The 288,358-nt window shown below is 44.0% G+C and overlaps 1 protein-coding gene across 9 annotated transcripts; it reads left to right on the top strand.

Moving 5' to 3' along the window:
* Positions 1–62,905: 62,905 nt before the first annotated feature.
* On the top strand, positions 62,906–279,909 carry DGKG (diacylglycerol kinase gamma). Of its 9 annotated transcripts, XM_033211962.1 has the most exons (25): positions 62,906–63,431; positions 108,741–109,055; positions 121,722–121,798; positions 130,268–130,433; positions 131,013–131,075; positions 139,989–140,159; positions 144,128–144,177; positions 148,241–148,315; positions 149,008–149,130; positions 154,385–154,502; positions 157,684–157,772; positions 161,085–161,201; positions 162,248–162,340; positions 164,754–164,813; positions 168,311–168,390; positions 169,551–169,625; positions 172,104–172,189; positions 177,147–177,236; positions 178,395–178,555; positions 187,657–187,721; positions 217,796–217,886; positions 241,117–241,294; positions 265,070–265,190; positions 268,428–268,488; positions 276,958–279,618. In XM_033211962.1, the coding sequence occupies exons 2-25, from the start codon at positions 108,989–108,991 to the stop codon at positions 277,054–277,056; spliced, it is 2,376 nt and encodes a 791-aa protein (XP_033067853.1). In that variant the 5' UTR covers positions 62,906–63,431; positions 108,741–108,988; the 3' UTR covers positions 277,057–279,618. The 9 variants fall into 9 exon arrangements, 8 of the variants coding, with proteins under 8 accessions (XP_033067853.1, XP_033067854.1, XP_033067857.1 ...); XM_033211963.1 differs by lacking the exon at positions 164,754–164,813 and having other exon boundaries at positions 276,958–279,909; XM_033211965.1 differs by lacking the exon at positions 161,085–161,201 and having other exon boundaries at positions 63,143–63,431.
* The last annotated feature ends 8,449 nt before the right edge of the window (positions 279,910–288,358 follow it).

The following is a 288,358-nucleotide window of genomic DNA, read 5'->3' as shown; positions in this document are numbered from 1 at the left end:
GAGGACACAGGCAAAGCCTCCTGTGATGCTGTAGTCACCAGAGACTGAGCAGAAGGGCGCTGGGAGAGTATGGCTGCCATGCCAGAAACCACAGTCTGCTTCTCTTTCACCTGGCAGAAGGGTGTCCTCATAGTACATACAGACCCAAGTTCCTCGCCTCACCTCTGCCTTTGTTCCTAACTTTGCCATTGTCAGTTAGTGCTGAGATAACTTCTCAGACTTTAGTTCCCAGGGAAAACTGTGTGGGCTGAGAAACACCCTCTAGGGCAGTTGCGTGCTGGGCAGGCTGTAGGCAGAGCTGGTGGTAGAAGTGGCCTACCCCCAGTGCAGTAAATAAAAGCATATATAGTCTCTACAGAATTTTTTGTTTTGTTTTGTCTTAGATGGAGTCTCACCCTAATTCCTAGGCTGGAGGGCAGTGGTGCCATCTCGGTTCACTGCAACATCTGCCTCCCCGGTTCAAGCAATTCTCCTGCCTCAGCCTCCCGAGTAGCTGGGACTACGGGCGCCCGCCACCATGCTGGGTTAATTGTTGTATGTTTAGTAGAGATGGGGTTTCACCATGCTGGGCAGGCTGGTCTCGAACTCCTGACCTCAAATGATCCATCCACTTCGGCCTCCCAAAGTGCTGGGGTTACAGGCGTGAGCCACTGCACCAGGCCTAGAGAATTTAAAATCAATAATGAAACTGACTTAAAGCTGACTTACTCTTTCCTCCTATCATGGGGCAGCAGTTCCTTTGTCAGTGATCAATACTCCTCTATGGTCCCCTCCCTGTGTACCTGCCGCTTCAGTGGCTATCCTGCTGGGAAGCTAAGACATTCCTCAGCTCAATCACTTCCATCCAGTCCTTTGTGCTGGAGCTTGACTATAAGAAACAGAGACCTCCCTGGTGGCATGGACAACTGCAACCAGGCACCTGATATGCAAAGTATCTACTGTTTGAGGAACTCTTCCTTCCAAGCCCAGAAAAAAGTGAATTACTGTGAACCGGCCCCCAAAAGGCGTTCTCTCACCCCTCGTGATAAGCCTACTCGTAGAGATTCACTCCGGGTCCTGAATGGAATGTGTCCTTCATAATTCCTCTCCAAAAGGAATTACCACTTGAGCCGAAAGCACTCATCCCTCAGAGGGTGTTAGATTGACCACGGGAGAGCAAAAGGAGGTGAAAAGAAGATGGAAGAAGTAGTCACAAAAAATTTTCATCTGCTTACACGTTTGCCCTGGGGCCTATCTGTGTGTATTTTTGGCTCTGAGACCAAATATGTAAACACAATAAACATATGCTAAATGGAGGGAAATCTTATTGCACAGTCAAATTTCATGCCATGCCCCGAAGGGATATTTTATAAGTGCAGTGAGTTCTGAGGATACACAGGCATGTGCTAAATTGGGGCCTTTGGTGGCATTTACTCTTTAAAGGAATTATATGCTCTTTCTGCATTTTTATACTACCCCATCTGGAACTTTTCCCTTAACCTCCCTTATAAGTCCCTCAGTTGAGCTAAATTCTCTCTTACTTTGGTAAAAGCACCATTCACACCGAGGTGCGTAAGACGCAGAAGTTCAGGACCTTGGCAGTCTGAAAATACACTTGTGGTTTGGATTAATACTCTCTTTTTCTGTTTTTAATCCTCTTGCATATTTATGTAAGACTTTTCCCCTCTGGGGTTCCTGTTACTTCTTAGCTGTGATGTGTTCCTCCCAGCTTCTCCTAGAGGCGGTAAATGGGTATTGCCATGCCACTCAGGACCAAGGAGAATCCTTCATATAGTGAGCCCAGAAGGCTTCAGCACTAACAGCCCCCTACTCCCCATCCCCAGGCAACTTTAGGCTAGTCTCTTCTTCCATCTCTACCCATCTTCCTTGTCATCCTGCACTAAGTTACTTTAATAACTCTCTGGCTTAGCCAGCAGTATCACTTCTGACCATTGCCTGAGAACAGATAGGAGAATTTCACCATCAGTGTAGTCCAGACACCGATCAGTCAGAATGAACACTCTAGAGCTGCAGCAGTGACCTTCGGGGCCAGGCATTCCCCCTGGCTGGAGTGGGCAGAGGTCTGGGGAGTCCCATTTGAGGAGCTGGGGCAAATGGGATAGCTGATAGCATTCCGGTGGTTTAGAGAGAAGTTCTTTTCCAAGGAATACAGAAATACTTCATCATTTTTAACAACTGCGGCAGTTTTGCCTGTGTGTGTTGGCTGTGTGTATTGCCCCACCGAAGAATAAAGCTTGGGATTATTATTAGATATCCCTCAAGTGAGGACAAAGGTAATTTACTCAATTTCTTTGCTGTATTTATGCAGATTGTGAGCAAGTTGGGAGTCTTGCATAAGTTTTTCCTTCAAAGAGATTGACAGCAGCCATTCTCTTCTCTCTGAAGTTCGCCCTAAAAGTCATGCCTACCCTCCTTGTGTCTTCTTTAGTTGAACCCAGGTTGTACCTGGTTGTATCATGCCCCCGCTGTCTCTTCCTTCTCTTTTCTAGGAGTTCAAGAAGCCTGCTGAAGCTTAAAATAGACAGTAATAGCAGACCTGGGTTTGTTATTTTGTATGTACTCCATATCCTTAACATTCGTCAAGGATAAAGACACACTCAAGAAACACACTTTGCTTTCAGTAACTTCACTTTTCAGAGAAAAAAAAGTAGATAGAGACAGCTCTCAAGACAGCTGTAGCTGTATATTCAAGTATAGCACTACAGAAAACCAGCCAAGCAGAGCCACAGAGGCGTGACCCACCTAAGACTGAGCTCTGCCTCCTCTTGTGCAGCCATGGCCACCACTGACCCAGCACTGCCCAGTCACCTGATCTTTATGCCCGTCTGGGACCCTCAGAGCTTTCTTAAAGGGTTTCCCAAAAGAACTCATTTTAACACTTGGTTTTTGATCACTCATTCCATAAGCCTAATTACGCTAATCACTGTTACCTCACAAGAGCCTAAATATGCACTGGGTTACCTCTGTTGTACGTTTCAAGTGATTATGCCACCAAACTTTGCATCCAGTGTCTTCTGTTGTTCATGTGGTCACATCAGTCTAATTTTACTTTTATTGTTAGTTGCCTGACGTAGGAGAGTATTTTAGATTCTGAGTGAGATTGTAACGATTCACTTATATGCTTGTTGTAACTATCTAAATATTTCAGGGCGGTAGAATGCTGATTGGCACAGGAATGTCCAGCTGATGCACAAGACACTTAGGATTTCCTTTCTCTGGACAGACAGTCAGAACCACTCTTAGAAGGGGAGGCACCACCTTGGGAGCTGATTGCTCCTTTTGTCAGATGGTTGGTATGGGAAAAGTAAATCTGCAGAAAGCTGTTTCCTCTGAATGTAAATTCTAAACTTGACATTAGATAGCTGCTCCAACAGTATGAGATTCCTCAGAAGTCAACATAAAACTTACTACCTTTTATGATCTGTTGAATGTGAAAGAAAATTTGTCTGGCTATTGGTTTCAAGACCAAGATGAAAAAACAGCCCTCCCATGATATTACCCTGAAAACATTTGAATCCTTTCAGTCAGTGGATAATCGAACCCAAAAGGTTGTTAGCTAATTCTTATAGAAAATTGTTCAAATTATCATTCTTGGTCTCTTCTTGAGGTAATGAAATTCATAGCTGTAGAATCTATTGTGCATGTATTTTTAAGCTTCACTGGGTCTTCCTCTACTTTCTGGCATTTTGCAAACATCAGTTTGTTCTCTTCTGAAGGTTAACACTTTTAGAGCTGATCATATTCCATGTCAAGCCTTTTTATTTCTAGACTAGGCCAATTTTTAAAACCCTGACATCATGAGGCAGCATTTCTACCCTCTGACATAAACTTTTTAACTCAATTGTGTCTTCCTTAACATTCAGCAGCCAGGATTTGGCTCACAGCTTCCTAGTCTGGAGGCCCCCATGGTTTTTATAATGAAAGGATAGTGTTTCTGATTCATATTTCATTCAAAGTAACCCACATCCCATTAGGGGTAATTGATATTGCCCAGCCTGTTTTACTCTTTTCGGCTATCACACTCTCTAGAGTCTAGAGGCAACTATCTTTTGTGAATATGGTGACTCTCAAGTCACTGCCCTTTGTCTTAACTGGTCCTTTAGTTGCCTATCACCTTATAAATATAATTTGGTTTACCTAAAATACTCAGCTTTATAAGATTATACAAGAGCTTGTTCCCATTGAATGGACATTCACAAACTAGAGATATTTAATATCAGTTTTATTTGTTTCTGCATGACAAAATATTCTGAGGCCAATCTCTGTTCTTTGCAGCTCCTCATTCAGAGAAATTACCCTTTTATTTTCATGCCTTTTATTTTCTGTCTCTTAGGCATGTCCCTGGCCATAATGGAGGAAAATTGAGTTATCATTAATGTAAGGGAAATAGGGTGATAGACTTTTCACAGATCTTGTTATAGGGCTTTGAAAATATCAATAATGTCTACCAATTCATTTTCTCATGAGTGCTCCTTACCCCTCAAAAAAATATGGTGTGGGCCAGGCATGGTGGCTCATGCCTATAATCCCAGCACTTTGGGAAGCCAAGGCAGGTGGATCACTTGAGCTCAGGAGTTCGTGACCAGCCTGGACAACATGGTGAAACCTTTTCTCTACAAAAAAATACAAAAAGTTTGCCAGGTGTGGTGGTGCACCTGTGGTTCTAGCTACCCGGGAGGCTGAGGTGGGAGGATTACTTGAGCCCAGGAGGTCCAGGCTGCAGTGAGCTGTGAACACACCATTGCACTCCAGCCTGGGTGACAGAGCAAGACCCTGTCTCAAGTATATGTATATATACGGTGTGTAAGTCTGGCTTTAATTTTAACTTATGAGCAATATCCTTTCATTCCTTTCACCCACAGATTTGTCTAAGAACTCAATAATTATATCTTTCTGTCTAGCATCCATCAATTTACCTAACATGACTGTAACCTTCTGTTTCAGCAACATAGCACCAAACTTCCAAATTTTTGTATTTTTTTTTTCCTGAAAGAAACACATAGATTACCTGGTCCAAGCTTCTCACTTTATAGATGTGAAAACTGAGGCCCAGAATGCTGAAGTGACTTGATTGAAGCTGCAGATAAGTTATCTCCAGACCAAGTTTCTCACCAGCTCTTCAGCATTTCAATGTGACCACTTAGATTTTCAGGTGCCTGTCATTTATAAGCAAGTATTCAAACATTCTGACTTGGCATTTCTGCCAAATCCCTCAGAGGCCAGTTGTCCAAAGGGATGGGCCAGTTACTCAGTTACCTCCATTTTTAGCCTGCCATATAGCTTCTTCCTAAACACTCTAGTAGGTTCTTGACATGAATCATGAAATGATTCAGATTTTATTCTTGGGCAGAACATATGCAGCTTGTTACTCCCCGCACCATATTATAGTTACATACTATTGACGCATGTTTCTCCTACACTAGACAGTAAACACCTTAAGGCAGTGATTCTTCATGATTAGTATCTTAGATTGTAGCAGGTACTTGGGAAATCTTTGAATAACTGAATGATTGAAAGACCCACCAGGGACACATTGGTAACCTTATTGTAATGAACTATACATACATTTAACTGTCCGGTAAACCCAAGTACAGGTCATTCAAATGGTTTTGGCAACTGACATCCAAATGTAAAAAAGAGAAATGTGATCCATGCCTGGTATTATATACAAAACTTAACTCAAAATGAATCAGATCTAAGTGTGAAACTTAAAACAACAAAACTTATAAAAGAAAACATAGGAGAAAATCTTTATGGCTGTAGGTAAGATGAAGACTTCTTAGCTATAACACCAAAAGTATAGAAAAAATAATAAACCTTTTCAAAATTAAAACATCTGCTCTTCAAAAGATACTGTCAAGAGAATGAAAAAACAAGGTCAGGTGTGGTGGCTCATGCCTATAATCCCAGCACTTCGGGCTGAGGCGGGCAGATCATTTGAGGTCAGGAGTTCGAGACCAGTCTGGCCAGTGTGGTGAAAAACCCCGTCTCTACTAAAAATACAAAAATTAGCCAGGCATGGTGGTGGGCACCTATAGTCCCAGCTGCTCAGGAGGCTGGAGAATTGTTTGAACCTGGGAAGCAGAGGTTGCAGTGAGCCAGGATGGGGCCACTGCACTCCAGACTGGGCAACAGAGTGAGACTTCATCTTAACACACACACACAAACAACAACGACGACAACAACAACAACAACACAACAAAAGACAAGTGCACAATAGAGGAAAATATCATAAAACATGTATCTGGTAAGTCCTTAATACAAAGAACTCTCCAAGCAATAATAATAAAGCTAACAATCCAATTTTTCAAATTGGCCAATTTCAGGAGACCCTTCGAAAAAGAAGATATGTTGGTGGGAAGTAAGTACATGAAAATATGTAAACATCATTAGTTATGAGGGCAATGCAAGTGAAACGCATTTGAAAAACCATGAGCCTAGTGTGTAGGTCTATTAAAATGACTAAAAACAACAATAAATGCTGGCAAAGATGTTGAGCAACTGTGACTCTCATCCGTTCCTGGTGGGAATACAAAACGGTATAGCCACTTTTGAAAACCATTTGACAGTTTACAAAGTTCAATATACACTTACCACACGATGCAGCAATCCTACTCATAAGCATCAAGAAAGAGAAAGAAAATTTATGTTTTTACAGTAACCTGGAATAGGATGTTTATAGTAGCTTTATTCATAATCACCAAAAACTGGAAACAATGTTCTTCAACCAGTGAATGGATAAACAAACTCTAGTTCATCCACGCAATACAATACTAATCAGAAACTTTTAAAAAAGTATTGGCACACACAACAAAGTAGATGAATCTCAAGTTAAATTATGGTGAGCGAAAGCATGCAGATCCAAAAGGCTACACAGTGGATAATATTAAGGAAATGCATTAAGGAAAAGGCAAAACATAACAGAGAAAACTGATCGGGAGTTGACAAGGACTGGGAATTGGGGGGGGCTTACCACAAAGAGACACAAAGGTATTTTGGGGGGTGATAAAAGTATTATGTGTCTCGATTGTTGTAGCAGTTGCATAACTGTATGCATTTGTCAAAATCTATAGTACTGTACACTAGGAAGGTACATTTTACTCCATATAATTATATTCAACAAATCTGACTTTTTAAAAAAGTGTTTTTTCTCCTTTGATTGATTCAAAATATTTGAATACCAGTCTTTCTAAAATAAAGTGTCTTGGATCGTTTTTTAAAGTGTTTTTGGTGTTTCTAGGTTCCTAAATTTTGAGAAATTCATTTAGGTGTTATTAAAATCGGAACACCAGAACTGAGTGGATGCCCCTCCACACCCCACCTGACCACCTATCCTCAGATGTTGGCCAGAACCTTCATTGCGTTCCACACTTATGATTATTCAAATAGCTGTTAAATAGTTAACACCCGGAACATGTCTATGGTTTGGATAAGGCCAGATAATATAATCTTTACCAAGAATGCACAATTTTAAAAAACATGTATACTTTGAGTGTATAAGACCCTAAAACAATTTCATGTCAAACACGGTGCTTGGCTTACAAAGACAGACCTGTTAAAGCTAGCGCTACTGGTTGTGAACAAAAAGTGTAGCAAAGGTACAGATATCCCATATTTGTCTAGGAAGCTTTTTGAATATAGTATGAATTGATGTTAATATAGGGGTAGGAAAATAAGCAATATTAAAATGTTAACAATGTTTACATGAAAAGAAAATTATATAATGAGTTCACTAGCACTGCAAGTTCACAGGTTTTGTGATCCCTCACCCTTTTTTTTTTTAGAGTTGGAGTCTTGCTATATTGCCCAGGCTGGCCTCAGACTCCTGGGCTCAAGGGATCCTCCTGCCTTAGCCTCCCGAGTAGCTGAGACTACAGCCACATACCACCACTACAGCACCTCGCTGTTTTTGGTGCCTTGTATTACTCTTAATTTCTAAAAGCATAAACATTCTTATATATTTTCAAAAATAATATACGCTGGTCACAGAAAAATATTTGAAAATACTGAAAAGTTCATGTAAACATACATATCTACAAATAAATATATCTTTTAACTATTTGCTGCATGAGTCCCACTCTTTTTTTAAATGCATATATATCCATATTTTTCACATTCTTTTACAAACCTGGACTCATCCTACTTCATAACAAGCTGTTGCCATTTAATGATATTTCATTATCCCAGATTCCTCTCTCTCTGCACCCCTGAAAATGAACCCGGTTGGGAGAGACTAATGTTTACTGCTGCAGCCTGATTTGATAAGTAGCCTGCATGTTAAGCAGACTGTCTTTTGCCAGTGAAAGTTTTCTAGGCTAATGCATGAAAAATGGGTAATTAAGATAAATGCCCCTGGTGTTTTCCCAAAGTGCCATCCAACTCCCCAGAGGCTTGTTTATACACATATGGTGGTGGGGTTGGGGGGTGGTCTTTCCTCTCTGCGGCCTCTGCCTTACCTCTGTTGTTGCTGCTTTGCTTCTGTGGAAACCGAGGTGCTGAAAGGGTTCAAGGCACTTGGGAACCATCCGGGGAAGCTCACTGTCATTACTTACTCAGAGGGCTGCTCTCACCTAGACCCATAACTCACTTCTGCGGCCTTGAGGTTATCTGCATGGCTCAGTTGACTGCAGGCCAAAAGGAGCAATTCATAAAGCTGCCATCTGGTAAGGATAACCCAGGCTACAGATTCCCTGAGTCCTAAGAGCCAGCTCGCTCTGTCCCAGCTACGACTCAGTGACCATGGAAACCAGCTGGCACTCACACACCTGCTCTTCACGCTTTCTGACCTCTCCTACCTGCGAAGTGCGCCTAGACTTGTGACCCTTGAGCGTGACTCCTTGGGAAGGGGCTGTCCTGAGCAGTTCCGTGGTCTGAGCTATGTTTTAACCTGGCAGCTGTGTGCAGGACATCTTGGAGACAAGAGGGCTTTGAGAGAGGAGATCTTTTGGCAGCCACCAGAATAGTCCGGTTCTAGAATGACCACAGAGGTGGCCTGGGGAGGAAAAGAGAGCACTACTGAGAAAGATGTCTTTTCCAGTGGAAAAAAAGAACAAAAGCAAAAATGGAAGAAAAAAATCACTCATAACTCTACTGCTCAGACTTAACATTGTTAATAGGTATGGAATCTTCCGATCTTCTTCCTGTGTATATGGAAAATGGATCATACTGTACACACCATGCTATAATCCACTGTTATTTGCCTAATTATAGAGAGAACATCTTTCTCTGTCACTAAATGGACAAGATGAATGAACGTTGCCTTCAGCTCTTCCTCTCTTCTCTGTCTGTCTGGGTCCTCCTTCCCAGGACTCCAGGCTCAGACAGCTGCCAACTCATCTCTGATAAAGGGCTACCCTTCCCAAGGCTGTTTGCCTTTTGCAATAAAGTCTTAAGAGCAAGTCATCTTCACACTCCCCAAATTAGTCATTGGTGACTAATGGCAGAATACGAGAGTGGAGAGATGTCTCTACTCTGTCAACTCTCTGGTGAAGTAGGAATCTGAAGAAAACAGGAACACCCTGGGCCTTTGGTGTGTGATACAGGGATGTCTGAATGTTCCCTAGAGCCTGACAGGATGGTATAAGTGAATTCACCAGTGCGTCAAAGATTTGTTGATTATGGAGGAAGCGCTGAAGAAGGACACACCCACAGCCGAGAGTAACAGTAACGACATGGGATTCCGAGTCACACAGCCATGGGTTAAAATTCTGGCTCTGTCAGTTTCTAACTGTGTGACCCAGGGCAAGTTACTTAGCAGCTTCATGCCCTAGTTTCCTCACCTATAAATGGAGATAGTAACACCTCCCTCACAGGGTTGTCATAAGAACTAAAACAGGATTATAGATGTAAAGTATCTAGTCAGTGCTGAGCACTCAATAAATGGTAGATATTAATTCTAAAACAATAAAAATAACAACACATACCTTTTGAAATTAATATTTGGCCAGCAGTGAAATATGTAGGTACAAACCACATCAAGAAAATTTGATATATGAATATCTGACTTTGCATAACAAAGTAAGATCTGATTGGTCATACCATCTAGAATAATTTGCTTTACAAAGATTCAATCAGTTAGTCAACAAATATGCACTGAGTTTCTACTATGTGCCAGGCACAGTAGAAGATCTTGGGTACTTAGAGGTGCGTAAAGCAATCTCTGCTCTCAAGCACCTCATCTTTTAGTGGGGAAGACAGATAATTAACTCAGACTTTCATACTTGCAGTTACACATATTGAGGTATGAAGACATAGGGATAGTTGCTGACATAGACATGGACATTTTTTCCCTTGGCAATAGGCACTGCGAAGAAGATAAAGTGGGATACTCTGATAGAGAATAGCTGACGTGGGATGGTTAGCTAGAATAGTAATTGTGGAGGTAACATCTGAGCTCAGACCTAAGTGGTGAGAAAGCAGCTGTGAGGAGATCCGTGGGGAGGACAAAGCTAGCAGAAACTCCAAGTGCAAAGATGCTCCAGCTAGAACAAGCTTAGCACGGGTGAGGAGGAAAATGCAGTGGTGTGATTAGAACCTTACAAGCCAGGCGGGGAATGAAGGGAGCCATGACTGAAGAGGCAGGAGCCAGACCATGTAGGACAGAGGATAGCAAACACTCTCTGTAAAGGGCCAGATAGTGCGTATTTTAGGCTTTGTCACACCGACTCTGTCATAGCTACTCAACTCTGCCCTTGTGGTACCAAATTAGTCATAGATAATTCATCTTTAGATGCAGCCATAGATAATTCGTCTATAGATGGGGGTGATGGGGGTGTGTATGCTCCAATAAAACTTTATTTACAAAAACCGGTGGGAGAGAGAAACAAGGGCCATAGTTTGTTAACACTTGATTTAGACTGGTGAAGGCCTCGATGAGGAATCTGGATGTTATTCTCAGTGTGGGTATTAAGCAGAGGAGTGATAGAGTCTGACTTACATTTTTAAAAGGATTGCTCTGTTCTATGGAGGATGGACTGGAAGGCAAGGGTGGAAGCAGGGACTTGGGAAGGAGGCTGGTGAAATAGTCCAGTGAGGGATGGCAGTAGTGCAAAATCAGAACAGCAGAGGTGCTGAGAAGTGACCAGATCCTGATTAGACACTGCACTGGAACCAGCAGGATTACAAATGAATTGAGCGTGGGGGATGAACAAAAGAGAGGAATCAAGAATGATTGCTGGTTTTTTGGCTCTAGCAGCTGGGTTGATGATGCCACATATACTGAAATGGGGAACACTAGGGGAGAGGTATATTTTGAGGGATAAAAAGCAATGTATCAATTTTGTCCTTGCTAAGTTTGATCTGCCTAACAGACAGGCAGGCGATGATGTCCAGCAGGCAGTGGTGTTTGCACATCTAGAACTCAGTGAGAGAGCCAGCTAGAGGGAGAAATTTGGGAGTCAGCCAGGTGCAGTGGCTCAAGCCTGTAATCCCAGCACTTTGGGAGGCTGAAGTAGGCAGATCACTTGAGGTCAGGAGTTTAAGACAAGCCTGGCCAACATAGTGAAACTCCATCTCTACTAAAAATACAAAACAATTAGCCAGGAGTGGTGGCTGGCACCTGTAATCCCAGCTACTCAGGAGGCTGAGGCACTAGAATTGCTTGAACCCGGGAGGCACAGGCTGCAGTGAGCCGAGATCATGACACTGCACTCCAGCCTGAGTGACAGAGCAAGACTCTATCAAAAAAACAAGAAGGAAGGAAGGAAGGGAGGAAGGAAAGAAAAAGAAAGAAAGAGAGAGAAAGAAAGAAAGAAAGAAAGAAGGAAGGAAGGAAAGAAAGAAAGAGAAAGAGAGAGAGGCAGGGAGGGAGGAGGGAGGGAGAGAGAAAGAAAGAAAGAAAGAAGGAAAGAAAGAAAGAAAGAGAGAGAAAGAAAGAAAAGAGAGAGAGAGAAAGAAAGAGAAAGAAAGAAAGGCAGAAATTTGAGAGTCATCAGAGTGCCAGGATGGGCATCCTCCAGATTTCTCTAGGAAGGAGGAAACGAAGCCAGGAGGAACAAAGGTAGAACGCAGGTCCTTCCAGTACGCTGAGGTCTGGTAGAGGCAGGAAGGACAGCAGAGGAGCCTGAGAAGGAACAGTCAGCAATCTGGGAGGCAAGCCAGATGACTGTGAGGGTCAAGGAATCACACCTGTTTCAAGAAGAAAGCCATGGGTAGGACTGCATCGAATGCTGCTGAGTGACTCAAATAAGAGAAGGTTTCTGCATAGGACTCGCCAGAGCAGTCCGGTAACTATTGAACTGTCCAGGACATTTACAATATGATTCCGTTTCCAAAAATTCAAAACTACAATTTACCCACAACTTCTTAGTAACACAAATCAGCTCAACATCTATTGAGTTACTACTATGACTCATCTTTTTTGCTTAAAAATCCTTAAAACAAAGACAATTTTGCAAAATGTCTTAAATTAAGCAGCCTACACTTAGAAGGAGAAAAGCCAGATAATGATTTTTCTTACTTGCAGGGACTGTAGAGGTAATATGAAAAAAGAGCCGGTTTTATATTAATATATAGCCAATCAGAATTGACAGGGTAGGGATCATCGAATTAATAACTCACAAAATCCACAGGTGATCTCTTTTAAGGCAATGGTTTTCACCTTTTTCACCATTTAGAACCATCTTTAAATTTGAACTTCTCCTTCCTTTTCCCTGACAGCTTTTAGGAGGGGTTGATAATAGGAACTGAACTGGCCACAGGGCACAGGGCAAGGAAGAAAGACCAGGGTACTTCTAGATTGTCATCAGTCTGGTTCTCTAGAGCGGCAGGAGGCACAGTCGCTTACCGTTCCCTGGCCAGGCTGGGCCGGCACCCACTAGGCATGCACCTGGCCCTGCTGAGGCAGCGATTCACATTTCCTGACTTGCATTCAAAAGGTTGTTCTTTCTGACCCAATTTGGTCATTGGCACAAGGGCATCACCGCCTCTTGCCTCGTTCCCTTTCTTATTTCAGTCTCCTCCCTCCCCTGACACTGCTCCTTCTTCCTGCTCCAAGAAAAGCGGTTAGGTCTCCAGAGGCTGGATGGTGCGTAGTGAACAGAGTACCTGTTCCATGAAAAGAATTCTAAAGCTTTGCCCAGCTTTCGCCTCAAACCGTGAGCTCGGCAAGCCCCCGCTCCCCACCCGCCAACACACACACACACACACACCGCCCCCAGGGATCGATGAACTAAGAATAGCCCAGGCTTGTAAATGAACTGGAACCTTTTCTGCTGTGTTCTTAGCCCTTCACAGTCATGGCAGGGACACAGGCAGGAGCACAACCCAGAGCTGTTGATTTTTCCAGCCATGCCTATTGGAAGCAAGCGCCCCCACCCCCTGCCGCTTGGTGGATTAATGATGGCGTTTCCACCCTCTAGCTTCCCATCTCCTGTGAAGTACAACTTGTCCTGTTCCGGGACGCCACTTGGCATTCCTCCTGGAGGAAGTGGATTTTGAGTTGCATTTCAAAAGAAATGTACTGTCACACTGATGTGCTCTAAATGAGCGATCTCACAGAGCAGTCAGGGTAAGTCCCATTCCCTGCAGCTATAGTTCTTATCCCTGGGAACATTCCCTGCCTGGCGTGGTGACTGTATCCACCCGTCTATCCTCTGATATTTTTTGAATATAGCCTGTTAGATGCTATATACCATGTAAAATATTGCCGGGTACTGTGCCAGAGGCTCAGAGTTCCACAGATGAATTAATATGGTTTATTTGTAATTCCTCACTTGTCCTGAGAGACATGGAATAGGAGAAGTGTGTTTCCCGGGTCTTTTGGGTACTGCCCAAGAGTAGCCAAGGTCAAGAGCAGAGTGAGAAGGAGGCAGCCAAGGACATCTCTCCAGGGGCTGCGGGAAAGGAAGGCATTTCCCTTGGGGTCTGGAGTCCGTAGGAATGGCCTTGGCTGCTTCTGTCTTATGCTATATTTTGGTACCCAGCAGGCACTCCATGCATGGTGATAGAATACAGTGGTGAAGAGCATGTGGTTTTTGGAATCAGGCAGACCTGGGTTCACAACCTGCCTTATGCCACTTGCAGGTGACCCAACTTCTCTAGGAGTATGTTTCTTCATCTTTAGAACAGGGTTAATGATAGAGCCTTCCTGATAGGGTGATTGTGAGGCTGCAATGAAACTATGTGTCTAAATCAGCTGTTCTCTTGCCTGGTACAGGGTCAACAATAAATGGCATTACTTTAAAATATAGTGTATTGGCCGGGCATGGCACAGAGGCTTATGCCTGTAATCCCAGCACTTTGGGAGGCCAAGGCAGGGGGATCACCAGAGGTCAGGAGTTTGATACCAGCCTGGCCAACATGGTGAAACCCTGCCTCTAATAAAAATATAAAAAGTAGCCAGGTATGGTGGCGTACATCTGTAATCCCAGCTGTTTGGGAGGCTGAGGCAGGAGAATCACTGGAGCCCAGGAACCAAGATTGTGCCACTGCATTCCAGCCTGGGCGACAGAGAAAGACGGAGTCTCAAAAAATTTTATATGTATATATATATATATGTAGTGTTAATAGAACACTTGAGGTACAGTAAGGCAAACAGAGCAGTTGACAATTGCCATTAAGAGATAGTTTATTACAGTTCCCAAAAGGAGGGGGCATGCCATGCCATGCATGGAGGGGCCACGGGGAAACATTAGGAAGCAGAAGGAGGGGTAAACTGTGGGCAAGAGCTCTTATTATGGTTTTGTGGGAAGGAACAGGTTAGGCGGGGTAAGCGGGCTTCAGATTGATTGGTTTAAATAATTCCAGTGGCTCTGGGGCATAGGGGCTGTCTCTGTTGTCTGGTCCTGGCCCTGGGGTGATTAGGGCAGGTGAATAGTGACCCAGAGCCTTATCATGGAGGTGGCTGGAGCTTGGGCTCTGGATTGATTGGTTTGCATTTCCAAGACATACTCATGGACAAGTTGTTGGTTGTCTCTAGAAGTTGACTCATCCAGGGAGGGGCAGTCCCTCTGGAGTCAGCAAGGCCCCAGATGCCAAAGCATCAGAGTACAGAAAGTAAAAGGCATGATTAATACAAGTACCTAGTATTTTTCTATACATATGTACACATTACTAAGCTCAGTCCATAATACTGGGAAAATAAGATTACCTTTCTTCTAAATTAAGTTAAATCTTACTTGGAGACTTGATTCTGATGGGTACAGTAATTCACTCTCAGTTTCTTTTCTCTTTCTTTTTTTTTTTGAGACGCAGTTTCGCTCTGTCCTCCAGGCTGGAGTGCAGTGGTGGGATCTCAGCTCACTGCAAGCTCCGCCTCCCAGGTTCACGCCATTTTCCTGCCTCAGCCTCCAGAGTAGCTGGGACTACAGGCACTCGCCACCACGCCTGGCTAATTTTTTGTATTTTTAGTAGAGGCGGGGTTTCACCGTGTTAGCCAGGATGGTCTCGATCTCCTGACCTCGTGATCCGCCCCCCTTGGCCTCCCAAAGTGCCAGGATTACAGGCGTGAGCCACCGCGCCCAGCCCACTCTCAGTTTCTTTTGGAGCTTCTCCTGGCTGTCCAAACCTCAGCTCCAGGAAAGACAGCAAAGGCCTCTCTGTCTTCTCCACCACAGAAAAATTTGCAGGGAGGCCTCCCTGCCCTTCAAGCCACCGCTCGTCTCAGTTCCTGCTGAGATGCTTGCTGTCCCGGCCCTCTTTGTTCCTCAGGCCTGGGAAGCCTGGTGGGGTTGCTGTTTCTCTGCCTCCTGGGCGACATGAGGGTTATTGCAGAGGCCAGGAGTCTCCCAGGTGCCCCATCCCATCCTTCCTCCAAGTCTGGGGAAATGTGGTCACGGGTCTGATAGAAGTTCTGCAGAAGCAGGACATAGATGTGGGTGTCAGCTCAACCCCAGAGCCCTTCCCCTAGCCCACCCCCATGGTCTGGCCCTTTGGCTTCCTCATCCTCAACATCTCAGAGCCACTCCTCCCCTCCTTGCTATTCTCTTGGCCTAGAACTCACTTTTCCCTCTTTTTTGTCCAACTTGAGTTCACATTTATCTAACATTTATTGAGAACCTACTATGAGCCAGATTATCTATGTAACTCCATTTTACCTCATTATATCTATTAATTCTCACAACAACCTATAAAATCTTATTTATACCCATTTTACAGATGAGAAAACCAAGGTTCCAAGAGGTTAAGTAATTCATTCACAGTCACACAGCTAGCAAAAGCCAGCTCTATCTAACTAGAGAGCTGCTGTTCTAAACCAGTGTGCCAGACTGTCTCATGCCAGGGTTGCCTCCTCCAAGAAGCCTCCTCAGATTTCTCCCCAACTTTGAACTAAGAATCTATGGGAGAACTCCAACTTGCTGTTAATCAGACTGTTATGACTTTTACTTGTGCATACTGCTAACGAACATTTCCCAACATCCCTTGCAGTTAGGTGTGATCATATGACTGAGTTCTCGCTAGTAGAAAATTACAGTGAGTGAAGTGGTAAGGGTCACCCCCAGGCCTGCTCATAAAAACCTCCCATGTGCACTCTGTCCACATCAGCTTGCCCAAAGCAACCTTGGGGCCACACGTTGAAGATGGCAGCACCCCTAGCAGCCTGGGTCATAGATGACTGTGCAGAACACATCCCTCCCACCCCACCCAATATTGAATTGTTATGTGAGAGAGAAGTATAATTTTATTGTGTTAAGCCTCGGAATTTATCTGTTTGTTTATGTATGTATGTATTTATTTATTTATTTATTTTTCTTTGACGGGGTCTCTCTCTGTCGCCAGGCTGGAGTGTAGTTGCGCGATCTCGGCTCACTGCAACCTCCACCTCCCGGCTTCAAGCGATTCCCCTGCCTCATCCTCCTGAGTAGCTGGGGCTACAGGCACATGCCACCACGCCTGGCTAAGATTTTGTATTTTAGTAGACACAGGGTTTCACCATGTTGGCCAGGATCGTCTCGATCTCTTGACCTCGTGATCTGCCTGCCTTAGCCTCCCAAAGTGCTGGAATTACAGGCTTGAGCCACTGTGCCTGGCCTGTTTATTTCTTACTGGAGCTGGTACCACCTTAACTAACTCTTGGGGCTTTCTTTCGTTCAAATGCTGCATAATGGTTGATTTACATATTTATCAGTTTTGAAAGACATTCTCCCATCCTCAACATACATAAAAATTACCTGAGGACCTTGTTATAAAACAGATTTCCAGGGCTCCCCTTTCCCCAGGTTCTAACTGATCAAGTTGTGTGTGAGGTCCAGATACCTATGTTTTAAACAAGCCTTTTCCATGATCTTGAGGAACGTGGCTCACACACAGATCAGACACTTGGACAAACTCCTCTCTAATGCCTCCTCTGAGCCTCAGTTCTCTGTGTCCTGCCAGCAAGCCTGGGGTGGCGGTCAGAACCCACAAGCAGTGCTCATGGGGCCCAAGGGCCTTAGACAACCATTCGGATTGTTGGCAACTACTTTATGAGTGAGATGGTATCCAGTGTGTGTACTTGGCTAGAATTTAGTTACCATGTATTTGTGTGTTTCTGTAGGAAAATGAGCTCCAGTTTAATGACAAGCTCACTTGGAGATTAAAGTCAGTCTTAAGGAGAAACTATCCACCCAGGCAGAGAAGGTATACATGTTGGTACCTGGGTGCAATGAGGTGTGTCTCAAGAACCGGAAATAAGGCAAATAAGAGGGTCCCCTGAGTGGTCACCCTAAAACCAGCTCATGATAGATGATCTCAGGAGTGGCAGGAAAATCCACCCCAAAGAGGCAGCCCAGGGCTTGGGTCTGGCAGATTTGACCAGAACCCAATTGGGTGTATGAGTTCTCTGCTCCCCAAGCTTCTGTCCTTGTCCCATCTTCTCAAATCTTGAAATATCTGCCTTCCCCCTATGCCATTAACGGCTTAACATTTCCCATTAAATGGATGCCCCCCTACACATATACTTTTTAATTTTTTAAAAAATATTGAAAAGGAAGCTCTTGCACAAAAGGGAAAATATGTATATGAAAATTAAGAAAGATCCTGGACCCAGAAAGAAAGTGATGCCCCCAAGAGTGAGAGGACAGGGGTCCAAAAGACCAGAAGTTTGGAGGGCCTGCAGCAGGTGGAGGAAAGAGAACAGGTGAGGGGCAGAGGGCAGCCTGGAGAGAAAGAAGAACTCTCACTGGGAGGGAAAGCCAGCTGGGAGGGTGCAGAGGAAGACAAAGAGGAGTCCTAAAGGCCTGTCTGGGGAGAGAACCCTGGGCACTGAGAGAGTGTGGGCTGCAAGTATGGGGAGCCAGGAGAGAGCTGCAGGACAGCCAAGGCCAGAAAAAGCACAGGCTGAGCACTGAGGAGGGGCCAGAGCAGGGCAGTGTGGGCAGGTGAAGAGAGTTGGGGAGCAGGTGCAGGACGTGTGCTCCCACAACACTGGGCTGTGGGGGTTGTCTTCCTGTGTCTGGCCCAGAGCGAGGTAGTACTGCCAGCAGCCAGGAAGAGAGATGATATGCTGGGGTCTGCATTTCATCCTCAGGGACATATGACATTAACATGTCCCAAGAAACATCTGTGTCATCGGAAGGAGGGCTGCTCAGAGTAGACAAAAGAGAGTAAGAGGAGCAGAGGAAGCAAATGTCAGACCTGCCCACTCCCACCACCATCGATGGGGGACAGGGAGAAGGACCTGCACTGTTTGGTCCTAGAATGTCCATGAGGACAGGAGCTGTTCTATTTCCCACCATCTGTCCTGTGCCAGCGCAGTACCTAGCACACAGCAGGAGCTCAAAAGACACTTGTTGAATGAATGAGTGCCTCAGCGGGTGGGCAAAAGGTGGCCGTTACCCGTATGGTGAAGATGGTAGAGTCAGACTTAGCCTCATGTCATTAACCTTTGGGTTCTGACAAGCACCTGCTCAGCTACCAAGCTTACAAGACCCTTTCAATCCACCTGACTAAGGGAGAGAAGCCTGCATTGGGCAGAACACAGATTTCACTCTGTAGGGAACACAGCGCCTTGGAAAGTGCACATCTTTCCAGCTTGAAATATCAATCTTGGAGACTAATTCATTATCAGCACTTTGGCAAAACTAGGCTTCTGAGTCTGCCAAATTGATACTAGGCTCTGTATCATGAACATTATGAAAATAATGGTAATAAAACTGCTAAAATTGAGAGTTTATTCTATGCCAGTCATTGTATTACAGACTTAACATATACTCTCTGACTTAATCCTGACCACCATGCGTGGTGACCCCATCAGAGGGGTGAAGTTCCTGCCTAAGTTCACACACTGTTAAGTGCCAGCATTTGAATGCTGGCCATGGGACACACCCGGACCTTCAAACATCTGTCATGTTTCTCCTCACTGTCTGTAGTGAATTTCACCTGGGGACACCCCCTCCGGAGTGTGTGCCTCCCCCACTAAAATATTTTGCAAGGTAGTGAAGAGGCCCTGGACTGGGAGACAGGAACCTGGATTTGACTTTTCTGTCTAAAATTGGTTGACTGTGTAGCTTTACTGGTTGTGTAGCTTTGAGCCACAAGTCAGTCAGCTTCTTGAGCCTCAGTTTATTTAGCTGTAAAATAGAGGTGGCAACATTTGCTCAATGAATGAATGAATCCTCTACCTCATCCCTTTTGCAGTTGTTAAAGAAATCAAACAGTGTAGATGGCAACACTTTACATAATACAAAGCATTGCTTGTATTTAAGGGATTGTAATTTTACAGCCTCAAGTTGCTGTTGTGATTGCTTTGGTTTTAAAGGAACAGCATTGTTTCTTTTTCCTTCTGCTTTGAGCCCTGACTTGGGATTTGTCTTTCAAAGGAGTCCCTAAGGTAGTGGCTCTGTCTCAGCTCCAGGAGGAGTCTGAGTCAGGCCACCCTAAGGAGGTGAGGACCGCAGGACAGAGACGGGGAGACAAAGAGGAAGGAGACTTTCATTCTCCTTGAGAGGCAAGGGTGGAAAAATGGAAAACCCTCCCAAAAGGGAATTCCCTAGGTATTTCTAAGTAGTTGACTGCCCCTTGGGTGGGGGCCATCTCCCTCACCTGGCCTTATCTCTAGGTAAACCCTACTTCCTCATGTTGGAGCTCTTTCTGTGGGTGATAATGAGACATCTTGACTCTGACCCACCCACCGGGGCTACTGGTTGAGTAAGTCAGCCTGAGATGCTGCCTCCCAAACACAAATTATCCTCAGGTTTCCTGAAACGCCAGCCTCGGGGCTGGACCTCAGAGCCTGGCATCCTCCTTCAAGCTGAAGGCCAATTTGCCCTTCAGTGACCTGGATGCCTGTCCAGCCTCTGGTCACCCCCATATGTGTCCACTGGGCCATGGGAGCTCATGCCATTCCCTGAAAAGCCCCAGGCCTTGGCCTTTCTCTTCAGGGAGGCAACCTTCACCCGGGACAGGGCCATCACCCCCTGGTCTTTTGGGTGGCAACTTCAGGCTTCTTAGAAGCTTAACTTCAGCTCTTGACCTCTCTAGCTGTTTTCTTTTTCCACTTAAAGGGCAAAAAATCTATTGCCAGGCTATTTTAGGTGAACTCACTGAAAAAAATGAAAAGGCGAGGGGGAGAAGAAGATCAACTTTGGGACGTCATAGCTATTTTTAGCTAGATCTCCTCTCCCTCCAGGACTCGGGCTCTATTTGGGAACCTTGTGTCTTGGTGGGCAGCCAACCTTGTGTTTTTTCCAGAGAGTAATCCCCTGGCGTATGGCAAAGGCTCCTGGTCCTCCTCACTGTTTTTATGGAGAGCAGTTAGTGACAGCCTGCCGTCAGGTCTGGCTTCCTGCTCGCAGGCCTCCGGCAACTCAGTATCTTTCATACTTTGCAAAGCACTTTGCAGTCGGGACTACTGTCCTGGGACTGCACTGTGGTGTTAGGTGGTGGGCCTTTGGGAGGTGATGAAGTCCTTAGGGTTGAATGGGATCATGCCCTTATAAAAGGGACCCCACACACTCATCCCAGTTCAGGCCTCCCTCAGTTCTGCATCAGATGAGACCTTGCCCTTGAACTGGGTGGCAGGGGGTACTTGTATTTAACCTCTTCCAGTGGTGGCTAGGACCCCCTCCTTTACTACAGGCTTCAGACACATCAGAAAGAGCAACTTTTAGTAAATTAATGAGTTTGTATCCAGGTCACATGTTGTTAGGAAGCATCGTTCATTGTTTGCTATCCTAAGAATCCTGGTTAACCTCAGAACTAAAATCATGTGAAATGTTGCCTGATCCGGGATCCTTGGTCCTACATACAAACCCAGAAAGTCATGCACATTTTTTCATTCAACCGGAAGAAGCAACTTTGGTTTTGAGATGTGTCACCATGAAAATTGGGGGAAAAAACAAAGATAAATCAATGGAATTGAAATCCAGGCCAAGAACCAGACTGGGGAGAGCTGAGTTCAGGTCACGGAGGCCCAGCACTGGCAGGGGAGAGATTCAGTGTTGGGGAGTAGTCAGGGATGACACAGGACAAATGGACCATGGACAGACCTGATATCTGCTGGTCCCACTTACTCCCAGAAATAGCCATCAAGAATGATGAAGTGATGCTTCCCAATATTTAGTTTAGAAGCTGATGGAGTTAGATGATATTTCTGAGAATCAAATTTTGCTCATCAATTTGAGGGGCAGCAGATAGAATACTCAGAAATGCTGAATATTTGGCTAAAGAGGGCAATATTTCTTGGGATACATGGGCAGCTTTTCTTTTCTAAAATGGAAGTAGGCTGGGCCTGGTGGCTTATGCCTGTAATCCCAGCACTTTGGAAGGCTGAGTCAGGATGATCACTTGAGGCCAGGAGCTCAAGACCAGCCTAGGCAACATAGCAAGACTCACCCGGTATCTAAACAAGACAAAATAAATAAAACAAAAAAGCCAGATATGGTGGCGTGCACCCGTAGTCCTAGCTACTCAGGAGGCTGAGGCAGGAGGATTGCTTGAGCCCAGGAGTTTGAGGCTGCAGTGAGCTATAATTATACCACTGCACCAGCCTGGGTGACAGAGCAAGACCCTGTTTCAAAAACCAAATAAACAAAATGGAAATGGCTTTTTGATCTGAATATAAAAAATAATTTACATGCATTGTGAAGAGAGTGAAAATCATCCCAAACCTCACCACCCAAAAATAATCACAGTTACTGTTGTGGGGAGTAACATTGAGACATGAGCTCAGATACACACGTCTACAACTGTCCCTAAATAGGTTCACAGAATTCTTCGGGGACGGCTGTGTTTTTATTGTGGGAAAACTACTATCTGCTTTGACTAAATAAGACAGATAGAGGGGCCTAAATTGCCAGCGAGGGGCAGGGGGACAAATGTGTTTTCCCTGACACCATCTACCACGGTGCAGTCATGGTGGGGAAAGTGGCCTGTTTATCTAGAGGGAGCTGCTTTCTTTTGGAAACACACTGATCCCAATCCAGGCCTCCCTTAGTTCTGCATCAGATGAGACCCTGATCTTGAACTGGGTGTCAGGATGTACTTGTATTTAACCTTTTCCAGTGACAGCTAGGACCCCTCCCTTACTCAGATGCTGCAAGATGGATGCCACCCCAGAACTGGCCGGGAGGGGACCCGCAGCTTCAAAGCTAATGCACCTGGGGACCACAGTGGCCATGATTTAAAGGCCCTGCTTTACCACTTACTCTACTGCCCCTAGCAATGAAGTGGGAAAGGGCTGTGGGCAGAACTGTGCCCTCTCTAGGACCTGGTGTTTATTTCTCTGAGCCATCCTCTGACCTTGGGTCATCCAATAATGGTAATAGTTAACATTTGTTAACTACTTACTTTATTTTTACATTATCTCATTTACTGCTCACAACAATCCTGTGAGATTGTATTATCCTCATTTCACAGCCAAGAAACTAAGGCCCAGAAAGGTTAAATGCCTTACCCAAAGTCACACAGCTGGGGGAGATGTAACCAAGTCCACATCCACATGACTCCAGAGCCCAAGCCTCTAATCACTGTGTTATTCTACCTGCCTCAGCAGTGACAGACAGTATGGTTTGTGATGGTTAATTTTCTGTGTCAATTTAAGGAGGGCATGGGATGCCCAGATTAAACATTGCTTCTGGTGAGTTTCTATGAGGGTGTTTCTGGATGAGATTATCAACTGGATCAGAAGTCCAAGACGAAGATACCAGCAGATTTGGTGTCTGGTAAGGGCCACTTCTTGGTTCAAAGATGGAGCCTTCTCCCTGTGTCCTCACATGGTGAAAGGGTGGGGATGTTTCTGGGGTCCCTTTTATAAGGGCATGATCCCATTCAACCCTAAGGACTTCATCACCTCCCAAAGGCCCCACTACCTAATACCATCACATGGGTGACTAAGTTCAAATATATGCAATGTGGAGGAACGCAAGCCTTCAAACTATAAAAAATTATTAACAAATAGTTACATAAAAGGAGGAAATAAAAACATGCTCAAATTTATTCAAGCTAAGTGAAATGCAAACTAAAACTACTGTGAGATACCATTTTTCATATAATCAGTTTGGTACTACTGTAGGCAAGGCTGCAGACAAAAAGTAACTCTCATGCATTGATGATAGAAATGGAAGTTGGTATGACCACTACGAAGGGCAATTTGGCACTATCTACCAAGATAAAATGTTGAACCCAGCAATTCCATATCTACGAATATACTTTATGGACATATTTACACAAATGTCAAAGAACACATTTGTACAAATGTAAAATAATACATGCACAAGGTTTATGGCACTGGTGTTTATAATTTTTAAGTATACGGAAGTAACCCAAACTTCCATCAATAGAGGACTAGCTAACTAAATTGTGATTTACAGAGAATGGTTAGTCTCTATGTTTTAACCTGGAAAAGTACTCAAGATATATTAGGTGAAAACAACAAGGTCAGAACTGTAAGTATACTCTAAAACCCTTTGTGTAAAAATGGGGCAGGAGAGATAGAATATATGTTTACATGTTTGCACATATGCTAAGGAAATTCTGGAAGACTATAAAAGAAATTGATGACAATGGTTACCTGAGGCAGGGATGAGATTGTGTGAATGAGGACTAGGGGTGGGAGGGAGACTTTTTGCTACATTAAATACATCAAATTTATAAACCATGTGCCCACATTACATACTCAAAAATAAAATTAAAAAAGAAACAAATAAAGAAATCAGGCTGGGCGTGGTGGCTCACGCCTGTAATCCCAGCATTTTGGGAGGCCAAGGCAGGTGGATCACCTAAGGTCAGGAGTTGGAGACCAGCCTGGCCAACATGGCAAATCTCTGTCTCTACTAAAAATACAAAAATTAGCGGGGTGTGGTGGCGCATGCCTATAATCCCAGCTACTTGGGAGGCTGAGGCAGGAGACAGGAGAACTGCTTGAGCCAAGGAGCAGAGGTTGCAGTGAGCCGAGATCGCACCATTGCACTCCAGTCTGGGTGATAAAAGTGAAACTCCATCTCAAAAAAAAAAAAAAAAAGTCAAAAAGAACAGAAGGCCCAGCCCAGCTTTATTTTCGCAACCCAGTCATCACTGCCCGGCTCCACTGGCAACCTAGTGAACACAATGCTGACCTTTACCAACAGTAGATGCTGAACCATGCCATACATAACTAACAGAGTTTGTGGAAAATAATAACATAATTAAAAATTTGGAGAACCTGAGGCAAGTTTTTGCAAGGGAAAATCATAAACTCATTAATTTTCACAAGTGATTAAAGTGTTAATTAAATATCCTGTTAATGAAATAAAGTTTATTTTTTGAAAGAAATTGCCAAGACAGAATAAGAAATAGTGTTAACCCACCATTCTTCTCAGTGAACATACTTTCTGTGAGACTTTTTTTTTTAACTTCTTGATATTCTTCTACATTCTGATGAGCTCCAGGTAAGTCTCCAGCCTTTTCTCCATGTTTCAGACTCGTAACAGTCTACTGGACATCTCTCCCCATATATCTCTCAGGCCCCTCAAACTCAACCTGTCTAAAGTCAAACTCAGTACACATCTCCAAAGCCTGCTCTCCATTACTTTAGGTGGCACTGCCATCTACCCAGTTCCCTACTTAAGGAAGCTGGAGGGCATGCCAACTATTCTTCTTTCTTCCCTCTCCCCATCAACCACAAAATCCCAAAAATCTTACCTCCTTTGTATTCCTTTAAGTATTGATATATTCCCTTCTTTTTTTTATCCTATTATGACCACCATCACCTCAATCCGTTTCCAGCTCTCTCTTGTGCTGTTATAAGGGCCTTGTAAGTGGTCTTCCTGTCCCCAGCCTATCAAACCCATCCCTCCAATTCATCCCAGAGGATCCTTAAAAAAAAAAGTCTAATTTTACCACCTCTCAATTGCAACCTTATAACATCTCCTCATTGTGCATAGGCCGAGGTCCAAGTTCTTTAGCGTGGACTCTAGGTGAGAGTGACTGTGCATCCCAGCGTCTCCAGGACAGTTCCAGTTTATCCCTGTTGTCTTGAGGTCCCCCTAACCAGCATCCTCTCTCACGTCAAAGTATCCTGATTTGGACAGCAAATTATTTGGTCTCCCTAGCCCTAGGGTCTTCCGCAATTTGACCCTTGCCTGTCTCTCCAGCTTCATCTCCTAACACTTGGTGTTCCAGAATGCCAAACTGTGAATCACCCACTTCCATATATGCCATGGTTTCTAATCGTTTAACTTTTCCTCTGATTGTCTCCTCTGCCTGGAATATGAGAGGACCTTCCCCTTCCTTCACACTCTGGCTTGTTCACTTACACTCCATCTTGCCCTTTAAGACTCAGCTCAGCATCAGTCCTTCAGAGAGCATTCCAGACTGTTCTTTGGGTAGTTTCCTATCTCTATATTTCTATTATGTCTTTAGCAAACTTGATATGTTTGACTGTGTCCCCACCCAAATCTCATCTTGAATCTATAGCTCCCATAATTCCCATGTGTCATGGGAGAGACTGGGTGGGAGATAATTGAATCATAGGGCCAGGCCTTTCCTGTGCTGTTCTCGTGATAGCGAATAAGTCCCATGAGGTCTGATGGTTTTATAAATGGGAGTTCCCCTGCACACACACTCTTGCCTGCTGCCATGTGAGACGTGCCTTTGCTTCTCCTTTGGTTTCCACCATGATTATGAGGTCTCCTGAGCCATGTGGAACTTGAGTCCATTAAACCTCTTTCCTTTATAAATTATCTGGTCTCAGGTATGTCTTTATTAGTAGTGTGAGAACAGACTAATACAAAACTCTACTCTCGAATTTAGTACATTACACTGTAATTATTGATCTGTGGATCTGCCTCCCCTCACTAGATTATAGATTTCTTGAAGGCAAGAACTTTGTCTCATATATCTTTACACCCTCAGAACTTGAAATTCTAGATTTCAAGTTCTAGATTCCTGGCATAGCAGGTCACAAGAGTGAAAGCACAGTAACCGAAATAAACTGAGTGCATTTGAGGAGGAGAAAGAAGGTCTGTGTGGCTGTGGCATAGTGAAGGGGAGACTAGAGTCCAGGACGAGGTCACAGTGGGAGGCAGCAGCCAGACCATGTCACGGACTTAGAGCTCGGCGAGATGCCCTGACTACCCAGACCAAGCGGTGTACTAGAGAGGGGGGAATGTGGGATTTGAAGTCTGCTGAACTTGAGTTATACAATTTCCTTTTTTACCAGCTGAGTTACCATAGGTAACTTTTAAAACTGTCTCCAAGCTTCAGTTTCCTTGTCTATAAAGTGAATATAATAAAATTATAAATTTTATATAATATAATAAAATTTATATGACTAAATTGCAATGAGTAGTAAATGAGATGAAATATGTTAACCATCTAGCATAGTGCCTGGCAGATCTAAGCTGTTCATTAAATAAGCGTTATTATGACCATTTCTCGGCAGAAACGGACAGAAGGGAGCCCAGTTCCAGAAGCTCTGAGTCATACCCTCAGAAATTAGTGAGCTCCCTATGTCCTGAAAAGGGCTGAGAGGTTGCAGCAGACAGGAGACTCTAAGGTTAATAAAGTGTTTCAAGTCTGCAAAGTTCTGCAAAAGCAATTCTACATTGCAAAAGCCAGCATGCTTCAGGCACAGGCCACTGCATTCCCTGCTTGATCAGAAATGTGTCCTTCTATTCTTCAATAATAAACTGACTATTCAAGCATAATTCTGATTTTTATCATAAGAATCAATAAGACAACAGGGTTTATTTGAAGAATTTCACCCTATGGTCACTTTTGCAGGCACACATCCTTTCTCTCTCATGAGATCCTCTTGAGCAAACCTTCACTGGTGCTCACTTTCCCTCCCTCTGGGGAGACACCTTGTCACCCACAAGTTACCTCTGAAAGCAGGATTTTTTTATGCCAGCTATCACTTAACTTCCAACAGTCCCCATTACACAGCTTTCATTCAGTCAGGTAGGAATGATGCCAACACCTGTAATACTGGTACAGCAAAGAGCCAGTCAGAGGAAACAATGACCATAGCGCTGGGCAGGACCCTGCAACCCCAATGCCCAAGTGATAGCCCTTTAGTTGCTGGATTGTAAAGAGGTACTGGGGGACTGGCCAGGAAGGCTGGGGTGCTGAGGAAGCACTTGGGTGGCAATTTACCAACCAGACAACATTTTAGCAGTCAGTTCAACCTCAGTGTGTATCTGCTGCACACCAGGTGAGAACAGATGAGTTTGTTCATCTGCAGGAATATTCTATTGAGCAGTTATCATTGCTTCATTTCCCACACGCCCATGCCCTTTTCATCCAGAGTAAGCAAAATGAGCCTCTAAAGCAATATGGTGTGGTTGAAAGGTGTCCAGATGGAGAGACAAGACCTCTGGTCCTGGTCTGGGTTTTGCTTCTTACCATCTGTGCGACAGTGGGCAAGTTAACTTCCTCATCCGTAAAATAAGATAGTCATGCTCACTTAGTAGAAATGGCATGAAAAAATCAAATATGAGAATGCATATAAAGTGCCAACACGGGGCCTAGCACCTAAGTGGTCAAGACATTGCAGCTTTTATCCCTATTCTCTCTAGCAACCTGAAAGTAGTTTTTCTTGGGTGCCATCAGCCCTTCAAAGGGAAGTGGAGTCATGGAAGCTGCCCTCTGAGTTGTGTTTTGGAGGATCTAGTGCCTAAAGTCAACTGCTGGGTGGATGATCTCAGAGAGGGGCGATGAAGGAGGACAGCTACCAGCAACCTTCTTCACCCCACCCTCCTAGGCCCCAGGGGAGGCATCCACAAATTCCAGCTTCCACAATCCATTTTGAAGAGGGATTGTAGGGCACCAAGCAGGGGTTTAAGAAGTGGGAGAGCAATGCTTGATGACTCACTGCCCAAAGACAATGAGGCATCTGGGGGACAGCAGAGGGTTGGAGGGATTGATGCTTACCTTGCTCCATCTTGGTTTTCCTTGCCTCCTGATCACCACTGTGTTTGGGCAATTTAATGGATTTGCCATGGGAACCTGCATGGTAGAAAGAACAGAATAAAGCAGTCTGAAGACTTGGGTTTGTGAATAGCCAAGACAATCTTAAGCAAAAAGAACAAAACTGGAGGCATCATGCTACCTGACATCAAACTATACTACAGGGCTACAGTAAGCAAAACAGCATGGAACTTGTATAAAAGCAGACACATGGACCAATGGAACAGAATAGAGAACACAGAAATAAGGTCACACACCTACAACTATCTGATCTTTGACAGATCTAACAAAAATAAGCAATGAAGAAAGGATTTTCTATTCAAGAAATGGTGCTGGGATAACTGGCTAGCCATATGCAGAAGATTGAAACTGGACCCCTTCCTCACACCATACACAAAAATTAACTCAGGATAGATTAAAGACTTAAATGTAAAAACAAAAACCATAAAAATTCTGGAAGACAACCTAGGCAACACCATTCCGGACATGGGAACTGGCAAATATTTCATAACAAAGACACCAAAAGCAATTGCAGCGAAAGCAAAAATTGACAAATGGGATCTAATTAAACTGAAGAGCTTCTGCACAGCAAAGGAAACTATCAATAGAGTGAACAGAATGGGAGAAAACTTTTGCAAACTATGCATCTGACAAAGGTCTAATATTTAGCATCTATAAGGAACTTAAACAAATTTACAAGAGAAAAACCAAACAACACCATTAAAAAGTGGGCAAAGAACATGAACAGACACTTCTCAAAAGAAGACATACATGTGGCCAACAATCACATGAAAAAAGTTCAACATCACTGATCGTTAGAAAAATACAAATCAAAACCATAATAAGATACCAACTCGCAACAGTCAGAAAGGCTATTATTAAAAAGTCAAATAATAACAGATGCTGGCAAGGTTACAAAGAAAAAAGAATGCTTATACACTATTGGTGGGGATGTAAATTATTTCAACCATAGAGGAAGATAATGTGGTGACTCCTCAAAGACCTAAAAACAGAAACACCATTCAACCCAGCAATCCCATTACTGGGTATATAACCAAAGGAATAGAAATCATTCTACTAAAAGGCACATGCATTTATTGCAGCACTACTGACAATAGCAAAGACATGGAATCAACCTAAATGCCCATTAATGGTAGACTGGATAAAGAAAATGTGATACATATACATCATGGAATATTATGCAGCCATAAAAAAAGAACAAGATCGTGTCATTTGCAAGAACATGGATGGAGCTGGAGGCCATTATCCTTCGCAAACAAACTCAGGAACAGAAAAACAAATATTGTATGTTCTCACTTATAATTGGGAGATAAATGATGAGAATACATGGGGAATGACATACGCTGGGTCCTATTGGAGGATGAAAGGTAGGAAGAGGGAAAGGATCAGAAAAAATAATTAATGGGTACTAGGTTTAATGCCTGGGTGATAAAATAATCTGTACCACAAACTGCCATGACATGAGTTTACCTATAAAACAAACCTGCACATGTACCACTAAACTTAGTTATTATTATTATTTTTTAAATACGTGGGTTTGAATACTGGCTCTGCTGTTTTCTGGCTATATGGCCTTGGCCATGCTATTTGATGCCTATTTTCTTCCCTTCACAATCTTCACTTCCTGAAAAATAGAGATCCTGCCTACCTTGTAGAGTTGTAAGCTTTGCAAAATATGTACATGAAAGCAATTTGTATAATGCACTCTTAAAATAAAAATCACATTACAATATTTTGAAATGTGATTGTATTTACTAATGTAACCTGAATTTCTTTAGACTACCAGCCAGTGAGGTACAACTTCTTCTTTCACCAAGTGTCTATGGACTGGAGTTGTTTTATGTAAGTAATCTCTCTTCCCCCTATTCTAATCAAATTCCTTTGGTTAGAGTTGATGGGTACAACTGTTTTTGGGGTATCTATGGAATTCATATATACAGGTTCCAAATTTCATGAACAGTTTTCTATTTCTTTTATAAAATAAAAATTTCCTATTCAGACCTAAATTAAAAAGAATTGATTCCATGAAAAACAAATCAAGGAGATTTTATTACACATCAATTTAATAAAATTGAGAAAGCCATTTACTCTTAGGAAAGCATTTTATGTGCCTGGAAGAAACATTTTGATGATGGTAAGTGAGGTCAATTGCATGAGGGCAAGTTTCGAAGGCCTATTCAAATATCAGATGACTGTCACTCTATTGCCCTTTTTTTTTTTTTTTTTTTTTTTTGAGACGGAGTCTCACTCTGTCGCCTAGGCTGGAGTGCAGTGGTGCCATCTCGGCTCACTGCAAGCTCTGCCTCCCAAGTTCAAGCCATTTTCCTGCCTCAGCCTCCCGAGTAGCTGGAACTACAGGCGCCCACCACCACGCCTGACTTTTTTGTATTTTTAGTAGCAATGGGGTTTTGCCACGTTAGCCAGAATGGTCTTAATATCCTGACCTCGTGATCCACCCTCCTTGGCTTCCCAAAGTGCTGGGATTACAGGCATGAGCCACCGCACCTGGCCTCTATTGCCTTTTTAGAAAGGTAAGTGGGTCTAGGTGGTCAGACCTTTTCTGTTTTCCTCAGTCTCAAGACAAAGGCAAGTGTGTGAAACTAGGAGCTCTTCCTTATAAGAGTAGTTAAAAAATATGAAGGGGTGGAGGTGGTATCTAGGAAGAAGGAAAGAAGAAACGGGGGGAAAACTCTTCTGGCCACATAGAGGCTTCTGATTTAATATAAATCAGAAGTGGTTAAGAGATGTATTTACTAAATTTGGTTGCATAGGATATACCATGTAAAATCTTTCTTACATCTTCCCTGTGGGATCTTCAGTACAAGTCTGTATTACCCTCAGTGCTTTGGAGTGAACTAATCCTTCTTACGGGACACAAAGAAATGCTGAATTCTGCAATTCTACAGGGAACAAAGAAAATAGGACAGCGTCGGAGGAATAAGGGAAAGTCAGCCTGTGGATTATACCTATAAATTGCAATCAATATGAGGTTGAGGAATTTTATGCAACTGTTAAAAATTACATTTTTGGAGAATTTTTAACAATATGAGAAATGATTTGTACGAAATAAATTTAAAGAACGAGGTTTAAATTGTACATATTCTATGATCTTAATTATGTAAAAATTAGAGAAAAGACTAGAAAGACATATACAAGAATGTTCACAGTGATTGACTCAAGATGGTGAAATTATGATTACTTTTTCCTAATGCTTTATGCTTTTATGTACTTTCCAAGCTCTATACAATGAACATATCTTACTTGAAAATCAAGTTTCTCAAAAATCCCATTTGATCTATAGAAATGTTTGGTCCTATTTTCACTCTCAATCTTGTCTCTAATGAAATCTGAGGGAACCATAGTGGCCCGGGAGAAAGAAAGGGTGAGATAGAAGTTGAGAAACCCTAATTCTGCTGGAGTTGATGGTTCTAAGGTGCAAATAACCCGTTCAAGAATATAAGACAGAGAGGGTACTGCCCTCAGATAACTAGGGCTGGCTGTGCACTTGGGCCCAGTACAGTGAGTGATTGGAAACTCACGTGGATGGTGATTACAGGTAACCAGTAGATGCAGGGTAAGACCATGGATAGTGCTTATGGGTCTTGGCAGTGACTCCTTTCTTCCCAAAGAAGTAGTTTTATTTTGAATAATTTCAACTTTTATTTTAGATTCAGGTGGCACATCTGCAGATTTGTTACATAGTTATATTGTGTGATGCTCAGGTTTGAGGTGTAATTGATTCCACCTAGTGAGTATAGTACCCGAGAGTTAGTTTTTTTGGGTTTTTGTGTTTTGGTTTTTTGGTTTTTTTGAGACAGAGTCTTGCTCTATCACGCAGGCTGGAGTAGAGTGGCGCAGTCTCAGCTCACTGCAACCGCCGCCTCACAGGTTCAAGCTGATTTTCCTGCCTCAGTCTCCCGAGTAGCTGAGATTGCAGGAATATGCCACTACACCCAGCTGATTTTTTGTATTTTTGGTAGAGACTGGGTTTCACCATGTTGGCCAGGCTGGTCTCAAACTCCTGAACTCAAGTGATGTGCCCACCTCAGCCTCCCAAAGTGCTGGGATTACAGATATGAGCCACTGCACCCGGCAAATAGTTTTTTAGCCCTCCCTCTCATCCCTCTAGTAGTCCTAGAGTCTATTTTTCCCATCTTTATGTCCATATGTACTCAATGTTTAGCTCCTGCTTACAAATGATAATATGCAGTATTTGACTTTTTGTTCCTGGGTTAATTTACACAGGATAAGGGCCTCCAGCTGCATCCATGTTGCTTCAAAGGACATGATTTGGTTCTTTTTCATGGCTGCGTAATATTCCATGCTGTATATGTACCACATTTTCTTTATTCAGTCCACCATTCATGGGCATGTAGGTGGATTCCATATCTTTGCAATTGTGAATAGTGCTGTGATGAACATATGAGTGTATGTGTCATTTTGGTAGAATGATTTATGTTCTTCTGGATATACAGCCAGTAATGAGATTCCTGTGTTGAATGGTAGTTCTGTTTTCAGTTCTTTGAGACATCTTCAAACTGTTTTCCACAGTGGCTGAACTAATTTACATTTCCATCAATAGTGTATAACCATTCCCTTTTCTCTGAAGCTTTGCCAGCATCTTTTATTTTTTGACTTTTGAATAATAGACATCCTGACTATTGTGGGATGGTATCTCATTGTGGTTTTGATTTACATTTCTCCAGTAACTAATAATGTGGAACATTTTTGCATGTTTGTTGGCCACCTATATGTCTTCTTTTGAGATGTGTCTGTTCATGTCTCCTGCCCACTTTTTAATGGGGTTGTTTTTTGCTTGTTCAGTTGTTTAAGTTCCTTATAGATTCTGGATATTAGACCTTTATTGGATGCATGGCTGCGAATATTTTCTCCCATTGTGTAGTTTGTCTGTTTACTCTGTTGAGAGTTTCTTTTGCTGTGCAGGAGCTCTTTAGTTTAACTAGGTCACACTTGTCAATTTTTGTTTTTGTTATAATAGCTCCTGAGAACTTAGTCATAAATTCTTTCCCAAGGCCTATGTCCAAAATGCTATTTCCTAGGTTTTCTTCTGAGATTCTTATAGTTCAAAGTCTTACATTTAAATCTTTAATCCATCTTGAGTTAATTTTTGTATAACATATAAGGAAGGGGTTCAGTTTTAATCTTCTGCATATGCCCGGCTAGTTATCTCAGCATTATTTATTGAATAGGGATACCTTTCAGCATTGCTTATTTTTGTTGACACTGTCAAAGATCAGATGGCTGTAGGTGTGCGGCTTTATTTCTGCGTTCTCTATTCTGTTCCATTGGTTTGTGGGTCTGTTTTTGTACCAGTACCATGCTATTTTGGTTACTGTGGTCTTATACTATCGTCTGAAGTCGGGTAATGTGATACTTCCCGCTTTGTTCTTTTTGCTTAGGATTGTTTTGGGTATTTGGGCTCTCCTTTGGTTCCACATGAATTTTAGAATAGTATTTTCTTGTTCTGCAAATAATGACATTGGTAGTTTGATAGGAATAGTATTGAATCTGTAGATTGCTTTGGGCAGTATGGACATTTTAACAATATTGATTCTTTCAGCTTATGAGTATGGGATATTTTTCCATTTGTTTGTGTTGTGTATGATTTCCTTCAGCTTTGTAGTTCTCCTGGTAGAAATCTTTCACCTCCTTGCTTAGATGTATTCCTAGGTCTTTTTTTCTTTTTATAGTTTTTGAAAATGGAAATGTGTTCTTGATTTGGCTCTCAGCTTGAACATTATTTGTGTATAGAAATGCTACTGATTTGTGTTTTTTTAAAATCCCCCAAAGCATTCCTGAAAAATGCTACTAATTTTCTGTACATTGATGTTGTATCCTGAAACTTTACTGAAGTCATTTATTAGTTTTGCAAGCCTTTAGATGGAGTCTTCAGGGTTTTCTAGGTATAGAATTATATCATCAGTGAAGAGAGATAATTCAACTTCTTCTTTTCCTATTTGGATGCTTTTATTTCTTTCTCTTGCTTGATTGCTCTGGCTAGGAATTCCAGTACTATGTTGAATAGGAGGAGTGAGAGTCGGCATCCTTGTCTTGTTCCTGTTCTTAAGAGGAATGCTTTCAGCTTTTACCTGTTTGGTATGGTGTTGGCTGTGGGTTTGTCATAGATGGCTCTTATTATTTTGAGGTATGTTCCTTCGATGCCTGGTTTGTTGAGGGTTTTTATCATGAAGGAATTTTGGATTTTATACAAAACTCTTTCCACAGCTACTGAGATGATCATATGGTTTTTGTTTTTAATTCTGTTTATGTGGTGAATCACATTTATTGATTTGCATATGTTAAACTCACCTTGCATCCCATGAATAGAACCTACTTAACCGTGATGAATTAATTTTTTGATGTGTTGCTAGATTTGGTCTGCTAGTATTTTCTTGAGGAGTTTGCATCTATATTCATGAGGACTATTGGCCTGTAGTTTTCTTTCCTCATTGTGTCTTTGATCCAGCAGTGACTCTTGATGGAGACTTGCGAAAGTTTGTCCCAGCCAAGCTCAGAACAGAGATCCAGGGAGACAGTGCAAGACGGGAACAGAAGCTAAAACCTAAACATATAGTCAGAATAAACATTGGAGGATATGAGAAGGCTGTGGTTTGGAGATTATGTGGATGTTCAGGACTCATTCCCTTTCTTTAATAATTTATTCGTATATCTACCCTTTCCTTCATTCATCCAACAAACACTTATTGGGCCTTCCGACCTAGGTACTAGAGATACAAAGCAAATAAGAGATTGTCCACAAGTTATTGGATTTATGCCACATCCTTTCAGCTTGGTGGTGCTAAGGTCATGAGTACACTGAGGATTTTTATGGTCTTGACCAAGTTTGTGGATAAATCATGTCAGTTACTCTAGTGTAGAGGGCCTGGGAAAGGGTTCACATCCATCAACCCTCCTTTAGCTCATTCACACCTTGTTGTCCCACTGCTTCCTGTCACACAGAATTAGAGAAAACAAGCATTGGGGAATGTCAAGTCTAGCAAGGGCCACAAAAGTTTTTCCCAACCTGACCCTGAATTACATTTCCTCAGGATTGTGTGCTGATATCAGTAGGAATCTGCCCAAAATTATGTCCAGGAAACACAATTTAATGAAATCAGTAAATGATTTCTGGCATGAATATGTCAAGCTTTAAAGGTAAGAAACAGTCTTTAAGTCCATTATATCATGTAGCCCTAACATGACAACAACGAGCTAGTCAGGGATTGTCATTCCTGTTTTACAGATGAGTAAACAGACTTGGAGAGGTTAAGTCCTCTGCCCATCACCAATAAGTGACAAACTGGATTTCCAGTTCAGGTCTTCATCCTACCTTCAGGTCCACGGCTTTTTGTTTGTTTGTTTTTTTGTAAATTATAGCTCATCCAGAGGGTCAAGATGATACCCCACCCTTCCAAGGGAAATGGCCGGCCCATGGTATGTTCAGAATGCAGGGTATGAATGCAGAAGAATACATAGGTATTGGGGGTGGGATGAGGCTGAGTGTATTAGTTTCATATGGCTGCTGTAACAAATTGTAACAAACTTAGTGTCTTAAAAACAAGTTTATTGTCCCATAGTTGTAGAGATCAGGAGTCCAAAATTAATATTACTGGGTGGAAATCAAAGTGTCCACAGGGCCACAATCCCTCTGGAGGTTCTAGGGGAGCATTTTTTCCTTGCCCCTTCCAGCTTCCAGTGGCTGCCGGCATTCCTTGGCTTGTGCCTGCATCACTCATTCCAGCCTTCAAGGCCAGCGTCCGCAAATGGCCGTCTACTCCGTGTGTGTCAAATCTCCCTCTGTCTCCCACTTATAAGGACAGATGTGATTGCATTTAGGGCTCACCTGGACAACCCAGAATAATCTCCTCTTCTCAGAATTTTTAACTCCATCACCAGGCACAGTGGTTCATGTCTGCAATCCCAGCACTTTGGGAGGCTGAGGTAGATAGATCATTTGAGGCCAGTTCAAGATCAGCCTGGGCAATAGCGAGACTCCATCTCTACTAAAAAATAGAATAATACAAGAAAATTAAATTTAAAAATTTAACTTAATCACATCTGCAAAAACTCTTTTTCCAAGGGAGGTGGCCTTTATGGGTACCACGATTTGGACCTAATCACTTTGAGGGACATTACTCAGCCTGCCCTGCTGGGCTAGGGACTTGCACACTACAGCAGCTTCTTCTGCCTCTGGGTAAATGTTCAGTTACAGGTTACTATATATGATAAAAAGGAAATATAGTGACAAAAGAATTTTGGGAAAGCCACATGAATGAGAGTAGGACTAAGACAGCCTTCCTTAAATAACATGTTTGGTAATTGTAGCCCCAAGCCAGTGTATTGATTCTGTCTTAAATCTGATGCTTCTTCCTATGCACCTGCAGAGTTGGCTCAAGTTCCCAGGCTCTTAGTCTCCTTTCTCTCCAACCAAATCCGGGGAAAATGGGCTGTCTCAATAATCCTGGAAAACCAAAGTTGAAAAGGTCCCTAGAGATAAACTCAGTCAATCCCCTCCCTCACTGATGGAGAGACTGGGGCTTAGTGAAATTAGGTTTAATGAGTCCCCTTCCCCCAGAAACCAGTACTTCCGTTACTTGAGTCTGTATTTTTTTAAGAACCAGCACAGTATCCCCTAATGAGGCCTTCAGGTCTGGGACACAAATATCAAGGCAAGAGTAACCAGGATTGACTGAATCTATGGAAATTATCTCAGGAGAGAGAACCCGGCTGTGTGGTCCCTCCTTGTGTATCCTTTTTGAGCCTTCCTATGGCTTTTTCTGCTCATTCGCCCTGATTCTCTGGTCTAACTTCTCTTCACTCTCCCCATTTGACTGTGTCACTGCCTCCACTCTCACTCTCTCCTTACTTCCCCCAACCCTCAGTCCTCACAGCCCAAGTATGACTCTTTCCTCTCTCCACTCTCCCTTCCTCTCCCACTCCCTCCCCAGCCCATTCTATTCTGACTTCCTTAGCAATAGGCCTTCCTTTGTCAATTTCAAGGCCAGTGTAATGGAACAGAGAAGAAAAGTGGCTTTGGAGGGCAAATAAATTTTTTTTTTTTTTGTCAAGTTCAATGCCTTTAAAACTGAGAGAGTATAGGGATATGAGTGAGGGAGGTTTACCTTAGCTACTCTGTCTATGAGTTTCATTTCACGTATTTTACTGTCACCAGAATGAAGAGTAGACATCTAGGCATCTCCTTATATAACTAAGGCTTATGTGCATGGGCAAAACAAGGCCCCAAAGTTAGGGCCCTTGAGTGGTCAGACTGAGAGTTAAAATCCTGTCAAAGCTCCAATATCATGATTAGCCATGCAACTTTTGGACTTACCTTTTCACATCTTCGAAAATCAGGAATAATATCTACTTCATAAGATTTTTGTGAAGTATAAATGGGAGAATGCCTGTAAAATCCCTTAGCACAGAAATTAGTGCTGTTTTGTCAGTCAATAAATATCATGGAACTGATGATATGCGAGTCACTTCCTCTGTGAAGGCGTTTCTGATCTCCTACTCCCAGGCGAACTCCTTAGTGTACCCTTTGCACCTCATTTATGCCCCGTCTTGGAATCTATAATCATTATTACCCTACTTGGCCCCCATCCGCCCACACCCCTGCCTCTCTCTGGAGGCTCTGAGCCTCTTCAGAACAGAAGTGCCTTTTACTCATCTTTGTAATCACATGGCCAGATATAGTTAGTGACTGGTTCATGGGAGATACACTGCAAATACTGGGTAAATTTATTTGAAATGGTGAGGATTTCTGAACATAAGCCTTTCAGGCCAGGATTGTTTTTTATTTATCAGTCCAGTTTCTGCCTACTTATATTGATTAAGATCAATGGCAAAACCCTTTGAAAGGCATCTGGCTTTAGTAGCCCCAGAAGATTCTGTTGGCTCTGGTCTACCCCAGGCAGACGGGCCTTATTGAGAGAGATCAAACTCTTTAGCACGCTGGCCATGCCAGTTGTTTCCTCTCCAAGCTAGCATGGGGGTGTTCCATTCGATACAGTCATATCGTTGAGATGACAAAAGCTCAAGTGAGATCCATGCGCCTCTCCAACATTTCCTCAGGAGCTGCCTCCTGGGCTCTTTTTTAACCTGGGGACAGTCTTTTCTGGCTGCCACCAGAGTCCTGTCTAGATGTGATGGGTAGAAGTACACCCGGGGTCACATCTAAACAAGAAGAGTTCTAGGGTCTGGAAGTGCCAGAGGTCTTTCTCCAAGAATGTTTGTGGGACATTGTAAACACCTGTATTGGAACTTGGGAAGGAATAATTTGCGTGCCAAATCTGAGGATAACATTGAGGATCAACAGAAGAATGAGCTACAAAGAGATAGCTGGGAGTGTCTGAAATAGGTCAAAGAAAGAAGTGGGAAACTGGCTAAGTAATTACTAATAACTATAACTACCACATATTAGGAAACTGCTAGTATGCCAGGCACAGGTATATACTTTATCTTTTTAATCATCATGGCAACATGTATAGTAGGCTTGCGGAAGAAGAAACTGAGGCCCACAGAACTAAATAACTTGCTTAAGTTCACAGAACAAGCAGATGGCAGAAAAGGGATCAAGGCCATGTATTCCACTCCTACCACACTCCACTGCCAATATGGGTTGGAGGAGATGTGCTGCAATGCCTCTTCATGTTGCGCTCAACATGGACTATAGAGGCATGGGCCCAGCTGATCTGGGGGTCCACAGTAGGTGGAAAGGTATGACTCACTAGATGTCTTATAATAATCCTCCTACCCCCTCCTTATAGCCTATTTCTGGCTCTTGTATCAGTGCTGGAGCCACTGTCTTGAACTGGGATGGAGTTTTCTTCTCATTCATTATTCAATAAATACTCATTCAGGTAGGCAACTATTGTGGCCTTAAGTAGGACCTCTTCCTATAACTGGGAAATGTGGTCTTTCCTGAGTCAATCATTGTGTAGGAAGAGGCAGGACCTGAGACAGGAAACTGAGAAGTGGGAGAGAGAATTCTCTGTCTGTCTCACATGCACACACTCCCAGTCTAGATGTCAAAGAGTATAGATCACTAAGGCATGACTCTATGATGCTAGGTAGAGCCCATCATATAAAGACTGAATGAAAACTAATGCCACAATCTGAAGAAAACCAAGTCATATGTTGAAAACCAGATTATGTAGTTACAAATTATTCTCCATGCTTATTTTCCTATTGATATCCCAGAGCACTGGATAGGGTTGTTTAAATACTCCAGCCTGCCCTCTGCTCTGTGAGTAGAGAAGCTTATAAAAGGATTGCAGTTGCGGCATTAAAGAGGAGCAGCACCCTCTGAGGTCACCATGGGAGGTGACCTTCTGGAAAGAAGAGCGGGGCTGTGTTGTTCTCTACCTCTTTCACATGGAGAATCTTCCTCTCCAGCTAGCATTGCAAAGTATCTCACTCAGTATTTTTGTGGCTGTGACGAACAGAACGTGTTGAACCGAACTGACTGAAACAATAAGGAAATGTATTATCGGACATAACTGGAGGCCCAGGCATGATGCAATCTGCGTATCAATGAAGGCATCAAATACACATTCCCACACCTGAACCAGAAACAGACGCCAGTTCAATGCCCCAAGTTGGTGATGGGTGGATCCTTGAAAAAAATCAGGATTCAGTTGGTAAGTTCTCTTGGCAACCAGCAGAATTTGCTACAGAGAGTCTGGGTATTATTTTTTCAAGTAAATGGCAATTTCCTTAAACCTGGCCTTTTCTTCTCTGGTTCACTGGAATTTGAGGGCCTCTCCTTGTATCTAGGGTGGAATTTAGGCAGGATGGCAGAGACATTGTTGCCAGGCACATACAGTGTCTAAGCCTTGTGCCTGCAGATGACATTGTATGGTTTCTGGCTAATCTCTAAGTCACTGTCCAGAATTTCAAAAGGCTGTAGTTGTCGTGGGCTGACTTGTTTTCATGGAGGTAATTAGGATATTAAAAAAACCATTAAAATTGGGTCTCTGGAGAACTGCTAGATACCAACATGTGCCATTGTCTTGTGCAAAGTCATCCAGGCAGGGACTGCCTGGTGACTGTCTTTACAGCCTGCAGACCTAGGAAACTGTATGTATGGTGTGGTTTTGTTGAGTTGGGGCCTCCGTTCCTGGAGCCTGTCCAAGTTTTGGGTTGACTCTTACCCTACACCATGGTTAATGTGGCCTTGAAAACACAGCAGAGCTTCCACACCTGTATCCCCAGCCCTCATGCCTTTCATTGAACACACATGCTCTAAATGCTGCCTAAGCACCAGGCACCAACGAAGGAATGACATTCACGTGCTCTTCTGCCTTCTTGCTCTAGAGATTATTACTTACTCCACGCAAGGAAGTAAGAAATCGTATTAAAGAAAGGTGCTTCAGTGAATCTATGATTTGGGTGGTACTGCTGGGAGCGCTTGAGGTGGTGGATAGAGAGGTGCATGGAGTATGAACTACACATATTTTTGTGGGGAAGGAGTACTGTGGAGCATAATAAACAGCAGGAGTCTCATGGGTCAAGGCTATACTAAGCCAGCCTTGCAACTAGCCACTTCCAAAGGGAAGCCAGTGAGCCATACAAGGCAATACAGATAACACAGAATGGAGGATGCTTTCATCAAATATCCCATATATTACTCCTGACAGATGAGAGGGTCGCTAGAACGAAACAGAAGGCAAGCCTGGAGGTAAGTCCAGGGCCATCAATAGCTGCTGTCAAGGCCACCCTTTGTGAGTCTGCATCTGGTGTGCTCTCACTTCAGAGAGGCAAACAACATAATTTTTCTTCACTGGTGGTGTCTCAGTGGCTGAGTCAGTGGCAAAGCTGCCAGCACTACGTAACCACTCCAGATCAGGATGGTGGAGGTGGACATGTTGCACATTAAGCATACACTCCATCGTCTGTCTACTGGCTCTAAAGACAAAGAGCATGAGCTTCTGCAGAAACTCTCTGTGTGTGTGCAGATATGTGTGTGTAGATGTGTCAGAGTGTGTGAGTATATATGTGCCTATCAGAGGAAATGTGTTAGAGTGTGTGGACCTGAATGTTTCCATCATAAACATTCCCATGTAGCTTAGATAACTCTACCAGGCCTGAAGGCTCTATCCCCTGACCACATGGGAATGAAGGCCAATGGTTTTGGCATGCAGGATTCCAGCCCAGGCAGACACCAGAGCCAAGCAGCACCCTTAGCGATACAGGCCAGGAGACAGCTATGAATTTATTCATTCTCCTCACAAGGATGAATTACCCTGGGGCAATCCGGACAATTGCTTAGTGTCCTGGTGTCTTAGTCCATTTGTGTTCTATTGATATAAAAGAAAACCTGAGGCTGGGTAATTTACAAAGAAAAGAGATTTATTTGGCTCATGGTTCTACAGGCCATATAACAAGGAGCGTGGCAGCAGCATCTGCTTCCGGTGAGGCCCTCAGCCTGCTTTCATTCATGGCAGAAGGCAAAGTAGAGCTGGCATATGCAGAGATAAAGTGGCAAGACAGGAAGCAAGAGAGGGGTGTGGTGCCAGGGTCTTTTTAACAACCAGCTCTCATGGGAGCTAAAACAGTGAGAACTCAGCCAACACACTCCCTACCCTCTGACCCAGGGAGGGTATTATCTACTCATGAGGGGTCCACCCAAGACCCAACCAGCTCATGATCCAAACGCCTCCCATGAAGTCCACCTCAACATTGGGAATCAGATTTCAACATGAGATTTGGAGGGGACAAACAAACCCACCTGTAGCACCTAGGAAGGAAATCACACTCTGCCAATACTGGGCCTGGGGCTTTCCCCGTGTGCACTGCCACGTCAGGCTTTGGGGACTCCAACCTGCACTAAATCTTAGAGAGTAAGACACTGTTTCTCCCCCAAGATCACCCCTACCCCAATTTCCACCTTTATCCTTGCCTCCTCCTTTAGTATTTCCTCCCTCTCCATCTCTAACCACCATTATCACCCTTGTACCTCCTCCTTCATCTCTACCTTCATCTCCAACCACCATTACCACCACTACCTTCATCACTGACCACCATTACCTCCTCTGCCAACATTGCTTCCACCACTGGCCTAACTACTTCCACTACCACCATCATTGCCATCTCTACCTCCACTACCACCTCTCACTGTCCTCCCTTACCACCATCACTGCCAATTCTACCACTACAACCACCAACACCATCATGGCCACCACCCCCTCATTATCGTAATTATTGTCATTCTCATCTCCATCGTCACCTCCACCTCCATCAGACCATCATCACTGCCACCATCACTACTGTTACCAATTCCACATCACCTTCATCATGACCACTGCCACCACATAATTCGGGGTGTTTGCCATGTAAGCCTGTGCTTTGTGGGGGTCAAATCTCACTTGTTACGATTTTTTTTTTTTTTTGAGACAGTTTCTCTCTTGTTGCCCAGGCTGGAGTGCAATGGCATGATCTCAGCTCACTGCAACCTCTGCCTCCTGAGTTCAAGCAATTCTCCTGCCTCAGCCTACCCAGTAGCTGAAATTACAGGTACCCACCACCATGCTCAGCTAATTTTTTGTATTTTTAGTAAAGACAGGGTTTCACTATGTTGGCCAGGCTGGTCTCGAACTCCTGACCTCAGGTGATCCACCTGCCTTGGCCTCCCAAAGTGCTGGGATTACAGGCATGACGCACCACGCCCAGCCACTTGTTACTATTTCTTATAACAATTCCTCCCTTTATAAAAATCCTTTACAATCTATAAATCTCCAAGCACAAACTAGCAAACTGTTTACTTTAGGTAATGTAACTTTAATCCATGAATTGGGAATTTGAATTAAATGACCTACACATTTTCCTCCTGCTCCAAGAATTTTTGGCCTTTCTATGAGTATTTCTGACAGACTTAGATTAAGAGTCTGTAGAAGGGGATAAGGCATAATGACCCCCTGTGCACAAGCAAGCACCTCCAATTCACAACATTCAGCATTGCCTTATAAGCCAGCGAGGTGTACCAGGAATCCTGGCTTGTGGCAAAGCTTGGGAGATGTATGACATACAGGAGGAGTCATCATGGAGAATTAGAGAAAACTGCTGTTAAAGCCTTTTAGGCTACTTACTTGGCTGAATTATCTTAGGCAAGTCACTTTTATCCCCCTCAGCTTCAGTTCTCTCTACCTGTAAATGGGGACAGTTTTGCCCACTTTCTAGTGTTCCTGAGAGGATTAAAAGAAAAGACAATATGTGAAAATATGTGATGTAAGTCCTGGAACACAAGGGGTGTTGGTTCCTTCCCCCTTCTCTCCCACTGCTCTGAGACCCTGCAGCCTTCAGCTGCTGGGGGAACACCATTCTCGATCTAATCCTCTGAGACAGTGGGCTTCCTGTTCTCAGTTCTATCTCAAATGGCTCTAAAGAAAGAACACAGTGATCCTGTAAAATGTCACTGAATCAGAAGCTCTGCAGCTTTGCCAACAATCTGGGGGAGAGGACTCCAGAGCGGCTTCACAGGGAGAGTGAGAGGACACAGTCCTGGGACTGGATTCTGGGATGGGGATGGATCCCAAGTCTTTCATTTTTTTCTGCTTCTGTGGTATGGGAATGTACACACCACACCCACAGGCTGATCTCATTGTTGGGCAGAGGACGGGGCAAGCAGGGAATGGGAACAGGACCCCCAGAAGCTCAGAACGGTGCCTCTGAGCCTTGATTGGTTCATGGCCCACATTTGAATGACGCTGCCTGGGCAGTGGCTTCTGCGCAGCTCTCAGCCTCAGAGCATACAGATGAGCCGACTGTCAGACTCCCTGCTGCCTGTCCACTCAGTCCACTCAGCGGATTTTCTCGCTCTGCTTCTCTCCCTCTGTGTGAGGGTCTCTCCAGCCTTTAGCCCATGCCTCTCTCCCTCCCATTGGCCTCAGCAAGGCTGGCACACTGGCAGGCCACAAGGCCACAGAAGTACAGGCTGGGGCTAAGGAGCCATTTAGAGACAATGACTTCAAGACGATGGCCTCCCCTCTAGCCTAGCTGTTAGCACTGTCCCGGAAAGCCCAGAATCAGCTCCCAGAATTACAGTCAGGGAGCCAGCCGGGTCTGCTTGTGAGGTGGCTTCCTATTTTCTTTTTAGCACAAAAGACCCCACACAGGGAATAAATTATGACCAAACCCTGGGGTTCATGTGTTGCAATCCACTGGAGGTAGAAACATCACTGATATCCTGAGCCCTGGATTTGATCCCTGTTCTACTACTTACAAACTAGATGATTTTGGGCATGTTACTTATCCTCTTTCTTCATGCCTTGCTATCTTCATCTGTAAGATAGAAATAAATAATGACACCTGTTTCAGAGGGTTGTTGTGAATTTAAATGAGACTTACTTCCTGGCACGTGAAGATTTTCCAGTGTTCTTCAAATGTTAGCTAATGCTTTTCTTACTACAACTACCTCCACCACAGTAACCATCACTGTCATTATCAGCCAAGCTTGTTAGAAGAGCTAACCCCAAACCCCAAAGTTAGAATCACCCTTAGTTACCATTTCATTAGCACCTGCTGTGTAAACACTGCTGGGTGCCTTTCTTGACATTAACTCTTCTAAGCTTCAAAATTAGCCTGTGTAGCGGGCCCTATAATTTCCCAACCTTTTGTAGATGAGAAACCTCGGTGATAACAGAGGTTTTCCTAAGGTCCCAAGGAAAATGAGGGTAAGGAGGAGGATTTTATATACTCTTGATCTGAGCATTCTCTAGTTATTTATGCCTTGCTTCATTCCAAAGAGGAGTTAAGGGCATATACAAGTCATCCGTGTGCCAAGCAGCAGTGTGCCCTAGAAAGTACAAAAGCACCAAAATTGAGGACAGCTGAGTGGAAATCCCAGTTCTATCACTTACTAGCCAAGTGCCTTGAGTATGTAAACAAAACCCCTGTAATTTTCAGTTTCTGTTACCCATGGATTAGCTATGCAAACTGAAAGGGACTCATTATTATGCCCATTTTTCTGATAAGTGACTTAATATTCAGAGATGTTGAAACTTTACAAAGTTTACAAAGGTATTAGATAAGTAAAGAATAGACGTGGATACTGGCCCCAGGTTGATCTGATTTCAAATTCCAAAGCTCTTCCTATGATTCTGGGTTGTCTGAATGGTGCCCTTCCCAAGTACACAGCTGGGGTTTCACACAGTATAATGCTTCCTGTTACGTTGTGGTACTGTTGTTTTTCTAGGGGCATTACCCTTAGGGAAAAACAAAACAGATCAATAGACATTCTGACTCCTCCATTTGCTCTTGGCCCTCCCAAATGACTCAATTCCTTTTTTCAAGAATGATTAAAAATACCTCCTTCAAAATGTGAGGTGGGAGAGAGTTACCACTAGGGAACGTATCTGAGTCATGAGGTACCAAATTACGTTAGCAGCGGCAAATCCATACAGGTCTGCAGCAACCTCGATTCTTGCTTCCTCACAAGAAAGAATTCAACGGAGGGGCACAGGGCAGAGTGAGAGACCAAGGCAAGTTTTAGGGCAGAAGTGAAAGTTTATTAAAAAGCTTTAGAGCAGGAACAAAAGGGAGTAAAGCACACTTGGAAGAGGGTCAAGCAGGTGACTTGAGAGATCAAGTGCACAGTGACCTTTGACTTGGGACTTTAGATGTTGGCATGCTTCCAGAGTTTGCGTCTCTCCTCCCCTGATTCTTCCCTTAGGGTGGGCTCACTGCATGCACAGTGGCCTGCCATCACTTGGAAGAAGCTGCATGTGCAGCGTGTTTACTGGAGTTGCACGCGTGCTCACTTGGGGCCTTCTTCCCTTACCAGTTCAATGTTCCTAGAAGGTCACACACCAGTTAAACTCCGCCATTTTGCCTCTTAGTGTACATGCTTGAGCCCACTCGCCCAAGTCTTGAGATCTTATTGGGAAGATGCTGATCACCAGTTTCAGGTTTTTTCCACCTATCAGGAGACTGCCTTTCTCTGGCACTGGCTGTGACCAATTATTATTTTAGAGAGACAGCTTAACACCACCTGACCATCACCTGATGGTTGCCTGACATTCCTGGTGGAGGGTGATACTCTCCTGCCCTGCTCACATCTGACTAGCTACCTACTGTAACAAGAGGATGGGCTAGAGGAAAGGGAAGCAGCCCAGATTATAGCTTGAGTTACTGGTTTGCATTCCCTTCACCCTGTGTCCCATGTATCATTGCATCCTGGCACCTGCCCCAGTACATCATGAAAAAATACCCACCCAAGGTTATCAGTGATCTCTTGGTGGTCAATCTCATGGGCCTTTAAAACACTTCCGTCATTCAGTCAAATACATACTAACAACATGCTATGCAAATGCATTGTGCTGAGTGACTCAAAGATTACAAGGGTGCCAGACCTCAAAAAGATTGCACTCTATGGGGGAGAATGACAAGAAAAAATATAACTAGAATACAAAGGAGAGTAAGAAACACAGAAGTAAGAAACACAGCTGTGAGGGTTGTTCTCACCACTCAGCTCTCTCAACCTCCTTCTCCTCACGCTACTCGTCTTTTCTGTGTGCTCTTTCCATTCCCATGAATGAAACTACCTCCCTGACAACCACACACCATTCAGCATTTCAGCCCAGACCCCTCTTCCTTAATTGAGTTCTAATCATTGAGTTGCCACTTTGATAGCTACAAAGGTTAATTTTACGTGTCAGCTTGACAGGGCTAAGGGATGCCCAGATAGCAGGGCAAACATTACTTCTGGGTGTGTCTGAGAGGGTGTTTCTCAAAGAGATTAGCACTGGAATCAGTAGACTGAGTATGGAAGATCACCCTCACCAGTGTGGGTGGGTGCCATCTAATTTATTGACAGCCTGTATAGAACAAACAGGAGGAGGAAGAGAAAATTCTCTCTCTCTTTTCCTGAGCTGGGATATCCCTTTTCTCCTGCCCCTGACATCAAAGCTCCTAGCTCTTAAGCCTTTAGACTACATCTGCAGGTATCAATGGCTTTCCTGGTTTGCCAGCTTGTGGATAGTAGATTGTGGGACTCCTCAACTTCCACAACGGTGTGAGCCAATTCCTTTAATATATCAATCGATCTATCTATCCATCCATCCTTCTGTCAGCTCTGTTTCTCTGGAGAACTCTGACTAACATAATGGCCTTCAAAACCAACATGTTCAAAGCTATACTCTCCATCTTCCTGCCACTAGCAACACCTTCTAGGTGAAAGGTGGCATTGTTCACCAGTTGCCCAAACAAGAAGTTTGCTCTTCCCCCTAACATCTTTCTCTCCCTCATCCCCCAAATTTAATCAGTCTCCAAAATTCTTTCAACTCTTTCTCCTGGATAGTCCTTGAGCACATCTGCCTTCTCATCTCTACAGTCACTTGGTCTAGTTCCAGCCGGCCTTTCTCTGGATTGTTCAATGAGCCTCCCAGGTGATCTCCTTGCCTCCACTTCCACCCATCTCTGATCAGCTGTTCACACTTCATCAGGGTACTCTTTCTAAAAGCAAAAAATCTGAACTCATACTTTCCATGCTTAAAATCCCCATTGCCTTCAGCATAAAAATCAAGACTCCTTAGCCTGACCCACAGGGCTTTTCAAGGCCTAACCTCAGTCTCTTCTCTCCTCCCTCTCCTTCTCCCATTCTGCTTCACATCGTGGTCTATAATTAGGGTGATTGACTAGCTTTTTCATCCAAATTAGGATACTTATGAGAGAGAAAGGAGTCCTAGTCCTAATTATGCTGGGATAAACTGGGATTCTCCATGGCAAACTGGGATGTATGGTCATCCAATCCATATGGCCATACCAGCACCCAAATCCATAAGTTCGTCCCTCTCTTCCCAGAGTTAACTGGCAATTTCTCTCTGTGTCTCTTGGCTTAGGTTTTCAGAGCAGGAGGATCCTTTTGTCCCAGCTCATCTTTTCAAGGCAAGCCCAAGTTATAGCCACTGGCCAACCTCTAGGTTAGTTGGCCATCCTTATGTCAGGTGATCAAATGGGCCAGTCAGGGTGTCAGCGTGTGGGCTACCACATGGCATAGGACATGGGTACTTGAATGTTCATGGCCACTCACTGAGGTAAGGCCTCTGGGTGGGGACTCCCTTAGAATGTAGAGTATGGAGTAGACTAGAAGGTACTTTGAGTTATCTCTAGAGTATTAGTAATGCAGCAAATGTTTGTGGAATGAGTGGACGAATGAATTTTAATCTTCTGCTTTTTTCTTTTTCTTTTTTTTTTTTAAAAAAAGGGAGTCTCACTTTGTCACCCAGGCTGGAGTGCAGTGCTGTGATCTCAGTTCACTGAGCCCTCCGCCTCTGGGTTCAAGTAATTCTCCTGCCTCAGCCTCCCGAGTAGCTGGGATTACAGGTGAGTGCAACCACACCTGGCTAATTTTTGTATTTTTAGTAGAGAAAGAGTTTCTCTATGTTGGCCACGCTGGTCTGGAACTCCCGACCTCAGGTGATCTGCCCACCTTGGCCTCTCAAAATACTGGGACCACAGATCTGAGCCACCGTGCCCGGCCAATCTTCTACTTTTAAATCATTCCCCCCACCCCAACCTCAATATCTCTCCCAGTCACTCATTCTCTCTCTAGCACTGACATTTTTCATGCTAAAACCATAATTTCAAAAGCCCCAGAGCCAATTGAATGTCAGGCAGGCACTTACCCTGGCCAAAAAAGAAACAGACAGGGTTGGTGTTGGAGGATGGGTCTTGAAGGCAATATAGGGCAACGATGAATAGCAAGGCTTTACGGGTTCAAATCCCAGCGCCACCACTTAGTAACTGAGTAACTTTGAGCAAGTTGCCTAACTTTTCTCACTCTTGGTTTCCTTATATGAAAAATGAAATAAGACTCATCCCAAAGGACTTATTCAAAGATTAAGTAAGATAAAGTATGAAATTAATGTCATGATATTCAGTAGCCACCATTATTATTATTACTACTGAACGAGGAGAGGTTCAGCCCAACGTGACATACTTAGGCATTCTGTAAGGGCCTATCGATCACATCCTGTGCACTCTAAAACAAAACCTACAAAAAACTTTTCCCAAATAAATAGGCAGCCTGACTCTGAGTAAATCACATGAGGGAATCACATGAAAAATGTATTGTATTCTGCTAGAAGCAGCAGGAGAAACTCTTTATCATCTCTGACCATTAGAACTTTTTTCTTTTCTTGAGCCAAGATGTATTTCCCTCTAACTTTTGGCTTGTTGTCTCTGATTCTATCTCTTGGGTCCTTCAAGGGAGTTCCATGGAACTTCCTTCCAGCCCCATGGAATCAGCTGGAGCTTCCATGATCTTCTCCTCCACATAGGCCACAGATGGCTGGTCCAAGAGTGAGCACTTCAGTCATGTCAATCAAATTCCTTCCCTGGGATTTTAAAAGTTAGAACCAAGACAATATATCATTGTTTTTTGCCATCTACAGAAAGTTGGTCTGAAGGGTGAGAGGATGAGGCTGAAGTTCAGAAAGAAGCAGAGATAAGATTGGGCTTAGGAGGAGAGGGGAGGGGGAGATACAGAACTGATGACATGCAATCCCTGGTTCCAGTTGTTCATGAAGTCCATTCATTTCCCTGTTCTTTCTGTAGCTTGGTAATTCAGAGATTTGGGTTCACTTTCTGCTGTTTCTTCTTAATAGAGTTTTGGCTAACATGGAACCACAATGGATTTGTCAGACCTTTCTTCCCCAGAATCCCCATCAGATGTTAGAAGACAGCTCTATGTCCTCTGCCCGTGAGTCCTGCTCCTCAGCATGGTCCACTTAACTCTGTGTAGCGTTTAGAGGGGGCTCATCGGGGCCACATAGAACTTTGCCTTTGTTTCAGTGTTGGATTTATCTTAAAGGCTTTGTATGAACAAATGATTTTGTGGTTTAAAGATATTTGAAAATAATTGCCTTGATTTTAAACTATTTGAGGCAGAGCCCATCACTGTATTTTCAGTGTTTAAAATATTGCGAGGAACAGCAGAATCAATAAATGTTAGATAAATGAATGTATTCATTGGGTTCAGCTTCCTTCAATACTCTGGCTGTTCTTTGAACACACTGGCCTGTAAGTCCCCTGGAGCTGTCCTTATCCACCCTTTAAAAAATCTCCTCTCTTCCTTGGGAATATTTGCTTGGAGGTAATAGACCTGGACCAGACATCAGCAAGGTCCCACACAGCTCCTCCTCATACCCCAGCCACTCTGCCCAGCATTTATCAGCACAGCCAACTTGTCAGCTGGCTAACTTGGAGGATGTCTTTTCTCCCCAAATTTTCTTCTCTCTTCCTTTCAAATCCTGCTGTGCTGTTATTCGGTTATGGAAACAGCAGAAATCATTTTAGAAAGGAAGCCAGCTGGTTCATTAGTCTGATTAAACTCAAGCAATGGAATCTGAGCACAGTTCACATGATGAACGGTTTGCTTTCTCCTTGGCCCCAGTGAGTTTTGCAATGATTATTAATCTTGGGGCTCAGTCACCCCTCACATCTGCAACATCATGTGGGTCAGAGAAAAAGGACAGGGCTACAATGAGGTGATGTCAGGCTTTCTGAGTCGCAATGTTTCCATCTCCCCCTCTTCCTCACTGCAGACCTGGTGGACTCCACAAAGTACGCCAGGCTCCTCTATTCTGTCTTAAAAACCCTGATCTTCAGAGTCAGAGAGGCTTGTCTTTAAAGTCAGATTTTGCCACTTAGCAGCTCTGTGATTTGAGGCTCGGATTCTTCACTTAAAAGTGGGGATAAAAACATGTATTTTGGCCAGACACAGTGGCTCATGCCTGTAATCCTAGCACTTTGGGAGGCTGAGGCAAGTGGATTGCTTGAGCCCAGGAGTTCGAGACCAGCCTGGGTAACATGGTGAAACCCCGTCTCCACAAAAAATACAAAAATTAGCAGGGCGTAGTGGTGCATGCCTGTAGTCTCAGCTACTCGGGAGGCTGAGGCAGGAGGATCACTTGAGCCCACAAGATTGAGACTGCAGTGAGGAATGATCACACCACTGTACTCCAGCCTGGGTGACAGAGCAAGACCCTGTTTCAAAAACAAAACAAAACAAAAACGTATTTTTCGGGGAGCCACAAGGACTGATAACTACTTAAACTTCCAAACGAAGTGGTTCAAAATGTGTGGAGCACAGGAAGGAGTGTGAAGAGGTGAAAAATGGCTCAGAACAAGGTAAGCGGGGGCCAAATCACAAAGTGTCTTACAGGCTGGACAAAGTCGTTTAAGATTTTATATTGAAAGTATCAGGGAGATTGTAACAAGATAAAATCATCGGAGAGTGATATGATTAGATCTGTGCTTTGGGAAGCTCATTCTGACTGCAGGACAGAAGGTATAGATTAGGAGACTGGACTGGCACAACAATACTTGTGGCAGGGAAAATGACCAGGAGGCCAGCACAGCTGTCCAGGGAGAGAGGATGCAAGCCTAAACGCAGGCAGGAAGTGCAGCAATGAGGAATCTTCCTCTTTCGCAGCAGATTTGGAAACCAACAAGGAAGCAAAATGAATTGTCATTGCTCAGGGACTGAGGTTCGAAAGGGGGTCCAGGAGAGGAGGAAGGGGGCCCAGGAGAGGGGAAGTCTCAGCTAATCCCGAGGTTCCTAGCTTGGCTGAATTTGCAGAGAGTGGGAGCCATTCTCTAAGGAAAGAAACACAAGGGAGATGCAAATGTGTGGGGCACTAGGATACAAGTTGAATGTGGGACATGTTGAGTTTGAGGTGCTATTTTCAAATTTTCCATTTAGTAATGTGGAACCCAATATGATGGGAACAACTGGGCAGACCCTGTGTGAGGAGGCCACCTCCCCAGGACCTATTTCTGGGAAGATGAACAGCCAGAGTAGCCAAGACCAATATTTGTTTATCCCTCCAGTTTGACTTTTTTTTCCTGGGAAGTCCTTTTGGAGGTTATAGCCGTGATGGCTGGGTTTAGAAATGCTCCTAAGTTTCCTACCAAGAAATCTCACTCACTGTACAGAACACCAAAACCTACCATTTCTTTCATTTGGCCCTCACCCTGCAGGTATGTCTGTTGCAGATATGCTTTTTCTATACTGGTTTCAGGTGTGGAAGGGGGAGTGCAACAACTCCAACAGAAGAGAACAGCAGCAGGTTTGTGCACCTGCAGAAAGAGGCCAAAGATGACCCCAGATGACGGTTGCTATTTAGGGAGGAAAAACCACAATGATGAGGAGAATGTCAGGGAAAAGCAAAGAGGTAAATAATACGCAGGGACAATGAAATAGAAAAAGAAAACATGACGAGCAACCTACCTAAAAAGAAATCCCCAAAGTGGTCTGCAATGGGAGAGAAAAAGAAAACGGACTTCAAAGTTACCTCCAGAGGATGGCTTGGCACAACAGAAAGAGCACAAACTGGCCGGGCGTGGTGACTCACGCCTGTAATGCCAGCACTTTGGGAGGCCAAGGCAGGCAGATCACGAGGTCAAGAAATCGAGACCATCCTGGCCAACATGGTCAAACTCTATCTCTACTAAAAATACAAAAAAAAAAAAAAAATAGCTGGGCATGTTGGCATGCACCTGTAGTCCCAGCTACTCCAGAGGCTGAGGCAGGATAATCGCTTGAACCCAGGAGGTGGAGCCTACAGTGAGCTGAGATTGCACCACTGCACTCCTGCCTAGTGACAGAGCGAGACTCAGTCTCCAAAAAAGAAAAGAAAAGAAAAAAAAGGCACAAAGTTTAGAGCCCTATCGTCTTTGGTTCAAATTCCAAGAGAAAACTTGGTTGTTGACTTTGGCCAAGTTGTGTCAACTCTCTGAGGCTCAGTTTCTTCTTCGTCTGTAAAATGCTTATACTAATACCTTCCTTGTAGGGTCAGGATGAGAACTGGCCCAGTAAGGTGACCAGTGCAGGGGAGGGTATGGGTTAATTTCAGTAGTTGTTACTACTTCTTTTGCCTCCATTTCTCCTCTTCCAGCTCCTCTGGGGTTGGTTCACCCTGCTTCACCACCACAGAAATGATCCTGCACCCCTTTGGGGCACTCTGACCAAATGCCCACAGCTCTAGGAGGATAGTGATGGCAGGACACCCCCTGGATATATCTCCCCACACAATGTGCTCTGGGTCCCTGCTTGGTTTGTGAAAAATTGAGTTTGGCATCAGCTTCTCTGGATTTTGAAAACATCTGGTGACTACAAGGAAAAGCAGCAAGGTGGAAGGAGCCTAGGTCCTGACGCCCGACAGGACTGAGTCTGCTTCCTGCTACCCCAGGTGTGTGACCTTGAGCAACCCATCTCACTTCCCAGACTTCAGGGTCTTCTCTCCCTTACAGGGTGATTGCGAAACTAAAATGGCATAAGCGAGAGTGTCTGGCGCACAGTAGGCACATGATGAGTTTCTTCATTCTTTCCCTTCTTTCCTTTCTTCTCTGTATCTTCAAGTTTCCAGAGAATATTAGAAATTAATTATAAAACTGCATAGGACTCAATGACATCAATCAATTTCTTAAATTACCATTAAATATAATTGTCAGCAGAAGAGAGCCGAAAAACACGCATCCAGAATCCAACAAAATGAGCTGAATCTCACTCTGTGGATTGACGGCAAATTGGCTGAGTTCCTATTCCTCCCTTTTTTTTAATGCTGCAGAGATGAGGCAACACCAGCACCCAGGCCGCAAAAGCAAATGTCTCAATGTATTCGTTTTTCTAGTTTAATCCGTTTCAATTATGAAAAGCAGACAGTCATCTATAACAAAGTAGCCCAACGATAACTTGAGCTTATCCACAACTCCGCTTTGGGAGTTCAACTTGGGACTCTTCTCCATCTCCATTCACCACCCAAACACAAAAGGATAAACAGCATATTTCTACTGTTTATTCCTTTTTTTAAATATATTTTTGTCTACTGTTTATTTCTATATTAAGCAATCATGAAAAGATCATGGAGTTGCAGCCTACATTTCTATAAATTATAATGAGCAAACATGGTACCAGTAAAAAAAAAAAACAAAAACAAAACAAAAACCTAAAGCATGCAGTGATGTGCTTCAAGTTTTGCCTCAAGACCTGAGGAAGAAGACACAAGTTTATTCTCCACTGACAGTGATATTTCTGTGGGAAACTTTTGAAAAGAGCCATGTGGCTCTTTTCTTTTCCTACCAAAAAAAAAAAAAAAAAGCCAGTCATGGTGGTGCACACCTGTGGTCCCAGCTACTCAGGAGGCTGAGGCTGGAGGCTTGTTTGACCCCAGGCAGTCAAGGCCACAGTGAACTACCATCACACCACCGCACTCCAGCTTGGGAGACAGAGCAAGACCCCCATATCAAACAATTAATCAATAGACTTTCTGGTAGGTGTTTGGGACTTCTCTTTCATTCTCCCTCCACAGACTGTTCAACTCTGTCTTCTTTAGACCTTTAATCCCACTGCATCTTCTTACCACCCATTTCTCCCCTGTGTGATTTGTAATTTTTGCTCCACCATGAACCCCTCAGAGACAAAAACCAACATCCCTGTCTGAATCTTGTGGGTAACACAGCATCTACTCACTGGAAGTGCCTAAGAAGCATTTGTTAAATGAACAAATTCACAAATGAAAGGAAAAAAAGAGTCTACTTTCTATACCTCTAATTTATATATCCCTAATTGGCAAAACTCCCAGAAACACCTAGAAATTATTTACAGAATAAAGTAAGTTATGATGCTAGCCAGAGGTCTGTGAGATGGTGATTTGGAAAAATTCAGAGCCCCCCCAGTCTACATCCTTCTAGGGCCAATTGTAAAAATCTTTTTCTCAGGAACAAATAACTATGAAACTTTAAAATATAGGCAGTTCTCTACATAGGAACATGTTGTATTCTGAAAGTCTATTTATGAAATTATTGTTTGAAATTCAGAATACACTTTCTCATAGAACTGTGCTCAGAAGAGTAACTGACAACATAGCTCCAACTCAAGAGATTTGCAAAGGAAAATAATAGGAAGCACTAAAGCTATACTGTGGAATCACCCTTTTCTTTTACACATCATAAAATAGACATATGGAATGGGTCAAACTACACTGTAACTTTTGGACAAGGAGTAATACTTGGAAGCAATAAAATGAAATTTTAAATGGTTTCTTTTTTATTTATTATGAATGCTTTTACTTGAGAAAAAAGCATGTTGTATTTGCAGTAGCTGCTGAGGTTGAAAGGGATACCTGAGGAGATGCTTAAACCAGGCTGTCCTGCTCAGACTTCAGGGCCTGGATGCATCACCTGCAGGGCTTGTTCAAAATGTAGATTTCTAGTGTCTCCCTCTAGGGAGGCATATTCAGCGGGTCTGGGTAGAGCCCAAGAATATGCATTTTAACAAGCACTTGGGAAAGTCTGACCCAACCGATGTGAGGACCGTGTCTACAGAACGACTAGGGCCGGGCGCGGTGGCTCAAGCCTGTAATCCCAGCACTTTGGGAGGCCGAGATGGGCGGATCACGAGGTCAGGAGATCAAGACCATCCTGGCTAACACGGTGAAACCCCGTCTCTACTAAAAAATACAAAAAACTAGCCGGGCGAGGTGGTGGGCGCCTGTAGTCCCAGCTACTCGGGAGGCTGAGGCAGGAGAATGGTGTAAACCCGGGAGGCGGAGCTTGCAGTGAGCTGAGATCCGGCCACTGCACTCCAGCCCGGGCGACAGAGCGAGACTCCGTCTCAAAAAAAAAAAAAAAAAAAAAAAGAACGACTAGCCCAGAAGAGATGCCACATCACTTCTACCTGAGCTGAAGTCTCATCTCCTGAGACTGTCTCTGTCTGTTTAGTACAGAACGATGCCTCCTCTCTCATTCTCCCAATTCCTTCTCCAGTGGGAGAAGAGGGCAAATAATGACCTGTCATTCCACAGGCTATGTATAGAGTCAGGGATTCAGGGTAAACAGCATAGGTGAGAGATAAAAGAGATCCTATCACTCATTCAACAAACATTGAGGGCTGAGATGCAGCCAGCATGTGGGTGGTTGAAATAACCAAAAATTTTTTGTAGGGTGGAAAAATAGTCTCTGTCCTGAGTACTGCTCTCGCAGGTAGTAACCTCCTGCCAGTAGCAGCTACCCCAGTGAAACTCCCCATGGGTTGGGATTAATAACATCTTCATAGGATGTGTGTGTATAAAGTGCTAAATACATTATAAATGCTTGATAAATGTTTATTTATTTCTATTATTGTGTTGCCCTGCAACTATATTAAAATACACTCGGAGAATCAAGACAAAGACATAAAAATATATAGCCAAGCAACAATAAGCCAGTTTTATAGAGTACAGTTCAATTTGTTGACAAGTGCTGTAGAATGAAAATTAAGGCAAGTTCAGTGTGAGAGAAGCTCTCTTAGAGGAAGTGCACAGCACACTGTGGCTTCTGGTTTCTTTTTTTTTTTTTTTTGAGACGGAGTCTCGCTCTGTCGCCCAGGCTGGAGTGCAGTGGCGCGATCTCGGCTCACTGCAAGCTCCGCCTCCCGGACTCCCGCCATCCTCCTGCCTCAGCCTCCCGAGTAGCTGGGACTACAGGCGCCCGCCAGCCCGGCTAGTTTTTTGTATTTTTTTTAGTAGAGACGGGGTTTCACCGTGTAGACCAGGATGGTCTCGATCTCCTGACCTCGTGATCCACCCGTCTCGGCCTCCCAAAGTGCTGGGATTACAGGCTTGAGCCACCGCGCCCGGCCAAGGCTTCTGGTTTCTAACATTGCCTCTACCACCAACAGGCTGGGAGATTCCCAGCCATCCGCCTCTGTGTAAAGTGAGGATGGTGGTTCTCTCCTCACAGGGCTCTTGGGAGGGTTAACCTCCAAGTCTGCATAGTGCCTGGCTCATGATAGGTGCTCAGTGAGAGGAAACTCTTTAGCAAGATTTGAAAATGGGAATAAGCCTTCCTGTAATAGTAGAATTTCAGCGCCAACAGGGACATGTAGCTGTCTTCTTTATATTCAGTTCATATGATTGATCCCCTACTATGTGCAATACTCTGTGGGTGACAGAAAAACAATTAACAGGTAGTCTAAGGAGGATAAATTGCTGTTCCATGGATAGGGCGGGACAACGGGTATGAAGCATATACAAGTAATTGTAATACAAGGCAGTCTGTTGTAAGTACTGGAATAAATTATAAACAAGTTTCAATGGAAGTACAGAAGAGAGAATAATTAACTTCAACAGGGTGGATTTAAAAGGCACTATAGAAGAAGCAAGAGAGAGAAAAAAGGCAGTTCTTCCAGCTGTGGGAGTAGCCTGAGCAGGACAGGGAGGGGGCAGGTGCAAGGTGTGTTTGGAAGACGAAACCAGGCAGCCTGCACACCATGTCCTTGAAAAGCTTACCGGACGTGCAAGTGGATGAGTGAGCTGGGACCACTTCATGGAGGGCCCTGAATGCCATTTTAGGGACTCTCTATTTCTCTCTATTTAAGGCAGTGTTAACAATAATTTCATTCATCCAGAACCTACCATGTGACCAATCCTATTGTAGACTGTTTATAAATATTTCTTCTATCTTCCATAAAAGCCTACGCCTAAGTATTATTATGTCCATTTTGTGGATGAGGGATCTGAGGCTTTGAAGGCTTTTGAACAAAGAGAGGACTTTGGGGTCTAAACTCTCAGAAGTTACTCCAGCAGCAGCAAATGGGAAGAATGGATGAGAGGTGTTGGCACTTGGGGCTCCTTCAATTGCTAACATGTGGTGACATTTTGTCCCCCCAAATTGGTTAACGGGAGAAAAAGAAGTGACCAGGATTTCTAAAAATAGACTGATCCTTTCAAAAGTTTTGTGGGCTGGGCAGGCTTTGAAGCAAATGGTCATTTAGGGAGTTAGAATCTTTTCCTCTCTGTGGCTCTTCCCGGGGTTCCCCATGAAAAGCTTCCCCTCCAGGGACCACAGTGAAGAATTCCACAGAATTTCTGCTATGACCAGACATAGCAGAAAACAGACCTGGAGTAATGTAGTGAACCCAAATTAGCCTTTTTACAAGCTCATTAAAGCACAAAGTTTAACATCCTTTGCCCAAAATATAACAGAAAGAAGAAAGCCTCCTTTTTTCTCCCTACTCACTCACACCTCCTTCCCCTCTTTCCACCATCTGTCTCCTGATAGGCAATCATCAAAGCAGGATCTTGGATGGGTAGGTGTCTCCTTCATTGTCAAGTAAACACAATCAAAGTTCCTGGGAAATCCACTGTGGGCAACTCCAGTGACACTGTAGAATTCCAGACAGGGGGCAGATGTGCACTCTGGTAGTCCTGAAGTCCGCCCGCTCCTTTCATGTTAAAATATTACTATATTTAGGAGCGTGTAGACAGAGTTGCTGACCTGAATTGCTGTTTCTTAGGAAGCAGACACATTAGCAAGTAGTGTAATAATTAAGCTTTAAAAAATAGACTACCTTAAGGAAACAGACTATCTTCAATAACTATATTTTACATTTTTGCATAGCACTTCTAAAACACTTTCAAATAAGCTTCTTCATTTAATCATTGCCCTGAGATGCATGTATTACTATCCCCACTTTGCAGAAGAGGAAATTGGGGCTTAGAGACTCAGATCCAGCTCTTTGGACTCCATCTAATTCTAAATGATCTATTTATTATTCTGAACCCCATGGCTTCTCCTCTGTGTTTTCTTCAAGCTTATCAGTTGATATTGTGAAAATTTTCCCAGCTTGTCTTGTGGAGGGGCCCCATCCAGGCAAGGGGGCAGTACTTAAAAGTTGCTCAGTTGCTAGTACAGTGCCAGAAAGGGTTGTAGGGACCATTTCCAGCCTTCTTATTTTACTAAGAAGAAAACTGAACTGAGGGAATCACCTGCCTACATTCCCAGGGCTGGATCCCAAATTCCGTTCCTGGCAGAACTGTGACCAGGAGCTCCTGGTTCTCCTGTTTCCAACCCACAGTCTCATTCCACCACAACCTCCACAGTCAAAGCCAAGAGGAAAGTTAAGGTTAGGACTTGGCTAATATCTGTTCCCATCCTGTCATTGCTTGCTAACACTGAAAGATCCTATTAATTATGAGATCATAAAATATTAGGTGGAATACAGCTTGGAGATAATCTGGTATAATCTTTTGTGTTCTGTACATGAGAAAAGTGAGGCCTAAAAAGGCAAGCAGAACCCCCACCCCCAGCCCACCTTGTGGTTGGTGACCCTGAACTCAGCTATGCTCCAACTGTCAAGTGCTGTTCACTCAGCTTGTCAGAGACAGTGGGACTAAAAATTTCCGGACACAGGTACCTGACTCAGCCCTTGCTTTGCCTTGGCAATGGAGATCAGGCATCAGCTGCTGGCTTGGATAATGTGTTCCCGGAGCAACATGGTGAGTGTGAGCTGCCAACATTGAAGTCTCAGGGAATGTAAAGTGTTGAACCAGTTAAACATCCAAAAATGCCCCGTCTCTCAGAAATAAGGGTGACTCATCACAGCACTTGGGCTACAACTGGGAATGGCATTAGGGTGGCTGTGGGGGCTAAAACTCCATGCTCAGAAGCCCCTAGCTTCTTTTCCTCTGGCTCTATGTTCAATGGTCTTTTCTCTGGCTGAGAACCAACATATACATGCTTCACTGCCAAACCCAGCCCTCCTCCTCCATGAAGCCTGCCTTGACTCTTTCAGCCCAGAGGAGGTCTCCTTTCTCAAGCCCTGAGAATCTGCCCTGTACAATTTGGCACTTGATTCCATACTGTCATTCATTGTTTCTTAACCAGTGGAGTGTTGGTTTTATAACTGACACGGATTGCAAAATCTTTGAGGGGAGGCACTAAGCTTCCTCCTCTGTATCCTATAGTATGTCTCAGGGTGTCACCACAGAGCAGAGACATGCTCAGACTCGCAGATAGTCCTGACCTCAAGACTCTTTCTGCTTTACCTTATGTTTGCACATACAGCAAAGGCCCAATAAATCCTCACTTGTTTCACTGTAGCTTCAACCTTTTCAAATAAAGAGCTCAGTTGCAGGGCCTCTGTCAGCCCATGCAAATTAGAGAAAAGACATCTCTCTCTCCAGGCAGAGATGACCCTGCCAGACACAACCCGACAGGTTGTGTGACTGGGCAAGTGGGGCATGAGTTGGATTTCAGCCCCTTAGCTGGGTACCCTGTGCAGCAAGCCACATAAGCCCCCTGGGCTCTGGCTCCTCGTGAGAGCAGCACCAAGGACTCCCTCCCCACAGTGCTCCATTCTGATGGGGAAGGCCTACCTTGGGAAAGCTGGCATCGGATACTTCCCAGCTTGCTTCCCAGCTCATTTCCCGTCAAAAACGAACAACAAAAAATCCACACCTGCCATAGCTTCTCACTAAGGAACCCGAGGTCTATGCTCCCGGAAGAGCATTTGGAGACTCCCACAATACTGTCCCAGCCTTCCTTTCTTCTGCTGGGAAGACCCAGAACTCACCATGAATTGTCCTACTTCTCTGCTTTTGCTTTCTCCCAGCCTAGATTGCCCTTGTCCTATTGATCTTTGCGTGAGATCTCTATTCCCCTTTAAAATTCGATCCCAAACCCTACCTCCTCCATGATGCCTCTGTTAGTACTAACTGTGTTTGGTGCTTCCTCCCACCCCATCCCTCTTTGCCTTCCACATTGCTTCAGCCTCTATTACCACCTTTTCCTCCATGTTTTTAGCATGTAACTCAGTCCACGCAGCCTTCTCTGAACTCATCCTGCAGCAACCCAGATGCATCATTTGGCTCCATCTTGATACCAAAGGAATCCATTTGCAAACAAATTGGTGAACAATATTGACTTTATGAATGATTTCTTTCATAGGACCAGGGGCTTTCATAGCCCACCCCACAGCAAACTACTTACCAATCTTTGCAAGCATCTCCCCTGTCCAAATCCCTGGACAACTTGGCAACCCTGTTGCCTGTTCTCAGGAAAGTTGTTTGGCAACCCTGTCCTCAGAGCTCCTCCCCTCTCATTACCCTTCCCCAATGTGCTCTCAACCAAGCTGAGGCTCCACACTCAGTCTCTGCATGTCTTCCCCATTTGTTCCATTCAACTTATTTCCTTCCTGTCCTAATAAGCAGAACAACTCAATATTGTCCTAACTCCTACTTGCAAACATGTACCCCAAGTCCATTACGTTGCTCAGCCAAACACAGAGTCTCCTTCAGTTTAGCCTTCTTTAGAAGGAGTTAAGAATAGACAGCCAGAATGTTTTTCTTATGGCATGTATGTTCATTTTCCTCCATTGAGCATGCAGTCAAAAAAAGCAAGGATTGTGTCTTCCACACCCATGCAACCTAGCACAGTGAAAATACATACAAGAAACCTGTGTTCAGGGCTCCCCTCTTCCAGGGACAAGGACAGTTCTAAGCCCTTTCCGTCTCTCAGTTCCTCTTTCCTCCCAAGTAAGGCCCAGAACTGGAGTTACAGGGAAGCACCTGAAGACAGAGTAGGAGTTTAATAAATAGCTGTAAAATGAATGAGTCAGTGACTGAAAAGGAAACAAGAAAGGATAAAGGAAGAACTTTGAAGGCACCCTCACCAAGATTATTTCAGTCTAGCTGAAGGGAACTTTGAGAACCGACCCAGGGTGATAGAATGGATAAGACATGGAGGATAAGAGGAGTAGCAAACACTGGGTTCTTGTATCAACTCTGCCTGCATCACTGTGTGGAAACTTGAGGAGATCTCTCAGCTCTGTTTCTCATCTGTCTCACCAGCCTGCCTGCAGATAGCCCAGTATGAACACCACCCAACAGGGTCGTCAGGGCTGTTTGACATTCATGTTTGAGGCTTCTTCCCCAAATGTGCAGACACCCAGAGCCCCTCGGCGCCTCCACACTCTGCAGAAAGCTTTTTTTGGCTACAGTGCTGGCCCAGGGACCTTCACTGCCCACTGGCAGAAAAGAATTCTCGGCTGTGGAAATGAGTAAACTCCACATATTTTAAAGATGACAGTCTAAACTCCTAATGACTCTAAATGTGGTGTGAAATGGACAGAAGTCATCCTGCTGTGTGACATGCCTGAAGTAGTGTCACCACCACCATCACCCCCCACGTGGACATGCACGTCATGGAAAGAGAAGCAACAAGTCACAGTGCCTCGGCCAGTGTAGCTCCCCTATTCCCCCCCTCACCCCCAGCCTCTTTGCTATGCTTTTCTACATTTTTAAAAAAGAAGGGATCTATTTGCTCTGTAGGAATACTGTCCAAGGTCACCTAAAAGCAAAGGAGAATGGGAATTAAACACCCCCGGAGACCCGACCCATCCATCAGAGTCCAGCTCAGGCAGGCTGTGCCAGTCTCCACCGGGCTACAAGGAGAAAACCTTTTCAAGTTGAACGGCCACCAATCCACTGCCACCGAAGTCAAGGCTGTCAGAAATGTCCCTCTGGACAGAGCCGGTGATTTGGAGCCTAGAGATACTGAGTTCCTGGGAAACAAAGAGAGTTCCTTGATTTTATATTTTAATTTTTTCTTCGATTTGGTCTGGATATTGCAGGAACCTTGACTGGAGTTGAGAAAAGGAAATACCCAGTCGGTATTTATTAAACAGTTATCCTTCGCTTCTGGGGTCAGGGGCCCTCTGGTACCCACCACTGTTGCGTACTCTCCACACCCCTAAGCCTGTAACTCCTCCTCCCAAACCAAAGCCCTGACAGTAAAAAGCGTCCTAATGATGCCCGCGCCCAAGTTGCGCCAAAGGGGGTCAGGTTCCCATTGAGCGGTTCCACGTTCGTGTGTGCGCACGCGTGTGCATGTGTGGGCGCGCGTGTCTGTGTGTGCCGTGTGTGTACGCGCGCGCGCCGGTGTGTGTGGCGGGGGCGGGCTCTGCGCCCGGGGGCAGGGCTCCGCAGTAAGAGTGGCAGCTGGACTTGCCAGGCTGCGAGGGGCAGGGCACAGAGCCGCAGTGCCGTAGTAGCGGGCCACAGAGATAGACGGCTTTGAAGCTGCGGAACCCCGAGCACAGGGTGAAGACCACGGCGCTGCCAACCACAGCCTGGCCTCCTGGTCTCCGCGGCACCCACTCGGGCTGCATCCCCCTCCCCCGAGAGGGCTGCGCGGGCGGGAAGACGCCCAGACGCCAGCTTCGGTCCCCTTTCTGTCTCTCGGTTCCTCTTTCCTCCCAAGTAAGGGAATAAACCGCGAGGAAGGAGCGCCCCGGGCCACCGCGCAACCAAGTGTTGCCTGGTGAGGTAAGACGACAGCCGGCGCGGTGGAGGGGGTCCCCGGCTCAGGGAGCGCCCGGTGCAGCAACTTGGAAAAGGAGGGCAAAGCGGGAGCGGGTCCCGCGGCCAGGGAAGGGGCTGCAGCCAAAGCCACGGCGCCCACGCCGACAGTTCCACCTGCCACAAAGCCCTGCAGGAAGGGATGCCCCGCTCGAGGGGCGCAGGCTTGGGGAAGGCACAGGGTGGGGCTCGGCTCTCCCTGCGACTGAGAGGCCCCTCAAGCCTCAAAGCTGTGCGGGTGGGAGGCGGCCTTTCTCCAGGCAGTTTGCGAAAGCAACTGGTCGGATTTCCTTCTTCTGGTCTTACCTTGGCTCCTTGATATCCAGTTGGCGCTCCAGGCAGTCCGAGAAGCAGGGGCTGCTTTTCCTAATGTCTGGTCGCCAAAGCCTCCGACCGTCCCGCGGGGTTCTAGGACTTTGGGGGCACTCCACAAAGCCCCCGGGCAGGGCGACTTAAACCGAAGCTGAAGAGAACACGGACATCTCAGAGAATAAAGGAGGGAAGGGCCAGGAAGAGAATCTAAGGTTGATCTGTGTAGTCTCAGAGTCACAAGATGTTTCTGTGTGTGTTTGTGTGCTGAGGGGTGCATACCCAGAGTCACCTGTGGTGCCTTCGCAGACTCCACCGGTCCTCCTCCCCTTGCCTAGCCTGAGATTTTCTTCTTTTGAACAAGTGGAATAGAATTAGGGGAAGGGACTGTGGAGTTCTAAAAAGCCCTACAGGTGATTTGACGTGCTGCCCCCATCCCCACCATCACTGCAGTGGAAAGCGTGGGACCAGAGCTAGAACCACCTCCCAGATTAGAGGGATCCAGCTGCGGAACGGAGGGCGGCGGACGAGATCCCTCCCCTAGTCGCCCCCCGTGGCGGGAGGGTCTGCTGCAGTACCGGGCGATTTGTGGCTGCGCCGCAGTGGTGCCCGGGAGCGCTGTGAACCCGTGGGCGCGCTCTCCCGCGCTGCGCCGCCGCTACCTCCTCGGACTTCATTAGCATACGATGACCTCTCTGTAGGGAGGAGGGCCTGGGAGGGCTGTTTGTCATTCCTTTATTTCGGAGGCTTGGGGGACAACACTTTGGATCTGGAGTTGAACACCGGGGGAGTCATGATGAGAGACAGCGGTCAGGACACAGGACTGGAAACGGACCCCTGGTCTTGATGGGGGAATCAACTTTGTTATTTTGGTGCTTGGGATTCTCTGTCTGTAAAATACAGCTGGCAGAGCCACTTGCTGGCACACAGGGCACCCTGGTTGTCAGTGAAAGAAATTAGATCATAGAGGGCAAATGTCGAGGTTTGGTCATGAACCCAGGCACAGACACACACCCCTTTATGTTTTATGTCCCTCTCATTCCAGGCATGTGTCTGACATAGGAAAGTACTTCACTGTTTGTCATATTAAAAGGCTACATTTGCTGGAGATTCCAGTCCGAATATAAATTATACTCCTTAAATAAAGCGGCTGCAACTAAGCTAACTTCCCTGTGGTACTCCTGATCTATGTCTTTTTTGCCAATCACCCCACTTAACGTTTACAGCCAGCACTATAGGCATTACTACAGGTATTTTTCTGGGAGGGGCTTTAGAGTGGGAAGCTAGTAGATGAGTCTTTCCTAGCTTAGAATTTTATGTAGTGGTTGGTTCAGATCAACCAAGACATGGGGAGAAAACGATAAACATCAACGTGTATTGAAATCTAGACTCTCAGAGATGGGAGTAACTACTAAGATCATCTGTTCCACCTCCCCCAACCTCTCCAAGTCCCCAGGCAACACCATCAACAGATGGCAAGGATCCCTCCAACCTGGACACTCCCAGAGGCCCAGGCTGTGCATGTGTGAGCGTCTACAAGGAAAGAAACCAGAAGCCAGCAACTGTTCCTTCTCTTACTGGTGGGAGTTGGTAGATGCTGGCCCCACCTCCTTCCCTGGAAGAGAAAGGGGAAAAGGGTGGGAAAGTGCCCTTTCTTTGTGGTAAAACTCTAAAACTTTTAAAATGTCTATCTTATTGTATTACATCATTATAATGTACTCTTTTGGTATAAAAGTATTTCATGCTCATTGCCAAAAAATTGGGAAGTTGAAAAGTATGCAAAGAACAAATCAATCACCCTTGATCCTACCACTTCCATCCCACACTGTTAATATACTGGCATATTTTCTTTCTATCTATTTTTATGCCTTGAAATCATACAATCCATACAGAGCCAGCATTTATTGGGTGCCTAAGAAGTATACTTTACATGCTCTTAAATTTTGTATGCATTATGTCCTTTTATCCTCAGGAGGCCCTCTGAGGTGAGTACTATTATTATCAATCCCATTTTTCTAGGGTTGCATTTTTCTAGGGTTCTAAGAGTTCAGGTGACTTGTCCGAGTTACATGGCTAGTACGTGGCAGAATCGAGATTCAAATCCAGGTTGTCTGACTCAAAAGTATGGTTGCTCAGCCTCTGTAGCTATTGCTTCTCTGCTTTTCTTCTGAGTTAGTGTTGTAGCAAACGACCTTTCATGAACATTGTTTTCCTGGCTGCATATTATTACACTGTCAGTTATTTAAGTTGCTTCCTGTCTTTAGCAACTACAAATAACTCTGGGCAAAGTCTTTACTGCACACATTTCCCATTACTTCCTTTGGATAGATTCCTAGAAATAGATCACCAGGCTAAAGGGCATGAATGTTTTAAGGCTCACAGTATCTACGAGAAGCCACTTTTCAAAAAGGGTACACTAATTTACGATTCCATTCACCAGAAGCAACTCAGCCATAGTTAAAGCAGATGACCTTTAGGAATTCAAATAGGCCAAGGCCTCATATGACCAAAGCCACGTCACATGAGCATTCTTCAGTCTCATGGAAGAAGGAATCACACATAGCACCCTGCTTTACACTCAGGAGGGATTCTGGAAACCATACAACATAAAGCTATACCTGTTTTTATGTGAGCAAGTATCAGCTGCAGAATTCTCTAGCTAAATGTCACATGCTAACTTGGAACAAATCAAACCATCATGTAAAATATATAAAGGTGTATAATGTCCCATGTCTCCATACAAGTAATTGTAACAACACTCACTCCTATGAACGCGCATCATGATCACAGCCAGATTCAGCAAGCTTAACCCTCAGCAACAACTTCTTCACACATTGGCCATATTCAAAGAGTTGTTTATTTGTACCAAATATTAGAATTCCACAGCCAAACCATAGTGAGAGCTGATGTCACTTTATAAGTAACAGAGTTCATCTGACTAAAAAAAAAATCACGGCTAGTAACTATTAATAGTAATAAAACAATTTAAAAATAAGGTTATACCCATCATTTAAAAAAAAGTCCCCAGGTAGAAACAAAATGTGGCTGGAAGAAGAGAGATTGAATTAGGCAATACAACACACACACACACACAGGTTAGAAGAAAACAAATTGGCCCTAATTACGAGTTGTTCCTAGAGCCTCGTTGATCTCCAAGCCACCTCTGCCACCAGCAGTGGGTTTAGTAGCCCTGGAATATAATCTGTTGTTGCTCCCACTCTGAGATCAACTTACGCAAGATTCAGCTCAGGTCCTGAAACATCCTTCAGGGAAGCCCACCCTACAGACTTCCTGAATCCGTAGCACCTGTGCATAAGCTTACCTCGCTATGGTGAAGTCACTTATTTGCATATCTCCCACTGAACCATGAACCCCCGGAAGGCAGAAACCATGTCTAATTCTTTTCTGTATCCCCAGCACCTGAGATAGTGCCAATCCATAGTCAACAATTAAATGTGATGAATGAACAAATAACAGGATTTTCCAGGTCCTGTACTGGATGCTTTATGTGCATTTTTCTTTCAGTGTACCTTATTCTGCTTAGGCTAGTCAGTCCCAAAAACGTACCTGAAAGGTGTCTAGAGCTGTGTTGTCTGTTTTCACATGTGACTATTTCCGTGTTTAACATTAGTTCATTAAAATTAAATGAAATTTAAAATTCAGTTCCTCAGTTATACCAGTCACATTGCTAGTGCTTACATGCTGCATGTGACTTCTGGCTACCATATTGGAGAATGCACATTTAGAAGATTTCCATCATTGCAAAAAGTTTAACTGGACTGTGCTAGAGTGTAAGCTTGGTGCAAGCAAAGTGTGTGTCTCTGTCTGCCGTGTTTTCCACTGTGTCCTCAGCACTAGCACAGTGCCTAGCCCAGAAGAGATGAGGGAGAGAAAGATAAAGGAGGGATGGTGATAGTAAATGTTGTGGTAATATTAGCAATAGCACTTATTGGGCCTCGACTCTGCATCCCACATTGTGCTATGTTTTGTACATGCATAGCTTCACCTGATATTCACGTCACTATACACCTGGTATTAACCCCATCTCACAGATAAGGAAATTGAGTCTCAGAAAGTTTCAGTAATTTGCCTGTGGTCACAAAGCTGATAGGAGAGACTGAGACTGAAACTCAGGTCCATATGATTTCAAAGCCTTTTCTCTTTATTTATCTTCTCTTTTTTCTTGGGCTTTTTGCATTTCTGCCTCAATAACTGTGTGGTGATGTGGATGAGGATTGCCACCATCATGGTTTCCTAGGAAATCAGAGAAAGGGGACTTTTGAAAGCTTTCCAAAAGAAACAATGGGTATAATTTATGACTCTGAATGACATATCAAGAGTGCAAAATTTTGCTCAGGGTCTCAAGAGAACTTGTCCCTGGATGGGTGAGGGAGGGAGAAAGGAACCCACCCATAGTGTGGCCTGACCGGGGGACCAAAACCTACAAGAGCAGACCCAGTCAACCACCATAGTCTGTGCTTCTCCTCAGGGAGTCCTGAACCAACTCTCAAGATCTTGCAGCCCATTAATAGGGTAACTTGGCTCTCAACTCCCTGGCCAATGCCCTTTTCACTGCTCCACCCTACCTCATGAGCCATTTGCTCCAGTGCCCTCACTATTATTATCATCACTCTTGTCCTAGTTTTCTCTAATTTCTTTATTCTTAAAGAATAAAGTGCAAAATTTCAAGGGAGTCCTAATCAGCATGGAGAAGACTGAAATTACCACCTCCTCATTCTATTTCCTATTTCTATTAAAACTCTTTAAGGTCTAATTATGAATCTATACCATTGATACCTGTTGAGCTTAACATCACCTGAAGTAACCCAATTCTCTTTTAAACCTGCTCTTGAACTGGAACTGTGTTGTCCACCTGCTCGCCTTCACCCCATACTTGCCCACACCCCCTCACAGTCACTCTAGATAGAGACTGTGCAGTATTTCTCATTTTATCTTGTTCAGTTCAGTCTGCCTTGCCAACTTGCCCAGATAATTCTGGCTGTGATTCTATCATCCAGTGTATTTACTGGCCCTCTCAGCCAGCTTCCTACCATCTCTGAATCTGATGAGCACGACCTCTTCATCTAAGTCATCAATAAATATAATGAACACTATAGGATTCTGAGGCATTCCATGCATGTTTCCTAAACATAGATATTAATTCAATAATTAAACAGCACTTAGAAAATTTATTCAGCTTTCTGTACTACAACTGAGCCCATATTTCTTCCTCTTTTTCAGCATTATTAGAGGAATCTTATCAAAGGTCTTGATAAAGTCCAAATACTCTTCATCACTGGTATTTCCTTGATCTTCTGTCCAATAATCTTGTCAAAGAAGCAATTTTGTTGGTCTGACATAAACTAATTTCAGTGATTCCATGTTGGTTCCTTCAATCCTAAAAGCTCATTCCAAATCCCATTCCAGAATATTTCCTGGAATTAACATCAGTCCCTCAAATTAAGACATTTTTATAGATTTTCCCATTTTAAAGAGTAGAACTTTATTTCTCATGAGGGTGATGGTAGTGGTGGTGGTGATGGTGGTAATGGTGGTGATGGTGGTGGTAGGACATGATGCTGGTGCTGGTGGTGGTGATGGTGGTAATGGGGGTAATGATGGTGGTGGTAGGATGGTGATGCTGGTGTTGGTGGTGGTGGTAAAAGTGGTGGCAGTACTGGGGTGATTACTGTGGTGGTGGTGGTAGTGATGATGGAGGCGATGATGTTGGAATGTGATGGTGGGGGTGACGATGGGGGGTGTGATGGTGGTGGTGGTGGTGGTGGGGTGATGGTGGTGGGAGTAATGGTGGTAAGGTGGTGGTGGTGGTGATAGTGGTGATGATGGTAGTGGCAGTGGAGGTGGTGGTGGTGGTGATAGTGGTGATGGTAGTGGTGGTAGGGGGTGACAGTAATTGTGGTGATGATCATGGTGGTGGTAGTGATGTTGATGGTGGTGGTGGTAGCAATAGTCGTGATGGTAGTGGTGGTGGTGATGATCATGGTGGTGAGAGTAGTGTTGGTGGTGGTGGTGGTGATAGTGGTGATGGTAGGGGGTGACAGTAATTGTGGTGATGATCATGGTGGTGGTAGTGATGTTGATGGTGGTGGTGGTAGCAATAGTCGTGATGGTAGTGGTGGTGGTGATGATCATGGTGGTGAGAGTAGTGTTAGTGGTGGTGGTGGTGATAGTGGTGATGGTAGTGGTGGTGGGGGGTGACAATATTGGTGGTGATGATGATTGTGGTGGTGGTAGTGGTGTTGATGGTGGTGGTAGCAATAGTCGTGATGGTAGTGGTGGTGGTGGTGATGATCATGGTGGCGGGAGTAGTGTTGATGGTGGTGATGGTGATGGTAGTGATGGTGGGGGGGTGACAATATTGGTGATGATAAGGTGGTGGTAGTGGTGTTGATGGTGGTGGTAGCAGTAGTTGTGATGGTAGTGGTGGTGGTGGTGATGATCATGGCGATGGTAGTGGTGGTGGTGGTGGCACTGGTGATGGTAGTTGTGTGGGGAGTTGATGGTATTGGTGTTGGTGGTGGTATTGATGGTGGTGGTGATAGTTGTGGGGGTGATGGTGGTGACAATGACAATGGTGGTTGGGGGCGGGGTGATGATGGTAATAGTAGTGGCTTCTTTATGATTCTGAACAAATTAAGAAGCATGGTCTAATTACCTCAATTGCACACTGTCTTGGCACCCTGGGATGTTATTCAATTAGGATAAGAGATATATATTAATTTGGGACAGATCTAAGAATTTCTGGCATCATAGAAAACGAGATCAGACAAACAGCCAAGAGAGCATCTGGTTCTAAGCCTTCATCCTGAGAAATAAGGAAACCCCCATCAAAAGAAGTGCCCTGCCTGGGGCTACCCAGCCAGAACAGGAGCCAGGGTCTTGCCACTCTGACCAGTGCCTTCTCCAGGGCATAACTCCTCTTTTCACTTTCTTTTCTGAGGAAGCTTAAGGCTCTGTTTCCTGCAAAAATATCCATTTCTCCTCTTGGAATTCGCCTCTTAAGTCGCTGATGCTTCAGTGAAAGTTAAAGATTCTTTCCTGGAATCATGATGTGTAAGAGAAAAGAAGGAAAGAGCTTAAAAGCTCTCATTCTCCAAGTGAAAAATGGAGGCATCTAGAAAAGTCTGCTGTGGCAAGAAAACGGATGGAAGAGAAAAACTCAATGGCCACACAGCAGCTGACAAAACCCAGACTTGCCTGCCCAGTTAATCATTTGCGTCCATCACTCCTTTCTGCGTGGTTTGCATAGGAAGTTTTCTTCTCACCTGGGGCATAAACAGTGTCGTCTACACAGAAACCAAGTTTTCACTTTGCTGATGGCTGATCTGGGGTGAAGTTTCCAAGTAGCCAAAGGTCAGTGAGGCCACTTTGATCCTTAGATGCTGAAATACTTGAAAAGTTTTTGGCCTAAATGTTTCCATTTCCTGCTGCATTTCTCCACCCCTCTGCTCTGGGAACAGTGGCTCATAGTACTTCACCAGCTCCCTCATGCCCCTGCCTTGAGGTTAAAGTAAATAAGCTAGAGAAAGCTCTTTCCAACTCCCATAAGACCAGAGTGTCCCTTCCTTGGGAGTCACACAAAATGGTTACTCTCATCTAGCCCCCCAAACTCCCCATCCTAAAGTCTCATCAACAAGGATGTTCCTGATCCCCAGAACCTGACATAAAGATATTCACTGGTGGAAGTAAGTCTCCTCCCTTTTCTCATGCCAGCATGTCCAGCAGGGCTGGATGATCATGAAGTGATCTTTCTCAACTATTAGGAAGCCGGTAGCCATATGTTCCTATAGGGGAAAAAGTCCCACTGTGCCCCAAAGACCACACTGTTCTTTAATCCCTAAATTATGCAAACCATAGCAATGCTCTCCTGAGGATGCTCCATCATTTAACCAATGTTCAATCAGTAAATATGTGCTGAACACTCACTTCATGCTAGTCACAGGACTCATTTCTGGGGATAGGACCAACTGGGTTTCCAGGAGCTGAGTGGAACAGTGTGTGTGTGTGTGTGTGTGTGTGTGTGTGTGTGTGTGTATTGTTTTGAGATGGAGTCTCGCTCTGTCGCCCAGGCTGAAGTGCAGTGGTGCAATCTCAGCTCATTGCAACCTCCGCCTCCCAGATTCAAGCAATTCTCCTGCCTCAAGCTCCCGAGTAACTGAGATTACAGACACATGCCATCACATCTGCTAATTTTTGTATTTTTAATACAGAAGGGGTTTCACCATGTTCAGGCTGGTCTCAAACTCCTGACCTCAGGTGATTTGCCCTCCTAATCTCCCAAAGTGCTGGGATTACAGGAATAAGCCACCATGCCCAGCCAGAGTCAATCTTTAGATGAGAGTCAGGGGAGGGTCACATCCCCAGCCTGGGAAGGTATTGGACCTAGGAAATCAGGTAATACTCTCTGGAGTAGATGAGCTTGAACTAAAATTTAAAGGATGCGTGAAGTTAACTGAAGTAATGAGGGTAAGGAATTCTAGGTAAAGGGAACCATGTATGCAAAGCTAGTTCTTGTTGTCTATGCTTCAGTGTTGCTGGAGCAAAAACTGTGAGTCAGGAAGTTATGGGAGATGAGTCTGGAAATGTGGACAGGAGCTGGGCCATGGAGGGTCTCATTTGTCACATTAAAGTGTGCGTTTTTTTTTTTTTTTTTTTTGTAGCTAGTGCTGAGCAGGGGGCACTGAGAACTCATAAGTGGGGACTGACGTGGCCATGTTTTAACATTAGAGCAACCCCTCAGGCTGCTGTCTTGGAAGGAGAGAAGATGGAAAGTGAGGCTGCCCCTGAGAGGCTTTTGAGGGAGTTCCAGGCAGATGAGGACTAAACCAATGGCAGTACAGGTGGAGTGGGGGAAAGAACTTGTAACTGAGTGTATGTGAGGGGGCTGAGGGAGGCAGAGAAGCCAAAGGTGGCCACCAAGCTCCTACACCTGGGAGGATAGTGGTTTCATTGACCAAGAGAATCTGGGAACAGGAGCAGGTGTGGGGTTAGGTAACGAGTTCAGTTCAGGGCACGTTAACTTTGAGGTTTCAGTGAGAGATCCAGATGGGCATGTAATTGGATAGACGAGCTCCGTGGCTAGAGGCCCAGATAAGGACATCCTCAGTGCAAGTGGTGGGTGAAACTGTGAAAACTCATGAGATCAGGGGAGAGTCAATTTTCATGTATCTTGATCTATGTATTGCCAGTACCTGAAAGATCCATGTCAATGAGGTCCATGCCTATCTAATAACGGAAAGAAATGTCTCACAGTGTTGAGAGTCTGGGCTTGGCAACTGAGCTGTCCCAGTAGCCATTTATTGACTCAGACCAATGTCCACTTCTGCCAGGTGCATGGTCAAGCAGGGCGGTGGCTTACAGAAACACTTATGCTCATCTTCCATATTAGAGCTCACAAATTTGTAAGCAGGGTCTTTCTCTCTAAGCCAGTGGTTCTCAACTCTGTTTAACATTAACATTGCCGGGGGTGGGGGGCGGGCCTTGAAAAAGCACCAGGTGTAGGTCCCACTCCCAGAGACGCTAAGTTAATTGGTCTGGGGTCAAAGCTTGGGCCTCAGTACTTTTTTACGTCTCCTAGTGCTGTCAACTATGCCAGTGTTCAGAAGAGTTAAGAACCATTGCTAAACAAAAAATTCAGTGATTTCTCAAATTACACAGCTTTTAATTCCTTAGCTCCTCTGGTAAATCTCCTACGTGTGCATTACAGTTTCTCTAAAAACTACTTTAAGGTGTCAGAACTGAAACTGGGTCTGCACACCAGCCATGGTTTTGCTTGCGTGTTATCCCTGTTTTTGTATTCAGTGGGTATTTCTCCCTCATGCCTGCAAGGCTCATGAAAACTTTGTCAAGTCTCCTGCACATACATCCACTGTCTACCACATTTCCCTGAGTTATATAACTAATGTACCTGTCAAGGAGATGTAAGAATCACCCGCCATGACTTCTTGGTGAACCTTGGTTAGTTCCAAGGGATCATTCCCTTCTCTTTTAACTGCTAACACGTCACCACTGAACCCAGCAGTTCTCTAATTTTCATTTGCATTAGAACTTCCTAGAGATTTCTTTTGTAATGACATGTGGATCCCAAGGCTCTCTCCTCAGAGACTCTGAGCCAGAGGTGTGGGAAAGGGGCCTCGAACCAGCATTTTTAACCAGTACTTAGGGTAATTATAGTGTGGGGATACCACCTTCAAAAAATAAGACCTTAAAAATGAAAAATGAAGCACATACATTTAACTCTTACCTTCCATGATTTTTATTGAAATAACCAAATTAATATATAAATATTTGGGTATTTTTGTTACAGTACTGACAACTAGCAAAGGATATCAATATAATCCACATGTCAGACGTTTTGAAAACATTCCATAATAAAGAGTGTTCACAATAGTGATTGAGGGAAAGACCAACCAACTGTAAGTCATCAGAATGGAAGGAAAAGTTGGCCTGGAGATTAAATGAAAAGTACTCCTAGAAGAATTCCACTAACATCTCCAAAGGTAAAGCATCAGAGGCTGCAGAGAATGGAATAAATGTTTGAAAACCGCATATCTGAAAAAGAATTAAAGTCCAGAATATATAGAGAACTCCCAAAACTAAACAACAGCAACAACAAAAAAAACCAATTCAAAAATTGATAAAGAATTTGAAAGACATTTCTCCAAAAAAGATATATGAATAGCAAATAAGCACATGAAAAGAAGTTCAGCGTCATGAATCATCAGGGACCTGTAAGTCAAAACCACAATGAGATGCCACTTCGTACCCATTAGGATAGCTATTATGTATATTTTTTAAAAGAACAGAAAATAACAAGTGTTGGCAGGATGTAGAGCAATTAGAACTCTTGTACACTGCTGATGGGAATGTGAAGTGGTACAGCCACTATGGAAAACAACACAATGGGTCCTCAAAAAATTGAAAATAGAATCACTGTATGATCCAGCAGTCACACCTCTAGGTACATACCCCCCAAAATTGAAAGCAGGAACATGAAGAGGTACTTGTACATCCATGTTTATAACAGCATTCTTCACAATAGCTAAGAGGTAAAAGTGACCTAAATATTCCCTTATGGATGACTGGATAAACAAAATGTGGTAAATGCATACAATGAAATATTATTCAGCTTTAAATGTGAATGAAATTCAGACACATACTGCAACATGCAACCTTGAAAACATTACACTAAATGAAATAATCCAGTCACAAAAGAAAAAATACTGCACATTCCACTCATATGAAGTACTTACAGTAGTCAAATTCATAGAGATAGAAAGTAGAATGATAGCTGCCAGGGTGTGGTGGTGGGAAAGAATGGATACTTATCATTTAATGCCACAGTTTGTTTTGCAAGATGAAAAAGCTCTGTGGAAGGCTGGGCGTGGTGGCTCATACCTGTAATCCCAGCACTTTGGGAGGCCGATGCAGGTGGGTCACCTGAGGTCAGGAGTTCGAGACCAGCCTGGCCAACATGACGAAACCCCATCTCTACTTAAAAACAACAACAACAACAATTAACCAAGCGTAGCGGCTCACACCTGTATCCCAGCTATTCGGGAGGCTGAGGCATGAGAATCACTTGAACCTGGAAGGTGGAGGTTGCAGTGAGCTATGATTGCACCACTGCACTCCAGCCTGGGCAACACAGTGAGACCCCGTCTCAAAAAAAAAAAAGGTTCTGTGGATGGATGATGGCGATGGTTGCACAACAATGTAACTGTTACTTAATGATACTGAACTGTACACTTAAAGATGGTTAGATGGTAACTTTTATGTTATGCATATTTTGCCATGTAAAAAAACTTTAAAAAGTGGCAAGAGCTACAGGAACGCTAGGTAGGCAGGCAATGGGAAACACATCTCAATCAAATGCATCCAGTGGTCCCTCAGATGTGCCTCGTGCTGGGGCCATGGGACTCACTTTGTGAAGCTCATGAAAACAATATCTAGCAGTTCCAAAGGAGGGAGACAGCTAAGAATGCAAAGCTAATGTCACTCTTTAAAATAGATGCTAAAAAAAGAAAGAGAGAACATAAAGTTAAAAATCTCCAAGTTATATTTATAGAGATTTAAGAGGATATAGCAGGAACTATCAAAATGGAGCAATCTGAAAGAGAGCAATCTAAGATTGTGAAACTTTGCTTACTTTGAAATGAAAAATATTTTGCAGAATTAAAATCATGCAGTGGAAGCACAAACATTGGAACGATGCAGAAAGCTAAAGACAAGCAAGAATTCTGACAAAAAACATGAAAGTGAAATAATGAGGGGAAAATGGAGGCTACTATTCAATACATTAAACATATAAATACAGAACTTCCAGGAAAAAAAACAATACAAGGTGTTATAATAAAAAGTACAGGCAGCTGAGGCAGGAGGATCGCTTAAGCCCAGAAGGTCAAGGCTGTAGTAAGCCAAGACCGCCACATGGCACTCCAGCCTGAGTGACAGAGCGAGACCTGCCTCTAATTTTTTTTTTTAATTTTTAATTTACCATGGCACATGTGTATCTATGTAACAAACCTGCATATTCTCCACATGTATCCTGGAACTTAGATTTAAAGAATTTTTTAAGTTAAAAAAAATTTTTTTCCTGACATTAGTTCAAAATGCTTCATGTGTACCAAGAAAAATTAAAAGTGTTTTCTGGTGAAAATTATTAATTATAAGAAAAAAATCTGTTGGTATGAAAACAGAAAAACAATGTTTTATTTTCAAAGAAAAAATAAGCAAGTGTCAGACATTCTGCAACACTAAATATCAGAAAGAAGTTGAGGTATGACTGGAATTATGGGGTAGTAAGATAATGAGCCAAGCGGTGCCGTAGCTCATGCCTCTAAATCAAGCACTTTGGGAGGCCAAGGCAGGCAGTCACTTGAGCCCAGGAGTTTGAAACCAGCCTGACCAACATGGCAAAACCCCATCTCTACTAGAAATACAAAAATTAGCCAGGAATGGTGATGCTCACCTGTAGTCCCAGCTACTCGGGAGGCTGAGGTGGAAGGATCACCTGAGCCCAAGAGGTGGAGACTGCAGTGAGATGCGATCACAGCACTGCACTCCAGCCTGAACAACAGTGGGACCCAATCTCAAAAAAAAAAAAAAAAAAGATTATGAGCCAGAATTCTGTATTTAGTAATTTGTACAGGAAAAAAAAAGATATTCTCAGACAAAAAAAAAAAGTACCCAGCAAGTAGGCCACTGAAACCCTTTACTAAAAAAACGTATTTACTCAAACTATTCTGGTCAACAGAGAAATTAACATTAAAGCTTGAAAATGGAAGAGATGTGATATTAAAACTGTGGGGTGAATAATAAAACCACACAAACATAGACTTAGTATTTACATGTTATTAATATAGTCAGGAAACAATGCAACTGTCAAAAATTACTCTCAACAAAGAAGATACATAAGAAACTTAATGATAATAATCTGGGGGTAAAAACTCAGATTACTCAAGGCAAAAAACCTTGATGTGCTGAATGTTTCATTTTGTACTGTGGGAAACATTGAATACTGTTTCATTGTTGACACAGAAAAATACAGGTTTAAACACATTTTTAAATAAGAAGAGAGTAGATGAATATAAAACTAGAAATACCATGCTTAACTTCAAAATTAGGAGGAAGATTTGGAACATCATAGCCGAGAATGAAAACTTAAAAAGGGTTGGGCGTGGTGTCTCATGCCTGCAATCCCAGTCCTTCAGCAGGCCAAGGCGGGTGGATCACTTGAGTCAGGAGTTTGAGACCAGCCTGGCTGACATGGTGAAGCCCTGTCTCTGCTAAAAATACAAAAATTAGCCTAGCGTGGTGGTGGGTGCCTATAATCCAAGCTGTTCGGGAGGCTGAGGCAGGAGAATACTTGAACCCAGGAGGCGGATGTTGCAGTGAGCCAAGATTGTGCCACTGCACTTCCAGCTTGAGCAACACAGTGAGACTCTGCCTCAAAAAAAGAAAAGAAAAAAAAATATTAAAAAGGAAATAGCGAGGAAATGTTAATATAAAAAGTATAAAATAAGATGATAGAAGCCAGATCAAACATAACACATTAAGTGTGAATGGTTTAATCATTTCCTTTTTTCTTTTTTTTGTTTTTTTTAGTCAGAGTCTCACTCTGTCATCCAGGCTGGAGTGCAGTGGCTGCAATCTCGCCTCACTGCAACCTCCACCTCCCAGGTGCAAGTGATTCTCCTGCCTCAGCCTCCCAAGTAGCTGGGACTGCAGGCGTCTGCCACCATACCTGGCTAATTTTTTGCATTTTTAGTAGAGACGGGGTTTCACCGTGTTAGCCAGGGTGGTCTCAATCTCCTGACCTCGTGATCTGCCTGCCTCAGCCTCTCAAAGTGCTGGGATTACAGGGGTGAACCACCGTGCCTGGCCAATCATTTCTATTACAAGACAAAAAAACATGCATATTGGTCAAAACCCAATTCTAAATATATGCTGTTTTAAACCAAATGGGAGAGAAAAGGGATAAAAAATGAAAGTGCATAGATATATCAGGAAAATGCAAACAAAAAGAAAGGAGGGTGATATTAGTATTAAACTATAGCTAAAAGTAGAATTTAATACAAAAACCATTAAATGGTTAAATAAAACTGTCAAAACGCAATTGCAGAGGGAAACTCTAACATACATCTATCAATCTTCAACAAATTGAGTGCCAAAAACAAATTAGTGTTTTAGGGCTGTAAGGAACTTGATGGAATGGACATATATAGGGCTTTACATTTAAAAAATGAAAAAATATATTAAAATGTTTATGAAATATTGAGATATTTTGATCCCATCATAAAAAAAATGATGATGCATTTCAAAAAAATGTAGAACTTGTTCTGGCAGTAACAGGCAAATAAAACTGAAGTATAGTTACACTAGGATCATCTATTCTTCAAATTTGATGTAAGTCTGGGACCTGTGTACATCCACTCACCATTATTGATTTTAGCATTCAGTGAGAACAAGACCAAAAAGACCTGTTATTTAACAAGCACCAAGTTTATAAAATGCTTCCTTCTTTAAGAATGAATAAAGAGTAAAACATAAAGGAATTAAAGGAAATGTAAAATAAGGGAGTAAATAATAGCATTTGAAATGAAAATGAGATACTCCAGCTGGGCCTAAAAAAATACTTTAGTAGACTAGAATCTTCATAAGAGGGCACTAAAAGGCATGGTCTTTACAAATCAAAAGAGAATAAGAGGGGGCCGGGCACGGTGGCTGACGCCTGTAATCCCAGCACTTTGGGAGGCCGAGGCAGGCGGATCACAAGGTTAGGAGATCGAGACCATCCTGGCTAACATGGTGAAACCCCATCTCTACTAAATATACAAAAAATTAGCCGGGTGTGGTGGCAGGCGCCTGTAGTCCCAGCTACTCGGGAGGTTGAGGTAGGAGAATGGCAAGAACCCGGGAGGCGGAGCTTGCAGTGAGCCAAGATTGCGGCACTGCACTCCAGCCTGGGCCACAGAGCGAGACTCCGTCTTAAAAAAAAAAAGGGGGGGAGAGAGAGAGAGAATAAGAATAAGGCTGAGATGAAAATGAAAAATGGTATTCAAAGATGTGAATGAAATATGGACCTACTGCAAGGAAATAGAAGCACAACAGCAGAATTAAAATTCACTAGCTGGAATTAATGAGTTGTGTATTCTATCAAAAGTCAAAGCAAGCAGGTGAAGGAAGTGATAGTATAAAAGATAGGCAACTAGTACTGAAGCCAATTAAAAAGGACATCTAACTAATAATTTGGACATCAAGTTTTAAAACTGTATGCAAGGCAAGGGGCGGTGGCTCATGCCTGTAATCCCAGCACTTTGGGAGGCCGAGGCGGGTGAATCAGGAGGTCAGGAGTTCAAGACTAGCCTAGCCAAGATGGTGAAATCCCATCTCTATTAAAGATACAAAAATTAGCCGGGTGTGGTGGCAGGCACCTGTAATCCCAGCTACTCGGGAAGCTGAGGCAGAGAATTGCTTGAACCGGTGAGGAGGAGGTTGTGGTGAGCTGAGATCAGGCCACTGCACTCCAGCCTGGGGGACAGAGCAAGACTCCATTTCAAAAAAAAAGCTGTGTGCAAAAGTAAAATATATTCAAACAGCATATATGCATTGATACAAACAAATTCTGAGATAAATTCGGGCCTAAAAACCCAGATAATAATTTTTAAAGCCTGAAAAGACGTGTTTGTCTGAAAGGATGAGACAGTGAAAATAAAATATTCCGAATTCCTTGGTTCAATTATGAGACAGTCATTTCATTCCTGATGCTTAAATTTAGAAGACAATAGTTATAGAGTTTTCAATAACCCACCTTCTGAATCAAGGGATCTGAGAAAACAAACTCCATGTAGCAAACTAAATATTAATTAAACAAAGGAGACAGCAAGGAAGCATTAAAATGATAATAAAATAGAGCGTGAAAATGAAGACACCAAACACCTCAGTTATAACAATTAACATAAGTAAACTAAATAACTCATTTTTAATAAAAGTTTTCTTATTGGATCAAAAATGAAAATTCAGCTTTATGTTGTTTACCATAGCAGCCCTTAAAACAAAGTGTCATGCAAAAATTAACACACTGAGAAAAGGTATAGCAGGGAGATGCCACAAAAACTAAAGCAGAAGTCATGATACTGATATAAGACAATGCAATTCATGACAAATATCATTAAATAATACAGTGAGCGTTGTCTTCTATAAGTGAAGAATCAAATTCACAGGGAAGATATAACGGTCATGGAAATACACACATCAATTAATATTGCACCCCAGACTGATGGAAACACGATAGCGGTGGAATATTTCCAAATACCACTCTCAGGCTTTCATATATCAAGTAAACAAACGAAACATAATATAAATACAGGAATTGTGTAATATAATGAATACTACTGAAAAAATTATATGCTGTGTAATACCCAAAACACATAATAAAATTTCTTTTCTAGGGCTCGTGGAACATTTATAAAGATTAATGAGGCATCAGGTTATGGATAAAACCTCAGCAGGTTCCTCAAAGCAAAAATAGTAAAAGTCATAGTTTCTAACTGTTAGAAATGAATTTTATTTACTTACTTATTTTTGAACTTTGATTTTAGGTTCAGGAATATATGTAAAAGTCTGTTACATAGGTCAACTTGTGTCACGGGGGTTTGTTGTACAGATTATTTCATCACGCAGGTATTAAGCCCCGTACCCAATAGTTACCTTTTCTGCTCCTCTCCTTCCTCCCACCCTCCCCACTTAAGTAGACCCCAGTCGGTGGCTCAAGCCTGTAATCCCAGCACTGTGGGAGGCCGAGACGGGCGAATCACGAGGTCAGGAGATCGAGACCATCCTGGTTAACACGGTGAAACCCCGTCTCTACTAAAAAATACAAAAAACTAGCCGGGCGAGGTGGCGGGCGCCTGTAGTCCCATCTACTCGGGAGGCTGAGGCAGGAGAATGGCGTAAACCCGGGAGGGGGAGCTTGCAGTGAGCTGAGATCCGGCCACTGCACTCCAGCCTGGGTGACAGAGCAAGACTCCGTCTCAACAAAACCAAAACAAAACAAAACAAAACAAACAAAAAAAAAACTATGATTTGGATTCTTAGCTAAGACTGCTATCATGCTCACACTGTTGATACTTTCTGGAATATATTTTCTTCCTTTTTTTTTGATAATAAAAGTAAGAATAGGCCAGGTGCAGTAGCTCACACCTAATCCCAGCACTTTGTGAGGCAGGTGGATTGCTTGAGCTCAGGAGATTGAGACCAACCTGGGCAACATGGTGAAACCCCGTCTCTACCAAAAATACAAAAAATTTGTAAGGCGTGGTAGTGCGCATCTGTGGTCCTAGTTACGCAGGAGGCTGATGTGGGAGGATTGCTTCACCCTGGGAGGTAGAAGTTGCAGTGAGCCAAGATTGCACCACTGCACTCCAGCCTGGGTGACAGAGTGAGACTTGGTCTCAAAAAAAAAAAAAGGAAGAAAGAAAGAAGATTAGATTTGCTTGTTCCTGGTCCTCTGGCTTTTTGTTGTTGTTCTCCAAACTTCTTCAAAGATCAATGAAAGTGGTTCAGTAGCCTCCCTGGAGGTTCTGGTAATCTTCATTCCCAAGTGATAGACTAAGCTGTTCTTTGCTGTTATTGGTCTAAAATGAACTGGCCCCACTTCCCAGAATTCCTCCACTTTTTTTTTTTTTTTGGCCCATAGTGGGGTTTTGTCATTTAGTATTTCAGATCACTTTCAGCTATTTTTTTCACATTATAATTTTTAAGATTAAGTTTGTGCCATCTTCCTATATGTTCCTTGGTCGTATGTCTTTCTTTTCCTTGTTTTCTAAATGTCTTTTTCAAATGGGAATCCATGGGTGAGACTGCAGGCACATCTTTTAAAAGGACTATTTATTTTCCCTTTTTATTGGAATGATTTTTGAATGCTTCCCCATTTTGGAAAACTTCAGTCTGCCTCTATTCCAGAATCTCATATAATCATAACTGTCTTCTTTTCAACCTTTTAGACTGCCTAAATCTAGACTTCTTGGCTATTTATTACAGCCAGCCTTCTCTTCATTGACAATCACGGCCTCTGAGCTGGAGTGGCTTGTTTCTCCTAATATGTCTCCTCTGCTTGCTTCACCAAGCAGGGTCTTTCTGTTGGTCAGAATGAGGGACCAAGAGAAAAAAACAAAAACAAAACAAAACATTAAATAAAAAAATAAAGAATGTGAGACAGAGGAGTGTATCTAGTTAAACTTCTTTATTCCATGTCAACGAGGGAAATGAAGAGACTTGTCTGATGCTCTGTTTTTAGCTGAAAAGGGCTTTCTGGAAGTGTTTGGCCAGCACAAGACCACTTTCACTGCTCTCACTTCCCTTATGGCAGAATACCAGTGGCTGGGAATCCACCCTCCGTTTCTTCCTGTGGACAAGTGGCCTGTAGAAAATGCTCATAAGGAGCTCACGTGTGTTCTTTACCATATTCTGCTCACTCATGATATCGCTAGGTGCTCTATCCTTAGGGTCGTGAATTCCCGTAACAAATCAATCTCTTGCTGTCTAGACTGATCAGCCCATCAATGTAGTTTCCAGTATTCTTTATAATTATGTATACATATGTGTACGTGTCACCAGGTACCTTCCCTCTCTTGTTTGTCTTTGTTTTACCAGCAGTTCCCGGATAGATTCATGGTATTATCCCAATACTTTTTTATTTTATTTTATTTTATTTCTGAGTTGAGGGTTTCACTATATTGCCCAGGCTAATCTTGAACTCCTGGGCTCAAGCCATCCTCCTTCCTCAGCCTCCCAAGTAGCTAGGACTACAGGCATGTACCACTGCATCTGGCTCTATCCCAGCTTTTTGATCCTCTTACTCATCACCCTGTAGTAAATACGTGTCCCCCATGCTTAGTAGATACAAGTCCTTCATGACCTGACATGAACTTACCCTTCCAGCATATGATAAATCATCATCCAGAAATACACAGCCAGTTAGTGATATCTGCTTCCTTGTTATCCCAGAATCGCAACAGTCAGCAGAAAGAACAATGACGACATTATCCCTATTCCCAAGTCCTTCACAGTCTCGCCCCTCAAACTAGTGGGAGGTCCAGTTACCCTAGGAGATAAAGTACCTTGATTACTTGGAAAAGGCACTGAACACAAACTGATAGTTTAGTTCTTGACCTGGAAAATAATTGAAACTTGTGGTTTTTGGTAGTCTCATGTGCAGAACAGACTGAAATGAGTGAGAAGATAGTTATGAGACCAGAGACATGCTAGGGCCATTAAGAAGCCCCTACCCAGAAACTGGAGGTGCTGTTACAAGGAATTTAATGGAGAGAAAGGGGCAGAACTGAGAGAGAAAAGACAAAACTTGGTGAGTTGGTGTCTGATTTGGTATTGAGATATCAGAGAGGGGAAGGAGACTGAAGGTACATAAAGTCAATGTATCAAGCCCAGGAAATGTGGAGAATGACTTCTTCATTGAAAAAGTTAGTTGTTTAGTTTTGGAGATAGAGGTGGGAGAAAGGTAAGTTTGAGAGTAGATAATTATATATTTAAAAGTTACACCTAGCAAATGGTTAGAGGAATGAATACGTGCATGTGATTCCGCCAGCAACAGGGTGCCTTTCTGACCAAACTAAACTCAGCATGTGATTTCACACTCTGATCAAAACAATGTCAGTCAATCAAATAAAATGATTTATTTTTCTTTAGTTGGGGCTGGTTTCTGTTGGCTATTTTTGCCTAGTTCAAAGTGACTCACCCAGGGAGACAGTCCCTCCAGTTGGGCTATAATTTATTACACACATGCAGCCAAATGACTAACTCTGTGCTCTTCTTCCAACCCCTCCAGTGTTATTAGTCTGGCCCACACATCCAGCCACTCCTAACCCCTGCAAGCAGATGTTTCCATAAAGTTTATAGTTTTTTAAACGTATTTATTCATTAACAGCTTCTAGAGGTGAAGGTGAATATTTACAATATTTTGTCTTCTACAGCTGGTACTGAAAAGCATCTTCTTTCCCTCCCATCCTCTTCCTTGAAGTTTTTCATCTGTAAATTCATACTTGCTCTCATTTTAAACCACTTCTCCATTTTATGAGGACACTCAAGGGGTCAGGGAATCTTGGCACATTTACCTGTGTCTGATAAAGAAAAAAGGAAGGGAATTAACATCTGCAGAGACCTATGTGCCAGGCACGGTGCTGGGAAACCTATATTCATTATCTTTAATCCTATTGTGTAAGGTGATACCACTATTCCCATTTTCCAGATGAGGAAACTTGGGCTCAAGAGATTAAGTGGAATAAATAGTATGTTCAAGACCACAAATATAGGAAATGTCATGGAGGAGATGCTGACTCAGGTTTGTTGGAGCTTGGGGTGATACTCTTTTCTGTTTCCTGGCAGATATAGATTTCCGGGTACTGCTGACACTTTGTGCTCCACATCGGAAGCCAGTGGTACAACAGAGCAGCAGAGAAAGCTTCAATATCTCACAGGCTCCAGTGTACAGGCCTCTTGGCATGCCACCCACCCCCACAACCCACACACATGCTTCAGTAAGCTGGGCTCATTATTTTGGAAGATTTGGGGGAAATGAAATAGCACATTCCTAATTAGTTTGAACTGAGAAATACAGATGCTGTATTTCTGATTGAAATTGAAAATGCAAAAACATAATTTCATAGCATGAAAAAAACTCTTTTAAAGTTACACGCAGTTTAGGAGTCTTGAGGTTTTGATTTTAGCAGTTCCTCTCTCCAGTGGAGGCATGGAAGACACAGTTAGTAAACAGGAGTCTTTTCTGCTCTTTCTTCTCAGTCAACCATGTCAACATCATTGCTGGCTGAGCTCTTCTTTCTCTGAGCTCCACGGCCCTTAGCACACACAGCTCAGTACTACAGCTTTTACGGAAGCTCTGTGATAGCCCCAATGAGCTTTAAGTTTATTGGTGGCTAAGGTAATCCTAATTCATCTTAGCATCCCCCATAGCTCCTAGCAGAGTATTTTAAATATACTAAAAGCTTGATAAATGCACAAGCATAATTGCCTATTGAACATCATTATTTCAACCAACTCCATAGGAAAGGATAAGCTAAATAGAAGATAGAATAGGATTTCAAGCTAGAAAAAGTCCTCCATAATTTCTGGTGTAGGGGACATTCAGATGAAGGTAATTCATTTATTTAACAATGGTATACATTTATGCATCATTCACAGATACTAAAATTCACATGTTTATAAATACTCATAAAGAATGAAAAGACATAATACATACTGTTCATCTTATAAGCCCACATACATTATACGTGTTCTTATATAGTACATATAGATATGTTCCATGCAGTAACTGCTTGGGTGTCTGCCTTCGAGTCAATATTCCGTAAGGCTCCATCTCTAACCAACATAGGTAAACTTTGAAAAGATTGAGTTGTGCCAGAAAGAAATAGAAAAAAGCAGACCAAGATGGTAAAAATAAGGATTTTCCTTCAAATTTTTAAAAAGTATAAATAATACATTAATATACTGCCTTTTTAAAAAAGAATTAAAACATTACAGATAACAAAACCTCAACTTCTAAACTTTATGTATTTCTTGGAAGTAACCATAATTACATTTCGTGTATATCCTTTCACATCTCTCTTTTTTACAGTTACATAAGAATATTTGTACCACTACAAATATTGCATGTAATTTTGAGAGGTTTTTAAATTGACATTTACTAGTTCTAACAGTCACAAAAAAACTTCACAAGGGAGATTCCATTATCATTTGCATGAGGAAAGTAGGGCTCAGATAGGCAAAGACTTCAAAAAATTTACCAAAGTCACGTAGCTAGTAAGTACCAGAACTAAAGTGAGCCTTCCTATCCATGAATAAAATATGTATCCATTTATTCAGATTTCCCTATTGTCCTGCTATAAATGTCTATAGGTTTCTCCATTTTTCTCCATGAAGGTCTTGCACATTAATTGTTAGATTCACTCCAGTGCACATTCTACTTGTTTTTTGTTTGTTTGTTTTGTTTTGTTTTGTTTTCCAGACAGGGTCTCACTCTGTTGCCTGGGCTAGAGTGCAGTGGCTCCTTCTTGGCTCACTGCAACCTCTGTCTCCTGGGTTCAAGGGATCCTCCCACCTCAGTCTCCCGAGTAGGTGGGACTACAGGTACACACCATCACACCAAGCTCAGTTTTTAAATTTTTTTGCAGAGATGGGATTTTGCGCTGTTTCCCAGGCTGGTCTTGAACTCCTGGGCTCAGGCAATCTGCTCACCTCGTGCTGAGCAGATTACAGGCTGGGATTACAGGCATGAGCCACTGCACCCAGCCCATTCTACTTTTTATTAAAATTTTGAAAAAGATCTTTTTCTATTATTCTATATTTCCTAATTGGCTATTGCTAGTGTAAAGGAAAGCCACTAATTTTTTAATATTCATTTTGTATCAGTCACTTTGCTGAGATCCCTTAATAATTTATATTTATGTGATCTCTTGGTTTTTCTAGATTTGCTATCATATCATTTAAAAATCAGACAGATTTGTCTTTTCTATTCCAGTTTATATACCTCTAATTTTGTCTCATTTAACTGCATTGGCTGGGATCTCTCATAGACTGAGACTGTTGAATAGTAGAGGTTTAACATGCATCCTTATCATGTCCTTGATTTTAATGGTAATGCTTCTAGTATTTCACCATTTAAATATGAAGTTTGCTGTGGGGTTTTGGAGGATAGCCATTATGAAGTTAAAGGATGTTTCATTTACCTTCCGATGTGCTTAGAGGTTTTGTTTGTTTTTGTTTTTCGTTACATTTGAGTGTTGAATTTTGTTAATTTTTTCTACATATACTTTGTTAATTTTTGTTAATTTTGTTAAATTGATAATTTTGTTAATTAATTTTGTTAATTTAATTAATTTGTTAATTTGATAATTGTGCTAATTCTGTTAATTTTTTCTACATATATTGAGATGTTCTCTTGTATTCTCTTATATTCTGTTAATATAGTATATTGGTAGGTTTTATAACATTGACCCAGTCTTGCCTTACTGAAATAAACCCTATTTATTGTTATTTTAATACTATACTGAATTTTACTATTTTATGTGGGGTTTTATTCTATTTAGGCGAGGTTGGTCCATAATTTGTCTTTGCATTTTCCTTGCTAAGTTTTTGTTACGGGGTTATGCTAGCCTCATAAAATAAATTGTAACTTAACATCTTTTTCTATGCTCTGGAACAGCTTATGTAAGAGAAGAACTATCTGTTTCTTGATGACTCTTAGAACGGCCTGTAATACTGTCTGGGCCAGGAGGGTGGGGCACGTAGACCTTTTAATATTGGTTCAATTTTATCTATTATTGAACTAGTCAGGCTTTTCTAATTCTTGAGTCACTTTTGATCACTTATATTTTTGCAGAATTTTCCCATTTCATCTAGGTTCTTGAATGTGGCGCTATAAAGTTGAATATAGTAGTCTGTCATAATTTAATAAAATCTCTTATATTTATAGTTATGTCTTCTTCTTCATTCCAAATATTGCTACTGGTTCTTCTTCTTCCTTTCCCTCCTCCTCCTTCCCCTTCTCTCTCTCTCTCTGTCTCATACTCTGCCAAAGGATTGCCTATTTTATTAGATTTTTCAATAATATTAACAACCAAAAGGACTTTTGCTTTTAACCAAAGCTATCCAGTTTTTTATTTTGTTTTCTTTTGGGTGCTAGTTCATTAATTTCTGCCCTTATCTTTATTACTGCCCTCTTTGGCTTCACTTAGATTTCTTTTGTGCCCCTTTTTTAGCTTCTTGAGTTGGAGGCTTCATTCATTTTTGTTTTCATCTACCTTGTTTTCTAAGAAAGGTATTTAAGGATACAAAGTGTCCTTTAAGCATTGCTCTAACCAAATTGCAGTCTACTACATTGATATTTAAAACTTTCATATTTTCATTTTTATAAACATGGAATTACTTAAGAATGCATGGATCTTTTTCTTAATTTTCATATTGTTGCAGACGAAATTTCCTGAGATGCAGATTCTGAGATGGAGATTGCCATGCAGAAGTGTTATGAACTTTATTAGGGAGTATGCTTGGGATCACCATTCATGGAAGGGAAGGGACAGAAATGGAACTTGGTGAAGGGAGAAGCTGGATTGGGACAGTCCTGCAGAGTTGCTCCTTATTGGGGTGAGATGACCAGGCTTTTATACCATACCACTGTGTATCATCCAGTCACTGGATGTGGGCTGCCCAAGAAGGGGGCATGATCTTGGACAAGGCAGCTTTTTAGAGTTAAGGCAATTCCTGAAAAGAATTGACAGGTGAGAGTTGTCTGCCAGTGCCACTCCCAAGCATCTGGAAGATCTGATTGGCACAGTTCAGCACCTACTACAAATATGTATAGTATAATATTTTAGATGTACATACTAAAAAGTATTTAACAATCCTATATTGTGTGGCATTTACATTGTTTAGACTTTTTGCTGTTATAAATAGTGCTGCAACAAATGTTCCAGGAGTTGAATCCTTGTGGAAATAATAGTAGTAGTTGTGAAATTAATACTGTTATTACTGTCCATAGTCACTTTCTTTTTTTTTTTTTATTATACTTTACGTTCTAGGGTACATGTGCATAACGTGCAGGTTTGTTACATATGTATACTTGTGCCATGTTGGTGTGCTGCACCCATCAACTCGTCAGCACCCATCAATTCGTCATTTATATCAGGTATAACTCCCAATGCAATCCCTCCCCCCTCCCCCCTCCCCATGATAGGCCCCGATGTGTGATGTTCCTCTTCCCTAGTCCAAGTGATGTCATTGTTCAGTTCCCACCTATGAGTGAGAACATGCAGTGTTTGGTTTTCTGTTCTTGTGATAGTTTGCTAAGAATGATGGTTTCCAGCTGCATCCATGTCCCTACAAAGGATGCAAACTCATCCTTTTTTATGGCTGCATAATATTCCATGGTGTATATGTGCCACATTTTCTTAATCCAGTCTGTCACTGATGGACGTTTGGGTTGATTCCAAGTCTTTGCTATTGTGAATAGTGCCGCCATAAACATACGTGTGCATGTGTCTTTATAGCAGCATGATTTATAATCCTTTGGGTATATACTCAGTAGTGGGATGGCTGGGTCTTATGGTACATCTAGTTCTAGATCCTTGAGGAATCTCCATACTGTTTTCCATAATGGTTGAACTAGTTTACAATCCCACCAACAGTGTAAAAGTGTTCCTATTTCTCCACATCCTCTCCAGCACCTGTTGTTTCCTGACTTTTTAATGATTGCCGTTCTAACTGGTGTGAGATGGTATCTCATTGTGGTTTTGATTTGCATCTCTCTGATGGCCAGTGATGATGAGCATTTTTTCATGTGTCTGTTGGCTGTATGAATGTCTTCTTTTGAGAAATGTCTGTTCGTATCCTTTCCCCACTTTTTGATGGGGTTGTTTGTTTTTTTCTTGTGTATTTGTTTGAGTTCTTTGTAGATTCTGGATATTAGCCCTTTGTCAGATGAGTAGATTGCAAAAATTTTCTCCCATTCTGTAGGTTGCCTGTTCACTCTGATGGTAGTTTCTTTTGCTGTGCAGAAGCTCTTTAGTTTAATTAGATCCCATTTGTCATTTTGGCTTTTGCTGCCATTGCTTTTGGTGTTTTAGACATGAAGTCCTTGCCCATGCCTATGTCCTGAATGGTACTACCTAGGTTTTCTTCTAGAGTTTTTATGGTATTAGGTCTAACATTTAAGTCTCTAATCCATCTTGAATTAATTTTCGTATAAGGAGTAAGGAAAGGATCCAGTTTCAGCTTTCTACTTATGGCTAGCCAATTTTCCCAGCACCATTTATTAAATAGGGAATCCTTTCCCCATTTCTTGTTTCTCTCAGGTTTGTCAAAGATCAGATGACTGTAGATGTGTGGTATTATTTCTGAGGACTCTGTTCTGTTCCATTGGTCTATATCTCTGTTTTGGTACCTGTACCATGCTGTTTTGGTTACTGTAGACTTGTAGTATAGTTTGAAGTCAGGTAGCGTTATGCCTCCAGCTTTGTTCTTATGACTTAGGATTGTCTTGGCAGTGCGGGCTCTTTTTTGGTTCCATATGAACTTTAAAGCCGTTTTTTCCAATTCTGTGAAGAAACTCATTGGTAGCTTGATGGAGATGGCATTGAATCTATAAATAACCTTGGGCAGTATGGCCATTTTCACAATATTGATTCTTCCTATCCATGAGCATGGTATGTTCTTCCATTTGTTAGTGTCCTCTTTGATTTCACTGAGCAGTGGTTTATAGTTCTCCTTGAAGAGGTCCTTTACATCCCTTGTAAGTTGGATTCCTAGGTATTTTATTCTCTTTGAAGCAATTGTGAATGGAAGTTCATTCACGATTTGGCTCTCTGTTTGTCTGTTACTGGTGTATAAGAATGCTTGTGATTTTTGCACATTAATTTTGTATCCTGAGACTTTGCTGAAGTTGCTTATCAGCTTAAGGAGATTTTGGGCTGAGACAATGGGGTTTTCTAAATATACAATCATGTCATCTGCAAACAGGGACAATTTGACTTCTTCTTTTCCTAACTGGATACCCTTGATTTCTTTCTCTTGCCTGATTGCCCTAGCCAGAACTTCCAACACTATGTTGAATAGGAGTGGTGAGAGGGCATCCCTGTCTTGTGCCAGTTTTCAAAGGGAATTTTTCCAGTTTTTGCCCATTCAGTATGATATTGGCTGTGGGTTTGTCATAAATAGCTCTTATTATTTTGAGGTACATTCCATCAATACCGAATTTATTGAGCGTTTTTAGCATGAAGGGCTGTTGAATTTTGTCAAAAGCCTTTTCTGCATCTATTGAGATGATCATGTGGTTCTTGTCTTTGGTTCTGTTGATATGCTGGATTACGTTTATTGATTTGCGAATGTTGAACCAGCCTTGCATCCCAGGGATGAAGCCCACTTGATCATGGTGGATAAGCTTTTTGATGTGCTGCTGAATCCGGTTTGCCAGTATTTTATTGAGGATTTTTGCATCGATGTTCATCAGGGATATTGGTCTAAAATTCTCTTTCTTTGTTGTGTCTCTGCCAGGCTTTGGTATCAGGATGATGCTGGCCTCATAAAATGAGTTAGGGAAGATTCCCTCTTTTTCAATTGATTAGAATAGTTTCAGAAGGAATGGTACCAGCTCCTCCTTGTACCTCTGGTAGAATTCAGCTGTGAATCCATCTGGTCCTGGACTTTTTTTGGTTGGTAGGCTACTAATTATTGCCTCAATTTCAGAGCCTGCTATTGGTCTATTCAGGGATTCAACTTCTTCCTGGTTTAGTCTTGGAAGAGTGTAAGTGTCCAGGAAAACATCCATTTCTTCTAGATTTTCTAGTTGATTTGCGTAGAGGTGTTTATAGTATTCTTTGATGGTAATTTGTATTTCTGTGGGGTCCGTGGTGATATCCCCTTTATCATTTTTTATTGTGTCTATTTGATTCTTCTCTCTTTTCTTCTTTATTAGTCTTGCTAGCGGTCTGTCAATTTTGTTGATTTTTTCAAAAAACCAACTCCTGGATTCATTGATTATTTGGAGGGTTTTTGTGTCTCTATCTCCTTCAGTTCTGCTCTGATCTTAGTTATTTCTTGCCTTCTGCTAGCTTTTGAATGTGTTTGCTCTTGCTTCTCCAGTTCTTTTAATTGTGATGTTAGAGTGTCCATTTTAGATCTTTCCAGCTTTCTCTTGTGGGCATTTAGTGCTATAATTTCCCTCTACACACTGCTTTAAATGTGTCCCAGAGATTCTGGTATGTTGTATCTTTGTTCTCATTGGTTTCAAAGAACATCTTGAACATCTTTATTTCTGCCTTCATTTCGTTATGTACCCAGTAGTCATTCAGGAGCACGTTGTTCAGTTTCCATGTAGTTGAGCAGTTTTGATTGAGTTTCTTAGTCCTGAGTTCTAGTTTGATTGCACTGTGGTCTGAGAGACAGTTTGTTATAATTTCTGTTCTTTTACATTTGCTGAGGATTGCTTTACTTCCAATTATGTGGTCAATTTTGGAATAAGTGCGATGTGGTGCTGAGAAGAATGTATATTCTGTTGATTTGGGGTGGAGAGTTCTATAGATGTCTATTAGGTCCGCTTGGTGCAGAGATGAGTTCAGTTTCTGGATATCCTTGTTAACTTTCTGTCTCGTTGATCTGTCTAATGTTGACAGTGGAGTGTTGAAGTCTCCCATTATTATTGTATGGGAGTCTAAGTCTCTTTGTAAGTCTCTAAGGACTTGCTTTATGAATCTGGGTGCTCCTGTATTGGGTGCATATATATTTAGGATAGTTAGCTCTTCCTGTTGAATTGATCCCTTTACCATTATGTAATGGGCTTCTTTGTCTCTTTTGATCTTTCATGGTTTAAAGTCTGTTTTATCAGAGACTAGGATTGCAACCCCTGCTTTTTTTTGTTCTCCATTTGCTTGGTAGATCTTCCTCCATCCCTTTATTTTGAGCCTATGTATGTCTCTGCATGTGAGGTGGGTCTCCTGAATACAGCAGACTGATGGGTCTTGACTCTTTATCCAGTTTGCCAGTCTGTGTTTTTTAATTGGAGCATTTAGTCCATTAACATTAAGGTTAATATTGTTATGTGTGAACTTGATCCTGCCATTATGATATTAACTGGTTATTTTGCTCGTTAGTTGATGCAGTTTCTTCCTAGCATCGATGGTCTTTACATTTTGGCATGTTTTTGCAATGGCTGGTACCGGTTGTTCCTTTCCATGTTTAGTGCTTCCTTCAGGGTCTCTTGTAAGGCAGGCCTGGTGGTGACAAAATCTCTAAGCATTTGCTTATCTGTGAAGGATTTTCTTTCTCCTTCACTTATGAAACTTAGTTTGGCTGGATATGAAATTCTGGGTTTAAAATTCTTTTCTTTAAGAATGTTGAATATTGGCCCCCACTCTCTTCTGGCTTGTAGAGTTTCTGCCGAGAGGTCTGCTGTTAGTCTGATGGGTTTCCCTTTGTGGGTAACTCGACCTTTCTCTCTGGCTGCCCTTAAGATTTTTTCCTTCATTTCAACTTTGGTGAATCTGGCAATTATGTGTCTTGGAGTTGCTCTTCTCGAGGAGTATCTTTGGGGTGTTCTCTGTATTTCCTGAATTTGAATGTTGGGGTGTTTCTGTAACTGGGGTTTATGAGCACCTTGTGAAATGATTTCAATGTTGTACTTCTTCTGTGTCGCTCACGCTGGGAGTTGGAGACTGGAGCTGTTCCTATTCGGCCATCTTGCTCCGCCCCCCATAGTCGCTTTCTTAAGATAAACTTGTAGAAGTAAAATTTCATGGAAATGTACATTTTAAGGCTATTGGCATATAGTATTACCTCGGCTAGTTTACTCCCACACCAGCAGCATTGGAGAATTTCTGTTTCCTTCCTTTCTTACCAACAAGGATATTAACTATTTTTTAATTGTTAACAATTTGGTAGGTGGCAAAAGTATCTTACTGTTGTTTCTATCCAATGGAGTATGGTTTAAATTAATATGAAAACAAAAGGCATTTCCCAGCCTAAAATGATGGCACCAGATACCATGTGGCAAGAGTAAAGGGTTTACATCTAACATTTCTGGAAAGAAAATGAAATTACTGTCTGAAAAGAGCTTAAATATTACTTACTTCACTCACCACAATTATCAAATGAGGAACTTGAAGCACAGACAGTAGAACTGACTGCTTAGGCCAAGGAGGGTGGATCACAAGGTCAGGAGTTCGAGACCAACCTGGCCAATATGGTGAAACCCCGTCTCTACTAAAAATATAAAAAAATTAGCCAGGCATGGTAGCAGGCACCTGTTGTCCCAGTCACTCGGGAGGCTGAGGCAGGAGAATCGCTTGAACCTGGGAGGTGGAGGTTGCAGTGAGCCGAGATCGCACCACTGCACTCCAGCCTGGGCAAGCTACTAAATACCAGGACTTGGATTAGACCCAAGGGCTCAGGGTCATACGACACCTTTTATTTGCTTTAGAAAATTATTTTTTTCTTCCTTTCTGGTTTCCAAATCCCATCAAGCTGTGGTGTTTCTGTAACTGGGGTTTATGAGCACCTTGTGAAATGATTTCAATGTTGTACTTTATTCAAATGGCAATGTTTAAAATTATTACAAGCATATTTGCACTTTCTTGATGACTTTCTTATGCCAAGTACTGCCACACGCCAATGCCCATTAACTTTGTGTCATATAACATAATGGTGAGGAACAGCCTCCAGAGTCAGAGCGCCTGGATTGGAATCCTGGATTCATTCATTAATAGCTCTATGACCTAGGACAAGTTACTTAACCTCCATGTTTCAGTTTCCTCAGCTTTAAAATGAGCATAATATTTGTATCTGCCTAACAGAGTTGTTATGAAGAGTCAACCAGCTAATTCATGCAAGTTGCTTAGGACCATCTGTCACATTGTAAAGGTTACCTAATATTAATGAAGTATTTATTTCAAACTGGGTTCTAGACACCTCTGAGGTAGAGGAGGCCATCCAGGGACATTGTCTGGGCCAGGCATGAGGTGTACGCACCTCTAGATGCTGTTGTCCACAGTGCTGAATCATTATTGCATGATTGCCCATTAGGACACTGTTGGTTGGTGGAGGAAGAGGCACCTGGCTACCCAGAGCCTTCCATAAATTCAACCCTAGGCTTCTGGAATGAACCAGTAAATCCACCCTCCATCAGTTTACAATCTAGAGATGGTACTAATAGTCTCCATAGGTCTGAGAAACAGTACGGACGCAGAGTGGAGTGGGGGGATATGGGCTTTGCATTCAGACAGACATGGCTTTGAATGATGGCTCAGTTTTCTGCAAGGAACCTAGTCCCAGGTGTAGTATTACCTTGAGAGATTATTTTGAGGATTGCATTAATATGGAACAGGTAGTAGACTCTCAGTAAACGGCTGCTGCTGTTTGTATTGCTATGGGAAACAAAAAGGGGAAGGGAAAAAGGAAAGGAGAATTAGAGAATGGGAGATCAGGCACTGGCAGAAGAGAGAGGGGAGGGAGAACACGAGCGCTTCATGAAGTGGAGAATGATGACTGGATGGCTGACCTCAAGTTCCTCCTAGTCTATGGGAACTTACCAAGCTGAGCATGGTTTTACACACCATTCGAAACTTGAATGTTTTCTCTTTAGTGTGGTTTTTTTGTGGTTATTGTTAAAACACACACATGTATACACCACGCCACTATCACCACAATACCTGGGCATTTTTACAGAGCTGTCTTTCTCTAGACCTGCCCAAGCCCCATACTCATGCCCAGGGCTCTGCAGTGTCTCTTCCCTGACAGTTCCATTTCTTGTGTGGGAATGAGTTGCTGGCCTTAATAGAGCTGTGATTTTCTTACCTTCTTGGAGTTTTGGTTTGTTTCTTGTCCATTTGCTTTATGGTAGAAAATCATATCTGTTCTGTGCCTTCTCTAGATGAGTATTTTGCACAAAATGTTATAGAAGGAGTATGAAAAACAGAACCAGATTGGAAAGAAAGGAAAATACTGCAGGGAATATAAGTCATAACATGACAATTTTAGGAGTGTGGCATGATGACAGTTTTCTGGCAGTCATGGGCCTCCAGCTTCCCTGTAATGTTTTCCTGCCTCAGGAAAGTGGAACTGACTTGACAGACCCAAAATCTGTCTGCTTAAGGTCCCCTTTAAGAAGAAGAAATAGCTCCAGATACTCCAAGTTTCTCTTCTTAGTCCTGTTCCTTACATTAACGTAAAGCAGTGGTTACAAAACATAGGCATGTTGCTGGGCCACCCTGAATTTCTCTAGCTCTTGTGTGGGTTCCAATAATTTGCCTTCCTAACACATTCCCCAGGTGGTGCTGATGCTGCTGGGATGAGGACCACACTTTCAAAACCACTGACAGAAAGTCTTACTAGTGATGCTCTTATAAACCGTCCATTTTTTGCTGCTTATAACAGGATACCTGAAGCTGGGTAACTTACAGAGAAAAGGAACTTATTTCTTACACTTATTGAGGGTGAGAAGTCCAAAGTTGAGGGACTGCAACTGGTGAGGCCCTTCTTACTGGTAGTGGCTCTCCATAGAGTCCCAAGGTGGTTCAGGGCATCACATGGTGAGGGGGCTGAAGATGCTAGTTCAGATCTCACTTCCTCTTCTTGTAAAGCCACCAGTTCCCCTCCCATGATAACCCATGAATCTATGAATGGATTAATCCATTCACAAAGGCAGCATCCTCAGGATCCAATTACCTCTTAAAGGCCTCACCTCTCGATACTGCCACTTTGGGGATTAAATTTCAACATGAATTTTGGAGAGGACAAACATTCAAACCATAGCAAACATTATACAAATAATCCTCATAATAACCTTGTGAAGCATGTGTTAATATTTTCATCATTCCGATTCAGAGATGAAGAAGAACCTGCTAATGTCACACAGTTGTGTGGGATAGAGCCAAGATCTGAATTCTGGTCTCTAATTCTAAAGCCAGACTTGTGCTTGGTGCTCTGGGCAGAAGTCTCCTTGACACAAGGCATGAGTCTAGGGCAGCTGTTTCCCCAGGTAGTAATTTCATAAAGGAGACCTCCACTCACAATCCCTTCCCACATCAGCCCCTCAGCACTGGAGCTCAGAATCAGACTTTTCCATTGCTATTCACAACCCTACTTCCTTCACATTTCCACTGTTAAAGGCCCCAAGTGACAAAGCTGAGTGAACTCTTCCAGGTTTCACAGAGGTAGCCCCAGGGCAAGAGCAAGGGTTTTTTTCCGAAGTCCCCTGTTTTGCCTACAAATTTCCTGCATATTTTGCATTCTATTCCATTCTGTGCTCATGTTTAATATAATATAGCTTTTTCCCCCTCAAATAATATTGGCTTTTCAGGAGCAGGCCATGGTTTCCCTTCTGGCTTCCATTCCCCTTCCATGTTGAGGACCAGGGCGCAGTATCTCCACAGTTGGTTTATTAATGGCATCTGTACCTGCACAGACCCAATGCTTAGGTTCTCAGTACTCATTCAGCCAGAGATGTTACCATGGGCTTTAGAACAACACAGACTTAGATTCCTCTACAGTCCTGTCATTTACTGGTAGGACAGCTTGGGAGAATTACCCTGGGCTTGTTTCTACAGCTGTAAAATGGGCATAAAACATACCTTCCTCACAGGGTTTGGTGCATATTACAAATGAAGTTTGCAAGGCACAGGATGTGTTGCAATCTATAAATGGAGGTTGCTGCTATTGCTTGTTATTACAATGATTTGTCAAGCAGGTGAACAAATGAATGAATGACCAGTCCTCAGACTCTGATGCCCCTGAGCTACACTCTTCTTAGACCAACACTGTCTGCCTGTGCCAAAGACAGACCCCCAACGTAGCAGTTCTCAACTTCTCCTCAGAGCCCAAAAGCTTTTCCTGGGCATCAGCCACTCCCAGCTCCCCCACTTGGGCACTTGGTTCAGCCTGACATTTTCATGACTATCCTGCAGCAGAGATTCTCACATTCACTCTGAGGCCACTAATGGTGTACAAAGTACCTCTCAAATGAAATTCCTCTCTGAATTCTTATGGATAGAATGCAATTCCAAGACTTTTATGTTGATGTTTGTTTAAGGACTATATGCTGGTAATCTGCTAAATGAGTTATTAGGTATTACTCATATTTGCCACTCATAAACTTAAATTAGATCATTGCTAAGTTCCCCAAGGGCTTTAATTCAGTTATCTGTGAAATCAGGCTGCTTCTAAATGCTCAGCAGCTACAGCCCCCACACTCAAGCAGATGGTTAGAATCCTGTGACCTGGGCAAGGCCCCGTTGTTATCATTGCATGTCAGTCTTGCTTCGAGTAGGTTGTGGTTTTCAGCTACTGCTATTCTTGCTTATTAATTAGAAATTATAGTTCACTTGACTTCATCATTATCATAGTAGTTTGTGGAGGATATTTGGTTAACCCTACAGCAGGCAGTGATACATATTTGCATCGAAGGTATTTTTAGCCTATAATTTTCCAATTACTAGATTTTAAGACATGAGTAAGTTGCAGTTCAAGCATGAATCATGCAGATTCTGTTGCTAAATAGACACATGAATAACCTGCCCCTAAAAGTGCTTGTGTAGTTGTCTTGATTATCTATGATTACATAACTACCTCAAAATGTTGTTGCTCCACATTTATGTTATTAGTCTATGTGTTTCTGTGCATTGGGAATCCAGACCAGGCTGAGTGGGGGCGGGTTATCTCTGCTCCACATGTGATGTCTGCTAAGGCTGTTAAATCCCAAACGACTTCTTGTCCCACAACACAGCTCGGATGACTTAGATGACTGGGTGCTGGCTGGAGTGGCTTGGCTGGGGTCTTACATCTTGGGCTTCAGTTCTTGTCATCAGCTGAGTTGCTCAGTTCTCCTCTCTGTAATGTTAGATCTCCCTTCATCCATGTGGCCTCTCCACGTGGTCTCTATGTGATCTCTCCAACAAAATGGCTGAACTTCTTACATGGCAGTTCAGTGCCGTTAGGAACACAGAAGTGGGAGCTGCCAGGTCTTCTCAAGGCTTATGCTTGACACTGACACAGCACCACTTGTAATGCATTCTCTTGGTTAAGGCTAGTTACAGGTGCAGCCCAGACTCAAGGGAAGAAACTAGAAAGGGCATAAATATCAGGAAGCATGGTTTGGGGGACCACCAATGTAACCGGTGACCACAATAGTGACAGTTCATTGATAAATTCAAGCAACTTACGTAACTTACAAAATACTATCAGATTAAGCATAATAAAGTAACTTGATTATAAGTCTATATCTGTTATAACTTTATAACCCTGATAGCCCATACTTGTGTAGGTCATTATTTTAATATTAAAATGTAAGTATTGATGTATATTTTATGGTAAATTAGGTGACTCATAAACGATATTATCAACAACTGTACTGCAAGTTGTGTCTTTTGTTCCTCTTGAATTCTTTTTATCACCCAGTTCTTCCTCTATAGGGACATGTAAATAGATGTGGTAGGATCTTTGACTCCGTGAAAATGATCTTGGTCAAAAAAAGGTTGAGAATCATTTTTCTAGTGTCAAAAAATAAACTCTTAGAAATCTTGTAATCGCTAGGGCTACAAAGTGGACAGGACATTCTTTCTGCCCTAAAAGAGTTCAGAATCCTGTAGGGAAGAGAGGTGGTGAGTACATGCACTCAGTAAACGTCATAATGGAGAAAAGCCCAGAGTGCTATTGGAGAGCAGAGAAGATATGCCCAGCCACGTCTGGGCAATTAAAGAGGGCATCTTTAGGTACAACTTGAACTAAACTCCAAAGGTTGTGTAAGAGTTACAGGGTTGAAGAAGGAACAGTAGGAGTAAAAGCCAGAGATAGGGCACTTGTCAAGTTGTGACTTTCCACAAGTCTGAGAAGAGAGAGGGGTTTTTATCTTTGTAGCTTTTAGTCTTTCTTCCCTTATGAAAATGTACTCATTATGGTTTTGTAATAAACCTTCAAATGCACATAAATAGGCTTCTCCAATCTGATGTCATATTCATGAATTAATGTTTTTAGGAGAGCAAAGAGGAGATGAGGAGGTGTTTGTTCCTGGATAATTGGGTATGGCTGATTCATTCAAATGAATAGAGAGACCTAGGGTGCAATTCAATACTCATTGAATTTGCCTTCTTCCTCCTGACTTGTGATTTCCATGCTGACATCTGTACAGAACAAATAGAATTTGATCCAGTATATAAAATTGCAGAGCTAGAAAACACATTAGAAACCATTATTCCCACCCCCTCATTTTATAGACAAGGAAACTGAGGCCAAAGGAGCTGAAGCAATTGCTCAGAGTGACATAGCTGTAGAGACATAAAATACTCTTCTCCTAGCCAAGTCAGACAATATCCAATCTGAGTTTTATTTAGAAAATCCTATTCAACTTTTTCTGTCAGAAAAGATGCTTGGGGTGGTAATAAGAAGATTGTTCATACTACAAAGAGCCTCTGAGAGGGGAGTGACTGAGCGGGCTGCTGAGGAAAGTGTCGAGCTTCGCGAGCTAGAGAAAGCCCTCCTGGGTGTCAGCTGTCACCTTCATCAAAGGGCAGAAGCCAGAGGCGGGCTGTCCCATGGGATACCATCTGGAAAGTCAGGCAGTGTTTTAGGCCCCTAACTTTTCCTGAAGAAAATAAAGAATAGTGTAAGGCCAGGCGCAGTGGTTCACACCTGTAATCCCAGCACTGTGGGAGGCCTTGGCAGGCAGATCACCTGAGGTCAGGAGTTCAAGACCAGCCTGGCCAACATGGTGAAACCTCGTCTCTACAAAAAATACAAAATTTAGCTGGGCATGGTGGCAGGCTCCTGTAATCCCAGCTACTTGGGAGGCTGAGATAGGAGAATCGCTTGAACCCAGGAGGTGGAGGTTGCAGTGAGCTGAGATCATGCCACAACACGCCAGTCTGGGTGGCAGAGCAAGACTCCATCTCAAGAAAAAAAAAAAAAAAGAAGAAGAAGAATGGTGTAGCTCTTTCCACTGTGAAGTCAAGCAATGAGCTACAATGGAACAATCATGATAATGATTATATGAATATTTGTTGAGTGATAGCAATGTATACCACATTACCTCATCACCCCTCCTCAGCAGGAGCATCAGCTCCTTCAGGAAGCTTTTCCTGATTCCTTGTGCCTGCTTCAGACACATTAGAGGACTCCATAAATCTCTGGGCATATCTGCACCACTTCTCTTGCCAGCTTGTGTGTTAATTATTAATAGCTGTTTGGGTGTCTGTCTCCCACAGGGAATCGTCAACTACCACAATAGAGGAACATGTAGAATTCTGTGGAACACAGCTGGGAGAACAGGCAAATTTGCTCAAAGAGTTTCAAAAAGCTGTAGAAAAGAAGTGACCTTTTAACCCGGATCCAAAGAGATGAGTAGAGATTTGTTATAGGAAGGGAGGAGTAAAGGGCATTTCAAGTAGATCAAAGGCGTGGTGTATTTGTCAGTCCATAAGGCTTATGGGGTCCTCCCACATCCAGGCACTTTGCTAGTGCTAACAGTGGACAGAAGATAGATTTGGCTGGAAAGTGGAGTGTGTGGGGAAGGAGGTAATGGGGATGAGAATGGGGAGGTGAGTTATTACCATAGGTAAAGAACCTTGTGGAACTAGCTAAGGAGACAGTCCTTTTTTGCCTAGAGGCCAAAGGAGGCCTCTGAAGGATATTCAGGAGGTTAAGTGTCAGAATCCAATTTAATTCTAAAAGAGAAAGATCTCTATGAACAGGTATGGTGTGATTCATAGGGTGTATTGATTAGTGAAAAAAACAGTGTGCAGATAATGATCTATAATGTGCCACCTTTTGTATTAGAAAGAAAGGGAAGCCAGGCACAAAGGTTCACATATAATCTCAGCACTTTAGGAGGCCGAGGCAGGTGGATCACTTGAACCCAGGAATTCAAGACCAGCCTGGGTAACATAGTGAGATGCTGTCACTACAAAGAGTTAAAAAAAAAAAAATTAGCAGATCGTAGTGGCACACATCACAGCTACTCTACTGGGAGGGCCTGGAGGGGACTGCTGAAGTGGGAGAATTGCTTGACCCAGGAGTTCAAGGCTGCTGTGAGCTGTGATTCCACTACTGCTCTCCAGCGTGAGACAGAGGGAAACCATGTCTCAAAAAAAAAAAAAAAAAAAAAAAAGAAGAAGAAGAAGAAGAAGGAGGAGGAGGAGGAGGAGAAGGAGGAAAAGGGGAAATAAGATATTCATATATCTTCTCACATGTGCAAAAATAAACACAGGAAGTATAAACTAGATACTATAAGGTTGAGTGGGAATAAAATAGAAAAGAGGAGCTGGAAACAGAGTAAGAGGAATGAGGGATACTTCTTTCAGTATGTGTTTTTGTTTTTGTTTTAAGAAAGGATCCCATTCTGCTGCTCAGGCTGGAGTGCAGTGGTGCAATTATAGTTCACCACAACCTTGATCCCTCAGGCTCAGGTGATCCTCCCACCTCAGCCTCCTGGGTATCTGGGACCACAGCTGTGCACCACCATGTCTGGCGAAATTTTTTGTTTGTTTGTATTTTTTGTACAGATGGGGTTTTGCCATATTGCTCAAGCTGGTCTAGAACTCCTGGGCTCAAGCAATCTGCCTGGCTCGGCCTCCCAAAGTGCTGGGATTACAGGGGTGAGCCACCAATGCCTGGCTGAATATATCTTTCTATGCAGTTTTGACTTTGGAACCGTACTGAAAAAGAATCAGTGGATATGAAGAAAACACCCTAAAATGAAATACAAACAGAAATTGATGGGAGTGAGAAAGAACTAACCTACATAACTTTTGAGAGTAGTATTTTGAGGGTATGCTGTTGCCTGAAAACAATAGTACTGTAAACAAACCTTGAAGTCTATTTTGTTTTTCACAGAGGTGTGGACTAGCAATTCTGGAACTACTTTCTGTGTATTAAGCAAATAAGTATGTTGTAGATGATGGAAACAAAGCTTGTTAGAGAAGAAAGTTAAAAAATATGGAAGGAAGGGAAGGGTACAATTGACTTTGTAATGTTGGACTGAAGGTGGAGGTGTAAGTATGAACTCGAGGTATTTAACAGAGAGAGAGAGAGAGAGAGAGAGATGAGGGGTGCATGTGTGTATATATCTGTGTACATATATATATATATATTTTTTAAGACAGTGTCTCACTCTGTCACCCACGCTGTAGTGCAGTGGCACGATCTCGGCTCACTGCAGCATCCAACCCCCGCCTCCCAGGTTTGAGCGATTCTCCTGCCTCCTGAGTAGCTGGGACTACAGGCATGCACCACCACACCCAGCTAATTTTTGTATTTTTAATAGAGACAGAATTTCACCATGTAGGCCAGGCTGGTCTCAAACTCCTGGGCTCAAGTGATCCTTCCGCCTCAGCCTCCAAAAGTGCTGGGATCACAGGCGTGAGCCACCATGCCCAGTACACGCATCTATTTTCTAGCTCTGTCCTTGATAGGGCCTAGAAGCAATGACAGCTCAGCAGCAATGAGCATACCTGGTATCCAAGCCTTGGCTTCAAATGTCCTTCTTCACTAAAGGAACTCCTTAGAGAGATGACTCATTTTAGCACTTGAGTTGAGGAAGTTCAAGATGAGGCTGAAACATTTTGTAGAGCTAGAAAATAAGGATGTGCTCAAAAAATGATTGAGATATATCTAAAGAACAAATCACCACCTTGACTGAGTTTCCGCTGATCAAATCTGGAACAATTTGAGGTAGCAACAGATTTGTAATCCACAGAATAAAATAAGAATCCATGAAAATAAATATGTATTATACATAAATGCTGTTTTTATACACACATATATATTCTTTATATATTTATAATTTATCTTTATAGTATACGTATAAATTGATATAAATAACAAGAAGGGAAAGCTCTTACTTACAATAGACTCCTAACTAACAAATACAGAGGGAATGATGGAATTAGAAAATCAATATCATTGTAATAATTAATCCAGGCAAGAATCATTAGTGGATACTAAAACTAGTGGATAAGAGTTTGATGAGTAATTACAAAATTACAACAACCTGGAGCAGTATCAGATCAAGTTCTGAAAACTGTGGCACAACACTAGAAACTTTCTACTCGACTACTGTCAGCTGATTTTTTAAAATTTCAACTAGTATTCAGCGGGTGCAGGGGCAGGTTTGTTACCTGCGTACATTGCATGATGTTGATGTTTGGGGTATGAATGATCTAATCACCTAGGTAGTGAGCATAGTATCCAATTTTTCAGTTTTTCAACATTTGCTCCTTTCCCACTCGCCCCTCTAGTAATCCCCAGTGTCTATTATTTCCACATTTATGTCCATATGTACCCAATGTTTAGTTCCCACTTATAAGTAAGAACATGTGGTATTTGGTTTTCACTTATTTTCTATTTGGTATTTTTATTTGGTATTTTCTATTCCTGTGTTAATTCGTGTGGGATAATGGCCTCAAGCTGCATCCATGTTGCTGCAAAGGACACGATTGCATTCTTTTTTTACGGCTGTGTAGTATTGTATAGTATATGTGTACTACATTTTCTTTATCCAGTCCATCACTGATGAGCACCCAGGTTGATTCCGTGTCTTTGCTACTGTGAATAGTGCTATGATGAACACATGAGTGCATGTGTCTTTTTTGTGGAACTACTTATTTTTGTTTGGATGTTTACCCACTAATGGGATTGCTGCATTGCATGGGAGGTCTGTTTTAAGTTATCTGAGAAATCAACCTGCTTTCCACAGTGACTGAACTAATTTACATTCCCAGCAGCAATGTGTAGGCATTCCCTTTCCTCCAAAGCCTCACCAGCATCTGTTATTGCTTGTCTTTTTAGTAATAGTCATGGTTTTGATTTGCATTTCTCTGATGATTAGCAACGTTGAGCATTTGTTCATGTTTGTTGGCCACTTGTATTGTCTTCTTTTGAGAAGAGTCTGTTTGTGCCCTTTGCCCACTTTTTAATGGGGTTATTTTGTTTGTTTCTTTTATTCAGCTGATCTTTTAAGCCATATTGCTACATGTTGTATTTGTAATTGGATGATAATAACAATGATTTATGGAGTATTTGCTATGTGCAGGCATTGTACCAGGTGGAGATCTTGTTTTTATGGTTTTTGCATATATTAACCCACTTCATCCTAACACCAACCCAGTAAGCCTTTTAATTAATATCTTCATGTTTTAGATGAAGAAACCAAAGTTCAAGAGATGAAAAATATGTCTAGGGTGTAATAGCTCAGAAGAGGGCAGAGCCCAGATTCAAATTCTGTGCCTTCTGGTTTTAGTTCAGTGTGTTCTGTCATGCAGTGTGCCTCTGCGTCCTCTTAGATCCCCCTCTGTGCTTCTGAAGGTGTGCAGAATGCCCAGTCCATGGAGGCATTTTTTTTTTTTTTGACAGACTTTCACTCTGTTGCCAGACTGGAGTGCAGTGGTGCAATCTTGGCTCACTGCAACTTCCGACTCTCTGGTTCAAGTGATTCTCCTCCCTCAGCCTTCCGAGTAGCTGGGATTACAGGCATGCGCCACTATGCCCAGCTAATTTTTGTATTTTTAGTAGGAATGGGATTTCACTATGTTGGCCAGGATGACAGAAGCCAAGTCAAACATACCACATTAAGTGTGAATGGTTTAATCATTTCTTTTTTTCCTTTTCCTTTTTTTTCTTTTATTTATTTGTTTATTTTGAGACGGAGTCTCGCTCTGTCGCCCAGGCTGGAGTGCAGTAGCACGATCTCGGTTCACTGCAAGCTCTGCCTCCCGGGTTCACGCCATTCCTCGGCCTCAGCCTCCCCAGCAGCTGGGACTACAGGCGCCTGCCACCACGCCTGGCTTTTTTTTTTTTTTTTTTTTGGATTTTTAGTAGAGATGGGGTTTCACCGTGTTAGCCAGGATGGTCTCGATCTCCTGGCCTTGTGATCTGCCCACCTCGGCCTCCCAAAGTGCTGGGATTACAGGCATGAGCCACCGCGCCTGAACACACCCAGCTAATTTTTGTATTTTTAGTAGAGACAGGGTTTCACCATGTTGACCAGGATGGTCTCGATCTCCTGACCTCTTGATCCGCCCACCTCAGCCTCCCAAAGTGCTGGGATTACAGGCATAAGCCACCGCCGCGCCCAGTAGGAGGCATTCTCAAACAGAAGCACTGGTGGCTCCTTCTTTCTCCTCACCATGTTTACTAAACACCTAGCCTCATTTTTTTTCTCATCTGCAAAACAGAGACAGCAATATTGAATTTACATGTTATTAAGAGGACTAAATTAGATAATGTATATAAAGCATATAGCACAGTGTAAAGTACATGTCCATTCATTGATAGCAGCAGCAGCAGCGGTGACAGTGGTGGCAATGCTAGATTCCCTGGCATGATGGCAAAGGTTTCTAAAGGATACTCCTCACTTTCATACTAAATTGATCATCAGAAGCCAGATCATAAAGAGCTTTGTGTTTCATGAAAAGAAGATTACATCTTATTCTACAGGCAGTAGAAACTACTGAAGAATTTTATTACTGAAAGAGATGTGATCTGGTTGGCAATTTAGAGAGCAGAGCAAGGGGAGAACAAAGCGCAAGGCAGGGAGAGCAGCAGGTGGCTGCTGTCAAAGGCCAGGCAAGAGATAAGGAAGGTCTGAGTTAATGCCAGAGATGGTGTGATAGACAAAGGGAGCACACAGTAGACGGTCAAACTCTGGGGTTAGTGCCTGGGTTTGGCAGGAGAGAAAAGGGGAGGAGCTTAGCTGAGCCTTCTGCCTCTGACCTGGGCACTGGTTTCTCTTGGGCATAACCCGAGCGGCTGGGGACACTGGAAGGTGCAGATCAGGGGTGGTTTGGGACACAGAAGTGAGTCACAGTAGATGATTGGATATTCAGATCTGGATTAAGGCATCTGAATATCTGAATATTCAGATTCAGACCAAGGAGAGAGCTCAAGGCTGCCGCAGCATGCGGGGGGGTCATTAAAGCTTGGAGGTGGATGAGATCTATCAGGGAAAGGATGTAGAGTGAGAAGAGGGCTGAGGACCGGACTTTGGAAGAACCAATTTTTTCTTTAACTTTTATTTTAGGTTCATGGGTATGTGTGCAGGTTTGTTATATAGGTAAATCGCATGTCACGGGGGTTTGGTGAACAGATTATTTTGTCACTCAGGTAATAAGCATAGTATCCAGTAGGTAGTTTTTCAGTTCTTTCCCTCCTCCCATCCTCCACCTTCAAGTAGGCCCCAGGACCTATTGTTCCTTTCTTTGTATCCCTGTGTTCTCAATGTTCAGCTCCCACTTATAAGTAAGGATGTACTGTATCTGGATTTCTGTTCCTGCATTCGTTCACTTAGGATAGTGTCCTCCAGCTCCATCCATGCTGCTGCAAGGAACAGGATCTCGTTCTTTTTTATGACTGTGTAGTATTCCATGGTGTGTATGTACCACATTTCCTTTATCTAGTCTTCTACTGATAGACCTTTAGGCTGATTCTATGTCTTTGCTGTGGAAACATTTCAATATTTAAAGATGGCAAAAGAAGAGGCTGAAGGAGACTGAGAAGAAACACCCAGAAAGATAAGAGAGTTTCAAGGTGGAAGTTTACTGCCATGGCAAAGACTGCAGAGAGAGAAATGAGATGAGGAAGGACTGAAAGGTGCCTGTTGGATTTGGCAACTAGGTCACTGATGACCTTGACAGCAGCAAGCGCCAAGGAGCAGAGTCGAGCTGGCTGGATTAAGGAAAGAGTTGGACTTTCAAGGAGAGAAACTAGAACTTAATGTCCCCAGGAATGTGGGTTTCTCATTTCCTTGCCATGCATTCTGGTTAATGGAAGGTCTTCTTTATAAAGCTAGAATCTCTCTCTCTCTCTCTCCAGCATCTTCCCTCAGCTCTAGTTCACTCTCCAGGTCCAAAACAACCAGTCTACACACTTCCCCAGAGAATGGTCCATATATGCCTCCCAACTTGGTCATCTCATCCAGCACTGCTCATATGCTCCAGGCACCCCAGACTTGCCTTGTAGTTGGCCACAGGATGGATCCTGTTTTATTAAAACTGGGCTTGTTCTTTGGCAGCATTAGAGCCTGTGTTTCAATTGGTCTTTATTTCTCACCTTTTTAGGTTGGTAGCTTCCCAACCATGTTTGTAATCTCAACTGAGAATAAGAAAGATACTTCACAATATGATCAGTATAACCATGGGTGTATAGCTGAAGGAAAAGTCTATGACATAATACGTCCCCTTACTATGGTAGATGCACTGTAGTATTTTCAACTCCATCTCATTCTATCCTATTCTGTTTCATGTGTTTGCATGCTTGTTGTGATTCATTATATCAATTTCACAACCACAAAACTGATTTAATGACCCACAGTACGAGAGGCTCAAAGGAAATGATACTCAGTGTTTTTTTGAATCCATCCCCATTTCCCTGCCTCATTGAGGCCAACAGCCCATCCCTCTAACTCCCTTTTTTATGACTCTAAGAGGGAGAATTGCTTCAGTCACTAGATGTTAGCCAGTCTTGGGGGTATTCCAAAATGGCTCACCAGAGCTATCATGGTGGAATTTGGAAATCAGTGGAGGAGAGATTGGCTGCATAGGCTCCTGTTCCTGTAATTACTCATGAGGCACCCAAGAGCCTAAGGCATTTTTATGCCCTGAGGATGCCCTTAGGCAGCCCTAATACCACCTCTCATGTGACACATTGAACATTTCCCAGAGCTGAGTAGTATGGCTCACTTATTCATACAGGCCACAGCTTGCCCCACAACACTCACCCCCAGCCAGACAACTGTCATTATCCCCTCTTCAGACTTCTCTAAGGGGAGAACCATCCTTGAGAACCATTGAACCATTGTTCCCTGTAGATCTTTCAGCAAAGAAAATTCGGGCCTTTTTTTTTTTTTAAATACTCTCATTTACTCTCATTTCTGCTTCTACCTAGGAAGAGCCAGGATTTCTGAATTTACCTTGAATACAGACAGGAGGATGTTGCCTAAGGAATAGCAGAGATCTTGTCTCATCTTCTGAGAGGTGCCTGCTGCTGCTGTATACACTTGAGTGCTCCCAGAAGTCTCCTGAAAGACTTACATCGCAAATCTGCAATGAGCCAAGCCCTTGGCTGGGCCTCCACTTCAGCCTAGCGAACAAAACTCCATCCCTGCCCTTTAGCTACTCACGCCAAGTTTAAAAATGGGTGAAGAACGGTGGGTCTCCCTCACTCCAGAAGAATTTGACCAGCTGCAGAAATATTCAGAATGTGAGTAAATGCATGGACAGACCTGGGACAGGATTTCTTCTTGGCTGGAGACATCATTTCTGGAAAGCCCAGTAATATTATCGTTGCAAAGCCACAAAGAACGATGTCAGGCCTGATGGCTTGTATTTTCTTATAAACACAGAATTAGTGTATTTAACATAAAAACACAATTATCTTTAGGCTCAGTAAATGCTACGTGCTCACCATAGAAATCTGGAATATACATAGAAAAAAATAGAGTAAGTTAAAAATCACTGACAACACTACAAACATCTTAGGGCACTTTCCTGCTGTGCATATTGCCTTGCACCGTTGAGCTCACACTGTATACACCCTTCGTTAAGCCTGCATTTCCCACCTAATGTACCGTATGTATTTTCTCACATCATTAAAGCCTCTTTAGAGCATAATTTTGAAGGGCTGCATGCTGCATGGCTACGTTACTCAATTGTTTACTGTAATATATTCCTGCATTTGGAACGAAGGCCTTCTTTTTTTTTTTTTTTTTTTTTTTGAGGCGGAGTCTCGCTCTGTCGCCCAGGCTGGAGTGCAGTGGCCGGATCTCAGCTCACTGCAAGCTCCGCCTCCCGGGTTTACGCCATTCTCCTGCCTCAGCCTCCCGAGTAGCTGGGACTACAGGCGCCCGCCACCTCGCCCGGCTAGTTTTTGTATTTTTAGTAGAGACGGGGTTTCACTGTATTAGCCAGGAGGGTCTCGATCTCCTGACCTCGTGATCCGCCCGTCTCGGCCTCCCAAAGTGCTGGGATTACAGGCTTGAGCCACCGCGCCCGCCCGAAGGCCTTCTTGCAGTAAGATGCTGAATGCTGTTGTGTGTTTCTTTCTTGACTTTGTTCTGGGAAGGGAAGGCCTTTCCAGGAAGGAAGAAAAAGAAGAAGCACAAAGGGGAGGCCTACCCTTGAGGAATCAGAATCTTTTTAGGGAATCAGAAATGTGCTCATGACACAGAGAACAGCTTTAAGGCTGCAGGCAAACAGCTCTGGTAGAGCTGGCTAAACTAAGCACGGAAACGAGAAGGGAATCAAAAAACAAGGGAAACTGGTATGGGGGTTGTATTATACTTTGCTACTTGGTTCAATCCAGCATGGGTTTATTGTTTCTTTTTTTTTTTTTTTTTTTTTTTTTTGAGACAGAGTCTCGCTTTGTCACCCAGGCTAGAGTGCAATGGCACGATCTTGGCTCACTGCAAGTTCCGCCTCCCGGGTTCACGCCATTCTCCTGCCTCAGCCTCCCGAGTAGCTGGACTACAGGCACCCGCCATCTTGCCCGGCTCATTTTTTGTTTTGTATTTTTAGTAGAGACGGGGTTTCACCATGTTAGCCATAGCCAGGATGGTCTCGATCTCCTGACCTCGTGATCCGCCCGCCTCGGCCTCCTAAAGTGCTGGGATTACAGGCGTGAGCCACCGCGCCCGGCCTGGGTTTATTGTTTCAAAGCCTTATAGTCTCAAAGTTCTGGGAGCTAGAAGTCCACAATCAAGGAGTCAGTGGCGCTGGTTCCTTCTGAGAGTTGTGGAGAAGGGATCCATCCCAGGGCTGTGTTTTTGGCTTGTGGATGGCCGTATTCTCCCTGAATGCCCTCACATGACATTCCCCCTGTGTGCATATCTCTGTGTCCAAAGATCCCCCTTTCCTAGGCACACAACCTTATTGGCCTGGACCCCCCTATTCAGTCATGACTTTATCTTAACTAATTACATCTGCAACCACCCAAATAAGGTTACATCCTGAGTTATTGAGGGATAGAACTTTAACACATAAATATGAGGTTTGGGGCACAGTTGAACCGATAATAGAGGATTTAGCTGGATAAACTCCATGGAGGAAAGAGGTTTAAAATGTGAGCAGTAGATGGAAGGGGAACCATGGAAGCCAAAGGAATGTTTAGGAATGTTGATTTTGAGATGGCGATAACACACCCACTATGCATTCCTGTGGTGTGCAGGGATGGTTAAGGAGAGCTTCTGGGCTGGATGGTGAGAAGGCGCAGAGAATGAGGAGGACATAAGGAGGCATGGGAATAGCAGGAGGCCTTGGGCCTTGCATGTCAAAGTGTGGGCAAAATTTAGAGCCAGGAATCTGGAGACTTTATGCAGGGTGGCTTGGATCAGGCAGTTTCCAGGCCAGGGAATTGGGCAGGATCCTTTGGAGGAAACTTAGTCTGAGCCAAAGAGCTAGGCTAAGATGGTGAGAGTGGCCATGAACAAACGCTAATTCATGGGAAACTGTGGTGGAAATACCATCAACACATATAGAACAAAAGAAAGTCATCAAACATACCTGGCAGACTGAATCTGTAGAAAATGACATCAGGATGCAAGGCTGATGGGGAATGTTTGGGAACATTGATTTTGAGATGGTGATAACACATCCACTATGCCTTCCTATGTGCCAGGCTCCAGGGATCCAGCAATAAATGAGACACAGTTCCTGCCCTCAAAGAGATCACTGCCTCACAGAGGAAGACAAACAGGACTCAAGCAAGGGTGTTGCAGTGTAGCCGGTGCTCAGAAGTGGGCAGCATGGGAGGAGAAGGCCCAGAAGTGGGCAGCATGGAAGGAGAAGGCCCAGCTCAGCCTAGTGGGAGGCTTCCTGATGCACGCATTGTTTCCAGACTCCAGGAACTGTAGGGGAGGGAGGGAGAAGGGCGTTCTGGGCAGAGGACGTGGCTTGGGCAGGGCAGGGCAGGGAGGAGGACATCATAGGAGCTTCCAAGAACTGCAAGGAGCTCCCAGGCTGGGATCCCAGAGCATGTGTTGGTGGTGGTATCAGTAGTGTTGGGGGAAGAACTAGAAAGGAAAGTAGGACCTCATCCTGGGGAATCCTGCTTTCTAAGCAATATGTCCTGCAGGCCCAGGAGGGTGTGTGATGGGATTTGAGTGGAAATGAGGGGTCAGTCCATAGTTGTGACTTGGGAATTACATGTGGAGAAGGCAGGGAGAGAAAGAAAATGAATGAAGGCACTCATACAGCAGGAACATCAGGAAAGAAAAGAAGAGGCTAGAGAACGAGGCTTACAGTATGTCTCTCTCAGGGGTCAGCAGAAGACACAGAGAGAAGAACCAGAAAGGCAAGTAGGTGGAAAAGAGTGCAGCATGGAGGGCGCGAAGGTGAGAAGGGGCTCCAGATGCAGCAAAGCCGCTGAGCAGGCAAAGGGATGAAAAGGAACCGGAGTATTCAGTAGGAGAGGGCTCTTTTGGGGTTGGGCCTTTTCTTTAAACATTTACCTTTGTCCTTCTCTGACACTTGCTCGTGTTGTCCATGTCGGGGGACTGGATGAGGCACTCTGCTACTGTTGTTCAAACAGGAGAGGAAAAAAAAAAAGATACAATTCTTACAAAATGATTAATCCTCAGAGAAAACCCTGAAAAAGTCATTCCCACCAATTTTAGACACATTCTGGTGTTCAGTCGGTTTGCATTGCCATAGCAACCACTCTTCCATAACCACATAAACAGGAGCTTTACAATAACAAAATAATGAAGCGTACAGCCTGAGAATTGAGAACTTTCTCCAGTGGGGTTACCAGGTAGGAGAGGCTCTTGGTATTTTCCATTTATATAGTGTAAGGTTGGCACCTTCTCTGGTGACCTTCTATAGGGTGGGGGTGGGGTATCTTAAAACTGCTCTTGGAAGCATGTATATTTACTTTGTATGTATACATACATACATGTACAGACACATAGACACACACACTTATAGCTGACTGTAAGTTTGTTGTCAGTCTACGATGTAAAGTACTTACCAAAAGAGCTAATGTGATATTAAGAAATTTATATTATAAAACAATGAAATTTAAAGCCACCCATGATTCTATTTTCCAGTGATAACCAGCACTAGCATGTTTATGTATAAATGTAAGTATAAACATAGATATTAAAATATACATGCACATATACATACATACACATATACAATATACATATGTAAAACAAACTTGAGAATATGCATGCTGTACTATTTTGTATGCTGTTTTCTTCCCCTTAACAATATGTTTCAGTTACCTATTGCAGCATCAAAACAACTTCAAAACTTGTGTGCTGAAACAATCACCATTTTGGTTTCCCATGATTCTGTGGATCAGGAACCTGGGCAGACATGGTGGGCATGACTCATCTCTGCTCCACTGTATTTGGACCTTCAGGTGGGAGATCTCAAACAAGTGAGGACTTAGACCATCCAGTATGGCTCGTTTACTCACATGGTGGGACCTCAGTGTTCCTTCATGGAACCTCCTTCTCCAGCACTTTCTTGTCTTCCAGGGCCTCTCCATATAGCCTTTCTTTTCAGCAGGGTAACCTGGAAATCTAACATGGCAACTCAGGGCTCCAAGAGCACAAAAGAAGCTGCTGTTGGATCTTTTTAGCACCTGGGATCAGAGATCCTAGAACGGAACTCCCTCCACATTCCATTGGTCAGTGCAGTCACAGGCCTGGCTCACATTCAGTGAAGTAGAGGAATAGACTCCACATCTCAGGGAGGAGGGACTCACATAGGGACGGAAAGAATTCATGGCAGCCATCTTTGGAAACTGGCTAGCACACAAGATCAATCATGAGTCATTCCCATATCATTCTGTACTCTTCAGAAGCATAGCTTTTAGCAGTTGCAGAGATTTTTTTTTTTTTACTACATTTGTACTATTTCATCTAACCAAACCAGTCATTGCAATCTTAGGCTGTATTCATAGACTCATAGTGCCTAGTAAGGCAAACTGATATCCACATTCTAGCCTACCCTGATAGACCATCAGACCTCTCTAGAGGACTGAATTTTTTTATGGTCGCTGTGATTTACAATGGACATGGACAACCTGGAACTTGTTTGAGAGTTGGTGAGAGGCCTCACAGCCACATTATGGAGAAATGAAGATACTGTGCATATTTATTGGAGAAGGGAAGGGAAAGGTGAAGAAGAGCTCGTTGTATTAAATAGCTCAGTTCTGTTGTGGGAAGAGGTGTGAAGTTAATTTTGAATGGCTTCAAGAGGTAGCCCTAGGACTAATGGGAGGAAGTTATAGGAAGTCTTTAAAGTGTGGAATACATTAATTCCTAGTGGTCAAACCTGCCCAAACTGGAATCGAATTGACTTAAAAGTGATTGGGTTTCCTTTCCCTGGAACTGTCTGGACAGGGAGTTAGTTGAGACACTATAGGGGAGATAAGAGCTTTAGTCATCTGGTTGATTAAACAACCTTCATTAGCTCTTCCAATACTTGGTTTTTATATTTAAATAGATTTCTACCACAGAGGATGTGTGCATGTGGGGATACCCCCTACTGACCCTCTTCCTAACAAGAATTGCTAAGTGGCCAGTCGGGGGTGGGCATTTTTTTTTTTCAATTTTTTGTTAATTCCTTAAAAGTTCCATGATGCATCAAGGACAGAAACTATTCATTTATTCAGAAAGAGAAAAAAGGAAAAACAACTGATGAAGCATCCATTAAATTTTTAATTCTCTAAGAAATTAAACCAAGCATTTCCTACATCAGCCAGCAGCTACTTGGACTGCGTAGAACTTTTTTTTTTTTTTTTTGAGACAGTCTCACTCTGCCACCAAGCCTAGAGTGCAGTGGCGTGATCTCGGCTCACCGCAACCTCTGCCTCCCAGGTTCAAGCATTTCTCCTGCCTCAGACTCCCAAGTAGCTGGGATTATAGGCACCCAACATCACGCTAAGCTAATTTTTGTATTTTTAGTAGAGACGAGGTTTCACCATGTTGGCCAGGCTGGTCTCGACCTCCTGACCTCAGGTGATCCACCTGCCTCGACCTCCCAAAGTGCTGGGACTTCAGGCGTAAGCCACGCACTCGGCCAGAATTTTTAAAGTTGGGAAAAATCTTAACGGTCATCAATGCCAAACATTGCACATTTTTAAAATGAGACTACTAAGTCCGGAAGAGCTCAGTGACTTGCCCAAGGTCATACAGAAGATCGATGGTAAAATAAAAATTAGAACCAAAAATCTCTCAATTCTAGTACAAATTCGTTTGCTTCAATTCAGCAACAACAAATTAAACGAAAAGTACCTACTGGAGCTCAATCTTCAAACATACATTAGTGTGTGTATGTGTATGTGTATGTGTGCGTGTGTGTGTGCATGCAGATATGCATGTGTCAATTAAATTACATTAAAGCAAAATGTTAAGATGTAATTAAAGAGAATCAATCCATAAATTATGCTATTAGGAAATATATTTCATTTGAATCAGATTATGGCAAAGTTTCTGACTTTAAGATGTAGGTACAGTTCAAAATACAAAACTGTTAGAGTCAGAGAACATATTTAGGGCTGATTTGTAGAACAATAGAAGGCTCTAAGTAAATGTCACTAAAACCTCGCTATTTATGCTGGCCAGTAGAGTGAGGCTTGATCAAATGCTCATGAAGTCCCGGGCCCATGAAGAGTCATATCTCATTGCTTCTATCTTGGAAGGATATAGCCATAACTATTTCTCACCAACATGTGTTTCCGCATGACAGACCTTTTTTTCCTTTAACGATGAGGAGTACTCTGCCCACCAGGAGTCACAGAATCTATGGACAGGGAGGAATTTCTATGGAACAATAGCTCTCAACGCTTAATGTACACACGAATCTCCTGGAGAGCTGTTGAAATGCAGATTGTGAATCAGTAGGTCTGGGGTACTGCTGAGATTCTGCTTTTCTAGCAAGCTCCCAGGTGATGCTGATGCTGCTGGTCCAGGGACCACACTTTCAGTTGCAAGATGGCCCAAGTTGTCTGATCCACTCCTCTACCTTCACTTGAAATACGACCGATGAGGCCAAATTATTTGGAGAAAAGATGATAAAATGTTCTAGCAATACAAATTTTACTTACACAAATAAGCCATACCAGTCATTCAGATCATTTATGATGACAAAAACGTTGTCTTAAAAAGCATTTTCTTGTTATTGACCCCAATTCCCTCTGCCTCCACATAAAGTCTTTTCTTATTATGTCATATGTAACATCTGTGGCAGAGCCATCACTTCCACAGGTCAGTGGTCCTCAGCCTTGGCTCACGTTCAAATCACATGGAAGGCTTTGAATACTTCCAGTGTTCTGCCCACACCTTCCAGATCATTTAATCACAGTTTGTAGACATGGGGCCTGGGCATCAGTATTTTTTAAAGCCCCCCAGGTGATTTCAATAAGCAGCCAAGGTTGAGAACCACTAGTCTACCTTTTCTTTCTATGTCCCTGGGAATATAAGACACGTGGGACAAGTGTGACCAGCTCAATTCCTTTGCTAGCCTTCATTTATTCAATAGATCTTTCCTGAATATCTATTTTTTTTTGCCAGGCAACGGGTTGCATGTTGGGGATGAACAGTGAACAAGAAACAAAGTTTAGGTGGGAGAACATGTGTGTAGCAAGTATATCCGTGCTTATGAAGCTGGGCTTCTCCCCTGTGCTTCCCACGTGCTGCTCTGAGGCCTGCCTCCAGCTGGCTGAAGAGGTGGGCCTTTTGATCCAGTGCTCCTGGCCCTGGCCCTTCTGTTTTGACATTTTTCAGGACCCTTACAAAACTCTGCTCTTGTTGTTGTGCATCTCACTGTATAACTTCCTAGAGTAATTAGAAAATGTATTCATACATCCCAGCCTTCACTGGAAGAAGGAAAATCTAGATTTTATTTTTTTGCTCATGTGCCAACTTTCCCTTCCACTCGTCTCAGTGACTCCCCCTGCCCACCACTTATGGGTCTTTCTACTCCATGGAATATGTTCCTTTGTCCTCGGCATCGTGGTCTTTTCTGGGTTGCAACGGGCAAGCCTCAGCAGTCAGCTCCAGATCCACAGGCACATTGCTTAGAGCATATCAAGTGAGGTCTATGAACCTGCAAAATGGGTGTCACTTAGGATCTTATTCAGAATGTAGAATCTCAGGCTCTGGTGCAGTCCTACAGAATCTGCATTTTCACCAGATCCCAATGTGACTCATATGCACATTACAGTTTGAGAAGCTCATGGAGAACTTTGAGGAATGGAGAGTTATCATGTACCTTAGAATTCCACTCTCATATATGGATTTTCAGATTCACTTTTGAAAATGTTGATTTATAGTTTTTTCAAAGTTTAACAGTTTAATGATCTAATGCTCAAATACTCTGTGTTCTTAACTAGACAACAGACTATAAACTTTGGGGTCTAGTCCTGGCAGCACAACTAATATTCTGCTGTAAACACTGAAGTCTCTGATTTGCCTGCTTGTTCAGATGGAACGCATCCCTGTCCCACACCAACAAGGCAACAAAGGTGTCTGTGTGTGGCGCCAAATTTTTCCCTTTAAAAGGCTTTGAATTTGCTCAAACACTAGGAACAGTGCTTGGTTTAGGTCCCAGAGTTCTTGGCACATAAAGTATACAAGACAATTTTGGACTGAAAACTTCTTAGGGCACTGGTAACCTTGATCAAAGAGAAAAACTTTCTGAACGCCCGATTTAGTATAGAACTGCATTTAGATAGTCCTGACAGTCTGGGTTAATGCAAAACATAATTCTACCTTGCCAAGCAGCTGAACAAGTTGACCTGTTGGGCAGAGTTCTTTGGTGTTGTCCACTTAAACAACAGATAATGTCTGCCAAGCACAGCAATATTAAATTTAGCAGTTATAAGCTTTTTATTCCCTTGGCAATAAGTGTTCAAGTTCAGGGGCTTTTTAAGACAGTCCTCATTTACAACAATAAAATCATGTCCTAGAATGGCAGTCCTCAACCTTGACTGTACATCTGAATTCCAGGAAGCTTTTAAATTTTACTGTGTCCTGGGTTCCTCAAGAGATGCTGACTTAATTCACCTGGGGTAAGACTTGGGTTACAGTGTGTATAGAGCCCTCCAGGTGATCTCAACATGCAGGCAGCCTTGAGAGCCACTTTCATAGAGGAAGAGTCCTGGCTTCTAACTTGCCAGTGTTCGAGTATCTAGTGAATCTCATAACCATGGCCCATTATTTAGAAATATTTAAAAAGTGTGACTTACGAGCTGAGTCTCCTTGAATGAATCACTTAAATTCCATAAGCCTCAATTTCTTCTCTACAATAAGGGTAATTATTACATTAGAGGGTAGTTGTGGGGATTTAAATAAAATATGTAAGGTGACTAGGACAGCATCTAGCATGTCACAAGCACTCCACAAAATGGTAATTGTTACAAAGAGCTGTAGAAATGGCCCTATTTTGTACAGTCAGAAATGGAACATGGTGTCCTCTGAATCTAGTGCTGGTATTATGGTAAAGGCTTTGACAAAGGAATTTTCTGTGAAGTTATGCTATTGAACCCACAGATGACACCTAAAATAAGACCAAAGAATGCTATTTCCTCATTGTTCTTTTCTGTCTTAAGATGAAACAGAATAAAGCAACTATCACTAAAGTAGATTAGTCATGCATAATACCTACTTACTCCTCATGGAAAAAGAAACCCAACATAGAAATCTATTAAGAAGAAAACTGTTATAAAGTGTATGAGGACATCCAAGGAGAAAGTAAAGTGTCCCAAATTTGAGAATTAGGTTGATTCCCTTTTTTAAAGAGTATTGATGCTATAAGCCTACGAAAGCCCACAAAGCAAATTGAAGTAAATGTGTGACGAGTAATCCACCTCATGGAAAGCCAGTTAGAAATCTCTTGGCTTGTTGTTGTGCTTTTTTTTTATTTATTTAATTTCAAGCTATTAATCAGATATCTTAAAATAAATGTCTTTTCTATTTTTTCTTTTTAAAACCTCTGTTTATTTTATGTGAACATATGATGAATTTGTGTGTGTGTATATATATCACATATTTAAATATAAAGCAGGATTTTGAAAATAGAGCAGCAGCACTTTAGAATCAAAGGAATTCTGCTACAATGAATGGTGTAATATCCAAAATGCGATGAGAACATCAAAATATCATACATTCAATTGAAATTACTCCATTGGTTCTCAGTCAAAATGCTAACTCTACACTCTTCTTCCAGAAGTCACAAAAGGGGTACCCATATTCTCAAATTTTTATTTTTTTTAATTTAGACATTTTAGCTGAGTTAAAAACCTCCCATTAAAATAAATTCCAATATGTAGGATTTGTTTTCCTAAATAATTAAGCTGCTTGTGGAGTAACTTGAATATATGTGTAATGTTAACTGAGCTCTGGTCTCATTCTAACTTCTCTTTTATCCTGTTTCCAGAGTGGTCTTTAGAAAACAGAGAGCTGGTTATATGATTTCACCACTCAAAAAAATCTTTAACCATTTCAAATCAATGTTCTTAACTCTACATTCAAGACCCCCCACAAATCCAGCCACAAATGACTCTCTGGTTCTAACTTGTCCTAAACGTTCTGTGGTGCCCATCTCTGCACTATTGCTCCCTTGGGCTCTTCCGAGAATACCCTTTCCACTTCATATCTGCCTTTATAAACCTTATCCAATTCTTACTCCTCAGCTCAAGTGATAAAGCCTTTATAGGGCAGCCTCAGTTCCCACCCCATCCCACTTTCATCTTAATTTTCCTTCTTCCCCACTTGGTGTTTCATAGAACTTCATATCATTGTGTCACCCTTAATTACACCTTTCCTTATGTTAACAAATGTTTAGGAAGCTATAGTGAATAATGCTCAAGGGAAAAGACCATATACTTTGAGCCAGACTAGACCTGAGTTACAACTCTGGCTCTTGAGCAAGTTGAATTAATTTTTCTGAATTTCAACTTCTTCATCTGTAAACTGAAGAAAATACTTGCATGGATTAGTAGAGGAGAGTTTATGAGACTATGCAGGTGAAGGTCTCCAGTGAGGGACAGCTATTAGTACCACAGTTATTTAGATAATCTTTCCCACTAGTCCATTAACAGTATCTTGCCGCATCTTACCCTCCATAGTGTTTTCTGAATTGAATGGAAGCAGCCCAAACTGACAGCATCTGCTGCCTGGCTCTTACTGAGCTATTCGATTTTCAACATCTGTTTTGAATTTCAGAAAGAAATTTCCATTTTTAGGCAACAGAAGCACTTTCCTGTTGTATTTCAATATGTCTCAATCCTGAAATGATTAGAACTTCTGCTTGATTGAATCCAACTCAGCAAAGCCATGGAGAACAGCCCAGCCTATGAATATGCCTACTTTACCTAGGCTTAAGAGACCTTAACCCTCTGTACACAGAGCCTGGGCAACAAAAAACACTGTTTGAGGTTTTAATAACATCATCCTTTGGCTCAGATGTTTCAATAGCAACAATAACGGAGCTTGGAAAGCTCTTAATTACCCACGATATTGGGAGAGAGGGAGAGCCCAGGTCATAGAAACCCTGGTTTGCTTTGATGTCTAGAGTGCTGATAGCTACACAAGATGAATTCATAATATGTTTTTAATAACAATTATTGAGTCTCTTTTCTGGGTTCCCAATTCCTTTATAAAATTCCAAAAAGAAGCAGCCAGTCTTGTCTCCAGTTGCTTCTGAATGATTTCCTATGGAAAGCAGCATTTTCCAAACCACCATGCTTCATGGATTCTCTGAGTCTTTCTTTATCCCTTTTCAATGTAAACGCAACATAGAGGGAATATTAAGGGAAAATCATGGCATGGGGTGGAAGCCTCAACTTTCAGAGGAAGATCTTCTGGCTGTCAGAAATATGTGAGAAATACCATGGGAACATAAAACCAACCATGCTAATTATGAGACATAATTGAGGTTATGTTTTATGTGTCAAAATGAGTAACTCCGTTGTATCCATCAAGATAAAAAATAAAAATCAGGTGGAAAAAAAAAAAGGGACAGAGTTGTCAAGATTCCAGAAGTAGAAGAAACTATCTTGCTGCAGTGTACAGCAGTTTTTCAGCACCAAGGACAGAGCCTCGTGGGGTTTAATGCCCACCCATCCTACATACTTAATGAATTTTTAATGTTTCGAAATTTTCACTCAGATGTTTGTATACTCATCTACATATTGTTTTTCTGAGCCCTAGTTACACGTCAGACAGTATGATAGACAAAGAGTCACCAGCCACTTAACAGCTCTCAAGGTAATGCTGAAGCAGGAGATGAGTAAGATAGGCAAGTTAATAAAAATTCTAACACTATGTGACAAGCACTATTACATAGTTGTGTACAAGTCATGTGGGAACCAATGAAGGGAATGCTTAACTCTGACTGGAGTAAAGGAAGACTTTACAAAGGAGTTGACATTTGAGCTGGATATTGAAGAATGGGTGAAATTTGCAAGACAAAGAAGAAACACCATGAAAGAGTGCACAATATGGTCAGGGATGTCTGGAAATGTAACTTGATGTGTCTGAAACATAGAGTAAATAGGGAAATGAGGAATAGGTAGATAAAATCACCAAAGGCTTGTATTCCAAGTTAAGGGCTTATCTTCCAAGCTATGAATGGTAAGCTTTATCCTGGGGAAACAGAAAGCCCTTGAATGGTTTTGAGTAGGGATATGATCTGATTAGATTTGTGTTTCAGAAAGATAATTTAGATGCAAGGGGGAAATTAGACGGAAAAGAAGAAGTGAGAGGTCAAAGGGTAGAAGAGGGTGATATTTCTCCAGATTTTCTGGGACTGAGGGGCAGCTCCAACATAAACATGGTTACACAGGGAGAATTTATTTGGCCCAGCTTCCATTAGCTGTTTACCAGTGTTTCACATGTGAATTGTGTCTCTTCAGATTCCTCCAAGAAGATAAAAGATGTCTTGACTGAATTTAATGAGGGTGGGAGCCTCAAACAATATGACCCACATGAGGTAAGAACAGTTTCATTTTAAGCCTTTAAAAACCCCTGTGTTTTAGCCTTTCCATAATTTGTTTCCCTCTTGGAGACTCCACTTGCCTTGAAGAACTTGCTCTTCAGCATGTTTCCTCCTAAGTTTCAAGTGAACCATTTGTGCTACCTGGCATCATATGTTTCCCAAGCCCATACACTCGTCCCACTGTCCTAGAAGACTACCACTACTTCTCCTCTGCTCAGATCTCTCACCCCTCCTCTCCTCGTCCTCAGTTAACAACTGAGTTTTCTACTTCACTGAGAAAAGAGAAACAAACAGAACAGATCTTTCACAAGCTCCCTCACCCCGTGTGCCCACCTATGTGTACCTTTTCTTCTGTAACCAGAGATGAACTCTCCATGCTCCTGTCTAAGTCCACCTCCCCAACATATGCACACAACCCCATCCTCTTTTGGCCTACTGACAGGCATTACTTCAGCAACACGTCTTCCCCAGACTCCCTTTCCCTCCCTCTGCCTCCCTCCTTTTCTTTCTGTATCTCTACCTCCGTCTCCTTCATATCAACTTTCTTCTGTATGTTTTATTTTTCCCATCACCATGTAAACATTCTGTTACTTCTTCTATATTCAAAAACATTTTCCTGACTCCACTTCCTCCTCTAGGTACCACCTCATTTCCCTCCTGTGTTTTATAGCAAAACTGAACAAAATACTTGTCTATACTCATTGCCTCCAAATTCTGTTCTTCCTACTTTCTCGAAATGCCTTGCATCAATCTGTAGCCTTCACTCCTCCACTCAAACCACTAGTCAAGATAGCCAAGGGCCTCCCTACAGCTAAATCCAATAGCAGTTTTGCTCAACATCACTGGACATGGTCGGTCAAGTCATCCTTCATTTTCTTCACTTGGTTTTAAGACGCTACATCCTCCTGATTTCTTCTTACCCCTCTACTTGACATTTACACTTAAAAATCAAATAGGCTTCTCAAACTTAACATGAACTAAAATGATGTGTCCTTAATTTTCCCCTATAAAACCTGTTTATTCAGCAGTCTTCCCCATTTCAGTAAATGACAACTCTATCCTTCAAGTTATTCAACCTGAAACTGTGCAGTCATCATCAACTTTTGTCCTTCTCTCACTTCCCACATCCAATTCATTGGCAAATTCTGTTAGATCTACCTTCAAAATATATCCAAAATACAGACACATCTCACCACTTGCACTGCGAGCATCCTGACCTGAGTCATCACCATACTTTGCCCAGATTATTGCAAGAGTCTCCTAACTGGTCTCCCTGCTTCTGCCCTTGATGCTTCAGTCTATTCTTCACACACATCCTGAGTAATCTGTCAAAATTTATGTCAGAGCTTGTCGCTGCTCTATTCCACAATCTGCCATGGTTCCCCCCATCCCTACTCAGAGTAAACATGAAGATCATTACAATTTGCACCTCCTCCAGCTCTCTGACCTCATCTCTTGCTACTCTCCCCATCTTCAGCATATTAGCCTTCTTGATGCTATCAAACAAGCCGGTGTCACCATAACCTCAGCACCATTGCTCTTGCTGTTACTGTTTCTTAGAATGTTCCTCCTCAGCACATCACATTATCCATTACCTTACCACCTTCCAGTCTATGCTCAAGTCACCTTCTCAGTGATCATCACCTTCTTCATCTAATACTTGAAGCCCTCTTTCCCGACACTTCCTATCCCCCTGCTCTGCACTATTTTCCTCCTAAGTACTTCTCACCACCTGTCCCACTACATAATTTACTTAAATAATTGTCTCTCCCACTAGCATGTTTTTATTCACTGCTGTGTCTTCAGTGCCTGAAAAAGTATCTGGCTCATAGCAGACATTCAATAAATATTTGTGGACTGAATAAATGAATACAAGACCTCCCCCTACTTTCAAATTCAGTGAATCTAACATTTCTTGGGCTTCTATGCACTGTACTGGGCACTGTAGAAGGCATAAAAATATAGAAGCACAGTTCCTGCCCTCCAGGACTTATTTCCTACTGGCCGGGTCAGGTTTGACAGCCATGACCTTGGAATTATACAGTCTTAGGTTAGACTTCTACCTCTGCCATCAGCAAGTGGTCTTCGATAATATTTCATATCTTTGAGCCTCACTCTCCTCATCTATAAACTGTACATAACAAAAAAGCCTCAAAGTTTGTGGATGTGAATTAAATGAGAGGATCTTTGCAAAGTGGCTAACACTCTACAAGCACTTAAAAATTTGTACCTGTTGTTATCCCTCTTCCATCCCCTTTCCCCAGAATGTTTTTAACTCAATTCCATTTTCCCTGCTCCTGAGTCCTTTTATAAAGACTAACCACAGAAAAGTGACTGATCTGCAGGATTAACTCAGAGAGAGACTGGCCACTTTCTTATTCACATTGTCATCCATTGAACAAAACTGATCAACACCTTCTCTGCTGGACACTGGAAATGAATCAACAGAGCCTGTGCCCTCAAGGTACACCTAAGAGGGGCTTTGGATAAAAAGCACCAGTTGCAGAGAGAATGAAGCAGGAGGAAGGTAGCCAGAACAGGGGTGAGATTGAGAATGCACCATTTCAAAGAACATTCCTGAGGAGAAACCAAGCAGAGAAGATAGCAGAACCAGCAAAGAACTCACTGCCCCACATCCCCCACCCCCAGCTCATAACACAGGAACAAAGCCTGGCGGGGGCTGCTAATCAGCTTGTCTGCCCTGGGGCTGATGAGTGGGAGAGGAACAGTTTGGTCAGGGCCACTGCGGGTGTGGAGGCCACAGGAGTTTTCAGAAGCAGGGAGTTGCTTGGCTGCTATGAGCATGCAGCCGCCCTCGCCTCTGTCGGGGCTGGCCCCCACTTTTTGTACGCCAGGCACTGCTGGGTCCCAAGGGAGCTCTGCCACTCTGATTTTGTTCTCTCACACAGTGCAGCTGACTTCTAGTAGGTGTAATGTCATGGCACGGGGGTTAGGGAAACAAGAAGGGTTTAATTTCTCTGGAGTTTGATGGCTTACTGCTGCTAAAATGTCTCAATGAGAAACGAGTTAGCTGTGGGAAGGGGCAGATTGCTAGCAAAGGTAGGATGGGAATAAAACTTTACAGAGTGGCAGAGCTGCATCTGGCCGTGATGAACATGCGCTTGCCCATCAGCACCAAGTGATTCTCTGGAGAACAGAGTGGTGGCAGACAGCTAGAGAGTGGACAAAACCCAAAAGAGCAAAAGAGGCAGGTGGCTTGGTGGCACTGTGAGCCTGGACCCAGACACCTGAGCACAAAGCCCAGCTCTGCCACGTGCTTTGTGATCTTCAGCAAGTTATTTATGTTGTCAAAATTTGTTTTATCCCCAAAATGACAGTAACAATTCTTCCCCACACTGCTGTCCTGAGAATGAAAGTGCCTGATGCCTGCTAAGCTCTCCATCTAGTTCTCCTCTCTTCTTGGTCTGTGTAAGGATTAACACACTCTCTTTAAGCATGTTGCAGCAGGAGCAAATTGCCCAGCTAATTCCTGCATAAAAGCTGCTGGGGGAAAATAGAGTTCCCTTGGCCTGAACCATGAGTGTGCCTGGGATGTTATTCCAGGTCTCAGAGAATTGCCAGCAAGCCTCATAGTGGTTGGTCATCTGGTTTGGGCATGACCCCTAGCCACTCCCTAGTTAGTCTCCCATGATGCATTTACTAAGCAACTACTCTGTTCCTGGGTTGTTCTTTTAAAGAACTTTTGTATAACCCAGATATCACCTTGAGAGTGTGGCACATTTTTGCATGTCTTTGCCTGCTGAACTTGGAATACTGGAAGGGAGTGTCAGGGAGCACTGTGCCAATTCTGGACCCTGTGACAGATATAGAAGCAGGAGCACTGGACTAGGAGTCAGGAGGTCTGGACTCTGGTTTCACTCTGCTGCTAGCTTGCTGGGGCTCATCACTCAATTTCCTGAGCCTCGGGGGCATCAGAAGACCAAGTCCTCTCTGAGACTCTTCTGGTTTGCAAGTTCTGTGCTTCCAGGTTTATTCTGTGCATCCTGTTCTCTAGGATAGGGACATGCATGGCTGGATAAGTTCCGTCAGTATTATTTTCTAAGTTCTCATAACAGTTTGTCAGTTCTTTTCCTATGGCACTTGCCACTGATGACCATGCATTGCAATTATTTCAATATCTTTACCTCTTATATAACACTGACTCTTTGAAGATATGGACAAATACCTAATTCATTGGTGCCCAGCACTGTTTCTTGTACTTAAGAGGCTCAGGATATATCTATATCTATATCTATATATATAAATGCATATTTATATATATATATAATATATATTTCCCACCTTTTTCCAATCTGTTTATTCTTCAGCAAATTGTAAGTGGAGATATATATATATATATCCATTCAATCTATATATAGATTGAATGGATCCCATAACAGTTGATGACATCCAGGGGCCAGGCACCAGGCTATTCCTGAGGTGCAGTGATTAGGGTTCATCATCCATTCAAATACCTAAGAAGAACCCTGTGGTAGGTGGTGTGGGGAATTCAAACATGAAAGACGACATTCTCACTACCTTCCAGGAGCTCTGGATCAAGTAGAGAACCAAGGTGTGTCACAAACCACTATATATCAACGCACAGCAGCAGATATGAGTGTCACAAGACAGGAACCAAGGTACCAAGTATGGAAATTCAGGGACAGAAGATCACAAGGCTTTCTGGAAAAGGTGGAATCTGGGTTGGGCCTTAAAGCATGACTGGAACTTTTAACACGTAGAGATGGAAGCAGTTCATGCAGGGCAGAGTGCATGGAGGGTTGGTTGGGAAAGAACACAGAGGTCAGCATGGACAGAGTGCATACATGCACAAGGGGAATAATAGCAGAAAATGCCAGAATCGTCTCAGAGCTTGAAGTAACTACAAATCTAGGTTGGAGGGGATTATCGGAGGCTATGAATTCCAAAGGTCTAGGAGAGTACACAGGATGACCCACTGGACTGTAGAACACTGCATATTAGACTTTCTATTTACATTCATCTAATTTCCACTTGCCAATTTAGTTTTGCAAATATTTTATAATGTATAGTGCAAGAACAGAGAAGTACATCAGCTGATCTCAATTTAGTTCCATGGGCAATTAGAAACCATGGAAAGTTTGTTTTTTGGTGGTGGTGGTGGTGGTTTTTTTTTTTGAGACGGAGTCTCAATCTGTCACCCAGGCTGGAGTGCAGTGGTGCCATCTCAGCTCACTGCAAGCTCTGCCTCCCAGATTCACGCCATTCTCCTGCCTCGGCCTCCCGAGTAGCTGGGACTACAGGCACCCGCCACCATGCCCAGCTAATTTTTTTGTAATTTTAGTAGAGACGGGGTTTCACCATGTTAGCCAGGATGGGCTCGATCTCCTGACCTCGTGATCCACCTGCCTCAGCCTCCCAAAGGGCTGGAATTACAGGCATGAGCCACTGTGCCCTCCCCATGGAAAGTTTTTGAGTAGAGAAGCAATCTTATCAGAGTTGTGCTTTAGGAAGATCAACAGGGCAAGGATAGGTAAGATAGGTGGGAGGACCAACAGATGGACATGGGGATAAGGAAGCTTTGGAGAAGTATTGCAATGGTCCAGGTGAGTTATATGGAACAAAAGTCAGAATCTAGGAATTTTGGTGATGGCAGCAGGAACAATGGACATAGAAAAGGTCTGGATGTGACAGACGTTGCAGAAGAACAGTGGACAGAAGGAAGAGACAAGAACTAGTCTCAGACAACTGACAGTTCAAAGATCAGCCTGTAATGTTGGGAGCATAATGGTGTCATTGGCATTAACAGAAATTGTGGAGTCGGAAAGATCAGCTGGTTTTCAGGGAGCAAGCTAATTGAAGTTTAGAACTTGAAATCTTCTAGTTCAGCACTCACAATTTGCTGAAGAAGAAACAGATTGGAAAAGGAGGGGAAATGCGCTTGGTCTGAGACCAGTCATGAGGTTTGCTGAATCTCATGCTGATCTTGTTTCATGATCTTTTGGCTTTGGTTCTTTACAGCATTATGTTAGACTGTTTAAACTTTCTTTTTATTAGATCATTTAGTACAGTCTGCTTTCCAGAAATATGTTATTCTGATAGTTTTCATTTGATGCTAGCTGAAAGAGATTAATAGTTCACTATGGAACTGAAAACTACCTTTTAAAATAGTACTTGTCAATTAAAGTGATACAAAAAGACAAAGCAAAAAGAGCTTTAGAAACAAATTAATGAAGAACAGTGCCATATTATTCAGTCAATCAAAGTAAAGAATGAAGAGAACCAAAACAGAACAACTGCATAGAAAATAGGGAGCTTCAAAAAGAAGACAGGATGAAATGCTGCAGAGAGGCCAAAGATGAGACAGTCTAAAAAGAGATGATTATATCTGTGACCTTCAACAAAGCAGTTTCAGAGGTAATGGGCTAGGATCCAGTCCAAATGGGATTAGGGAGGTGAGGAGGCTAATCTGGTCTGTTTGGAGAAATTTGAAAGGAAAGGGGAGAAGGATGGGCCAGTAGCTCTGGTAGACAGCACTTTCTTTGGAATAGGGGACATTTAACATACTTGCAGGTAGATGAAAAGAAAATCCTGGAGGTGCAATCAGAGCCAGCGAGGATGGAATCAAGGATCATAGTGGGTAGGTCACAGTTGGAGAGGAGGGGCTGGGCATGGTGGCTCATGCCAGTAATCCCAGCACTTTGGGAAGCCAAGGCAGGCAGAGCACTTGAGGTCAGTAGTTCAAGACCAGCCTGGTCAACATAGTGAAACCCCATCTCTACTAAAAACACAAAAATAGCTGGGCATGGTGGCACGTGCCTGTAATCCCAGCTACTTGGGAGGCTGAGGCATGAGAATTGCTTGAGGAGGTAGAGGTTGCAGTGAACCGAGATGACACCACTACACTCTAGCCTGGGTGACAGAGCGAGACTGTCTCAGAAAAAAAAAAAAAAAAAAGAAAGAAAGAAAAGAGAGGAGGAAGAAAATATTTTGTTACTGTGTATTAGGAGAAAGGAGAAGGATGTGGGAGGAAGGGACATTCTGAGGCGATGAAGCTACAGAGACAGCGAGGGACAGAAAGAGTGTGAAATAAAGAGACACAGAGACTTGGGGACAGAAAAGGAACAGAGAGATGGATAGCTGTCACAAGAAATGTGAGTCTACCATTTGCTTCGAGTTCCCCTGATCTGGTAAGAGCCTCTTACCAGATTCAGACTTCCTTCACTCTGCAAAGGAGATGGATAGAACAGTCAAGCCTGGTGCTAAACAGAAATTTATTTGTCAGCCCCCCAGTGGGTTGAGGAGGCCATTACTTGCTTTTAAGGTCAAGATTTTGAACCCAAACTTGTTTATACACATGTAAGCCAGTCTCTGGTTCTGGGAAGTCCCCCAGATCTCCCAGAACAGACAAGGGGTTAAATGCTACCAACATTTTGATGGGCACACCAAGTAGACTCCTGCAAAGGGATTTTATTCTCATGGCTGCTATTATTCACAAAAGCTTGCACAGCAGATCTCGGAGTAGTGCTTCCTCAAATGATTTCCAGGAGCATCTGCCGATTTGATGAAGAATCTGATGCCATCAAAGCACAAGCCAGTGATGACTCACTGCAAACTGTTGTTGTTGTTGAGTGTTTGCTGAGTGCAGCAGCCCTTTCTGGCAAAGCTGCTCCCAGCCTGGGACCAGAAGCCAGGCGGTACCGGGAGAGACACAGCAGGAAGAGGGTCTAGTTTTTGGCATCTCTCTTGGTTCTACCTTCTGTCCTTGGCTTCCTGCTCTTCTCCTGGTGCCTAAAACCTTCACAAGGACATGTTTTGAGAAGCAGCTGAGCCAGAAACACACCCCCCCTTGTTATTTGAGGGTTTTTCCAGGGAAGATCAGGACTATGAAAGTAATGAAGGATGGAGCCTGTTCTTTTCTCTCCAGGTCTTTCCTACTTTCTGAGACCTGAATACTCAGGCATCACATCCGTCGTGGCACAAGAGGGAAACCAAGATACCACAGAAGAACCATTTCTTTCCATCATATTTTCAACTACATCCTTCTTCATCTTAACTAGGATTCCAGAGCACAGGCCTTGTCCCCGCTCATTGGAGCCACATCCCTCACACGGGCCTGGACTAAGGCAGAGCCCTGCACTTTGGCCTCCACTTGCAAGGCTCACTCTCTAACATCTCCCTTTTTATCTAAATTTACGTAATATCATTTCTTATTACAGGAGCCTGCCCTGGTTCTGTGCCCCACCAACTCCCAATATGCAACTGCAGCATTTTCTCTTTCTTACATCCATCCCCCACACCCTGTGTCTCTCATTCTCTATCACTTCCCTGGCCTTTTCATTCCTGTCCCCATCAGCTCCTCCATGTCCTGCTGCCTCCCTTTCCATTTCTCTCACCTGCCAGCTTTTCTATTCCTTTTCCTTCTCTCTTCCTCTCTGTCCCTTTGCTTCTCTCCACTGATTTTGCTCTTTTGCTCCTTCTCAGCCAATTAGCTATGATGTCTTCAAGCTGTTCATGAGGGCATACCTGGAGGTGGACCTTCCCCAGCCACTGAGCACTCACCTCTTCCTGGCCTTCAGCCAGAAGCCCAGACAGGAGACCTCTGACCACCCGACAGAGGGGGCCAGCAACAGCGAGGCCAATAGCCCAGGTACACAGAGTTTTCCCCAAGATGGGCAGAACTTGTGCAGCTCTCACCCCCTGCCACAGCCACAGACTGCATTCCTAGAGGGTCCCCTGAACATAGTAACTACCCCGTGGGTGCGAATATGAACCAAGAGACAGGGGGACGCCCTTCCTCAGAGCACTTTACAGGAAGCCCTGATGAACCTCTCAGCAAGAGGAATAAAAAGGAGGCATAATTCCTGCCACTACAGATCAAAGAGCAGGGTGGGGAAAGAGGAGACACAAAATAATGTATGGCGGGGGAAGAGAGCCTTCAGCAAAGGCTGACAGTCCACGGATGGAGCACATTCAGCTTCTGTGTCCAGGCTGGGACTAGCCTGGAAGTGTTAGAGGAGAGGGAAGCCATGATCCCTGTCTTCCTGGAGCTTGGGCTTTAATGGGGGAGACACAGTCAATCCCAATAAGTGAGTGTGAACCCAGCTGACAGTAACCCAGAGATAGACACAACCCAGGTGAACCAGGTTCCATGGGGAGGTCCCGTACCTGCCCTTCCAAGAAGCTGGAAGGCCTGGTCTGGTCTTTAAATCTTCTTTTTGTTCCTCAGATACTAATATACAGAATGCAGATAATGCCACCAAAGCAGACGAGGCCTGTGCCCCTGATACTGGTAAGTCTTTGGAATATAAGATTTGTGGGAAAAGTGTGGAATATCTCATCCTTGGGGAGAAGTGGGGAAACCTAACCAATAGTGCTGTCCTTATATAATTGTGCAATCTTATGCAGATCTGGTCCTCCTGTGGCCTTCAGAACCTCCATCTCTGGGGCTCCTGTCATTTGAATGTTCTGGGATTCTGAGGCTGGGTAAAGGTTTTTGCTTTACTTGCCCTAGAACAGAGTAAGTCAGGACTTGGAACAGCTTGCTAGATGTTTATCTCTGATATGTCTGCCTGCCCAGAAAGTGGAGAGCCTTCTCAGGAGAAAGTGAGTGTGTGTGTGTGTGTGTGTGTGTGTGAGAGAGAGAGAGAGAGAGAGAGAGAGAGAAGTGGCTGTGGCTCTAAGGCTGAGGTGCAGATTACCAGTGGGTAGCTGGAGAGGAACAGAGCAAGAGGGTAAAAATGTGCCCTGGTTGACTTCCAACAACATATATACACTATTTTGAGTAAGTTGAAGAGTTGCTAATAAGTTAGCAAGGGAAGCCAGCTCAAATGGTCTTGAAGATGTATTTGCCAGGCATCTGCTCATTACACATTTCATTTCAGCTTCACAATCACACCACTTTACACATGAGGAACTGAGGCCTTAAGAAATGATATACCCCTGGTGTGACCTGTGGAGCCAGGGATTCAATCTAGAATCATCCAACCTCAAAACTCCTGCAGTCTTTCCTATACCAAGAGAGGACACAATGGTCCTGGTGGTGTGGTTGGTTCCTGTGGAATGAGCAAGGCTGCACTCTCAGCGGGGCCGCTGTAGTGGTGCCTGCTGCCCATAGGCCCACTGTTGGGCTGTCAGAGATGTGGGATCTTCCCTGACACATTTATCAATGGGAAGCCATTCCTCTCTGCTGTTGGCAGGCCAGGCCCAAGGCCAGAAGCTCCTGTGAAAATGAGAAGTAAAGGTTACCGTACTTAATTTCTGTTCTCATATTTAATATAAATGTCCTGAGTACTATCAACTCAAGTTGGATCAGGCAACAGAGCATGTTGCTTAAGGAGCCAGGCTGCCTGGGTTTGATTCTCAGAGCCAACACTATTTAGTTCTGTAACCGTGGGCATGTTTGAACAATGTCTCTGTGCCTCAGTGTCCCCAAGTGAGATAACAAATGTTGTTATGAAGGTTAAGTGAGTTAGATATGTTAATGCTTAGAATAGTGCCTGGCATACAGTAAATGTTTGATAAATATTAGCATTTATTATTCAGGCCACCTTCCAGAAGTATTCTTTATTCCTTTTTTTTTTTTTTTTTTTAGATAAGGTCTTGCTCTGTCCCCTAGGCTGGAATGCAGTGCTACAATCTCAGCTTACTGCAGCCTCGACCTCCCAGGTTCAAGCTATTCTCGTGCATCAGCCTCCTGAGTAGCTGGGATTACAAGAGTGAACCACCACGCCTGCTAATTTTTGTACTTTTTTAGTAGAGACAGGGTTTCACCATCTTGGCCAGGCTGGTCTCCAACTCCTGACCTCAAGTGATCCACCCACCTCGGCCTCCCAAAGTGCTGGGATTACAGGCATGAGCCACCATACCCAGCACAAAAGTATATTCTATTCTTAACTCAGCACGGTCTGCCATTATCTCCTTCAACCTGCACCCTCAGTCTCCAAGTGTGTCAACTGGGCATCCTCTTCTCATGAAAGGTGTCTCATGGGCTGTCTTTCTCCCAGGTTGCTCCTGAAGCTTTCAATACAAAGACCCAGAGAGTCAGACCTTTTTTTTTTTTCCTACTGTGCATTATCATTTTATTGAAAAGCTTTATAGATATCCAAAGGTGAATTCCAGCTCTTGGGATGTGCCCAGGGGAAAAAGAATGCAGTTTTATTATTATTATTATTACTACTATTATTATTATTATTATTATATTATTATTATTATTTTGAGATGGAGTCTTGCTCTGTCACCAGGCTGGAGTGCAGTGGTGCGATCTCGGCTCACTGCAACCTCCGCCTCCCAGGTTCAAGTGATTCTCCAGCCTCAGCCTCTCAAGTAGCTGGGACTACAGGCCCGTGCCACCACACCCGGCTAATTTTTGGTATTTTTTAGTAGAGACAGGGTTTCACCATGTTGGCCAGGATGGTCTCAATCTCCTGACTGGTCTCAGTCTCATGATCTGCCCGCCTCAGCCTCCCAAAGTGCTGGGATTACAGGCATAAGCCACCCCGCCTGGCCTATATTTTAAATATATATTTTAAATATATATAAAACAAGATAGACTAGAGATACTACAGCTAAGAGAAGGGGAACTAATTGCAACAGGGACCTGGAATGAGAGAGTTTCTTCAATGTAGTTCTAATCTTTTTTCCTGTCACAGCAAAAAGAGAAACTGGAAGGATTATCGAGTTTTCAGTGTTTAACTAAAGGCCTGGTGGGATAAACAGTTCATGATAGATGGAAAGCAGAGCATGGTTGGGGAAAAACAGTTACCGCTGGATCATAAGCTCAGCAAACTCCAGGCTGCGCACAGAGCACCAGAAAGCAAGGACTAGGAGCAGCTGTGCCTTCCCGATGGTTTCAGGGACAGCAGCAGCAGGGCAGGACTCCACAAAAGTGCTGGCTCATCCACGCCCTGCCCGGCACGCCACTCAGCCATGCTAGTCCAGAGCCACTTGGTGAAATGGATGTAAGGCACAGATAACTCTTACATCTTCTAAGGACTACAGGAGGCATATTCTGGCATAAATCATTCTCATACTAGGGAGGAAAGGGTGAAACTAGTAGCTCTGAGATTTTAAACTCCCAGAGAGAAACTCAGTGGTGAAAAGCATCCTGCCCCAAATTCTTTACCTAGAGACTTTTCTTTTTTTTTCTTTGAGATGGAGTTTCGCTTTTGTTGCCCAGGCTGGAGTGCAATGGTGCAATCTCAGCTCACCACAACCTCTGCCTTCCAAGTTCAAGTGATTCTCCTGTCTCAGCCTCCCAAGTAGCTGGGATTATAGGTGCATGCCACCACACCAGGCTAATTTTTCTATTTTTAGTAGAGATGGGGTTTATTTTATCTGGAATTTCAAGAGGAACCTGGAAAAAGATACAATTCATTCATTGACGTTCCAAACTGTCTGGGCAGGTTGTGTTTTAGTGGCTAATGTTTCTGAGCTACCAAGGAAGAATTTATTGGGGATATGTCATTATGTGATATTTGAGAAAAGATGATCAATGATGATAATGGAAATTAACTGACTTATTTGACCTCCATGTATATTTGCAATAGTTGTATCATTCTGGGTCTAAAAGAGAAACTTCCAGAGATTTACTCCTGGAGAAGTGATTTTGTGATGTACCATTTTCCTTGTGTATGGGAAAAATCAGCCCCCTGTAGTAAAATCATGAAAGGGCAATTATCTGACTCTTAGCCCAAGGAGTTATATAGCATTTTTTTCATCTTCTTTTGACACTTGAGATTTAAGGGGAAAAAACCTTTTCCTGCTAGGCCCTCTTCCACAGATGTCTTAATTAGATGTCCCTGTTCACCAGGAACAAGAATTATAGGGCCAGGAGGTCATCACAGAAAGGGGCCTCTGCCAGCAAGGAAGAGCCAAGTCCTGGACTCACTTTCAATCAGGCCATCTGCTGAAAAGACCAACCTTTTCCTGTTGTCCAGGTGGAAGCCAGGGGAAGAGCTTAGATTCTTATTTCATGTGGCCTGTCTAGGCCTATCAGATCAGTCTCCAAGCTCAGATCTAGCAAAGCCCACTTCATTCCCAGAGCCGGGCAGGCATGTGTTTTGCCCATAAAGACAACAGAGCCGGGCTTTCAGGGTCCAGACTTTGGCTCAGAGGCCTGAGTAATCTATCACTGTCAGAATGTCAGCTCAGGAAAGGCTGAGCCCACCCTTCCATTCATGAAGGCCCAGGACTAACTGAGATGAATAAGGAGAACTTCAGTGTCCTGGTGTTTCATTATTTTCTCGGGCTGTTGAGATGTTTCAGCAACTTGGAATATTGAAATCTCAAGGAAAGTCTCCTAATATTTTGTGTTAGTTTTTCCAAATTATACAAGTAATATACTCACATTGTAAGAAATTTGAAGGACACAAAAAAATAAAGGAAACAACAAAGATCAGTGGTGTCAAGGGTCAGGGGAAGGGAAGGATGAATAGGCAAAGCACTGAGGACTTTTAGGGCAGTGAAACTACTCTGTATGCTATAATGGTGAATGCATGTCATTGTACATTTGCCCAAACCCACAGAATGTAGAACACCAAGAGTGAACCCTAATGCAAACTATAGACTTCAGGTGATAATGATGTGTTGATTTATTCATCAGCTGTAACAAATGTACCACTCTGGTCGGGGAGTGAGGCATGGTAGGCTATGCATGTGTAGGGAAGCGGGGTGTGTGAAAAATCTCTGGACCCTCTTCTAGTTTTACTCTGAATTTTACAGTGCTCTAAAAAGTGTGTTTTTTTAAAAGCACAATAAAATCACCCATAATTTCACCAATGCAATTACGTGTGTGTGTGTGTGTGTGTAATCTCCTTGTAGATTTTTCTATAAATTTTTTACAGAATTGGGATCAGACTGTATTGTATAGATAATCTGGGACCCAGTTTCTTCTTCTTCTTCTTCTTCTTTTTTTTTTTTTTTTTTTTTTTTTTGAGATGGAGTCTCACTCTGTTGCCCAGGCTGGAATGCAGTGGAACAATCTCAGTTCACTGCAACCTCTGCCTCCCAACCTCTGCCTCCCAACCTCTGCCTCCTGGGTTCAAGCGATTCTCCTGCCTCAGCCTCCTGAGTAGCTGGGATTACAGGCACCCGCCACCGTGTCCAGCTAATTTTTGTATTTTTAGTAGAGATGGGGTTTCACCATGTTGGCCAGGCTGGTCTCCAACTCCTGACCTCAGGAAATCCACCCACCTCGGCCTCCCAAAGTGCTGGGATTACAGGCATGAGCCACCGTGCCCGGCCTTGGGACCCAGTTTTGTTCTTCACTTAGTGAAGTCATTTACTTGAATGATTTCTGTAATTCAAGACTTTGGGTAAACATTAGTTTTAATGCAATCCCCTCTTTAAACAGATGAGAAAACTGAGGTTGAGTATGGTGGAGTAAGCCTGCTTGTGTTAAATCACACACACATACTTTGTGTGTTAAATCACACACAATTGAACACAAACTCAGTGCTGGAATCACAGTCTTCTGCTGCCTGGCCTGGTGCTCTTCCCACTATGCCACACTGCCCAACTGGAAGGGAACAAGTAACACAGATACCAAGAGAGAAAGTGGAACAAGTCAGGTCTGCCCAAGAGCCCTCATATGAAAGGGTTTAGGACATGGCACCAGGACAGAACCTCTGCGATCTGGAAGAGGGTGTTGGCCTTTTATACAGGTGGTACCTGAGGGACATACTCAGATGGCCATAGGTTAAGGGTAGTTCATATAAGGCAGAATGAAGAGGAAGGACACTGTCATTCATAATGGGACAATGGCAGTGCCTCTCAGTCTTCCCGGACCCCTGCATCTCTATGACAGGAGTGAGCAGCAGACTTCAGTGAAAACTAGAGAAATGGTTAAAGATCCAAGGATTGAGGTATAAATTGGCATAAATTGCATGTTTTAAGTGTATAATTAATTAATTAATAAGTTTTGACATATGTATATACCTGTAAAACTAGTACCACAATTAATATAGTGAACATACCCATAATCTCTAAAAGTTTTCTTTGTAATCCCTTTTTTTCACCCTCTTTACCCACCCATGCTTCATCCCCATACAACTACTGATCTGCTTTCTGCCATATATATTAGATTGCATTGTCTAGATTTTATATACATGGAATCATACACTGTCTACTCTTGGGTCTGCCTTTTTCCACTCCACATAATAATTTCGAGATTTATCCGTTTTGTATGTATCAACAGTTCACATATTTTAGTTGCTGATTAGTGTTTTAATATATAGATATTCCACAATTTGTTCGTCTGTTAACCTACTGATGGACATTTAGATTGCTTCCAGTTAATGATTATTATAAATAAAAGTGTTATAAATATTCTTTTTTTTTTTTTTTTTTTTTTTTGAGACGGAGTCTCGCTCTGTCACCCAAGCTGGAGTGCACTGGCCAGATCTCAGCTCACTGCAAGCTCCGCCTCCCGGGTTCACGCCATTCTCCTGCCTCAGCCTCCCGAGTAGCTGGGACTACAGGCGCCCACCACCTCGCCCAGCTAGTTTTTTGTAGTTTTTAGTAGAGACGGGGTTTCACCGTGTTAGCCAGGATGGTCTCGATCTCCTGACCTTGTGATCCGCCCGCCTCGGCCTCCCAAAGTGCTGGGATTACAGGCTTGAGCCACCGCGCCCGGCCTAAATATTCTTGTGCTTTAATGATGTTGAGTGTCTTTTCATGTTCTTAATTGTTTGTTTATTTGGTCTTATTTAATTTCTTTTTACGTATTATGAGGCTCAATTTGCTAAAACATTAAGAACGTTTGCCTCTGTGTTCATGAGGGATATTGATTTGCATATTCATGTCTTGTCATGTCATTGTCTGTTTTTGGCTTTAGAGTAATGCTGGCCTCAAAAATGGGTTGCGTAGGATTCCCTCCTCTTAAATTTTCTGGAAGAATTTGTATAGAATTTATGGTACCTCTTCACTAAATGTTGAGTTCTGGATTTTCACATTCCTCCAAATACTCCTGAGCTTTGTTTTTAGGTACAGTTAGGTTACTTGGACACAGTCTGATCTTTTTGAATCTATCTTTTAAACTTCACTGGACAGGACCAGAAAGGCATTTTCTCACTACTGAGAAACAATGCTTCTGAATACTCTATCGATGATTCATGAATCACGGGGGTTTTCTACCCTGGTTGGTGGGAATAGGCATCACTCCTGGTTCTCTTTGCATTCCAGGGATTATTCCCTCTAATCCTAGTTCTTTCCCCAGCCTTAGGTGTTTTCCTTCCACAAGTGTGCTAATTCTACTCAACTGAATAACTGAAGGGAACTCTCTGCTGTTACGGAAAGCGGACCTTCTACACATATTCAGAGCTAGCTCTCTGTGCATCCCCTCCTCTCCAGTGCCTGCTCTGTGAACCCTAGCCACCATGGGTTCCAGATTCCAGCTTCACCTCCACTCAGAGAGACTGCCAGGGTTGGCCTAGCTTACCCTCTCTGTGCTGCAGCCTAGAAGCTCTTTCCAAACAGTCTGATGTGGCCGTTGTAGGAGTCGTCTCATCTTCTCAGAGATCAGTGTTTGGACCTCCCTGATAATGTAATGTCCTATGAACCATTGTTTCATACATTTTGTCCAGTTCTGTCACTGTTTTAGGTGAGAGGGTAAATCTGGTCTCTGTCAATCCATTTAGTCAAGTAGAAGTTATTGATCGTGTGTTAATTGATGAATAATCTGAGGACCTAGCAATAACTTTGGGTATAATGGACCACACAGTACAAAGTCCTGTTCCCATGTTTTCCTCCAGTGACAATCTTAATACTTCATTAAATATGTAATTTTATTACAACCTCCCCATCTCACACTATCCTTATCTTTATCTCATCCTATTGTATTTTCATCTCTACTTGTAGAACCCTGAGGCTTTCTGCTTTTGTTTAATAAAGGTGATATCTTCTTGCATCCTGCTAAGGGTCTTGTCCAGCAGAAAATTACTTTTGAAAATCTGGTCTTCTGAGACCTCAGGATGAAGCTTTCTTTCCTTACTTTGCGGCTGCGTTTCATAGGCTCCATCTTGGTTTCTTCATGAGGCCCTTTGTAATATACAAAGTGTGTCAGTGACCTTTGGTCTCTCCTATTGTCCATCTGGATGATTGTTAACTCCCTTCTCAGACCCACAACCGAATCCCTGGAACCTGGAAGGCTTTCATCTAGCACAGCCCTGCTTGCCTAAAATGGAATGTTTGCTTCCATTGCTTGGTTGTTTGTTTCTCCGAATGAAGAGTGTACAGGTAACATTGCCTTCCTCAACAGACATTACTATCAAGGCTGTCTCTCCCACTACCTCTACCTTCAGTACTTTGTTACTTGGTGGTGTAATATTACAACACCTCAAATATTGGATTTTCCACTGCCCGCCTTCCCTTTGTTCCCTGGTTTGTTGTTTTCTGTGAGTTGTACACTCCTAGCAGATATTAAGAGATCATTTCTGATGAGCATGGAGGTAGAGAGGGAAGACAGCACTCAAAGTGTTTCAAAAAGTAGAATTCACACAGGAAAATAGGGGTACCCTATTTTCTTGTTAGTAATAGATCTTTCTGAACCAGAGGACAAAGTGTGGAAGAGACAAAGTGTTTTCCTATCTTAGAAAGCAGAAATTGTAAAGGGAAAACTTACCCCATTCTTGTGGTACAATAATCCACTTTCTGCATTTTCTTCATCCAAATGATTGGACTTGCAGTTAGTTTGAGTTCTTCCTAGTTTCTGGAGATTCGTTGATTATCAATCCCAGTTTTCTCTTTTGAATATTCATCCTTTATGTGTGTTTAAATGTGTTTGAAAAGAAAATTGCAAGGTCTGTTAAGAAATGACTGTTGGCCATTTACCATTTTGAAATCCCAGCCAAAATTACTTCTACAAGTTGAGTGTGTTCCCATAAAAGTAGGCCATATGACATTTATCTGTTGATTATTGATATTACCAATAATCACCATCATCTTTTCTGAATATTCAGAGTATAGATGAATTTCCTGCAAGGAAATCGACTCTTAAAGGGGTCAGCATGGGATCCCTTCGGAGAATATGAACTCCACAAGTTGGATTTCTAGGGCCACTAATTTGATCACATCTATGTAACCAAAGCTTTTGAAGACACTGCTACAAAATTCTTGCCTCTACCATGAAAAGGATGGGGTAACAAAGAGGGGTTCATATTTACTAAACAGAAAATGCCCTTGGATGTTTTCATTTTGCCTATCACAGAACCAAATATGGCTGAGAAGCAAGCACCAACTGAAGACCAAGTGGCTGCAAACCCCCCGGAACCCCCCGTCCCTCGGTCTTCAAGCTTGGAATCCCCTGTGGTGTACCTGAAGGATGTTGTGTGCTACCTGTCCCTGCTGGAGACAGGGAGGCCTCAGGATAAGCTGGAGTGTAAGTGCTCACCCTGTCAAGGGGCTTCATCTTTTTCCTAGAGAAAGATCTGGGGTTCTGTCCATTATTCCTGAACACACTGGAGATTGAGCTGGTATCACGGATATAGGTCCTGCGTCTTTGGGGAGGTTTCTTTGTCCTGTTACCAGCAGTGATATGAACAACTCCTAGAATCCACCCTGGGACATAGTACCAGTTGTGTATCATGTGGGAAAGGCATCTGAAACCCAGGCATTGAGAACCAGAATCTGGAAAGGGAAAGGGGTTCCATCAAGCGGTCAAGACTTCCTTGCTTTGCTGGCAGGACTTCCTGAAAGCCTTTACTCAGAAAACTGCTACCTCCTCTTAATAGACTTTTTAAAGAAAGATATTCAACATCTGTTCTCCTTCCCCCTATTCTGTGCCCAGACAACTGTTTATGAGGAAATATTCTTTTCTTGAGATCTCATCAATCTCTGTCTTGATAAGGCTTTGTCCATTTCTCTACCTACGCCCCACCCCAAGATTATTGGCCTCTAGAGAAGGAGGAGGCCAGTTAATTAAAGGAGTTGAGCTCGGTTTGGTGGTGCTACTAAAGTAGGTTTTAAAAACATGTCTCCAGGAGGAGAGTAAGAGCTGGGGGCAGAAAGTTCACAGTGGCTGAAACAGCCTGCAGTCTTGTAGATGATTCAGTCCAGGGATGGTTTCTCTGGCTTCTGTGAGCCTACAGACATACTTTTAAAAAATAGGAGATGATAGGACCTTGTTAAAAAAATTGTATTGTCATTACTTCTCTTGGGAACTTAAGTAGACAGCAAGGCAAAAAAAAAAAAAAATGTACGTTATAGCCAAAGTCAAAATTCAAGTTAATAATAAGACTAGTCAACAAAACTTAAACATAAGCAAGGGAAGTCTGCCAAAGGTTAACTCTTGCCAAAAACAAAATGAAGCAGTTTGCTCATTAGCTGAGCTTAAAATCTCTCCCATAGGTTCGAAGTGTTAACAACTGCAAGCCTTAAGTGCTAGTTTGGTGGCAAATGTAGCAGCTTGCTGTTTTCTTCCAGCTAATGTTAAAAGTGAAACATCACATTATTTCCAGCATTTAGCTGGATTTTGAATTTCAGGCACTGTATTTATTGGTAACTACCAAAGAGAAGGTGACAGATTGTTTTATATTAATGACTCTCCAACTGAGTCTTATCATGGCCATGAAAGAAACGTTAAAACTTGTTATTATAGAAAATTTCAAAGATAAAAGTAGAGAGCATAGTGAACGTCCATGGCCCCATCCCCCAGCTTCAGCAATGATCAACTCATGGTCAGTCTCGTTGTGTTTATACCTCCCACCCATTCCCTCTGCCTCAGAGTATTTTGAAGCAAATTCCAGGCATCATATAATTTTATCTGTAAATATTTCAGTACATACTTCTAAATTCACAGACTCTATTTCTTTAATATAACCTCAATACCATCATCACAGCCAAAGAAAATGATTCCTTTTACTATTATCAAATAGTATTCACATTTTTCCAATTATCTTAGATATTTTTAACTGTTTGTTTGAATCAGGATCCAAGTAAAATTCATACATCACCACTGGTTATTATGTGTCTTCACTCTCTTTTAATCTTTCGGATCCCTCTCCATCTTTTGCTAATTTTTTCCTTGCAAATTTTTTTTTTTTTTTTGAGACGGAGTTTCACTGTTGTTGCCCGGGCTGGAATTCAGTGGCATGATCTCTGCTCCCAGCAACTCTGCCTCCCAGGTTCAAGCGATTCTCCTGCCTCAGCCTCCTGAGTAGCTGGAATTACAGGTGCCCGCCGCCATGCCCAGCTAATTTTTGTATTTTTGGTAGAGACAGGGTCTCACCATGTTGGTCAGGCTGGTCTCGAACTCCTGACCTCAGATGATCCACCCGCGTCAGCCTCCCAAAGTGCTGGGATTAGAGGTGTGAGCCACCATGCCCGGCCTGCAAGTCTTTTGTTGCAGAAATTTGGTCATATAGAGTTTTCATTTTGGTTTGCTTTTTACTAAACCATATCAATTTATATCCTTCCTTAACTTTAAGTACGGAAAACAAGTTAAACTTTTCTTTGTAAAAACCAAGCATGTATTTTTTGGAAATAATAGACTGAAGTCCCACACCTATTGCCAATGCAATAATAACAAGAACAACTATCATTAATAAACACCTTATATTTGCTCAGCACTTTGAATGCCTTCTCATTTTAACCTCACTGTAACCTAGAAGGAAGGCACAAGAGGGTTAAAAGACTTGTCCAAGGTTACACTGCTAAAATTAGGATGCTTACTCAGGCCTTTCTAGTTCTATTGTTCATGCACAGTAGGACCAGAGAGAGGTCAGCGTTGGAGAGTCGCCTAGGCCCAGAGACCTGGAATAATGCTAGCAGAAAAGGTCTGTTTATGTCATTCAACCATCTGCTGGGTGAGTCATCAGCATATGATACATGCCTCAGACTGGGACCTTCTGACGAATCACAAAGAATCGCAAGCCCATGACCCTACCTTTAAAGGACTTTGACTTCGACCAGCGATGCACCCCTGAAAAAAACACAAGGTACAGAGACATTAAAACATCTAGGAGGAAATGACGACACAAGGGCAACTTAGCAGAAATAAGGGGACCGGGCTGATACCTGCCCCGAGGTGTTGCACCGAATGGGTGCTCCACAGAGAAAGCAGGCATGATGAAGGGTTTTAAAGAATAGCAGGAAAGGCCAGGGAGCACAGAGGCTCATGCCTGTAATCCCAGCACTTTGGAAGGCTGAGGCGGGCGGATCCCCTGAGGTCAGGAATTTGAGACCAGCCTGACCAACATGGAGAAATCCCGTCTCTACCAAAAGAACAAAATTAGCCGGGCGTGGTGATACATGCTTGTAATCCCAGCTACTCGGGAGGGTGAGGCAGGAGAATCACTTGAACCAGGGAGGCAGAGATTGCAGTGAGCCAAGATCGCGCCATTACGCTCCAGCCTGGGCGACAAGAGCGACACTCCAACCCAAAAAAAAAAAAAAGCAGGAAAATGAAGAAATGCTTATCTCTACTTCCTAGCATCCTGACTTATGAGACCACAGACAGGATCTTTGTCTTTTGGTTGAGTAAAATATAGGTTTCCAGGTCCCATAAGTAAACGTGTAATTCCTTGTCCAAAATTTTCTCCCCGAACTTCCTTATCCTACATCACCTCCCCGCAGTTAGAACATGATTGAAGATGTTTCTGAATAGCATGTTTCCAAATACCTTTTAGAAAAAGGAAAAAATGGCTTCTGTAACAACTACCTCATAGCATTATTAAGGATTAAGCAATAATGAGAAAGTATATAGGACAATACCTTGTATATGTTAAATGCTATATATAAATGTTCATTTTAAAAGGAAAATAAAAATTAGTGACATCTGTTGGGTGTTTTCTATGTTCTAAGCCCAGTTGATTTGGCCTATCAGTTACACATTAATCTTCATAATAATCCTAGGAGAAACCAGCTATTATTATCTCCACTTTATAGATAAGGAAGCTGAGCTCAAAGAAGTTAAATAACTTATTGGGCACCCCCCAGAAGTGGCAGGGCAGCCCTAGGATTTAAATCTGCCTAACTCTACACTTTCTATGCTCAATAGAAGCAAAATGCTGGTGCCTCTGCCCCACCCCCAGCTGGGCATTTGCTTTAGGTTGTGTTCTAGTGACACTGAAAGGTGTTCGTGCTCCCCAGGGAATCACACTCATGACCTGGACTTCATCAGCCACATAAGTATTGCTTAGGCAGGTCCAGAAGCCGGGTGGTTCTCCTCCCTTGGCCCAGCCTCTCCTTAAGGAAGTCAGACTCTGCGCTCAGAGGGAGGAACAGCTGGCTGCCACAGCCTTCGTCACAGTGGTGACAGAACTAATCTAAAAACTTGGCAGCATCAAAACTTCAGCCATCCCTGCTTCTTAAAGGACACCTCAAGGCTTACCTCTGTGTTTCTTACAGTCATGTTTCGCCTCTATGATTCAGATGAGAACGGTCTCCTGGACCAAGCGGTAAGTTCTCACTCTAAATATCCCTCACGGACCTGAGAAAGGCTGGGGGAGCAGGGAGCAAGCAGAGGAAGAATCTGAAAATGTTCAGTTCTGTCTTTATAGTAATAACAATGTCTCCATGCAGGCTGAGGAAATCCGACTAGGCCCTCTCCACCTGCTATTTCCTAAGGGCCAGCCTTGCAGAGCGTGAATGCCAACTTACCTTTTCACTCTCGAAGCCTGGGATCATCAAATCTCAGGATGGAGGGATGCTTTAGCATGTCACCTAGTTTAAATTCCCGTTCAGTTCACAAGGTCCTCCTGCAATTTCCTGCAGGAGTCCTGAGGCCAAGAGGAGAGGGCAGGGGAGGCAAAAAGACTAGGGGAAAAGGGCACGAGAAAGGAGGCTGCTGGTCACTGCTGATGTGAGAGGAAGGAGGCTGCTGGTCACTGCTGATGTGTGAGGAAGGAGGCTGCTGGTCACTGCTGATGTGTGAGGAAGGAGGCTGCTGGTCACTGCTGATGTGTGAGGAAGGAGGCTGCTGGTCACTGCTGATGTGTGAGGAAGGAGGCTGCTGGTCACTGCTGATGTGTGAGGAAGGAGGCTGCTGGTCACTGCTGATGTGCTTTCCATCACCCTTGGCTGCTTCTCCTACTCCAGGGCACTAGCCTAGGTGTCTGGTTCTGTCTGCTCTAATGTCAGGTCATGTTCCCATCCTGTTGCACCTGAGAAAGCCTGAGACTCACCCTTACCCCTTCAGGAATAGGCAAGGATCAGTCAAGGCTCATGGAGTAAAAGGAAAGGATGGAAAGAGAAGAAGGCACACAGAGTCAGATAGGCCATGTGATCCTGACTGTCAATGTCAGAGATAGGGCTCATTAACAGGAAGGCCCTGAGGTTGAGATGCAAGGGGTTGAGTCAGACCAGAGGAAGGAAGAAAGGGAACAAGTCCACTAGACCAACTGAATCATCCCAATTCCCTCTAAACCCCAGGGTGTCTCTGTGGGAAGCACTGTGGCCCTTCAGCCACATTGCAGTGCTGTGGCTTGGGTCATCTGCGGGAACATCCAGAGGATCACAGATTCTCAAGCATTTGGTCATCACATATTTACTGAGTGTCTGCATTATGTCAGGCACTCTTCTAAGCACTGGGGGTATGGCAGTGTAGCCAACTGACAAACTTCCATGCCCTCATGAAGTTTTCATTCTAGTCCAAGCACAGACACTAAGCAGCATAGTAAAAACATGTGTCAGGTAGAGATGGGTGCTAAGAATAAAAATAAAGGAGGGGAAGTGTTGGAAGAAGTTGCAGCTTTAGTGAGGGTGGCCAAGGAATGCCTTTCTAGGACGGGGCATCTGAACAGAGGCATGAAGGAGGTGAAGGAGTAAGTCTAGGGGAAGAGCCTTCCAGGAGAAAGAACAGTGAGTGTGAGGATCCTGAGGGTGCCTAGGATGTTAGAAGATTCACTCCAGGCCAGTGTGAATGGAGCAGAATGAGTAAACAGCTGAGATCAGAGCGAGGGAATGAGATTAGAGAAGTCATGGGATGGGGGTAGGGGAGTGGGGAGTTTGCAAAGCATGTTAAATTTTTTAGGTGATTAAAAGTGTTTATCTTTAGCCAGGTGCGTGGCTCACGCCTGTAATCCCAGCACTTTGGGAGGCCGAGGCGGGTGGATCACGAGGTCAGGAGTTCGAGACCAGCCTGACCAATATGGTGAAACTCCATCTGTACTAAAAATACAAAAATTAGCCGGGAGTGGTGGTGCACGCCTGTAGTCCCAGCTACTCCGGAGGCTGAGGCAAGAGAATTGCTTGAACTCTGGAGTTGGAGGCTGCAGTGAGGCAAGATCATGTCACTTACTCCAACCTGGGTGACAGAGGGAGACTCTATCTCAAAAAAAAAAAAAAAAGTGTTTATCTTTTACTTCAGAGAAATGGAGAATCATTGACGATTTTGAGGAGAAGAGTGATGTGATTGACTTATGTTTTAATAGAATCACTCTACTCCGGGTGTGGCGGCTCACGCCTATAATCCCAGCACTTTGGGAGGCTGAGGCGGGCAGATGACTTGAGGTCAGGAGTTTGAGACCAGCCTAGCCAACATGGCAAAACCCTGTCTCTACTAAAAATACAAAATAAATTAGCCAAGCATGGTGGCAGGTGCCTGTAGTCCCAGCTACATGGGAGGCTGAGGTCGGAGAATCATTGAACCTGGGAGGTAGAGGTTGCTATAAGCTGAGATTGTGCCACTGCACTCCAACCTGGGTGACAGAGGGAATGCAAGCAGGGATACTGGTTAGGAGGCCATTGAAATAATCAAGGCGTGAAATGGTGGTAGACTTGTGCAGGGCAGAATCGTTGCAGGTGGTAAGAAGTTGTTAAATTCCAGATACATTTTAAAGGTAATATTGGTGGACTGAAGCATATCTCAAAAGAGTTATCTGATTCAACCTTCCACCTGGAATCCCTGGTATATGGACTCCCAGTAATGGGGAGGTCATCCACTACCTTAAGACAGCCATTCCACTGCTGGAGGTGAGGCTGGAGAGGGCTTCCTTCCCAAAAACAGGCACTCCTCTGTCTGCTGGGGAATCATTTTCAACTCAAAACCTGCTTCTGCTCCCCTTCTCCCTCAACCCAGCAGGGAGGCCAAAATAGCCAGTCCTCAACTCCTCCCTTCCCTACATCCTTCTGCTTCCTTCTGTCCCCCGTACCTGGCCAGGACAAGTGGAATACCTATCCCATACAATAGACCTTCGAGTATTTGAAGGTGCTATCACATCTCCCCTAAAATCTTCTCCAAGCTTAAATTTCCCTATTCCTATGCTGGTACTCATAAGGCGGGCTTAAATATCCACTTTGGACAAGCTCTGGTTTGTCAATGCCATTCCTGAAATGTGGCACAGAACAGAATCCATCCCCTATGACCCTTTAAGTGTCCAAACATGGCCTGACCAGGAAGACCTCAGGATAACTTTTTCTTTTTGAAATCTGCCAACTCTGCTTCTATTTACATAGCCCAAGACTGAATCCAATTCTTGGTTCCCGAATTACATTTTCTCATTAAATCTTGGACCCAACCAGATTCACAAGTTCTTTTCTATTGGAACTTCTGTCGAAACCTCTCCCCACCTTTGTGCCCCTTTCTTACCCTCATCTACTGGCCTATCCTGTAGTTTTACAATGGATTGTTTCTTAATTTAAATGAAATATAATTTTTTAAAATCCCTGCTTGGTTTTAGCTTGCTATTTTGACCCAGCATTCTATCTGGTGGAGGTAACACTTTTGAACCTTGCTTCAGTCTACAACATGTCCTCCCAAAGCAATCTTACTATGAACATCTTAACTGGTGCCTAAGTGGTGCTAACATTGACACCAAATGCCTCTGCAGTCTGGTATGTTTCAGCGGGGCTCTCAGAACACTGACTCATTGGCAGCCAACAATTCTGTGAGGTTTTAGATGGAGCCTGGCCTCAGTACCAAAGGGCTTATTCATCAAGTAAACATATTCCTCATGAGTTTCCTGTTCACGGACTCCTGGGCTAAGGGCTGGACCATGGTAAAAAGGAAACAGAGGAGATAACAAAAGGAATCAAGATCATGGTACCTGAGCTAAGACACACACAGTAACCCTCCATGCAAGAGAAGCTGGCCTTGAGTCGGGAGATGGATCCCAAGTTGCTAAAGCTGTGGGGATGAGTGATAAGAAGTGACAGGAGAAACCTGCCTTGCTTTGTAAGTATTTGTGGAAGTGATAATCACAAAGAGGGATAAAAACAGGAGTGCTTTCTATGCGTTCCAAGTTAAAGCACAGAATAAGGGAAGGAAGGTGGGTCCAGGAGAAAGTCAGTGTTCATGAGCTGTTTGCATACCTCCAGCTTATGCATGCTCTGTGCTTCTCGTGAGCTTTGTGGTCGAGACAGAAATAAACTGAGCTCCTCACAAAATGCCAGTTACTGCACCAGCTTCTTCTCTTGCCCTGCCCTGTCCCTCTTCCCACTGGGCTTAATTTTGAGTTCAGCTCTTAAGGACACACTTTTGGTTGTCTCCTTTTGATATTTTCTCCCTTTGCTATTTTCTAGGAGATGGATTGCATTGTCAACCAAATGCTGCATATTGCCCAGTACCTGGAGTGGGATCCCACAGAGCTGAGGCCTGTGAGTTTCTGTAAGGATGGGGTGGCTTTGGAGTGAGCTTCCGAGATGGGAGGGGGACACACTCAGGACATGAATGAGTGTTTACTCTGCAGGTGCTCCCAGACTCATCTTCTTATAGGCAGCTTCTTTGGAGTCCTGCACTTTACCTCCTACCTCTCTGATAGGAAAAATGTAGGCATCAGGAAAATGTGCAGACATAACTGAAATAACCATGCTAATCTTTTCACCAGTGCTAAAATGTTATAACAGAAATTCATCAATCAAAGAATTTAGAGAGAACTGAAGAGATTTCGGTTAGAAAGAATTGTAGAGATTTTCCTCAATCACCAGATAACATGAATTGTAATAATTACATTTGGGGGCTCCTATGTGTCAGGTATTTTATTATTCACTTTACATTCATTTTCTCTAATCCCTGCTACAGTGTTGCAAACACAACAATATTATTTCCATTTTTACAGATAAGCAAACCAGAGCCCACAGAGTCAGGGTGACTGACCCAAGGCCCAAGGGCAGAGCCAGATCTGGAAGCCCGACCTCCTCACTCCCAATCTGCTCTATTCACACTTAAGGGGAGGGGAAAGGGTAAAACACAAACCAGATAATGCAAGACCAACAAGACAGCAGAGGCAGAAGGCAGGTAGACAGGTTGATGATGAAAGTGGACAATGATTGCTCTTCGGATTCCACAGATATTGAAGGAGATGCTGCAAGGGATGGACTACGACCGGGATGGCTTTGTGTCTCTACAGGAATGGGTCCATGGAGGGATGACCACCATCCCATTGCTGGTCCTCCTGGGGATGGATGACTCTGTAAGTCAACAAGCTGGAGTTCAGAAATCTCTTGCCATTCAGAAACATTGGGCTCCACGTTAATATCAACATATCACTTTGGCTTCTGCTCCAGACTGCCCAACAGATGTGCCATGCATTCTAGACCAGCCCCAAAGTCCTCTCTATTCACGTTATCTTGTATCCATTAGTGCCTGAAATATATTCATTTGACAGACATTTACTACATTATTACTACATTAAAAATACTGCTGTGAGGGCACACAGACACAATATCTACCTACAAGAACCTTATACTCAACCAGGCAAAGGGCCACAAACTTCAAAGAAGAATTCTGTGTTTTCAACAAATTAGGTTTAAAAATGCTAAGAGAATTGGGGAAGGAAGGGTGAGAGGAAAGAAAGAAGGGAGAGAGGAAAAAATACTGACCTGTTGTGGGGGTGGCTTCCATGAGTGTATCTTATTTAACAATCAAAATAACCAGATAAGGTAAATATTTTTATCCCAATTTACACAGATGGAAAACTGAGGTTCTGACCCTAAGGAGCAAAAGGAGGAGTGAGGATTTGTCTCTGACACCAAAGATATTGAACTTTGTAATATCGCACACGTAAGAGTTAGGCCAGTGGAAAGAAACCTTGGAAGGTGTTGACTTGTCCCTGAAGAATGCATGAGATTTTGATGTCCCATTCTTGAGAATAAAGAGCAGGTGGAAAGACCTAGAGAGAGTTTATGGCTTGGAGAACAGCTTTATTAAAAATACAAATGAGGCCGGGCGCGGTGGCTCAAGCCTGTAATCCCAGCACTTTGGGAGGCCGAGACGGGTGGATCACGAGGTAAGGAGATCGAGACCATCCTGGCTAACACAGTGAAACCCCGTCTCTACTAAAAAATACAAAAAAAAAACTAGCCGGGCGAGGTGGCGGGCGCCTGTAGTCCCAGCTACTCGGGAGGCTGAGGCAGGAGAATGGCGTAAACCTGGGAGGCAGAGCTTGCAGTGAGCTGAGATCCAGCCACTGCACTCCAGCCTGGGTGACAGAGCAAGACTCCATCTCAAAAAAAAAAAAAAAAAAAAATACAAATGAAAGAAAGTTCTGGGTGTGTTAGGCAAATCTCCCATTTGATCAGAGTAGGACATATGTGTAAAGGCTTAATGTGAAACTGATGGTTGTATATACTTTCATCTGACCCAGTTACTGCATTCTCTACCTATTTACCAAGTGAACTCACTTCCGTACATGAGGTAGGGAAGACTAAAACTAGTAGAAGCACAAATGGTGACATTAAGCATTTACTAGTCACACTGGTGGTGTGACAACACTACTTTGAGATTACAGATCTCAAAGATTACACTTCTTTCAGACTATTCCAGAGAGAGGAGCAGAGCAGCAAGTGCAGCTGGGTGAGCCTCTAGCTGAGCAAGTTGCCTATAATATCTTCATTTCATAGCTCTGCAATTCAGGACTAAAGCTGAGCCCCCATTTCTGAAACTCAAGAACTAAGAATCGTACAATCATTTCATAGCATGTCCAGTGCTTTCTAAGCGCTAAGGAGAAATCAAGGAACCAGGATCTACATGACCCCCTTCTCATTCCTTAGAACCCTAGAAAGTCAAGCTGGAAAAGATCTTTGTGGTCCCTGGTTGATTTCCTTTGTTTTACAAACTGAAACCCAGAGAGGTGAAGGAACTTGCCCAAGGACATCCACTGAACTGGCACTAAAGATCATCCCCCTTACTCAGTCATATCACACCTCTCACCCAGTGATCCTTTGCCAAGAAGCTTTATGTACAAGAACCCAGTCCAGGAACTGGAGGGGCTCAGATAAGTTAGATACACTTTCTACTGATTTTACTCACTCAAGATTATACTCAAATCAAAACGGAAGTTCTGCTTGGGTGCTGTTTCAAAAAACCATTTTTTTTTCTCACTTAGGGAATAAAGATGGGACATTTTAGTTACAGGGAAGCAATTTGCATTTTCTGTTCTACTTTGGACTTGTTGAGGTTCAAAATACCACCAACTCTTTGCATGGAAAAGACCTGCTGTTTTGTGACTGGAGGAAGGAGAGCCCATCTACTTCCTCAACATTCTCCCCAGTGTCTCCCCTAAATGCCACATCAGCCTTGTAAAAAGCTCTCATTTACATCAGGAAAGTAGCCAATGCAAGTTTAGTTTTATTAATCAAGAGTTTTATGCACTTATTTTTAAATATGTACTTTAAAAAGTTTTGACACTATTTGGGGTTTTGGAGAAAGCTCCCATCAATGTCTTAAAAGTCCATGGCTTCTTGGGCTTTTTCAAAACCCACATACAGGCCGGGCGCTGTGGCTCAAGCCTGTAATCCCAGCACTTTGGGAGGCCGAGACGGGCGGATCACGAGGTCAGGAGATCGAGACCATCCTGGCTAACACGGTGAAACCCCGTCTCTACTAAAAAAATACAAAAAACTAGCTGGACGAGGTGGCGGGCGCCTGTAATCCCAGCTACTCGGGAGGCTGAGGCAGGAGAATGGCATAAACCTGGGAGGCGGAGCTTGCAGTGAGCTGAGATCCGGCCACTGCACTCCAGCCTGGGCGACAGATCGAGACTCTCCGTCTCAAAAAAAAAAAAAAAAAAACCACATACAATTACTGAAAAGTCTGGGGAATCGCTGAATGGGATATTTGCAAAACAGACTCTCTCCCAGGGAAATTGTAGCAGCAGTATAAAAGCTGGCGAGCACAAGGAAGGCTACTCCCACATTCTGCAGCCACCATCATGTGGAAAGGAAAGAGCCACATGATGGTGCTATAACCCAAGCAGAAACATTACTTTATCCCTAGTCATGGTCCCTGCGCTGCTTATATCCATAAAAATAGTAGCTGAGAAAGGGGGATCAGCTAACTGACTTAGCTACTAGAGATGTTTTCAGATACATTGACAGCCCTTTGGGCTACATGAAGAAGTCTGCTGAAGAGTGCTATCATTTTCCTTCCACCCATACAAGAAAACCCTGGCTTGTGAAGTAGAGAAGAGGGATGGAAAGAGCATAGGCTCTGGCCAGCAAAAGACCCAAGTTTGACTCCTCCTTCAGTCCTTCATTATCTGTGTGGGCTTGGGCTAGTTACAGAACTTCTCCAAATCTCTGTTTCTCATTTCTAGAATGGGAGTAAATCTACCTCCTTCCATGTCAACAAACACTTTTTAGTTGATTTTGTGTCTCCCAGCATCTGGAATGGAATAAGAACTTAATGAAAGTTTAAATTTACAATGTGTCGGGCATTGAACTAGAAGCTTTACTTACATGATGTCACTTAATTCTTACAAAAATCCCTTGAGGTAGACCTTGGTCAAATGAGTAAGTGAATGAATCAGTCTTTTGGTAAATCATTATCAATTTGTGAATGCATTTACTAAAATGGAGACCATTAGATAAGAGGGTTTTGATTCTATAAAACTCATGTCCTGGAATAAGCAGGGTTCGAGGTAATGAGCAGAAAAGAGCTTCTCTGTCCCAGAGGAGGAAGCCAGCATTTGGAAAAGAATGTGAGCTCCTCTGGAGATCATAACAGAAGCCTGGGCACAGGCCGAGGTCTGGTTGCAGTGACCAGCTCGAATGCATATGCACCCCAGAATTGCATTTGAATTGCATTTGAGTCCCGCACATTGGACGCTATGTCCATGACCATTGGTCCTCATCACCTTACCGTAGCTTTTACTGCTCATAAAATCAGCCCAAGAGTGTTACCTTGTGATGGAGCCTACGAGAAAGGTTCAGGGATCACACATGCAGGAGGGACACTCCTCCAGCCACAGCCTCAAGCCGTGCTGTGCTCCCCTGGGGTGGGAGGTGGGAGATGCGGTGCTGCAGGAAAGGTGTGTGACTGTGTGAGGCTTGGTGTGCCTAGTAGGTGGAGACGATTTCACTTCTGAATGAAGTCAGGAGGAGATGGTCTAACCCTCTCTCTGTCTTTTTACTATTTTATCTGTGTACTGAAAGCTGATAGAAGGAATACATTTTTTTTTTTTTTTTTTTTTTTTTTTTTTTTTTTTGAGACGGAGTCTTGCTCTGCCGCCCAGGCTGGAGTGCAGTGGCCGGATCTCAGCTCACTGCAAGCTCCGCCTCCCGGGTTCACGCCATTCTCCTGCCTCAGCCTCCCGAGTAGCTGGGACTACAGGCGCCTGCCTCGTCGCCCGGCTAGTTTTTTGTATTTTTTAGTAGAGACGGGGTTTCACCGTATTACCCAGGATGATCTTGATCTCCTGACCTCGTGATCCGCCCGTCTCGGCCTCCCAAAGTGCTGGGATTACAGGCTTGAGCCACCGCGCCCGGCCAGAATACATTGTTTTTAACTAAACTCTTTCATCTTGATTATCACACTAGTACATGCATACTGTAAAAAATTTGGAACACACAGAAGAAAGTAGAAATCAGAGAATATTATAAATCCATATTGCTACCAGCTATAGCCAACCTCTATTAACAGGTTAGTGAAATTAATCCCCGTCAAAGATCTATTAGATAAAACTCAAATCATAACATATCATCGAAATGGCATTCTGTTTTTCCACTTAGCATCGTATCATGAACACATTTCCATGCCATTAGATAGTCTTATAAATATCTCTTTGATTGCTACCTAACATTGCATCAGGTGGATGTACTGCAATTAACCTTTTGGTAATTTTGAGACCTTTAGGATATTTCTAGCTTTTCATTATTTTAAATAATGCTGGGTTCAGCATCCGGCAGGGCCCAAAAAGGCTCATCTGACTTTTAAAAATTATTTCTTTAGGACAAAGTCGAAGAGGAGAGATTGGTAAGTCAAAGGTTATAAACATTTAAAGGATCAAGATAGATAGATAGATAGATAATAGATGATAGATACATAGATGATAGATACATAGATAGATACATCGATAGATGATAGATAGATAGATACATAGATAGATAGATAGATAGATAGATAGATAGATAGATAGATAGATAATCAGATTGTTGTTCAGTGTATGCTTCTGCCAGCCATGTGGGAGAGGGTTTATTTTATCCCACATACACATACTCCCATTCAGATGCCTCTTACTTTTAATATTTGCTAATTCTTAAAACACACACACACAAAAAAACTTTGTTTTTATTTGTATTTAAAACAGTAAAAAAATCAATAACTCATCTTCCAAATATTAAACAAAAGTCTTATTTAGGAAAAGGAAGAACGTGCAAGAGGCAGCCCCTGGCTTCATCCATCTCAGGGTGGCCAGCTTGGGATCTCACCTCCTATTACCCCTGCAGGGCTCCAAAGGGGATGGGCGGCACGCCTGGACCATGAAGCACTTCAAGAAACCAACCTACTGCAACTTCTGCCATATCATGCTCATGGGCGTCCGCAAGCAAGGCCTGTGCTGCACTTGTGAGTAAATTTCCTTCAAACCTCTTTCCCCCAGGCACTATCTTGCTCTGCACGTGGTTGGTTGATCCATTCCAGGGAAAATGTTGGTATTTCTGCTTCCCAGCTTGAGGGACCACCCATATTGTTCCAACAGAAGGAATAAAGTGAGGCCTTCGTGTCCTGTTTTTACTCTACCCAAGTCCAATGGACAGGTCTTGGACTATTTATTATTGGAGGCTTTTTATGGGCCACTGACTCACTAGAAAAAATTACTAAAGTTCGCACATAATTTAAAATTTCTCATACTACTTTTATTTGGGTTTTCTAGTCAATATTTATTCTGGATATGTTCAGAGGAAACTTATTTTTTAAAAACTAATAAGTATTTGGGGCCAAGTACGGTGGCTTACACCTGAAATCCCAGCATTTTGGGAGGTGGAAGCAGGCGGATTGCTTGAGGCCAGGAGTTTGAGACCGGCCTGACCAACATGGAGAAAACTTGTCCCTACTAAAAATACTAAGGTGCTGGAAAGGATGTAGAGAAATAGGAACTCTTTTACACTGTTGGTGGGACTGTAAACTAGTTCAACCATTGTGGAAGACAGTGTGGCAATTCCTCAAGGATCTAGAACTAGAAATACCATTTGGCCCAGCCACCCCATTACTGGGGATATACCCAAAGGATTATAAGTCATGCTGCTATAAAGACACATGCACACGTATGTTTATGGTGGCACTATTCACAATAGCAAAGACTTGGAACCAACCCACATGTCCATCAATGATAGACTGGATAAATAAAATGTGGCACATATACACCATGGAATACTATGCAGCCGTAAAAAAGGATTAGTTCATGTCCTTTGTAGGGACGTGGATGAAGTGGGAAACCATCATTCTGAGCAAACTATTGCAAGGACAGAAAACCAAACACTGCATATTCTCACTCATAGGTGGGAACTGGACAATGGGAACACTTGAACACAGGGTGGGGAATATCGCACACCGGGGCCTGTCATAGGATTGGGGGGGCAGGGATAGCATTAGGAGAAATACCTAATGTAAATGATGAGTTCATGGGTGCAACACACCAACATGGCACATGTATACGTATGTAGCACACCTGCACGTTGTGCACATGTACCCTAGAACTTAAAGTATAATGAAAAATAAAAATTAAAAAATAAAAAATAAAAATACTAAGAAAAAATTAGCTGGGCATGGTGGCATGCGCCTGTAATCCCAGCTACTCACGAGGCTGAGATGGGAGGATCACTCAAGCCAGAGGTTCTGGGAGGCAGAGGTTGCAGTGAGCCGAGATCGCACCACTGCACTCCAGCTTGGATGACAGAGTGAAACCCTGTCTCAAAAACAAAAAACAAACAGAAAATCATTTTACATTCTGTAAATGCAATGGGAATTAAAACTCTACAGTTGTTTCACTTTTTAATTCCTTTAGTAAAGTCAGAGTGGAAAGGTGGGAAAACTACAAGTGGTAGAGGAAAAAGCAGAGAGGAAGACTAGGAAGGCGGACAGGAGAAAGGGATGGGGAAAAGAGTGATAAGGAGTAGGAAAGAAGGGGTCACAGGGAACAGGAGGAGAAGGCAGGGGCTGCAGCAAGAAGGCATGGCAGGCACCAGATTATGTGGGTGCAGAGCCCTGCCACCCACCCCATGAGGTGGACAGTGACACTCAGCCTGAACCCACCAGAGACCGGGGAGCTGCTGCTGCAGGGAGGCCCCTTGGCTGTGATCCAGGTCGAAGTGCTCATCCAACATGCGCATGTGAATGAGGCAGCAAGTGACCTCAGCCACAAAAGTTGCCTTGGCAGAGCTGGACCCACTGTCCACAAAGACCAAGCATCAACGGGCTGAAGAAGGGGCCCACCAGGCCTGGCGTGGTGATTCATGCCTGTCATGCCAGCACTTTGGGAGGCCGAGGCGGGCGGATCACGAGGTCAGGAGATCAAGATCATCCTGGCCAACATAGTGAAACCCCGTCCCTACTAAAAATACAAAAATTAGCCAGGCATGGTGGTGTGTGCCTGTAATCCCAGCTACTCAGGAGGCTGAGGCAGGAAAATCACTTGAACCAGGGAGTCAGAGGTTGCAGTGAGCCAAGATCGTGCCACTGCACTCCAGCCTGGTGACGGGGTGAGATCCCATCTCAAAAAAAAAAAGGGGGGGTCTGCACCAGTCTCCCCAGTGCCAGTTCAAACCCAGCTCTCACCCACATTTTATAGATAGATCTCATTCCCATTAAATTCTAGGCCCATGGGCCTCTGCTGTTCACATAATGGTAGTAAAAACAACAGCAATAATATATGGAGTAGCTACTCTGACCCAGACACATGATGCTTTACACAAACTGTCTCATGTACTACTGCAACATCCCTGCAAAGAGAAAGAGGCCGTTTTCTTCCCTTTTTACAGAAAACCCTGAATTTCAGAGAGGTAAAACAATTTACCCAAGGTCATGTGGATTGTTACAGGGGTCTGCCTAGCCTTAAAAAGCCCTGGCCTTGGCCAGGCCCGGTGGCTCATGCCAGTACTTTGGGAGGCTGAGGCGGGCGGATTACCTGAGATCAAGAGTTTGAGACCAACCTGGCTAACGTGGTGAAACCCTGCTTCTACTAAAAATACAAAAAATTAGCTGGGCATGGTGGCACATGCCTATAATGCTTAGAATCCCAGCTACTCAGGAGGCTGAGGCAGGAGAATCGCTTGAACTCGGGAGGTGGAGGTTGCAGTGAGCCGAGATTACGCCGTTGCACTCCAGCTTAGGCAACAAGAATGAAACTGTCTCAAAAGAAAAAAAAAATAGCCCTGGCCTTTCTATCCACTCTCCAATGTCCCGGGCATGCAATACAGTGACACTGGCATAGCCAGGAGGATGATGCTGCACACTCCCCTTCAGCAAAAAGCGCCTTTCTGGGGACGTGTTCCTGCAGCGTTCACTGCCTACAGAGGAAGGGAATGAGGCAGATGGAGGTGCTGCTGCAGCGGATAAAAAGGGACTCTCTCCTCCAAGAACGATTGGAGACTATTTTGAATTTCCATTAGAAAAGCCCAGCCCCATGTGTCCCCTGCCCCACACCAACCACCCAGAGGGAGGTACAGGCCTTGGCTAGGGTGGGAGAGCAGCTGGGCCTCTCCAACGTGGCCATTCACAGCACCTGCCTTGACTTTTTTTTTCTTTTCAGACTGTAAATACACTGTCCACGAACGCTGTGTGTCCAAAAACATTCCTGGTTGTGTCAAAACGTATTCAAAAGCCAAAAGGAGCGGCGAGGTTGGTGACATCTACTGCCTTGTTCTACTGCATGCCTCATCCAGGAAACATGTCCATCAATATGGATTTCTGGGCAGGAAGCGTTGCTGGGAGCTTCCTCCAGTCCCTTCTCTGCCTTGAGGACCACCTGTAAACCATCTCATTCATTCATCAATCCATTCAGCACCTTCCTGGTGCCTGCTATGTGCCAGGCTCCATGCTAGGGGGTACATGGGTTGTAAGAGATGCTCCCCAGCCTGCTCAAGAACTGTGCTGTCTAGGAGGAGAAACAGGCATATAAGCAAAGAACAGAGTAGTGAGATATGTGCTACAATAACACAGCTGTGTGGAAGGTACAATGCAAGCACGGGGCAAGTTGCACAAAGGAGCTGGTGTTGCAGTTGTGTCTTGAACACAAATTGGGAGGACTTCATGAGACATCGAGAAGGACCAGACTCTCCAGGCAGAGGAAGCCTCGTGTGTAAAGGCATGAGACGTGGCTTATTCCGGGATCCATGCTTAGTTTGGCATAGCCGGGGTGGAGGTTGCTTAAAGGAAAGTGGCAGGAGATGCACTCAGAAAGTGGTGAGATCTGGCCTGAAGCAGGTCTTGTGAGGCCAGCTGAGTGAGAAAGGTGTTTTCTGTGCAGCCGGGGGCTACTGAAGAGCTTCAAGCACAAGAAGATGTGATTGAGTTTGTGAATTAGGTTAATAGCTCTGAGTGTGATGTGGGAGAGAAATCCGGGAGGGAGACTCTTCCAATACTTGAGGCAAAAGGCAGTACTGCGCTGAGGGCCCGACTGTGGTGGGATCCACACTCACTGCTGTAGGATGGTCCTGTGCTGAGGGTCCCCCAGGCCATGCCAGTTATTAGGTATTTTGACTGTCACGCTGGCTAAAGAAGAGAAAATGAAGGGAGAGTTTGAGGTAATTTGGAAGTACCACCACCATGACCAGGACATGGTGATGGGGATGCAGAGGATGAGACAGGGGAAGAGGCAGGGAATGGCTCCCAGGTTTCTAACCCTTTGGCCATTGGGTGATGCCATTCTCCAACTCTGGAAATAGACTTACCTTAAAATTAGCAGGGAAAGGGCACTTTGCCTTCCTGCAAAGGGAAGATTACATGGAGGAGTGTGAGTCAGGAGATAGTTAGCAGTGAGAGTGGTACCCAACCCTCCTGCAGAAGGACTCCTGGGAGAGAAAGGCGCCTCCTAGGATTTGTGTGCATGCCCCATGGACACTGCATGGTCTCATCCATGCCATCTGCACCACCCCATGCACACCCTGCTCCATGTCCATGCCATTCACCGGGACACATGGTGTACCTGCTGGATGCAGGCCCTAAGCCTGCACTCTGGCCACTTGTCACACAGAGAACAGAGTGAGGCCGATGAGGGGCCGGCAGGGCACACTCATAACCTTCTCAGCCTGCAGAAGCAACCCCAGTCTTTCATCATCTCCTCGATTCCAAAGAGAATGGGGAAGGCAACGTGGTGTTGGGGGAACGGCTCCGGACTTGGGATCAAAAGACCTGGCTAGGAAACCCTACTTGGCCATTCACCAGCCTTGGAACCTAGGGCCAGTCAGTTCACCTCTCTGAAACTTTCATTTTTTTCCTCTGCAAAATGGAAATAATAATCTCAGAGCAAATTCAATGTGGCCATGTAGATGACAGATTAATTAGCAAACCGTGTTATTTACACCCTTGGAAGTGCAAGGTACAAGGTGATAAGCTACCAACCAAACTGACACATTTTCTGGAGCAATAATTTTACCAAAAACATTCTTAGGGGAGGCCTTAAGCAATTTAATTGCTAAGTAATTTAAAACATTTATTCTCGGACCGAGTGCAGTCACTCACACCTGTAATCCCAGAACTTTGGGAGGCTGAGGAAGGCCAATAGCTTGAGCCCAGGAGTTTGGGACCAGCCAGGGCAACATGGTGAGATCCTATCTTTACAAAAAGAAAATACAAAAATTAGCCTGGTGTGGTGGCATGTTCCTGTAGTCCCAGCTACTCGGGAGGCTGGGCTGGGAGGATCACTTGAACCTGGAAGGTTGAGGCTGCAGTGAGCTGTGATCATGCCACTGCACTCCAGCCTGGGCAACAGAGTGAGACTGTCTCAAAAAAACACATTTATTCTTATTTAATACAAACCTGGACAGAATTACACGAATATTTTGTGGGTTTTTAATACTGCGCTTGTAGTTAGGCACTTCAGGGTATGTCCCCCACCTTCTCCTAGAGTCCGTATCTACTTCCTTCTGTTATTTGTGGTACCATGGTGAAAATTTTGAGGGAGAATTTTGGTGAGAATTCCTCAGCCTCCCAGATAGTGGGGCTACTAGCCAGCTGCTGTTGCTTTAGCTGCACTGACACACACATACAAAAACATCCCCACCATTCCCACCTGTTTCCAAATGCCTAGCCTGCCCTCGTGGTATTTCCTGGTCATGGAGCAGATACAACCAGCTCTCCAGGAAACAGGTGTGAAAAGCACCAATGGATCCTCACTAATTTCTTTTGACTTTTCTCTAATTTCCTTCTAGAGTGCTTTTCAGTCTCAATTTCACATTATAATCACCCAGAGTGCATTAAAACATATTAATCATGTGCCCCACCCTCAAAGACTCTAATTTATTTGCTCTGGAGTGTCCGCTGGGCATTAGGACGTCTAAAAGCTCCCCCAGGTGCTTCTAATGAGCAGCTAAGGCTGAGGAAGGAGAAGGGTGTTACCCAGTTGTGGGTACCCCCAAAGGGCCAGGACTGTCCCAGGGAGGCCCTTCCAAACATGCTATCTCATTGCACTGCCCCGGTAACCCCAGAAGTGGGGCTTCTTATACCAATTTCTACAGGTCAGGGACCTGACACTCAGAGAGGTCTAAGAACTGGCCAAAGGCCACCACTTCAAAGAGACTCCAGCCAGTTTTTTCTGTGGCCCACCCAAACCCTCCAGAGTTCCTCTGCACCACGCTGCCTTCCACAAGAGGGCGCATACAAACACATCACTGCAAGGAGTTCTGCAAGACAAACAGATGGACTGCCAGACAAGATGCTGCTCAGAGGCCTGCCTGCCTGGGCGATTGAGCTGTTCAAAATGTGGCAAAGCAGGTTTTTAATCTACTTCGATTCGCATAATGGCAGTTAGGCAGGGAGGAACCACATCGTGCCATTAGGCAAAGCAATCCAACCTCCAATAAGCATCCTCTACATAGGAAACAGTCCCTCTGGCTCTCAGCATCCCCTCCCAGATCCTTCTCCTCCAGCCCAGGGCCTCGGTGGGGCATGGTTCTGCCGTTTTCCCTGGCATCCTTCGCTTCCCTCCCGCAGGTGATGCAGCATGCATGGGTGGAAGGGAACTCCTCCGTCAAGTGTGACCGGTGCCACAAAAGTATCAAGTGCTACCAGAGTGTCACTGCGCGGCACTGCGTGTGGTGCCGGATGACGGTGGGTTGGCGCCCAGGGCGGCCCTGCTTCTTTTCAATGTTTTTTTTGCCCAAACTGCAGCCCAGGAGCAGTGAACATCCTGCCAGAGGGCACGAGCAGAGCCAGGGGAGCGAGGGAGCCTCACAGCCCCTATGCAATGCCCTCAGCCTAACGATGCTCCAGTGAATTACCAAGCTGCCCAGAGAGAAGGCACCCCCGAACCAGGGGAGTGAGGACTGCTGAAGAAGAAGCTGGCCAGTCCACTGTCTCTGTGGCCTGGCAGCTGGGATCAGCAGGCCCAACTGTGAACTTCTTTCACCTGGGTGTCACCTGGGGCCGGGGACACTGACAGAGTGGGAGAAAAATTGGACAACAGGAACATCATAGGAGGGGGTGCCTGCCCTGAAGGCACATTCCTCAGAGCAGCCCCACTGCCAGGGCCAAAGGTTTGGATCTGCTGCCACCAGCCACCGCACATGCTGTGTCCACAGCCCCACTGGACACCCAGAGTGCCACTGGCAGCCACTGAGCTGGCTGACCTGCCTGTCAAAACTCAGTGCCAGCTCTTGTCCTTCTTCCCAGGTATCAGCCTCAAAATGTAGATTTCTCAAAACCAGACTGCAGAACTCTCAAAAGACAAAGGTTGAATCACAAGGTTTACTCTCAGCCATCCATGAGTTTTTTCATCAAGATCTCCCTCCTCCCAGAGTCTCGGGACCTGGAGAGCACACATCCAAGGGGGATCTGGAATCAACACGGGGTGCCACACTGAAGGGTCACAGGCTGGCTCATGACCCTGTTGCTTCAGTAGCCATGAGCAGCTCTTGGCCTCCTTGTTCTGCCCACAGCTGCCTTTGCACCCTTAACCACACACACACACACACGCATGCGCGCACACACACACACGCACACACACACGGCAATACTGTCAAAGTCAGCAGTGCATCAGGATTTGGGGGAGCACTAGACAGCTCGCCTCTCCCCAAAACCTCTCCACCTTCATGTTTGATGTTTCTTTGCTCACTTTTGCTTACTCTCTTTTTCATTTTTTTCATTTCTCCCCGCAGTTTCACCGCAAATGTGAATTATCAACGTTGTGTGACGGTGGGGAACTCAGAGACCACATCTTGCTGCCCACCTCCATATGCCCCATCACCCGGGTGAGTGCTCCTGCCCTGGCGAGGGCTCTAGCTTCTCTGGGTTCTGGTTTCAGATGCAGGCAGCTTTCAGACATTCACATCCCTCGCAGGGCTTCCCTGACAACTCTTTGGGTTTGTGTTTTCTTTTCTTTCTTTTTTTTACTATTATTTTAGGTTAGAGGGTACATGGGATGGTTTGTTACACAGGCAAACACATGTCGCGGGAGTTTGTTGTGCAGATTATTTTATCACCTGGGTGTTTAGCCAGTGCCTAGTCGTTAATCTTGTCTGCTCCTCTCTGTTGGGTTTGTGCCTTCAGCATGTGCTTGAAATAGGTCAGCGCTACACAGATCAGATTTTGAGAGAAAACTTCTCTGACCAAACTGTTTCCAATTGCTGGCCATCCCAGTTGCCCTGAAATGACCCATCAAGGAAAGCACATTTGTTCTAAGCCTCTTGCAGGCAGAGCACAGCACACACCACCTATGCATGGCCAGGCTCCCAACCTCCCTCATCTCTGCCAATCTCCCTGCCACATCCAAACCCTATCTCCCTCTACCTCCTGAGTTTCCACTTGGGTGTCTCAGCCAATTTGGAAATGAAAGCAGCAAAATTAAGCTCCTTTACCCCCACCTGACACTTTGTCACCTGTGTTGAAGACTCCTCTTTCAACAAACACCAACACTTAACCATGGCATCTTCCCATCTTAATAATGTTGCAAGTCCCACTTATTCCTCACATGTCACTCTGAACTTGACCAGCTACTTCTTCCTCATTAAAAACCTGAGAAAAAGGCCAGCCACAGTGACTCATGCCTGTAATCCCAGCACTTTGGGAGGCTGAGGCGGGTGGATCACTTGAGGTCAGGAGTTCAAGACCAGCCTGGCCAACATGGTGAAACACCATCTCTACTAACAATACAAAAATTAGCCAGGTGTGGTGGTGAGCACCCTAAATTCCAGCTACTGGGGTGGCTGAGGCAGGAGAATCGCTTGATCCCAGGAGGTAGAGGTTGCAGTGAGCCGAGATCATACCACTGCACTCCAGCCTGGGTGACAGAGTGAGACTCTGTCTCAAAAATAAAAATAAAAAACCCTGAAAAATACCAACATGTTGGAAAATCATTTAGCAATATTTACTGTATTGGAAATAACCAGACTTCATAACTCAACAATTCTCCTCCAGTGCATCTACCTGGAAAACCCAAGCATTTATTCCACCAAAAGACACGCACAAGAATGCTCATAGCAACTTTATTCATGACAGTTAAAAACTGGAAACAAGTAAATGACCATTAACAGGAGAAGAGATGAATAAATTGAGGCATGTCGGCATCTGGCATTCATAGAATGGGAAACTACGTTGCAATGGGAAAGAACAAGCTATGCATAGAGTAAAAACGTGGAGAATCTCAAAAGTATAATGCTGAACCAAAGAAGCTAGACTCAGAAAAAGATATGCTGTATGAATCCATTATATTAAATTCAAAAGCCAGGCAAAACTCATATGGTATCAGGAGTCACAACAGGGTTATGCTTGAAGAGGTAGTAGTTACAAGGCCATCCCCATATACAAAATTCATCAAGTCATACAATTTAGATTTGAGCATTTTACTATATGTGAGAAAACCTTAATAAAATAAACATTAGAAAAATAAACAAGATAAACAAAACCAAGAAAAATGACAACATCATATCATTAGATAGTGCTCAGCAGAAAAGCCAAGCCTATGGCCCAGAGCGGTGACTCACACCTGTAATCCCAGCACTTTGGGAGGCCGAGGGGGCAGATCACGAGGTCAAGAGATCGAGACCATCCTGGCCAACATGGTGAAACCCCGTCTTTACTAAAAATACAAGACAATTAGCTGGATGTGGTGGCGGGCGCCTGTAGTCCCAGGTACTCAGGAGGCTGAGGCAGGAGAATCGCTTGAACCCAGGAGGCGGAGCTTGCAGTGAGCCAAGGTCACACCACTGCACTCCAGCCTGGTGACAGAGCGAGACTCCGTCAAGAAAGAAAGAAGGAAAGAAAGAAAGAGGGAGGGAGGGAGGGAGGGAGGACGGAAGGGAGGGAGGAAGGAAGGGAGGAAGGAAAGAAGGAAAGCAAGGCCAAGTCTAAGAATTTGCTTCTCAGAGCTCAAGCTTCTAAATCAACTAAGTGGAATTCTGCCAATTTCAGTGCTCCCCATTATGTCCCTTGCCTCAAAGGTAAAGTCAGCCAGTGATGTCATCACTGGAGGCTTTGAGAATCCTAGAAAAAGTCATAGGGGTACATTTCTTTATTTAGGTCAGAAGCCCTATGTTGAAAAACTTGTCTCCATACTACACTAGCTTTCTGATCTCTTCATATCAGCCATTTGTTTTTCATCTGATCTCTCTCTTTGTATTAGTCTTCTTTTTCCAAAAGATGCTTGTCTTTCCTTTCTTCTCACAGGACAGGCCAGGTGGGAAGTCTGATGGCTGCGTATCCGCCAAGGGTGAACTTGTCATGCAGGTACCTCATGAGCTCTAAATCCAATTGCACTTTCTAAGTTGTTCCAGGGCTGTGGCGGGCAGGATGGGGTTCAGGTGCTGTAGAAAAGCATCTCATCATTTGCCTTCTTGTCTGACCAGTTATACCACCCAGGAGGGCATTTTTTTCTGGCCTCTGGAGTTACCTTTGACAGCCACACTGTCAGCAAGTGGTGAGAGGAAAGGTTGGCTGATCCCATTGCTGGTCTTCTTGGGCTTTGTTACTATTTTAGGAACAAGTTACATAAAACTTTAATATGCAGATGTCCTAAATAATAACAAAGATGTGGCCTAAAAATAGACAATGGGTTTTCCAGGATTGCCAAGCTGTCTCCAGAACATGATCTGCCAAAATGAAGCTAACCAGATCTAAAAGTTCTTCTTAATCCTTAAATGTATACTTAAGAACTCATTTTTTTACTTGGGTTCACCAATTAACATTTTTTGTGCCTTCCACAGAGTTCCAAGGAATGCAGGGAAGGCAGTCTGGTGAGGAACAAAGAGTACTAGAAAAGGAAATAGAAAATTGGGGCCTCCTGCTCTGCCTCTGAGCCTTAAGTTTCCTCCGCTCAAAGGGGACACAGTAATCCCTGCCCTGCCCACCTCCCAGAGGTGCTGTAAGATTAAATGAGAACATACAGATTCACGTGTTGTGAAAAGTAAAACAGACCAGGCACGGTGGCTCATGCCTGTCATCCCAGCACTTTGGGATGCTGAGGTGTGCAGATTGCCTAAGGTCAGAAGTTTGAGACCAACTTGGCCAACATGATGAAACCCCGTCTCTACTAAAAAAACAAAAATCAGCTGGGCGTGGTGGGAGGCGCCTGTAATCCCAGCTACTCTCGAGGCTGAGGCAGGAGAATCGCTTGAACCTGGGCGGTGGAGGTTGCAGTGAGCCAAGATTGTGCCACTTCACTCCAGTCTGGGCAACAGAGGGAGATTCTGCCTCAAAAGAAAAAAAAGAAAAGTGAAACATAAGGCAGAATGAGGGGAGAATCTAAACATGTGAGAAAGCTCTAGAAACCTAGAAGGGCAGAAAGGTGGGAAACACACACAGGCACACACACATCCACACCCAATACATGTATGCCAGTTGTTTAGGGCAGGCAGCCAGCAGGTTGTGCTGCATCTGTTATGATGGGACAGAGTCCATGCTGTAGGGTTGGCTGTTAAATACGTTGAATGTCATCTCCAGAGGTGAGGAATTATTCCTTAGCCTCCAAGATGCTTCTGGGCATCACATAGTCACCCTGGGCAGGTGAGACAAATTTTTTAGATCATTGGGAATGCTACTATCCTTTTCAAACAACATGGCACTGTGTTTGCTGGACTTTTAGCTTGAGATCTGGAAAAGCAGGCAGTAGATATTGAATATGGAGCAGAGCTGCATATCCACATTGGTGTATCCTTCCACTGAACCCACAAGTATTTGCTGAGTACCCACTCTTGTGTCTGGTGCTATACGGTCCTTGGTAATAGGGTTACACACACCTCACTCTGCTCCCAATGCATTTTAAATCCAGTTGATGTTTTGAGTCATTTATCTGAGAAAGTTAAAAAAAATACAAATGAACAACAAAAGAAACTCCAGAAGATAGTACATGGTTTGTTTGTTTGCTTGCTTGCTTGTTTGTTTCTTGAGATGGGGTTTTGCTCTTGTCTCCCAGGCTGGAGTGCAATGGTGTGATCTCAGCTCACTGCAACCTTTGCCTCCCGGGTTCAAGCGATTCTCCTGCCTCAGCCTCCCGAGTAGCTGGGATTACAGGCATGCACCACTACACCCAACTAATTTTTGTATTTTTAGTAGAGATGGGGTTTCACCATATCGGCCAGGCTGGTCTCGAACTCCTGACCTCAGGTGATCTGCCTGCCTTGGCCTCCCAAAGTGCTCACAGGTGTGAGCCGCCGTGCCCAGCCAATAGTACATGTTTTAAGTGCAATCATTTTAGTTTCAATGATCAAGGGAAACTTCATATAGGAGATGTCTCTTGAATTGAGCCCTGAGGATAAGAAGGTTTTTGTTGGTGGTGGTGGTAGTCTTGTCTTGTCTTGTCTTGTCTTGTCTTGTCTTTTCTTCTTGACCTTTCCTTTCCTTTCCCTTTCCCTTTCCCTTTCCTCTCTTTTCCAAGACGGAGTCTTGCTCTATTGCCCAGGCTGGAGCGCACTGGCAAGATCTCGGCTCACTGCAACCTCACCTCCCAAGTTCAAGTGATTCTCCTGCCTCAGCCTCCCGAGTAGCTGGGATTACAGGCGCATGCCACCATGCCAGGCTAATTTTTATATTTTTAGTAGAGATGGGGTTTCATCATGTTGGCCAGGCTGGTCTCAAACTCCTGACCTTGTGATCCGCCCACCTCGGCCTCTCAAAGTGCTCGGATTATAGGCATGAGTGGTCATGCCCAGCCAGAAGTTTGTTTTTTTTTTTTTTTTAAGAGTTTGCAAAGAAGGAAGTGGGCATTTCAGATCATGGAATGGGAGAAGAAACCAGCATGAGCAGACCCATGGGTGGGAATGCAAGAGACATACTCTAGACTTACTAGAGGAGCAAGAGCAGGACATGGCTGCACCTGCGGCTAAGGGTTAGCAGAAATTAGGAGATAGCAGTAGAATAGGGCTAGACTGAAAAGGCCTTTAATGCCAGGTTAGGAGATTTACATTTTATCCACAAAATCCAAATCCTCCTTTAATAATGAGATGTCATTACAAGTTTTTGAGCAAGTGTGGCATGGCTGACCTGGTGTCCTGGGAAGGAACAGTGTGGGAATGGCATGCAGGACTTACCTAGGGTGGGAAAGGCACAAAGCAGCATGGGGCTGTGGCAGCCAGAGGTAAAGGGACATTTCTGAGAAAGATTTGACAGGACAACACCTTCCTTGGATGGATGAATGAATAACAGAAAGAGGGAACCAGGAGAAAGACTGAGTTTCATAGGGAGAGAAGATGTGTCATGTATGAGGCACGTTGAGCTTGTACTGATGGTGAGACGTCCAGTCGACAGTACCCACTGGCCAGTGAGAAACGTGGGACCAGGGTTCAGGAGGAAACTGGGGCGGGAAATCAGCATTTGGAAGGCGCCAGGGTGGAAGCGGTGGCTCACTCCATGAGTGCTATTTCGCTTACATGTACGATCAGACAGCCGTGCTTTCTAAGATCATATTCAGTTGTGTCCCCCACAAAATTTACTCTTGTGCTGAAGGTACAAGACCACATCACTGTTGAATGATTTGAAGCTACAGCACCATTGTTCCGTCGCTGCTCCCAACCTCAAACCCTCATTTCCGTTAACACTGCTTAAAGACCATTCAAACTGGAGACACTTAGCTACTTAAGCCCCTCAGAAAATTCAGCCAGTGGACAAACACCTGACCGCCTGCCCTCCTGCTTCTCATCTGCCTCTCTGAAGCTGTCTTGGCTTCAACTCTCATTTCACCCCCCTATTGGATGAAGCAGAGCTAATTTCTTTTTCTTTTACCTTTCAAGTATAAGATCATCCCCACCCCGGGTACCCACCCCCTGCTGGTCTTGGTGAACCCCAAGAGTGGAGGGAGACAAGGAGAAAGGTACGTTCTCTTCTGTTTCAAAGTGGAGCAACTAGAGCAACACGACTCAGGCCCTTCCTCCCCTTGGCAGTAACACAGCAGGCTGTGGAGACAAGCAGACTCAAATCCCAACACTGCCACCTGCCACTTTATGACCTGGCCCAAGTGACTTAAAGTCCCCAGGCCTCGGTTTCTCCCTCTGCAAAATGGAGATAATTAGCATTCCTCCTCTCACAGGTGAGAATAGACACGGCAATTAGCCCACAGCCCGCGTAGCCATTATTAAGACCACCAGGGTTAGACCACGCTCTAAGATGCCTGTGCCTTTCTAGCCTCTCAGATCTCTTGATTTAAGAGATGATGGGGGTCCCATTGATTAGGGCCTCCTGTGCTACCATCACCCATGAGAAGCCAGGGCATCCACCTCATCAGTTTGCTAAAATGCCCAGTTCAATGGTGGCTAGAAACTGCTAAACAGCACAGGAGGACAGAGAGAATGGTTAAAGCAGCTCTGTCTCCCAATTCCGGGATCATTAACAGAGGGCACTGTGATCTGGAATCCAGGTTAAAAAATAATAATTAGTAGAGTTAAAGCAAGAACTATGAGGACCCCCACCCCCTCCAAGGGGCAGGACACCCCTCCTGAACTGACCTGACTCCAAGCTGGAGCCAGGAAAGCAGGCCTGGGTGCAGTCAGGGCCTCTCAGCCGCCCCCTGCCCAATGCCACCTCCTGCATTTCCTCCTGATCCCAGGACTGCAGGGGACCTCTCCCTGGGGAAGAGGGGGGTCCTGTGATGCTTTTGTATAGTCTGCAGAGGGCAGAATCACACTGCCTAGACCCTAGAACATTTGGGGAAAGGTCTCTGTGGAGGATAAAGCTTTAGAATGAAAGTTCTGTTCTCTGGGTTTCTCTGCCCTGTTCTCTTTGTAAGGAGTGATGCTTCTGGGCTTAGGAGCTAGGTTGGTAGTGCAGCCTTGAACCGCGGCTGATAACACGGGGATGCCAGGTGGAGCCTGGACACCAGGGTCAGCAGGCAGTGCCTTCCCCTCCAGGGATGAGGATGAACCCTCATCCCTGCCACCGGTGGGCTCCAGAGGTGTTTGCCCTAATGTGACTTCTCACGATGACATATTCCTTCTCTGTCTCTCTCTCTCCCTCCTTTTCTTTTTTTTTCCATAGAATTCTTCGGAAATTCCACTATCTGCTCAACCCCAAACAAGTTTTCAACCTGGACAATGGGGGGCCTACTCCAGGGTATGGAGATCACAATCTTTACCTCTTATTTCTCCCCGTCCCTTTTAATCTCCAATGAAGATGCCTCTTTTGTCACCTTTTTTATCTTTCGTCTCTCAACTTGTCCCTTCCTGCCATTTTACTCCCTGTCTCTGCTTTTTCTCACGTCCTACTCTGACTCCTGGAGATATTCAGGATGCCCAGGAAGGCTAACTCTGTTTGAGAAGTGGCCTCCTGTAGCTTGTCCTAGAAAAAGTTGTTGATTTTATAAGAGGGGGTAACCGCACACACCATTCATTTGATTGACAGGAGGAACAGGCTTGTAAATTATTTTAACTTATTTGCAAGGCTCTGTTAGCTGGTGTCTTCATACTGAATCATCAGAGAAGAGAAAGTTTTCTTATCATTGTCAGTCAGCAGTTTGGAAATCTAGACAGTGACTCAGAGCTCTGCCTTGGTGTTCCACTGTTGGGGGCATTTTAGGATCAAGACAATTACTTGTTCAATGGAATCACTTTTATTTTCTAAATCATTAGATTTTGAGATGTTTTGCTCCTCCTGCCACTTATTGGTTATTCTCTGCTTGTTAGCATGGGGTTGAAAAGAGGCCCGGTGGGAGGCATGGTCCCTGTGTCCGCGGCTAATGGTGAGCTGCAGGTCCCCGTGATGCGGCCCCGCCAGCACCTGGGCTAGAAGGCAGGGAAAGCCTGGGCTTCCTCCCAGTCCGGGCCAGTGCTCGAGAGCCGGGGCTGTCTGCATACTCTGGGCTGGGCTTGCCCAGCACACAGCCACTTTGCCCAACCTCCAACCGGGATTTCTACTCCGGGTTCAGCAAGACCCCTCAGAGAGGTTGGAGTAAGGACTCTGAAAAGAGAATTTGACCCTGTTTTTGGTTGGCTGACACCAAAGCTATTATTTGTGGCAGCGGTAGTACAAGGCCCAGTTAAAAAGAGAAAGAAAACGTAAGTACAGATTCAGTACTCCTGCCATGATTTGCCTGTAAAACTAATTTCAGAACAGAGCCCACCTCTGTATACCACTGCAGTTGCCCTCACAGTCACCATGATTGCCATCACTGCTGAACAGCACAGCCTTGTGACGGAGCAGCCCCCCACAGACACCTTTACAAGCCCACTGCCAAAACTTGCAGACCGTCCTCCAGCTTAACCTCATGTATTCTAAATTGTTTTCATCTGAGATGACGAGCCAAATGGCTACTTCCAGGGCTGATGCGCCCTGAGGGTCTCTCATGCGCCTGTCACTCTGTAATCAGACAGGTTGCCTGGCTGGAGGGAGCCTCTGTTCAGAATTCACTTCCTGTTGGAGAGCAGAGTTCTGCAAGAGAAGTGGAAGAGAAGGAATGTTAATTTGCCTACACATGCATCAGTGACTCTGAAAGCTCCCGGGCTCTTCTCAGACCACCAGGCTGGGCAGATTGGAAATATTGACCTTCGGCTTCCCGAGTCCCACCCCCAAGGTGTCCGCAGGTCACATTCATTCTAAAGCAGAGGTTCTTAACTTTTTTGTGCCAGGAACCCCTTTGGCAGTCTGGTGAAGCATACAGACACCCTCTTAGAATATTTCTTAATGCATAAAATGAAATAATAAAAGGTAACCAGGGAAACCGTATCAAAAAATAGTTATCAAAACAGTAAAACAAATTAGTGATATGAGAATATAGGAGCTTCACCAACACATTAAATAGGAAGACCCAGACGCGGGTCTAATAACTGCTGTAAATTCTGAGCAGTGATGAGCATGACGGTGCTATGAGACATCTGCCACAACCGTGATGAAACACTAACATGCCTGTGATTTTGACCATTGACAAAATCATGGCTATCGTTCAGACTGCTGTGGTTGTTGCCTACATGCTGAATGGAAGGAAATACTACTAATTTCAGTTTGAGCTTAGGGAAAATAAGAATGTAATATTTTCTCCTCCAAGTCCATGGCCCTCTGAATCCAATCCACAGAACACTTGGAGGTTCATGGACCCCAGGTTGAGCACCCTGCTCTCCAGGGTTAAGGCTCCTGAGAAGAGAAGGGCATCACTCCACTCACTGTGGCCCACAGGAGAGTGAAGTGAAGATCCAGCAAAGTCGGTGCATCTCACTTACCAGGGCAGATGTCAGGACAGAGTAGGCGGGAGAGCCCAAGAGGAGTGAAAACACTGGGGTCTATTTGTATTGACGCCAAAATGTACAAACTCTGGACTCCTCGGCATAGCTAGTAGAGAATTTCTAGAAAACTGTTTTCCATTTGTGTTGAATGTTGAGTCAGATTCTCCTTGTACAAGGATGGGCCCCTTGGCCTTGGCTCCATGTTCAAGGCACTGCATAGTAACTTCTGGTTTCAGAACATTGAGTGACCCTTTCAACCACAAAAGGAACTGAGGTCTTAACCTACTCCTGGGGAACAGGGGAGACTCTGACTCAACGTGTATCAATGTCAACCGCAACCTAGTAACAAGTCCATTTTGGCCTTTCTTCTTCTCAGGTTGAACTTTTTCCATGATACTCCAGACTTCCGTGTTTTGGCCTGTGGCGGAGATGGGACAGTTGGCTGGATTTTGGATTGCATTGGTAAGCATGGGCTGAGAGGGCCTTTGCTGCTTATTTATAGTAAGCATATTTACAATTAGCAGAAGGCAATAAAAAAGAAAGGGACATGGAGCCATGTCTGTTCATCCTTGTATCTTCCTCTGGACCAAGACTTGACTAAATATTTGCTTTGGCAAAAAAACAAAAAAAAACAAAACAAAAAAGGCCGGGCGCGGTGGCTCAAGCCTGTAATCCCAGCACTTTGGGAGGCCGAAACGGGTGGATCACGAGGTCAGGAGATCGAGACCATCCTGGCTAACACGGTGAAACCCCGTCTCTACTAAAAAATACAAAAAACTAGCCGGGTGAGGTGGCGGGTGCCTGTAGTCCCAGCTACTCGGGAGGCTGAGGCAGGAGAATGGCGTGAACCCGGGAGGTGGAGCTTGCAGTGAGCTGAGATCCGGCCACTGCACTCCAGCCTGGGCCACAGAGCGAGACTCCGTCTCAGAAAAAAAAAAAAAAAAAAAAAAAAAAATTGCTTTGGGTGGAAAAAAAAAAAGAAAGAAATAAGACAATGAAATGATTCCCTCTAATACAGAGGTAACAGTTTAGTTTCAGGCCTTCCCTATAAAGCAGATCTGTCATGGCTGGCGTTTGGGCAGTGGCAGGACAGGCCAGATTTGGGAGGTGGGAGGACAGGAGTGGAATTCTGGGCAGATCCTTTGGGGTGGGTAAAGGCAAGAGAACTAAGCATAGATCATAGCCTGGGACAAATCACCTTGAGATGAACACCCGGAGCCTGAGTCCAGAAAGTGCATCTGCAAAGTACAAATCAGTGCAAGCAAAGAAGGACCATGCTGAGCTGTGTCCTCTACAGTACACCTAGATAACAAGGCCCAGGCTGGAAGGCTGGTAGCCTGAGTTCTACCCAGCTCTACCTGGATCTGTAGGTCCTCGGACACATCAGCCCCAGTAAGTGATGGAAACTGACTGAAATTTTGGGATGGAAGCAGAGTCAAGATCTAACCCTAGAGAACCCAGACAAACACTGCAAAGTGTAATATAGGTACAAGAAAGCGGCTGGGGGGAGCACTGGGGAGGACAGTCATCAAAGTCAGAGACTGGGCCCTGAGCGATGAGCCCTGGGCTTTCCATTCTTCATTCCACAAATGCCGCCTGCGCCCCACAATGACTCAAGCTCTCCCCAAGGCACTGGAGATACAGCAGGAAATGAACAAAAAATTCTGCTGTCATGGAGCGTACCATGTAGAGGAAAGAGACAGGCAATGAACAATTAAATAAATGAGACATAGTATGTCAGGAGGTGTTTAAAATACAGCAGGGAAGGGGCACGGGGAGCTCAAGGCGGCAATCTAACACCTCACAGAGAAGACAACATTTGCGTGGAGATCTGGAGGAGGGGTGAGCCACATGGATACTTGAGGAAGGGCAGTCCAGGCAGAAGGAACAGCAAAGACAAAGGCCCTGCAGTAGGAGCAGGAGGCAGGTCAGCATGGCCAGAGCAAAGTGGATTCAAGAAAAGCTACAGAGGATGAAGCAGAGGTGATGAGGGGCCAGGTGACTAGGACAAATAGGGCATTCTATGGAATATGGCTTTTATACTGGGAGGGTCTCATGACATTGGATGGTTTTTAGCAAAGGAAGAACATGACAGATTAAGAGAAGAGGGCAGAAGCGGGGAGATCGGTTAGTAGGCCACTGCAGCAATCTAAGAGATGTCCAGGGCTTGGACCACAGTAGAAACAGAGGGGTGGTGAGAAGTGGCCAGCTTCTGGATATCTTTAGAAGGTAAAGGCAATACAATTTGCTGACAGACTGGATATGGGAGATGAGAGGAAGAGGGGAGTCAAGGATAAGCCAGGACTAGACCGTGACCAGGGCAGAGAAAGCTGTGCCTCCAGGAGTTGTAAGTAGACCACCTAGCTGGGTGAGAAGGCTGCAGGACTGTACACCTGCCGCCCGCCACTCCCCCGGGCACTTTGGTTGCCATGGACACAGCCCTGCCAAGCAGCCACCCACGCTCTCCTGTCACCTTGGGCTCTGGAGCTGTTTGTGGGAGGAGGGAGGAGTCCTCTGGGAGCCAAGGAAGGAAAAGCTGATCCGCAGAGGGTGGATGGCTGCGGTACTGGACTACTCACACAGCTCCCTCCCCACCATGAAGGAGAAAGTAGGCTTTGGCAGAGAGCTTTATGCAATTCATCCGCAGAGGACACAGGTGATAGAAGTTGCTCAAAACAGAAAAAAGGAAGATCACAGAAGGAGGAAGAAATATTAGTTTTTTTTCACAGGTTAGTGACCCAAAGAGAAAAAAAGCAGAAGTAAAAGGGATAACTGTGTAAGATACTCATCCGTTCACTCTCATTTAAGCACTTGTTCAGTGCTCTCCAGTGCCCCTCCATGGTCCCCTCTCTGATCTGTTCTCTCCCTACACCCACAGCAATCTTTCCTGCATGTCACTGGGTGCATGGTGTGCATAAAGCACACCAGTGGCTTCCATTATTCTTAGAATAAAGACAAAACCCTTGAAGTAATCTACAGGGCCCTGAGTGACTCAGCTGCTGCACACCCTTCCAGACTTATTTCTACCTCCATCCCTCTCCATCTGGACTCAGGTCCCGGCCGCTTTCTCAGACCCTTGGGTGTTCCAGTCTCCCTTGCACCTCAGGACCTTCGCACAAGTTGGCCACCCTGTTTGCAGTGCTGCCCCAGCCTTCACTCAGTCAGCTTCCACTTCAGATCTCAGCTGACATGTGGCTTCCTCAGGGGAGCCTCCCCTGACACACCCACCAGCCTCAGCCACCTTCTTAAAGGATAGTGCTCCTCTCTTTTCTGACGTGAATGTGAAATGCAGCATTGTCTCCATGGATTCCTCTTTAATATCTGTCTGTCCCACTGGACAGTAAGTAAGCACCATGAGAATCTGAGCCATGGCTTTTTTGCCCACTCTCAGAGCTGAAGCACCTAACACTGCATCTGCATATAGCAGACTTCAGTCGATATGTGTGAAGATGCTGTGAGAATAAGACCCAGCCTCCCTCGGGGAGGTTACAGTACATTCAGGGAACAAACAAGGAGATAACTACAAGAGAGTACAATGAGATCATTTCTGGTGCTAAGGAAATATTCTGACGAGGCACCAGGTCCAGGCTGGGGCAACTAGGGAGGGCCTCCCAAAGGCAGCTTCTGAGCTGAGCCACAGAGAGCTTTGTGCTTTAAGGAAGTGAAAACACTTGAGAATGGCTGACATGTTGTGTGGGAGGCAGGATGTGCAGAAGGGTGAGGGTAGGGAGAAAGGCAGAGCCTGGTTCCTGGGCCTACTGTGGCAGGCTATGGGGCCATGGGGAGCCACACAGCCCCATCCCAGAAATGAAAGCAGTGAGCCAATTCAAGGGACTGTGGTTCGTGGACTGCCCTTCTTGGTGAAAGCATGGGCGACACACTAGGAGGGTGGAACTGGAGGCGGAGAGAGCCAAGAGGAGGCTGTTGCAGCGATACCAGTGGGAAGGAATCATACCTGCACTCAGGCATCACCATGGGGATAGAGAGAAGATATTTCCTGGAGATCTGTTAAGGAGACAGCACGTAGAATGTGATATGTGAATGGATGTGTGAGGGAAAAGGAAAAACCCAGGGTGGCATACAGGTTTCTAGCCTCAACACCATAAGGACAGCTGACCCGCCAAGGTGGGGACACAGAAGAAGGGGCAGACACAGGAAACAAGAGCCTTCTAGGCAAAGGGAGCGGGCTGTGCAAAGGCAGGGAGGCAGTGCTCCGATCACGTGTTCTAAGGACAATGAGAGAGGCTGTCGCATTGCTCTGCTCTCTATCTCAAGCCTTCCAGTGGCCATCTCAGTCCTCAAACCTGGAGGACCTATGAGCTCCAGTTTGCCAGGGCAGCCCTAGCTTGAGCCTCCCCTGCTGATTCCTGCATCTCTCCCAACCCCACAATCACATTGCTCACATCCAGGGCCACCATGAGTGCTGAGGTCTCATGGAAATACCCACCCAACCCCAAAACTGATGGATGCCTGTGCCCCCTTCAGCTCTCCCAGCCTAGACAATGTGCCGCAGTAGATCTGAGGCCAGATGAAAACATGTACTGTTGTGCTTTCTCTGATGGTTCTATCTGATGTCCTTCACAACTATCAGAAGAGGAATGATTAGGAATCTGTGTCATTGCAATCCTGAGAGGTGTGGAAGTGAGAAACTGGTGTGGGGGCCAAATAATACCTGGAGGTTTTGTTTGTTTAGCTAATGTTAGTTTTAACTTTTAAACTCGAATAGTGAAAAGTTGAAGGTGAGCATCTTCAGCTTGTCCAATGTCCTACTATTCCCTAGTGTCCTAGCCCCATCTGTTTTACTAATCTGTGTACCTGCCTAGCCCCTGAAGAGAGGAGGGGAATGGACTGAGAGCCATAGAGATCTGGGCTTGGATCCTGGCTCTGGAATTACTTTCCCTCTCTCCCATTGAAGTATTGACCAGGCCTAGCTCCTGCAATCAGATGAGATTGAGTGTGTTCAGGGTAGAATGGTTGTAGACTACTTTCCCTCTCTCAGTCTCAGTTTCTTCAGCTACTTGAAGGAGGATAATACCTTGCAAGGTTAGGCTGAGGAATAAATGGAGTAAGTGCTGATTGTCATTAAGGATTAAAAACATGCAACTTAATGTTTTGGGGTGTATGCTGCCACCCCAAAGGACAGATTTAGGATGAAATTTGAATAAACATGTGCAAGTTGCAGGGATGCAGATTTAGCTGAATATAAAACACAAATGGACAGATTTGACTCAATTAGTGGTGGTTAACATGCTGCAGATGGGATAGATGGCTTTAGGAAGTAGTGTTTTTCCCATCAGTGTGGTATTCAAACAAAGAATGCTATGGAGGGGTTCAAGCATCAGATCGGGGATAAAAAGACAACTTAAACATTCTATGGTCCCATGGCATATGATTCTCTGTTCCTCTGTGTGTCTTGCAGATAAGGCCAACTTTGCAAAGCATCCACCAGTGGCTGTCCTGCCTCTTGGAACAGGAAATGACCTTGCCCGCTGTCTCCGCTGGGGAGGAGGTGAGTTTGCATGCTAGTGGTGCTACCCTGGGAACAGGTGTTCTGTTGACAGAGATGCTCTACAGAGCCAAGCTGAACTTACCCTTTGGTGGATCACATTCCGCAGCGTAATACTCAACTCTGCAGTCATGTCAAGCCTATGACCCTTTCTCTGCCCTCCATCCCATGCTGAATCTAGAAGAAAAGCCCCTCTTCGAGGCTCTGGGAGTTTTTGCTCCCTCACCCCCATGTTTAATATCATCCTGAAACCATCAACTTAGAGCCTGCTTTCCCCAGTAGAAAGCAATCAACTCTAGAGTAAAGACAAAGTCTCATGTGTCCCATCCCCAGAGTCCCATCCGAGAAGATGCTCACTTAGATGTTTTCTGTGTGAAATTCCCTCTCCCACAAATGGCTGATCTTCTGAATAAGGAGTAAAACTGAGGACCAAAATGCTCCATCTCCAGTTACTTAGTGTCACTAGAAGCATTCAGATTATCCTAAGCCCCATGGCCATGGGCCTTCATTTTGAAATTTCCCTAAGAAGAAACACAGAGTGGTGACCAGTTTATAAGGCAAGGGGCAGAGAACTTTGCAACCATGGAGTTGGGCATGCGCCAGAAAGTGGAGAAGTTCAGCTCAACACATGGAGCAGACAGATCAGGCTGCCAGCCAGGAAAAGGGTGGGAACTCCAGATGGCTGATAATTCAGAGAATGAGTCAAGACCAGGCAGTGCAACGGTCAGTGTTCAATGATCGGCCATGCTTGGTGGGCAGTGTCAGAGCAAGCAGGACCCAGGCCTAGGGGCCATCTTAAAATTCTGCCTGCCACACTATCCATCTCCTACATGACACAGTCTCCTACATGACATCTGCTGTTCTCCCATGCAGAGACTCCCAGCCATCCAGCCCACCGCTTCTCCAGGGTTTGCTTCAGCTACACAAGCCTGCAACCTTTAGCCAGCACCCACTCCCTGCCCTACCCCCAGCATCTTAGTATTTTCAATTGTCCTCCCCTTCTCTGTGGTTCAGGGAACATTAGTGTCTCCAGCCCACAGACACAGTGGGGAGTCCCCTAGTCACAGATGCCCTGGGCTTACCTCCCCTGACAACTACCTGTGCATTAGCAAGAACACTGCCTTTCTGCTGTGGTGACAAATGCAGTGCTGTCCTCCACAGGTTATGAAGGGGGCAGCTTGACAAAAATCCTGAAGGACATTGAGCAGAGCCCCTTGGTGATGCTGGACCGCTGGCATCTGGAAGTCATCCCCAGAGAGGAAGTGGAAAACGGGGACCAGGTCCCATACAGCATCATGAACAACTATTTCTCCATTGGTGTGGTGAGTTGGTCAAGGATCACCTTTCTGCATGGAAGAGAAATGCCCAGGAAGGGTTCCAGCCTTCTGTTGTCCCCTCTGGGTCCCTAGTGTCTACCTGTCTTACCTGCCCCCCAGCCCTGACTTGAGTCCAAGCATTCTGAAATTTGGCCTGAGTGTGGACACCCTGATTGCACCCCGCTTTATTCCCCATCTCTTGTTTAGGGAGGAAATTCTTTCCTCTGTCATTTTAACTAACACAGGAAAAGACTGAAAATTTTTCAAAAGACATATTTACTCCTTCTGTAATTTGTAGCAGTCATAGAAAAGCAACACCAAGAAATAACCAGGGGAAAAGGTTGGTAGGAAACTCTCACATGAGCTTCAGGATCTGGGAATTCTGATCCTCAAAGGAAGACCTGGTGGTCCCAAGCTACCTTGGCTGGCTTAGCACTCAGATTTCCTTCTCTCCTATTCTCTCTTCTCTCAACCCATTCCACTCCCTCCATGTGCTTCATAAACCTCTAGGGGCGTCTCCTCCCAACTGACCCCTTAGGCTAAATGCCATGAGCCTCCTTGATGCTCCCACAGCCCTTATGCTTACCCCATTCATGCACACTCTGCATTAGATTGAAGGAATTGGGTTAATGTACTTGTATGGTACCCCCTACCCCCATGCACACACATACACTCCTGCAGTACAAGGACAGCACTCTGTTCCTTTTTCATCCGCTAGCCCCAGCACATCTAGTGTAGCTCAGCTTCTGGTCCAAAGAGGATTGGGGTGGGCACTGCTTCCCATGCTGCTATGAACAGGATGGGAAAGGGAGGGGAGAGATCAATCATTTCTATAACTGAAGCTGGGGGTTGGGAGGAGGTGGGGATGCAACAAAGAAATTTACTTTCTTCAAGAATGACAGAATTGGCCAGGCGCAGTGGCTCACACCTGTAATCCCAACACTTTGGGAGGCTGAGGCGGGCAGATCACCTGAGGCCAGGAGTTCAAGACCAGCCTGGCCAACATGGTGAAACCCCATCTCTACTAAACATACAAAAATTAGCTAAGCGTGGTGGTGGGCGCCTGTAATCCCAGCTACTCGGGAGGCTGAGGCAGGAGAACTGCTTGAACCCAGAAGGTGGAGGTTGCAGTGAGCTGAGATCACGCCATTGAACTCCAGCCTGGGTGACAGAGCGAGACTCTGTTTCAAAAAAAAAAAAAAGAAAGAAAATGACAGAATTATTGAGCTATTTATTCTTTTTTTCAACAAATATTTATCAAATTTTTTCCCTAAACTTTTATTTTAAGTTCAGGGGTACATGTGCAGGATGTGCAGGTCTGTTATGTGGGTAAACGTGTGCCATGGTGGTTTGTTGCACAGATCATCCCATCACCGAGGTACTAAGCCCAGCATCCACTAGCTGTTCTTCCTGATGCTCGCCCTTCCGCCACATCCCCACAGGCCCCAGTGTGTGTTGTTTTCCCCCTTGTGTCCATGTGTTCTCATCGTTCAGCTCCCACTTATAAGTAAGAACAGACGCTAGCATTTATTGAGTACCTGTGTGCTCTCTGCAGTGCTAGGCTGTACATAGTCCAGTCCTCACAGTAGTCCTGCAGGTATCATTATCCTGCTCATCTCACTCTATAGATGAGGCTTCAGGACCCTTGACTCGCATGGCAGTGCCTTGCTCTGGAGCCAGGTTCTCTCTGCTCTGTTCCCCTGTCTTTGGAGTTGTGCTGCCTAGTTTCACATGCGTATAAAACAGACCAATTCTCTGCCCCAGACTCTGTGATACCTGCACTCCTCAACCTTGCTCAGCTGTGTTTCTTTTGAAATTTTGGTATTTTAATTTTTTAAAAAAGGAAAAAGAAGGAGAAATGATAGGTGGCTTGAGGGGATAGCAAGTTTAAGTGAAAGGTTGTTTTGTTTGGTTTTGTTTTGTTTTTGAGACAAAAGTCTCACTCTGTCACCCAGGCTGGAGTGCAATGGCACGATCTCAGCTCACTGCAATCTCCGCCTCTAGGGTTCAAGCAATTCTACTGCCTCAGGAGTTGGGGATAAAGCATGCACCACCACACCCAGCTAATTTTTGTATTTTTAGGAGAGACGGGTTTTCACCATATTGGCCAGGCTGGTCTCAAACTCCCGACCTCAAACGATCCACCTGCCTCAGCCTCCCAAAGTGCTGGGATTACAAGCGTGAGCCACCGTGCCCAACCTAGGTTTTACTTTTTTAATAAGAAGGCTAAATAGAGAACCATGGGAGAAGAAAGGATTAAAAATAATAATACCTTATATTTACAGAAGGATTTAAAATTTACCATATTCACAGATGTATTCTGAAGGGCATTATTATCTCTATTTTATGAGTTAAGAAAACAGAGACTCAGATGAAGGGATTTGCCTTCATCTTCTGACTCCAAATCCAGTGCTCTTTTTCTGTTACTAAAGCAGAAGAGGGAAGCATTGCTGAGCCCATGATGAGGTTCTGAGAGGGTGGAGGTGGTGGACTGGGAGCAAGTGCCCCAATCTGATTCATCCCACTGGATCCCCGGCCTCAGCTGAGCAGCAGCTTTCCCTAGACCTCTTCCAGGTGCCCCTCCAGTGACACATGCATATGCCCTCCCTCCTCTTGCTGCTCAAAGGCCCCTCTCCTTTTTGGACCGGCTGCTGAGGTTCCACTTCCTCCAGCAGGAACATATGCAGCCTTCAACTCCTGCAAATTAGATGTGACTGACAGGTCTGGGGTTCTGGAGCGTGGGCTTCCCATCACTACAGTTTAAAAAAATCTCATGTATTTTTCCTGTAGTAACCAGAACATAACTTGCTAACATTTATTGAGTACCTACTGCACACCAGACATAGTTTCCCTGACAGTGGATGCAGGCATTATCCATTTGTGTTTTGTAAGAAGGAACCATAGCTTAGACAGGTACAGAAACAAGTTCAGGCTGGTGAGTGGCAGAGCTTGGAATCATAATAGTTGAGCTCTAAAGCCAACTGAGCTGTGGACCACTGAGCTTTGTGACTCTTTGAAATCCTCCTCCATCTTCATGTTGCCAAATGTAACATGGTTTGAGAGAGGGGAATCTCAAAATTTAGTTGTGGTGGCTCACCACCACCTCTTATCAGAAATGTAAATTCCACCCCCACAACAGATGCTGATTCGTATTCCAACTCAGTAGGTCTGGGTGAGGTCCGGCAACTGGCATTTTTAACAAGCCTCTGAGATCATTCTGATGCAGATGGTCCTGTCCAAGTTCTCAGGGAGCGAAGACAACCTACTAGAGCAGAGAAGAATGGTCAAAGGAAGTGGCTCTTCACTGGCATGGAAGCCGGAACTGAAATAAATGGAGAGGGAAGCAGGGAAGGAGGGGAGAACTAGCCCCTCTAAGCAATGGGCTGGAAGCCAGAGCTGAGGAGCAAGACTGGCAGAGCTGCCTGGGAACTTTTAGACAGCAGGTTACAGCACAGCTGCCTGCAGAAGCTTCAGCCCCACCTCTTCCCTTTATAACACACCCTGCTCTGGCTGACAAAAACATGGTTCCCGACACCTCCGTGTCTCAACACAGTGCCCTGTAATAAGATGGTCCTCCTTAGTATCTGCTGACCAAATGGATTAACACATGAAGAGGAATGGACAGTCTTCCCTCAACTAAATAGCCAAGCCCTAAACCCAAGAGCCAAACTATTCAGTAATCATGATTTTAATTTATTCTAGCAAAAAGTAGGAAAAAAGGAAGGAAAGAAGGAAGAAAGGAAGGAAGGAGGGAAGGAAGGAAGGAAGGAAGGAAGGAAGGAAGGAAGGAAGGAAGGAAAAAAGGAGGGAGGGAGGAAGGAAGGAAGGAAGGAAGGAAGGAAGGAAGGAAGGGAGGTAAGAAGGGAGGTAAGAAGGAAGGAAGGCCTGCTGGCTGGCTAATTAATTGTCCCCAAGGAAATGCATATAAACAGATTCTCCATCACTCTCAGTGGTCAAGATAATTTACCTACCCTGGGCTGACTTATAATAACCCAATCTATTCATCTTTCCAATTATGAACAACTTCACAATATCTTTCTCTTGATTTTTTTCATACACCTTTAGCTTATCCATGTTTAATATCATATTGCAGAAGAATGAGAAACCAGGGCTGTTCTCATCTCATTGGTGTGCCCTTGGCTTTCTCTCAATAAAATGTTTGCAGGGTTTGTATGCTCGCTCTTTAAAAGTTGAAAAGAGAAATTCTTGAGAAAACAAGTAACCAACACGCAACCCTAACAGAGTCTGGGGCTGACATTTGCAGAAGGTCTTGCTCCCTATTTGACTTCCCAAACTTTGTAAGAGAAGTAGGTGTGTAAACCAAGGAAGTTTTACTTCCTTATGATGATCAAATAGAGGCGGACTCCACTGGCAAAGAGAGCCTTGCAAGGTCTTTGCCTCTTTTGAAGGACCTAGAATATCTTATGATATCAAATGTCTGTTGCTTTGTATTTATAAAGATGATGACAATGACCCCTGACACAGTGCCCCTGGGTGCTGTGGATAGAATTTTCTCTGATGAGTTTACTGGGACCCCTTGATGCAAATAGAACCCACTTAATAGATAAGGCAATAAATAAGGCAGGGTCTCCTGGCCTCTCCAAGGAGTGACTGTGCTCTCATTGCTTCGAGAGCCCCATCCACACATCAGATTCTCAACAGTGAGAAGCTAAGATAGTTGGCCTTATCAGTCCTTCTAAGTGATAATATCTACTGGCAGGAGATTTTAAACACAGTCATTCAGGATGCCACTTCCTCTGACTTCTCTGGCCTGCTCCTCCCTGTTCTTTATTTTTGGATTAGCAGAAAATGTCAGGATGGCCAGGTATCAGTGACAGGAAGTTTGAGACTACAAAATAATTCCCAAGGTATGTGTAACTCTGAACTCCTCACAAGCTCTGCTTTCATGAGCCTTAACAGGATGGGTGAACAGCTAATCCCTTGATTCAGTGAAATCTATTTCTGATGCTAGGGGAGCCCAGGGGCCAAGGAGAGGCCACAGTGGTCACACTGACCCACACACCATTTTCCACTTTGCAGATCATTCCTAGCTATCACTAGATAAGCTTCTCACCATGATAAGCATCCTACACATATGGAATTTCTCAACAAGACATAATTTTTCCTATAGATTCATGGATTCTGCCAGCACCAAGTTCTTATTTGTCACCTGTGAGAGCCATGAAGATACTAATACAGTGGGACTCCCCAGAGGGACATGGACAAGGGTCTACACCCTTTTCCATTCCCCAATCTCCCATAATTTTCAGACCAACCCAAATTCAAATAATCTGTCTTATGGTTTCCTTTCCATCTTTTTATCTCCATAAATTGCCAAAGTGACTTAGACCTGCGTTATCCAATATAATAGCCATCAGCCACATGTGGTATGACGTGCTTGAAACGGGGCTTGTCTTAATTAAGATGTCAAGTGAGCTGTAAGTATAAAATACACAATACATTTCAAAAATGTGATATAAAAAATTTAATGTCTCAATAATGTTTCTATTGATTCTATGTGATAATATTCAGGGCTTATTGGGTTAACGAAAATATACTGTTAAAATTCATTTCAGGCCGGGCATGATGACTCACACCTATAAACCCAGCACTTTGGGAGGCTGAGGCAGGTGGATCACCTGAGGTCAGGAGTTTGAGACCAGCCTTGCCAATGTGGTGAAACCCCATCTGTACTAAAAGTACGAAAATTAGCCAGGCATGGTGGCAGGCACCAGTAATCCCACCTACTCGGGAGGCTGAGGCAGGAGAATCACTTGAACCCAGGAGGCAGAGTGTGCAGTGAGCTGAGATCATGCCACTGCACTCCAGCCTGGGCAGTGGAGTGAGACTCCATCTCAAAAAAATAAAAAATTTTTAAAATTTTAAAAAATTAACTTCATCTTTTTTTTTTAAACTTTTTATGTGGCTACTAGAAAATGTTAAGTTACATTTACATATGTAGCTTATTCTATATTTCTATTGAATAGCACTGGCCTAGACATTCCAATATCTCAGAGTCCAAATGACTGCTGCATGTACTTGGAAGGGGCCCAGATTTCTTTGTCCACCCATGTGCTTGGAGTTGTAGTTCAGGAAAGAGGCCCTATGTCCATACCTTCCACTGTCTCCTCTTCACTCCACACCTGAAAGAAAGACCTCAGATAGTAAGGCTGTGAGAAATGCTATCACTTCCGTGGATTTGTAATTCCCATCTCCCGCCTTCAGAACAGAAGTATCACTTTGCCTTAATTGTCATCAAGAAAGGGTTTATACCTTAATAACCAAGAAAGGGTTTGAACCATCATAGCCCTGGTTTCCCAAATTTAAATGAAGTCACTACTGATTGTAAATATGCTCAGCTTCTATGCCTGACATAGAAGCTCCAGAGAGTGAAAGTGAATCTCGACTCTCTTTTTAATCCCCAGGTAGAGAAATGTGTTCAGAGTCTTTACCGTCAGAGCCTTTTTAAGACTTAGAAAAGGAGCTGCTCTACTCTCCCTTGCTACTTTGTGTATTTGCCAAGGGATTACATTGTCAAATTAGGGACCACGTGCTTCACTAATAATGTTTTAAAGGCTGGTCTTTTTGAAAAGCAGCTTTGCAAAACCTAGTTATGGAAAAACCAAGGACAGCCAGAACTCTGCGGAAGGAGGGGGCCTGTACATGTATCCCAGAGAATAAAAGAGCTGGGAGTCAGTCAGCAGTATTGGGGGTTGGGGATAGTGAAGTACAAATTGTGCCAGGCAACATGTGATTGCTTTTTTCTTCCCTCCCCCCCTTTTTTTTCCTGACAGAAGAAAATTAGTGCTTCAAAGGAATAGAAGTAGATGGAATATTTTCTTGAATTTTAGAGAAGTATTTGACAAATGTCATATGAATCTTATTGAGGGTGTTCACCAAAATTTGCTGAGAGAGTGGGAGGTGGGCACAGTCTGGGAGCATGAAGTGCTGCTGCCCAGGAAGCGGTGCAGGATGGACAGGCCTTGGGAACAGAGGCCTCCCTGGGGTCCGCACATCTCACCTGTGCACCCGTAGGGATGCCTCTCCAAGACCTTAAACTCTTAATATATCTTAAACTAAAAAATAAATCCGCCAGGCATGGTGGCTAACGCCTGTAATCTCAGCACTTTGGGAGGCCAAGGTGGAAGCCAGGAGTTTGAGACCAGCCTGGCCAAGACGGTGAAACACTGTCTCTACTAAAAATACCAAAAAAATTAGCCAAACATAGTGACAGGCGCCTGTAATCCCAGCTACTCTGGAGGCTGAGGCGGAAGAATCTCTTGAACCCGAGAGGCAGAAGTTGCAGTGAGCCAAGATTGTGCCACTGAACTCCAGCTTGGGCGACAGAGTGAGACTCTATCTCAAAAAAAAAAAAAAAAAAAAAAGCTGAAGTTTAAATTTTAAACTCTCGGAACATCATTTTAGCATAGAACTATACCTCTTGATGCTTAAAAATACACACAGAGGCTGGGTGCAGTGGCTCACATTTATAGTCCCAGTACTTTGGGAGGCTGAGGCAGGGAAGATCACCTGAGGTTCGAGACCAGCCTGGCCAACATGGCGAAGCCCTGCCTCTACTAAAAATACAAAAATTAGCTGGGTGTGGTGGTGGGCACCTGCAATCCCAGCTACTCGGGAGGCTGAGCCAGAAGAATTGCTTGAACCTGTGAGGCAGAGGTTGCAGTGAGACGAGATCGTGCCACTGCACTCCAGCCTGTGTGACAAGAGTGAAACTCTACCTCAAAAAAAAAAAAATTAAAAAATTAAAAAATTAAAAAAATTTTTAAAAACCACACACACAGAAATTTTCATATAAGAAACAGAATTCATATGCATTTGATGAAAATTCACTGCATGGAATTTCTGGTGTCTTGTAGCCATGTATTCCAGTAAATGGATTTCTATATTTTTTGTTGCAAAACAAATCTAGTCAGCTCCCTGATTTCTGTGTCACCCCCCATCTCCAGTCCAATTAGGCTAATGCCTGTTTATTTCTGAAACCCAGCACCTGCACCCAAAGTGCCAGCATGGGGCGTGAGCGGTGAAGGGGTGTTACACATTCTTCTGCTGGAAAATGAGACCAGTGTCAAGGGTGGAAGATCGAGTTTGAGGAGGAAAGACGAGTTTTGTTTCAGGTTTGAGGCTTAGGGTTGGCTCTAGAGATTGACACTTTGAAGCTATCACCATTCAGATGCTGGTAACAGCCAAGAGAACTCACGAGATGGCCACAGTGTGGAGTGGGGGCCACAGGTAGAACCCACAGTTAGGAAGTTGTGGTCAGAGGATGGAGAGCCCAGGAGCACAGTGTCATGACAGCCATCCTAACTGTGAGTGCTGGAGTGCAGGGGGCCGCTAGTGTGGCAAAGGGAAGTGCTCATAGGAGGGCAGTGTCCACACGATGTAGTAATGACTCTTACTGGTCTTGGAGAGAGTCCTTCGAGTGAAGTGATCAAGAAGCAGAAGCCAGAATTTAGTTTTATTTTATTATCCATTAAGCATGTTATCCAATGCCACTAATTATTTCTATTGGTGTGGATGGTTAGGACTTAATATCTAATGGCATCTACCAATGTCAGGTTTCTAGTTTTGACAATATTCTATAGTTATATAAAATGTTATTATTGAGGGAAGCTGAGTGAAAGGGACCTAGGAACTCCATGCTATTTTTGGAACTTATTGTGAGTCAAAATATTCCAAAGTAAAAACTATTTTAAAAAGAATTATTATCGAAAGTCATTTCCAGAGACTCATGCTCAGCCCCAGACACAGGGTCCTGTGCTCACAGACTCTCAGTCTCCCCAAAGAGCAAAGGCTTTCCCCTCCACTCACCCCTGAACTATCTGTTCTCGGCGGTCCTGGGCTAGAGTGAAATAGCAAGGACTCCAGAGTCTACTGGCATAGGCTGTAAGAGTATTGATGATGCTAGCTCATCCCCTTGGAGGCAGTGTTGAGCCTCTATTGGTGCCACGGATGTGACCTGGAGCCCCACCATGCGATAGAGTCCCGGGGTTGGCATGACTCAGCGAGGGCATGTGTGTGTCCCTTCCCTCCACACTGCACTGTCATGACCACTCACCAAGGATCTGCTTTGTCTCTTTCACTTTCAGGACGCTTCCATTGCACACAGATTCCACGTGATGAGAGAGAAACACCCTGAAAAATTCAACAGCAGGTAAGTTGCAGGCCCGGCTGCACTGCCACCCACCCAGTGTGGCCCTGGCGGAACAGAGGCCTTTCACCTGCTCTCCGGAAATGTTCCTAGGCAGGGCCTCCAGGGACTTGGCCTTCCTGCCACATTGCCGGAAGGAGGGTTTCCATTTCCAAGAAAAAAAAATTTCAGAAACTTGGCACAGGCTAACTGCCTGTCCTCTCCCAAAAGATCTGTGCAAAGGGAGGGGCTGGGAAGCAGGAGGCGGGTATGAAGGGCCTGCTTTTGCAGGGGAGGAGGTGGGAGGGTATCTGCCCTTGGCTAACTGGAACCCCCTCCTGAGTCTCTTCTGCTTCCTAGTACAGCGCTTCCAACCCCAGCCCCTCATGATTCTTTTGTGGAAGGGTGGGGAGGCTGGAAGAGACCCTAGCTTCTGTCCGGCTCAAATGGGAGGAGGTGGCAGCTCCAGGGCTTGGACCAGGAGGACCAGAAGGGTGTCTCCTTTGCCTCCCCCGACAGCAGAGGGCAGCAGCAGAGAGGTACCTGCAAAGGCTGGAGACCCGGAACCCACTAAGTCCCAGCCTCAGCCTGGGCACTCTGTGAACCTGCCAAGTTAGGTTCAGAAATGAAAGGAAAGAGGAAACGAGGTCATTTGCAAACGAAAGCAAACCCTTCTTCCTTGTAGGAGAAAATTTGCCAGAACTGAGTTGTGACTGACATATAGCTACCCTTTTCTCCCTCCTTCCTTCTTTCTCTCTTTCTTCTCATTGGTTAATTTTCATTCTTTCTTTCTTTTTCTTTGCTGTACTATTTCAAGATGACCACTATTTCAACACTGTTCCCACCCCAGCCCTAGGTAGGTGGGGAGGAGGATGGATAATGATTTGGACGTTGTCTTTGAACCTGAAGATGTTGACTTTTGTTTAGCCCACAGAATTGTCTTTATTTATTTATTTATTTATTTATTTTATTTTTTATCTATGAGATAAAAAATATCTGTCACCCAGGCCAGAGTGCAGTGGCACAATCTTGTCTCACTACAACCTCCTCCTCCCGGGTTCAAGCCTTTCTCCTGCCTCAGCCTCCTGAGTAGCTGGGACTACAGGCGTGCGCCATCATGCCCGGCTAACTTTTGTATTTTTAGTAGAGATGGGGTTTCACTATGTTGGCCAGGCTGGTCTCAAACCCCTGACCCAGTGACCTGCCCTCCTCGGCCTCCCAAAGTGCTGGGATTACAAGTGAGAATTGTCTTTAAAAGAGAGGTTAGAGCGTTCACTGAAGACATTCATTTAAAGCCCAGTACCCATCATTTTCAGCACTTGCCATTTTCACTCCTACTCTTTGTCCTGACCCCACAGCCTGAGAAGTCAACCAATAAGAAGGAGGTCTTTTTAGAGGTCAGATACTGAACACTGCAGCTTCAGGAAGAGTGATCTGTGGGATCTGATAGTAGCTGAATGAACCTTTTAGGAAGTGCATCCTATCACAGCATCTTCTTGCTCTCACACACACAGACTCTACACACTGACGGCACGCTAGGAACACATGTACTTCCAGCCCCTGACACTGTAGTCACAAACGCACAGTTCAGGTGATCTCCTCTCACAGTCTTTTGCACTCCCAGATACACACAAACCACTGTTTTAAAAAGTACTCCTCTTCAACCCATTCCTCAAACTTTTAAAGTCCTCTTTCCACACAAGTACCTTTTTTTTTTTTTTTTTTTCCGTGGCATCTCACTCTGTTGCTCAGCCTGGAGTGCAGTGGGGCAATCTCGGCTCACTGCAACCTCCACCTCCTGAGTCAAGTGATTCTCCCGTCTCAGCCTCCCAAGTAGCTGGGATTACAGGCACCCGCTACCAGACCCAGCTGACTTTTGTATTTTTAGTAGAGACAGGGTTTCACCATCTTGGCCAGGCTGGTCTTGAACTCCTGACCTCAAGTGATCTGCCCACCTCAGGCTCCCAAAGTGCTGGAATTACAGACTTAAGCCACCGCACCCGGTCTCACACAAGTATCCTTATACGTACTCACGCACATGTACTATACACTTGTGAAAGCCATGGGGCTCTGTTCATTCATTCATCCATTCATTCAACAGATCTTTTGAAAACATAATGCACACCAGGCACTGTTCTACAGGCGTTTTGGACAGACCCATGTAGGGGACTCACAGCCTGGTGCTGGAAACAGGCTGGAAAGCAGATGTGCGGAATGGTTTGTGTTAAGGGCTGTGACTAGAAGTGACCTATGGGAGCGAAAACCAAGGACATGAAACGTGGCATGGAGGGTTTTCCAGTGACAGAGATGCCTGAACCAAGATACAGAAAAAGAGGAGGGCAACACAGGGAGAAGGAAGCAAATGTATGAAAAGATACGAAGGAGTGAGAGGATACAGTATACTGTGGAAGAGCAAGATGTTCAGTGTGATCAGTTGTATGATCTCGGCAGGGTAAAGAAACCAAACCTCTGTAATTCCCAGAAAGTAAGGAAGCAGAGGGAGGGAGAAATTTCTCCATATGCCAAAAATCAATAGGCAGGCCAACATATGACATAAATAGAGCAATCATCCATCACCCACATGATTAAGTACAATTAGAAAGACACATCAGTCAGGAAAAAAAAAAAAAGATTGTAGTGTGCATTTTAATGCAAAGTATGAACAAATTCACTGTGATCTGTAGAACTGTTTTTCCTTCTCCCTTCCGAGATCCCATAAACAAGACTACTCTTTGAGGGTAGGTTCTCACCTCACTCTTCACCTGATTGAGGTCAAGGTAGCATGGGTGACATGGTGACAGGCACACGGATTTGCACGTAAACCTGTGTGCTTGCCTAACATCTGAAGACAGAAGGGTTGAAGTAGCACCTATTTCACAAGGTCACCAAATGCTTCCTATGAGGAACTTTGCATATATACTGCTTCTACCCTGCCTGTTCGCCCGTGTCTAAAATACCCAGGAGTGCCCAATTTGTCCACTGAGAGGCAGGCAAGCAGCCATTTTCTTCAGGCTTCCTTATTTAGCATTGGAGATGGTTTTAAATAGGCAGGTGGTTGTTGCCATGGTTACCCCATTACACCAGCGGCTAAACTTAGGAAGGGCCGCAAGGGATAGGAAGAAAGCTTGATACCCAGGATTTGGAAATGTAAACGGTATTATCAAACAAGGCTTATTTTACTCAGCTTAACTTAGGTTCTCCAAAGAGTAGTTACTGCTTGGCTGGAAGCCCTTTGCCATTACTGCCCAGGTTTGGACTCTCAGGGATAACCTTGAGGTTAAATCTTGGGAGTTGTCATTGCTGTGTTTTGTTCTGTTTTGTTTTGTTTTCAGCAAGGGAGAGTGACTAGTCAGGGCTAGAACTTACCAGGAAACCAGAATCATTCACGTTGCTGATTCGCTTTTCTTGGCTATTCTAACAAGAATTCTTAATCTGGGACCCAAGGGCTCCAGGGGTTTTGAGAACACCTTGAAATTGTACTAAGGTATTGAATGTATTTTTCTGCAGAGAATGTCCATAACTCTCAGAAGATTCTTAAAGGAACCTATACTCCCCAAATGTTTAAAAGTCACAGGTCTGAGGACTCTTTGAATCCTAAGAGGCATCAAATTATGACTCAAATGTTGGGGTTTCAGGAAATTCTTCCTCCATGGCCTCTCTATATAGGTTGTTACCAGGGAGGATAGTAGATTCTAGAAAACCAAGTTATGTTCCCTGATGGAATAGTTTCATTAATGGAGCAAGAACCAGAACCGAGGAGGTAGGAATATGAGCCATGTGTGATGGACAAAAAAGAAAAGGCCTTTCAGGACAGAGATGGGGGTATTTTTTGCCCTGTCTACCTCCTAGTTATCGATAGGCTAATTATTAATTGCTAATTGAGGAATGTTAGGGAGATTATCATCTCACTGTTGGCATAAAGAACAAAAGAGAAATTCGATTCAACTGAGATTCTGAAGTGTTTGAAAGTGATCTGGAATAAAGGGCGCATAAGACATGGCCCCTGCCTTCAAGGAACTCATAGTCTAGCAAAAGAAAAGGAAAAATAGTGCTCAAATATTTTTTACAAAATTATTTTAACATACAAGGTGGTTACATTTCACAGGTGATACAGTATACAGGAAGTTGTATAATATATAAGAACTTACTAATGGTCATATCCCAAACATCATTTGCAAATGAATTGTTTTCTTTTTGGGGGGTATTTTTGGTCGTGTTTTTTTTTTCTTTCTTTCTTTTAGAAAGAGTCATTCTGTCGCCCAGACTGGAGTGCAGTGGTGTGATCTTGGCTCAATGCAACCTTTGCCGCTCGGGTTCAGGTGATTTTCCTACCACAGCCTCCCGAGTAGGTGGGATTAAAGGCATGCACCACCATACCTGGCTAATTTTTTTTCATATTTTTAGTAAAGATGAGGTTTCACCATGTTGGCAAGCCTGGTCTTGAACTCCTGACCTCAAGTGATTTACCTGCCTTGGCCTCCCAAAATGCTGGGATTACAGGCGTGAGCCACCACTCCTGGCCAAATTGGTTGTTTTAAGTGTAGCAATAGTGTTAAAGGGGAACCTAACTAAGAACTGTTATCATTTTTTTAGCTCCTCCTAGCAATATTGTTAAAGGGAAACCTGACTGAGAACTGTTTCATTTTTTAGCTCCTCCTAAATGCCAAGTGGGTGAACTAGGGTCTTTAAATACATTAAATTATTTAAATCACAAAACAACCTTACAAGATAAACATTAGCATTCCCATTTACAGATAAAGGAACTGACGCTGGAAGAAACCAAGTCAACTAACAAAAGTCATATATTTTTTAGGCAGTGGGGCTAATTTAATTTCTGACCTAGCTCTTCACTCCAGAGTTCAAGCTCTGTTTCCTGCAACTGCTATCTCCCGTGGATTTCATTGAGCAAGCACTGATGTATACCAGACACTCTGATAAGTACTTTATACATCATCCCACTCATTGCTCACAATAACATGCAAGGGTAAGTGCCACTGTCCCCATATTAGAAATGAAGGAACTGAGGCTAAGGAGGATGGAGTTATCATTGGCATCATCTGCCTTTATGGATTGTCTCTATGGGAAAATGCCTGCCCAGTTCCAAAGGGAAGGAGAACAGGTACACCATCCAGTCATACATTGTATGGTGTGAGTATCCTCCCTGTTTCCATGTCCACAGCAAGGAGCAGGACTGGCTATATGATCTGTATGGCCCAGTGCAAAAGTAAAAAGGTGAGGCCCCTTCTTCAAAAATTATTATGAATTTCAAGCCAGTGACAGCCAAGCATTAAACTAAGCACTGAGCCCTCTTAAGTGTGGGGCCCCGGAGTCCACGTCTCACACCTATGAGCTGGCCCTGCCTGGCAAGGAGAGAGGAATTAATAAAAAGAAGACACATTTGCCAGTAGTCACGGAGTAGGGTGTTTGCAATAAAGTCAAAAGAATGGAGGAAAGAGGGTTTCAACTTAGAGAGAAGGAGAGGGACTCTCAGTCCCACAGAGAGGCAGCAGTCATTACTAGCAGAGGAGCCAAGAATTCCATCAAAGTCTTCCAGATAGCCAAACCCCAGCCCACCATGAAGCTTCCAGATTAAGTCTCCATGAAGAGTTTTGCAATATGAAATCTATAGATAAAAACCACCTAATTCTAATGTCACTGTCAGTGAGTGTCTAGAAAGAGAAGTCTAACCATGGAATGTTTTCATTGTTGGTTAGAAACTCAAGAGTACTTGAGGAATGTGTTATTCTAAACCTGTTGAGTGTATCCACTTGACTATGTCTCTCAGCAGTTGAGGCTGAAGCAAGTTATTTCCTGTTAGACCCTTCAAAGGGACCGAAGCAGAGCTTCATTCCTACTAGAAGCTGACCACCTTTCTCAAAAGCCCTTGACTAATTAACAGGTTCTGAAATATTAGCTTTCTTGGAGCAGATCCCATGGAGTCACTGATGAGGGGCTCCCCAGAAGCCCTAATGTAGCTTGAGTTTTTAAGAGGTTGGAAATATACCTTGTAAATAACTAAACACTTAGTAACTATTTATAGAAGAAGGCAGCAGGGTATAGAGTAAGTTGGCATCAAAACTTGGCTTTGCCACTTATTAGCTATGTGACCTTGGGCAAGTTAATCTTCTTAATCCTTTGCTGCCTCTTTTGAAAATCTTGCAATGTTGCTATAAGCATTTAGTGACATAATACCTAAGTTTTCATAACACATAGTAGGTTCGCCATAAACATTTGTTGTTGAATATCATTAAATAACAAACTTTGCCTTACATTGACAATAAACGGGGTTTTTTTAATGGGTGGCAAGTGGGATTCAGTTATCATAGAATCAATGCTCCATTGACATGGCTTTAACCTGAAAAGTTGGAGGAGACCCCAGCAGTGATGCATTGAATCTGCCCAAATCCTTCTCTTGGGGTTGGGAATATGGCACCAGTTTGGTTGGTTTGGATTCTGCAGGACAGAAGGTCTAGAGGAAATCCCCTTCACTGGCTCCATGAAGGTCTGAGATGCGGAGGCTGAAGATCTGAACACTAGAGACTCAAAGTCCAGTGCCAAGTCCAGGCTAGCAGGATCAAGGGAGGGGGTCACAGACCCCAGGTGAAATGGAATCAGGAGGAACAGGGCAGGAGTGAGTAAAGGAGAGTGGCAAGACAGATTCCATGTGCTCTCTGGGTGCTTCTGGCTTACTAGCAGGGGTCATGGACTGCATGACAGATAGGCAAGTGGCCCTGTGGTCAGATGCTGGGGATATGACTACCCCTCCCTCACGGATACTTCTTTCCCCTCACCCACCACGTACCTCTCCCCAACCCTGACCTCAGATAAAGACAGAGATGTTCTGTGGGAAACCAAATAGAAACTGACAAAGCTCAAGTCATACAGTTCTGAAAATGAAAGGAAGGGTTTCCTGTCTTGAATACCTGCGGTATGCTCTGCCGTCACAAGCATAAAATATATCACGATTTACATAAGATTTTCTTCTTATATCTAAAAATGAAACTCTTCTAAGTTGTTCTTTCCTGGCGCCCTGTGAGGTAGCCCACTATTACAACCCAGATGTGTGACTTTCTCAAGGCATAAAGGTTCAACAGCAGCAAATATAGCAAAGTTAAAAATCCTTGCCATCAAAGTCTTCATTCTGTGCCCTGAACTGGGCTTTGCCTCTCTTCATCTAATATTTGGCACCTCAAAAAAGACCTGCTGTAGGTAGCCAGAGGTCCAGACTGTCTGCACCTGCTTCCCTCAAGATAGCAAACTATTTTTCTTAAATATCTGGGATTCAGAAAAGCCCCAAATGAATTTAATTGTGGCATTTTATATGTTTTTTCTTATTCCTGTAGGTATTTATAAAGAAATGCAAACCTTATGTTTTGTGCTCAAGAACCTTTGACTTTCAAGTCAGTTCTGACAGAGCAACTGACTTAATTACTTGAATGTTTAGATACTAAGCCACAAAAATGTTTTGTCCCCCACCCTCCCCACCCCTCTTTGGGAGAGATGCAGAGAGTAAAATGAATGAAATATGGGTTCATGTTTTTTTCATCAGATGCTCATTACACAACTGCAGAAGTCCAGGGTTTTCTGTTGTTGTTGTTGTTGTTGTTGTTGTTGATGATGATGATTGTTTATAGTTAAGCCTTGTTTATTCGCAGAAATAAGGGGATCATCTAAAGTGGTGGATGATCAAAGATTTTGGAGTCTGTTATTAATATTTGTGTGCAGTTCTCTCTGCCCTAACGTTCACAGTATTTTAAATAATATGATGAAATCACATTGACTCTTACAATCCCTTCATTTTCCTCCTGGGTCCCCAGTCCGCGTGGGAACAGACAGCACAACCTCTCAACTGTTGCACAGCAGCAGCCTGTGGCGTCTCTAGCCTCCCTACAAGGTTACCCACTGGCCAGAACCATTTCTTTCTGTAACTTAATGGGCATTTCTTGTAGCCCCTGCCAGACTAGAACAGGAAAGGTCTTATTCATGTCAACAAAGAGTAGAATCAGTTTGTGATCATACCAGAAGGAACTTGAAAGCACGCTATGTTTTCAAGACTATAGGCCAGATAATCCCAAAGTTATCAGTATTTACTGACTGATTGATTTCTAGAAATATTTCCATCGAAGAGCTCAAGATATAGTATGTAATCAAGCCCACAAGAGTTGAGGCTAGCACGATAACCTTATGGAAGAAAATCAAAGCACACAAATTCAAAGTAAGGTAGGAACTGACTGGATCCTAACGTGAGGGTTGACAGTCTGGATACTTTCCAGAAGGGAGTGGTTGAGAAGGTGCTAGAACTTTAGATGTCTTCGAAGGAAAGGCTGAATCTGGAATTGTTTCACCCAAAGAAGAGAAGCCTTAGAGAGGAGTGATTATTGGCCTCAAATATTTAAAAGGCTTCTCTTATAAAGCAGGAATTGTGTTATTTTGCACAATAAATCAATGAAAAGGTGAGTGGAATGCAAGACTGGGTTGAGCCCCAAATAGGACATCAATTCTACCAGTCAGAGGCATCCTCAAGTGCAGTGAGCTATTGGGGAAGGTGATGAGTTTTCATGTTTTGCGTTCAAGCCCATGCTGGCAATCATTTTGGAAGCAAGTGCCCAATAGGAGAGGTTCCATGATCAGACAACCTGGATTCAAATCCGGGAGTCCTCATTAACCACCATGTGTGACCTTGACCAAGTTACTCTTCCTAAACCTCAGTCTGCTCACCTGTAAAACTGGGTTATAATATTATATGAGTTTCCTATTGTTGCTGTCATGAGCTGCCACAAACTTAGTGACTTAAAACAACACTACTGGCTGGGCACAGTGGTTCATGCCTGTAATCCCAGCACTTTGGGAAGCCGAGGCAAGCAGATCACGAGGTCAGGAGATCAAGACCATCCTGGCTAACACAGTGAAAACCCATCTCTACTAAAAATACAAAAACAAAATTAGCCCGGTGTGGTGGCAGGCGCCTGTAGTCCCAGTTACTCGGGAGGCTGAGGCAAGAGAATGGTGTGAACCTGGGAGGTGGAGCTTGCAGTGAGCCGAGATCACACCACTGCACTCCAGTCTGGGCAACAGAGCAAGACTCCGTCTCAAAAACAACAACAACAACAACAAAAAACAGCACTACTATATTACAGTTCTGGAGGTTGGAAGTCTGAAATAGGTGTCACCGGGCTAAAATCAAGGTGCATCAGGGCTACATTCCTTTCTGGAGGGTCTGGGGAAAAAGCTGTTTCCTTGCCTTTTCCAGGCATCACCACTCTTTGGCTGCTGGCCCCCTCCCATTGTTGAAGCCAGCAGTGGCCAGTTGAGTCCTTCTCATATGGCATCCCTCTGACATTCTTTCTCCTGCCTCCCTCTTCCACTTTTGAGAACGTGGATTGCACTGAACCCACCCAGATTATTCAAGATCCTCTCCCCATCTCAAGGTCAGTTGACTGGCAACTTAAACTCCATCTGCAACCTAAATTCCCCTTTTGCCACGTAACCTAGCATACTCACAGGCTCTGGGGATCAGAATGTGGACATCTTCAGGGCATTGTTCTGCCTGCTAACCTCATAGGTTTATTTCGAGGATCTAGTGGAACAATGCACTTAAAGTGTTTATTACAGAGTCGGGCACATCAGTGGTAGCTATTATTATTGTTATTAATATTCTTATTAAAAAGAGATCCTATATCAGATAATAATCATGTTAGATGATTCAGAAGCCCTTAAAACGCTGAATGTTGGTGATTATCTAATATAGGCAGATAAAAATCTACTTAATATTAAATAGGGTGTGAGTCATCAATGTAGAAATATATGGAATTATTTTTCTTGTCATTTCTCTTAATTAAAAGTTTTTCAGTAAAATATCAATATATTTATCATTATGTGATTTAATAATACATCATAAGTATTATTATATAGCACATTGCAATATCATTATAAATAATTTGAAACATTCAGAAAAGTTAAAGTAAGAAAAAAAACCAGTCACTCATAGTCCCATCATGGAGAAACACAATATTGCCATTTTGGTGCATTATAGCAGTTAACTTGATATATATACCTTAAAATATTTATGATAAAGTGTTTTTGTAAAGCTATACATACCATTTTAAAATAATTTTTCTTTATATGTCATTGAGGCTCATTGTAAAAAAAAATCATATTTTTCATCCCCTCATCCAAAAAATAAACACTCAGCACTATAACATATTTTCTTTCAACACTTTAATCGCACAATTTTGTTGATCACGCTGTAAACACTAGTTTAAAACATTATTAACATAGTAGCATTTATAGGTTATGAAGGGAAGATGATAGAAAGGAACTGAATGGAGTGAGTTCATCAGCAGTAGGAGTTTTATTGGTCTTTTCCAATTAAAAAGTCCCAATGCTTTGGTTCAGTCATTGAGTGCTTTAAAGATACCATTATCCAAGTCCCTTCACGGTTGAAATAACTATTTCATGTGTTATGCAGCTCTACTATTGCACAGGGTAATGAAAAATATTTTATCCATTCAACACGATTCTGGGTCCTGTCCCTAGTTTTGCTGTATCTCAAAAGAATCAGTTTGTGTTTTATCTGACCATCAGAGATAGCAAGAGTTGCCTTCTGAACTATGCGGTAACATCGTTTTTGTTTTAATTTTTGTTTTTTTGAGATGGAGTCTCTCTCTGTCACCCAGGCTGGAATCAGTGGCACAATATCAGCTCACTGACATGGCCGCCTCCAGGGTTCAAGCAACTCTACTGCCTCAGCCTCCTGAGTAGCTGGGATTACAGGTGTGCGACACCACGCCTGGCTAATTTTTTTGCATTTTTAGTAGAGAGAGGGTTTCATCATGTTGGCCAGGCTTGTCTCAAACTCCTGACCTCAGGTGATCCAACCACCTCGGCCTCCCAAAGTGCTGGGATTACAGGCGTGAGTCACCGCATCTGGCCTAGTATAGTTTTTAAAGCGTGAATAACCATGTCATTTACTAAAGTGTTTAGAAAGGTGGTTTTCCCAATGTAATCAGTTCTGCTCCAACCCATACCAACAATAGTAGCCATCATTTATTGAGAGCTTTCAAGGATCTCATGTACATTATTTTTAACTGGCACAACTCACCAAGTGTAAGTATTATTGATCCATCTTACAGATGAGAAAAGTGAGGCTCACAGAGAAGATGGAACTTGCTCCAGACCACACTAGTTACTAGGGAAGCTGCCATTCGCATCTAGGCCTGTCTACTCCACAACTCCTCTTGCCCTGCCACACCTTCCCTGCCTCTCCATGTGCCCAGTTTTGTGCCCCATGACCAAAGATGCACCCAAAAAAAAGACTAGAAAAGAGCCACAGATATGATTATAGGGTCAATGAGAAAGCCACAAGTCATCCAAAATCACTTTTCCTGGAGAGAAACAGAGAATGTGCTGGGAATGGGCCTCAAGTGTGTGAAGGATTCACAACAGGAAACAGTGACTACACCTCCTTACTCTTCATCTCAGTTCAGGAAAGAATGAGAGAGGGAAAAAATATGCTCTAAAATTAAAGAATTGTCTTTTGGATAGGAGCAGGAATCTTCTGGCCTGGAGACATATTAAAGACTGAAATGAGTTATTGAGAGTAGCTTTGGAATCTCTTGCAAAGGCTTCCAAAAACAGAGAGTTCCATTCATCTGGGATGATAAATACACCACCTTCTCTGAGCCCAGGGGTGGACTCATTGCACCCACCAGGTCGCTACCCAGGTGGGAGCTTTCTGCCTCCCATTCCACAACTGACCAAGCTGCACTGTTTAACTGCACAATTTTCTTTACTTGTGAGACCGCTTGCCCCCTGTGCTCCTCGGTTCCCAATTGGTCCCCAAGATGTCCCATCCTCAGGATTTCCTCAGCCACCCTCTGGCCCATCTCGATGCACTTCCCACTCAGGCCCACCCTGCCTGGAGCTGCCCGTTAGTCTCCCTGGGATACGTTTGTAGTCCTGTTGCTGCCGCACAAACACCTACTTCCCCCAGCCCCATCCCGTGTTACATCCCATGCTTGCATTTAGCGCCCTTTCTAACATTCTCCTCTTCAAACACCAGCCTCAGCTTCTTGCTTGCATGCTCCATTACTCTCACCTTCCCCACACCGCTGCTCTCAGGCCCCCAATCCCTCAACCTAGACGACATCTCCTCTTGTGGCCTAGTCATCACTTGTTTCAAAATGCAGCACAGAATATTCTGAACCAACCTACTTGACCAACCCATTTTGTACTCCACTTGTTCTTAGACTCCATCTCCAATGTTCTTTTGTTGTTGTTTTGTTTGTTTGTTTTTGAGATGGAGTCTCGCTCTGTCACCCAGGCTGGAGTGTAATGGTGTGATCTCAGCTCACTGCAGCCTTCACCTCCCAGGTTCGAGCAATGTTCCTGCCTCAGCCTCCCAAGTAGCTGGGACTACAGGCGCCTGCCACCACTCCCAGCACATTTTTTCATTTTTAGTAGAGACGAGATTTCACCTGTTGGCCAGGATGGTTTTGATCTCCTGACCTCGTGATCTGCCCACCTCGGCCTCCCAAAGCACTGGGATTACAGGCGTGAGCCACTGCACCCGGCCCATCTTCAATGTTTCTGACACATTCGGTCCCACTTTGCTGTGCCCTCTTTGTCTTCTATAATTTATTGTTTGGGATGCTAAACTACTGTTATGTCTCCAACTTGTTCATAAGCTTTCTCACTTGGAGAGGAGTCTGACTCTCTTCAGGATCCACTGAACTAAATCCAGAAGGGTGGTGCCAAGCATGTTTCTTCATTCAGCCAAAATGCATTGAGCATCTATTTGTGTTAGCATCATGCTAGGTCTGAGAGGGACGATGGAGCACCACAGCCCCTGCTTTTCAGGAGTTCGTGGGTGTAGCTGGGAAGATGAGCACATACAGAAGTTAATACCAACTGTATCAGTGTGCTGGGGTGCCATAACAATGCACCACAACTGGGTGGCTTAGAACAGCAGGAATTTATTCGCTTGTGGTTCTAAAAACTGCATGTCTGGCCTGGCGCGATGGCTCAGGCCTGTAATCCCAGCACTTTGGGAGGCCGAGGCGGGCGAATCACTTGAGGCCAGGTGTTCAAGACCAGCCTGGCCAACATGGTGAAACCCCATCTCTACTAAAAATACAAAAATTAGCCAGGCATGGTGGCGGGCTCCTGTAATCCCAGCTACTCGGGAGGCTGAGGCATGAGAATCGCTTGAACCCAGGAGGCGGAGGTTGCAGTGAACCAATATCATGCCACTGCACTGCAACCTGGGTGACAGAATGAGACTCTGTCTTAAGAAAAGAAAAAAAAAGCTATAAGTCTGAAAGATGTCAGCAGGGTTGACTCCTTCCCCAGGCTCTGAGATAGAATGATTTCTGTGCCTCTCTCCTTGCTTCTAGTGGTTGCCAGCAGTCTGACATCCTTAGCTTGTAGATGTATCAATCACGCCAATCTTTGCCTCCATCATCATACTAGTGGAGAGGCCAGAGGTTCCTGGGTGGAGTGAAAAGGCAGCAGGGAGCAGTTGCAGCAAATCTCGGTGGTCTGTACGAGATTTTGCATCTTATCCTGGGAATGGGTGAGTGGATAGTGAGGGTATCCATCAGTAAGTGCTTTTTGAATAGATTAATGAAGGAGTGGCTTACCTTTCAAAGTATTTCTGGAGCAAAACTTTCAGGGCTCCTAGAACCACTGGGACTTTAAGATACTGAACCTTGCTGAAATGTTAGAATAGTACAGACAGAGTGTTAGTCAGAAAGATCCAGAGAAGAGGCAATCCCTGTGGGGAGACAGAAGGAAGAGGGGCATCAGGAGAGAGATGAAGGAGCCAGCTCTGCTGCCCTGGAGGAGTCAGTACACATCAGGGCTAGAAAAACGGGAAACCAGCGACAGAGCTTTCTTATAAATCCTGAGCTTTAAAGCATGCTATTTGGTTGTGAAGTAGAAATCCATATTGAAAAAAAGAATCCACATGTCTTTCTCTCTTCCTCACCACCACGGTTTCAGATGCCTTCAGGGAGAGGGCAACTTAGGTGGCTTTTAAACTTAGTTTAACATGTCTCTTTGTTTTTATATCCAGAAAAAATACTGTCAGAGTTTATTGGCCTTCTATTGTACTTTACTAATTAAAACTTCAGAAAATTGTTGCCCTTTTGCATAAGGGCATTTTGGTGATACAACAGAGTCCATATCTGTATTTAGAGCTGATATGATTAGCATATTCAGTCCTCCATATTTTCTTTAAACTTTTCATAATTGCATGCATTTTATTATGAAGAAATTGAAAAACAAGGCAAAAAGGTAGTAGATGTTCTCAGAAAAGATTCAAGTGATTAATTTTAATTCCCCATTTAAATCAGCATTTACTAAAAAAAAGCTGTAATGCACTTATTATTGGGCCAAAGGAAATTTCGAAAGCAAGCTTTCACTGTACTTATCAGGAAACGCAGTAACTCTCTTCCGTGAAATAAGTAAGTTATTTCACAGAAACCCTGAACAAATGGCTTTACAACTCTGTTACGCCAGGTCGTGTCACCGTCATGTGAAATACAGACGCAAATTCCTGAGTTTCATTGCATTCAACATCAAAAGAACTCAGTTTCAGCCCTTACTCTGCCTCTTACTTACTGTGTGCCATTGGGAAGGTTACTTGCTTCTCTGATTCCTAATGTTCTGATGTGTAAAATGGAAATTACAACTGCCTGACAAGGTGCCTGTAAGAATTCGAGTAGATAAATCAATGGATTTGAAGTTTATCAGGTATTGGTATGAAGCTATTGATTACTACGGGGATTTGTAAGGAGAACATGTAGCAGTATATGAGACTCCATTGTAGAATCTCTAATTTTAGTGCACGCTGTCATGGTTCCTGTCTGTAATAGTAACTTATAGACTCCTAGATTTGGATAGGACTTTAGATTTCAACCCCCTTCTCAGTATAAGCATCCCCTCTATAAACGCTCCTCCAAAGGGGGTCATCAAATCTCTACTTTGAAGACTATAGATCTCTACTTTGAAGATTGTAGGAGTGTTTAAATTTGAAGAGGGTAGGGGGTACTTACCACTTCACATTTTACTAAGAAGGCATTTTCCCAATCTTCTAATGCTCTTCAATGAAAGAGGGGCTCTTCTCACTTCAAGAATGTACTTATACCTTCAAATTACTAACACAGCAGGGACTTACGTAATTGCTGAATATTCATGTTTATTGAACCTACACTTAGATTGAAATTCTTCACTGTCTAGTAACAAGATGTTTTCTATTCTGTTCAATGGAGTGTCCCTTTAATCCTGAAAGTGGGCCTGTTTGGAGAGCATTCCAAACTGCCAATCAAGCCAAGTACCCTTTCTTGCCTTTGAACTCAATAAGCTGAAAGTGGGTCCGTAATCTCCAGTTTTGGGTTACCATAGAGTAAGAGGGAGTGAGAAAGTCCTGGGTAAATGAAAACCGCAAACTGTTGATCTCAGTGAAACTTTTATTGGAGCTCTCAACACAGTGTAATTAGTCAGGTTCCCCCTTTCCTCTTCTGTACCACCTTGCCCGTGAACTTGGATGGGGAGAGGGGGAGCGGCTGCTTATAATCACGGTTTCTGTGGGTATATGCAGGGTTGGGGTGGAGATGACACCACAGGATGCCCTCTGATTTGAGCTGACGTTCTAGTTCGTGCTTTGTACTCATTTCCCCCTCCGGCCCCATCTCCACAACTGGTAAAAATTGCGCTGAAGAAAAATGAAATGGTTAACAGCCAAAGGGTGAGAAAAGAAGAAATTTGAAGGATTGGATAATCTACTTACTACTTACTAAAGTATTGATTACTTAATAATCAAGACCATGGTATAATCTTAAAATTCACAATAATCATGGTTTGTACAAAGTAGTGAGTTCAGGGAAAAGATAAATGTGAGCTTAGGCTACTTTTCTAGTAGTTAGAGTCAAGTTCATTTCTCAGTGTTCCATAATTGTGGAATAGTTGATCTATCTACCAGGTTGTGCCCTAACTTCCAAACACAGAGCAACTGCAATATTATTTCCCGGAAGAGGTAGATTTGGATGATATTTTATTTCTGTGCATGTGATCTTTGCAAATGCCAATATGATTCATCTCTCACCCTACTGCAGCTGGTCAGCCCTTGAAATCAGACATGTATTAGGACTCATGACCAAAGACACCAGCAGCTCAGACAGGAAGGATCTGAGGAAGAAAGTAGTGTAGACACTTTTGAAGCATCTTCCAGGGAAATTCCCAGGGGAAAACTACAGAGGTCTATATGAAGGGTCACAAATCCAAACGCGTGCAGAGGCAGGCAGTTCGTGTAAATGAGAGAAGTGGGTAGATGTGAGGCTCTAGGGAGTGGTGAGAACTCTAGCCTGAGACCTGTGTAAAGGGAGCAGCCAGTTCTCAGTGGCAGTCGATTGTTGCCAGATTGGAAAGCAATCCAGTATTAACAGATCTGATTTCTCAAGAGACGCTGGGCTTCAGGTGTGTATGTAAAATTTTCCAATTTTAAACACCACTGTGCAAGCCAAATAAACACATTGCCAGACCCCATAAGAGCCTTGGCCCTCCAAGTTGTCACGTGGATGCCCAGGAAATACAATCTTAGGGTTGTGATGGGGGCCAATTGTTTATTTTTCTTTCTTGACCTTGGTCACAAAGTATTGGTGCTGTAAATGTGAACTGGTCTCCTGCTGAAGGAGAGAATGAATGGGCTTGAGGAGAATTTAAAAGCATTGACAAAGTGTTCCTAGATGTCATTTAAAAAAAATGATTCAGGGCCAGGCGCGGTAGCTCATGCCTGTAATCCCTGCACTTTGGGAGGCTGAGAGGGGAGAATTGTTTCAGCCCAGGATTTCAGAGCTGCAGGGAACTATTAATATAATCGTACCACTTGCACTGCGGCCTGGGCAATGGAGTGAGACCCTGCCTCAAAAAAATAAGTAAATAAAATACACTTAAAAAAAAAGAAAGAAATTATTCAGAAAGAAAAGATAGGAGGGCAAAGAGAACATAAAGAAAAGTCGCTCTGATTAATAAATGGATATGGAAATAAAGAGGAAATGCCTAATTCCTGTTTGGATAAAAAATTAAAAGTATAGTCTCTGCACAAGGAGGATAAATTTGGACCTTCTGGAGAAGGGAGACAGAGCAGCTAACAGACTTATCATGAGGTTCAACTCCTGATGAGCCTGCAGAGGTAGCTACCCAGATTGTCTTCTTCCAGCATGTATTAAAGTATGTAGCATTGGTTAAAATGCATTCCACAGGATGTTAAAAGGAAATTCACAAGAATATGGCGGGGGGGTGTCAGTCATTGAATACACTTGGAAAATTGAGTTAAACATAATTCTTTTCTGTTTGATATTATAGAGCTTTTAACGTAGATTCTAACCGCTGAGATCACACAAAAGCAAGAGAAAGTATTTCATTTCCCAAATTTACCTGACCACAGAATCCCCTTACCCCAGAGCCTCTTGAGACCAATATTTTACTGAATTCACATTGGTGAAAGCCCCTGCATTCAAGTGTACATATTCGTATAACTTACAGACTCTTTCTCCTGTCTGCCTGTGGGCATGGTGGCAAATGACACATTTGGAAGAATACTGGTTAGTATCTCTAGTGACCTTTGATGTCTTGGGTAGGAAGCCAAGGGACATGGGCAAAGGCAATGCTTTAGTCTCTTCCTCAGCCATGAGTCATAATTTTAGAAGAAACAGGCACATATGGGGAACACAGAGCTCCTCTGTAGCTCATCTGAAAACGACTGTTCTTCTGGACCATGGATTTTGATGCTGGAATGAGAGGACCCTGGCAAGGAATTGGGAGCTTATCACATAAACCAAGAGGAATATTTTTGGCCAGATACTTGAAGACCAAACAGAAGAGCTTTAAAATGAGATTTAAGTAGGATAAAGTAGAGTGTTCAAATTAAACTCTAAAATCACAGCCCACAGAAGGGCAGCAGGTGCAAGCTACAATTAAGAGGCATGGCTAAGGTGGTGCCAAGCAGCTTTCCCAAGGCACGGGGCAGGGAGGACCACTGGGGCCACACCTACAGCTGGGACGCATTTGCCAACCACATAGTGAGAGGGGCAAACTGAATTAGTCGTGTTCCTTAGGGGAGAGGAGCACGACCTTAGAGACTACAGACAGAGACATGGTGGGGGGCAGGACGCACAGCAGCACCATCAGGCCAGGTGAGGATGACAAGTTCACATAAATTGCATTCTCTGAAATGGGTGGCAAGGATGTATACACAAGAATAAGAAGTCACAAACGTCAGAGTGGAAGCAAAGTAGAGAGCATATGGATAAGATTTTCAAAAGGATGAAATAGAAAGGATTTTGCTGGCAGGGTCTACCACAGTCTTCTCAGGCACAGCGAGGCTCTGGCTCATGCTTTCCTATTTAAGATTTTTTAAACTGGCACAGGAAGAAGATGGAATAGGGAAGAGAAGGGGGGTATTTATCCAGGCATCTGCCCTATCGAGTGCATTTTTGACTTGCCTTGCTAGCAATTCCATGATGGGAAAGGTAAGGGAAACAATGAGGGAATGACTTACTGTGGACTTAACTCTAGACAAGATGCCTCTAACCGGCCGATGGTGTGGAAGGCACAGGAAACATAGGCGGAAATAAACAGACCAACCTGGAGTTTTATGATCGCAGAAGAAAGACACAGGACACATACTTCAGTGTGTGCTGTCTGCTACCCTTTCCACTTTTGCTGCTTCACAGTCTCCCTCTGGCATCTCCATTCCCTTCCTAAGTAGAACTCCAGCCCAGACTTCAGGGTCACCACCAGGGATGTAGGGTAGAAGAGTCTCCAGGTTTCTTTCCCAGGGAGTTGAGGAAAGCAAAGATCCCCAATCCAAATTCAGCAGAAAAGATATGTTCCCTGTACTTTAAGTTGGAACTCAGAATCATGAAGCCACAAAACCAGTTTTATATATAGCATTGGAGTTCTACTGTGCCTTTATTGGAGTGTATATCATGAGACATACATGTGTGTGTATTCTTTTGTGGTTTTTTGTTGTTGTTGTTGTTTGTTTATGTGTTTGTTTTCCTGAGACAGAGTCTCACTCTGTCGCCCAGGCAGGAGTGCAGTGGCACGATCTTGGCTCACTGCAACTTCTGCCTCCCAGGTTCAAGCGATTCTCCTGCCTCAGCCTCCCAAGTAGCTCAGATTACAGGTGCCCGCCACCATGCCTGGCTAATTTTTGTATTTTTAATAGAGGTAGGGTGTCACCGTATTGGCCAAGCTGGTCTCAAACTCCTAGACCTCATGATCCACCCGCCTCGGCCTCCTAAAGTGCTAGGATTATAGGCAGGAGCCACCATGCTTGGCCTAATTTTTGCATTTTTAGTAAAGAGAGGGTGTCATCTGTCTCCTGACCTCAAGTGATCCACCCGCCTCGCTCTCCCAAAGTGCTGGGATTACAGGCTTGAGCCACCATGCCAACCATGTGTGTGTATTCTTAATTAATATTCCCAGCAACTCCTGCAAGGTAGGTCATATTGTGTCAATTCAAAAATATAGAAATAAAGAGACAGACTAAATGATTTGCCCAAGGGCACACGGCAAGTAAATGACTGAACTGTGGCTTGAACCCAGGCCTTTCTGCCTTCTCACCACAGCTCCTTCAGCTCCAGTAAGCTCTCTCCAAAATGAGACATTGTATTTTGGGTATCTAATGGGTTAATTGACTCTTGTGGGTTAGCCTGGGAACCCAACCTCAACATAACATTGTTTCTATGGGGAAATGTGCTCAGAGTGACAAACAACTGGCTTAACCAAGGAACTTTTGTAACCCGACCTATCATAAAGCAGGCACTGCCTCGTGTTCAGAAAGACTGGCGGGGGAGCGAGAGGGGAGAACAGGATCAGCCAGCCTGCATCCCCTCAGACTCTGCGATCCCATTCCAGTCTAGCTGTAGGTTTGCCAAGGAACAACCATCTCACACATCTACAAATAGCCACCGTAGTACCTACCGCAGGGGGTAGATGTGAGGATCAAAAGAGCAGGACCTTTGGGTGCAGAAAGCAGCCAGTGCAGGTCAAACCCATGGTCAACATTTGTGAAGTGGGAAGTGAGATTCCTCCTAACAGCTGGGGGCCGGCAGAGCCCACCTGGCGGTCACGGTACTGTGAGGGTGTGGACCTGCTTCCAGGGTTTGCCTCTGCTCCTCCAGACAGTTCCACATTTTAGTCTTGGTTGATCGGGACCCAGGAAGTCACCTTCCACAGCGAGAGGCTCAGCTCCAGCAGGGCAACTACCTTCTCTAAGCCTTCAAGGCTCAGGTTCTAACATGAGGCCTCGCCCACCTGTGTCTTCACTGTCCCCTTCGCCTTCAGATACCAGTTCCCAGGGCTGATGGTGTGTAAATGCTGGAAAGCACAGCTAAGGAATCACTACAGAACTTCAGCAGTGAGCATTCCTGTCCGCCTTTTCCCCGTCCCTCCAGGCAGGGATTTCTTTTTGTCCCAGTATTTGACTTTGCTCTCTGATAACTGCCAAGAGCAAGCTTATTCCGTGCCCTCCAGCCTCCGCCAAATCGGCCTGAAGGGGATTTTCTTTCCACGAATAACTCTTCAAAGGGAGAAAGGATTGCTAAGAAGCAGCCAAACTGTGAGGGTTTTTTCTTTCTTTCCTTTTTCTTTTTGGATGAGGGAAAGGAGCTATTTTCTCTTGGCAAGGACAGATACTAACTGGACAAATACCCTGGAGACCCAGGCCATCAGGAAAGGAAACCCCTGACAACATGGTCCTGGCCTTGCCTTTCCCTCAGCATTCTCCTCTGAGGGCCACCCCCAAAGTGGTGCCTTTCACAGCACACGGCCGACCGTTGTACAGTCAGGCTGCTGGGCCTTTGGAGAGACTCTCTGGCCTCAGAGGGGCAGTGTCTGCGAGCACATTTGGTAACAGTGGATCATGAGTCTCAGAGAAACCTTCTTGTTGCGGCCTGTGTGTGTGCCCGCACGTGCACACGTGTGTCCTTGTGTGCTGCACTGGGAAAGGATCCGATTTCAGACTTTGGCAGTCTTCGTGCTTGGAGTCTTGCCCTTAGGAGGAGATACTGTCAGGTGCCAGACAGAATTCGGAGATCCTATCAAAGGAGAATGTGTCCTTGGTCCACAGAAACACACTGTCATATGGAAGAGAAGGGTCACTGTTCAGAGGCAGTAGATTCTTAGGGACCCAGAATTACCCTTGAAGGGGTATGGAGGCTGCTCTACACACGAGGCTCATGGGTTTGGCCCTTTGTTAGTCTGGGACAAGAGCGGAGACTAGAGACCAATGGGGAGGCCCAGATCACTGACTCTGCTAAAGAGTGTCAGGGTCCCAGCCAACCTCAAGCTGGGATCCTACAGCCATACAGGTGGCCCATGTGGTAGATGTGAGTAAACCCAGCCCACAAGCATGAATGAGAATGACTCACAGCTTTGCAGTCACTAGCTCTGGTGACTTTGGTTGACTTTTCCGTTTCTCTCAGGTGCCTCTGGGGCATAGCAACAGGAGCCAGGGAGAGTAAACCAGTAAGGACTATGAGCTGGAAGACGGGGTTTGTATTCCAGCTCCGTACCTCCCAGCTGCATCAAGAACTGATCTTGGTTTCCTAAGCTGTACCATGAGAAGGCTGCCACAGCTTAGAAGAGAACCACCATCCATCCCTGGTATAGAGTAGTAATTTTACATGTACCCTTGTACTATGGAATAGTGCACTATTTTTATTCATTCTCCCACTGCCTCCCACCATGGGTGCCATATTGAATAAGACTTTTGTCAGCCATAAAGCTGTTCTAAGTAATCATTTTTTCCCCATTTTTATTATTCAGGATTCAATTGCCATTCAATCCGTGTCTCTGGTTACCAAGCAGTAACTGATATAACTGATTTAATTCCATTGCCCATCAAAAAAATTATCATTTAACCCACTAGTTAGTCTATGCTGTCTTTATTATGATTAAATGTACAAATACTATTTTACATTAAGAAATATTAACAGCAGCTCATGGACTCCATTCATACTTTGGAAGACTCTTTGGAACCTGTGATCCCCCAGCTATAAGTCCCTGAACCCTGAAGACCTTTTAAGTGCAAACAGTATGTCATCTGTGATTTTACAGTTAATTTCTCACGTATGAAAATGACTCAAGAAGTGTCTTTAGAGGTTATTAAGAGGATTCCATAGTTATACAATAAAATACATCCTATGCAAGTTTCTCCCTCCTTCCTCCGTCTTTTTATTTTCCTGAACCCCTTCTTGAGATCTCCCCTTTCCTGTTCTCCATCTCTCTGCCCACCCTTTCTGGTCTCTGGCCTCCAGTCTTCCCACCATTCACCACCCGAGATTCTTCTGAGTGCCATGAACACCAGTCTTGTCCCAAGTATGGAAAAAAGCCAGGGAATACCTTGCCCCTCGAAGCTGAAACACATCGAGCCAACACAAATCTGTTGGCAGGAACAGCAGGCACAAGAGTCACATTCAGAGTACAAAAACAGCTATTTATAAAGCCTCCTTCCTGATTGCTGGGTGTTCACTTTCCCTTGAACCAAAGGGGCCACTGCCCCCTCTTGGAAAAGATGATTCCATCCACAGCTCCGTGCCTGAGGATCACTGAGTGCCTGTTCTGATGAGCAGTGAGAGCTGGGGACAGCATGCAGGGTGGATTAGATGTGGTGACACACTCTCTGATGGGCCAACGCAGCTGGGTGTGCGGGTGACACAGATGGCCTCTGCAGCACCTGTGAGGTGACAATCATGGGCCCCTTATAGGACTTGACATCCTGGCCTTAGAGCAAACCCCACCTGCCTTTGCTTTTTTTTTTTTTTTTTTAACTCTTGATGTAAACTTTGGTTAACATAGTTACTAAGCTTCCAAAGGTATTCGAGATTCAAGTAATGTAAAATGTTAACAGGCAAAGTACTGTCAATATTATTACTAATATTTATCAGTCAATTATAATTCAACTCTTGTTGCATTTGACTATTCTGCATTTCTATTATACCTGATTTGCTAAATTATTGTTTACCTTAGTAATCCAATGTGAGTCTATTATCTTCAGTAGTGGCAGCAATAACACCACTAATAACCCAGCAAATCCCAAATGGGATTGAGACCATTTGTTTTGTTTTTTAATTGGGATGAACCTGATGAAAATTTATAATTCATATACAGAAATGTCCTGTTGGTTAGCTACAGTTTTCCCAAATGTGTAGTTTTTGGCTTAGGTTCTTAAAAACTTGAATTAGTTGCCAATTCCAATAATCAGATTTTACATGAAAATATATTTCTGGATTCTCTTTCAAAAATGTCAGCTCTGACAATACTTGGGCCCACACTCCTACACGGCAGCAGTTGTGGAACACGTGAGTCCTCCCATCCTGTTCTGAATTGTGTCATCTCAAGTTGTGTCTGGGGAGCTTGGAGAAACCTTGGAAAGCAGTTGGTCCGAGTCCTTCATTTTTTCTTTTTTTCAGACGGAGTCTCGCTCTGTCGCCAGGCTGGAGTGCAGTGGCGCGATCTCGGCTCACCGCAACCTCCATCTCCCTGGTTCAAGCGATTCTCCTGCCTCAGCTTCCCGAGTAGCTAGGATTACAGGCATGCACCACCATGCCCAGCTAATTTTTTGTATTTTTAGTAGAGACTGGGTTTCACCATGTTGGCCAGGATGGTTTTGATCTCCTGACCTCATGATCCACCTGCCTCAGCCTCCCAAAGTGCTGGGATTACAGGCCTGAGCCCCTGTGCCTGGCCCCAAGCCCTTCATTTTTAAGATGAGGAATCTGAGGCCTGGGGATGCTGAGCAACTCTCATGAAGTCAGGTGCTGGTGCGTTTGATAATGGGGTGTGGGAGCAGCTTTGCCCGCTGGTGCAGCACGGTCTCCACTAAATCATTCTGCCCTCCCTGCATGCAACACAGAACACCATCTTGTGGGTGGCATCTGTTTCACCAGGCCTCCCAACCTAATGCTAACTGACACCCAAGGCCTAAGTAACTATGTGAGGCATGAGTCACTCCGAGAACCTGATTATCAAAGTCCAAACCACAAAGAGGAATACCTTCACTTCAAGGGCTTCTATTTCTAGAAATAACTGTAGTGTTCTCTGTGTAGACTTCTAAGCCCAAATAAATGTTTTCATGTTTTCACAACTTCAAAAGCCCGTTGCCCTTAAAACTTCCTTGATTCTCAGGAAAGGGTCCCCAGAAGCTCGGGGTGGTATAGGAAGCTGAGTACGTAGCCTCTGCTGGTAAAGTGAATGGCCAGCAGCTAGCTGGGTTTCACTGTGGACATCCTTGAAAACAGGCTATTCATAGCTGTCAGGATGATGGATTCCAGCCCTAAATTGCTGACAAACATAAAAGAACATTTTTAGTTAGTCTCATTTTTTCTCTCATCTGTCTAATGAAAAGATTCAACTAGCTAGTGTGCAATTGATGTTATTTTCTTATAAGCCAGGGGGCTATTAAGAAAATCCAGAAATAGAGTTGAGCCATGGTGTCACTATTTGTATTTGCCATTTCTCCATGTGGCTGAGAGTCCCTTGGAGCACACAGGAGGATCTTCTACCTCAAGAATGGGTTCATCTGGGTAGTTCAGAGCCTGACAATGAACCTAGGAGTTTCATGGAACGGGAAATCAGCCTCAGAACAGCTGGTTCAGGATTAGTCATTTCCAGCTGAAAGGTGATTATAACAGGGGAAAAAATGGTGGGCCAAAGACAACTTAGGAAGAGAGATGCAGAAAAAGCATTCCAGCAGCCATTAAAACATTGTTAGTTTTATTTTCTTCAAAAAATATTGGCTACCTACGATAGACTCCCCACAGTAGACCCGCCCTTACCCCTGCAGCCTTTGGGGAATGCGTCTTCTTCCAGTGATTGTGTCTCCTAGCAACAAGGAAGGAGAGCTACTGAGCACTTACTATGCATTAAACACCTGCTTGGTACTTTGCATTTGCCACATAAGCCTCACAACTTTGTGAGTAGAAGATAATGTTCCCATTTTGTAGAAGAAGTGAAGGTTCAAAGAATTTAAATAACTTGCCCAGCCAGTGAGTGGCAAAGCCAGTCATGAACCCTAGCCTCTCAGCTCTCAGATGCCATATTCTTGTACAATAGAAGATGAAACAGACAAAAACTCAGTGCCACATTCTGCAGAAATGGTCCTCCTACAAGGGCTAAGAGTAAAGTAGCTGGGGAAACATCTTCAAAAGAGAAGAAGGAACATTGCACTCAGGCTCTCTGGTGGTCAGGGAGAGTGGGGACTGCATCTCCCAGCTCAAATTGCAGGGTCTATAGGCTTTTCTTAAAGGCTTTGGAAACGGGTGGTGATGGTGGTGTGCTGGTGATGATAAAGCAAAAGGAAGATGAGGCAGAGAAGAATTCACTTCCATCTGTGAATGTCCTTGTTTGTAGCAATAAGGAAATCCTAGAGTAACCTACCAGTAAGCTTCTTCTGAGAACTGGTAGGTTCTCAGAGAAGGAGATGGTGTGTGTAAAATGTTTAGCAGAGTGCAAAACAAAGGGCCATGGGAATAGAATGCATTCACTTCTAGCCAAAAAGTGCCTGCATTGAAAGAGGAGAAACAGAAGCATTTCCATTTTGAACATATCTAAAAGCCACATCCCTCGTGGGTCAGAGGTTCAATGTTAGGTCTTGGTGAAGCTATTAAAAGCGTATAGGCTCAGCCGGGCATGGTGCCTCACGCCTGTAATCCCAGTACTTTGGGAAGCCAAGGTGGGCAGATCACGTAAGTCCAAGAGTCCAAGACCAACCTGGCCAACATCATGAAACCCCGTCTCTACTAAAAATATAAAAACTAGCCGGGCATGGTGGCACATGCCTGTAATCCCAGCTACTCAGGAGGCTGAGGCATGAGAATCGCTTGAACTGGGGAGGCAGAGATTGCAGTGAGTCAAGATTGTTCCATTGCACTCCAGCCTGGGAGGCAGAATGAAACTCTGTCTCAAAAAACAAAGAGGGGAGGGGGGACAGGGGCGGGGTTTTGCTTGTCTTATTCATCACTTATCTCCAAGCCCTATACAGCACCTGGCCCATAGTAGGGGTCCATAAATGTTCAATGGATGGATGGATGAATGAAAAGATTAACCAAACACAAAAGTGTTGTCTTCCGGTTACAAAGATGACTGCCACAGAAGAATCAATATCCTGTGCCCCTCTCTCAGGAGATGACACCTGCCATCTATCATGCTGTCTAAAACAAAAACTTGGCCATCACTGTGACCCCTCCTTTTTGTTCTGTAAGCTAAAATAACTCCTAAATTTTAGCTTGTGACTCTCCCCTGCTCTTCTCTTCTAATACTATTGTCATGACACTTGTTCAGGCCCTTCTCAGCTATCTCCTGGATTTCTATACCACCTCCAAACTATTTTCCAAACTTCCAGTCTCTACCTCCCTTTCCAGTCCCTTCTCCACAACTGGAACAGAATGATCTTTTAAAAACCTAAATCTGATCAGGTCAATACTGTCACCACCTCCCCCTCCCATACCACTTGAGGATGGTCCATGACTCCCAATAGAATTTTTTTTTTTTTTGAGATGGGGGTCTCACTCTATCACCCAGGCTGGAGTGCAGTGGTGCATTCTCAGCTCACTGCAGCCTCTGCCTCCCAGGTTCAAGCAATTCTCCCACCTCAGTCTCCCAAGCTGCTGGGCTTACTGGTGCCTGCCACCATACCTGGCTAATTTTTGCATTTTTAGTAGAAACGGGCCAGGCTGGTCTCGAACTCCTGACCTCAGGTGATCCACCTGCCTCTGCCTCCCAAAGCACTGGGATTACAGGCATGAGCCGTCGCGCCCCACCAGATTTTAAGATAAAGCACAAACCCCTAAGTGTGGCATGCCCATCCTTCACAGTCTTGCTCCTGTCTGCCTCCACCCTTACCTGGCCAACCCCTACCTTGAGTTCTGTGTCCCCTCCGGCAAGACTATTCTCTCTCTTGCCTGTCCCATGGCCTAGCTTCATCTGCCTGAAATGCTCTTTCTCCACCTTCCATGTTTGCCTTCTACATCCTTCTAAGAACTGGGTGTCTCTCTTGCTACGAACCCCGGTGCCTGGTTCTTAGCTGACCACACCGTGGTCTGTTTCCTGTCTGTCTTTCCCAGATGTCCAATGCGTGGAATGCTATTTTGTTCTTTGTTGTACCTAGCACACCTTCTCTAGTCCCTGGCACAATGAATGTCTGTTGAATTGATGAATACTTCGTCTCACACCAAACCTGCACTTTCTCAGAAGTATATTAGCAATTAACATCACTTTGGCCAATTGTGTGACCAGTCAAGATAATTAATCAAGGATTAGGGTATGGTATGATTCTGAAAAAATCTATTAAACTAGACATATGGGGAGCATATTTTTTTTCACCAAAAGTCAAGGCACATAATATAATAAATATGATCACATTTTTTCTTGCCCAGAAAAATATTAATATATAATATCTGTAGCTACACATCCTTATCTGTCATTTTTGCCTCACTATGTTATCTGAATATGCCAGCTCAAGACACTGAAATAATAATAGCTAATAAGTAAGTAGCTGGCATTCTTGATGAGCCTTCTACACAGCAAGCCTATGTGAAGTCCTTTGCTGTCATCTCATTTAACTTTTCAACTACCTCTTGAAGCAGATATTTTTCTTATCTCTATTTTAGAGATGAGGAAACTGAGGCTTAAAAATCTTAAATCACTTGTCAAAGGTTACACAGCCAGCAGTGAATGAGTAGTCCGTTTGATCTTCTCAGTTATTCTGCGATGCTGACCTAACCATGACCTCTTAACCTTTATTAGCTCATCAGAAGAGCTACTACTGGGCAAAAATAGCTGTGGCTTCCGGAAACTTTTATTAAAACTCTAAATCTCCTGGCAATAACTTTCAAAAGTCATGATTCAGGCCAGCAGTGATATTTGAAAATGGAATCACAAGCAAGTCTCCTGGCTACAGAGATGCTCTTGCTGCCAAAAAGGAATGCTCAGCTTTGGTATTTATGACAATCTGTGTTTTTCCTGTTACTTAGTCTTTTGCCATCATTGACTGCAGAAAGGCACTGACCCTCATTCTGTCCTCCCTGGAGAATCCTCTCCTTCAGGTTTAACTGGTTCTATCCTTTTCCATGTTTTCATTTCCCTGGGATCTACAGCAATGTTTCTCAGTCCTGTCCACTGATCGTTTGCATAATGATCACTTGGACACACATAAAAATGCACAATCCTGGGCCCCGTTCCACAACTGTCTCATAGAATCTCTATAGACTGGAGTCCTGGAAGCAGCATTTTAATCATATTTCCCAGGTAATTCTTGTAAATACCAATGTTTGAGAACCACAGGCATAGGCTCTCGAGGTCCACATGACTCACAGTATCCCCTGGACCAGCAGCACTGAAAATGAGGAATCTTGGGCCCTAACCCTAAACCACTGAATCAGAATGTGCATCTTCATAAAATCTCCAAGTTTTATTAGACATTCACATTACTGTGCATACCGAGAATCAGTGATCTAGAACAATGTTTCCCCCAATTATTTCCCATCATCATGGCATGCACAGAAAATGAAAATCTACGTATGGCACACTGGAAATACAAATGAGAATGTTTGCCATGGCATTGGGGCTCAGCCTGTCCCAGATCCCACCTGGCCGCTCTGCAGGCTGAGGAGATTGACATTCCAGGTATGCCTGTGCCACACACAGCACATGGGCTGAGAAGCACTGGTCTGCTTACAGTATACCCAACTCTTCTAACTTTGTTCATGAGGCATAATTCCCACAGCTTGCTTACTCTTACTCTCTTCATCATTGATTTGTTCTTTTCGTGCATACTAAGAGTCAGAAAAGCTATTTCCCAACCAACTAGATCTCAGAAGTCTTCATACAATGGAAGAACACAGTCTCATCTTCAAGTTCTAGGTAGACTCTTGGGAAAATCTGCAGAAAAGAGTTGTGTCTACTATTCTGGAGAGTCATCTGCTACAACCTAAGGAAGATGAGGAAAAAATAAGAGCCCTCTTCCCTCTGAAGACTGCTCCTTTCCCCTTCGTCTGCAAACCTGAGGAGAAAGGATTAGCACCATGCAAGGTGGCATCCTCTCTTCTGAGTGCCAAGAAGAATGTGATTTTTGTTTAATCCTTCCTTAGCAAAATCTGTCAGCTCGTAAACTGGACAGGTGTCCCTTCTCTTAGCCAACCCCTGATAATGGGGTAACAGTTGGGGTGGAAGGAATGGAATACCTTCAGAAACATTTCCTAGTGAGACCATCTGATCCAAAGCACCAAGTGTCAGGACACACCATCTGACTTTGCAAAGCCCCCAGCTACATGAGAACCCCATTGATTGATTTTTTTTTTTTTCTCTTAAGGAAAAGGCTGAAAATTTTTAAAGCTCAAAGTAGTGAACTCTTACTATGAAGCAAATATGACAAGGCTTGCCCTTAACTGAAGGATTGCCATGGCCTAAGCAAATACATTTGAGGAAGGGGGGAGGTGATTATTGCTACCAATCAACCCTTCTTTTTTTCCAACTTGGCTGCAAATCTGTATCTAACTCTTGCCACTCTGCTTCCCCCAATCACAGCCTGGACAATGCAACACGCATTTTAGCTGGGTTAGTGTGGGGCTATCCCTCCTCTGTCCTAAGACTGCACATCCCTCAAGTCTTAGAAGAATCTTCCCTTTACACCCCAAACATACCCAAAAGAGAGTTCTGCCTGAGTAATGGAAAGGACAGTGACCAGAGCACTGTATCGATATTTGCCACCTCTGGCTTGACTTCTCATAGAACTCTTTCCTTAATGCAGCTACAGAGACCTTCTTCCTGTTCTGACCAGGAAGCTCGGGGAGCAGTTGGTAGTTCACTCAGGGTTGCCGTGATGTCTAAGAAATAAGTGGATTTTCTCTAAGTTCCGAGCAAGAACAGTTGGTAAAAATTTCTATTCCTTGATCATCTGATTAACAAGTGCAGAAAATGTAAGACTGGGGAAATTGCTGAAGGCTCGGACCTCCCAATCCAAAGAACGTAGCTATTTTACATGACCATTTCAAATATGGAATATTGAGGCATCTCTCTGCTTTGTGGTCCAGGATGAAGAACAAGCTGTGGTACTTTGAATTTGGTACCTCGGAGACTTTTGCAGCGACCTGCAAGAAACTGCATGACCACATTGAGTTGGAGGTAAGTTCCCAAGTGGGGAGAAGGCTTCCTGGATCTTGGTTCCACTCCTAGATGGTCACACATGCACAGGATGTATCCTCTCGGGACCTTAAGAGGTGACCCAGAGCTTAGTCTGTGTTGTTTCTCCATCCTGTTCCAAAACACCTCCATACCCTCACTCAGAAGGCTCCAATGACCTGTCTAGAGAATCCCTGGGGGGCTGTGGAACTCAGAGGCCCCAAGACCCCTGAGCCACACTTCATTCCAGCCCTCAGCCCTCCTTCCATGGCCTTGCAATTGCCTCTTTTCTGAGAGGTAAAGCCTCCATTGCCGTCAGCACAGGGAGAGGGGCTGCTATTGGAGAGACAATGTCCCAAGCCTGGTAAAAGTCTGAGAACTGGTGTTACAGGGCAGCAGGGGTGGGGAGTATAGGAGCTGCAGCCAGACATCCCCCAGCTGACCTGCCTTGATTTTCACATCTGCTTCAAGGAGCTGACTCACAGTTACCCAGGGTCAGTTTTGTGGGTATGCAACCTTTGTGGTCACAAAATGTCCCTATGCTTAGAAGGGCCCTTGGTTTCATGCTATTCTGTCACTCTCTTGCAATCCTTGATAATTTTCTAACAAAGAACCTGGCATTTTCATTTTGTACTAGGCCCCACCAATTATGTAGCCAATCCTGTTGGTGCACTTGTGTTTCACTAACTCTTCCGGCACTTGTAGGGGCCTGCCTCAGACAGTCTGCCTGCTGGCTCCCTTCCCCTGGTTGATAAGCTGTCCACTTCCCACCCTCTCACCCCACATTGGCTGGGCTTCGCTCCGGAAGCCATCTCACTGATTGCTATGGATAGCTCCTTGGTCTCTGGCCACCTGAAAGTCCAAACTTCTATGCACACCTGCTCCGTGGGACTTTACGCCCATTGGTTCTCTTGTCCAGAGTTCTTGCTACCAGGCCTACCTTCCCGTGAGATTTAGGCCTGTAGTCTTGTTTTCACTTGAGGAAAACAAGTGGAAGAGGCAGCCAGAGAGTTCAGCCAGGGTAGGCTCCTCTTGGCCCACCAGCTTGGCCTCTAAACCTGCACTGCAATCCATGGGGCCTGGGCCTGCCTTGCAGGAGGCGCATGTGGCCTGGAGCAGTGTAGGAAAGCCCTGCCCCTCCCTGCCGGAAGGGCCCCTGTGCTCCTCACTCACAGGGAGTTTTCACAAACAAAACACGAAGCCAGAGGTTCTGTGCGGCTGCCTTTGACTCATCTGCCTGCCTCTCCCCTTCGGTTGCTGGGTTACCAACGCCAGGGTGGGAGGCGCCGATCTGGCTAATCCCCTGAACTTTCGGCCAGCTTGGTAAGAGGACAGAGAGGCCAGGCGCCAGGGTGCCTGTCCCCAGGTGGTACACAGAGAGTCTGAGAAGACGGTCCTCCTCTCTTGATGTGTGAACGCAGTGCTGGGAGCCGAGGAAGGAGGAGAGGCCTTGGCAGAGGAACCGAGTGTGGCTAACAGGGTTATGTGTGCATTTTTTCCCCTTGGCACGGCAGTCTGGTGGGGTCTCTTTAAATATACCACAAGTGAGGGACAGCCCTGGCCTAACCACAGCCAGCTGCAGGCGCACAGCGACTGCTTGTTCTCCCTGCAGCTGGCCTTGAAATTGTGCCCAGAATACAGCAACTTAGCTCCCCTGCCTCTGGCCTGCCCTCCCGGCTCCAGGCCCCACAGTTCCCTCTGGGTTTGAAAGACAGAGGCTCTTCCTCAACTGCAGAGGGGGCCTCGTTGCTAAAGACACTGGTGGCCTCTGGAGGGGGTGGGGTTGTTCACTGGTCTGGAGGGGGGGGTGTTGTTGGGAGCTTTCAGAAGCACTTCCTGTTTTCCTTATCTCTCCATAATGAGTCTTTTTAGTATTTATTCATGAGGGTTAGCTGGGGGAGTGGGGCTGAGCATGTCATGTGATGGGCAGCTTCTGACAGCCCTCAGGATTGGGGCAGGCACCATTTCTGCATCCAGAGAATAGCGGTGGATGGTCCTGTGCCTTGTGATCCAGAGGGGGACTGAGAGAGACAGACAGGGGTGAGGCATGGGGTTAACAGGTGTAAGGAGACTGCAGAGCCTTGCAGGGAGATGGGAGAGTGTCAGGGGCCTCAGGAGGAGCTGGTAAGAGCAGCTATACTAAGGGACCTTCTAAATGTGGTTGCCGCAGACAACAGGCCAGGCCTTTGAGAACCAGCACATGACCCACCAGGCCAAGGCCATCTAATAACCTCACTGAGGCATTGCTACTACGTTTCACCACCTTCAGTTCCCCACCCCAGCCTTTATTTCAAAGTCACACAACCAACCCTGTGAACTAAGTAGTCCAGAGATTATTATCCCCATTTTATGGAGAAGCAAGCTGAGGCACAGAGATTTAGAAGGGTAAACTGGGCCGGGTGCAGTGGCTCACACTTGTAATCCCCAGCATTTTGGGAGGCTGAGGCAGGTGGATCACCAGAGGTCAGGAGTTCGAGACCAGCCTGGCCAACATGGTAAAACATTGTTTCTACTAAAAGTACAAAAATTAGCCAGGTACGGTGGTGGGTGCCTGTAGTCCCAGCTCCTCCGGATGCTGAGACAAGAGAATCGCTTGAACCTAGGAGGCAGAGGCTGCAGTGAGCCGAGATCATGCCACTGTACTCCAGCCTGGGCAAGACAGAGCAAGACACCGTCTTAAATTAAAAAAAAAAAAAAAAAACGGTAAACCGAAGGGAGAGAAAAGTCCAGTGGGACAAGAAAAAGTCACGTGCTTTGACTGCCAACCATAACATGTCCTAATACGCTATAACCACACAGCGAGGCAAGTATTGTCACATTTTAAAAATGAGGCTCAGAAGCATTCAGTTTCTCAACCAAAACTTCATTGCTGAAAACCGATAAGAGAGAAGATTCCAGATCTTTTAGAGTGAATTTAGCTTGGAACCCAATAAATAGAGATTTACCTAACAGGTGCTAGAAGCGGTAAAGTCTTCAGCAGGAGGCACTGTTTCTTCCTCCTTAATATGCTGATTTCCTCTCAGCTCATGCAGCTGGGCAGGTGTGCTGAGAAATGCTTTGCAAAGAACGGAAGACTCAGTCCTACTTCTCATTTGAGGAAGGAATAGATTCAGGCTGCATCATAGGAGAGAGAGTCAGAGAGGAGGAAAACTGCCTTAAAGTTTGCAAAAGGTCTTCCCACACAGCGTCTCATTTATTTTGATGCACAAAACAGGCAGGGCCAATATTAATGTCCTCACTTTACGGATGAGGGAACTGAGGCTGACGGGTTCAGTGATTACAGGAAGGGCACAACTGTAAGGAACTTAGGGGAACAGACAGTGAAGTCTATTTCGGTTCTTCCTTTTTTATTTTCTTTTCTTTTTTTTTTTTTTTTTTTTTTTTTTTTTTTTGCCAATCTGGTAAAAAGTTGGATGGTGAAACTTAAAGCTCAAATGAGAGACTGCAGGGAAGGTCTCCATTAAAAGCCATTCGCGTGGCAAAGCATGGTGTCTCACACCTGTGATCCCAGCAGGTTGAGAAGCCAAGGTGGGCGGATCACCTGAGGTCAGGAGTTTGAGGCCAGCCTAGCCAACATGGTGAAACCCTGTCTCTACTAAAACTACAAAAATTAGCCGGGTGTGGTGGTACAGGCCTGTAATACCAGCTACTTGGGAGGCTGAGTCAGGAGGATGGCTTGAGCCTCGGAGGCAGAGGTTGCAGTGAGCTGAGATTGTGCCACTGCACTCCAGCCTGGGGGACAGAGCGAGACTCTGTCTCAAAAAAAAGAAAAGAAAGCCATTCATGTGATATGCAGGTGATTTCTCTGAGGCTAGTGGCTGTTTGAGAAGGAATAAAAGACTTGGTCTCATCTCTGAAACAAAGCTTGTGGCCAACTGGGCCAACTGGACAAGAGAGAAACTGAAGGGAGTCCACAGAACACACAAAAGCTGTTCAATATGGCACTTGCTTAACTAGTGCTAAGGAAACTAGATCCAAAAAGTCCTGCAGAGCCACGTGAGTCAAATCACCCTTGACCCTGTTTTTTAGGGCCCTGTGACTCAGGTAGGGGAGAAGGTGACTCTAAATCTCCTGCTCACCTGCAGACACTTGGCCAGGGCCCTGACTTGGAGTCACAAGGCCTGGCAGTGAGCCCTGGTCTGTGCTTAGGTTAAGCAACTTATTGAACTGTATATCTGAGCCTCAGTATTCTCATCTATAAAATGGGGGGCATAGGGGTTAGTCTACCTCCTAAGGCCATTATTAGGATTAAAGTTTTCAGGGCTTTTTGTTTTTGTTTTTTTATGTAACTGGCAGTGGTGCTAAGTGCCTCACGGAATCTGCAAAGCAGCCCTAAGTGGCAGGTGTCATAATCACCTTTCCAGAGAAGGGGGACAGAGGCTGAGAGAAGGTAAGAGGCTCACCTGAGGTCCATAACCTGCGAGCGATCAGGTCAGGCTTCAAATCCAGATTTGCCAGACACCTGAGAGTTTTGGGCAGTACAGGCACTTGAGAAGCTCAGTCTAGAGCAGAGACTCTTAACCAGGTTTGGGCATATCCAATCTCCTTATCATTCACAGTCTTTATTTTAACATTTCAGATAACGTTAAAAGCAGGAATTAATTCTTTCCATTTGTCAAAACGGGAGCATAAAAAAAAAATTGCAAACGTTCACCCTAAATGCTTCTTCTATGAGACCACAAAGGAAAGTCTGTGAACATGAGTGCTGTACCTGGAAACTGGGTGCTCCATAAATCGTTGTGGGCTCTAATTAAGAAGCCAGCCTGTCGGCCAGGTGTGGTGGCTCATGCCTGTAATCCCAGCACTCTGGGAGACTGGGTAGACTGGGTAGATCACCTGAGGTCAGGAGTTCGAGACCAGCCTGGCCAAAACATGGTGAAACCTCATCTCTACTAAAAACACAAAATTAGCCGGGTGTGGTGGCACATGCCTGTAATCCCAGCTACTCGGGGGACTGAGGTAGGAGAATCTCTTGAACCCGGGAGGCGGAGGTTGCTGTGAGCTGAGACCATGCCGTTGCATTCCAGCCTGGGTGACAAAAGCAAAACTCTGTCTCAAAAAAAAAAAAAGAAGCCAGCATGTCACCCGCACCCCACCCTCACCAGCCCTGGTCTAAGGCAGTCTCTCAGGGTGCTCCTCTCTGACATCTCTTCCCCTCCAGAGGCTCTTAATATTCATTCTAACCTGATTTCACCTGATTAAACAGGTGTGGGGTGGGGTGAGGAAGGCACACAGTGAGTCACCTCCCCGACCCCAGGCCCAGAATAACCTTACAGAGCTTTCTGGATGGGATCATAGTTAGGTAGAGCAAACCAGACAGGCTTCAACTCGAGCACTTATTTTACATTTTTTAAAGATGTTTCATTTTACTGGCTAAAAATAAGAACTTCCAAAATTCCTTGATTTTTTTTTTTTTTTTTTTTTGACAGAGTCTTGCTCTGTCACCAGGCTGGAGTGCAGTGGTGTGATCTTGGCTCACTGCAACCTCCGCCTCCCAGGTTCAAGTGATTCTCCTCCCTCAGCCTACCAAGTAGCTAGGACTACAGGCGTGCACCACCATGCTCGGCTAATTTTTGCATTTTTAGTAGAGACAGGATTTCACCATGTTGACCAGGATGGTCTCAATCTCCTGACCTTGTAATCCACCTGCCTCAGTGTCCCGAAGTGCTGGGATTACAGGCATGAGCCACTGTGCCCAGTTCAATTCCTTGATATTTAATCCAATCTTTAAAACAATATTCACAAGGGAAGGCCAGCCAGCTCCATTAATATGAACTAATATAAACTTTGATGGAGGGGAAGTAAGTCCAAATCTGGAAGCTGCTCAAAAAATAAAAATAAAAAAAATTCGGGTTATCCAGTATATTTTGGGCATCTCTGCACATCAAATGCTCCTTTTAATTGAGGATTTTTTAAAATACAGAAAAGTCTTGAGAATAGTATATCAAATACTCCCAACTCCCCCTCACTCAGAATTGATATTGTCATTATTTTGTCTTATTTCCTTCAACTATTTTTCCTTTTTTTGTTGTTGTGGTTGTTGTTTTGTTTTGTTTTGTTTTTTGAGATGGAGCTCACACTGTCACCCAGGCTGGAGTGCAGTGGTGTGATCTTAGCTCACTGAAACCCTTTCCTCCTGGGTTCAAGTGATCCTCCTGCCTCAGTCTCCTGAGTAGCTGGGATTATAGATGCCTGCCACCACACCCAGTTAATTTTTGTATTTTTAGTAGACACAGGGCTTTGCCATGTTTGCCAGTCTGGTCTTGAACTCCTAACCTCAGGTGACCCACCCACCTCAGCCTCCCAAAGTGCTGGGATTACAGGCACAAGCCACCACACCCAGCCCCTTCAACTATTTTTCAACAGAAGAAATAAAATACTACAGATAAAGCTGAAGCCCCCAGTCTCTTCATTCTCCAAACTTACCTTTTCACTTACCTTTATGTTCTTGAGATCACTCCATGTTAGTGCTGATAGAGCAGGTTGGTCACTTTTTTTTTTTTTTTTTTTTTTTTTGAGGAGTTTCACTCTTGTCGCCCAGGTTGAAGTGCAATGTCACAATCTCGGCTCACTGCAACCTTCGCCTTCCGGATTCAAGTGATTCTCCCGCCTCAGTGTCCCAAGTAGCTGGAATTACAGGCGCCCACCACCATGCCCAGTTTATTTTTGTATTTTTAGTAGAGACGGGGTTTCGCCAAGTTGGCCAGGCTGGTCTTGAACTTCTGACCTCAAGTGATCAGCCCACTTTGGCCTCTGAAAGTCCTGGGATTACATGCATGAGCCACTGCACCGGCCTGGTCGGTCACTTTTAACTGCTCTATGGTGTTGCATGAAAACCCAGCCACTATCTGTGAGGAGGAGCAGAAATGGGAACTCTTAGACCCTGCTGGTGGGAACATCAGTGGTAAGCCACTTTGGAGGGCGGTTCATCAATAAACACCAAGCCGAAAATGCATTTATAGCCTATATGACCCAGCAAGTTCTTCTCGACATTGATCTAGAGAGTTTCTCACACATGAGCATGGAGGTGCAATGCAACATTTTTTTATTATGGCAAAATGGAACCAACCCAAATGACTATGTTATTCTAACACTTTAAAAAGGCAGTGTGAGTGAATGTACTAAATGCCACTGACACTTTAAAATGGTTAAATTTTAAAATTTTTAATAAGCACACTAGTCTGCTCTGTCACCCAGGATGGAGTACAGTGGCGCAATCTCAGCTTACTGCAACCTCTGCCTCCTAGGTTCAAGTGACTCTCCTACCTCAGCCTCCTGAGTAGCTGGGATTACAGGCACACACCACAACGCCTGGCTAATGTTTGTATTTGTAGAGATGGGGTTTCACCATGTTGGCCAGGCTGATCTCAAACTCCTGACCTCAAGTGATCCAGCTGCCTCGGCCTTCCAAAGTGCTGGGATTATAGGCATGAGCCACCGCACCTGGCCAATGCCATTATTTTTAAAAGACAGACATCAAGGACTTCACAGGTTAAGTACCTTGACTAAGTTCACCCAAACCAGTATGTGCAGAAGAGAACTCACAGCTCATAAGCTCCAGCTGTGGACATTCTCTACTATGTCTTAGCATCCACCTGCAGTGCTGCATACTCTTAAACTAGAGGGAAAGAGGTCTTCAAGTCTTGGTCTCTCCTGATATGATCTGAACCTTCTTCTCAGCTACCAGAGGTAGAGCCTTTCGCTGGAGTAAGGAAGGTGGGAATTGACTGACGGGCAGCCCGTCCATGCAGCACAGTGGCAGAAATGGCAACATGCATGGGGAAGGGAAAGTTGAGAAGAGCATTAGGAGGGATTTTAAGTTCGTGGAAAATAAGAGGGCCAACCTGATTACATAGCAAACCCTGAAGTCAAAAGTAAGGCTAGAATGGTCCTGAGAGAGCTCCTCCTTCTAGTTTATTCCCTTCCTCAATCCAGTCCAGCAGCTCCCTCATTCCAGCACCACCTTCACTGTGAGACCATCCAAGGCAGCTCCTGCCACTTCTGGTTGCTTCTTCTTGCCCATTCACCAGTTCTCACCGCTTGGTTTCTTTCTGCTTCCTACTAATTGATTTCTTTCTGCTACTCCTAATATGTGTGCTAACCTCTTTTCCTGATTACAAACATAATCCAAATTCATGGCAGAACATTTTAAAATACAGAGGAGCAAAAAAGAAAATAACCCCCAATCCCACCAACCAGGAATCAGCACTGTTACAACACTGGCCTCGTTTCAGTCTTAACATTAACCCTTGTTTCTTTAACATCAGGCCTCTTGGGGACCTCTATGATTCTTTGGTTTATTACATCTTTATTCATTTTTAAATGCAGCTCCATCATCCCCATCTCTGTCTCTTTCAATCACGTGCCGACAAGTTTCCTTCACCGATGCTTAGAATCGTTCAGCTTACCAAGGAAAAACTGTTTCTGTCAACTTTCTCTTACAGAATTCCATTGTTTGCTTGCAGTTTCTGGCACATAAAACTTTTTCTCTTTCTTAAATGACCCTCTTTTTTTATTTCTTACTAATGCGCACCCTGCACTTCACTTCAAGCCTCTTTTCATTCATATGCTTTTATTTTCCTGTTCTTTTCCATTTCTTTTGTTCTTTGTGAATTGCTTTGATTTTCTTTTGTCTTCAGACTCCTGGCTCTATCTACTTTGTGTCTTCTATGGACTTGGGAATAACTTTTAAAGATTATGTTTGATGCCTACATTTTCCCAAAGTAATTGTTGGGGGATATGCAGCATGTTTCATAGATGGGGCCCAAGAAAGTCTCAGGAGACCAAAGTTGGGAGTCATGTGATTCAGCATGCTGGGTCAGAATGCACTCCCACAATACATTTTTTTCTGGAAGATTGTCTCAGCCAACCTCTGTCCCAGCCCCAGGAAGCATAAGTCTTCTACCACCAAGGTCCCTTACTAAAAGAATTAACTTTCCCCAAGCAATGTCTACCAAACAAATGCATCTTTTAAGTAATAATAAACTCTGAGGCCCCGTCAGTGGGAAATGACCTAGACTTTTTAGAATATTCAGAGGAATTCATGATCTTCATCACCACACCTGGGAGATTTGGGAACCTCAGGGAAGAGAAACATTACAATCCTTTTCTTCCTCTACAATCACAGGTTATTAAACAGAATATTATATACAAATATGTCTTGTTGGCTATAGTGGATATGTCTGTTTTTCTAACTTATCCTGTGAGGTCCTAAACTGACTAATCTTAGTCTTCACTAGAAGAGGAATTAAGAAGGTAGAAGAATTGAATATTTAAAGAAGGTCATAGAATCTACAAGGGATTGGATAAATACCACTGTGCACACACACATGTTATATCTCAAGCCCTTTAGGATAAACAAATGAATAACCATCGCAGCAACTTACCAAGTACTTACCACGTGGCAAGCTCTGTCTTATTTCATCTTTATAACAGCTCTGCATGGTTGTGTATTATTCCCATTATTTACCCAAGGAAACTGCATCTCATAAAATAAGTAAGTATTCCCAAGATCAGATGAGTTTCAAGCCTCCATCTGTGATCCCCGGCCCATATGCCCTTCACAATGCCACAGGACCTGCAGTAGGAGATGACCTCTGCATTACCCTCCTGCTTTTTAGAAAAGTCATGTGTCCATTTAGTTGATAAAGGGGCTCCCATTCAGGACTTGGCATAGCTATCAAGCAATCAGCTTTCTGAAGCAAGGACTTTATCTTATTCATTCTATACCCCTGGACTTAGCACAATGCCTAAAATGAACTAATTCCTCAATAGTTATTTGTTGATTGTAAAATTGAACCAAGTATAGGAAATTCCACAATTGGTGTGAACGTTAGAAATGATCACTTGACCAGCCTCAAGTCACGCCTTTTTCTTGGAAGCTACCAGGAAAAGGGGCCCACCTTGCTGCATTTGTAACACAAAGGGGAAGATGGCTGGCACTCAGGCCTTCTCCTAACTGCACGGTGAGTGAGAAGGCCTCCCACGCCCATCTCTAGGAAGCTATTGGTGGTATCTTTGATAGTAGCAGAGGGTCCGGGACAAGTGTGAACCAGGACAGGAAATGCCAACATTCTCCCACCTCTTTCCCACCCAACAGAGTTAAGACAGTGAGTGGGCAGAGCCCATGTGGCAGTGAGGGTGCCGGGTGGCTGTAGGGTGGAAATCACCCTGCAGGGCAGAAAGGATCTCCATTCTGAGCCCTCTCTTGTGGCTCAGAAGCCTACCTGCCCATGATCCCTGCTGGCACCCAGGCCATCAAGCCCTGCTTTGTCTGCAGGAAAGTGTGATCCCTCAAAAAGCCCCATCCACTCCAAGTTGGCCTTAGCTTCCCAGACAGACAGCAAAGCCTATTAATCTACATCCAGAGCAAGAATCCCTTCACACACCAGTTGAAAAAAAAAAAAAAAAAAACACTTGGGGAGGGTGGAGCAGCGGATAGGAAACAGCTTTGCCTTCTGTCCAGCTCTGAAGCAACCCACCACTGTGAACTCTGAGAAACAGCAGTTTTGTTTTGGAAACTGGCACCCAGTGCCGGCTCACTCCTGGAAATGGATTTGGGCACCCCCACCCCCAGCTGCAATATTCTACTTCCAGTCTGCCTGCCAACACCCCCTTCCAGCTGCCCCTCTCAAAGGCACCATTGTGCCCGCCTGGCACGGCAACAGAGGAGGGCTAAAGAGGAAGAAAACATTTTCTGCCCATGGGATGTTCTTAAGCAGGTTGTGTGTACATGGCTTCAATGCTACATTCCTTGAGCCCACACAAACCCGCCAGAACTCCATCATCCCTGTCACAGATGCAGCCACTTTCCAGTCTAACTGGCCCACCTCGGCTCACTGTCAGAGAACTCCCAGCACACAGCAGGGCGGACAAGGCTGGGTGGAAGTGGGGGTCAGGATGGCACTCTTTCAGCACAGCGCACACTAGTCTGCCAAAACAAAGCTCAATGTGGATATGGAATTTTGGAACTGGAAGGGGATTTAGTTCCACTTACCACTCCACAAAAGACTCATCCTAGCACATTCTGATAAGTGGGCACCCAGCCCCCTCCTGAATACTCCAAAGATAGGAAGCTCACTACTTTTCAAGAAGCCTGCTGCGCTACTGGACAGCTCTGATTTTCAGAAAGTTCTTCCTGATGTTGAACAAGGATTGTGTGTCCCATTCCTTGTCATCTTCTTCCCTAGACAGCACTTAGCACAATACTTGGAACAAAATAGGCGCACAATAAGTGTTTACGGAGTGCATGACTGAATTCACCATCCACTGGGCCCATTTTCACCCTCTAGGGGCACACACAGCATCCTCTGCACTCCTCCATGTGACTGCCTTTCATAGGGCTGGAGATGTATCTTCATGGTGTCTCCTCTTCATCTTCACTGAGCTAAACAGCCTCAGTTCCTTAGATGACTTGATTTATAGACCCATAAATATCCTGGACCACTCTTCTCTTGATATACTCCATTTTTTTCAGGGTCCGCCTTAAAATGAAAAATCAAATTCCTGTTCTGTGATACTCTAAATGTGATCTCATAGGTAACAAAGCACAAGAGTAAGAGGCATCAGGTGCATGCACTCTGTAAGTTGGGCTGACTTCTTGATCTCATCACTTGCATCTCATGCAGGAAACCTGCAGGTTCATGAGGACTATCATGAGCCTTGACAAATTTAGAAAGACATTTCTTCCTTAGTGTTACTGAGTCAATGTTTCCTCATCTGTAAAAATGGGAATACAAGGCCGGGTGCAGTGGCACACACCTGTAATTCCAGCACTGTGGGAGGGTGAGGCAGGCAGATTGCCTGAGGTCGGGAGTTCAAGACCAGCCTGGCCAAAATAGTGAAACCCCATCCCTACGAAGAATACAAAAATTAGCCGGATGTGGTGGTGTGCAACTGTAATCACAGCTACTCAGGAGGCTGAGGCAGGAGAATCACTTGAACCCAGGAGGTGGAGTTTGCAGTGAGGTGAGATCATGCCACTGTACTCCAGCCTGTGCTACAGAGCAAGACTCTGTCTCAAAAAAAAAAAAAAGGGAATACAAATACTGACATTGTAGGGTTGTGAAGATTAGACATAAAATATATAAAGTGCTGGTTCATAATAGTTACTCAATAAATGATATATATTAATAATATATAACATATGTATGGATTAATATCATTATCTAACTGCCCACAATAGACATCAGCTCCTAAAATGATATAAACCAGCATCTCTGAATGCAGAAGAAGCCACTGTTCTGTAAGAGTTGCTACAGGCCAGGCCAGTTTGTGTATGTGGATAATACTGGACTGTCTTAAAAGCCAGGCGAGGTGGCTCACGCCTATAATCCCAGCACTTTGAGAGGCTGAGGCGGGTGGATCACGAGGTCAAGAGATTGAGATCATCCTGGCCAACATGATGAAACTCTGTCTCTACTAAAAAAAAAATACAAAAATTAGCTGGGCATGGTGGCATGTGCCTGTAGTCCCAGCTACTCGGGAGGCTGAGGCAGGAGAATACCTTGAATCCAGGAGGCAGAGGTTGCACTGAGCTGAGATCGCGCCATTGCACTCCAGCCTGGGTGACAAGAGCAAAACTCTGTCTTAAAAAAATAAAAATACTGGACTGTCTTTCCAATAATGTCACCACTCATCAGTGCCACTCAATACATCACCTTTTCTTCCCTTCTGGGCCACATCAGATTATTGACAATAAAAACATTCTCTCTAGTTTTTCTCTAGGGAAAACAGATATTGTTGTTTGCCCTGTTTTTCTTTCACTCCCAGTACATTCCTCTATTATGGCCATAGGCCCTGCAGACATGCAGATAACTATTTCCTTTTCTTCCCCATTGCCTCCAGCCAGCGGTGTGCTAGAGCATGCTTGCTTGCTGGTGTATCTCTTCCCAACTTGCCTTTCGGTGATGTCACCATGGTCACTTGAACTTGGCCATAGCAGGAATATTTACACCACCATGGAACACAATAACAAAGGCTTTTTTTTTCCTCCAGGGGAGTCTGCTGTTAAGTATTTAGCAGCACACCATTGCCTCTAGTATTGACCCACTGGTCCTCAGTCCCTTGAGGACAGGGACTGTGTCCCATTTCTGCTCCATCCCTAGAGTCTAGCACAGAATAAGTAGGTTCTCATCATTCTTGATGGATCAGTGAGTACTCCTTTCTTCTGCCTGTTCATGTCTCTCTCATATAAAACATGCCTCATGTGCCCTACTCTTGTTGCCTATTCAGGTGTTCAGGTATGGATTTCCTTCAGCTGTGATCAGAGGACTACTTGATGGAGACTTGGATTAACCTTCCATGTCTCTCCCTATCCTGGAAATTTGGTCCACTTTTTTTGTTCACTATATTCATCCAGAGAGGTTGGGGGAACTCATCTGGAAGCAAACCTTATCATGTTTCTTCAAAGAACACCTGGGTTTCCATTTTAGGATTTTTGCACACATTATTTCTTTCAACTCACAAATGGTTGTATTGGACACCTGATATGGGTAAGACATGCCAGGTACTATGAAGAACACAGAGCTGTCAGATATGGTCCCCACCTTCCATGAGTTTGAAGTCTTTTGGGGACAGACAAATATGCAAAATGCATGGCAGAATATACAGTCCATATAAGAGGAGAAAACAAGGCAGTGAAAATTCAGAGAAGAGGAAGATTCATTTCTAGCAAGAGCATTGGGGAGAACCTCACAGGGAGAAGGCTTTTGAGCTGGAAGGGTTTTTAACAGGCATAAAAGAGCTGATGGACAATTTAGGCAGTGTGTACAGCAGAAAAAAAGGTAAGTAGTCCCCAACTCTGTGGCCTCTATGCAGAATTCAGGCTACTACAACTGACATTTACTAAGACTCAGCTAACCCTCTCCCTCAGCTACTCTCCTGTGTCCAAACCAAAGGAGACCCTATGGCATCCAGCCTTCCCCATAGTCTGACTTACATTCCAACCTGCCAAGCTAATTCACAGAGAGAGCCTGCTCCCCTCCTATGGTAGCAGAAATGCTCTCGCTGTAAATGAGCACCATTGCCTCGTTCTCACCTAGGTCCCACAGGACCCCCGGGGGCTGCACAGGTGCACAGGGTGGCTTATTGGTGCTTTCTCTTTCCCTATTGCCTGCCAGTGTCCTGTTCCCTCAAAAAAGAGGCACTGTGTGGGGTGGTGGGGGATTTCACTCAGGTCTAGGTCAGCTACCCTCTGCCTTTTAGTATATCTAGGGCTCTGATATGGAGCCCAGGCATCAAGGATATGGAGGCCACCATCACCTCCTACCCATGCCCCTCTCAGCCCACCAGAACCCCTATTCGAGTGTGTCAGAATACTGCCCACCTCTTCCTCAGCCCTCTCTCTGCCTTCTGACTATAACTGAAGTACCATTTTCCCTGGACGTGGCCCAGCATTTACTACTTCTATCTTCAAAAGACCTACCCCCTGGCCAACTCTCTCACTCACTGAGAAAGGAAGGACCCTCATATCATCCCCAGATCAATGTCCCAGCACTCTGTTCAGCATCTTCTCTTCCACTCCATCTACTTCCCATCCTAGGCATCCCAACTCCCTCTTCTCATTCATTCATCCAACAAGATGTATTGAGTATCTTCTCTGCCTCAAACATCCACAAAAACACCTTTTCCTCAATCACATTATCCTTTTAGATCCCATCTTCCCTCTCCAGCCCGTCTGCCACCAAACCACACAGACTCTGACTCTGTTCCCTCACTGCCACCACCTGACTCACCCCAGAGTCCCTAGTTAAGCCCTTATCTCTCCCAGGAGAGAGCTGTGTCATCTGGGAAGGTCAACTTACAACTTTAGGCCTCACTGTTCTCATTTTGATAATTAGGAATGGTCTCTAATGTCCCATGTTGCTTTCCCATTCTAAGACTCCATGCTTCAGCCCTCATCCAATAGCCAAAATTCCTCTTTATAAAGTCACTCATGGCTTCTTGGTTGTCAGTCCAAACAATCACAGGTCTAATTCTGGATCAGCTCACTCTAATTAGCTAAGTAACACTGGGCCATTCCCTAAACGTCTTTAGCCTCAGTTTTCTCATCTATAAAGTGAAGTATTTGGACTGGGTGACTTTTCAAGCCCTTCAGGTCTTTGATTCCATGAGAGTACAGATGCAGAGAAGAGAAAAAGAGAGGCTAGGTGCAGTGGCTCACGCCTGTAATCCCAACACTTTGGGATGCCAAGGTGGGTGGATCACCTGTGGTCAGGAGTTCGAAACCAGCCTGACCAACATGATGAAATCCTGTCCCTACTAAAAACACAAAAAATTAGCTGGGTGTGGTGATGGGTGCCTGTAGTCCTAGCTACTTGGGAGGCTGAGGCAGAAGAATCACTTGAACTTGGGAGGTGGAGGTTACAGTGAGCCGAGATCGTACCACTGCACTCTAGCCTGGACAACAGAGTGAGACTCAGTCTGAAAAAAAAAAAAAAGGAAAAGAAAAGAAAAAGAGAGAGAGATCCTTTTAAGAGACTATATGGGAAATAATTTATGGAGAAAATAGCATCTGTAGAGATTTGGACGAAAAGTACAGGGAGGGTGCTAGGGTATCCTCAAGGGTATCCTACCATTAGGGGACTACAGTAATCGGTCTAGACAAGAACTGTATAATAGCAGGTGCAGGCTGACAACACCTGAATCCACTGATCAGTCTAAAAATCACAAAAAAGAGACAATCAAATTATGTGCTTCCTAATGAGATGCAATAGGAAATATATAGCCCCACTAATGAAGTAATCTTGCCAAAAAGCTAACCCTAAATCTAGTCAAGCCTCTAGATCTAAAAATACCAATTTAGTGAAAATACAAGGAATAGACTATGTTTCAAAGACACCCCAGAGATGCAGTTGGCAAAATCCAGAATCTTCACAGCACTACAGCCTTACTACTCAAAGTGTGGTCCACGGACCTGCAGCATCAGCATCACCAAGGAGGGGGTCAGAAATGCAGTCTCAGGCCTCATCCAGACCTCCCGAATCAGAATCTGCATTTTAATAAGACCCTGGAGTGATCTGCATGCACATTAAAGTTTGAGAAGCACTGCTCTAAGGACAAATGACCCATTTCTTCAATAAACAAAAGACAAGGATAAAAAAGAACAGGAGTCTATAGATCCAAAGAGACCTCACAGATATATATCAACAAATGCAATATGAAGACTTTTCAGGCAAGCTAACAATTAAAAAAAAAAAAGATACTATCAAAGAAATTTGAACAACTACTGGATCCTTTTTAAAGAATTTTTTAAAGAGTAACAATAGTATTGTAATTTTCTTTGAGTTATTAAAGATACATAGTCAAGTATTTATGGATAAAATGATAGAATCTCAAGAATTTGCTATAAACTAGTTTGATCTGGAGGTGATAAAGTGAACTGGGGTAGAGTTAAAAGAAGATTAGCTGCCAGTTGCTAGAGGTGCTAATTACCCAAACTGGGTTTTGGGGTACACAGGGGTTTATTATTCTCTCTACTTTCCCTGTATGTTTGAAAATAACCATAATTTGTTGTTGTTGTTGTTGTTGTTTTTATACGGAGTCTCACTCTGTCCCCTAGGCTGGAGTGCAGTGGCGCCATCTCAGCTCACTGCAACCTCCACCTCCTGGGTTCAAGCCTTTCTCCTGCCTCAGCCTCCAGAGTAGCTGAGATTACAGGCGCCCCCCATCACACCTGGCTAATTTTTTGTATCTTTAGTAGAGACGGGGTTTCGCCATGTTGGCCAGACTGGTCTTGAACTCCTGACCTCAGGTAATCCAACCACCTCCCAAAGTGCTGCGATTACAGGCGTGAGCCACAGTGCCCGGCCTTTTTTTTTTTTTTTTTTGAAAGACCAAGAAGGAGTCGTGGAAGATGGGAAGGACAATAGCTCAGTGGCAGGGTATCCAAGAAAGAGAAAATTTCCAGCAGGAAGGGGATACATGCCTCCGGAGCTACCGAGTCCTGGCTTCCACCTCCGATCTGGCCTGGCGGAGGTCATTCCTGAGAGCAGACAAAGCCGAGTGGCAGGCCTATAAACAGAACCATCTGCCTCCAAACCAAATCTGTAGCACGGTGAATCGAGGTTAGGAGAAGGGGGAATTTCCTAGTTGCTAAAAACTGAAACAGGTCATCAAATAAATTGTGGAATCTCCTTCCCTGAGGCCCTTCCGAAATAGGATCGACAGGGCTGGAGTGGAGGGACCCCCACCCGCCGCCCTTTTGAGGTCGCGGCGCAGGACAGCAGGAGGGCGCGGAAACGCCGGCACCGGTTGGGAAGCTTCGGTGCTCCAGGTCCCTGTCGGCGAGGGCGGAGGAATCGGCTGCCTCTGCCTAGAATTCTGTGACTGTAGGGATCGAGACGTCAAGGGCGGGGAGGCGGAGAGGAATACGGGTTCCCCGTGCGTTTCATTTGCACATAAATGAGCTCTGCCTCCTAACCCAGTCTCTGTTACCTGTGCACTGGCCTTCCACCAAACCAACCAACCACCCGTGGCTCAGGAAGAAACCAGAACTGGGGGGATTGTTCTCCCAAGGGGGACACAGTCGAACGTGACCGGCAGCCGCTGGTCTCCCGGGCCTGGGTTCAGACGGACTCCGGCCCTGCTTCCAAGCCCGACGTCGGGCACCTGGCCGCCGGCGCACCCGGGAGCACGATTTCAAGCGTGCGCACATTCTCTGCTCTGGCCAGGAGCTGTTTCAGCGCCATTCCGGGCTATAAATCCGCGGAACGCCCAGCGCAGCCTGGGCTCGGAGGGCAGCCTGCTAGCCAGGTCCTGGGTTAGGGATGGCCCACGGTGCGCGCGGGGACCGCCACCCTCCTTCGCGCCACGCCGGGGCCGCTCGGGCCAGAGCAGAGGGAGGGGGCCCGATGACGTAATGGAACAGTTGGAGGATTTAGCTCCGGAACCCACCGGGGAGCGGGCCCCGGGGCCGGCGTTCCATTTAGGCCGACAGCGTCCCTTGCTCGGCTCCACTTTCCCAGACAGCACGGCTACCCTCCACTTCCAGAGCGGGCCTGGGGTTCTGAAGGAAATCAGGGCACGATCGCGAGGCCAGGAACTCTGGAGAATGGGCACGCAGGCGTGCGCTTGCCAAAGCTCTTACCAGCCTTGGTCAGGCCAAGAGGCCATCAAGATGCTTCCAGCAAAGCCTCGGGTGTGGGGAGTGAATTCAGGAAGATAAATGCCTCTTGGCACAGAGGTTGGGGAACCTGTGATAATAATGCAGACAGTTACAGAGTGCGACTGCTTTCCAGACACAATTCAGCCCCTTAAAGGAGATGTTCTTCCCCCATCCTCCATTTTACAGATGACGAATTAAATCTCAGAGGGGTAAGGAAACAACCTGGAATCACACCGCTGGCAAGTGACAGAGCCAAGATTTAAACCCATGTCTCTCTGCCTCCAAGCCCAGGCAAGCACGTTCTTTCCAAGACACTATATTGGCTTTCACTTTCCAAGTAGGTGCATTCCAAGAGGAGAGGACATCAGCGTCCAGCAGACCCCAAGCTTCTCCCACCTCCTCTACTTGCCCTATCTACATGGGACCCACTGCGGTAATGGGGAAGGGGACAACCTAGAAAGCAGAGTGAGGATTGTCTGCTCTTCCAGGAAGCGGTAAACGTTTACCAAGGTAATAGCAAACACTTAGCTGGCTATGGATAGAGATGGAGGGACAGAGTGCACTTAAAACTGTAGTACGGAAGAAAGGTGACTTTATGGAATACTGTTTGTCAAGGACTATGCTGGTGATGTACTTTTTTAAAAAACAAACCTGGTGCGGAGGCAAGATATAATAATATTAATATCCAACATTGATGTGCCAGGCATTGCTCTAAGCACTCAATAAGATAGAGCAGCAGTGGGAGATCTCAATTATTCAAACAGCTGGAAGTTTAATTTTGCTATAAACCTAGCATCAGCAAAAATCCCGATTTGCCTCACTGACTCATCTCCAGCGTAGGATCTGGCATCTGCCTTCCTGGGTTTGCATCCTGGCTCTGCCATCTTGTAGAGTGGGAAGCAATGGAGCCTTGAGCAAGCATCTTAACTCCTAAGAGGCCCTGTCAGTTGGGGGTAGCAATGCTGCCTCCCTCATCATGTTCATGTAAAGATCCCAAGAGATGCTGTGGGTGAATCCCAGCACAGTGCCGTAGGAAGCTCTCAACAAGCATGAGTTGCTAATATTATTATTATTACTGCTTAGAAGGGAAAGGGATGTTTTGACCAAGAATGAATAAATTGAGATGATGTAGAAGCAACTACAACCAAGATAGGGAAGTGGCCGCTTCATCTAGAGGGTGACAAGAATAAAAGAAAGTGTGGGCCAGGCGTGGTGGCTCACACCTGTAATCCCAACAGGCATGAGGCCGAGTCGGGAGGCCAAGGTGGGTGGATCACCTGAGGTCAGGAGTTCAAGACCAGGCTGGCCAATATGGTGAAACCCCGTCTCAACTAAAAATACAAAAAAAATTAGCTGGGCATGGTGGCAGGTGCCTGTAATCCCAGCTACTTCAGAAGGCCAAGGCAGGAAAATCTCTTGAACCCAGGAGGCGGAGATTGCAGTGAGCCAAGATCACGCTACCACACTCCAGCCTGGGCAACAAGAGCAAAACTCTGTCTCAAAAAAAAAAAAGAAAGAAAGAAAGTGTGATCCAATGGGACTCCAGCCTAAATCCCTAATTAGGAATATGTGTATGAAGGATAGGAGGGTAGAAGACATTCCAAAATGTTTCTAAGAAATCATGAATCACATTGAAAAGAAAAGGTAAAGGAGTTGGTTTTTGTTTTTCAATCAATGTGACAGCATAGAGAGAGCTGGTTGAGCCCATGCTTTCAGGGAACTGTGCACATACACACAAAGGCAGAGCCTGGGCATGCTACCAGGTAGGAATACACAAAAGCAACTCAGAGCTATGAGCCTGGCTTCAGGCTAACGGAAGGCCAAGCTGAATGCTAGACAACATTTGAAGCAAAAAAGAACACAGAAAACATAGCTCAACAGGACTTTGCCATTCTGGAAGAGTTTTCATCTTTTCCAAAGAGAGTGGCCTTAAACTAAAAATGGAAGAAGAGATGCCAAAGGTGGATACTAGAGCCCAAGGTAGATCAGTGGAGAACTAACTGGCTTTGAAAAACACACACACATTTGAATCCAAGTTGCCAGACAAGCCTGTAGATGTCATTCGGGGGCCGCTTTGACAAATCCAGAAAACAGAGTAGGTTCTAGCCAATAAGAGGCAGACAAATATGGCTCCAGTGTTCAAAAAATAAGAATAGGATACATTCTGGAAACCACAGACTGATACACTTTATTCTGATCCCTGGCAAGATTCTAGAGTAGATTATTAACCAAGTATTTAGGCTTTGCACACAGATTTTGGTGACTTAATTGAGTTCTCTTATTCCTTTTCTGATAGAGGTTGTAGGGTGGTCATTTAGGAAATGCTGTTTGATCTCGGCACAGTGTTTTATGTTTTCGTGGAAAGAATACAGGATTGAGGTCTGGAGACCTGGATACATATCTAGTTCTACCATTAATAAGTTAGATGACCACAGGAAAGTTTCTTAACCTCACTGGGGCTCATTTATGAAAGATGAGGCATGAAAGATGAGAGGCATCTTCCCTTATGTGCCTCTCATCTCTGAATTCCATCAGTCTGTCTTATAATAAAAAGTAGGCTGGGTGACAGTCCAGTCCAGAAGATGCAGCTCCGATAGGGCAGCCATACCCCTAGGGATGTTAATGCATAATGTTTGGTGTTAAACTGACCGAGGAGAGGGCTCGGTCACTGTTTTTTCCTTTTATGCACACATATTAATGACTTAATCCCCAAATGATGGGAACACTATGACAGAAGGTCACAGAATGAAGATTAGAAGTAAACTGGGTAGACTAGAGGAAATTTGGGCTGAAAGCCAGATGAAATTAATTAACATAAATATAAAGTTTTATGTCCATGTTATTTTTTAAAATCTACCCAGGTTCAGAATGGCAAAGAATTGGATGAAAAATAGGATCATGAGATGGTCTGGGCAACAAAGATGACCACCCATTTAAGCTGAAGTGATGTTGTCATCTAGTCGCTAACAAAAGGGCCAGTGCAACCTTGATTATATTGAATACTAAGGATAATGATAATAGATAACATGCTGAACTCTTACATGAGCTTTGCACATCATCTCATTTCTGGGGCAGGATAGTATCATAAAATTTCAGCCACAAGAAGTACTGGTGTGGTAGCCACCTGCCCCCATCAGATCCCATCGTTGGTGTTGTTTTCAATGCTAGGGACCTTGCCAAATAGCAGGGTAACAAACTACAGTGTGTGCAAAACAGGGCAGCCAGGATGGGAAAAGATCTGAAAACTAAGTCCCATGGGAGAAGATGAAGAGAGTTGACAGTCCAGAGGTGACACAACCTGGGTAGTGTGAGAGGGAGGAGAAATAAAAGATTTGGGCTCTGACTGACTGCCCTTAAATCTGTGTACTTCCACTTGTAAGCTGTGAACTTTGGGCAAGTTATTTAACCTCTTCTGTGCCTCAGTTTCTCCAGTGTAAAAAGAGGATAGTCATAGTAACTAACTTATAGGATTATTGCGAAGATAATGAGATGTGTATAAAATTGTGTGTGGTAGATGGCAGTGCTTAATACATGTGCACAATGGTGATCATCATCATCATCATCATCATCTGTCTGGGGGGTGGCCCATGGAGAAGGAAGGAGGGTCGGTCTGTATGGGTTCAGAAGAGAGAACAGGACCAACCGGTGGAAACAAGAGTGAGAGAGAATCCAGATCAACATAAAGAGACCTCTCAAATTATCAGAACTTCCCAGTGAAAAAATGAGTTCCCAGTTACCAGAGATGCTCAGTGTATTCCATCTTGTAGTTGGGGAAACAAGATAACATAATGTAAGACCTGTGAAGAAATCAGGAGGTGAGTCACTATGAATGGCAACAAGTCTTCGAGTCCTCCTCTGATGGCAACAATACCTTTCTAGTCTCCTCTGTTAATAAGTCTCTGGAAGTTTGGGTTTGTACGTAACCTCAGAGACAGTGGGTTTTTATTGTATGCATTTGATTTTTTCTTTCTCTCAATAAACAAGATAAAGACCATGTACTTTGTAGTCAAAGCCCCCAACTTTGAACCCCTGCTCTGTTATTTATTAGCTGTGCAATCTTGGATAACTTAGCTGAACTCTCTGGGTCCAGTGTTTGCTTCTGTAAGTGAAATAAACTACCTACTATCCTGAGGAACAAGGATCAGAGCTGATATTTCTTGCTGTGTTGGTAAGCACGATGCCAAAGTGGGCTGACTTTATAGACATGCGAGATGAAAATTCAAGCCTTCTGACTTTTTGTACCTGGTGGGGATTGCAAGTTGTGGAGATTGGATAAAGAAACTCTGCTCCTTCAGCAAACACATATGCCAAAATTGCACTTATGATACAGATACAGGAGACAGGCATATTCTGAAAGCCTTCCAAAGCTTAAAGTCTTGTGCTTCTCACAGAGAGATAAAATAGGAGGGGGTAAAACAAAAATTTTCTGACCACGCATGGTGGCTTACTCCCGTAATCCCAGCACTTTGGTAGGCCGAGGCAGACAGATCATGAGGTCAGGAGTTTGAGACCAGCCTGGCCAACATAGTGAAACCCCGTCTCTACTAAAAATACAAAAACTAGCCAGGTGTGGTGGTGGGTGCCTGTAATCACAGCTACTCAGGAGGCTGAGGCAGGAGAATCACTTGAAACCAGAAGATGGAGGTTGCAGTGAGCCGAGATTGTGTCACTGCACTCCAGCCAGGGTGACAGAGCGAGACTCCATCTAAAAAAACAAACAACAACAACAAAAAATTCTGTCATTTGTTAGGTTCTGAATTCAGTTCCACTAAATCTTCTAATGGTTAGGAAGGGGCAAGATTGATGATAATGAGATTAGACTGGAGAACAGTTTGACAATTGACTTGAGAACCAGCCCTAAAGCACTTCTAGACCTAAAGATGACCCCTGGAGCCTTGTGCTGTCTTCCCCAGAGCTGACCAGGACTGGATCTCTCGTCTCACCGCAGTGGTCAAAGCATTAAGTCTGAGCGACTTTGCCCATGACTTCTCCTCTTACAGTGGCAGGGTGGTGGCTGAGGACCTGTTACCTCCTTTAAGAGAGTACCCACCACACACACACACAGAGCACCTTGGGTTGTGACACACTGAGAACACTAACAGATGGCCTTTTCTCTCTGTCCTCCAGTGTGATGGGGTTGGGGTGGACCTGAGCAACATCTTCCTGGAAGGCATTGCCATTCTCAACATTCCCAGCATGTATGGAGGCACCAATCTCTGGGGAGAAAACAAGAAGAACCGGGCCGTGATCCGGGAAAGCAGGAAGGGTGTCACTGACCCCAAAGAACTGAAATTCTGCGTTCAAGGTAAGCCAGGAATGAGGATAATTGCTTTAGGTCAATGCCCAGTGGTAGGAGCCCTCAGGTGGGTGTCAACGGGCTTCATAAGGCCCCACAGCCCAGCAAGGACTCTGTGCTCTGCGCATATGCTGACTGGTCATCCCATGTTGCAAAGTTTACAACTTAATCCAGAAGACAAAAATTCACAATAAGGGTGTCTTCAATGACAGTCAGTTGTCAAACTGTGGGGCTCCATGAGGTTCAGAGTCAACTGCTGCCTCTGTCAAGGTTACCAGTTCTCCAATAGCTAAATCCAATCGTCAGTTCCTAACCCTCATCTTGCCACAGCGGTCAGTGGCATGTGACCCAGCTGATCACTCCCTCTTCCTGGAAACGCTTGGTCCACTTGGCTTCTAGGACTTGACTTGCTCATGGTTTTCCTCCTCCCTCACTGGTCACTCCTTCTCAGTCTCATTTCTCTCTGACCTCTTGATACTGGAGGGTCCCCAGGCAGGGTCCTTGACCCTCTTCTCTTCACTGCCTGTACTTAATTCCTTGATCACCTCATCCAGTCATAAGACTTTATTTCAATACCATGTGTATACTCAATGATGCCTCCAGCCTGTCTCGAGCTTTCCCTGAGCTCCAGGCTCCTGTGTCCAGCGCCTGCGCCGTACTTCCCTTGTGTGTTTAGCAGACACCTCAAACTGATATGTCCAATGCAGAGCTCTGCCGTCCCTCCCCCAAACCTTCTCCACTTACAGTCTTCTTCCTCTCAGTTGGTAACTCCAGCCTTCCCATCGCTGGAGCCAAAATGCTTGGCATCATCCTTGACTCCCCTTTTTATCTCACATCTCATAGCCAGTCCATCAGAAAATCCATTAACTCTACTTTTAAAAAACATCAGGATTCAACCATGTCTCACCACCTGTATTCCTGCCATCTTGATCTGAGCCGCCATCCTCTGTCCCCTGGATTACTGCAAAGCTTCCTCACTGGGTTCCTTGCTTCTATCCCACTGCCATAGGTAACCTGTTCTCACCACCACATCAGAGCAGTTAGGTTATGACACTCCTCTTCTCAAAATGCTGCAGTGGCTTGGAGAAAAAGCCAAAGATCACGTGGCCTAGAGGGTCCCGTATGTTTTGGCTTCCCATTACCTCCCAGACCTCCTCTTCTGCCACTCTCTCCATCGCTCACTCTGCCTCTGCCACTCTGGTTCCTCCAACACAGCAGGCTGCTCCCATGAACCGACTATTCTTTCTGTCTGGAACAACTGGGTAGTATGTTTTAGAGGCCACCAGCTGGGCCTTCCACTTTTAACTCACCAGAATACAGAACACAGCTTTCTGAGAATGTCCTTAAAACCACCTCTACCCCAGCCTCAAAAGTAGCCATTTTCTACGAGTGATCCAAATGGAGAGATTCAATCAAAGCTCCTGGCAGCTGATTCCCCTGTGGGCTCACGAGTCCTCACAGGTCTTCAATAGACAGGTGAGCTGGAAGAGAAAGCCAGATGTAAGAGCACTGGCAGAGACACCATACCAGCAGGAAGAGGACCAAATTCTAGTCCAAGTCCTGCTACTAACCTATTTTTGGCACCTCAGTTTTCTTTACTGTAAAAGCAGTATCTTGTATCAAAGTTTTGATAGGTGGATGGATGGGGTTGAACCAGATCCTTGGTTCTTAAACCAGCTGCTTGTTGAAAATGAAGATTTGTGTACCCCAGCCCAGATTTACCTAATAAATCTCTGGGCTGGTTCCTGGGAATCTCAATTTTAATGAGCTCCCCAGATGACTCTGATGGGCTGCCAGGTTGGAGCACCATTGCTACAGGCAAATGCCCGCAGTCTCTCCCGTGCCTGGCATTCCATGGCTCTGTGTCTGTGTGCTTTGATGTCCCAGGCTGTTAGTACTAAGGTGGGATGTGATCCTACCACTAGAAGAAAACAAAACTCCACTGACATCAATGTGGGGGTTGGGGAGTCTATTCTCTTGTTTCACACCCATCTATTTGACAATCAGATTGTTATATTCCAGGCCAGGTCATCAGGAAACATCATCTCCACACCTCTGTCCTTTAAGAGAGGATTCAGGAATTGTTGACCTCTTTTTTTTTTTTTTTTTTTTCTGAGACAGAGTCTCACTCCGTCACCCAGGCTAGAGTGCAGTGGCGCATGATAGCTCACTGTAACCTCCTCCTTCCAGGTTCAAGCAATTCTCATGCCTCAGCCTCCTGAGTAGCTGGGATTACAGGCGTGCACCATCATGCCTGGCTACTTTTTCTCTATTTGTAATAGAGATGGGGTTTCTCCATGTTGGCCAGGCTGGTCTCAAACTGCTGCCCTCAGGTGATCCACCCGCCTCAGCCTCGCAAAGTGCTGGAATTACAGGTGTGACCTACCGTGCCCAGCCTCTGTTGACCTCTTAAGTCTCCTTTATTTCACACAGTAAACTTTTCAGTGTGTAAAGCTGAATAATGTGTTCCTCCTTCCTCCCTTGGCAGGAGAAGTTATGGGTACTAACGGAGGGTGGAGGAAGCATTGAAGGTTGTATCAAGTTCCTGGAAATTTTCCTACCCTGGTGCTCCTATCTCAGCCCCCACTCTGGTATCTAGCTCCCTCAGAGCAGAGAAGGGAATGAGCAGAGCCGAATCCCCACCACCACCCTCCCCCCTCCCCACTTCCACTCTCCACCACCCTGCAGCTGGGGGAAGCTCTTGATGAGATCATGTGCTGATCAAGGACAACCTTCATCTTCCCCTTACATGTCTGACCTTATATCTTCCCCTTCTTCAAGCAAGACCAAAGTGTCTGCTGATTGCTTTGGACTATCATGTACAGGAACTCTCTTCCCCAAATCCCCCTTTCTCACCCCTACAATGTGCTTTCAGAGCTAGAAGTGAAACCACTTCCTGTTCTTTAGATGAGGACATCAGCTGATCAGAGTGGGGCACTGACTTCTGGGCTTTGCAGAGATACCAGCACTGAGCTTTCTTCTTGAAAGGGCTATGATCTCATGTAAGTTGAGTTGTTAATGAGAAAAGCTAAAGAGGCAATGTATTTTAGTGAAAAAGCATTAGCCTAGGAGTCAGAAGACTGAAGTTCCAGTCCAGACTCTGCCTATTGCTAGTGTGTGACTTGAGGCAAGTCCTTTCCCCTTCTTGGGTCTCAGTTTTCTGAATCTGTAAAATAAGCAAGTCTGACAATTATATTTTAAGATTCCTTACAGTTCTGCAAAATTAAGGCATAGTCAGATTTTGGTCTATGTGAACTCTTTCTTGGACAGAATTGTATTCAAATTTCTCCCTTCTCTCAGTGTATTTTGTCCTGGGATTTGTAGGCTAATGGCTGAGGAGGCAGGGTGCTCTCTCTGCAGCCTCCTCATGTATTGCGATTCTTAACTCCTTGGCAGTTTCGTTGGGATTGGAGGAGAGGGAGAAGTCAGGAGACCACAGTAGGAGGGAATTAGTTTATCATAGGAAGTGGAAGAGGAAATGATGATGGGAGGGGTTACTGTAAAATCCCTCTCATCAGGCCAGGCACAGTGGCTCACCAGCACTTTGGGAGGCCAAGGCAGGCGAATCACTTGAGGTCAGGAGTTTGAGACCAGCCTGGCCAAAATGGTGAAACTTCATCTCTACTAAAACTACAAAAATTAGCCAGGCATGGTAGCACATGCCTGTAATCCCAGCTACTACAGAAGCTGAGGCAGGAGAATTGCTCGAACCCAGTGGATGAAGGTTGCAGTGAACTGAGATCACACCACTGCACTCTATCAAAGATTAGTCTTTCTCCTGGGAGAAGCAATCCGAGTAAGAAGGTCATTCAAGATTAGCATGGAATGGGTTCTATAGAAACACTGGCTGATAAGAAAGCAACAAGGGGTATTGGGAAAAGCCCCATGCTTACAGTTAGATAATCTGGGTTTAAATTTTGCCTTTATGCTTCTAGTTTTATAGATCTTGGAAATTACCCAACCACCCTGAGTCTCAGCTTCCTCATCTGTAAAACTGGCGTAATAATACATGGCTTATTAGGAAGATGATGGATGTGAAAGTGCCTGGAACATAGTATAATAAGCTCAAACTTAAAAAAAAAAAAAGTCCCTATGCCTTTAATTCTATTTTGTGTTGGAGAATGCCAGTTGATTCACATTTGAAGTTCTTGTCCTAAGCATTACTATCCACCTGCATCACCACTAAGAGCAGAGCTCGGCCGGGCACGGTGGCTCACGCCTGTAATCCCAACACATTGGGAGGCCGAGGCAGGTGGATCACCTGAGGTCGGGAGTTCGAGACCAGACTGACCAACATGGAGAAACCACATCACTACTAAAAATACAAAATTAGCTGGGCGTGGTGGTGCATGCCTGTAATCCCAGCTACTCGGGAGGCTGAGGCAGGACAATCATTTAAACCCGGAAGGTGGAGGTTGCAGTGAGCCGAGATCACACTATTGCACTCCAGCCTGGGCAACAAGAATGAAACTTCATCTCAAAAAAAAAAAAAAAGAAAGAGTAGAGTTCCTGCCAAACTCCAGTCCAGCCTTTGTAGTAGCACATTAAACTTATATTACCAATTGTACCTACTATCTCCTTTCCTAGACCTTCCAGATTCCAAGGATGGAGGCTGGGTGTTATTAATCTTTGTATCCCCAGTGCCTGGCCTCAAGTAGTTACCCTACCCCCTCCAAAAAACGCTTTTAGCTACATGAGATGCATATGGAATTTGCTATTTTTTAGTTTTTGTAACAACAATAAGAATAGTGAGAAACAGTCTCTTGTATTTCTATTTCATTTTGGCTTGAAAATAATTTTGCATGTATTCACTTAGTGTAATCCTAACCAGAAACCCATGAGCAAGGATATATCCAGCCTCCTCCATATTCCTATTTCATAGTTGGGGAAAATCAAAGGCCCAGAGAAAGGGTAGGATTTATACAATTTACATCTAGTGGTGGCATCAGAACCAAGATTCAAGCCCATGACTCCTAGCCTAGCCCAAGCGGCTAGTGTTTAGAAAATGTGTTAGGGAGCCTACTGTGTGTCTTGCATAAGCCCCGCACTCAGGAAATAGTAAGTATTTAATCCCAGTCCGAGGAGAGGCTCCACAACTACTTGTTGAAATTCTGCTCCTTCTGCAAGGCCTACCTAATGGCCATCTCCCTGCTGGAAGCGAGCCCAGCCTGTGAATTCCCTGAGCACTTAATTTTGCCTTCTATCTCATCAGTAGACTTATCGGAAGTTGGCCTGTGTCAGGGGCGTGTGTGTTCTCATCATATGTTTTCCCTGCCACTACCTGGAAAATGAGGATCACGTGTTTTTTATCTTTGTGTCCCCTTCAAAGCCACCTACCCTGCCTGGTGCACATGTGTTCTACAGAAACATTTGTTGGAAGATGGCAGAGAGGGTAAGGAATCTTGCCTCCGGTTTGCCAGTGGGCAGTAGATTCTGGAGCAGGACAGCAACAGGCACTTAGTGAAAAATCTTAAGAAAAAAAATCTTAGAGTTACATGTGAGTATTTTTGAGGCTGAGAATTCAATTTCATGGAGCTATTATAAACTCATTTGATAAGTAAGATGTGCTGGCCATCTTTAAATAGGTAATTCAAATATAGCTTAGAGGACTTGCAATTGAGAGAGGGTAGAGTAGGGACTCACCATTGAACTAGAATTCAGAAGACCCAGAGCTTCTCACCACCAGCCATGGATTTGATGAGCCGCTGGACATCTCCAGCCTCCATTTCAATGCTTACAAGATGGAGACAAGTATGGTCTCCCTCCCTCAGCCTTATTTTGAGGGTTAAAAGAGATCATCCATGTAGAGACTCAGCAGAGTGCCTGGAACTTGGTGAGCACTTGGTCAGCAGTAATCAGAATTATTGTTAGGTGTGGGGGAAGGTATTTAGAATATTATAAGAAAGGGGCCAAATTTAGAATTTCACTCTCTTGACTACAGCTTCAGGATTTGATCTATTGATTTTAAATTGCCTGTGGCTCTAACAACCTGTAATTCTAGGGTTGTGTATTGGCTCTGTGCCTATATATGTTTGGCTGTTGTTGCCCATGTGGAGTTCCACCTGAGCTGGCTGTCCAGTGAAGCAAGGGGAGGGAGAGGGTGCCCAGTCTTGGATCCTGGGGAAGCACCAAGGGCATGGCACAAGGCTGGGTCGGTCCCCCTGGGGTTGAGGGGCAAAGTCCTGGGGAGCTATCCATTGTTTCTTTGTGGCCTCAGCCTAAAATATAAAGGCAGAGGCTTCCTGCATATTTTCTCAGCCTCTTCACTGATCCTCATACCCGCTCCTACCCAGCCTTCAGTTTCAAGCCAGCGGTGGTCTTGAGCCTTGTTATCCACACCTGGCCCCTCTGGCTGTCTGATATTAAAGCAACTTTCCTCTCAGTGATTTCTTGGTCAATCCTATTTGAACTGCAAATGGTGTGTCCTATAAAAGGTTTTATTTTATTTATTTTATTTTATATTTTATTTTATTTTATTGTTTTGAGATGTAGTTTCTCTCTTTTTGCCCAGGCTGGAGTACAGTGGCGCAGTCTCAGTTCACTGCAACCTCTGCCTCCCAGGTTCAAGTGTTTCTCCTGCCTGAGCCTCCCAAGTAGCTGGGATTACAGGCGTCCGCCGCCATGCCTGGCTAATTTTTGTATTTTTAGTAAAGACTGAGTTTTGCCATTTTGGCCAGACTGGCTTCAAACTCCTGACTTCAGGTGATCCGCCTGCCCCAGCCTCCAAAAGTGCTGGGATTACAGGCGTGAGCCACTGCACCCAGCCCCTAGAGAAGGTTATAAATGGGTAGCGCAAAATCTCCCCAGGATCTCACTAGATAATACTTTTTGCAATTCTTGGTAAACAAAGACAGGGAGACAGATACCCTTGGTAGTGTTTACTTTGAGTCATTTTCCCAGCAGTGGAGACAGGCTTCCTGTCAGTTTATTCAACACATACTTAACAAAGCCCCACCAAGTGCCAGGCACCATGGTACAATGGTGAACAAAACCAAAAACAAACATAGTCTTTATAGCCATTGGGAGTGGGGGAGCCAGGCCTCAATAAAATAATCCCATAGACAGGCATATAATTAGGAACTGTGCTAAGTGCTAAGAATTGCTTAGCTACCCAGAAACAACCCAAGCAAGGCCAGCAAGCCAGTGTGTAGCTCATGTGGCCTCACTAGCCTAGCACTCAAACCAGCTGAGCAGAGCAGGCACAAGCACTCTTCAGGCAAATACGTGCAGTCATCAGATCTGCCCTCCTAGATGTGGACAATTTACCTGGGAAGGGCAATACCTTGGCTCTGCTACTTTGCAAGCACATATGGTTCAATCTGTCTGTGCACTGTACCTGGGTGGATTCTCACTAATTGTGTGGATTATGCTCTGAATCCCAAAGCAAGGGAATGGGATGCCATCCAGCCATCTCAGATTCATACTCCCAGGTGAGGAACTAGAGATCAGTTGAGACACCAAAATAATCGTGAGCACGAGTTCACTGTTTCTCATGGCTTTCTTTTCACCTTTATGAAGCCATACCAGAATGTGGCCTCAGGGGCTCAGGGCTCAGGTCCAGGTCTGTAGATCCCAAATTTTCCCATTCAGTGGAGACTTGACAGTTATAGTGAGAAATGATCAGCCACCACTCTTCCGAGTTGAAAGAAAATAAAAATGTTCCCAAAAAGTTTGCATTTAACAGAGATCCTCTCTGGCCCAGGTCTCTCCTGTGGGCCGAGACAGAGCAAGGCAGGTAACCCCTAGAGAGCCCTAGAAGTACTATGGGTGTGTGCACTGGGACTCTTCTCAGCTCTGGGAAGTAACCATGGCAACATATATGTCATTCCCGTTCAACATTTGCAGGCCTACAGAGACGCTGTTTTGCTTTTCACAGGAATTCACAGCTTTGTCATTTAGTCCTTCAAGCAACCCACGTTGAAATCAACATGCCCCAAACTAGTCATTATCTTCCCCATCTTTACACATCCTTCCCCCTTCTAAAAACACTGCCTCTTCCCGTACCCATCTTCCCTGCCTTAATGATGTCTCACCTGTTGCCCAAGCTGGAGACCCAGAGTCACGTGTTTCCCTTCACAGCTGGCTTGAAGAACTCTCATATAATTATTTATTTACATGGTGTTTCTCCCATCAGACTGTGAGGCCCCCAGGAGGCCCCGGATGTCATAAACCCTTCTGTGTCCCTGTGCCTGGCAGAGTCTCGGAGGCCTTGAAAGGGCTTGTTAATATTGGTTGACCAAATGCACCCAGTCAGGAGCACATGGAGCAGTGAGTTAGGGAATTGTTTTTGAGTTGGTCTCTCAGCAAGAATGACTTTGTGTGAGTGATGCTGGCATGCGCTGTGCTGGGGCCCCTCTGCCAGCATCCACCTGTACTGGAGCTCGGGAGGCCAGCCTCCAATTCTCACTCTTCCCTCCTCTCAAGCCCATTTCTATTCCCAGCTGACTCAACATCAGAGAGTAGCTGTGGTCTGTTTCCATAGACCTCTCATGGCATCTGATGGGATCTGCCTTGCTAGACTCTGCGGGGTTAGGCCAGGTATGTTTTTGCAGCTTCCAAATGCAGGCCATTCAACGTGGTTCTCAGATGCCTGTTTCTATAGAAACTATGATGTTTTCTATGTAATATTGAAATCTCAGAATCACAGGCTGCCTAGAAATGTAGATATTATTTTGTTCCCCGGATAAGAAAAGGTAGATATTATTTTGCTCCCTGGATAAGGAAAGTGAGTACCGGCAAGGTGAAGTGGCTTGCCCTTGGCCAAACCCAGATAGAAATGCAGACCTTCTGGCTCACACAGACCAGTCCTCAGTCCTCTACAGCAGGGGTTGGCAAACCTTTCCTACAAAGGGCCATGTAGTAACTATTAAAATAATTAGGCTGTGTGCATTATACAGTCTCTGATGCAACTACTCAGCTCTGTCCACTTAGCATGAAAACCACCATATGCAATATTTAAATGAACAAGCATGGCTGTGTTCTGATAAAACTTTATTTACAAAAGCAAACAGCAGGTTGGATTTGATCCTCAAACCATGGTTAGTAAATCCCTGCGCTAGAACGCCATGTGATCCATGAACCAGGAGCCCTGGCCTTGCATGGGTGTGTGTCAGAAGCGCAGACTCTCAAGTCCCACACCAGGCCTGCTGAAGCAGAATCTGCATTTCAACAAGATCTGCTGGCGATCGCACGTACACTGAAGTTTTTGAGAAGCACTGCACTGGTAGGTCTGGTTTCTCTTCCAAAGAATACCAAGAATAAACTTCATAAATTAGAAAAAGGAAGCCCAGGGAGGTTAATTGATCTATCAAAGTCACACTAATTGGTGCATCTGGTACTGGACCCAAGTCCTAGTATTCCAAACATACAATTCTTTCTACAACCCCAGAGTAACCACCCCGACCCCACCCCAGCCTCCCAGTTTCTGGCTGGTCCTGACCCAACTCAAATTCACTGGAAATTCAAATGAAGCAATCATTCACTCTTTCTCAGCTGATGTCTGAATGAAGAAGACTCTGACTCCAACTGTGTCTCCTCCCCTCTCCCACTCCCTTCTCCAAGACCTGGGAGGGCCTGGAGATGTGGAAATGTGCCTCAGGAGGCTGCTTAGCATCTGCAGAGGAAAAACTTGCTCACACAGGTTCGAGCTGGAGTTGAACTCCAACTGAATTCCTGCCTCAGGAGGTTTGCTGCTCAAAATAGAACCACAGAACCAAGGAACCTTTCACTTTTCACATACAGAAGAAAATTCTAGTCTACGCTCTTTGGCAGGACTAGACACCTTAGTTTTTCCCTCTTGCACTTGCCCATCTTGACCCCCAAACTGGTCTCTGTTCCCCTGCAGAAATTCATAGACCATTTAATATTGGGCACTACCTCAGATCCATCCCACAGCAAAAGTCCATCCTGGCCACATGCTCTGCATAGCCTGAATGTTGGTATTCTCTTTGGTCTGTTTCTATTTGGTGCAAGAAGTGTTTTTCTTTTTTTTTTTTTTTTTTTTTTTTGAGACGGAGTCTCGCTCTGTCGCCCAGGCTGGAGTGCAATGGCCAGATCTCAGCTCACTGCAAGCTCCGCCTCCCGGGTTTACACCATTCTCCTGCCTCAGTCTCCCGAGTAGCTGCCCGCTACCTCGCCTGGCCAGTTTTTTTGTATTTTTTAGTAGAAACGGGGTTTCACCATGTTAGCCAGGATGGTCTCGATCTGCTGACCTCGTGATCCACCCGTCTTGGCCTCCCAAAGTGCAGGGATTACAGGCTTGAGCCACCGCGCCCGGCCAAGAAGTGTTTTTCTTAGTGAGTTGGGCTTCTGTAACAGAATACCATTAACTGTGTGGTTTAAACAACAGAAATTGATCTCTCACAGTTCTGGAGGCTGGGAAGTCCAAGATCAAGCTGCAAGCACACTTGGTTCCTAGTGAGAGTCCTCTTCCTGGTTTGCAGATGGACGCTTCCTGCTATATCCTCACGTGGAGAGATCATCTATCTCAATCTCTTCTTATAAATGAACCAATCACATTCACAAGGACTCCACCCTCATAATATGATTATATTCCTAAGGCCCCACCTCCAAATACCATCATATTGGAAATTAGGGCTTCAACATATGAATATGGGGGGAGGGGAACACAAACATTCAGTCCATAGCAGTGTTTAATCTTCTTAATCAGCAAATACATGTTGGGCTGTTATTTATTGAATACCTACTTATGGGACAAAACAATTGCATAATTATTTAATCCATTTTAGGTCTCAGGACATAACTGAAGCTCAGTGGGATTAAATGACTGGGCCAAAATCACACAGACAACACATGATAGAGCCTGGACTCAAACCTGTCTTCAAGTATCTAAGGTGCTCCAAGTCTGCAGAGGAGGGGACAAAAATGCAATGTGGTCCAGGCCTCAAGTAGTTGACAATCTATTATCTATATGTAAGAAATATCTGTAGAACAATCATGTTAATATTGGCATAATGGGCAAGCACCATGGAATGGAAGACACGAGTTTGTAAGAGTGTGGGAGGTGGCCGAGTATGGTGACTCATGCCTGTAATCCCAGCACTTTGGGAGGCCAAGACAGGCAGATCAAGAGGTCAGGAGCTCGAGACCATCCTGGCTAACATGGAGAAACCCCATCTCTACTAAAAATACAAAAAAATGAGCCGGGCATGGTGGCGGGCACCTGTAATCCCAGCTACTTGGGAGGCTGGGAGAATGGCATGAACCTGGGAGGCGGAGCTTGCAGTGAGCCGAGATTGTGCCATTGCACTCCAGTCTAGGCAACAGAGCGAGACTCTGTCTCAAAAAAAAAAAAAAAAAGAGTGTGGAAGGCAAGGAGGCCTCCCCTTCAGAACATGTGCCTCAGCTGCCCAGCACCATGCAATGCACCTGGTAGGTGATCAACAAATGTTTGATGAACAAATGAATGAACAAGATGAAATGCATGTGTGTTAGTCCTGGCAGCTCAAAAAGATTTGAAAAGACAGTGAGTAAAAGAAAGGCAACATGGGTTGGGCACTGAAACACAGAAGTAGCAAAGCAAAGACTGGAAGATGGAGACCGTTCATGGAGTTTGAACATGATCCTTTGAATAATAAGAAGAGATGAAGGTTTTTCAGCCAGGAGCAATAGGATCTGAGAGTCATGTGCAGTTTGGATTAGAAGGAAGGGAAAGAACCTGGTGGCAATGAGGCCAGTGAGGAGACTAATGCAGAATGCGGGTTTCCAGCTCCAGGACCTCAAATTGAGAGTTAGTAGCCCAAAGAGAAGGATGGACAGAGCCAACAGTAAGTAAGGGGTGGACAGAGGACACTGCCACACAGGTGATTCCTCCCTCCCCACAAACACCCAGCAGGACCCCTGCTCTTTCTCCCAACAAGCTCAGCCTCTTCCTGCCTGCCTCCACACTCAAACCTCTCCCCATCAACAGGGGCTTCTGTTAGCAGAACAGAGACATCAGCAGAGACCTTTGCCCCTTAGCACCTCTAGCGTGAGGCCAGCACCCATCTCTTTCATCTTCAGGTCTATTCATCCAGCATGTGTTAAGCACTTACTTGGATCTAGCACTAGATGCCAGGAATATTTTGCATTCATCATCTCATTTTAATCCCCTACAGCATCCTGAGGAATACTTTATAGATTAGAAAAACAAGGCCCAGGGAGGTTAATTGACCTATCCAAGACTGTGTTAGCTGGTGGATCTGGGACTAGAGCCCAAATCCTAGTATTCCAAACATAGGATTCTTTCCACACACACCCAACGCCCTCCCATACCTCCCCCTTTCTGGCCAACCCTGACCCAACCACCAGAAAAAGGCCCTCCCTGTCGTGACCTTCCTCCAACTTTGCCTTTCTGGAGAATCTGAGATGATCTTAGTGAATGTGATTAGTTCCTTTATAAGATCTTTCTGAGATGATCTCTCAATAGTAGGTGCTGTATGCAGCCCGTTGAGCTGTGATTAGTTTGGCCAGTGCAGATCTCTGGAATGTACTTTATATATGCCACGCCTGAGAATCAGGATTGATTTAAGCTGGAAAATCTTACCACTAATTGATTTATTTTATTATATACAGTGTACAGAATGAGATTCCTGAGCTCAGTGGGTAAAGTAATGCCAGATAATGTAGCAACTAGTATTTTACCTTCAAGCCTAAGAATTCAGCATTTCATTTAATAAGATCACGTAGCCAAGGTTTCCCTAAGAGGAAATGAGAAGAGGCTCACCTCCATCCAAGCTCACCTCCCTGCCTTCAGACACCCTGTCACTCCAAGGTACTTTGTCTCTGCCTTGCGTCCTTTCAAATGAGCTTATTTTTTGAATCGGGCCTTGGTTTGAATTCCAGCTTTATGGTATGCCAGCTCTCTGATATTAGGCAAGTTTCTTAGCCTCTGAGCCTGAAGGGTTTGTTGTTGTTGTTGTTGTTTACGTTGGGATAGTAGTTTTTAATGGAGTTGCCACGAGGATTGAAAGAAAAACCTTTGTTGGATGCAGAGTTTCCAACATTTTTCTCCCATTCTGTAAGCTGTCTGTTAACTCTGTTGATCATTTCTTTTGCTGTGCAGAAGCTCTTTAGTTTAATTAGATCCCATGTGTCAATTCCTGCTTTTGTCCTTTGTAAAGGTCTAGGCTGTGGAGTCTGTGCCCAGCACTGGACCTCACTGGGACCACCAGATCAAGATTCCATAGCTCTGCTGGCTCCCAGGCCTTAAAGGACATCCCCACTCTTGGCTTCTCTTAGGGCCGTGCTCATGTCAGACCCTTGCTTCAGAGCCATTGGGACATTCCCCACCATACAGCTCTGCCAGTGCACTGCCTCCCACTCTGAAGCACCTGACTCTCATGCACAGAGCTTTCAAAGCCCACCTCCCCCAACATACAGCACCTTCATTGGAGCCCTGGAGAATCCCAGAAGATAAAGCCACACAGAATGGAGGACACATTTTTCCTGCCCCACCCACCACGTAAGCAGGTTTTCAGGAACCAACAACAATGGCCATTGTGTGCAGGCCCTCACACTTTCTCTTGCCTCAGTGTAGGGCTGTAATGAATGTTCCATCTTCTGCACAGTGTGAGGACAGGCGAGGTCTCCTACCCGTCTGCCCTTGACTCAGACCATCAGGAAATCCAGCCTCCATCTTGGCTGGAAAAGTGCAAATAGACCTTAGGGATAGGATGCCTCCACCCTCAACTGGGGGAAACTGAGGCCCGGAGGAGGGAAGTGATTTTCCCAGGTCACACAAGTAGACAGAGCCAGAACAGACACAATTCCAGTCCTGCCTGCTGGGCCCACACATTGCTTCTCCCTCAGGCTCTGCAGGCCTCTCCCTGTCAGAAAGCAGTGGCTCTCCCTGCTTCTGCTTCCTGCCCCTTCCCAATGGGATTAGCCAGACTCAAAGGCCACTCAATGCCCTCTGGCCACTTGTATGCCTTGATGGGGCTTACAGAGCCCTGAGAGGAGCAGAAACCCACAAACCAGTGTGACAAGGGCATGGCACAAAGGAGCGGGGTACCCAACTGGCCTAAGAGTATCCAACCCATGCCTTAAAGATGTCTAGAACCTGCTCTGCTCCCACCTTGCTCAGCCCAGGAACAAGAGAAGGCAACCAGGATGGTTGTGGGATTGCATCACACACACACATACACACACACACACACACAGCCACAGGGAGAGGAGGGGAGTTCATTTTCAAATAAAAGGGTGAGTTTCCCCCGTTTTGGAGTAAAAAGAACAAAAGGAATAGAGATGCTTCACTTGCCAGAGGGCAAGTCACCCTAAATTCTCAAGGTCATAATATCTCTGCTCTTTACCGTCTCTCTGCCTTTCTCTTACTCAGAATCCTCCCCACCCCTCCCTTCTCCTTTTTTTCACCTGTCCTTCCCCTCCCTCCCTCTCATCTCCTTCTCTTCCTCCATAACCTTCTCTAAGTTACATTAATTACCATTTACAGAAGGCCATGCACTTACTGTGTAGCAAAGATGCAACTTCCTGAGGATATCCCTTTGTAAAGAAACATAAAATTGCAGTAAGAGCAAGTGTTTCTTGAGGGCCCTCTGTGTGCTGCTCTGAACCCATCCTAATCATACAAGGTACTTGAGGGCATCCCTTCTAAACTTCGAGACAACCCTGCCAGTGACTTATTGTATCTATTAATACATTTTCCAGATAAAAGGCAGACTCAGAAAAGTTAAGAGCCTTCTTCCAAGTGACAGGATCAGACCCAACTCTGTCCGAAGCTCATGCTGTTTCACAACCTGTCACGAGGATACATTCTCTGTGCTGGGTTCATGGAAGACCAAGGAATAAGCCCTCTGCCTCTCTCCTTATGACAGGGTCAGTTTCTCTGGGGAAAGTATTCATCATAGAGTATTCTTCAGCTTAGTTATGGTTGGGATGCCTGAAGGCCTGGTGATTTGAGAGGCCAGGCGGGAACGTGGGAATGGAGATTGACCAGTTAGAGCTTTCCTTTCTTACTCACTGGTTTGTTCCTGGGGAACCGCAGTCCCCTTCCCCTGTAGAAGATCAGGAAACAGTCTTTCAGGATTCTTTCCATATCCCCACCCCTAGGCCTTTTTCAGGCTACATTGCCTTTGAGCTGTGCTTTGAAGCTCTTTTGCCAGGAGCAGTGTTTCATCTGTGCAGACCAGTCCAACTGGGAGGTTCAGAGGAGCTGAGCAGTGCCCAGCTTTGTTGGGCTTTGAGTGCCTGAGCCACCAAGGACACATGCCCATCTCCACGGAAATTTGGAGGCAGGAGAGGAGCCCGAGGACGTGCCTGCCGCAGCATTAGCGGGCTAAGTCTGCAAAGAGGCCTGCCAGCTCCCACGCACCTGTCTAGACTGTGGGGACTGAACCTGGCCCCACTGCAAGCAAAACTGGGCTTGTGTCCTTTCTTTCTGAGGAGGGTAAGAAGATCCCACACACACTTGTCAGCTTTTTAGTAGCACAATGATAAGGGACATGGCTTTTTATAGAACACCTTCATATTCTTTATCTCTTTTGTTCTCAGAATAACCCACAAAGTAGGGTTTATGACTATCCCCGTATGGGCAGAATTGTGTCCCCCAAAAATTCACACATCAAAGAAGCCCTAACCCCCAGCACCTCAGAGTGTGACAGTATTTGGAGACAGGGCCTTAATGAGGTGATTAAGTTAAAATGAGTTTATTAGGGTGGGCCCTAATCCAGTCTGACTGGTGTCCTTATAAGAAGAGATTTGGACACACAGAGAAACACCAAGGGCCATATGTATGGAGGAACAGCCCTGTAAAGAGGCAGCCAGAGGGCAGCCAACTGCCAGCCAAAGGGAGAGGTCTCAGAGGAAACCCACCCTGCTGGCACTTTGACCTTGGACTTCCAGCCTCCAGAACTGTGAGAAAATACATTTCTGCCTTCTAAGCCCTCCAGCCTGTGGCTGCTTGTTTATGCAAGCCTGGTCAGACTAATACAGCTCCTGTTTTCAAGATGTGAAAACAGGCTCAGAGACAACAAATGACCTACCGTAAATGACACAGCAATTAAGCTATTAGTCCCATCCTCAAGAACTTAGTGTAGAGTTTCCCAGCTTTTTTCTTTACCTCTGTGACTCCAGTTTTTCTATCAGCAGCCATGTATTAAGTAGTGACAAATTCCTGTTTGCATTTCTAATAAATCAGATGCATACCCCTGCCAATCAGAGCTCAACATGAGCATTGGCTAACTAGTGTTATCCACTGAACTGACAGGATTCCAGCCCAAACAATAGCACCTAACATCTTAGTATGCCAGTGCTGCTGTAACCCAGGTAAACGAACAGGGCCCACAGGTTTTATCATATGACACAGATGCTCTAAGGTATGGGGCAGGCTTCCTTGCCACTATGGTGGTATGGTTTAGAAACTCTGCTGGCTCCATACATAGTCAGGCACCCTGCACCTCCTTTCAGGGTTGTTTGATTCCCTGAGCTGCTCCATGGCAGCCCCAAGACCCGAACCCTCGTGTGCTGATGGAAGGGGAAGTGGAGTAGGGGTGGGATTGAAGGTAGCAAAGCATCCTCTTAAGCTAAGGATATCCCACACTTCCCAAAGGCACTGTAAAAAAGAGCCCAAATCAGGACACCCAGAGATTCCCCTGCCTCTTAAATGACTGAATTTTCACTAATGCAAAAAAGCAACCAGGGGCCGGGCACGGTGGCTCACACCTGTAATCCCAGCACTTTGGGAAGCCAAGGCGGGCAGATCACTTGAAATCAGGAGTTCAAGACCAGCCTGGCCAACACGGTGAAACCCCATCTCTGTAAAAATCAGCTGGGCATGATGGTGGGTGCCTGTAATCCCAGATACTCAGGAGGCTGAGGTGGGAGAATCTCTTGAACCCGGGAGGCAGAGGTTGCGGTAAGCCGAGATCATGCCATTGCACTCCAGCCTGGGCGACAGAGCAAGACTCCATCTCGGAAAAAAAAAAAAAAAAAGAAAGAAAAGAAAAGAAAAAAGCAACTAGGATGAGAATGGACAGAAAAATTATATAATAAAGGAACGAGGCAAAAACCAGGCTGGGTAGAAATTGACTGTTATATGCAGATTACATGAGTTAATTCATGGAAAACCTGTTACCCAGTACAATCTGGGCAAGTACAGTCAGGTTTCTATATTCATGGGTTCTGCATTTGTGGCTTCAAGCAACAGCAGATCAAAGGTGTTTTTTTTTTCTAAATGGATGGTTATGCCTGTACTGAACACGTGTAGACGTTTTTTCTTTTTTTCTTGTCACTATTCTCTAAACAATACAGTATAACAACCGTTTACAGAGCATTTGCATTATATTAGGTATTATACGTAATCTAGAGATGATTTAAAGTAACAGGAGCATGTGCACTGGTTATATGCAAATACTGCACTATTTTATATCAGGGACTTGAGCATCTGTTTTGGTATTTGCAGGGGTCCTAAAACCAATCCCCCATTGATAACTGCAGGCAACTATAGTTATTATTATTATTATCGATTATTATCTCTTTTCTTCTTCTAGCCAAACTTGTCAAAGTCTTTGGCTCTAAAGGATCTATATTATTCAGTTTATTCAACAAACATATATCAAGAGCCTTCTATATGCCAAAGGCTGGTCTAGTTGCTAGAGATACAAAGATAAACAAAACAAGAACACAGTCCTGCAATGGAGTTGAGAGAGTGATATGTACAGAGCCAGTTGTTGTTGGGTGAGATCCACTATTTAAGCACAGAAGAAGGAACTACTATCATGGTGCCCGGGGCATCCCAGGAGGCTAAACAAGAGTTGTCCAAGCAGAGGGATATTTGCACACCTAGCTAAGGAACTTGAACATTGTTTTTGTTTTTTGTTTTTATTCTTTGTTTGTTTTGGCTTCCAGATGTTCCCAAAGAAAGACTGGACATGTCAGATGTGCCCCAGAGTGTTCTGCTAGCCTTTACTCATCCGTGTTAAGCTCATCTGGAGTTCTGACCTTTACAGGAAGCGTAAAACTATGAGGAACATTGAAGATTTAAGAAAATGTTTTTAGCCTTAATATTATGGCCTAGGGACTCTCGTACACAGCTCTAAGAAGGTAGATAGACTGACCATTGGGAGTTGTCAGGGTGAATGTGGAGAAAAAGGAAAGTGAAACTAATGTATTTTGAGTGCCCACTCTGTGCCAGCCACTTTCACATACAGGTCTGCCATTTAAATCTCATAACCCCATTTTGAGGTCAATATTATTATTTCAAATTTTCCATTGAAATAGCAATAGATCAAAGCAGTCATGAAATAACTTGTTGACATTCTTCTTCACTCCAACTTCTGTATATATTTTGGGCAATTTTATTGCCTAAGGCCCAAGTTCTCAAACTTAAGCATGCCTCAGAATCTTCCAGAGGGCTTGTCAGAACACAGACTGCTAGGCCCAAACTCCAGACTGTCTGATTGGGTAGGTCTGGGGTGTGCCTAAGAATTTGCATTTCTATCAAGTTCCCAGGTGATGCTGAGGCTGCTGGTCCAGGACCAGACTTTGAGAACCACTGACCAATGGGAATGATCCACCAATAACTTAGCCCAGCGGTTCCCAAACTGTGCTGCATTTTTCAATCACCTGGAAATATTTAAAAACAAAGACTGATGCCTAGCTCCTATGCTCACACATTCTGATTTAATTGGTATAGGGTGCAACCTGGCATTGTTGTTTTTAAAAGCTCATTCTAACACTCAGCAAAGTTTAGGAACCACTGGCCTAGCTTCATTTCTCCTTGACTCTAATCCCACCCTCCACCATCCATTTCAGCTACCCACCACTGGGACTACAGGTGGAATTTGTCATCAGCTAGTGCTGTTCACAGCATCTCTCCCCACCCCTGTCTTTCACTGTCTCAGAACAGCTGTTTCTAGAACTCCTTAAGTCTCTTACTCACCTTCTCCCTTTTCATTCAGTCCATCTCCTTTCCTATTCAACCTAGACCCTGTGGCACAGTAATTGCTGCAGCCATCTCCTGCCTACAGCCAATATCATCAATGCCCTTGTCTTCCTTGTTCTTTCTTTGACTGTATCTACCTGGGAGAGTTTGAGGAGGAGCATCTAAGTCAAACTGCAGGCACAGGAATTTGAAGTTCCTTTTAAACTTCTGGAAGTTGATGACACTTGACCTGAGTTTTGATAGACAAATGAAAGTGGAAGAAAGCATATGTAGAGTATATGTAAAAGCACAGAGGAGGAAACAGTAGGGTTTGCCTGGGGAATGACATGTTGTGTATGTCTGCAGCAGGCATCTAGCCCCACAAAGACAGGAAGTAAAACTGCAGAGGCAGCCCCTTGCCAGATGGGAATTGGACCTTGGGCATTAAACCAGAGAATGTGAGCATTATTTTTATAAATGTGAAGAGCAGTTGATATGTTTTTGTACATGACTTTTGTTATAACATTAATGCATACTTATGGAAAATAAGAAATACCAAAAAGCGTAAAGAAGAAAATAATAATTACCTTTCATTTAATTACCCAGAACTCACCACTGTTAAGATTTTGTTGGGATTTGTCCTTTTCTTTTATGCATATTCTTACCTAGTTGAAAGAACGCTATACAAGTAAGTTTATATCTTGCCTTCACACTTAACATTTTAACATAAACAATATTTGATGTTATTGAAACTTCGTAAATATTTTAATGTCAGCAAAAAAGTTTCATCACATAGACACCATATTACTTATTTAACTATTCCCATATAGGAAGAAATGGAGGCAGGGAGATTTCCTGTTGCAAATGATGCCACAATGTACATATTTGTATGAAGTTAGTTTCTATCAGTGATTTTCATGATCAATACCAAGAAAGAAATTAATGGATCAAGCAGCAAGGAAGTTTTATACTTAGTAAAATTGGCCAAATTGTTTCCTTCCTACCAGTTTGCGTTTTCAGTGTGAAAGTATGCACACTGCATATTCCCTTCTCCAGCACTTGGTTTTTTTTGTTTGTTTGTTTGTTTGAGACAGAGTCTCGCTCTGTTGCCCAGGCTGGAGTGCAGTGGTGTGATCTTGGCTCACTGCAATCTCTGCCTCCTGGGTTCAAGCGATTCTCCTGTCTCAGCCTCCCAAATAGCTGGGATTACAGGCACCACCACCACACCCGGCTTATTATTTTTTATTTTTATTTTTTTGCATTTTTGGTAGAGACAGGGTTTCACCATGTTGGCCAAGCTAGTCTTGAACTCCTGACCTCAGATGATCCGCCTGCCTTGGCCTCCCAAAGTGCTGGGATTACAGGTGGGAGCCACAGTGCCCAGCCAGCCCTTGGTATTATAATGGGTGCCACTGAGGATTTTTCATATGTGGATGACATAATCAGATTTGCATTTCCTGGAGGCTGAACTGAATGGGCCAGATTGGAACCCGTACTGTCGTCCTTGCTTTTCCTCCCTTGCCTCCACATTCTCCTTTTTCTATTTTCCCATTTGTTATCATCCTCTTTTCTTGGAGCGCTTATATTATGTGTTCACTACACGCAAAACACTGTACAAGGCTTTGCTACCAAGAAATAAATAAGAGCAGCACTGAAAGTCCTAGCTCTATGGATGCGACAAGCTCATGCTGGCCCAGAGACCCTCTTCCTCTAGCTCTGGCCAAAAAGAGTCTCTGGACAGTAATTCTCCTGAGGAAATAATACATCTTATATTTCACAATGAAATTGCCAAATGGGTTTATTGCTTAATTTTTTTTTTCTTCATCCTGTGACCTTCCAGCCCCACACATGATCATCCCTGTGCCTGGAATGTCCTTCTTCCTTCCTCTTTTCAACCCAAAAATTACCTTGCTGCTCATTCATCCTTCAAGACCTCCTTTAGAGCTCTGGAACACCTGCCTTCTGTACCTTGCCCCAGCAGAATCAGTCACTCAGGTTTCCTTGATCCTGCAGTCCAATTACAGTATTTTCTACACCTAACTTGGTTTCTCCCTCTTGGCTAAGAGCCCTTCAAGAATAGAACATTTTGCATCCCAACTCTTACAAGACAGTGTCTGGCACCGAGTTGTTACTCAGTAACTGTTGAATGAATGAGTGAGTGAGTGAGTGAATGAATTCCTGTTTTACTAAGGTGCATGCATACACATTCCATCTTAAATACTAGTGAGTTAAAGAGTGTAAAGACAATATGGAGATGACATGAATTGCCAACATCACACCCTGAATCATTGATGCTTAAGGTAAAACAGACACCCGGTATACCAGATGTCTCGATCTAAACATTAATTGTTCTGTGTGTCTAGACACTGATTTGCATTCTGTTCTCTTTCATTTTAACTCCAAATTTAAGTTGTACCTGAGTATCTCTGTGATAGAGGAAGTAAAGGGGATTAAGTGATACCAGAATTTCCCAAAATGCATTCCTAAAAAATGGAAGCTATGGGTTGTTCATAGGCATCACACACAAGAAAAGGGTCTTGTGGTCTTATAACTTTGGGAAACAATGTTACATAGATTTCTTTACCTCAAGACCTCTCTGTAGGCATTCTCGGAAGTAGAAGGAAAGATCAGTTAGGCAATGGTAGAGAAGTAAAAGAGCAATCAGGTCTTGCCTCAGCTGTAGTCATCCCAGCCTCTCTCTGCCAGGGAAAACTCAAAGGCAGGATGGCAAACAGTATGCCAAGATCCTAGCCCCTTTCCCTACAAATCTCCTCAGTGCCACATCTGTGTAAGCCCCTGCCCCCACCCACCCACCATGCTGATGAGATCAGCCTTCATTACTTCTCTTCTAGAGCCAGGAAGCAAGGTAATGTGTGTGGGAAGTGATAGCTGCAAGGTAATGTGTGGGAAGTGATAACAACTTTGGAGTTAAAGCCATTCAATGGGAAAATTTGTTAAAAGACCAAGACATTGTAAAGCTGAAACACTTGAGTCTATTAAGTTCCCTGCTTCTTAGAACATTTTGTTACCAGGGAATGTTTTAAGGAGGGAAAACATTGAACTATCACAGCACTATCAGATACCAAAGCCTGGTACAAAGAACAGCATTTTACAAGACATCTGTCTCTGCCACTCAAGAGACTTCTGAAAAGTTCTGCTTCTCTTTTCTCGCCCTCTCTCCTAGCCCAACATCAACCCTCAACCCCCCTCACCCCTAGACATACTCTATACCTTTCTCTCCTCCTCCTCCCTGTTTTCCTCTCCATCCTCCTTCTCTCTCTACCTTACACACACACACAGACACACACACGCACATTCATAGCCCATGTTTTCACAGACACTATTGGAATGACACAGTGAGCTAGACCATCCAACGTTATTCAACCCTCTTTGGTAAGAAGGAGGCTAATTAAGTGACTAGAGGTTTAGACATTCACTGTTTATTAGGTCCAAACTCCAGAGAGCCTGGAGCATTCTCCTAAACAAACATTACCCTTTCATGGATTCTTATTCCAAGTCCAAATGAGATGGAGTGTTTAAGGAGAAACAGTATCTTTTCACAAATGTGAAGAAAGGAGTACGAGGGGAGAATGTGATTGTCAATAGAGGTAGAGGGGAAAAGCTATGTGCCTGTCACAGAAAGACTGATGCAAGCCGTGTATCTGTTGGCAGCTAATGTCCATTAGTGATCGTCAGTAATTTAGACTAGCAATGTTAACACATTTGTGGTCAGCCCAATGGTTTGTTTAACTGTCTTCACTAGGAATACATCCGTCAAGAGACTGTTTTTTAAACAATAGTTAGCCTTCTAAACAAGAGTAATGACAAACTCAAATATCTCCTTGCCAATCTTAACACTGTTATACTATACCAGGAGGCACTTTAGAAGATAGAAGCCACCTGCTAAATAAGCAACAGCATTAACATAGACACAGTTTTCTAGTTTGTGGATATTAAGGGGATGTTAGTGATTAGCCACAACTTATAAGAAAGCTACTTTTGTCTTGGTAGGCAAAGGAATGGAAGCTTTTTAAAAATCTGCCTTTTTATTTTGCTTCTGTTTTAAGTAAATGAAAGTTGTGCTGGAAAAGCGAGTTTTGAGCCCAGCATCAAACATTAATGCTGCTATTGCTTTCACAAGAAACTGGGGAGCCACCATCCAAGCCTCAGCAATGCTGAAGAAAAGGACCTCATCTAAGTTCTGAATGAGAAGCAAATCCCACTGTGGGAGACCATTGGTCCTGAGTGACTCTGAGCCTGAGCCTCCTACTTCCTGCCCCTCCTTTTCTACTGTGGGCTCACAGACTCTGATGTTGGTGAAATGTTCTTTTCCTTGGCTTAGATTAGGCACCTGGTGTCCTGAAAGAGGTCACTGGTTTTCCTGAGGATATCCAAGGAGGTTGGCTCACCAGTGACTTACCACAGGCCAAATTTGAGGTTAATTAACCATCAGTCGTTGTCAGTAGGGCCAAATGTTATTCAGACATTCAGAGAAAAGAGACTTGGTCCAGCTTTGGGTAATGGCCCTCATCAACATTCCTTCCTATCCTAGTTCCAAACCAATATATCTTTAGCTGCACTGGGAGGTTGAAAATGATCAGAAATAGTTGGTTTGTCATTTATGTCACTCTACATTTGAGGAGGCTTCTTGATATGGTAACCTATTTATTGGATATATATGATATCTGAATCAAAATCTTTTTTCACTAAAACTGACCATCTCCTCATGAAAAGGTACATTTATTGATCTTGGGGAAACACCCTATTCAGAGTGAGTATGAAAAAGGTGTTTGGTGGGAGATGAAGGGATACAGACATTGGCCATCTGGGGACCAGACTTTCTGGCCAGAACTTGTCTGAGGAACAGAGAGATGTATATGCACTATTTTTGCTGTCTCGCTTTGCAGACCTCAGTGACCAACTCCTTGAAGTGGTGGGGCTAGAAGGAGCCATGGAGATGGGGCAGATCTACACCGGCCTGAAGAGTGCAGGCAGGAGGCTGGCCCAGTGCTCCTCTGTCACCATCAGGTATGCCTCTTTGTCACCAAACAGCCTCTGCGTCTCCCCATCTCCCTACACATTCATGCAGACAACTAAGAAGCCATCTTTAGATTTTAGGGCAGGGAGAGTGCAGCACAAAAGCTTGATGATGTTTGTAAAGAACATCTTTGTAGACCATTTACCAAACAGGATGTAATGCACCCATCTAAAACATCAACTGGAGGACCTGCCACAACCAGTTTGCTGTTCTATTAAACTGACCTGGTGAAGTTCTCTAAACAGGAGTATAAGATTAAATGGTCCAGAGACCAAAGGTCCAACTCCTTGGCATTTTTATATTTGCAAATTAAAATGTTAGATGGATAGCAGAGGGATGCCAGAGGACACACTCTGATGAAAAAACAATGTCTCTGCTCTGCTCTGCTCTTTCTCAGACAGTGACCTGAGAAATGCTATTTCCTATATGTCTTTGTATGCTAAGCCATCAACATCAGCAAAACTGGCACAATTGACAGAGAGGATGACAACTCTAGGATATGGACCACACAGGTTAGCCACTGCAGGCTCCTGGAAGAGATGACGTCTAATCGAGAGGATCCTCTGATTTCAGTTGCCTCTGATTAATCAATGAAGCTCATCACACTTTGTCTGAGATTCTTCTCCCACCTGATTATGTCAGAAGTCTTTATTCCTTTCCTTTTTCACTGAATTACTATGGACCAAATCTATTAACACGCCTTGGGGATTGCCTAGAGGAGTCCACAGGATGCTGGGTTTCCCAAAGGTATTTGACCACAGAATGCTTTTCTCCCATAGGCAAGTATTATCAGAGCACATTGGAAGAAACTCTGTCCTTGGCACTACATTGCATTCCTCAGAAAGGTCCCCACAACGGATTCCCTGAGTTCTCTTAGCTGAAGGTCTGCTCCATTGACCCCTTTTCTTCATTTCCTCTTTTTGTTTTCTGTCTTTTCTATTCTCCAAAGCTTTGCTCTCCTTTCTTTCTGAGCTGTTGTCATGATGCGGTCCCTGTTTTCCAGATTAATTCTTGAGTCCTGTCCATTCTCCAGGACTCTAATACTGAGTAGGTCCAGTCTGTTAACACATCTAAGCCATAACTTATGAAAACCACAGAGAACAGAACGTCCTGATCCTTGAGGAATCCAAAAGCCATGTATAAGGAGGAGGACTTTTTCTTCACATTCAGTAGCTCTATTTCCAGATAGAAACAGAGGGGGTGAGCCAGGAGCCCCATCCTCCTGGCCATTTCCTGAATACCATCCCCAGCCTCAAGAACAAAAATGCCACTCTTTACTCTTGTTTTTGTTAGTAGATTTATTGTTTTTATTATTAAATACCCTCAGGGTCAATCAGAGAATCATCACATCAGAAGACAGCTTTTCCCTCCCATTTTATAATTTCAAGAACAGAACAGTTGCCAAACCCAGGTGAGGGCGTCTATGTCAATGGGTGATAACTGTTCCCTGCTTACCCAGACCAGAGGCCTCCAAAAGAGCCTGCCTTTTCTTCCAAAGGCAATGTAGTATGAATTCATAACTCTTCTACAGAGGGACGTCAGAAAACTTCATCTCTCTCCTTTTAAAATCTATGGCGGGGTGTGGTGGCTCAAATCTTTAATCCCAACACTTTGGGAAGCTAAGAAAGGAAGATTGCTTGAGGCCAGGAATTCAAGACCAGTGGGGGCAACATAGCAAGACCCCCTTCTACAAAATATTTTAAAATTAACCAGGTGTGGTGATGTGCACCTGTAGTCCTAGCTATTCAGGAGGTTGAGGTAGGAGGATTGCTTGAGCCCAGGAGGTCAAGGCTGCAGTGAGCTATGATCACATGACTGTACTCCAGCCTGGGAAACAGAGTGAGACCCTGTCTCTTTTTTAAAAATCCATATGCCAAGGCCAGAAAAGCCTTGTCTCAAGCAAGAAGGCAACACTTTTACCTCTCCTCTGGGGAGAGTATTCCTGAATGACCTTCTTTCCCAGGTAAGCCAGGCCTACAATCCATGCAACCCTAGAGTGTACTTGTTCAGGAGATTTTTTTAAAAGGGTTGAGGTTGGGCCGGGTACGGTGGCTCACGCCTATAATCCCAGCACTTTGGGAGGACAAGGTGGGGCAGATCACGAGGTCAGGAAATCGAGACCATCCTGCCGAACACAGTGAAACCCCGTCTCTACTAAAAATACAAAAAAATTAGCCGGGCATGGTGGTGGGCACCTGTAGTCCCAGCTACTTGGGAGGCTGAGGCAGGAGAATGGCGTGAACCCAGGAGGCAGGGCTTGCAGTGAAGCCAAGATGGCACCACTGCACTCCAGCCTGGGCAGCAGAGCGAGACTCCATCTCAAAAACAAAACAAAACAAAAAACAGGATTGAGGTTAGAATAGATTGCAAGGCAAGACACACTCAGACCTGAGCTGTATGTTGTATAAATTGGAGACATTACCTCATTGACATGATGCAACCTCTCACTCAACATAGAGACCAGGCCAGTTCCCCTTTCAGAGTGGAGTTTTTGGCATGCACTCCGGGCCTTCTAGCTGATTGTTTGAGGAGCATCTGCTCAGTGGCGGTGCTGCCATGCTCACTAGCCACTGTGTCCCAGACTTCTGTGGATTTCACTGCTCATCCACAGCAGTATTTCTCAAACTGGGGTCTGAGGACCAAGGCAGTAGAATCCCCTGTAGTGCTTATTAAAACACAGACCCAGCCTAGCACAGTAGCTCACGCCTGTAATCCCAGCATTTTTGGGAGGCTGAGGCAGGCAGATCACCTGAGGTCGGGAGTTCGAGACCAGCTTGACCAACATGGAGAAACCCCATCTCTACTAAAAATACAAAAAATTAGCTGGGTGTGGTGGTGCATGCCTGTAATCCCAGCTACTTGGGAGGCTGAGGCAGGAGAATCGCTTGAACCCGGGAGGCGGAGGTTGCAGTGAGCCGAGATTGCGCCATTGCACTCCAGCCTGGGCAACAAGAGCAGAACTCCACCTCAAAAAAAAAAAAAAAAAAAAAAACACACACACACACACACAGAAACACAGACCACTGGGCCTGGCCCCAGACCTGCCAAGTTAGACTCCCTGAGGTGGTCTCAGAAATCTATTTTTAACAAGTTCTCCAACAGAGTCTTAGAGAACCACTCTTAGGTGGGCAGATAAGGTTTTCCTACTTCCGTTTTCCTGGTGGGAACAACCTTGATTCTCTCACTTGAAAAAGCTCACTGTGTTCTCTTGGTGTTCTGGGTTCCAGGACAAACAAGCTGCTGCCAATGCAAGTGGATGGAGAACCCTGGATGCAGCCATGTTGCACGGTGAGTCTTGCCAATCTTTGAGACGGGGATGAGCAGCCTTATTTTTGAGCCCTTTTAGGCACTGACTTAATATGAAATCACTGAATCTCAGAGTTGCAGGGATCGTGGAAGACTATCTAGTGCAACCCCTCTTCCACTTTGTTTATCCACCCACTCATTTACCTGCCAGCTCTTATCAAGCACCTGCTATATGCCAGACACTGTGAGGCACCGGCCACAAAACTGAATGAGACATAGAACTGACTTCGAGGAGTTCACAGTTCTAGTCAGTGAATTCTGAGACTTCATCTACTGTATCCTGGACAGCCTCAGCTTGAATCATGTCAATGGCAAGGAATTTATTACCTCAAGAGGAAGACTGTTCTGCTGATGAACAAGTCAAATTGCTTCCTTATGTGGAAGCCAAATCTACACACTTACCTTACCTAGAAGTTGGTAGGGTAGCTCCTCTGACTGCTGGAGCTCCCGGGAGAAAATTCCTCGCAGAGCACAGACATGCCTCCCAACCAGTGCACCCACAGCCCTGATAACCTACTTGAAAATTCCACTGAATGAGTCACCACACGGGTTATCTATTTTGTTTATGGCACTATCACCCAGAACATAGAACAGTGCCTGGTTTGTAACAGTTGCACAATAATATATGTCAAATGATGAATAAAAGACTGAACAAATGAACTAACAAAAATAGAGTATCTCCATTCCCAGACTTACTGTATTCGTTAGCTCTCCTTTTAACACCAGTACAGGAGCCATGCATCCTTCCTTCTTAGAGTTTGTCCTCAGTTAGAAACGCAGCTAGAATCTCTGTGGTGAAGAGCAATCATTGTCCTGGCTTTCAGGGCCTCTGCTGGGATACTACATGTGTAATACCCTCAATAAGATTGCAGCTATGCAAATTTCAAAAGATAAAGTGGAGTTTCTAAGCTTCCTCACTCTAGTGAAGTATTCAGATATTTTGATCACCTGCTATTTTGAGCCCTTTAGAACATCAAGTTGTCTTCTAGAGAGAGGGTTTCCTGAACCTGCTGAGAAAAGGTAGCATCTTCTATAAAGTTTATCAAAAACAGAAATTTCTCTGCAAAAATCTTACCTCAATCTTATGAAGACTAAGAAAAAAATGAAAACACACTATATCAAATAATGGCTTTCCACCCTGCTGGAGTTAGGATGGATGGAGGGAGTTTCTACTGTTTATCATTTGATGGAACTGAATTGAGAAGAATCTATCCAAGCTCCTCCTATCTCCGACCCCCCTACGAAAAAAGGGTGGAAGAAATCAAATGCTCTCCTACCTGGTTCAGTCCTAGCTGAAAACTGGATTGCTATTCCTATAAATTCAAGCACTGGATTTTGAAGTAGCTAAATACTTCTCCCTATGCCCACACACACCCTTCCTCCATACCAGCCTTTAGAGATTACAACTCACTGTGAAAAAATTTGTGAACCAATGATTTCATAGTTTGAGGTCCAGAAATCCATATGTAAAGGTATATTCATCTGCTTTGACTGCCATAATAGAATACCACAGACTGACAGCTTAAACAACAGAAATTTATTTTCTCACAGTTCTGGAGGCTGACAACACAAGACCAAGGTGCCAGAAGGGCTGATTTCTGGGGAAGCCTCTCTTCCTGACTTCCAATGCCCGCCTTCTTGTTATATCCTCACATGGCTTTTCCTCTGTGTTTGCACACTCCTTTCTCTTCTTAAAGGAACACCAGCTCTAAGGGATTAGGGCCCCACCCTTGTGACCTCATTTAACTTAATTACCTCCTCAAAGGCCCTATATACAGATATAGTCACATTGGGGGTTAGGGATTCAACATATGAATATGGGGGGGACACAATTTAGTCCATAACAGAAGGTAACAGAAAATCATTCTTAAACTTGCAAGGGTTAAAACTCATGTACCCCTTGTTGAAACATCTTCTTGAAGGTATACACCAACTAAGAAGTGATTCAAAATTAAAGCCTTAAGAATGGACTATCACAGCCCAAAAGAACTTTTAGTAAAAATGGAAACCACTGAAATTAGAATGAAGTTTCCAAAAACCTGCTAAATATGGTTATGCAACTAAATGCAAATGGCAAAAATCATTCTTTGAAACTGAAGACATATCATGTAAACATTAATAACCTGTATCCCAAATCTAAGATTATATTAACAAAGGCCAAAAACGCAGGAGACACTGCTGAAGGAATAGTAAAGATACGTGAAGTTTCTCATTGTCTCTCTTCACTTTGATGATAAAACATATAAATCAGAAGGTAATTTTAATAGGTAGACAATCACTAGTGAAACTAAAAAAGGGTGCACGCCTTTCAAATCTGGAAGAATTCAAAATATATAAACTCTATTAATGTAGCATAGGATAGAAAGCAAAAAATAAGCCAACATTTAAAAATTTTTTGAATCAAGTCGAATGATGTTAAGACTATATACACACACACACATATATGCACATATATATATATACACACATATATTACACATATATAAAAGAAAAATAGATGAGTTAAAGTTCCCTATTAAAAGACCAATACTCTCATATTGAGTTAAAAATGAAAATCCAAATATATGTTTCAAAAGATACATCTAAAACGAAAGGTTATACATATGTATATATAATATATATCTTCTTATTTTATTTTTTATCAGGTACAGAGAAATTAAAAGGAAGAAATAGTAATGTTAATTATGCTAATTTTAGACAAACTAACCTTCCCATGTACCTAAAGCATAAAGCAGAATAAGTAAATGCATTTTTTTTTTTTTTTTTTTTTTTTTTGAGACAGAGTCTCGCTCTGCCACCCAGGCTGGAGTGCAATGGCCGGATCTCAGCTCACTGCAAGCTCCGCCTCCGGGTTTACGCTATTCTCCTGCCTCAGCCTCCCGAGTAGCTGGGACTACAGGCGCCCGCTACCTCGCCCGGCTAGTTTTTTTGTATTCTTTTAGTAGACACGAGGTTTCACCGTGTTAGCCAGGATGGTCTCGATCTCCTGACCTCGTGATCCGCCCGTCTCGGCCTCCCAAAGTGCTGGGATTACAGGCTTGAGCCACCGCGCCCGGCATTTTTTATTTGATAAAAAGTACACTCAATTATGAGATATAGTGGTCATAAAATGTTAGATATCTAATAACAGAATAAAAATATATACTGTGAAAAAATAATATCAATATATATTCTGAGAAAAGGTTGGTACAGAAGAAGTTGACAGATATTGAGAAGCTTTAAAATATTTGTTTCCATCTTTGAGGCTAAGTAGCCAAAAAAAAAAAAAAATGCTTGGATGAAATAACTCTATAACTCATAAAGAAATCAAATATCATATTTGTTCAAGCATTCATATTTACCAAAATAGATCAGAAACTAGTTTACAAGGCAAAAAGCACCATAAAACCCAGTTGCAGAAATTATAAAGGTAATTTTCTTTGACCACAAAGTAATAAAACTAGAAATTACTAATAGAAGATTAAGTGAATAAACAAAATTTAGTCACTTGGAGACTTAAAAATTCTCCTAAACAAGAGATTTATGAGGAGATCAAAGCCACTATGGTTGATTACTCAAAAAATTATAAAAAATAAGAAGGCTCTAGTTCAAAAATTATAGGATATAGCCTAAACTATATTTGGAAGTAAATTCAAAGCCTCATAATCTTCCATCATATAAAAAAGAAATAAAATTAATGAATAATACTAAAATTAGAAGAGCAACAATAAAACAATCTTAGGAGAAGCAGAAGGAAGAAAATAATAAAGATAAAAGTAGAAATTAAATAATTAAAAACAGGAAACTCTAGAACTATTTCTTAAAATATGTCAACTGTTTGAAAATCTAATTTTTAAAAGAGAAAGGAATCAAAGATATTAAAATGTAAAAAACATAAATGTAATATAAAAATATAAATATAACTGTTTCCATGGCTTTATTTAAATATAAAACAAGGCTGGGCGTGGTGACTCATCACCACGCCTATAATCCCAGCACTTTGGGAGGCTGAGGCACAAGGATTACTTGAGGTCAGGAGTTTGAGACCAGCCTGACCAACATGGCTAAACCCCATCTGTACCAAAAATACAAAAATTAGCCAGGCACGGTGGCCCATCCCTGTAATTCCAGCTACTTGGGAGGCGGAGGCAGGAGAATCCCTTGAACCCAGGAGGCGGAGGTTGCAGTGAGCCAAGATCACACTACTGCACTCCAGCCTGGGTGATGGAGTGAGACTCTGTCTCAAAAAATAAATATATATAACAAAATATATAATCATCTTGATTCTAATGAACTTGAACATCTTAAGAAGATGAATGAAAATCCTGGTAACCATTAATGAAATCAAATTATTTCGAAGAATTACAAACTAAATGATCTTAAAACAGGTGGCCTTATTGGGGAGATCTTCCATACTACTAGGAAATACATACTTAGGTAAACTATTTCATAGTATAGACAACGATGGAAAGCTACTGAATCTATCTTGTGAAATGAAGACATGCAATAACCTAACAAAAATTACACTTAAAAATAGAAAACTATAGACCACTCCCAAATATAAATATGACATAAGAATTATAGTTAAAAGTATTGGTAGGTAGAATTGAACAATGTATTAAAAGAATCATTCACCCCTCTGAGCATATCAAAGGAACAAAAGAAAGTCTTCTAATAGTTTAAATAGAAAAATTACATGATAAAATAGATGACCCAAAAGTATTCAATTACATTCAACATTTCTGATTTTTAAAGATAAAAACTCTTGAAAACTAAGATCAGAAGGCTTCTCCCCCACTAATGAATACCTTTGTTAAATATATGTTAAACCATAACCAATACTTTACTTAATAGTAAAACACTAGAGGAATTCTCACTAAAATTATGAACCAGACATGTATTTTTAACATTGGAAATTTTAGCCAATGCAATATATACTTGAAGCAGAAAAGAAATATAATTATTTAGAAAAGAGTCAAAACTGTCATTATTTGTAGGTGGTAAGATTTTTTTTAACTCTACAAACAATGCAGTTTCTAGGATGTTTTATAAAAGAATGCTGAGAAATAACTTCTCACAAGATATTAAAATAATTATAAAGCCACAATAATTTGAGTAACATGCTATTGGCATGATATTGGATAGATAAATCAATAGTACAGAAGCAAGCCTTGAGAAACCCTAGTATACATAAAAGCTAATGAAGGAAAGACAAACATTATAAACTAATTAGATAGGAATGAACAGTGTAGTATACAATATCCAAGAAATTGCATTTCAGAAAATGTCATTATATAGAACCTCTCACCTCAAACTATATTCCAAAAACAAAACCAAAACAAAAAAAAACCCTCCAATTCAATTACAGAATTAAATGTTCCTAGCTACCAGAAAAAAATAGATGATCATAATTACACTGTGGGTAGGGATTTTCTAAGGAAAAAGTGGCATATTTGACTATTAACCAATTTTAATTTCTACAAGTCAAAAAATCAATATGAAATTTTTAAAAGACTAAGGACAAGATGTTTGCAATCGCTATCCCAAAGATCAGGTTAATTCTCACAAGGTATAAAGAAATGAGCTATTAGAATCCAGTGGAAAAAAAATACTAACAATGCAATAGTGAACAGAGAATTCATAGAAGAAGTGCCATGGGCTAAAAATCTATGAAATAATATTTAATATCACAAGTTTTTAAAAAGGAATAAAAGATTTTTGAATTAAAACAGCGAGAAAGCTATGCCATGTTTCACTTACCAATTAGCACAGCTTTTTTGTTTGTCTTAATATTCATTGTTGTCAAGGGTATGGGGAGACCAGTACACTCATACAGTGAGGCAAGAGTATCGACAGTTAACAGCCATTCTGAAAAGCATGCAGACCCATGTATCAAGAATTGTAGTTATAAATATCAATATACATTGATCTAGTTCATTTACTTTCACTTTTAAAATTGTTCATATACTTCTGGGAACTTATTCTAAGTAAAACACAGATTACCAGAAATACAGAAAGATTGATATATAAGAATGTCATGTCTATATTACTCGTCATTGCAAAAAGTTGGAAATTTCCTAAAAATTTCCTTAAGCCCAACACTCAGGGAAAGGTTTCAGCTGGGCACAGTGGCTCACGCCTGTAATCCCAGTACTTTGGGAGGCCGAGGCAGGTGGATCACAAGGTCAAGAGTTCAAAACCAGCCTGGCCAACATAGTGAAACCCCGTCTCTACTGAAAACACAAAAAATTAGCTGGGCATGGTGGCGGGCACCTGTAATCCCAGCCACTCAGGAGGCTGAGGCGGGAGAATCACTTGAACCCTGGAGGTGGAGGTTGCTGTGAGCCAAGATCGTGCCACTGCACTCCAGCCTGGGCGATAGTGCAAGACTCCATCTCAAAACAAAAACAAAACAAAACAAAAACAAAAACAAAACAAAAGAGGCCCATATTTGTTTATATATGTATATACAAAAGTTATATATATTTATTAAGAAAACTTGTCTCATTATTGTAACACTGTAAGATGATCTTTCATGCTTCACCATCACAGTTAGGGGGCATAATTTGAGCCTCAAAATTCAGAATCTTCTCCCAGAATTAGATGATAGCAGAATCTCAAAGTCAAAGATGATCCTAGTTATCTAGTCTGGTGATTCTCAGACTTGAGTATGCAGCTAAATAACCTACAGGGGTTCTGAAACACATATTGCTGGGCCACATCCCAGATTTTCTGGTTCAGTAAGTCTGGATGCCAGAGAGTTTTCATTTCTCACAAGTTCCAAGGTGATGCTGATGCTGCTGGCCTATGAGCCACACTTTGAGAACCAACGATGTAGTTGAACTTCCCAACTCATCAATAAATCCCACACTTCTTCCCCACCCTCTGCAAAATCTGATTGATTGTCCAGTTACATTCTTTTGTTTTTTTGGGTTTTTTGTTTGTTTGTTTGTTTGTTTGTCATGTTATTCTCCAGTGTAGAATGCCATCTCTCACGCTTCCTCATTTCTTCATGTGAACCCAGTCTTTCTGCCTCCCTTTAAAACCCCACACCAGCTGCCCTACCTGTGTCCATGACCACATTTCTCATAGTTTGCCCTGAACTCAACCTGCTCATCTGTGACTTCTCTACCCACGCCCTTTTCACCAACACATTTCCTTTCCTTCCTTCAAATTTTAAAATTATTTCCTCCTTGTTCCCATCAGACTTTTCTCATTCCATGCCCACCTTGTTTTGGACGCCACTTGGTTTAGCCGAGATTAATTTAAACTCGTTGATGGTCTCTGTGTTCAAGAGTTCTTCTGTTGTTCCCTGTGGTCACACTGTCATTTCCTACAATGCGGTAAAACCCACAAGAATGAGTTCATAGGTTCTGTTTCTTTGGACCTCCATCTTTCTCTTTCTCTTTCTCTGTAAGACAAGGATTTCACTAACTGTTACTTTCCATTTTACAGTTTACAGTGGGCTTTCATTGACAATCTATTATTTGATCTTTGTGAGGAAAATAAGACAAATGTTATCCCCCTCATTTACAGTTCAGTAAGCACTGGCTCTGAAGATTCAATGATTCGTCTGAATTTTCACAGCAAAGAAGTGGAAGTGTCTGGACTCAAACCCAGGTCTTTGAATTCTAAGTGCTTCCTGTTCCCACATCATCATCCTACTCTGAGCATTATCATACTTAATAAATATTGTGGATGGACTGATAATGTAGATTATTAAGGTTGCAAGGCCACACTCAAGTAGGAATTAACTATTTCAAAGTCATGACCTGAGGATAAGGTTGGGAAGAAAGGCAAAAATGAGAATACATCGGTGTCTTTCACTTCCAATTGACTTAAAGTTTACAAGAGAAAACACTTATAAACCCTAAAATTTAAAGAAAAAAAAGTTTTAAAAAGAATTTAGGCTCTTCCCTAGAAGGCCAAGAAAAGAGGAAATACCTAAGGCACTCACTTGGGAACTCTCCACATAATGTTGCTTAGTCAGAGGTCAGACCAAAGTCTCTGTCACTTGATTGACATCTCAGCACTGCCTTGGCAGGAATGACCAGGAACAATGGAGGCTGGGAATCTGAAAAACTGGGCTCTAATTGTTCTGCTGCTCTGTTTGTGAACTTAGGCTAGTCTAATGGGCTCCTGCAGAGGGGTCGATTGAGTCCCTGAGGTCTCCTCTGGCTGTGACATTCTGAGAGTCTGTGAATACAAGGACACAAGACAGGTGTGAGCTGATCACCACGTGGGAAGGTCACACCTGTCTCTCCAGTGCTTCCGCCCCTCACTCCCAGCCGTGCCAAACTCCAGGCCCAGTCAGGGTCAAGTTGCCAATTTTGAAGCCGTTCAAGGACAGTTGTCCTTCTGCATGGGGCTCCTTCCAGCCTGAAGCTGGCCTTTCCTTTCTCTGTGGCTCACTCTCCCTTGGGCTACTGAGATTTGCATGCCACTAATTCATTTCTGCCTCTTTGCTTTTAGATTAAAATTACTCACAAGAACCAAGCGCCCATGATGATGGGGCCTCCCCAGAAGAGCAGCTTCTTCTCGTTGAGGAGGAAGAGCCGTTCAAAAGACTAAACAGTGTGCCAAACACCAGCTAAACCAAGAGAGAAAACAAGAAACTATAATGCACACTCACACACACATTTATTTGCACACTCACACATGCACACACATGCACACTTACACACTCTTCTCTAACCAGCGGAAGCAAAACCACCCTTCGGGAAGAAAACGTCACCTTGCCATAGATTCTATTTCAACAGTGGGTATACCCGTAACAGAGCCAGTGCCAACAAAACATTTTGAATGGACTTAGGGCCCATGAGGGTGTGGCTGGCTCATGCAGCAACCTCCACATTCCCACAGGCCTCGAGTAGAATTTTTTGAGACTGAAGAGAAATCCCCCTTTCTTTCTACCAGCCCTGCAGGTTCCTCACGGATGCTTGTGAGGGGCAGGCTGCAGGTTTCCTGCCTATGGTGAGATCGGATGTGGCCAAGGGAAAGAGCTCTGGTTCCAAAGAATTTGCACAAAGGTCCCTCTGTACAGAGACAAAACAGCCTCCAGCTCTCACAGCATAATCCTTGGCAGGGCTCAGCAGGCGCACGTTGGTTTCTTGGTCGTCCTTTGAGTGACAACTTCTCCCTCAACCTGCTGAGGAGGCAGAAAGGCCATGGAAAGCTGTATTTCCATTCTTGGGTTTCTGCACCATCAGTGGGCACTTGTTATTTTCCCGGAGCCTTCTCCTGGTGGCTGTATGTTTGTTTAGAGGCGGCTCCAAGAGCTCCCAGAGCTGCCTGCACAGCACACCTTAGATGTGGTATTTATTTTCTTAGTTCTGTGAACACCTGGGAGGGAAAGCAGAGAAACTGGGATTTATTTTTCAAATTGGTGTCATAATATTGTGTAAAAAGGGAAGAAAAAAAAAAAACCACCCCCAGCTTCTTTCTTTTTCAAGCCAAAGCGTGTTTCCTGTTTGAGTTCCAAGCCCTGGTGGCAGACTATTCCTGAAGGCAGAAAAGATGGGAAGGAAGGAACTTTGCTAGGGAAACTGGGAAATGGTTACCTCCTGCTTCTTTGCACTCACCACTCCCAGAGTATGACCTGAAGGACCTTCTGATGGTCTTACGTGTGTGTGTATATATGTGTTTAGCCTATATATTTATATATATATATAAATATTTATTTACTGACGGACTTTTCCTGATTGAAAAAATAACAGAGGTAGTATGAGACAGAAAGTGGTAAGGAAAAAGAAGGTTCTTACTCCCCCACTCCACTGTTTCATTATCAGGACGCATCTCCCTGCGATGATCACAAGGGTTAAGGGGAATGAAAGTAGCTCCCTATTATGAATGAAGAGACTGACAACTCCTATTCTGGATCCTCAAAACAAGCATGAAAGACTTGCTGGGCTGGATTTACTCTCCCATTTTTCAGATAAGAAAATTGAGTCTCAGAAAAGTTCAGAGACTTTTCCATGGTGTCTTGGCTAATGCAGCTTGAGAGTAGGTGCCGTTACAAAGATATTTAATGGAGAAAAGAACCCATGCATCTCAGAGTAGGGTCGTTTCCGGTCACTGAAAAGTGACTCCACTTGGATCCAGGTTGCCAGGGAGGAACAAACGTACAGCACATGCGTAGACGGGATATGCCCACACAAGAAAACGAGTGCCTCATGCTGCTTCCCAGAGGTTCTCTCTGGCCTGAATGGAAAAGAAGTTGGTCTGAGGTCAAAGGTACTAAAGAGATCATCAGATTGAACTCTCCACATGTCACCTTATCATGGTCATCATAGTCTCTTAGTTTGGAAACAACCTTGACTGCGGGGATGACCTCAGTGGAGAGTCACAAGGAGGACTGAGGCATCTTCTGCAAGATACTGCCAGCCAGGACAGAGGGGTCTCAGCAGAGCTCAGTGCGCTTCATTCAGCAAGTGCCAGCATTACCATCCTTTCCCAAAGGCAAGGCCGCTCAGAGCTTCACTGGGCCTTCATCCCTCTCTGAGATTTCTCAGTGGAAACTTGGACCCATTTGATATCACTCCGCTGAGCTGCCTCTAATCTCCTTGCATTGGACAGGAACTTTGGATAAGGAAGGGAATATTAAGATTGTGTGTACAAATGGCACTTAACTGTGAAGGACCATCTAGGAGCAAGATCTAAGACCATTCTGCTCAACCTAATAGTGCAGAATGCTAACTAAGGGGAAAACCAGGCCACCTGAAGTATATCTTTAATGATGGTATTCTTGGTGATGGGACCAACAAGCTCCAGAATTACTACAGGTACTATCTTGGAAGCCACTTGATTCTGAAACTGAGGCAGGTTCAGGTTTGGGGTCACTGATTCTAAGACATTTACAGAAGTTCATGCATGTGTTTCAGCCAAGTTCCCCCAAGATTGAGGCTATTGAGACATGGCACTATCAACAGGTGAAATTGATTCTCAGAGACTCACAAGTCTCATGAAGGGGCTGTGCAGAAAATGGCCCTTACCTGCTGTACCCTAGTGCACAAGACTTGCAATATTGCTTGAGAGACATATCCCAAGTCCTTCTTAGAGGCATGGAGTATAACAACTTCAGTGGAATTGCACTTCCAATTTGGTAACCTTAGTAAATCTTGTGTTGTTTAATCATGACTTGCAAATCATCCTTTAAACACTATGACTGTGGTTTCTTGTTGTGGAGTCCCTCATCATAGTGACCCTCATAGCAACCTCTGAGGTTAGCCGAGAAGGTATTATTATCTCAATCTCAATGAGAAGAACAAGGCTTAAAGAGGTTTAGTGACTTCTCAAAGCCACATGGTTAGTCAGGGGAGAACCTAGTCCCTTATTTCTTATTCTGATTCTGGCCATGCTACAGACATGTTCTCACCTGCCCCCCATGCTTCTACCCCAATAGCAATAAAAACTGTAAAGCAGGAACTCTTTAGTACATTGTGTTGTCCCTAAACTGATGAACTAGGAATTGTGTTCCATTATGGCTTAGTCTTTTTGGAGTTTCCCCAGTGTGTTGAGAGTGGAGATAGACCTAGTAGGATGATTATATTCAGGTCAGAGACCAGCTCCTCTCAAGAGAGTTCTTTCCACAGATGGAAAAGATACGTTAAAATTGCCAAATAAATTAGGAAATACTTGGCAGAACCTGGAAGAGCCTCCAGACTGGCGTTACATAACATGCATATACATTATACATATGCACATTATATAAGGTGACATAGTACTTAATGTGCTGTATATATTATGTAAATTACATATTTGTGAGTAATCATGATAAATATAGAGACCCACTAATCACTTTTTTACACATACTCAGTGACAGATTAGGAAGTTACTTTGCCAGAGAGTCTTAAAACTTACTCTCTTCTGCTGCTTTGGTTCCAACTCCTGCCAAAAATAATTGAATCAACTTTTCCCATCTCTAGCCCCCTCTTCTCTTGGCCAAAACTCTCAGTTACCTCCTGTCCCAGCTAGTCTGTGCCTTCCATGCAACACTACACAATTGGGATCCATAAAAATAGAATCACGGGGATGGGAAGGATCTAGATGCTCAGATCCCCTATATGTCAAGCCTACACCTCGGCACTCCCAGGCAGGTGCATGCCTAATTCTAGTATTAAAAGAGGGGGAGTTGGGGGAAGGAAGAAGAGTCTACCAATCTTCCAAGGAAGGAAACTTCACAGTCTTCCTTGGCCACCAGCTCCAGGATCTAACAGTAATCAATCAAGAAATTATTTCAAATGTTCAGTCTGAGTCCCCACAGCATATCTGAAACCATAACTTCCTAAGATGTGTCTCCCAAAACACTAGTATCCATCAAATGTTCCATGAAAAAAAGAGTTCTGTGGTCAAGTGCTAAATCTTTTCTGGGAAGTACATAGAGAGTCTCTGAGAACTCCTAGTAAAGAACCATAGAGTCCTTTATTTGTCAATATCTATAGATTAGAAAACACTGCCTTAAGACCACCATTTATTTTGTTGTTGTTCTCAGTGGAGGTGGAAACAGGCAAGTAACCATCCTCTACAATAATATCTCAAAAAGTGCTTTTTCTAGAACAAGAAGTCTCCATTCTTTTTTTTTATTTTTTTGGCCGGGGTGGGGGATGGAGTTTTCCTCTTGTTGCCCAGGCTGGAGTGCGATGGCGCAGTCTCGGCTAACTGCAACTTCTGCCTCCCAGGTTCAAGCGATTCTCCTGCCTCTCTTGAGTAGCTTGGATTACAGGCGTGTACCACCACGCCCAGCTAATTTTTGTATTTTTAGTAGAGACGGGGTTTCACCATATTGGCCAGGCTGGTCTCGAATTCCTGACCTCAGGTGACCCACCTGCCTCAGCTTCCCAAAGTGCTGGGATTACAGGCGTGAGCCACCGCACCCAGCCAAGTCTCCATTCTTACGACACTTTTTCTTGTTTCTTTATGAGATTGTTTGTCTATTTTTATTGTTCCCCTCTATCCATCTTCAAGCAAGAATAAATGATTAGGCCCTTTGTTTCCTGAGTTGGGAAGGGACTGGAAAGGGGATTGAAGACAAGAAAAAATAAAAGGGTAGGCGTGATAGCAGATAGAGATCAGACTTTATCTGTGTAACTCCAGAGAACAGAATCAGGTCTGAAAAACACAGTTGTAGACAGGTTAACTTCTATTCAATTTAATAACTGCTCCTGGAGCTGCTCTAATATGGAAAGGACTGCCATGTGCAGGAATGAACATGCACCTGCAGTTATGGGAAAAAGCTTTGACCTTGTTGGATGGGAAACCAACAGTAACTAATCTACCTTACCCCAAAAGCTATTTAAACTGTTTTCGTAGGCATTAATGTTAAATCAGTAAATTTATTAACTCCTTTTGAACAGCATTTCTTGGTGTCCCTTATTTTCTGAAAGAATGAAAAATGACTCCAAGAGCAATTTCTGGATTGGGAGTACTGACCATTTAGACCAGTCTTGGACATGGCAGGATTGACCTGACTCACTGGCACCCTCAGGGGTCGCTGGTGGTGGTTGTGATTGCTCCTTGGTAGCTCTGAGAACTTAAAAAAATGGATTATAGTATTAAAGTCAAACAGATTTTGCCTTTCTACCGAGGTCCATATTAGCAGTTTGGAACTTCTAATTGTAAATATCAGACCTGTATCAGACTTGCAATAGCAAGGAAAAAGAAACTATCCTACATCTCAAATTCAAACAAGTTTTAAATAAAACAGGAGAGCAGAATTGTACAAACTTTCACATGGAGCCATTGATTTTAGCTCAACTTGATGTTCTACCATATTAGAGTGCATCTTTCAACTTTCTGCAATAAAGAGAAAACAGGAAAGGGAGATAAGAAAGGAAACTCCCAGCCGGGAGCGGTGGCTCATGCCTGTAATCCCAGCACTTTGGGAGGCTGAGGTGGGCGTGTCACGAGGTCAGGAGTTCAAGACCAGCCATGAACAACATGGTGAAACTCCGTCTCTACTAAAAATACAAAAATTAGCTGGGCTTGGTGGTGCATGCCTGTAATCCCAGCTACTCAGGAGGCTGAGGCAGGAGAATCGCTTGAACCCAGGAGTGGAAGGTTGCAGTGAGCCGTGATCGCGCCACTGCACTCCAACCTGGGTGACAGAGCAATACTCTGTCTCAAAAAAAAGAAAGGAAATTTCCATTCATTGCTTACTAGGTGCCAGGCACGGTGTCAAGGTCTTTTCATGTACTTTCCCTTTTGATCTTCAGAGCAGCCTAAGATATTGGCATTGTACTTTTTTACAGATATAGAAATTCATGCATAGAAAAGTGAAGTACTTTGTCCAACAGATAGCAAGTGACAGAACTAGGACTTGACACGGGTCTGTCTCATATGAAAATCTATGCTCAGACAGGTGCAGTGGTTCACTCCTTCAATGCCAGCACTTTGGGAGGCCGAGGTGGGTGGATCACCTCAGTTCAGGAGTTTGAGACCAGTCTGGCCAACATGGTGAAACCCCGTCTCTACCAAAAATACAAAATTAGCCAGGTGTGGTGGCACACACCTGTAATCCCAGCTACTTGGGAGGCTAAGGCAGGAGAATCGCTTGAATCTGGGAGGCAGAGGTTGCAGTGAGCCAAGATCGTGCCACTGCACTTCAGCCTGGGTGAAAGAATGAAAATCCCGTCTCAAAAAAAAAAGAAAGAAAGAAAGAAAAGAAAAAAGAGAAAGAAAATCTACGCTTTTTCCACTATATTTTAGTGCCTTTAAAATTCTATTCTAATTGTTTCCAATCATACTAGTATTCTACTTGAAATAATATGACATTGACAAATTGATATCCCATCTGTTTAACCTCTGTATAACTAGCTAATCATGTTCCTACTGAAGAACTTCCAGTGCTTGTTCATATTAAAACTCAACAGCCTCCATGGACAGCTGGATCCCAAAACCCTGGCAATCAAATCAGCAGCCATCCCTTCCTCAATCCTCAATGTCTTCATGTTCTAGCTGAATGCAACTCATTTCCCAGAACTTACACCTAATAGATTTTTTTGTTCAGCTCTGTGAGTGGGAGAGCAGCAAAGAGCCTTCTCAGATTTAAATGCCATGGTCAACAGTGACTGGCCAGCAAAGGGAAGGAGCACTGGGGTTGCTGAAGGGAGCCTCCAGCAAGGAGGCTCTGTATGCAATCCTCATTAGTGATAGGCGTGGGCTGGGCCATCTGTGTTCCACAGGAGAACAGAATGGCAAGCTGCCTTTCAGATGCCAAGAGATGCTATCTAATGGGAAGATCCAGAGAGCTCAAAAAGCAGAGAAGCATCTTTCCTCATAGGCATCTCTGTGGGAAACCAGGGACACAGAAAACCAAGGGGTTTTGGAAATTAGCTACTTAACTTGCTAGGTGTTCTACCCTTGCTGCCACTTCATTCTTCATGTCCAAGGTGCAGGACGACAAGCAGAGCCTTGCAACCTCATCTGCGAACTAAACTCCCCTAGATAGAGCTGTGGTGAACCTTTGTAAGTCTGAAATCTGTGCATGGAATAGCAGGTACATTATAGCAAGACATCAGAGTTTACAATTAAGCTTCCAAGTCTCCCAGGGGTCAGGAAACCCTGCAGGTAGAAGAGACGGCTTAATTGGATGCTCAATGCTGATTCCAGAGAAATCAGAAAACCTGGAGGACTACTCTAAATGGGTCAGATTAAGCAAATGCAATTTGGAACAAAGAGGATAACATCTAATGCAGTATCAAGCATGCAGTAGGTAATGAGTAAATATTTATCAAATGAATAAATGAATGAACAGCTAAAGTGGGTATCTGTACTTCTACTCTGGAATGGGTGGGGGGCAGGGGGATGAAAGCTTTTTAACTAACAACTCAGGAACTTGAAACCACAGGATGTAGAGGGAGCTCATGGGGGACTTTAACTACCCAGACATCTGTTGAGTGATGGATACAGCTAAATATGGATCATCAAAGGGCTTTCTAGGTCACATGGAGGGCAGCTACGTGATTCAGAAAATATGAAATTCGACTTGGACAGAAAGACAGAAATATTTGCAATTCACTTCTTAGAGATAAGGTCAGAACTGACAAAGAATAAAAGGGCAGCACAGAAGTAGAGTTACAACATAGTAAGAGATCAGCATAATAAGATTCAGATTCATAAGATGAAAAGAGATAGAGAACTGGATTTTTTGGCAGATTGATTTGGGCAAGGGAGGTGGGCATGAACACTATAGCCCAAAAATAGAAGGAAGAACTGAGAAATCCTCAAAAAAAATTTTAAGCCTAAAGCCGAGTAAATGATAAAATAGAAATCCCCCGGTATTAATGAAATTGTTACTAAATAACAACATCATTTATTATCTAGTCCAAAGCTTACTATTTTTATGACCCCTTTGGAACTTCACAAAAACCTATATGGTTCTCTATTTGACAAGTGAGGAAAACTGAGAAACAGAGCAAAGCTCACAGTGACAGATCCAGGAGTCAGACCTGTCAGTACCTGCCTTCAAAGTCCACGTTTGTGCCTGCAGTGCCATTACGAATTCCTCCGAGCCGCAGGAATGGACAGGGATTTACTACCCCAAAACTAATCCCCTGTGTAGGACTTACTCCCTTCTCAAACTGGAAACCCAAGTCCCTCTCCTCCCTCTTCCGCAGAGCTGGAATGGAAATAGCATTCATGTGTCTGGATGCAGGGGCGCACTGAGGTGGGGCAGCAGCCCTGAGCAGCAGGAGGTCCATGTCAACCTCCTCCTACCTTCCCAGGTCCTTGCTCCTAGGCACCAGCTGGGCAATATCCTAAAGCACTACTTGAGAAGGATGGACAACGGTGAATACCTGGTGAAGAACTCAGCCAGATCACAGTATTCACACAGTATTAAATGCTACTAAAAGATATGCAGAGACCATAGTAAAGATCAGGGCAAAAGAAATAAGGTCAGGTAGTCAAATATCAGAATTTAGTAACATCTCTAAAGGTGGAGTGGAGATTTGAAGTGGCCTTTTAAAAACCTTTCGGGTGAATCATAATTTGGGATAAAAAATACTGCCTAGAGAAGGTGGTAAAACACAAAAGTGATTTTTTTTACTCTAACCTCCATTTGAAATGAAATTGGCCCTAGCTTTAGAGGGAACAAGAAAATGTTTGAGACTGCAGTGCATACTAACTCTACAGTGGAACTGGGCCTGAAAAATCTGGCTTTATTCTAAACTCTGAGGGTAATATGCCTCTGCCCTTTAGTCAGACTCTGTGCAAATTGTGAAATATAATTTTATTATTTTACCAAGATTAAAAAACACTTTTACAAAAAAATATATATATACTGCCTAGAGTGATGCAAAAAAAATTGAGCATTTTTAACTCTCCAAAAAGCAAAAATCTTTGTAAAATGAAATCTTAAGAGGAATTACAAGGTGAGGAATAACAAAAATAATAATGTATTTGTACCCTAGAAAATAGAAATTGAAATGAATTTTAAAACCCCGCAATATAACTGGCAATCCGGAATAAGATTCCAGAAAGTTTGCATTTTCTGTTGAGGGACTAAACAACAGTACTTTCAAAGTAATGAATGAAATTTTTTTGTGTTTTTTATTTCTTTAAGAAAACTGGTACCAATTGGTTACCAGAAAATGGCATGATCTTCAAGAAAAGAAAAGTTTCCCTGGTGAATATTTCCTCTCTCCCCAACATCCTTGAGGTAAAGGGATTGAGAACTACATCTTTTAACTCAGAGAACCATACTTGCATGGAAGGTGTTAATAACAGAGGGTGTCACGGAATTGCTGTTTGGGGTTTTCTATTGTCGTACTCTGTTACTAGCAGACATTAAGGTAATGATAATAGACCTAGGAGAACTAAGCAATTCCTGCCTCCCATCTGCTGCCTGTCAGCCTCCCGAAGCCCCCACAGGTTAAATATGCCTCCTGAAATTTGAACATCTGGGAATAAATTCTTTTTATGATGAAAATGCTCAAACATACAAAAAAACTGCAGCCATGAGTATAATGAGCAACCAAGTGCCCATAACTTAGATTTAACAGTTGTTAACATTTTGCCCTGTTTCATCTTTTTCTGGCTGGATTTGTTATGAGTAAGTTATAGCTATCATGACATCTTACACCAAAATACTTGAGCCAACATCATCACGGAGGATTCTCTCTGAAGTGTTCAAGGTTGTGTGTATCATCCGCATTGCTGAAGGAAGGCTTCAAGGTGTTGTGCATATGGGCTCTGTCATTTCTCAACTGACTGAGTCCAGTTGTTCCCAAGCAGAAATTCATGAGGACATTTACCATCACTCATGAGGAGAAAGTGTTGGGTGGAACCAAAGACGGTCTTAGCTGTATTTGAAACATTTCTGATTCTTCTGGAAACAGGAAAGCAAACAGCCCATGAACTAAATTATCAAAAGACACTAAATTGGAAAGTGTTGTAAGCACTAATGACGCCAAAGAGAAAATGCAAAACACTTGGAGGAGTTAGAAATTCACCTGAAAGGCAGGGCGTGGTGGCTCACGCCTGTAATCCCAGCACTTTGGGAGGCCGAGGCAGGCGGATCACTTGAGGTCAGGAGTTCGAGACCAACCTGGCCCCAATATGGTGAAACCCCGTCTCTACTGAAAAAAAAAACACAAAAAAATTAGCTGGGCATGGTGGCACGCGTCTGTAATCCCAGCTACTCAGGAGGCTGAGGCAGGAGAATCCCTTGAACCCAGGAGGCAGAGGTTGCAGTGAGCCGAGATCGTGCCACTGCACTCCAGCCTGAGAGCAAAACTCCGTCTCAAAAAAAAAAAAAGAAAGAAAGAAAGAAAGAAAAAGAAAAAGAAATTCACCTGAAAAATGCATGTTCTTAATTCTGAAATAAAAAAACTGTTTAAAGCATTAGTAGTTACAGAGTGGCTGGGCACATTATTTTGAACAGGTAAAACAATAGAACATCATGTCTGCAGATTTATCTGTTCAGCTAAAGAACAGTTATAGTTATTACCGCATCATGTGAATAATAGGAAGCTAGACTCGGTGGGGAGTAGGCTGCTGTGATGTTCAGATACCCCCCTCCACTAGGGCAGGACTGATCTGGAAGTGTGTCAACCCCCGAGAGAACATCTGGGAAGCCTGGTTGAAAAGCTTGGCTCATTTACGCAGGGTGAGAGATAATTTTCAATAGGCAAAATGTATGGAAAGCAGGTATCATTCCACTTGCTCTGTGCTTAGCTGCTGGGATCAGGGTGGGCTGACTGCACACGTTACGGACAAGATGGTGGGCAAGGTAGGTGGTAAGTTTGCTTGCAAAGGTCTACCAGCTCAGTGATTCTGCCAAACAAAAGAAAAGCAGGCAAAAATGAGTGATAGCAGGTGTCAGAATATTCAGCCTGTCTCAGTCAATGAACAAAATGAGTTTCCCATTTTAAGCACAGCCTAAGGGAGAAGCAACAACTAGAAACCAAGGCCTGATAGATTCCCAGCCTGTGCATGGTGGAGCTAAATGGGCACCTACCTGACTTCCTACACATCAAGAGGAAAGCTTTCTTATCCATAACCCAAGTGCACATCTGCCCGCCTTTGAATCATTAAACACCACCCCTCCCTTCGCCACCCCTTTCCTCACACCATGGAGTTCATAACACCAAACATCACCTTCTCTTCTCCTGATATTGACACCACGAGAAATGGAAGTCTATGTTGACTGGCACAGAGATGAAAATTGCCTCCATCACTCTGAGTATAGGAACATGTTTTCTTCCCAGATCGCCCCCTCTTTGGAAGAACACAGTCTCTTCTAAGCTCCCTCCTCCAGCCTAACCCCTGGCCCTGAAGCCCAGGATCTGCTGATCAAACACATGAGCTCACTGCAGCTTATATAAGAGCTCTTGGCAGGCGTTCCCAGAGACGGATGCTGGGCTAGGTCTCTGCA

This window comes from Trachypithecus francoisi, unplaced genomic scaffold, assembly GCF_009764315.1.
Source record: "Trachypithecus francoisi isolate TF-2019V2 unplaced genomic scaffold, Tfra_2.0 Lachesis_group0, whole genome shotgun sequence".
Taxonomy (NCBI): domain Eukaryota; kingdom Metazoa; phylum Chordata; class Mammalia; order Primates; family Cercopithecidae; genus Trachypithecus; species Trachypithecus francoisi.
The sequence above is the reverse complement of the archived record's forward strand: the minus strand, read 5'-3'. Positions and strand labels throughout refer to the sequence as shown.

Coding starts and splice junctions, on each gene's coding strand:
- DGKG (XM_033211962.1), top strand. CDS start 108,989: ATGGGTGAAGAACGGTGGGTCTCCCTCACTCCAGAAGAATTTGACCAG. Junction 177,237..178,394: donor CTGTCTCCGCTGGGGAGGAG/GTGAGTTTGCAT, acceptor TGTCCTCCACAG/GTTATGAAGGGGGCAGCTTG. Junction 265,191..268,427: donor TGCTCCTCTGTCACCATCAG/GTATGCCTCTTT, acceptor TCTGGGTTCCAG/GACAAACAAGCTGCTGCCAA.